This window comes from Papio anubis, chromosome 9, assembly GCF_008728515.1.
Source record: "Papio anubis isolate 15944 chromosome 9, Panubis1.0, whole genome shotgun sequence".
In the NCBI taxonomy this organism is placed as follows: domain Eukaryota; kingdom Metazoa; phylum Chordata; class Mammalia; order Primates; family Cercopithecidae; genus Papio; species Papio anubis.
The window spans coordinates 38082777-38361813 of record NC_044984.1 but is presented as its reverse complement, the minus strand read 5'-3'; the positions used below and the strand labels follow the sequence as shown (position 1 = coordinate 38361813).

The window sequence follows — 279037 nt, the reverse complement described above, 5'->3', positions numbered from 1 at the left end:
GACTTATCCCCAGGAACTGTATCCCAGAACCTGGTGCAGATGTGATACCCAGTAAATGTTAGTTGAATGGATAAATAAATTAGTACATGAATTAATTTCAGACATTCTATTGTAAATTGGGAAAAAGAAGTCTGAAGAAGGTAATATAGTTTGCGGTAAAGTGACTTGGGATATTAACAACACATACAGCTGGGACTAAAAGATGGCCTCTTGGGGCACACCCAAGATGGCTGAATAGGAAAGATCCAGCCTCCAGCTCCCAGCGTGAGTGACACAGAAGACGGGTGATTTCTGCATTTTCAACTGAGGTGCAGACCGACACTTCACACCTCACAGGGTGGGGTACACTCCTGAGATGAAGCTTCCAGAGCAAGAATCAGACAGCGACACTTGCTGTACAGCAATATTCTATCTTCTGCAGCCTCCGCTGCTGATACCCAGGCAAACAGGGTCTGGAGTGGACCTCAAGCAAACTCCAACAGACCTACAGCTGAGGGTCCTAACTGTTAGAAGGAAAACTAACAAACAGAAAGGACACCCGCACCAAAACCCCATCAGTACATCATCATCAAAGACCAAAGGCAGATAAAACCACAAAGATAGGGAAAAAGCAGTGCAGAAAAGCTGGAAATTCAAAAAATCAGAGCACATCTCCCCCTCCAAAGGAACGCAGCTCATCACCAGCAATGGAATAAAGCTGGACAGAGAATGACTTTGACGAGTTGAGAGAAGGCTTCAGTCCATCAAACTTCTCAGAGCTAAAGGAGGAACTGCGTAACCAGTGCAAAGAAACTAAAAACCTTGAAAAAAGAATGGATGAATGGATAACTAGAATAATCAATGCAGAGAAGACCTTAAAAGAACTGATAGAGATGAAAACCATAACACGAGAAATACACGACAAATGCACAAGCTTCAGTAACTGACTCGATCAACTGGAAGAAAGAGTATCAGCGATCAAAGATCAAATGAATGAAATGAAGTGACAAGAGAAGTGTGGAGAAAAAAGAGTAAAAAGAAATGAACAAAGCCTCCAAGAAGTATGGGATTATGTGAAAAGACCAAATCTACATCTGACTGGTGTGCCTGAAAGTGAGGGGGAAAATGGAACCAAGTTGGAAAACACTCTTCAGGATATCATCCAGGAGAACTTACCCAACCTGTAAGGCAGGCCAACATTCAAATTCAGGAAATACAGAGAACGCCACAAAGATACTCCTCGAGAAGACCAACTCCAAGACACATAATTGTCAGATTCACCAAAGTTGAAATGAAGGAAAAAATGTTAAGGGCAGCCAGAGAGAAAGGTCGGGTTACATGCAAAAGGAAGCCCATCAGACTAACAGCAGATCTCTCAGCAGAAACTCTCCAAGCCAGAAGAGAGTGGGGGCCAATATTCAACATTCTTAAAGAAAAGAATTTTAAACCCAGAATTTCATATCCAGCCAAACTAAGTTTCATAAGTGAAGGAGAAATAAAATCCTTTACAGACAAGCAAATACTTAGAGATTTTGTCACCACCAGGCCTGCCCTACAAGGGATCCTGAAAGAAGCATTAAACATGGAAAGGAACAACCCATACCAGCCATTGCATAAACATGTCAAAATGTAAAGTCCACTGATGCTAGGAAGAAACTGCATCAACTAGTGAGCAAAATAACCAGCTAATATCATAATGACAGGATCAAGTTCACACATAACAATATTAACCTTAAATGTAAATGGACTAAATGGTCCAATTAAAAGACACAGATTGGCAAATTGGATAAAGAGTCAAGACCCATCAATTTGCTGTATTCAGGAGACCCATCTCACATGCAGAGACCATAGGCTCAAAATAAAGGATGGAGGAAGATCTACCAAGTAAATGGAAAACAAAATAAAGCAGGGGTTACAATCCTAGTCTCTGATAAAACAGACTTTAAACCATCAAAGATCAAAAGCGATAAAGAAGGCCATTACATAAAGGTAAAGGGATCAATCCATCAGGAAGAGCTAACTATCCTAAATATGTATGCACCCAATACAGGAGAACCCAGATTCATAAAGCAAGTCCTTAGAGACTTACAAAGAGACTTAGACTACCATACAATAATAATGGGAGACTTTAACACCCCACTGTCAACATTAGACAGATCAACGAGACAGAAGGTTAACAAGGATATCCAGAAATTGAACTCAACTCTGCACCAAGCGGACCTAGTAGACATCTACAGAACTCTCCACCCCAAATCAACAGAATATACATTCTTCTCAGCACCACATCACACTTATTCCAATATTGACCACATAGTTGGAAGTAAAGCACTCCTAAGCAAATGTAAAAGAACAGAAATTGTAACAAACTGTCTCTCAGACCACAGTGTAATCAAACTAGAACTCAGGACTAAGAAACTCAATCAAAACCGCTCAACTACATGGAAACTGAACAACCTACTCCTGAATGACTACTGGGTACATAACAAAATGAAGGCAGAAATAAAGATGTTCTTTGAAACCAATGAGAACAAAGATACAACATACCAGAATCTCTGGGACACATTTAAAGCGGTGTGTAGAGGGAAATTTATAGCACTAAATGCCCACAAGAGGAAGCACGAAAGATCTAAAATTGACACCCTAACGTCACAATTAAAAGAACTAGAGAAGCAAGAGTAAATAAATTCAAAAGCTAGCAGAAGGCAAGAAATAACTAAGATCAGAGCAGAACTGAAGGAGATAGAAACACAAAAAAAATCCTTCAAAAAATCAATGAATCCAGAAGCTGGTTTATTGAAAAGATCAACAAAATAGATAGACTGCTAGCAAGACCACTAAAGAAGAAAAGAGAGAAGAATCAAATAGACTCAATAAAAAGTGATAAAGAGGATATCACCACTGACCCCACAGAAATACAAACTACCATCAGAGAATACTATAAACACTGCTAGGGAAATAAACTAGAAAACCTAGAAGAAATGGATAATTTCCTGGACTCTTACACTCTCCCAAGACTAAACCAGGAAGAAGTTGAATCTTTGAATAGTCCAACAACAGGTTCTGAAATTGAGGTAATAATTAATAGCTGACCAACCAAAAAATGTCCAGGACCAGAGGGATTCACAGCCGAATTCTACCAGAGGTACAAGGAGGAGCTGGTACCATTCCTTCTGAAACTATTCCAATCAGTAGAAAAAGAGGGAATCCTCCCTAACTCATTTTACGAGGCCAGCATCATCCTGATACCAAAGGCTGACAGAGACACAACAAAAAAAGAAAATTTTAGGCCAATATCCCTGATGAACATTGATGTGAAAAATCCTCTATAAAATACTGGCAAACCGAATCCAGCAGCACATCAAAAAGCTTATCCACCATGATCAAGTGAGCTTCATCCCTGGGATGCAAGGCTGGTTCAACATACGCAAATCAATAAATGCACATAAATAGAACCAACGACAAAAACCACATGATTATTTCAGTAGATCCAGAAAAGGTTTTCCACAAAATTCAACAGTGCTTCATGCTAAAAACTCTCAATTAACTAGATATTGATAGAATGTATCTAACAATAATAAGAGCTATTCATGACAAACCCACAGCCAGTATTGTACTGAATGGGCAAAAACTGGAAGCATTCCCTTGGAAAGCTGGCGCAAGACAAGGACACCCCCTCTCACCACTCCTATTCAACATAGTGTTGGAAGTTCTGGCCAGGGCAATTAGGCAAGAGAAAGAAATAAAAGGTATTCAATTATGAAAAGAGGAAGTCAAATTGTCCCTATTTGCAGGTGGCAGATGACATGATTTTATATTTAGAAAACCCCATCGTCTCAGCCCAAAATCTCCTTAAGCTGATAAGCAACTTCAGCAAAGTCTCAGGATACAAAATTAATGTGCAAAAATCGCAAGCATTCTTATACACCAGTAACAGACAACCAGAGAGCCAAATCATGAATGAACTCCCATTCACAATAGCTTCAAAGAGAATAAAATACCTAGGAATCCAACTTACGAGGGATGTGAAGGACCTCTTCAAGGAGAACTACAAACCACTGCTCAGTGAAATAAAAGAGGACACAAACAAATGGAAGAACATACCATGCTCATAGATAGGAAGAATCAATATTGTGAAAATGGCCATACTGCCCAAGGTAATTTATAGATTCAATGCCATCCCCATTAAGCTACCAATGAGTTTCTTCACAGAATTGGAAAAAACCGCTTTAAAGTTCATATGGAACTAAAAAAGACCCCGCATTGCCAAGACAATCCTAAGCCAAAAGAACAAAGCTAGAGGCATCACGCTACCTGACTTCAAACTATACTACAAGGCTACAGTAACCAAAACATCATGGTACTGGTACCAAAACAGAGATACAGACCAATGGAACAGAACAGAGCCCTCAGAAATAATACCACACATCTACAGCCATCTGATCTTTGACAAACCTGAGAGAAACAAGAAATGGGGAAAGGATTCCCTATTTAATAAATGGTGCTGGGAAAATTGGCTATCCATAAGTAGAAAGCTGAAACTGGATCCTTTCCTTACTCCTTATACGAAAATTAATTCAAGATGGATTAGAGACTTAAATGAAAACCCTAGAAGAAAACCTAGGTAATATACCATTCAGGACATAGGCGTGGTCAAGGACTTCATGTCTAAAACATAGAAAGCAATGGTAAGAAAATCCAAAATTGAGAAATGGGATCTAATTAAACTGAAGAGCTTCTGCACAGCAAAAGAAACTACCATCAGAGTGAATAGGCAACCTACAGAATGGGAGAAAATTTTTGCAATCTACTTATCTGACAAAGGGCTAATATCCAGAACCTACAAAGAACTCAATCAAATTTACAAGAAAAAAACAAACAACCCCATCAAAAAGTGGGCAAAGCATATAGACAGACACTTCTCAAAAGAAGACATTCATACAGCCAACAGACTGATGAAAAAATGCTCATCATCACTCGCCATCAGAGAAATGCAAATCAAAACCACAATGAGATACCATGTCACACCTGTTAGAATGGCAAGCATTAAAAAGTCAGGAAACAACAGGTGCTGGAGAGGATGTGGAGAAATAGGAACACTTTTACACTGTTGGTGGGACTGTAAACTAGTTCAACCATTGTGGAAAACAGTGTGGCGATTCCTCAAGGATCTAGAACTAGAAATACCATTTGACCCAGCCATCCCATTACTGGGTATATACCCAAAGGATTATAAATCATGCTACTATAAAGACACATGCACACGTATGTTTATTGCAGCACTATTCACAATAGCAAAGACTTGGAATCAACCCAAATGTCCATCAGTGACAGACTGGATTAAGAAAATGTGGCACATATACACCATGGAATACTGTGCAGCCATAAAAAAGGATGAGTTCATGTCCTTTGTAGGGACATGGATGTAGCTGGAAACCATCATTCTCAGCAAACTATCGCAAGAACAGAAAACCAAATACTGCATGTTCTCATTCATAGGTGGGAATTGAACAATGAGAAGGAAGGGGAACATCACACACAGGGTCCTATTGTGGGGAGGGGGGAGGGGGGAAGGATAGCATTAGGAGATATACCTAATGTAAATGATGAGTTAATGGGTGCAGCACACCAACATGGCACATGTATACATATGTAACAAACCTGCACCTTGTGCACATGTACCCTAGAACTTAAAGTATAAAAAAAAATAAAAAAAAAAAAAAGATGGCCTCCTAATTCCTGGTCTACTTTGCTTTCACATGCCAGTCAATTATGAATTGTAGTAATTTTTTATTTGGAGATGGTAGAAATTCCTTCTTACCTACATTGTCAAGCCAACTAGAAATCCTAATTAGAATATATTGCAGTAATTAGAAATTACTGTGCATAAAATGTGTATTCGGAGAAGTAGAGAATAAAAAAATAAATGTACAGTCTAATAACAACTGTGTAAAACATACCTGTATCAATTTATATGAGTCAATGGATGTAAATGGCTGCAATTTGAAATGTATTTAACTTTTTTCTATAGAATTAAAGTTAATGACAGATGACTGTTGGAAATTCTGAAATTGAAGTTTTAAAAATTTATTATATCTTCGGCCTGCTCTTCTTCCCTAGTTTGGTGACACTGGAAAATAAGTCTATTTCAGTTTTGCATTCTTCCTATCAATGTTTTAGCTTCTTTTCAGAGGGAGAGTGTTAGCTTCTGGGATTGTTTTAAATATTGCTTGGAATTACTTGTTATTTTTTCAAAGACATTGCATCAAAGCTGATAAATCAGTCTCAGGCATCTTTAAAATCCCTACTTTGTTATTCCACACTTCTTATGCATATTCCTTCCTCCCGACCAAGGAACATATTGTTCTTATATGTTAATGGATTACTAAAAATATTGTCTTACAAATAATTTACAGTCACTACTGACAGGTAAGTTAGAAGAGAAAGACTCCTCAATATTTTAGGTCATCCACCAAATCTTCTCACAATGTAATGATAGAGAACCTTAAAATAAAAACTGAAAGGTGCGTTCTGTTCTGAATTTATTCCCAGACTTGCATTATTGAAAATTTCTTCATGTTGAGGCTTTGTTACACAGTCCACCAGCAGACCTTTTAAATACATGGAAACCTAGTAAAAGATAGTGCCCAGGTTAAAATTGAGGAAGAAATACACAGAAAAATAACAATTCCATACCATTTTATTTGATTTTTCACTTTTTGAATATTTGAGCTAAGTCGATATTTTGAAAATAAATCTATGAAGGGTTCTGTGCTGATAGGACAAGGTCCAAATTCTTCCACTTGCATCCTAGACTGCCTTTCTAAATTTCTCTGCTGTGTTTGTTTCCCTCTGATTTGAAAAACTCCCTTCTTGGAGCATCACTTCCCTTAACCCACGAAGCCAAATGGTCTTTCAGTTCTCCCCACCACTGCTTAGGCTATTTCCTCTGCTTAAAACCCTTTTCTATAATTTCTGTCTAAGCCGCTCCTATTTATCTAACAATAACCAGTTAAAATATTACCTCAGTGGTAACACATTTTTAAACTTTCCCTTAGTCCCCTACAGAATATTTCTTTCTTTCTTTCTCACCACATAGTATTTTGTATTTATCTTTAGTCACACTGTATAGTTATTGAATATCCTGGTAGTAAACTTAATAATCTATTAGAGTCAGAAACTGATACCTCTTCCTGCTTCTCCAGGGTCTAGAAAAATGACTGGTACACAGAAGGATCTCAATAACTACTCAGAGAGCAGTGGGCACATGGGAGAATTCGTTAGATATGAGTCAAATTATTTATTATTTGCTAAGTGAGAAAAGCATGATAAATGGAGAGATTCCTCCCCCCTGCATATAATTTAAATAGCCTTATTTTGGAAGACAATGAAAAATATTTGAGGAATATGAAATGACAGAAAAAAGTAACATTGTTCCAACTTTGCATATTTAAGTATAAAAAATACATGCTGTGATTTAGCATAAGTGAAAAATGAGGTGAAAAATTAGACAGTACACCACCTGTTCTTACGAGAAACCCTGGAGATTTGTCATAACTCGCTGTCCTCAAAAGTTTTAGTATTATTTCTATGGCGAGTAAGAATAAAAATCAAGGGCAGTGGATTTCAGTAGACTTGACATCAAATAAACTCTTCAAGCGTATCTGGTGGTATGTCTGAGCTGGAACATAAGTGAGATTTCACTACAGTTAATTGATAGAGAGTTTCTGTTTCATTTCACTAAACTTTTCCTCACCCAGTACTGCTCTCTTTCACTCCATGTCCTTCTCCTAATACAGATGGGTTTCTTTTTCTTTCACATATGTGCACAATATGGAAATAAAAATTATTTTTCTCTGATATATGTAATAGATAATATACAAGGAAGTGCATTCATACACACATACATCCATATGTTTGTACACATACATGTCTGAAATGAATATTATATGTAATATGGAATAACAATAGCTTCTATTCTATTGAGTGCTGCTGTAGTTTGAATGTTTGTGTCTTCCCTAAATTCCTACAGGGAAATCCTAACCCCATGGTTATGGTATTATGACCTGTGACCTTTTAGGAGGTGATTAGACCATGAGGGCAGAGCCCTCGTGAATGGGATTAGTGCCCTTGTAAAAGAAGCCAGAGATCTGTCTTCTCCCTTCCACCATGTGAGGACACAAGTAGAAGGAGCCATCTCTGAACCAGAAAGTGGACTCTCACCAGACATCGAACGGCCAGTACTTTGATCGAGGACTTTTCAGCCTCTAGAACTGTGAAAAATAAATTTCTATTGTTTATAAACTACTCACTTTATGGCATTTTCTGATAGCTGCCTAAATAGACTAAGACAAGTACTTACTATATGTTGTTTGTGCCATAAAATATTATACCAAATCTCATTTATTTCTTATAATACCTCTTCAAGGAAGGTATCATCCCCATTTCACAAACTGAGGATCAGAGATGTGAAAGAGTCTCTGTAGGGAGGTGTATTAGATAGGCAATAGCATGTCTGGTTGAGTCTTTAAATTTTTTTAATTAGAGAAGAATCTTTAAAAGTTGCCAACAGTTTTCTGCTTCTAGAGGTAGAGATGTCAGTTTACTTTGGAACAGACTTTGATTTGGTGGTGGAGGTTGTGGGAATTACTGGATGCAGTGCTTTACTTACACAAATACAAGACAAATATCCACCCATTATTCTTGGAGAAAACAATGCAACCATGAACTCGATAGGCAATGTTTCATATGAGATGTTAGAGCTTCTATTTAATAAAAATATTTTGTACATTTTTAGGAGGACCATTCCATGCTGGAGACAGAGAATTCTCCCCTCTCTTTTATCGAGTCTGGTCTTAAGCTGCCAAATGCCCAAGAGCATTAGTATTCTTGAAAGGTATGCGTTTGCGTACATGAAGAAGAGTTTTCTTTGCTCAGACTTTGTTATTAGCTAGTCACAAGACTACATCACAGCAGAAAAGAAATGCAGACACGATTTCTTCATCTTATGTCAGGAAAGGCTAAAAAAGGAGTCAGGTCACATTTCACATACTAACAACATCACTTTGGCATCCCACAAAGGGTGTTATTTAAGATTAATTTAGGAAATTTATTGGGTTAGCATTGTTTTTTCCTTTTCCTGGGCCATGCGAGCCAAGCCAGTTCTAGAGCTATGCCATACTTCCATTACTCCAGGCTATCAAACATTTCAGCAGAGACTTAGCTGTGCCCACCCTCGAGTAGAAATAGGATGATGTGTGTTAACAACCTGACAAAATACTTGGGAGACAAAGGGAAGTGGTCTGTAAAGCACCTGGAGTGGGATTGGTCCTGATTGAGGGGCCAACACAAATTTGCAGAGCATATAGACATGATTTAGTATGGTGGTTTTATATTGTGTCTGCTCAGCCAAATTGAAGCAGCAACTTTTCCCAGAATCCCTTTACTGTATGGTTCCAGATTAGAATTTACCTCAACAGAGATTTGTGTGATATTTGGGAGGCAGAAGGAAAGCAGTAGCAACTATGCTTTGAAAGTCCATCAGGGGTGCGAGGCATGACTGAAGCTTGTGCACCTCAATGCTGGTCTACTGGCCCAATTTTTTGGTGCAGGGCTGTAGCTGGCCTGCAGCTTTTCCTGCTCCCCTCATGTCTTCCTGCAGCTTCTTGGGGTCCTGAGCCATGCACATGTGCAGCTCCATGGAGAAATGAATGAATCCCTTCTGCGTGTCAACTGCATCTCAAGATTAGAAAGAGTGAGAGAGAGTTTCTTATTGTTGTGGGTTCTAGTTTGTCCTTAGACAACTTCAGTTCACATCCAGACTGTCAGTCCTATTGTCTTGCAGTGACTTCAGGCTCATCACCAGAGGCAGAGATGATATGTTTCCATAGACTTCTTTATCAGTTCCCACAATTTCCTAAGGCTTAATATCTATAATAAATCCTTCATCACATAGCAATTACAGTGTTTCTACTTCACTGATCAAATACTAACTGATATGCTTGGCAAAGCCTGAAGACCAGATAGATGCATGTGGGTTGATTATATATTTGGTAAAAATGTTTTGGAACACTGTGGCTGTCTGCAATTAGAAAGAAGGATTAATAAATTTATAAATTATGGTTCTATTTATTGCTCCCTTTGAAGGGTAATTATTTATCATCTTAAGTAGGATTATAGATTACATGTGTCAATAACATCCAATGATAAGCCAGGGATGTTCTGTAAGATGCAAATTCAAGTGACATTGTAGCTTAAATTTGCATTATCAAGTTCAGATCATCAAGTTCAAATTCAGATATCTTATAACTCAAAATAGTTATTAATAACTCCCCTAAAACATTTAAATCAAACCCATAGTTGATTAGTCCATTCTATTCAGTCTTTTTTTTTTAAAACACATTCCCTATGCCAGGCACTGTGTCAGATACTAGGGACATAATTACAGGTTTAAAAAAAAAGACGTAGCCCGTTGCCCCAGGATGTTTGCTACCTGGAGGTATCTGACCCCTTGCAACCTTTTAAAATAGCCAGTTTGGCCATTCATCACCGTGACTGACAGATAAAAATAAAACTCAGAAGGTGTAATCTGTTGAGATCATTTTTTCCAGCCCTCTCCTGGCGCTTGACTCCCAGGATTTCAAATTCTGGGCTTCAGACTCTTGAATTCCAAACCTGCTTCTGCTCCTTCCATCTATTTGGGGATTTTTGATTTTCAGCTTATTGGATTTCACGTTTTCATTGAGCTTTGTTTTCTACTTGCTTCTGACATTTCCTGGTCTTTTTCAGTTCTGGCCTAAGGAATCAGGCCAGATAGGTTAGCCCCAACCAATCTCGTAGCTGAGGGAGTGGGATTCAGATAAATGAGGAGACAGAGGTGAAACACAGAATTGTAACATAATAAAAAGTGCTATATCGTTCATGCCTAACATAGTACACATTCATCGATGGTGACGTAATCAGCACTATAAATTGTGACCTCCATTGACTTCTGGCCCTATAGCTACATATCTTTAACTATACTCTGTTATTCTTCCATTCATCCTACAAATATTTATTATGCAACCACTCATGTGCCACCCACACTCATTAATTTTCCTTCGTCTCACAGATACCTCTTCTGCTGTTTCAGGCTGCCACCCAGGCTTTGGAGAAGCAATGTAAAGCAATGATTAACCATGTGGAGTTAAGCTGCTTAGGTTCAAATCTTGGCTCACACTCCTTTATGTCTTAGTTCTTTTTTGTCCATAAAATAGGAATAATCACACACCTACCTCCCTGGAGTGTTAAGGTTAATGTCATTTATGCATTAAAGCCCTACCCCAGGACCTGAGACAGTTAGATAGATATTCAGGGGGTGTAACTCTGATTATCATTAATGAGTCCACATTTTCATCTGTTCTAAGATCAGTTTTTCATTTTGCCATATTTTCAATCTTTCTTTATTTGCTCCTGTCTCATATATCATTAAAAATCCTCAATTCTATATATCTCTAGCTATGACCCTCATCATTCTCCTTTCCTTTATAATTCGAATGCTTAGAAATATTAATGCACACTATTTCTATTTCCTTACATCTAATTCACTTTCTAGCCCTTCCTAATAATGCCGACTAATAATCATACTGATTTCCAGTCCAAAGGTTGCTTGGTCCTCATTTGTCTGAATTACTACAGCATTCCTGAGACTTTCTTTTCCTTAGGCTCTGGCACACTGCTCTTTCTGGTTCTTCTTTCACATTTTCAACCATTTCTTCTCAGTCACATTTACAGATTTCCCCATTCATATATCCACAACCAATACAATTGGTTGTAGAGTTCTGTGGTTTTTAAGTTCTTAATGTATCTTTTATCTATCTCATCCATTCTTTTTACACCACAGTTACCTCAGCCCAGATCCTCTTTATGTCTGAATTGTTGCAATAGTTTTCAAGTTGGTCATACTGCTTAGTTTCTTGCTCCTTCATATTTTTGCCACAATCGTGATCCTTTCAAAATACAAATGTAATACACTATATTTCTCAGGTCAAAGCAGTGTGGAGGTAATAAGGGGACACAACATCAATATCAAAATAGCACTTCTCCTGCCAAAACTTGTAACCCCAGACCCATCATGGGGAAAACAGCAGGTAAATTTAAAGAGAGGAGGGTTCTGCAATATATCTTGCCAGTACCCCTCACAACTATCAGAGTCATCAAAAATAAAGAAAGCCCGAGAAAACATTACCGCTAAGAGGGGCCTAAGGAGATATGACAACTAGTTGTCATGTGGTATCCTGGATGGAGTCTTAAGAGAATGGGATCCTAAGAAAACTAAGAAAATATGACTAAACTATGAACATTGGTTAATACCCATGTATCAATATTGGTTTATTAGTTGTAATAAATCTAGCATATGAATATAAGATGTTAATAACAGGGGAAACCGCAGGGAGGGTGGGCATGTGGAAACTCTTTACTATCTGTTCGATTCTTTTGTAAATCTAAACTGTACTACAGAATAGCCTGTTAATGAAAAATAGTTTCTCCCTCTCTCTTTCTCTGTCTCTCAGTCTCTCTCTTTCCCAAATCTTCCCTCCCTCTGTGGGAAGCTCTAGATCCCTCAAATTTTTATCCAAATACAGAAGCCTGGGTGGCTGGTGACAATTAATGTGTGCTCTGAAATGGTCTTGTTGTCCACTCTTTCTTCTGTCTTGTTCTTTCAAAGAAAAGAGAGAATAATGCCTTCTGCTGGAGTTCTTGCCATGGCACTAATATCAGTGTTGGTGTCCAATGTTTAATGCTGATTTGATGATATTGTCTTGGGATCTGAGGTTCTCATGGGCATCTTGTGGAACAGGTGTTTCTTTGCTTGTCATTGCAATTCCTTCTCCGTGGGGCTGAGGCATCAGTCCCTGGGGACTAGGAAGGAGAACAATCAGAGGAACAGACATTGCATTCCTAAGCTTAGAATCACTGCTCTTCTGTCACTTACTCCAAGAGTTCTTGGAACTCTTACTTTCTATGGATGGACTATCTCCCAAGAAGTTTCTTGACTACTCAGGCAAACAGATTACTGAGGTCCTGGGCCACCTGCCCTCAATACCTGTCTGGACATGTCCAAATCTGAGGTAAAAAAACAGCTCAGGCTCAGGTTACAGAAATATGATCATGTCGTTGTGCTGTTTGGAATTCTTTAATAACTGCTTACTTCGCATGGTCTTATAAAGCACTCTCATATCCTGCTTCAGTATATATCTCCAGACTCAGCCCTCCACAAACTCTCCTCGGTCTCTCTAGTCCAGCCACATTGAATTATTGTAAGCACCTACATTTCATTGATTCACCAGGCTTCTTGGCCTCCATGTTTTACCCATGCTGTCCAAACTGGGTTAGCCACCCTTCCTTCCCTAACCATCACCCCAAAGTGTCAATATTTTTGTACATTTTCACCACTACTGCACTACTCCATCGTGTTAATTATCTATTGATGTTTAATGAACTCTCCCAAAACCTAGTGACTTAAAACAACAAACACTTATTGTAACACACTTTCTGTGGGTCAGAAATCCAGGCATGGCTTAACTGGGTCCTCTATCCACGGTCTCTTGAAAGGTTATAGTCAAAGGTGTTGGTTGGAACAACGGTCTCATATACAGGCTCAACTGGAGAAAGATCCACTTCAAAGCTCACCTGACATTGTCATTGGCAGAATTCAGCTCTACATGGGCTGACGGACTGAGGGCTTCAGTTCCTCTCCGGCTATTGACCACAGGTCTCCCTCAGTTACTGATGATGTGGACCTGTTCAAAGCTAACTGGTTTCCATCAGAGCAAGCAAGAGAGCAATAGAAGTTGAACAAGAGAGAAACGAAGAGTCTTTTTGACATTTAATTTGGAAAAGACATCCCATTACTTTTGCTGTATTCTATTTGAAGCTAGTTACTAGGCTCAACCCACATTCAAGTGGAGAGAATTATACAAGGGCATGAATACCAGGTGACAGGGATCATTGGGGTGTTTTGTGGTTGCTTTGTGGAGGGCAATAAACACGCATCCATAATTGGTCAGGATGATGAGACTGTGAGACTGAAGATGCTTCCATCCCTCCATCCAAGTGGTAGGAAAATATTTATTGCTCACATAATGAGACTTTCTAAAAAAAAGCTGGGCAGGCATAAAGGCTGCTCTGGAATGTCTTGAGTGAAAAGGGAAGCCAGTGGCTTTGGTTTCTATTGTGGTGAGAGGGTGGGGCTGTAGTGAGTGTTCCCAGAGGAACTGGGTTTGAATGGTTTGCACTTCTCCACCAGCACCAAGGAATGGAGCCCCAAGGCTTTCTTTTTATCTTTCCCTTATGTGGGACAAAAGGGAAAGGGGTAGGGTGGGGCATGAAAGCTGTCAATAGTCAAGCATCAAAAATGAAATTGGTTCAGATTCCTTATTACTGGGAGCTGTCTAACGTATCCATTGTGATATAATTATGTAATTGTCTGTCTTTTATTGGATAAGAATATAGTTTATTTATCTTTACGTTTTCAGCACCCGGTGCAGTGCCTGGAATATCATGGTCACTCAATAAATGTTGGATGAATGAATAATTGAACGACTGAATAGACTTTCCCTCTTTATTTTATTTTATTTATTATTGTTATAGTTTAAGTTCTGGGATACATGTGCAGAACATGCAGGTTTGTTACATAGGTACACACATGCCATGGTGGTTCGCTGCACCCATCAACCTGTCATTTACATTAGGTATTTCTCCTAATGCTCTCCCTCCCCTAACCCCTCACCCCCCAACAGGCCCTGGTGTGTGATGATCTCCTCCCTGTGTCCATATGTTCTCATTGTTCAACTCCCACTTATGGGTGAGAACATGTGGTGTTTGGTTTTCTGTTCCTGTGTTAGTTTGCTGAGAATGATGGTTTCCAGCTTCATCCATGTCCCTGCAAAGGATAGGAGCTCATCCTTTTTTGTGGCTGCATAATATTCCATGGTGTGTATGTGCCATATTTTCTTTATCCAGTCTATCATTGATGGGTATTTTAGTTGGTTCCAAGTCTTTGCTATTGTGAACAGTGCTGCAATAAACATATATGTGCATGTGTCTTTATAGTAGAATGATTTATAATCCTTGGAGTATATAGTCAGTAATGGATTATTGGGTCAAATGGTATTTCCAGTTCTACTTCCCCCCTTCTTTTGATGATTATTTATTTACTAATTGTATATCTATTGATCTTTCAAGATTCAGCTCAATTACTATTTCCTCTTTGAGGGCTTTCTTGTTCCCTTCTCTCTTTTTCTGGTAGAACTGACCACCTCCTTCTTTGTGGTCAGCTGTACTGGTTTCTGTCATAAAGCTAACATAACTCGATTGCCGTTATTTTTATACGGGACTGTCTGCTTTATTAGTCTGAAAGTTCTCGGATGGTAAGAACTAGTCTTGTTATATTATTAGACACAGCAGATGTTCAGTTAGTGTTACATGTGAGATTCAATTAATTCTGCTTTGGAGAAGGGAGTAAGAGAAAGCTAAATATAGGAAGAAAGACTGGATCTTGAAGACTAAATAAAAGGGATACAGGAGGGGGGAGGCTTTGGGGAGAAAATAATCTAGACACAGTAAGTAGCAGAAGGAAAGAAAAAGAATTGCAAAAGAAAACATGATGTATTCAACTAATACAGTAAGACTAAGTTGGCTGGAGGTGAGGCTAAATAATTAGGTGCACAACTAGGTTGTGAAATTTTGTAGGCTATGTTAAGTAGGGTGGACCTTCTCTTTAAGCTAATGGGGAATAGTTGAAGATTTAAACAAAATCTGAGTGCAGCTGTTAATAGAAGTAAACTGTTCCAGAAAAATAACTCTGATGGTAGGATAGGATGAATTGAGTAGGGAGTGACCTAGAATCAGTCGCGGATGAGGACTGGGTTGTTCTACTGGGACGACATGAACTCAAACTAGAAGAAATCAGCGTGGATGGAAGGTGAGCATCAGCATTCTCTAAGCTGAGGAGAGGAATCTGGGAGCTCTGAGATTTGTGGGTGGTGGGACACTGAGAAAACTCCATTGAAGGGATTGTGAGGATGTATAGACAGTGGAAGTATCATCCAAAGAAAGAAAAATTTGTTATAATTGTCTTGATAATTGATCAGTTGGTGTCCCCAGTAAGGACTTTATTCCACTTCTGATTTTGGAAAGATACATTTTAACATAAGACAATAGAAAAAAAAAAGAAAAAAGAAAAAAAAGAAAACCTATCATGCCTAAAGAATCCAAATGGATACAGAAAATAGTTTTTCTTATTTTCCTGGTTAAAATTCTATAGAATTGTATTATCTCCTCAATTTTAGCCTTTTATTCTAGAAGAATTACCACAAACTTCTTATATTAAGTCTCAGAACTATTTTCTAACATTGAATATTGTAGCTTAAACTTTCTGTTCAAAGAAAAATGTTGCAATTGTTATAGGCATGACTATTTTCATAGGTAACTCTGAGAAACAGAAATAGACATGTTTGAAGATATTTGGTGTTCCTAGTTTAAGTTGGAGTCTGAAGCATTCTTGGTTAGAATCCATAACTCCTATACTCTGTGAAGGCCTTCATTGGCTAGTTGGGTGGAAAACAGGCTACAGGACAAAAAGATACCCATTTGCTGCTCTATTTCAAAGTTTCTATAGCTGTTCTGTAGAGTAGCCTATGGGGGCTCTCTTTAATGCCATTTTTTTTCAGATCTCTCATGTAATTTTAGTATTGAATGGTTAATGGAAATGAAAGTAACAAAATGCTGTTCTGAATTCAGTAAGACTTTTAAGTGAATTTATATGTTACTAAGAGCAATAGCATGTGCACACATTTGACGACACTAGTATTCTACATACCTGTGTGATAGTAGCATTTATTCAGTTGTACATTTGATTTACCTTATCCCATTCAGTAACTCCATGGCTCTGAAAGGGTTTTTGACCCATGGGTTAGAAATGGATTTGGCTCAACTTCCTTACTTTATAGATAAGGAAACGCGTTGAGTAACTTGTAACTTACAAGCAACTTACATGGGGGCTACTCAAGATTACACAGAGTTTTGAGGGCAGAGTGCGATCTGGAACTTGTGACCTTTAAATCAATTAATACAATTCCAAAATACCCCAAAGCATTAATACCTGTTAACGCAAAGGCAAAGCTAACCTATAGTTCTTATGCTAAGTGGTATGATACATCAATTCCACTCTTCAGAAGGTAGTCTCGGACTTTAAACTTTCCGGTATATTTGACATATCGTAATGGACCCGATATTGCTAGTGAATGTTACAAATTGTTTTCTTGATTTTCATTATTCAAAAAAATGTATAGGGTTTAGAATCTACATTTGATAAATTCTATCTGCTTATCTACATGCCTAAGGACTTGGTACCATGATTCAGTCTCTTTTGCATTAGTTTTTCCTCCTTGAGAACAGGAAAGATGCAATAAAGAAAATAAAAGCCAGCATGGCTTGGCATCGAGGAAGAGGAACTGAGAAGGGTCAGAAGGGTACATGTTTAAGACGCTGAACCTATGTGTAGATGGCTGTGTTCCACCCATCCGCTGCAGGAGTGTATTTGAAGTGGCATAATAATTAGGTTCAAAAATTTACCCTCAGTGTGCCCTTCAAAGTAAAACCTTGACTTGAACCTTGGGGCAATTCATTTCAATGGTTTTTCAATCTCTGTAGAATACAGCTGCAGATGGGAAATCTCAAAAGAACTGGTTTTCTCCCCTTTGAGAACTATAATGCATATTTTCTGGGTAGAGTGCTGGCAAAAGCAATTTCCCTTTTAATTTCATATCAGTTATTTCTTCTTTATGATTAAACTGATACTCAAAATTGTTATCAGACCTCATTTTTTCTGACCTCACATTATTATAATAATAATGCAATGTAGATTTTCTGAACTTACATCTTATTTTTACAAGATAAAGTATCTGGAGACAGAAATTTTAAGTTATATATACATTCCAAATACCGTGTATTGTTTTTTTCAAATGACAAAAAACAGGAAAATAAACACATTGCAGAATTAAAATGTAATATAGCTGTCACTTTATTATACATATCAAATATTTTTCTTTTCTTAGTTTGCAGATGAATTTTGCAATTACTATGTCTGATTCAGTTGAAATAAAGGTTTGGATACTATTACCTTTAGAACCAAGTTAGCACATAATTGCATATATACCAGACACTCCGTATTGTCAATTAAAATGACCTTAAATATTTTTAAGGGACATGGGTTTAAACAAACAGCCACTTGCTGACACTTCAGCACTTTAGAAGCGTGTGAGAGAATGTAATGCTATGTTCTGGCACAAAGCCAGAATGTTTTGTTTTCTTACCAACATTTTATTTCCTTGAACTCGAAAAGAAGTGACAGGTTATTTTGTCTGTAATGGTGGTTATTTTCAACTTCAAAAACTTTTCTGTGATCTTAAAACCTTATAATTTGTTCACAGTTACAAGCTAATACAAGCACTGAGCAGCATCTGTATGTAATTTTAGCTGAGAGATATAGCGGGAACTTTTAGTCTTTCCAAACTTATTTCATTAGACATGTATTGTCTAGAACAAGTCTGCTGCAAGCATAGCACCGAGTTAGCTTACATCCAAATTAGTGTTGGAAATGTGGACGTGTGTGTTTTGGGGGGTCTTAAGTGGCATCCTACATCAGTCTCGTTCTCTGTTATGTGGAGAACCGGGAAGGAGGGAGGAAAGACAGAAACATTTGTAATAGAGCTTGTCATGCCAAGCTTTGTGGCAGTGCACTCCCATGTGCTACATCACTGAAATCTGAAGAAAACTCTCACCTCATTTTTGACACTAAAGCTTTTCAGTGTCTCCTTTGCTTGTTGCTATGATGCTCTCTTTTTGGGCTTTCCCTTCCCAGGGAAGTGACTGGCCCTCTCCAACTTCTCTTCTTCCTCCCAGGTACTTATTTCCCTGAAGTTTAACTGAAGCTTTCTAGAGATGTGGGATTTAATACAAAGTAGTCTTGGGAGAGGAAAAAAAAATATTGTGGGCAAGGCGTCTCTTTAGGGCTTCTCAGACTACAGACAGACTGGTCCTGCCTACATGTAAGAAAAAAAAAATCACATGGATCATCCTGATGAAATGAAGGGTAGAAAATTTCAAAGAGAAAAAAATAGAGTTTGTTTGAAAAAGGGTAAAGAAAAATCAAACCGAATTCAGTGTTTTGTGGCAGTCCCAATTATTTAAAAAACTATGAAGTTAGGAGGTATGAAATTTTATAATGAAATTAGAGATAGTCTATCGTTTATATGATTTTAGGGTAATTGTGGAGAATGTCAACTTAAATATCACAAATTGGAGAGAAATTATGGGAATTGCCTGAATTTTCCAAAAACTCTTCGCTTTCTTACATCCAATCTTTTTGTTATCAGCTGTGTTTTAACTGTGAAAAAAATGATGAAAGCAAACCTTACCTGATAACATTATTAGACAAATTAATTAGGGAAAGTTTGGATGGAGAAGTTTCTTTGTAGAAGTCTAAAGGTGTGTCCTTATCACTTAAAAACAGACCAAGGATTCTGCTTGTTATTTTCTATGCGAGGTTCTTGCCCACTAGCAATAGGGACAGAGGCTGGGGTGCTTTGTGGTGGCAGCAAAATGCTGGCAGTGAAAAATATATAACAATGCCTCTGTTTCCTGTTTCCAATTCTTGCAGCATAGAGCTGGAAAACAGAAAACGTGCTGCCCTGAATAATTCAACTTTTAAATCTATTGGTGGTTCAAGACAATTTTGATTTACTTTTCTTCAACATTATATTCCTTGCCTAGTTTTCATCCCAAGGTTTTTGGCTTTTCTTCCTCCTCTGCTTTAAGTTTTATTGATTTTTAAGAATCAGTATGATGATCTGCTTTAGAAATATTAAGCAGGACTATCTAGTCAGAAATAAGAAACAGAAAGATATTAAAAAATGCCAAATCTAAAATAAGAAAAAGTCAGCATGAATTTTACAAGGCTTTATGGTTTTATGATGACTCTGTTATCCCACTCTAATGTTTTAAGAGAGTTTTAAAGCTGTATTCTTGTCCACAATCTCTTTTGTAGATAATGAGCTTGACATGCTTTAAATATTTACAGTGGGACTCCAGCATGTTACAGAAAACAAGTCAGCTAGCATATGGGCTATGAAGCTAGAATCTTCATTAGTGTCACACATGGTTATAGAGTGGAAATAAACAGTCTAAAATAGGCAAACCTGGATCAGCTAACTGATGATAAACTTTCACATGTGTCTTACCAATATGTGCTTTAATATGTATCTTTGTGTTTTCTTTTTCTTTCTTTTTTTTTTTTTTTTGAGACGGAGTCTTGCTCTGTAGCCCAGGCTGGAGTGCAGTGGCCGGATCTCAGCTCACTGCAAGCTCCGCCTCCCGGGTTGACGCCATTCTCCTGCCTCAGCCTCCTGAGTAGCTGGGACTACAGGCGCCCGCCACCGCGCCCGGCTAATTTTTTCTATTTTTTTTTAGTAGAGACGGGGTTTCACCGTGTTAGCCAGGATGGTCTCGATCTCCTGACCTCGTGATCCGCCCACCTCGGCCTCCTAAAGTGCTGGGATTACAGGCTTGAGCCACCGCGCCTGGCCTGTGTTTTCTTTTTATTTAAAAAATTTTTTTTGTTTAAACAGCATGAAAATGTTAATAAAAAGAATATAAACAGAAAAATAATATTCAAGTTACTACTTTCCTAATAAAACTTTTATTTCCTTTCTCTCTTTCTCTCTTTCTCCCTCCCTTTTCCCTCTCTTGCGCTCTCTCTCTCTCTCTCTCTCACACACACACACACACACACACACACACACACACCCCTAATATTGTCCTTGCTGGCCTTCATTCTCCCCTCCTTTAAACAGGTTTTCCCCCACATGATAGAGAACATGACGGGTAGCAGCAGCTCCGAGGTTGTAAACATGACAACTTCATGACTGAGCAAAGACAGGGCTTCTCTCTGCCTTATTCCATATATAATATTCCTATGGAATAGTTCTGATTAACCACATCTGAGTCTTATTCCTATCCTTGACACCAATCCCTGATGCTAACACAACAGGCTACTGTTGAGGTTGCGAGGCTTGTTCATGTGTCTACAACTGGCAGCCTCACTGGCTTCAAATAGTTGGAGCAGGGAAGAACCAGTTCCCCAAAAGAAGGGAGTCGCATTTACTAGAGGAAGGAGAAAGAGACATGTTCAGCGGACAAAAATGTAGATGGCCACTATACGGAAAATTAAGGATATAGTGAGAAAATGAGAATTGCTGGATATGCCGTTTTCCAAGAACTGGTCATAGAATTTCCAGCAGAAAATGACAATATGTTTATTATTTATTCAATTGATATTTATTAAGTGTCTACAACTGTAACCTTTTATGTACAGTTTCTTCTTTGCTGTGATATAGGAGTGAGCAGTAGCTAAAACTCAAATTCAAACCCCTTGCCCGGGTGGAGTGGTTTATGAATGCTTCTTGTGACTTTTAGAATGTCCTCACTGAAGCCACACGTGGTTGTTTCTGTAATTCTGAATTCTCTAATTCATCTGAGGGCCCTGCTGCTGACACCACAACATCACGGTCACAGCTGCCCTGTTGGTCCCACTTCCTCTGCCTGTACACACACTGACTCCACACACTTTATCGCTCGGTCCCTCATGACACTCATACAGGCTGACTGCTATGACTTGGATTTGTCATCTTCTCTTTGGTATCATGCCCATATTCTCATGCTTGTCAATACTTTCTCTTTTCCATCACTTTCATCTTCAACTTAGGTAAGAAATAGCCTTCTTGTCTCCAATGAAGTAACTCCTAACCAGCTCCCAAATAGTATCCCTTGCAATTTTCCAGAGATAAAAACACTTTATTAGGCTCAGTTTTTAAAAATTCTTCACCCGAGGCTTCTAAAGCCATTGTTGGGTGCTGGTATTTTCACTATTGTTTGATTCCTTGAGTTCATCCCTGACATACTTCTGCTAGTGCCCCAGTACAGTCCTAGTTCTTCCACACTGCTCACTCAGGTCCATCTCAAGACCTCACTCCCTACAGAGTGGGAGGTTTGTTTGACCCTGTATTTGTTCAAGGGTCTCAGAAACGTCTCTCAAGTGGGCTTTTTGAGTTTGCATGCAACTAGAATCTTCCAAGTTCTTGTTTTTATTCCTTGATATGTTGGAAATTTACAGTGAATGTACATTTTGGGCTTTGTCTGATGCCCATGCTGCACAGCTATAACATAAAACAGAATGAAATAAGATCAAAACCAAAAGAATACAGAAAAGGTCAAGGGAATGCAGGGTAAGGACTAACTGATTCCAACTGTGGAAATCAGGTAACAATTTTAAGAAGAGGTGATATTTGAGCTGAGCTTTGAAGGTTGGGTTGGATTTTGATTAGGGGTATGGAAACACTTCAGACTGAGAGACTGACATAGATAGATAGTTGTGACATCCATGGCCAGTTTGGGGAATAAAATTGCATGGTCACAGAACTTTGGGGGAACGAAGTGTATTCCTAAAGATCCTTTAAAATGTTCCCTTTCAAAGTGGCTCCTAATACTATTCAAAATGCTTTTTGGTTGTAAAATGAATGAAAGGAAAAGATTATTGAAAACCATATATGAATACTGAAGAGTTCAGCCTTAAATGGGAGAGGCCAGGTATCTGAGCAAGTAAGCAATATTTTCTTCTCTGGGTTTTTTTGTTTGTTTGTTTTTGTTTTTGTTTTTGAGATGGAGTCTCACTTTTGTCACCCAGGCTGAAGCGCAGTGGTGTGATCATGGCTTACTGCAGCCTCGACATTCTGACCTCAGGGATTCTCCCACCTCAGCATCCCGAGTAGCTGAGACTACAGGCCTGGCTAATTTTCTTTGAATTTTTGTACAGATGCATTGTTACCATGTTTCCCAGGCTGGTCTCGAACTCCTGGGTTCAACTCCTGCCCCCCTTGGCCTCTCAACATGCTGGGATTACAGACGTGAGTCACCGTGCCTCACCTGGAGGCAATATTTTCTAAAAAAATATTGACAGCAATGAAAATGTTGCATAAAGAGCTGCTAGACTGGGGATGAGGAGACCATCCAAGAAACTACTGCAAATTAAGAAGAAAGCAGTTGGTTAAACAGGCTGAATTCAAAGAGAACTGATCAGAAAATAATTTTGGAGGTCAGTGGGAGGAAAATGACTGCTGTTTGACGGAAGCTGCTGTTGTTATCTGGCTGCTGGGGCCTTCTGTAGGGCAGATGCCCAAATGCTGCTCTTTCTTTGATGCAGGCTCTTTTTGGATTATCTCTGAGATACACATCCAAAGGCTGTGGGGACTTCTACATTACCATTCTCTGTCATAGGTGATATTCTCTCTACCTTACTTTGCAGGGCAACCTTCAATTTTTCAGGCCTCTGTCTTGGAGGTAGACCCTACAAAACCTTTCTCTCTTGCCCCCCCCGCCCCCAATTCAGACTGTTCCACGTGAGAGCCACATACCTAGACCGTCTGCTCTCCAAACTCCATGGATTTATTAGGTTCTCTCAAAGATCATCACGCTTCATTCTTGAAATAGCCTTGGATGATCCAAATAGTTTATGAAGCTTAGAAAGAATCCAGCTAGAGAATGAGATGCCATCTGAATTTTCCAACCAATCTATCCAAAGATTCCCCTTTGCTCTCTATCACTGGAGATGCATCCTGCAAATTCCCTTAGAAGGAACTTCTCTCCAAAGAATCTTAGGTGATTGCTTGTCACGTAGTAATATTTAGCAACCATTACTTTTTCTGTGTTTAGTATTCTTTGAAGTTCTTCGTGTGTGGTGGTGTTTGCTCCTTATTCCTTTCATATTATAACATTGGGGAATAATGAAGAGTATTAAGAATTAATAATTTCTCCCAAATATCTGAGTTAAAAATATATCCTCTACCTAAGTGATATCTGCACTCTCATGTATATTGCATTGCTATTCACAATGGCCAAGATTTGGAAGCAACCTGTGTCCATCAATAGATGAATGGTTAAATAAAATGTTGCACTTATACACAATGGAGTACTATTCATCCATAAAAAGGAATGAGATTCAGTCATTTGCAACGACATGGACAGAACTGAAGGTCATTATGTTACATGAAATAAACCATCCTTTTACTGACTGGATGTCTCTCTTTTTGCCCAAGACCAGTCCATCTACCACTTCACAGGTTACCATCCTTACTCCTGTTTTGTTCCTGAAACTTCAACTGCTCCCTCTCTACTGGTTCTATTCCATTGGCTTTTAAATATCCTCAAGACACTTTTATCTTTAAAAAGTTCTTCAACCATATGTCTCCCAGAGCTCATGCTCTCACCATAACTCAGTTACTGAAATACGTGTCTGTGCTCATTGTATCAACCTGCGTCGCTTCCCGGTGCATAATCTACTCATTTCGCACTAAAGGGTCCACTAACGTCATGGATGACTCTCTTTTTGTGAAATCCAGTAGATATTATCACTCTTCCCCTCTTTATTTTACCTCTTCCCCATTGTTAGTTGACTAATGTCCTTTCAGAAATACTCTGGCTCTTAAGTAATCCAATTTTAACTCCTATTTTAACCTTTTCCCCAAGTTTTTAAAGATAGCATCTTAAAATGAACCATCCTAGCAGCTTTAATGAAACAACAAGCTGGAAGAATTTTTTTTCCATATTCCAGTGTGATAAACCAATCCCACAGAGGTAGGTATATCCTCATATGTGTTCCCATATTTAAAACAAAGAGAGAGAGAGAAACAGGGAGAAAGAGCGGAAGGGGGGATCACAAATAGATATCCTCAATATGCTTCATTTAGGAGGTGCTCTGGAAAAAACAAAACCCTGACTACCGTACGAAATCAAAACAGAGACACAGTAAGAGAGAGAGAGGATTTAAGTAAATTCACATGTGGGATTTTGTAACAAAAGTTGCAGAATCATGGCTGCTAGTTCTTACTGACAGATGTGGTTTGGGCTCTCTACTCCTCCTACCTTCACTATAGCTTACATTAGATGAGAAAAAGCACAAATAAGAATAATCAATAAATATTTTGATGCAGTGAGGTCTGATCCAGAATCATGGTGAGCCACTCTAAAATAGATGACTGAGCCTGCCGCTCCTTATCTTGTATTTATTCAAGGAAATGGGAATCTAGGTATTTTCAATGTTTACAGGTTTATATGGCCCAAGCTCAGTGTGTCTGTGAAAACTTCTGTTTTCTTCTGGAAGAATCAAGAAAAGATGATTTGAGAGATGATAATATCTGGTCTGCGCTGAAGCAACATTTCTATTTTGTATACCAACAATCTTTGTGTATTATTCGTAGTATCATCTCAAAGGACAGGGAAAGTTACAATAGCACTTTTTCGTAAAAAACCATGAAAGTAGGCTTCTCTCCTGCCGCCCCTCCCCCGCGCGTGGGCCCAGAGGAGCCGACCCGCCTGGCTCCCCTCCCCGGCACCGAAGGGCGGGCGGAGTGCCCTGAGGAGGCAGGGATGGGAGGGCTGGGCCCACCCTGGGCCGACCCACCGGCAGGCTAAGATGCCGAACTTGGGCGCTGCCCTCAACTGCGCGCGGAGGAGCACACAGTCCGACCGGGTCTTCTTCAGGTTCCCGCGGGACCCGGCCAGATGCCAGAAGTGGGTGGAGAATTGTAGGACTGCAGACTTAGAAGATAAAACACCTGATCAGCTAAATAAACATTATCGATGGTGTGCCAAACATTTTGCGACCTCTATGATCTGTAGAACGAGTCCTTATAGGACAGTTCTTTGAGATAATGCAATACCAACAATATTCGATCTTACCAGTCATTTGAACAACCCACATAGTAGACACAGAAAACAAATAAAAGAACTGAGTGAAGACGAAATCAGGACACTGAAACAGTCTGAGCAGGAACAAAAACATAAAGAAACCAATAATAGCAATGCTCAGAACCCCAGTGAAGAAGGGGGTGAAGGGCAAGATGAGGACATTTTACCTCTAACCCTTGAAGAGAAGGAAAACAAAGAATACCTAAAATCTCTATTTGAAATGTTGATTCTGATGGGAAAACAAAACATACTTCTGAATGGACATGAGGTTGATGAAATCCCAGAAGGTCTCTTTACTCCAGATAACTTTCAAGCGCTGCTGGAGTGCCGGATAAATTCTGGTGAAGAGGTTCTGAGAAAGCAGTTTGAGACAACAGCAGTTAAAACGTTGTTTTGTTCCAAAACACAGCAGAGGCAGTTCCAGAGATCTGTGAGAGCTGTATTCGAGAAGAAACTCTCAGAGAAGTGAGAGATTCACACTTCTTTTCCATGATCGTTGACGACGTAGTGGACATAGCAGGGTAAGAGCACCTACCTGTGTTGGTGAGGTTTGTTGATGAATCTCATAACCTAAGAGAGGAATTTGTAGGCTTCCTGCCTTATGAAGCTGAAGCAGAAATTTTGTCTGTGAAATTTCACACTATGATAACTGAGAAGTGGGGATTAAATATGAAGTATTGTCGTAACCAGGCTTACATTGTGTCTAGTGGATTTTCTTCCAAAATGAAAATTGTTGCTTCCAGACTATTAGAGAAATATCCCCAAGCTATCTACACAATCTGCGCTTCCTGTGCCAAATATGTGGTTGGCAAAATCAGTACCTGTTATGGGAGTATCCGTTGCATTAGGAACAATTGAGGAAGTGTGTTTTTTTCATCGATCACCACAATTACTTTTAGAACTTGACAGTGTAATTTCTGTTTTGTTTTTTTTTTTCTTTTTTTCCAGAACAGTAAAGAAAGGGGTAAAGAACTGAAGGAAATCTGCCATTATCAGTGGACAGGCAGGCATGATGCTTTTGAAATTTTAGTGGAACTCCTGCAAGCACTTGTTTTAGGTTTAGATGGTATAAATAGTGACACAAATATTAGATGGAATAACTGTATAGCTGGCCGATCATTTGTACTCTGTAGTGCAGTAACAGATTTTGATTTCATTGTTACTATTGTTGTTCCTAAAAATGTCCTATTTTTTACAAGAGCCTTTGGGAAAAACCTCCAGGGGCAAACTTCTGATGTCTTCTTTGCAGCCGGTGGCTTGACTGCAGTATTGCATTCACTCAACAAGTGATGGAAAATATTGAAGTTTATCATGAATTTTGGTTTGAGGAAGCCACAAATTTGGCAACCAAACTTGATATTCAAATGAAACTCCCTGGGAAATTCCGCAGAGCTCACCAGGGTACTTGGAATCTCAGCTAACCTCTGAGAGTTACTATAAAGAAACCCTAAGTGTCCCAACAGTGGAGCACATTATTCAGGAACTTAAAGATATATTCTCAGAACAGCACCTTAAAGCTCTTAAATGCTTATTTCTGGTACCCTCAGTCATGTGACAACTCAAATTCAATACGTTGGAGGAACACCATGCTGACCTGTATGGTAGTGACTTACCCAATCCTGACACGTTCTCAGCGGAGCTTCGTTTTTGGAGAATCAAATGGAAACACAGGAGGAAAAATAGGTATGAAAATGAATGAAAGCGTCTTAAAGCCTATTTGGGGAACACTTTGACAGGCTAAAGATCAAGTAACTTGGCTTTGCTTAACATAAATTTTGATATAAAACACGACCTGGATTTAAGGGTGGACACATATGTTAAACTCTATACAAGTAAGTCAGAGCTTCCCACAGATAATTCAGAAACCTTGGAAAATACCTGAGAGACTTTTAAAAATAGGTTTTCTTGGCCGGACGCGGTGGCCTCTGGATAATCTTCCTGTTAAATGGTCCCTGTTTGAACTCTCATGCTTTGAGGACCTATCTGTTCCTCCAGAAGAGAACATTGAAAGTCCCATGTTTCCTTCTGCGTGATCTTTGCTGGTGGCACTCTGGAATTGGTTTGGTTAAGTCATTTTAGACATAGCATTTATTATCACTGTGAATCTCTACTTGTTGGGTCTTATGAATTCTTTGAAGAAATATATTTTGAAGAGGTATGGGAGGAAGGAATACATTTTATAAAATGTTATAGTGAAGCCCACAATTGACCTTTGACTAATAGGAGTTTTAAGTATGTTAAAAATCTATACTGGACAGTTACAAGAAATTACCAGAGAAAAGCTTGTGAGCTCATCAAACAAGGACTTCAGTATAGATTTTGTCTTTCTCAAATGAGCTTAAAGGAACAAACAAAAGTTGAAGTTTGAATGGAAGAGCCTGTTGTTTTTCCACATCTCATTGTTGCTGTTTACATTCCTTTGTGGAGCCTACATATTCCTAAGCTTTTTAGCAGGTATATGTTGAACACTTGTGTTTCAAGCTGAAGACAGAATCGGAGGCCATGGATACTGACAACTGATTTGTCTGTTTTTTTTTTTTTCTGTCTTTTTCCATGACTCTTATCTACTGCCTCATCTTGATTTATAATCAAAACCTGGAAAACCTACAAAAATAAGTGTTGAGGTTTATCTAGAAAAATATGGAAAATATTGCTGTTATTTTTGGTGAAGAAAATCTATTTTGTATAGTTTCTTTCAATCTAAATAAAATGTGATGTTTGTTTAAAAACAAACAAAAACCATGAAAGTAAAGAAATACTATGTAAGGCATCCCTTTGGCTGATGTATTTTCAAAGTAATTCCTGTGAATTTGAATTTATTTATCTCAATTTATTTATTGAAATTTATCTTATTTTAATTTTCTGTAAAAAGTACATTCCTTGACATAAAATACAATTTTGGTCTCAATTTGTGTGGGTGAGAATATTCAGTAATAGAAACCCTGCACTTTGATAAGTTCATTTCAGTTTTTTAAATGACCTTAATACTTAAGTCTCTATATATGTGTGCAGTGTAAAATGTTGGAACAAAAGAAGTCAGTGTGCATAATCTACAAAATTTCTCAAAAGAAACCATGTAATGCACCCTTTTCTCTCTAAGCTGTTTGTAAAGCTTTATTGAGTACATGTAATTCATTTGAGCTTAGTAGGCCTCTTTTGGATACCAAAATATTGATTTCAACTTTTTATTTCCACCTTACTTTGTCTCATCAAGGAACAAGGTATTTCTTGAAGCTGCTATATCCCAAAGGGCAACATCTATTTTTTGCTACCCTCCCTTCATAATGAAGATTCAATATTCATATTGTCCTTCTTTAGCCTGCAACCTCTTCCCTTCCCAGGTGGTCTTGTATATTTTATACTTTATTCTAAATCATAAAATTATAGAAAAATAAAATGTTGGGTGTGTAAATGGTCACAGAAATTACCCAGTTCAATCTTCTCATTTTACAGGTAAGAGAACAGAGACCTTAAAAGGAGAAGAGGTTTGACATACATGTTCTTTGGTGTGACAATGTCTTGAGCATCACTCTTACTAGGCCATATTGGTTATAAATAGTTATTATTTTGGAAAAAATATGGTGAAGTATACTGGAATGAAAAAGCCTGTATGAATTTTTGCTCAGAGTCAGCAAATCCCTGCTCCTTAGTGCAGGCATTTACTTTGCTCTTTGCAAACATATTAGAGAGTCTTATATTGAAACCATTCAATCATTATCATGTTAGCCTGATGGATTTCCAGGCACCTCCCCAACTAGAACAGAGTTGTAGTTTTAGCTCCTCCCATTGCTTCCAGAATTTTGTAAGTTAAACTGGATAGGGAGAGAGCAGCTCCTTTCTTCTTCTATCCTTGGAACAATACCTTGCCTTCCTTCATCGGCTTGCTAAAGTCTCCTTGCCTATTTTTCTCCCTGTGCTGGTGGTGGTCCACCTTATTTGTCATTCAGTCAGGTCAGTGGGGCAAACTCCAAGACTGGCTCCTGTGTTCTCTCTAATCTTCTGCCATTTTTTTTCTTTCCTGGCAAAAACCTCTACTGGTTAAGTGCCACATAATGTCGATTTTTTGTTTAACACTTCCTTAAAATACAATTATTTTTGCTTTTCCTCAATACAATATATCTTTGCCTTAGTGTAGAATTAAAAAAAAATCTTAGTGGTAATAATTCTTTTAACCTTTTCTACCGCTAACAGACTGCTAAAATTTTGTCTCATTAGCAAATTGAAATGCAGAATATACTACTTGAATACTATGTATAGAAGGAAGCACTTTACTTATATGACCCTTAAACCATAGATATCAAGAACTTATTTTCCGGAACATTTTGCCAAAAGACCAATTTTCAGGAGCAAGACACATTAGTTCATTATGCTTTGTACAATTCCAATATAATGACCATTTAAGCAGAAGCAATGGTATAATTGTTTAGAAAAACATATTTCCTTTAAAGCAGTTGACTGTTCCACTTATATTTCATTTTTCCTGGACTAGAAACATTACTCTATAAAGAAGTCAATTGATGTATTTTGTGTGAATCCATTGTGTCAGAAAAAATACTTCTACGAAATAATCCTATAATACTGTACAACAGGATATAGACCTTAATATGCAAAATGGTATAAAAGGTCAAGAAGTTTCAAATAAAATAGAAAATGATGATTAGACTCATCAGGAGTCTACATTCTCTTGAGTAAACTTAGCAGCACTGCGTATTTCAAAAGAAAACTAATGAATCATTCATGAATCCCTCAAAATCAAGGGAAAGTTATTAATTTCCATTTTTCTTTATTTTTCTTTCTTTATTTTTTAACTCATGAGTTAAGTGCCATGTAGTTGACAATGTATTTTAATTAAATACAAATATGTTCTTTGGAGGAAATATAAAGAAAAATTGAATACATTATTAAGTGACTCATAAATAGCAACAGATAATATTTTTGTCAGAATTTTCCTGATATTCTTGGCTTGTGAGAGTCTAGTTATAGGCTCCAAATTTGTTTTAAATTGTGTCTGGAAATAAATATTTACCCTCAAAGATTATTTTAATGTTCAATTACCTGAGGTTCTTTTAAGCTTTTCCCATATAGTAAAAAAAGTGTTTTCAATATTAACATATTAAATAAAAATACAGTATTACATACCCACACAAAGAAAAATGAACGTAGGAGTGTAGATGTATAAACTTTCACAAAACAACCCATCTGTACAACTAAAATCCAGATCAAGAAACAATGCTTCTACCACCTTAGAAAATCTCTCAACTTCACTCTAATCTCTATTCTTTGCATCCCAAGGGTTAGCCAGTACCTGGACTTCTAATGACATAGAGTATTTTTTTCTGTTCTTGCATATTGTACAGATATGGAATCATGTAATATATATCCTTTTTTGGGAGTCTGGGTCTCTCTCTAAACAGTTTCTTTGTGAATTCATTTATATTGTTGCATGTAACTGCAGATTTTACATTTTCCTTCTGTCTAGTATTCCATTGTGCACATATACCATAATTTGTTGATCTTTTTGACTGATGATTGGCTTTTGGGTAGTTTTTAGGTTTGAGCTAAACCTAAAAACTGTGGTTGTAGCAATTTGCATCCCCACTCAGCCGTGTCTGAGAGCTCCAGTTGCACCATGTCGTTGCCACCATTTGATATTATCCATGTTTTAAACTTATTCAGCCTGTGAGTATGTGCTTTTTTATTTGCATTATCTTGATTAATGATTTTGAGTAAAATTTCCAGTGTTTATTTGCATTTTTATATCCTGTTTGTGAAATGTCTTTTAGTCTTTTGACTATATTTATTGTTTGGTTGTCTTTTATTTAATGTAGAGTAGCCTTTACTAATATGTTCTGGTTACAAATCTTTGTTAGATAAATGTGTCTCCCACACTTTTCACTCTCCTGATAGTGACTTAAATAGTTCTTAATTTTCTTATAATCCCATGTATTATTTTTGCTTTAGAAATCCCATGTCTTATTTTTTCCTTTGTTTCTCTATTTAGAAACAAGTTCTTGGTCATTTTATATAATTACAAATAATTTCTCCAGCATACTTCTGTCTCTCCAAATGATATCTTTTGGATGCACAGAGGTTCTTAATTTTGCTGTAATCCAGTTTATCATTTTTGGTTGACAGTTTTGAATCTTTCTAAATAAATTTTTACCTATTCCCAAGGCCCATATGTTATCTTACATTTCCTTAAAAGCTCTATTGCTTTTTCTTTCACATATAAATCTGCAATCCATCTGGAATCGATTTCTGGGTATGCTGTGAAGTAGGGAATCATTATCTTAATTTTTATTACATAAAGAATACATATTTATTGTAGAGAAAGCAGGAAATAGAGATTACTTATGTTCTACCACCCAAGACTATCACTCTGACACTGTGATTTGTATATTTCTACACACTGCTATTGTTATTACTTTTTAGTTTCGTTACATAATGATATTGATGTAAAAGATATTCTTTTTTTCTCTCTCAGATATATAAACTAAGACTGAGAAGCCTAGTTCTTCTTCTTAAAAAGCTACCCTCATGGTCCATGATAAAAAACAAAATGAAAAGAAACAAAATGTCTCTAAGTTAATGTGAATGCCTTCTTATTTATATTTCACATTTTTTGTTTGTTTGTTTGTTTAAGACAGAGTGTCACTCTGTTGCCCAGGCTGGAGTACATTGGTGCAATCTTGGCTCACTGCAATCTCCACCTCCCGGGTTCAAACGATTCTCCTGCCTTAGCCTCCCCGAGTAGCTGGGATTACAGGCACCCGCCACCATGCTCAGCTAATTTTTGTATTTTTACTAGAGACGGGGTTTTGCCATGTTGGCTAGGCTGGTCTCGAACTCCTGAACTCAGGTAATCCACCTGCCTTGGCCTCCCAAAGTGCTGGGATTACAGGTATGAGCCACTGCACCTGGCCTGTTTCACATATTACAGGCTAACTTCTCAAGCAGACTTTTGAGTTTTCCTTCTCCTATGGCAAACTTTCCCATCAAAATCAGTTAGACACATTATCTTTAGAATCATGAGGGCCTGTAGTTTATTTTCTAACTCTTTCATTTTTTGCTTGTATCTTTATTAATTCCTGCATTCTGTTTTACATGATTTTTTAACCAACATTTTGGTTACTGGCTGAATTAATTTTTCATTCCTTTTAAAAATTGATCTAAAAATTTAAGGTGATAAATTTTCTTTTGAGTCCGGTTGTATCTCTATCCCATTTGTTCTGATGTGTAGCTTTTCATTATTGCTGATTTTTTTTTCTTTTCTTATTTTATTTTATTTTTTTGTGATGGAGTTTCTCTCTTGTCACCCAGGCTAGAGTGCAGTAGCCTGATCTCGGCTCACTGCAACCTCCGCTTCCCAGGTTCAAGTGATTCTCCTGCCTCAGCCTCCTGAGTAGCTGAGATTACAGGTGCGTACCACCACGCCCAGCTAATTTTTGTATTTTTAGTGGAAACGGGGTTTCACCATGTTGGCCAGGGTGGTCTCGAACTCCTGACCTCAAGCAATCCATGTGCCTTGGCCTCCTAAAGTGCTGGAATTACAGGCATGAGCCACCGTGGCTGGCCTATTGATGATTTTTTAAAACAGTGTTCAAAAGATGCATCTAAACATGCACATAGATACCATGCAAATACAAATGCTTGCATTTTCTACTTGACTCAATTTGTTTTAAAACTCCCTCTGAGGCCGGGCGTCGTGGCTTATGCCTGTAATCCCAGAACTTTGGGAGGCCGAGGTGGGCGGATCATGAGGTCAGGAGTTTGAGACCAGCCTGACCAACACGGTGAAACCCTGTCTCTACTAAAAACACAAAAATTAGTTGGGGGCGGTGGTAGGCACCTGTAATCCCAGCTACTCAGGAGGCTGAGGCAGGAGAATCACTTGGACCCGGGAAGCAGAGGTTGCAGTGAGTCGAGATCGGGCCACTGCACTCTAGCCTGGGCGACAGAGTGAGACTCTGTCTCAAAAAACAAACAAACAAACAACAAAAAAAAACTCCCTCTGAAGAAAACCTTTAGTTTTCCTGCTTTGTTTTTTTAGTTTATTACACTGTAATCAGAGAATGTTAGCTAAACTAGTTCTACTTTTTGGAGTTTATGAATGTTAAACAAAAAGTCTAGACACAACTATTTTATTAGTTATACCATAAAGGTTATTTACATTCTCATTCATATTCTGCCCTTTTACCCTGTCATGAAATGGTAGGTATGAATTAAAAACTCCTACTACTAGTCTATTCTTTCCTATATTTCCTTAGAATGCTTGCAATTTTTGCTACATGGAGGTGGTTACTATGCTATGCACTTATATACTTACTCGTAACTGCCATATAGTTATGAATTTTTCATTTTGCTCTGTAACATTTGGATTGGTTCAGTACCCAACATTGATTTCAGTCTTAGCTCTAAGTTAAAATGTTTCAAAACTGTTTATCATTCCTTTTGCCCTCATTTACCCATTCTTTGGTTGGTTGCCTTTTGGCCTTCAGGAAAATATTCTCTGAGGTCTTGCAGATTCAAAACTATTTGTCTATAGTCTGTATTTGAAAGACAGTTTTGCTGGATAGAATCCTCAACTCATATTTCTTTCCTTGATATACATTAAAGGTTGTATCCTTAATACACAATAAGAATCTTGTTTGGATGCTGAATGCCTTCTTTATTTTAAAGCCCAGTAGCTTTACTAGGAAATGCCTTAGATTTACTAGGAAATGTCTTTATGTTAACCATTCTTAGTCAATTTCTTTCTACCCAGTGTGTTTGTCAAATATGAAAATTTAAGTCTTTCATTTTAACAAAAGCACTCTTGAATTATACCTTAAATTTGTTCTGTTAATTTCTTTTTTTTCTTCAGCAACTTCTCCCAACACGTATATGTGAATCTCCAACATACATCTTTTATTTATATTTATCTCCCTATCTCCCTAGTCTGTCCCTCTCTCTCCCTCCCTTCTTCTCTCCCTTACCGCTCCCCTCCCCTCCCCTCCCCTTCCTTTCCATTTCCTTGTTCCCTCCTCTGTTTATTTTCATTTCAATGTGGTCAGTTTCCCATTTTCTCCATATTCCTTATTGTGTTTTTCGTATTGCCTATTTTCCCTCGTGCAAGTTTCAATTTATTTTGTTAGGATACTTTCCCCTCTCTACTTCTTTTCTGAGTTGTTCCAGATCATATTTTATTTCTTTCTGTTGTCTCTCTATATCTTCCCAGGGTTCCTATGTTTCTACTTTGAGGTCTTTACTTCAAAAGTAGTCTCTTGATTAATTTTTTAAAAATCTGTGACAAAATGTTTGGTGACGACTTTTATTTGCTCCATGGCAACATGTTTGCAGTGTTCTTTCATCTGTAGGTAAGTTTTGATGCTCTTTCCCATGTTTGTTTCTTATAATACGTTTTTATTTATTAAATGCAATCCTTAAAAAATAAAGCATCCTTCCTTCAGCCAGAACCGCCATCTTCCAGTAATTCACCAAAATGACGAACACAAAGGAAAAGAGGAGAGGCATCTGATACACATTCTCTAGGCCTTTTAGAAAACATGGAGTTGTTCCTTTGGCCACATATATGCGAATCTATAAGAAAGGTGATATTGTCGACATCAACAGAATGGATACTGTTCAAAAAGGAATGCCCCACAAGGGTTACCATGGCAAAACTGGAAGAGTCTACAATGTCACGCAGCATGCTGTTGGCATTGTTGTGAACAAACAAGTCAAGGGCAAGATTCGTGCCAAGAGAATGAATGTGCGTATTGAATACATTAAGCACTCTAAGAGCTGAGATAGCTTCCCAAAATGCGTGAAGGAAAATGATCAGAAAAAGGAGGAAGCCAAGGAGAAAAGTACCTGGGTTCAACTGAAGCACCAGCCTGCTCCATTCAGAGAAGCACGCTTTGTGGGAACCAATGGAAAGGAGCCTGAGCTGCTGGAACCCATTCCCTTGATTAATGGTTCCCTATGAATTATTCATATTCCCTATGAATTCATGGCATAATAGGCGGTACAAAAATACCTCCGGACTGTAAAAATGTTTCTCTTCATTGAGTAAAACTGTGGTGTCCTCCTTCCCTGAAAAAACATTTAAAGCAAATTTTAATTGTGTCTTAATTCATTGTGTAATGTCTTTACTATTTAAATTTAATGTATTTCTTGCTGAAAGATGTGAGGTGGCTTATTGTGCAACAAGTTACTCAATTGGTTAGAAAACAGTCAGATACTATTTATGAAACATTTATACTGGTTTGAAGATAGTCCCTCTAAATCATCATGGAACAAATAAAATAATTTATAAAATAAAATAAAACATCCTTGAATTAACTGGATTTTCTTGCACTAGCCTTCTAGCCTCTGTAGTTCTCTGCTGTTACAGAGACAGATTGTTTCTTCCAGCTCTGGCTCCTCTTTGTTATTATTTGCATAGCTCACTTCCTCTGCTTTTCTGGACAAAATTTGGTCCAAGAGGACTTCTGCTGGCAGCGTGCTCGTGTGCTCAATCTCTGATATTCCACAGACGGAATATAGCTTTCACAAAACAAGGTTAACACTCACCTTCAGCAAACACATTTTTCTTTTCTTTTTTTTTTTTTTTCTGGCGTAACTTGACATCTGCCTCTGCTAAGTCTCCTTGCTCCTCTCTGGATAGTTTACTTCTCCATATGACTTCTACCTCATTTGTTTATAGTAACTGTTATGTGATCTGGGAGTTATCCCTCTTCTTAAAAAACAAAACAAAACAAAACAGTTCCAGGAGGTGAAAGTGAACTATTCTGGTATATATAATAATATTAATCTTTTAAATTAATTTCTTTATATTTCATCTATATGAAGTTTTACCATCTTAAAAAATAGTGCACATGCATGTGAAGAAACTGTGGAAGAACAGGGAAAGAATCACCCAGAAGAATTAGAGGTAACAGTGCCTCTGGCTCTTACAAAGCCAGGAACAGTCTGTTTTTGCTAACTACAATGGGAAGCCTTTTGTATCCATGGGTATTGGATAGAGTACAAAGAGGGTCTTGCCTTAGTAGTAGAAGATAATTAGCCCTAGACTGAGCTCTGCTTTACTCTTGCTTAACAAATGTTAAAAGTAAGACCAGAGACGACTTGTTTCCAAGCAACTTAACTGCATCCAGAGCAAAGTTCAAGAATAATTATAGTAATTCAAAAATATCCAGCACCCCAAAATGCAAAATTAACTGTGTATGACATCCAATAAAACAATCATCAGGCATCCAGGAAGTAGGAAAATATGACCAATAATAAGGGAAAAATCAGTTCACCTAAATTCACTGAGCACTGACCCTTATGTTAGAATGGACATCAAATGAATTATAACTGCATTTCATATGTTCAAAAAGTTAAGTAGAGGTATGTAAGATACAAAATAAGATTCAAGTTAAAGTTCTAGAGATATAAATGACAGTATGTGAAATGGAAGGTACATTAAATAGGATTAATGGCAGAATAGAGAAGGCAGAAGAAAAGATTAGTAAACTTGAAGATATGGAAATAAAATTATCAAAAATGAAACACAAAAAGAAAGATAATTTAAAAAAGTAAACAGAGCTTCAGAGAGTTGTGGGACTTCATGCAAGCTGATATACGTTTAACTGGAGTCCTTGAAAGAAAAGAGAGAGAGGAAACAGAAAAAGTTTTGACCCTAAAGATTCTTCCAGAAAGCTCCTAGAACTGATAAAAGAATTAAGCAAAGTTTCCAGATACAAAATTAATGTACATGAATCAGTACCTCTTCTATATGCCAAAAGTGATCAAGCTGAGAATCAAAGCAAGAACTCAACCCTATTTACAATAGCTGGAAAAAAAAAAACTTAAATACAAAACTACAAAACATTGCTGGAAGAAATCATATATGACACAAACAAATAGAAACACATCCCATACTCATGGATGGGTCGAATCAATATTGTGAAAATGATCACACTGCCAAAAGTGATCTACAAATTCAATGCAATTCCCATCAAAATACCACCATCATTCTTCACAGAATTAGAAAAAACCATTCTAAAATTCATACGGAACCAAAAAAGAGCCAGCATAGCCAAAGCAAGACTAAGCAAAAAGAACAAATATGGAGGCATCACATTACCTGATTTCAAACTATACTATAAGGCCATAGTCACCAAAACAGCATGGTACTGGCATAAAAATAGGCACATAGACCAATGGAACAGGATAGAGAATTCAGAAATAAACCCAAATACTTACAGCCAACTGATATTCAACAAAGTAAACAAAAATAAAGTGGGGGAAAGGACACCCTTGTCAACAAATGGTGCTGGGATAATTGGCTAGCCACATGTAAGAGAATGAAACTGGATCTTCATCACTCACCTTATACAAAAATCAACTCAAGATGGATTAAGGACTTAAATCTAAAACCTGAAACTATAAAAATTCTAGAAAACAACGTTAGAAAAACCCTTCTAGACATTGGCTTAGGCAAGGATTTCATGACCAAGAACCCCAAAGCAAATGCAATAAAAACAAAAATAAATAGCTGGGACTTAATTAAACTAAAGAGCTTTTGCATGGCAAAAGGAACAGTCGGCAGAGTAAACAGACAACCCACAGAGTGGGAGAAAATCTTCACAATCTATACATCTGACAAAGGACTAATATCCAGGATCTACAATGAACTAGAACAAATCAGCAATAAAAAACCAAACAATCCTACCGAAAAGTGGGCGAAGGACATGAATAGACAATTCTCAAAAGAAGATATACAAATGGCCAATAAACATATAAAAAATGCTCGATATCACTAATAATCAGGGAAATGCAAATGAAAACCACAATGTGATACCACCTTATTCCTGCAAGAATGACCATAATCAAAAAATTAAAAAATAATAGATGTTGATATGGATGTGGTAAACAGGGAACACTTCTACAGTGCTGGTGGGAATGTAAACTAGTACAACCACTATGGAAAACAGTGTGGAGATTCCTTAAAGATCTAAAAGTAGAACTACCATTTGATCCAGCAATTCCACTACTGTGTATCTACCCAGAGGAAAAGAACTCATTATATGAAAAAGATACTTGCACGCATATGTTTATAGCAGCACAATTCATAATTGCAAAAACATGAAACCAATCCAAATGCCCATCAATCAATGAGTTGATAAAGAAACTGTGGCATACACATATGATGAATACTACTCAGCTATAAAAAATGAATTAATGACATTTACAGCGACCTGGACGAATTTGGAGACTATTATCCTAAGTGAAGTAACTCAGGAATGGAAAACCAAACATCATATGTTCTCACTCATAAGTGGGAGCTAAGCTATGAGGATGCAAAGGTATAAGAATGAGAAAATGGACGTTGGGGACTCAGGGGGAAAAGGGGGGAAATTGTTGAGGGATAAAATACTACAATAGGGTGCAGTGTATACTGCTTGGGTGATGGGTGCACCAAAATCTCACAAATCACCACTAAAGAACTTATTCATGTAACAAAACACCACCTGTTCCACAATGAACTATGGAAATAAAAAAAACCTAAATAATAATAGTTGTACTATAGTTATATATGTTATATGTGGACATTAGAGAACACAGGATTAAAGGTATGCAGAAATTCTCTTTAAAAAAGAAGAAGTTTTGAAAAAATAACTTCAAATTATGCAAATTTGATGAAAATAAATTTGGGAACCCACAGTTCCCAAAAAACTCAATGAACTCCAAGCACAGGAAGCATGAAGAAAATCACATCAAGCCTTATTGTAATCAATTTGCACAAAACTAGTGACAGAAAAATCTTAAAAGGGTTCACAACAAAAAGATACCCTATTGCAGAAGATGAATATAACAGATTTTTCATTCATGACATATTTTTTTGTCAGAAAAAATCTAGAAAGAAGCAAGAAGACAATTAATCAATGTCTTCAAACTACTAAAAGGAAACCCACAGCTTCAGCATAGAATTCCATACCCAGAAAAAAATAGGCTTAGAAAATAAAGATGAAATCAATACTTTTTAAGACATACAAAAGATGAGAGAATTCATTATCAGCATCCTTACACTATAAGAAATGCTAAAGAAAGCTTTTCAGGGAAAAGAAAATTGATGTTAGATGAAAGCAACTGTTTAAAACAAATAAAAATTGCAACAATGCAATATGGGATTTATAATTCATGAAAAAGTAAAAATTAAAAAGATTGGAAGAAAGAAATTGAATTGGTATACTATTACTTGAAGATAGAGATAAGCTAAATATATATACTATAAATCCTGAAGTAATCACTTATATAACAAAACAAGGAGTGGAGTAGTAAAGGAGATTAAATAGAATAAAAAACATATTAATTTAACCCAAAAGGAGACAGATAATGAAGAAAAAAGGAATGAATAATGATAGTACAGATAGAAAACAAATAACAAGATGATAGACTTGAATGTAACTATATAAATTATTACATTAAATGTAAATGGTATAAATATTTCAGTTAAAAGACAGAGATGATAAGATTGGCTGATAGTATGCCCAACTGTCCCTAGGTTATATACATTTTATTATTTGTATTTATTCATTTAATGAATATTTAATTTATTTCTATTTCATAGGGGGAACAGAACTTGGTGCTGGTGATACATATGACACATAATTTAGTATTAAATACAGGTAAGTAAATATGCAATTAATACAGAGTGTAATAAGTGGCTGGGTAGAAGAGTTTGATTTTTCTCTGCATTCCTGGAAACAATGACAATGTTTTAAAATTATTAACAAAATGACCACAGCTTGCACTGCTTTAATTACACTGCTGGATAGTTTTCATACCCATTAGAATATATGAAGAATTTCTACTAAGCAATTGGCTATTTATAATTACAAATGAAGCATTGTCTGTGGAGTCTTCTACAAAACCCACTTTGCATTTACTATTTCTCTGTTTTCTTCCTGTACTAGAGCAGAGGTTTTCAACTGGGGCCAATTTTGCCCTCGAGGGAGATTTGGCAATATCTGGAAATATTTTTGGTTGTACAACAGGGGTGGGGTACTACTGGCACCTAGTGGGTGGAGGCCAGGGATACTGCTAAACATACTACAAAACACAGCATAGCCTCCAATAACAAAGAATTATCCAACCCCAAAAGTTAATAGGGCCTTGCTTGAGAAACCTTGGACTTCAGTGGCCAAATAATCCTAGTTTTCAAAAGACTTCTCAGGTTTCAGCACTGAAAATCTTGCATCTTAGGAAATTTCCCAGTCTCAGGTAAATCATGAAGTTGACCACCCTAATTCCTACCTATTAATATTAGAAAAGCAGTATATATTCAAAGAGTTGTTCCTTTTAGTATGAACATTCAATATTCCATAATCAGCATGAATATGCATTGAGAACATAGTTTGTTCAGTATTATGTCAAGAATGTTACCCGTATTGTCCCTTTTAATCATCTTAACAATTGCATGAGATTATTATTATTAACTTTATTTTAGAACTGAGATAAAGTAGAAAAAGTAGGCTTACATTAGGTAAATTGTTCAACATTATACAGCTGCTTACAGTAGAATTAGGATTATAAAACAAGGTCTATTAACCCCTAAATACAGTGAGAATATATTTTCTCCACATTGTGCCAAAAACTGGTTGCATGGCTTCTGTTTATAATGATTAATGTCTCAATTATAAACCAAACTACATTTTATTAATTATTATATTATATTATTATTTTTAGAGATAGGGTCTCACTCTGTTGACCAGACTGGAGTGGTAGTGTGATGATAGCTACTGTAACCTTGAGCTCGTGGGCTCAGGAATGATCCTTCTGCCTCAGTCTCTCAGTCTCCCCAGTAGCTAGTTCAACAAGCAAGTGCCCTATGCCTGATTAATTTTTTTTTTTTTTTTAGAAACAGAGGTCGCACTGTGTTGCCCAAGCTGGTCTCAAGCTCCTGGCCTACATGATTTTCCTACCTCTGCCTCTCAAAGCACTGGGATAAGGTACCACTTATGGAATTCCTCTGACTTACCATTTAACTTACCTATTACCTCCATGAAGCTCAGAGAGATTACATAATTCACTCTGGATTAGCATCAAGTTAGACCCAAATCTCTGGTTTCAAATTTCATACATTTCAAAGAATTCCATAAGTGATAGTTCTAATTATCAATGTGAGGAAATAGGTTGAATTAAATGGCATAGATTAGCTTATTCATGACATTTTCATTAGCAGAGTAGGAAGAAAAAAGAGAGATAATGTGAACATCATAACATTTATAGCTCAGTATAACAAAAAAGCATTTGCAGTCAGAAAGGATTAGTAGAAATCCAGCTTAGATACTGTATGACAGTGTAGCGTCTATCTTCTATGAAGTGAGGAAAACAATACTTTTTACTGAACATTGCAAAGATAATAATGATGTAGAATACACATCCCACATACATTTTCATTTATTTAAAAAATGGTGCTGGGCACGATGGCTCTCGTCTGTAATCCCAGCACTTTGGGAGGTTGAGGAGGGTTCGAGACCAGCCTGACCAATATGGTGAAACCTTGTCTCTATTAAAGATACAAAAATTAGCCAGGCGTGGTGGTGAGTGCCTGTAGTCCCAGCTACTCGGGAGGCTGAGACAGGAGAATTGCTTAAACCCAGGAGGTGGTGGAAGTTGCAGTGAGCCGAAATCATGCCACTGCCCTCCAGCCTGGGCGACAGAGCAAGACTCTGTCTCAAAAAAAAAAAAAAAAAAAAATCCCTCGCCCCATTCTTAGAGCAAGCTGAAAATCAAATGCTTGATTGTAAATACTGCCCTGAGTTACAAACATTCAGTGATGGAAATGAAATATCAAATTTTCCCTGTAGTCAGCAATGAGATCGCCAATTAAACAGGTGCAGTTCTATTTTCTGGTATTTCTAGGAGAGAAGGTATGGCTCCTAATGTGAAGACACATTCAGAGCTGCCATGTAATTAAAATGACTCAATTATAATGTACTGAAGGTAACCACTAAATAGACAGGTGTGAGTAAAGTCCATTTTTGTTTTGTTGAGAATAATAGTATGTTTAGCTTAGGAAAAACATCCCATCAGAAGTCTGTAATTCTTTGGTGAATGAAATGTCACTTTGTGAGAAAAGAGTACAAAAGAAGGGGAATGATTATGAAAGAATTACTATCACCAAGCTGGGTGATTTCCTTGGGAGATGTAAGATTAAACCCTCTTTCACTGAACAAGATTGTTCCACATTTGTGGTGAACAACAGATGACCAAGTGTATGATATAAAAGTGCAGAGGCATGCCATCAGCGGTCAATTCAAAGAGTGCAGCATTTTCATTGTTGAGAGCTCAGAGGAGGTACTAAATTAAAAGTGTTTTCCATTGTATGTGTGAAGATTTACTCACATACTCCTTTACTTTTTTTCTCATATTCTTTCTCTCCCCTGGTTGGATTTCAAGACAATCTGACTACTCCCTCCCGCTTTGCTTTCATACTGGGTATAGAGAAAAGTAATTATGTAACCAGCAAATCAAACAGGTGGATTTGAGAAATGAGAAATCGTACTAAAATAATTGATTTCGGCTACCACTCAATTTAACAGACACCTGGGGACAACTGGATTCAGAGCCACAGTAATTGTTGAGGAGGATAGTTGTGAATACATGGGGTTATTTGTATGTTATAAACAAAGGGTATATGAATACTGTGGAACTAACAGCAAAAACTCTCGCAGGCAGGGCAGATCCAAGTTTTGTGGGTCTTGACGTTTATATAATTTTGGAGGGCTCTTGATACAAAATTAAGTATAAATACAAATATTAGAAAAAAGAAAAAAAAAAAAAAACCACAGTAAGTTACTAAAACTTTGGAGACTCAGATCCTTTTCTTGAATTTATTTCGGCAATTACGAGAAGTGCTTGTATGCAAACTCGGCTTCCTCGCCGCACCTATGGCACTCATCAACTCCCAGCAACTCCCAGCACACACAGGGGCCCATGCAAGTGAGGACCGGTCACTGAGCTTCATTGGTAGCATCCTCTGCCTACAAGAACTTCCGCTGTAGCTTATTTTATTTTGTTTGGGAAGCCTAAAAGTACCGTGAAACATAAAAAACAGAAACTTTCTATCTGATGCTTGTTATTTCTTCTAAGAGCTCAAAACCCTAGGCAACTTTCACGTACGCCGGTGCTCGCATCTCGCTGGGTTTCATAGGTCCCGAGTTGGTGCCCAGCCGGGCCTTGGGGCTACTCAGCAAGTTGAGCGCCAGCTGGGGCAGCAGGAGGGGACCGCACTCTCCTTGCGGCTGGGTGGAGAAGGGAAGGGGCTGCGCGGGGGAGGGCGAGTCGGGGCCGCGCCTCCCGTTGATTGGCCGGGAACAGCCCACAGGGGCGGGCTCTCCCCGGCGCTTGCCGGTCCGGGGTGGCTATATTGGCACCATTCCTGCTAGGTCGAGTTGCTTCCCCGCGCCGAGCTGAACCTGAGCAGAGAGTTTCTGAGGGCGGTGCGGGGGCAGGAAGGGGTGTGAGGCTGCAGTGGTATGAAACAGCGGCTCAGCAAGTGAGACAGGCGGTGTGGCTAGACGAGCCGGCTCAGGGCCCGCGCTACTGTTCCCTAAGCTGCTGAAGCGCGGAGATTGGCGGCCGGCGCGGAGAGCGGCGGGCGAGAGGGAGGAGAGGGATCTGAGCGCGAGGGAATCCCGCTCGGCGGCGGGCGGCTCTGGTGGGCCTCCCCGATTGGGGTCCCCTGGGTGGAACCATGTGGGTGGCCAAGTGGCTGACTGGGCTGCTCTGCCATCTCTCGCTCATCACCAGGTCTTGGGAAGTTCACTTCCACCCCAGGCAAGGTAAAGTCACCGCGAGACGCCTTCAGCGGCGAAGTGGGGGCGCGGGGCCCGAGTGGGACATGCGGGTCGAGGGGACGAGCGGCTCAGCCCGTTGGGGAACGCTGGCCCTGCTGGGGCTCCCGAGACTCCCGGACCAGTCAACCCGAGAGGTCGCGACTGTGCCGGGTTTCGAGGAATTGCGCGCGCCGGAGATGCATCGCACTCCTGGGACCACGCGGCGGGGGCGCAAGGGGCAGGGGGGCGCGTGCACCCGGAGGGAAGGAGTTGGCGGCTGCGGGGAGGTTAGGAGGTACTGGGGAAGGAAGTGGGTTGCTTAGGGCCATTAGTGGTAGGGTCTTTGCTTGGGGAGGGTAGGGCAAGTCGGGGGTGTGGGAAAGCAGAGCACTAACAGCCCCAGTGCACGTGTGTGTGTGTGTGCGTGCGCATCAGCATGTGTGCATTTGTCATGCCCCTGGCTGTACTGGGACCTGGGACCTTTAGCGGGGACGTTTGGTGGAAGAAGTTTAGAGTTGGACAAAGAGGAACGCGTGGGAGCTCACTGGTCCTGTCGCTGTGGTTGCAGAAGCCCTGGTGAGGACCCTGACCACCTACGAAGTAGTGATCCCCGAGCGGGTCAATGAGTTTGGAGAAGTGTTCCCTCAGAGCCACCACTTCAGCCGGCAGAAACGCAGCTCCGAGGCGCTGGAACCCATGCCGTTCAGAACCCACTATCGCGTCACTGCCTACGGACAGCTCTTCCAGCTGAACCTGACCGCCGATGCATCCTTTCTGGCCGCCGGCTACACCGAAGTGCACTTGGGAGCCCCGGGACGCGGGACCTGGGAGAGCGACGCAGGGCCCTCAGACCTGCGCCACTGCTTCTACCGCGGCCAGGTTAACTCGCAGGAGGATTACAAGGCCGTCGTAAGCTTATGTGGAGGCCTGGTAAGCGTCCTCGGGTCCCTTGGCATTTTCTTGGGATCCAGGCAAGGGCTACATTCAGGGAACGGGGCCTCGGGTTTTCCAGTTGGTGGCTGATGACCCTAGAGTTCAGGTTGAGCTACCAGAAGGATTAACACCAAGCCAGAGGCAACTCCTTCGGAAGGCTCTCGTGGCAGGATGAGCAGGTCTCTGCCTGCTGGGCAAAACCGACCCTCTGCAACGCTGATGAAAGATGCTCTTTCAAGCATCTTTCCTGAAAGTGTCAGACGCTGGAGTGGTGCTCAAAGAGTGGCCTGTGGGACCGCTGTTACAAGTGGAGTGTGGTTTCCAACTGGAGGGCAGGCTGTTTGACTCAGATGTACACTTTCGTGGTCCTATTGAGGCAGAATCCCCTGGATTTACTTAAATAAGTTTGTTTCTGGAATTTGATAGAAGGAAAGGAGAATGAATATACATAAAATGAAATGGCTCTCACTGGCAAGGCCTGAATAGGAAAACTTTGTTTTGCTGATGGTATGGGGATGGCTTGTGAAGTAGAGTAGGGAAGAGGTTGAATCTGTTCAAAATGCATCATACTTGAAAACAGTGTATCTACAAAGATCTGTTGGTTATGTCAATTATATTTTTGTGGTGGTAATCAGTTGACACATAGCTACACTAACCATAATGTGATATAAAAGTATCATTTTATTGGTAACAAAGCCACAGTGTCTGTGGTTTCACCTTCAATCATATTTGAAAGAAATGCTGCAGTATCAGAGGTTAGTGATAATAAAGATGTAACTTTTTTCCAACCAAGTTCATGGAACCCCAGGGTAAGGACAGTTGTTTTAAAACATATATAGGCTCACTTCATCAGTAACTCCTCTGACAAATACATATTCAAGAAAAAACAAGAATTAGGAATTTGGTTACAGGATTCTACAGTTCCTAAGTATCTAGCTTTTGTTTAGCAGATACACACTTTTACAAAAGATACTTATGGAAAGGTTTTCAAAGATATTTTTAGAACATCAACACTGTTTATTCTTTGATTAAATAAAAATCTGATAACATTTCTCTGCAGTTCAAATGTAATACTCCTTTGGCTTAATTGATTTAAGATGCCTTCCTGGATGTGAGCTCTTTTTCAAGTGTTTATCTTGAGTTGTTTTTTACATGAAATGGCTAGAACCATTTCCTTTTTTCTTCCATGTAAAATACTTGCAACATCACAATGACAGAATCACACTCTAATATTTACATAGCCACCTATACTTCAAGAGACAAAAAAAATCTCCTTTTTAAAACCTCACATAGCCACCTAAACTTCAAAGGACAAAAAAATTCTCCTTTCTAAAACCTTTCTAAACTAATGTTTAGTTTGTCTGGAAAATCCTAGACTTGCTACCACAAATTTGTCATGGTCAATATGTTTTCTCATGGAAAAGCATTCCAGATGGGAAGGCATTATTGGGAATGCTGTTCCTGCTCATTTTGATTCATAATGTTGATGTAGTTAAATGGTTATTCAGTATCCTTTGTAAAACATTTTTAATTTTTGTGGGTACATAGTAGGTACATATATTTATGATCAATATCCTCCTTTTGAATTCCGAAAGCAGTTAAAGATTTTTGAGTCATAACTTTCTAGTCACTGTGTCAGTTTGGATACAGTTGCCCAAGTAATCATCATACTTTTTTTGTTTTATTACCTAGTTCATTTTATTAACATATCTAAAAATTAATATTAATATTTTTATAATGTTAAGTGTGAAGATTTTTATTTCCTCATTTATGTGGATAATTTAATGTATTATACAATATATTATGTGAAAGTTAATTAATGTTTATCTTCTTTAGCAATGTACTCATTAATCAAAAATGAAATCAGTCATTTGTGTTATATTAATTTTATAATAAAAAATTCAGAACAAAATTATTTAGTTTAGTTGAGGGATTACTGGAAATTACAAACAAATAAAATGATTTGTTCTGAATGTCCTTTTACTCAATTTTTGAAGAGGAAAAATCATCTATAGGAGTCATACTTTTGATGGCAAGTCAATAATCCCATATATGTACTCTGCTTTTGATTAATTTATTGATATTATCAGAAGTTGTTGATGAAACATTTAAACATTTCTTTTCGTATCTCCATAACTCAGCTTTATTTTACATAATTTCTCTGTATTGTATAAGGCTTAGTTGCATACTTCAATCATTATAGAGAAAGAAATTTTCCAGTAACATTGGAAATAACTAGAGGTACCAATATCTCCATTTTTTTCAGTAGTGTGATCATAACCAATTGTAAGTCTAAATTAATGATGAGATTAGTGACTTTTTAAAAATTTTGCATTTTTTAGTATTAGCACTAAAATGGATATTAGCTATGTATTTATGATTATATATATTTATTTCTACCCTGACTCTATGATTAAATTTCTTTGGATTAATAGTTTCATGAAACAGTAGAACCTGGTAGATTTTAGAATTCACTTGTAATTATACCAGATTCCTCTTTTTAGTCTCAGATCAGCCTTTAGTCTTTGTATCTAGGTAAACTGTAGTATCTGAAGCCTGGACCAGCTGAGTTGTTTGCAGATCAATGTTGATACAAAGCTTGGGAATTCAATAATGCTAACCTGATGGCTCTGCTCCTACTTGCTTCCTAATTTATCTTTGTCACCTTGTGTACTTGATAATCTGGCTTTGGTCTCTCAGTCCATGAAACATTAAGGTTGAAGTTTGCTGAAGGATTCTCAGAGCCAGTCTTATTAATTTAGAGATGTTCTATTCTTTTTCTAGTTGCTTTTTGCTTTTCTTTAGTTTTGCTTTTAATCATGAATGGATGTTGTATTTTATTAAATGCTTTTCCTGAATATATTGAAATGAGCATTCAATCTCATTTTTTTTTTTTTCTGCTAATGGATATTGTTTTATATATTGGTGGATTCAAGAGTTCATTGAACATTGATGGAAACTGACTATATACAGGGTCATAACGTGTTATGAGGTCTTTGTATTGTTTGGGAGAGGGGTGAGGAAATTGTACCATCCTTCAGTTCCTCAAGTGACTGGTGATGTTCTTTGTGCTATAGTTTCATTGTACTTTTCTATTAACGGCAGCTGATTTCTGGGCCTGAGAACTTATGGCCTTTTTCCTCCTTGCTCAGTGGGAGCTCACTGGTCTTGACTCATCCTCCTCTGGACTCTCACTAGTGCTGTATATCCCTCTGAATTCTGGCTGTAATATCCATTTGATTTCTTGTCTCAGTAATTCATTGTGCAGCCTTCAAATACAAAGTCTTGCTGCATCACCTTCTCTAGGTAAACTGGTTTGGTGATGCTATTGCTATTCTTGCAGACTCCTATAAAGGCCTCGAGTCCTCTATGGCATTTGAGAGTCAAGAGGGATTCAGTTCCTCTCTTTGTCAAACTCTTCTACACCTCTAAATTTGATGTGTATAGGGAACCCTTTCAGAGGGTTCCTTCCTTGAGTCCCACATAGTCAGCACCGTGGAACACCTCTTTGGGCAGTCCCTTTAAACAATGCAATATGCCTTCTGTTTCTGGGATTTTAAACCCCCAGTGGAGAAGTTAATGTGCATGCATCTTGCCATCTGTTTTCTTTGCCTCCATTGCCCTTTTTTCCCCCCAGTATCTACTGAGTTTCCTTTTCACATCTCATTTAATTGACCTACTGCCTTCCATCTTCCCAACTGAGGTAGAGTCTCTCCTTCCCTTCTCTGGTGGCGGCTGGAGAATGTGGCTTTTAGAGAAAAAGAATGAAAAGTAAATCAAATTAATATTTTCAAAATATCTCTGTACAACCATTTGTTAAGTTGACACCCCAACGTATTTATTGATTCGGTTTAGTTTCTAGTGTTGAATTAACCCCAAACATGTGAACTAATACTTTCTCCTAATTTCTATATGGTTAAATTTCACCCACTTTTAGAAGTTTTGGTATTTATGTTTTTCTCTGAACCATAACCAGTATTGTTTAATTTTTTTCCTAAGTGTTTTGAGCCCAAGAACCAGAAGAGTCTAAGAGTCTGGCAGAAATTTTCTTTGTTTAACATGTATGTAATTCTTGCTTTTCTCATCTTTTCTTCACTATAATTTTTATTTCCCATAAGCATAAGTATTTATTCATCCCATGATTCAAACATTTCTGAATAGAGATTTATTTATACATTTCCAAGATCTATAAAAGGTATAAAAATGGAATGGAATCATCAAATTATCTATAAGTAATGTAACGGCTAATCAAACTCTCTGTTTTTAATCCATTGATAGGCTACCATAGCATGTATAGTTACCAGGACTTAATATCCCTATATTCAACTCTAAACTTCTTTTTTATGGTCATGTTATTTATCATCTCATAATGTTGATAAATAATCTTGCCAAAGTATTTAGAGATCAGTATTTAATAAGCTGGCATATACTTCTCAGGGTAGAATGGACAAACTTTACACAGGTTGTTTCTGACAATCCCTCGTGCTTCTGGTGGCCCTTTTCTCATATTACCTAGGGTGTTCATGTCTTCCCAAGGTCCCCAGGAATTAACTCAACTGCCTAGACAGTTAACTTCACTATTTCTTGGTGGGATTTGAGGCAATGCTGTCTTTCTGGTTGAAGGAAACAGTTTCCAGATGTCATAACACCAGACATTGCATCTGACTTACACAGTATTCTCATGGAGTAGCTTGTCATGGCCGTGTGTACTTTTGAAGTTTCTCACATGAACCATTCTGCAACATGTCAAGCACTACCTCCCTGATGACTGATTATTGAGTAACTTCTTGTTCAGACAGGAAATAAAAATATAGAAACCATCAATAGTGTTTTTACTCTTTTTTTGTGTATTCTGGCAAATTTTTAGTTTTTTTTATTTCCAAACTTTCTATTTTCCCAGAACTAATATAGCCATGGATTATTACACATGCCATTCTGTATTCATATTTTTTCTTATTGGGGAAACTAATAAGAACCTCTTTTGGTATTGACTGCAATACTAGTCAAACAGCAGTATAGAAAATTTCCTATGCTGTTCTTTTAACATTCTAGTGTGTGTTAGTCCAGGTCTTTCAAGAGGCAGATGCAAAGATAAGTGTTTATTTAGGGGAAGTGTCTGTGTTAGAGAAACTAAGGAGAAAGCTGGAGAGAGACTTACATAGGGAAAAAAGGGATGAGAATATTGGATAGTAGCATTCTAGGCTGCTGGGCAGTCCAAGCAAAGTTGAGCAAAGCCATCCTTGAGCCAGACTTGGCCAGAATAAGAGTCCATGGCTCTCAAGAACAGGTCTGCCATGGTATCCCTACCATACTCAGTTACTGACAGGGAGAAGCCCTTGGGAGCTATGGCCAGGGTGCAAACACTATGATGAATTTCAAAGTGCCCTTGCTAAAGTGGATAGCATAAAAAGTGCTGTGTAAACCTTGAGGAATGGAATAATCAAGGAAGGAGTGATTAAGAGAGTTGTGAGACTTGTGCTGAGCAAGACTTCTCAACTGGACTTTGAGGAATGAATAAATGTGGATATGAAAATTCAAGGGCTTCCTGTGGATCTGTGCATCTGAAAAACAGGGTAGTTTGGGTAGTGAGGGTTTAAGGCCAAGGTTGGAATGGGATTATTAAGGTCCTGAAATGCATTGTAAAGGAATGAGGATTTGAACAGTATGTGGTAGGTGTGTTCAATGTGTAAGGAGGCACATCTCCTCTTATGCAACATTGTGCAGGGTACAGGGGAGGCAGTGAGTCACTGGGAAGACCAGTGTGGTAGTCTACTACCCTACAGTGGATAAGGAAGAAATGCTATTTAAAGTAATGTTGCAGTGGGGAAGGAGAAGAGTGGGTACCTATGGAAGGTATGCTACTGCAGACCAGTGTTTCCTTACTGGGAGCAGTTTTGTCCCCCAGAAGATATTTGTCATTGTCTGGAGACAATTTTAGTTGTCGTAACTGTGGGTCCATTGAGGTGAGCATGTTACTGGCAGAGCATGGGTAGAGGCCAGCAACATCCCACAACGCACAGCACAGCCTCCTACAACAAAGAATTGTCAAGCTGTCCGTAGTGCTGAAGTGGAGCAGCCTTGCAGGAGACCCCTTAGAATTTTGGAACATTGGTGAAGGAGACCAGAAAGATTTAAATGACTCTGGCTTAAATGACTGAATAATCTTGTGGCTGTTAACCAAAAAAGGCAATGACAGAAGTGGCAAGAAAGGTAATTATTCTGGAGACACTTGTTTGATTCTGTCACAGATTTACTCTAATCTTCATAATTGCTTGAGTTTGTATTTGCTCTTCTTTCTGTATAGAATGTCCTTTCCCTCAACCTCTTACTGATCCTTCCTGATCCATTTTGAGCTGCCTTCCTTTTTCCCTGATCTTCTCTTGGCAAAATTGACCCAGACTTCCTTGTTGTACCAGTTGACGTTTTATGCACATGTACTCTCATTGCATATTAAGTTAAAGTTATTTTTCTGCATTTCTATTTCATTTATAGAATTAGCAGGTAGAAAATGATAGTCATATTTCTTTTAGCACCTAATATAACATATGGAATTGCTCAATACATGTATTATGAGTAAGATAAGCAGCTAACTTTTATTTATATATGCCAAATATTTAGCTAGCTTATCTTTACATCAATCATTTGATTCAGGAAAATTATTTTACCAGTTTTAGTTAAAGTGCTTGGGCATATTTGAGAAATTTTGTATTGACTAAATCTTTTCAGATGATATGTAAGTTAATCATGTTCCATTTATTAGTTCATTCATTTAAGCTCACATCACATCCTTGTTTTTTGTGGCTTTATTTCTGTTGCAATTATTGTAATTACTGTTTAATATGAAATATATTTAAGCTGTCCAACTCATACTAATATGCAGAGGAAGAAACACATTGTTAATTTGTCAACAAATACTTATCAGTCATTTATTATCTAACAGCCACTCTTAGGTTTTGGTGGTACAGTTATGTGTTTTCTATTGGAAAAATTCTGTGTTTATTAATTACAAATATGTTTATGAGCTATATAATTTATAACTATAGTAAGAGCGTGGAGAAGGTATACTGGATCTTGACTTTCTCAGCCCAAAGGTGGCACAAACCAAATTTATGTATATTCTATTGAGGAGAACTAGTTGCCTGGTTCTACCTAGAAGTAAAAAGACTGGAAAATGAGGGGCATTGATTTTTCCTAGGAGAAAGAAAGGAACACCCATATTGGTGATCACCAATAGTCTTTACTACAGGCTGCCCTTCTGTTTGCCAAACAGATCACACATCAAACATACTTTTCTTGTCTATAAGGAGAAAACTCAAAGTTCCCACAGGGGCACTGACTCTGGCTAAATGTCCAGGATCTCTGGATAATGCAGTCTTCTCCATAAAGTCAAGTTGTGGCTCTCCGTAGCTTGGAAAAATATGAATTAAAAAGATAAATTATCTTCAGCTACCAGCCAAGTATACAGCATGACCAGCATGATTGCCACCCTAACCTCAACTTGCTACAGAAAGAAGAATAGGAGACACCTAATAATCACTGATATTGAGCAGTTTTTGACTCCTGAAGAGGAGTTGTGGAGACTCACTACTCTGGAAGGAGAGAAGCTCCTTGATTACTTTTCTTTCTTTTTTTCTTTGAGACAAGACCTTGCTCTGTTGCCCAGGATGGAGTGCATTGGCATGATAATAATTTACTGCAGCCTTGAACTGTTGGGTTCAAATACTTCTGATTCAGCCTCCCAAGTGGCTGGGAACTACAGGCACAAGCCCCCACACCTGACCAGTTTTTTGTCTGTTTGTTTGTTTTGTTTTTAATTTTTAGTAGAGATAGTGTTTCCTTATGTTGACCAGACTGGTCTTGAACTCCTGGCCTCAAGCAGCATTCCTGCCTCAGCCTCTCAAAGTGTTGGAATTACAGGCATGAGCTACAGTGCCCAGCCCTTGGTTTTTGGCTGGGATTCTTGGACCTCAATTACCCAGGTCCTTGGTTCTGCCTTCTGGAACGGTCTTGTCCGTCTTCCTCCATGGCCTCATCTAAAATGGGGTCTCAGGGGGATGTTGTCTTGGGGGAGCTTCAAGAATGCTGGGGTAATTCTGAAAATTTATAGGTTATTTTACAATGGACTCCATCAAAAGCTTTTTCAGTCCAGGCTAGTGTTTTCTTTGACAGTATAATCCCTTTAAAACTTAGTTGGCTTCTGACAGCAGATCAAGTTTTGATAATTGCTTCAAGTTAGTTTTCTGTGACAGTTGCCAAAACCTAAAAGGCATTTATTTTAAATCTTTTAATGCCAAGAACTTATTATAGGGAAAAACTAAATTTTGAATTCTCACTTTATTGGTAAACCAAATAAAATTTCAACTCTACTAAAGTAAAAGAAAATGACAGTATATTGTAATTTTTAGGTAGGGAAAAATACCAGATATAACAAATGAAAAAAAACAATAGATTTGCCCAAATAATAATTGAAGAGTACCATGTCTAAATAATTGTAAAAAAATTTAAAAATAAACTAGGAAAATATATGCCACAAATATTAGGATGGTCTGGCACATGTATGGCATATGTCCCTCTAGATATTATATGTCTTTTTGTGTTTGTTTTAAAGTAATATTGCTTTAGAATATTTTGACAATATATCATGAGTATGTTTCCATTATAGACCTACAAAATAGTTTTTAATGATTTCTTATTTTAAATTTCTCATTGTTATGATTTTTGGTTTTATATTTTCACGGATATTTTGGAGACAGTTTGGGAGAAGCCATGTGAGGGCCACTACGCAGACCCCACAAGAACAAGGCCATTTCTTTGACAATTCTCTCCCCTTTTTAATTAGTTCATATGACTTCATAACACCTCAGTGCCCACAAGAATGAGAAATATTACAGAATTTACTCCATGTTATCAAGGCTGCTGGGACACACTCCTTGAACTTGTGTCTTTTGGCTACATAAATCTTGCATAGATGAGTCTAGAGTCTTTGTTTTATATTCTTGATTTGAATAGGCCAGGACTTGGCAAGAGACCAACCAGTCCGTTTTAAAAAGGTAAGGTACCAGCAACGTATTTATTTCCCTTTTATTGTTTCACTTTTATACTAGAGATCTGGAATTGTCTCAGAATGGGGAAGGTAAATAATGCTTCTAGAGAAGAGAAGAACAACTAATCTTTTTTTTTTTTTTTTTTAAAAAAAAAAACCCTTACTATGAATTTTCTGTTTTATGCATCTGGAGGTAATTCTTATGTTTTCTTCATATCATTGATTCATTCATTTATTCATTGTGTGTTTGTATATAATACACTATTTCCTAAGCATGATTAATGGTGTTATAAGGAGAAACTGTCAGAGAGAGAAAGCTTTTTACATTTTTACTTATAACCAGATAAAAATTAATCTCAGAGTTCATGTTTGTGGTCTTTTATTATATAACATTTATACTCTGCCAGTGGTAAAAAGAGTGGCTGTAACATTTGTGTTTTTAGTGGAGAATTTTTCATCTTGCTTCAAAACAATTATTGAGCTCCTATTATTAATATCACTTAAACACACATTAACTTTCCTAGGAAATTGGGTACATACAATTATTCCAATTTTGTTTTACAGACAATGGAACTGAAGGTCAAATATATAAAGTAACTTACCTAAGATTCTATGAGCACAAACCCAGAACTCATACCTAGGCTTTCTTCTTATATATCATCATACTGATTCTCATGATATGATTTATGATTGAAGATGGAAAAACTAAGTATTTTAGTCAACACTTCAGCAGTACCTTATTTCCAAATGTTCTCCAGTTGACAGTGTTTAATGTGATAACTATAATTGATTTGGGAAAGGAATTCAAAGGATTTGTATTTTGTACTTGTTATTACCCTTTAATGAAATCTGAGAGTACCTTATTGGTTGTAGCAAAAGTACATGTATTTGCTATGTATTTTGAAAAAAATATATGGATGAATGCCATGATACTGAAATAAGAACATTTTGGGAAAAAAATTATATAAAATCTTCTAAACATAAATAATTTTGGCCTATGGGAATAAATTGGAGCCAGTTGTATAGTCACTTAATTGCCTTTCAAAACAGCTTGGCAAATAGAAGATCATTACTCTAAGTAATCAAGAAACTCCTACCCAAGTGAAAACTAGTTTTGCTGCTTTTAATAGTCATTGAAAGAAAGTGTTGGGAATTTGATTGGCATTTATCATGAATCAAATTGCAGGGCCCATCTGCAGATAGGCATGTTGCTAAAAATACGGCATGATCTAAATACAGTTCTATGAACCACCTGTTTTTTTTAGTCCGCTAATTCTTTGCTGGGTTCTTTCCAAGTTAAAAAAAAAAAATTAAAGTGCTTCCTTAGGAGCCTTTAGGGAAAGCTCTAATATTTTAATTATTTGAACAAAAGGTCCACTGAAATGGGGTAAGTTATAGAAAAGTCGATGGGAGCAAAATGCTTCTAAGTCTTTCATTAATAAGTAAAAAGGGTAAGTATTTATCCTCAGTTTGAGGACAAATATTTGCCAATGTTTTTTAACTTACTGTTTTCAAACATACAAGCTTTCATTTAAGTTTTAAAGGCAATATTTTTTAAAACCTAGAGTGTTCTAGCACAACTTAAAAGGAGGTGCCGATGGCTTCTGGATAGAACTATATTTTCTTCTTACATGGGAACACAGACTGGACCCATGTGCAGTTTTATTGGCACATTATAATAGTACCTGCCTCCCAGAGTTTGAGCCAAAAGGAGGTTAAAAAAATTCTGTGGTTGGCTAGGCGCGGTGGCTCACGCCTGTAATTCCAGCACTTTGGGAGGCCAAGGCGGGCAGATCACACGGTCAGGAGATCGAGACCAACCTGGCCAACATGGTGAAACCCCGTCTCTACTAAAAATACAAAAATCAGCCAGGCATGGTGGTGCTTACCTGTAGTCCCAGCTACTTGGGAGGCTGAGGCAGGAGAATCACTTGAAACCGGGAGGTGGAGGTTGCAGTGAGCTGAGATCGTGCCACTGCACTCCAGCCTGGCAACAGAGCAAGATTCGGTCTCAAAAAGAAAGAAAGAAAGAAAGAAAAAATTCTATGATTAATAGAAGTATTTTCCATATTGCTTGAAGATAGTGTGATGTATTTAAAGTGGCTTTGTAGGTACATTTAGTTGAGTAAACAAGCTGCCTCATGTCTATTAGTGTCTTTTGTCAAGATAGTATCACATTTCCCCTCTTCAGCATGCTTTTTAAAAAAGGCAGAAAGGGATTTTCCATGGATCCATGTACTCAGGTTTCAAAAACAGTGTCTTTGTTACTTCTCATAAGTATGGGTAAAATTAGTTTTCTAGGAAGGCAGAGAATGCTAGAGTATTGGTGTTTGTTGACAGTAAGTGATTTGCAGTTATCTTTGGAAAATAGACACTGGTAGAATGAGTGAAATATGTTAGGGTATCGGCTCTAGAAAAGTATCCAAGAAATAGATAAGAATTCTTAATATTTATAGCTTTGCCTTTTATTTTATAGACTATAATTTCAGTGTTTTGTAGTCAGTATGTCTGATGGAATTTCATTAATTTTTGAACTATTTAAAAATGTGTAATCCTAACATATTAGCAGACTATATAAGGGTGTCTAAACATTTTACTTTTCAGCATTTAAAGAAAACCATCATACAACTATATCCCATACATGTCTCAAGAGTACCATAACTTAAGAATGTTCATTAAAGGCCGTGCCTGGTGGCTCACGCCTGTAATCCCAGCACTTTGGGAAGCCCAGGCAGGTGAATCATGAGATCAGGAGTTCAAGATGGTGAAACCCCGTCTCTACTAAAAATACAAAAATTAGCGCGGTGGCAGGCGCCTGTAATCCCAGCTACTCGGGAGGCTGAGGCAGGAGAATTGCTTGAACCCAGGAGGTGGAGGTTGCAGTGAGCCGAGATCACGCCACTGCACTCTAGTCTGTGAGATAGAGTGAGACTCCATCTCAAAAAAAAAAAAAAAGGAATGTTCATTAAAAAAATTAAAGAATTACTTACTCAAGGGTATAGGAAGAGGAAAAAACAGGTACTTCACCAGGTTTGTTACAAAAATGTTCATTTCTGCAGCTGTGTATGGAGTGCCTGCTGTGTTTCAGGCAATGTTTTAGATGTTGGAATTCTGAAAATAGTGAAGATGTTCTTACCTCTAAGGAGATTTCAATGTAATAATAAATATCAGTGGAAAGAGAACTTTATGACTATTATTGCCATAATCATTTAAATGACTTTAAGTGTTCGGTTAAAATAGTATTTAAAATATATGTTACTTCAAACTATTAAACTACTACAAGCAAGCACTAGGGAAAATGTTCAGGACATTGGGGTGGGCAAAAATTTTTTGAGCAATACTCCGCAAGCACAGGCAACGAAAGCAAAAATGGACATACGAGATCACATCAAGTTAAAAAGCTTCTGCATAGCAAAGAATACAGTCAACAAAGTGAAGAGACAATCCACAGAGTGGGAGAAAATATTTGCAAACTACCCATTTGAGAAAGGAGTAATAACCAGAATATATAAGGAGTTCAAACAACTCTATAGGAAAAAATTTAAATAATTTGATCAAAAACTGGGCAAAAGATTTGAACAGACTTTCTTAAAAGAAGACATACAAATGGCAAACAGGCATGTGAAAAGATGCTTAACATCATTGATCATCAGAGAAATGCAAATCAAAACTACAATGAGATATCATCTCACCCCAGTGAAAATGGCTTATATTCAAGACACAGGCAATAACAAATGCTGGTCAGAATGTGTAGAAAAGGGAATGCTTGTACATTGTAGTGGGAATGTAAATTAGTGCAACCACTCTGGAGAACAGTTTGAAGGGTCCTCAGGAAACTAAAAGTAGAGCTACCATATGATCCAGCAATCCCACTGCTGGGTATACACCCAAATGAAAGGAAATCACCATATTGAAGAGATATCTGTACTCCCACTGTTTGTTGCAGCAGTGTTCACAATAGCCAAGATTTGGAAGCAGCCTAAGTGTCCATCAACAGACGAATGGATAAAGAAAATGTGGTACATATACTCAATGGAGTACTATCTAGCCATAATAAAGAATGAGATCCAGTGATTTCTAACAACATGGATGGAATTGGAGATCATTATGTTAAATGAAATAAGCCAGGCACATAAAGACGTGCACTGCATGTTATTTGTAGGATCTAAAACCCAAAACAGTTGAACTCATGGACATAGAGAGTAGAAGGGATAGTTCAGAGGCTGGGAAGGATAGTGAGAATGTGGGTGGGGTGGGGAGAGGTGGGGATGGTTAATGGGTATAAAAAAATAGAATGAGTGAGACCTATTTTCTAGTACAACAGGAGACTATAGTCAATAATAATTTAATTGTATATTTTAAAATAACTTAAATAATGTAATTGGATGTTTTGTAACTTGAAAAGCATTTATCAAAAGATAAATGCTTCAGGAGGTGGATATCCCATTCCCCATGATGTGCTTCTTTCACATTGTATGCCTGTATCACCATATCTCATGTACCCCATAAACGTATACACCTACTATGTACCCACAAAAATTAAAAATTTTTAAAAGTAAGGGCCGGGTGTGGTGGCTCACGCCTGTTATCCCAGCACTTTGGGAGGCTGACTTGAACTCAGGAGTTTGGGACCAGCCTGGGCAACATGGTGAAACCCCATCTCTCCCAAAAAAAAAAAAAAAAAAAAAAAATCCACCAGTTATGGGAGGCTGAGGTGGGAGGATTGCTTGAGCCTGGAAGGTGGAGGTTGCAGTGAGCCGAGATCATGCCCCTGCACTCCAGCCTTGGTAACAAAAATAAATGAATAAATAAATAAATAAATAAATAAATGATAAATAAAATAAAATATGCTTTTTATTTGCAGTGGAATTTAAAACAATGATTTCAAAGTATCCCTATATTAAGATATTTGTAATTGAGAAATGGAAATGAAGTCTCATTCACTAAAACTGCATTTATCATACTTCCTGTAATTCAGTAATTCATTTCTGAATTGGGTCTTCATAGAAAGATGCCTTTCCATGTGGAAAAGTGCAAAGTTTTAAATGTAGGTAAATGTATTTTTGTGATTCTGTGGTGTGAGGAGTGCTTTTTTCTGTCAAGCATAATTAGTGCAACCGGCTTCTGCCTGTCTGGCGTCATCTGCTACTCTGTATCTCCTGGCTGGCACAGCTGCAGCCTCACTGTTGTCTCTGTCACTTTACCTGCTAAGACTTTTTCATCTCTAGGCCTTTCAGTCACTGTTTGGAATATTCCCGTCTATGTGGAATGTCCTCCCAGAATTTTCCACGGCTACCTCCTGATTATTCTAGCCTCAGCCTTGCTGTCCCCTCCTAAAGTGCCTCCCCAGCCTCAGCCTCTTTTATTCTCCCTCTCCTTATCTTATTTTTTATTGCACCTATTGCATATTCTATTGTATTTTTATTTATTGTCTGCCTTTTTTCCATAGGAGTATAAATTCTTTGAAGGCAGGGATTTAGTCACATTCACCTCTGTATCTTTAGCCCCTAGAACGGTTCTTGGCACATAGTCGGTGCCCATTAAATATTTGTTGACTAGTTCATAGAGTCTATCAAAATTGGCACATGATAATGAGTGCAGTGTAATCAGTTAAGGCATGAATTGTGAAGCCAGAGTATTTGGGTTCACATCTTGATCCTGCCACCTACTTGGCATGAGCCTTGGACAAGTGACTTAACCTCTCTGTTCCTCATTTGTCTCACCTGTGAAGTGGGGATAATAATATAATTTACTTTAAATAATTATTATTAGGTTGAAATGAATTATATATTATATAAAATATGTATATGGATGAATATATAAAATGAATAATGTCTGATCTGTATATTGGAATTAGCTATTAATATTATAAATGCCTCCCTTGAATGACTTACCCTCACCTGACTCGAGAGAGGGATCTATCTATATAAATTGACCATTTTAGGGCTTCTTTCCAACAGAGTGCAAGTTCTTGTTATTTCATACCATGATAGCTAAACATTTACCTTCACCAGTCTTTCCTTAGTTGTACAGTTGTTCAGTCTTTCAAAGTTATTGCTTTGACTCTGCTCCCCGCTCCCACTTTTATTTGAATTCTTCAATGATTCACAAATGAACCCTTCTCAGAATCTCAATGCACCTAAAATATTAACAAAAATACAAAATAAAACATTTATATTGAAATATAGTTGTCAAGATATTCAAATAAGTTATGTATATTTTATTAGCACCTTAAATAATAAGATGTATTGGCAGAGTAATAACTACCTTAATTTTGAAGTGTTGATAAGCATAAACAACATTTTTAGATATTCAGACATCATCATGTAATGAAAATGTCTGTGCTTTCTATTGACAACCTTACTGGAATTTGTAGCCTACATTCAAATTTAGCATTTCTTTCATGAAGTAGTTTATAGGTTAATTATAATTAGGTTAATGACAATAAGGATGTAATTTTTTTTCTCACCGAAGTTTGTGGACTCCTCTGACAAAAATCCCTGCAAGCAAGAGTCTTTATATTCTAGGTGTAGCCTAAGTTTTCAAATTTATGCCCTACTTTTGCTTAACATAAACTGAGCTTGCAAAGGTAGGAAATAATAGCTTTCATGGTTTAACAAGTATTTACTGCTTACCACATGTGCCTAGATCTCAGATAGTCTATTCAGCAGTGGAAATTCAGGGATAGGTCTCTGCTTATTTAAAGACTTCTGTCTAGTGGGGAAGAATAGTTTTAAATAGCAAACAAACATGTACATGCAACATACAATAAATGTGCTAAAGAAATCAAGCAGATGCAATGTGTTTTTAGGAGTAGGGATGAGTATGTGGTTACCTAGAAAACTGGTCAAGGAAAAACTTTCTGGGTGATTCTTATTTGATCTGAGACTTGAAGGATGAGATGAAGCCAGCCAGACTGAGTGTGATGACGCAGAGGTAGAGATGAAGGGTGGGAAGTAGGGAAACATTTTAGGTAGAGGGACAGCATATAGGAAGCACGATGCCATACCTAGTCCATCCTACATGCACCCAGTTTCTCCCACTTCTGTCGGCACTGTTTCTAATAATCCTTCTAGAGTTTTTTCAGTAGTAACCTGGCAAATAGAAATATTTAGTTTTTGGGTTTCTTCCTTTATTATACAATAGTAGTGAAGTATACATCCTGTTTTGTAGTTTTTTTTTGTTTTGATATAATGATATGTATTGGAATTCTTTCCATATCACTACACAGAATGTTCATTCTTTTTTTTTGTTTGTGTGTTTATAACCTCAAGGGATGCCATCACATAGTTGTGCCAAAGTTTATGTAAACAGACTCTATCAATGGACTTTTGAAGTGGTTCCAATATTTTGCTATTAAAAACAATGTTATGGTTAATAACCTTGTAAGTATATGATTTCACACATGCAAATGTATAGTATATGTAGGATAAATTCTCAGAAGGGGAATTGCTGGGTTCCAGGGCCAATACATTGTTAATGTGTTAAACATTGCCAAATTGCTCTGCATCCTGATTGTACTGATTTATATTTTCAACACTAATGTATTAAAGTACCCATTTTCCCACAGATCAAAATAGCACAGGCTTTATTATTTATAGACTATTCTAAACACTTTCTCCATTTTGATGCTTTTGTCTGTGCTGTTCTTTGTACCTGGAATGCCTGTCAGTTAGCTTGGCCTGTTGGAATAGTATCCAGTCTTCATGATTTTATACATAGGAGCGGAGAGAGAAAAATGACCCATGGAAGGGAAACTTTTTTATGCTCAGATGGTGGCTCTTAGTGAACAGACTCCTTGCTGTTTTGCTTCTGTCTGCTCGTTTAACCTGTGGTACTATGTGTTTTTTCTTCTTGGCGACTGTTAGGAAAATTTCATTTTTGTTTCCTTTATTTTCAGACGGGAACATTTAAAGGACATGACGGTGAATATTTCTTAGAACCTATAATGAAGGCAGATGGGAATGAGTATGAAGATGGTCACAACAAGCCACATCTTATATACAGACAAGAATTAAATAACTCTTTTCTGCAGACTCTGAAGTATTGCAGTGTGTCAGGTAAACTGTGAAATAAAACTTTTTTCAGCTAAATAGTGATACTATTTAAATCTTTTTATAGGTTATAATTTACATATTCCCTTCAATATTTTATTTATTTTTAATTAATTTTTTAAATTGAGAAATAATAATTGTGTATGTTTAGCATGTACAGCATGTTGGTTTGAAGTATGTATACATTGTGGAATGGTTAATCAAACCAATTAACATATGCATTAACTCACATCCTTATTTTTCTTTTTTTTTTTGTGGTGAGAACACTTAAAACCTACTCTTAGCAGTTTTCAAGAATGCAATACACTACATCGTTATTAACTATAGTCACCATGCACAATACAGCGGCCTATTCCTCTTATCTAACTGACGTTTTATGTCCTTTGACCAACATCTTTCCTTACCCCCTGCAACTGCAGTTCTGGTAACCAGCATTCCACTCTTTACATCTAAGAGTTCAACTCTTTTAGATTCCACATATAAATGAGGTCATGTGATATTTCTTAAATATTGAAGGACATGATCTTTTAAACAATATTTTCACCTGTACAGATGCATTAGAGATTTTTCTGTCTGTAGATAACATTTTTTGTAGTGAACTAAATTTGAATCCGAAAAGTTTTTCAGTATATGAAATTTGTAGCAAATAATCATATAGAAAATTTTTACTTCAATCTGTTAGTCACATTAGTATTATTTAATTTTTTTTCAGCAGGATTTTAGATGAAAAAATAATTCCCGAACCTAAGTAACAGTAAAAACACATTGCTCAATTTTGCATGGTTTAAACTTTATAGAAATGGAAACATATTGTATATAGTTTTCTGTGACTTATCCTTTTTGCTCAGTATTGTTTCTAGGGTTCATCTATTTTGGTGCATGTAGGAACAGTTCATTTATTTTTATTGTTGTACAACATTCCATTGTTTGAGGGTAACACAGTTCATATATCAATTTCCTGTTGAGCTTTTGGGCTGTTTGCTGTTTTTTGGTGTTAGAAGCAATGTTTCTGTGAATATACTTGCCCCCATCTCCTGTTTTTGAGAGTTTCTCCAGGATATATGTATGGATACTAGATAATTCCATATTGTTTTACAAAGTGATTTTTAAATCAATATTATAGTTTCACCAATCTATGAGAGAGGTATATTTTCATCATTTTTTTTCTGTAAAATTTAGACTACTGAAGATCTACAGTAGATTAGAATCTAAGAAGCATAGATTTCTACAGAGTATATCTGTGGATGGTAAAATACTTACATATTGTATAAAAGTTGTATTTATTAAGAGTTGTGTCCATATAGGTTCACGTATCTTCACTATTCATAGAATGACATGCAATGATATGATGGAGAAAAGGCACCTGCAGTTACCATCAAAGTACAAAATTTAGACAAAAGAGTGGGATTAGCAAGGATTTATTTGAGATCGTAGGTGTCCATAAACTATAGTTCCAAACACTGTGATGCCATCTGTTTTGGGATATAATGATATGTAGGCCTTTGATGGTTTTCCCTGGGAATCCACTTCTTAACCTTTAGAGTGGTTCTCACTGGGTCTAAGGCCGTGTTTTAAATCTATTGACATAATAGATGCCTTTCTTATGCTTTTAATATGAGCATAAGGGTTTCATTTTTATGGCTTCAAAGAAAACACAAATGGGTACAGCTTCACAATAGAATTCTGCAGAGGGAGCTTATACTTGTTCTGATCTATGATTCAAGAGCAGCTTGTTTAATGAATTGTTTAGCTTCTCAGGAAGAAAACCACAAAGTAACATTCTGAATACATAAATGTTTCACATAATTTGGAAGGTTTTGCATTCACAAACAAGAATATAATTCAAGGAAAGCTAGGCTTTTTTTTTGTTAAACTGTTTTATACTAAAGACTTATTAGAAAGCTACAAATAAAAAGCAAATGGAAAGCTATGTGATTTCGTTTTCTTTTAATCATAAAATACTTTTTTTTAACAATATTTATCTAATAAAATGTAAAAGGTAGTATCCTTTTCAATTCTTAAATTACCTCCAATTTTAGGTACAATTAGCATATAGATTTTTAATCACTAATAAAGGCAATTAATTAATGACCTAAAAATTAGCTAATAAATACTCATTTTTTTAAGTAAAAGTGGAGCGTTGCAAATGCAATTAAAATTATCTAAAGCATTTTTTTTCCTCCCTCAGTTCACACATTGTTGTTTAGAAATACTTGGAGGTTTTATATATTCTTTTTAAAAGTTTTAATAGCTTTTGGGGTACTAGTGGTTTTTGGTTACATGGATGAATTATATAGTGGTGAATTCTGATATTTTAGTGCAGTCATCACCCAAGCAGTGTACCTTGTACCTGATATGTAGATTTTTATTCCACACCCACCTCCTACCCTCCCACTTCTGAGTCTCCAAAGTCCATTATATCGTCTGTATGCCTTTGCATACTCACAGCGTAGCTCCCACTTATAAGTGAGAACATATGGTATTTGGTTTGTCATTCCTGAATTACTTCACTTAGAATGATGGCCCCCAGCTCCATCCAACTTGCTGCAAAGGACATTATTTCATGCCTTTTTATGGCTGAGTGGTATTCCATGGTGTATATATACCACATTTTCTTTATCCGCATGTTGGTTAGCGGGCACATAGGTTGATTTCATATCTTTGTGACTGTGAATTTGACTGCAATAAACATATGTGTGCATGTGTCTTTTTCATATAATGATTTCTTTTCCATTGGGTAGATGTCCAGTCGTCATATTTGCTGGATCAATTGGTGGATCTACTTTTAGTTCTTTAAGGAATCTCCATACAGGTTTCTATAGAGGTTGTACTAATTTATATTCCCACCAGAAGTGTATCAGCATTCCCCTTTCACCACATCCATGCCAACATCTATTGTTTTTTGACTTTTTAATAATGGCCATTCTTACAGGAGCAAGGTAGTATCCCATTGTGGTTTTAATTTGCATTTCCCTGATGATTAGTGATGTTGAGCACTTTTCCGTATGTTTGACCATTTATATATCTTCTTTTGAGAACTGTCTATTCATGTCCTTTGTCCACTTTTTAATGGAATTATTTGCTTTTTTTCTTGCTGATTTATTTTAGTTTCTTGTAGATTTTGGATACCAGTCTTTTGTCAGATGCATAGTTTGCAAATATTTTCTGCCATTCTCTGGGTTGTCTGTTACTCTGATGATTATTTCTTTTGCTGTGCAGAAGCTTTTGAATTATTCAAGTTCCATTTATTTTTGTTTTTGTCGTGTTTGCTTTTCGGGTCTTAGTCATAAATTCTTTGCCTAGGCTAATGTCCAGAAGAGTTTTCCCTATAGTTTCTTCTAGGATTTTTATGGTTTCAGGTCTTAGATTTAAGACTTTAATCCAACTTGAGTTGATTTTTGTACGAGGTGAGAGATAGGGATCCAGTTTCATTCTTCTACAGGTGGCTATCCAACTCTCCCACCATTCATTAAACAGGGTACCCGTTTTCCAATTTATGTAGTATGCTTTGTCAAAGATCAGTTAGTTGTAAGGATGTGGCTTTATTTGTAGATTCTCTATTCTGTTCCATTGGTCTATGTGCCTACTTTTATACCAGTACCATACTGTTTTGGTTACTATATCCTTGTAGTATAATTTGAAGTTGGATATATATTGCCTCCAGATTTGTTTTTGTTTGTTTGTTTTGCTTAGGATTGACTTGGCTATTGAACTCCTTTTTAGTTCCATATGAATTTTAGGATTTTCTCCTAATTCTTTGAAAAATGATTTTGGTATTTTGATAGGAATTGCATTGTATCTGTAGATCGTTTTTGGCAATATGGTCATTTTCAGGATATTTTCCAGTCAATGAGCATGGGATGTATTTCTGTTTGTTTTTTATTCATCTATGCTTTCTTTCAGCAGTGTTTTGTAGTTCCTGTTGAGATCTTTCACCTCCTTGGTTAAGTGTATTTCTAGGTATTTTATTTTATTTTTTGCAGCTATTGTATAAGAGATTGAGTTCTTGATTTGGCTCTCAGCTTGACTGTTTTTGGTGTATAGCAGTACTACTGGTTTGTGTATGTTGATTTTATAATCTGAGACTTTCAAATTCAGTAATTTGTTTATTTTTTATTTTTATTTATTATTTTTTAAAATTTAGATTTCTTTTTTTCACTTTTTTTTTAATACTTTGTGTTCTAGGGTACACGTGCACAATGTGCAAGTTTGTTACATATGTATACATGTGCCATGTTGGTGTGCTGCACCCATTAACTCGTCATTTACATTAGGTATATCTCCTAATGCCATCCCTCCCCGCTCCCCCGACCCCACAAACAGGCCCCGGTTTGTGATGTTCCCCTTCCTGTGTCCAAGTGTTCTCATTGTTCAATTCCCACCTATTAGTGAGAACATGCGGTGTTTGTTTTTCTGTTCTTGCGATAGTTTGCTGAGAATGATGGTTTCCAGCTGCATCCATGTCCCTACAAAGGACATGAACTCATCCTTTTTTATGGCTGCATAGTATTCCATGGTGTATATGTGCCACATTTTCTTAATCCAGTCTATCATTGATGGACATTTGGGTTGGTTCCAAGTCTTGAATTTATTTATTAAATCTAGGAGTCTTTTGGAGTACTGTTTAGTCTTTTCTAGGTATATGATCATATCATTGGTAAAGAGAGATAGTTTCACTTCCTCTTTTCCAATTTGGATGCCTTTATTTCTTTCTCTTGCCTGATCTGCCTAGGATTTCCAGTATTATGTTGAGTAGAAGTGGTAAAAGTGGGCATCCTTGCCTTGTTCCTGTTCTCAGGGGGAATGCTTTCAACTTTTCCCCATTCAGTGTTAAGTTTGCTGTAAGTTTGTTAAATGTGGCTTTTATTATTTTGAGGTATGTTCCTTCTATGCCTAGTTTGTTGAGGGATTTTATCATAAAGAGATGCTGGATTTTTTCCAAATCCTTTTTCTACATCTATTGAGATCACATGGTTTTTGTTTCTAATTCTGTTTATGTGATACATTACCTTTATTGACTTCTGTACATTAAACCATCCTGGATCGTTGTGATGAAACCCACTTGATTATGGTGTATTATCTTTTTGATATCTTTTTGGATTTGGTTAGCTAGGAGTTTGTTGAGGATTTTTGCTTCTATTTTTACCAGGGATATTGGTCTGTATTTTCTTTTTTTGCTATGTCGTTTCCTGGTTTTGGTATCAGAGTGATACTGACTTCATAGGATAATTAGGGAGGATTCTCTGTTTCTCAGTCTTTTGAAATAGTTTTAGTAGGATTGGTACCAGTTCTTCTGTGAATATTTGGTAAAATTCAACTGTGAATCTATCTGGCCCTGGGCTTGTTGTTGTTGTTTGCAATTTTTAAAATTACTGATTCAGTCTTTCTGCATGTTATTGGTCTGTGTAGGGTTTCTATTTCTTCCTGATTTACTCTCGGATGGTTGTATGGTTCCAGGAATTTATCTGTTTTCTCTGGGCTTTCTAGTTTGTATGCATACAGTTATTCATAGTAATCTTGAATGATATTTGTATTTCTGTAGCATCAGTTGTAATGTCCCTAGTTTCATTTCTAGTTGAGCTTATTTGAATCTTCTCTCTTCTTTTCTTGGATAATCTCACTAATGGTCTATCAAGTTTGTTTATCTTTTCAAATAACCAGCTTTTTGTTTCATTGATTTCTTTGGTATTGTTTTTGTGGTTTCAATTTCATTTGGTTCTGCTCTGATCTTTGTTATTTATTTTCTTCTGCTAGCTTTGGATTTAGTTTGTTCTTATTTCTCTAGTTCCTTGTGGTGTATATTAGATTGTTAACTTGTGATCTCTCAGACTTTTTGATGTACAAATTTAGTGCAATAAACATTCCTCTTAAAACTACTTTTGCCCTGTCCCAAAAATTTTGATAACTTGTGTCACTATTATCATTCATTTTAAATAGTTTATGAATTTCCATCTTGATTTCATTGTTAACCTAAAAATCATTCAGGAACAGACTGTTTAATTTCCATGTATTTGTGTAGTTTTGGGGGTTCCTTTTGGAGTTGATTTCTTGTTTTACTTCACTGTGGTCTGAGATGATATTTGATATGATTCCCTTTTTTTTTTTTTTTTTTTTTTTTTTTGAGACGGAGTCTTACTCTGTCACTCAGGCTGGAGTGCAGTAGCACGATCTTGATCACTGCAAGCTCTGACTCCCAGGTTCATGCCATTCTCCGGCCTCAGCCTCCCAAGTAGCTGGGACTACAGGCACCCACCACCATGCCCGACTAATTTCTTTTTGTATTTTTGCTGGAGACGGGGTTTCACTGTGTTAGCCAGGATGGTCGCGATCTCCTGACCTCGTGATCTACCTGCCTCGGCCTTCCAAAGTGCTGGGATTACAGGCGTGAGCCACCAGGCCCGGCCGATATGATTCCTGTTTTTAAAAATTTATTGAGATTTGTTTTGTGGCCTACCATATGGTCTATCTTAGAAAATGTTCCATGTGCTGATGAGAAGAATGTGTATCCTGCAGTTTTGGAGTAGAATATTCTGTACATATATCTTAGATTCCTTTGTTCTAGAGTGTACTTTAAGCCTAGTGTTTCTATGTTGACTTACTGTCTTGATGATCTGTCTAGTGCTGTCAGTGGAGTATTGAATTCCCCCATTATTATTATGTTGCTGTCTATCTCATTTCTCAGGTCTAGTAGTAATTGTTTTATGAGTCTGGGAGCTCCAGTGTTAGGTGCATATAATTTACGATTGTAATTTCTTCCTGTTAGTTTGATCCTTGTATCATTATATAATGACCTTCTTTGACTTTTTTTCTTTTTTCACTGTTGCTGCTTTAAAATCTGTTTTATCTAAGACTACTGCTCACTTTTGGTTTCCATTTGCATTCAATGTATTTTTCCACCTCTTTACCTTGAGTTTATATGAATCCTTAGGTGTTAGGTGACTGTCTTGAAGACAGTAGATGTTTGGTTTGTGATTTGTAAAAATCCATTCTGCCCATCTGTTTCTTTTAAGTGGAGAATTTAGGCCATTTACGTTCAGCCATATTATAGAGATATGAGATACTGTTCCATTCATCATGTTAATTGTTACCTAGATACTTTTTTCGTTGTGTAATTGTTTCATAGACCCTGTGAGTATTATGCTTTCAAGAGATTTTATTTTGGTGCATATAAAGCTTTTGTTTCAAGATTTAGAACTCCTTTCAGCATTTATTGTAAGGATGGTCTGGTAGTAACAAATTCCTTCAGCATTTGTTTGTCTGAAAATGATTTTATTTCCTCTTCATTTATGAAACTTAATTTTGCTAGATACAAAATTGTTAACTGACAATTGTCCTGTTTAAAGAGGCTAAAGCTAAAACCTCAAATCCGTTCTTGCTTGCAAGGTTTCTGCTGAGAAGTCTACTGTTAGTCTGATAGGATTTCCTTTATAGGTTCCCAGATGCTTTTGTCTCATAGCTCTTAGAATTCTTTCTTTCATGTTTACTCTAGATAGCCTGATGACTATATGCCCTGATGATGACCTTCTTGCAATAAGTCAGGAGTGCTTTGAGTTTCTTGTATTTAGACATCTAAATCTCTAGTAAGGCCTGGGAAGTTTTCCTCAATTATTTTCTCAAATAAAATTTCAAAAGTTTTTGCTTTCTCTTCTCACTCATAAACACCAATTATTCTTAGGTTTGGCTGTTTTACATAATCCCAGACTTGGATTGTTTAACATAATCTTAGAAGCTTTGTTCATTTCTTTTAATTATTTTTTGCTTCTTTTTTGTCAGATTAGATTAATTTGAAAGCCTTGTCTTTGAGTTCTGAAATACTTCCTTGTAATTGTTCTAGTCTGTTGTTGAAAGTTTCCACTGCATTTTGTAATTCCCTGAGCATGTCTTTCATTTCTAGAAATCTGATAGGATTTCCTTTATAGGTTCCCAGATGCTTTTGGTTGGTTTTTCTTTGATATCTATCTCTGTAGAATTTTTTCCACTCATATCCTGAATTGTTTTTTAAATTTCTTTATGTTCTTTTTCACTTTTCTCTGGTGTCTTCTTGAGTAACTGAATAGTTAACATTTTGAATTCTTTATCTGGCATTTCAAAGATTTTATCTTGATCCGGATCCATTGCTGGATGGCTAGTGTGTTCTTTTGCGTGTTTTATAGAGCCTTGTTTTGTCATATTACCAGAATTATTTTTCTGGTTCCTTCTCATTTGGGTAGAATATTTCTTCTAATTATTCTTGAATTTATTTTTGATTTGATTGTGTTTTTTTTTAAATTTATTTTTTTCTATCTTAAGGGTGTGACTTTAATGTTTATAGTTTACTGTAGTGTAATTAGGCTCTTGTTGCTTTCAGGGGTGAAGCCTCTGTATGAGTTCCTTGACTATAGAGAGTGATAGCTTTCTCAGATGCTGGTTGTAGCAGTGTGCTCAGTGTTTGAACAAGTTCACTGTGTCCTATAGGGTTGGAATGGCAGAGGTCTCTTGAAGCTTATCTTATTCCACCATGGTGTTTACTTTATTTTTTCCCAGAATTTTATTTACTAGGTTGACTATTCAGGCCAGTAAGGGAAGGGCCCATAGGTAAAAACCAGCTGTGGCTAAAGTAGGGGAGTAAATGCAATATCCAATGGTGGGCAGAGGACCCATCCTTGACAGATGTGGCTGGGGAAGCTCTCAGTGAAATGCATTGAAGTTTTATCAGACAGAAAGGCCAGAGCCACTTCAGCTCCCCTGCCAGGTCAGCAGGAAAGCTATCCACTTCCCAGACACAATCCTGACCCAGTGTTCCAGCTGTTCAGATTAGGCAGGCAGCTCTTTAATCTGCAGGGATATTGATGTTCCAGGTAGAGAGGAATCTGGACTCTACCTCCCTTGCAAACCTGCACCTGGGGAGTATTCTTCCTCTGGGGATGCAGCCACCCTGAAGAGTTCCAGAAAGGCTGGTTATAGGTGTACTCATGCCAAACTTCTATGGGAAAAGCCTCAATTGTGACTGCAGTGGTGGATAAGGGGGAAAAGAAATCTCTGTCTTCAAGACCTTTCACAAGCACTAGGGCTACCTGAGGGTTAGGATAGAGCTGCAGACTTTCCCTGCTGAGCCCAATACTGCAACTGTGCCTCTGCTGATATAAACTTGCCACCAGCAGAAAGGTCTGGAACTCAAGACCTGCTCTCTGGGTTCTTTTGTCCCATGGGCTGTTCCCTTGATGTGGTGCATTCCCTCTTCTCCTAGGAGTAGGAATCCCTGAGAACCAGATTACTGGGAATGCCGTTGCACCTTTGAGTCTGGCTGCCAATGGGGCTGCAACACTCTAGGCTAGTGCTGGGGAACATCTGCAGTAAATCCAATGATGTGACCTGTCCTCAAGTCTCCCAGCAGTGGGTACCAGTGCCAGCTCTGATGGGAATGGCGAGGGAGTGACATAGACTGTGAGATTCTTTGGTTGTCGATAGCTTTAATGTGTTGACTTGCTCAAAAGCCAGTTGTGGTAGTAATGAACTGATCTCATTAATTACTGGACTGTTTGGATAGGCTCAGGACCTCCTGATTAGCCAAGGTACTGCAGACTATGTTGATTTCTGCAGTCATGTGCCAGTTAACTCCTTTCTGGACACATGTACTTGGAGATGCTGTAATGGACTGTGTCAGTTGGCGTCTAGCCAGGAGGTGGTGCTTGCAGGATAGCACCAGCTACAGTAGCAGTGGTGGGATTTGTGCTTGCCTGAAGTTACCCAGGGGAGGTACTCTGGTTTCTCAGGGGATATATGGGGCCATAAAGCTCCCCAAAGTGTCTGTCCTTTGTGTTAAGCTACCAGGGTGGTGGTGGGAGGAGGGGGTGCTGGGGCGTGGGCAAAGCCAGCTGGGGGCTGGGTCAGGCAAGTCCTTGCTCTGACTCTCTGAATGTGGGGCAAGGAACAACCCCTCTAGGGGTCAAGGGGTAGGTCTCTGGTCACTGGGGAGATGGTCTCTTGTTCCAGAGGAGAGTATAGCTGCCTCTGCTGCACAGAAGTGTTCACCCAGGGAGTAGGGAGTAGTAGGCAGCAGTAAGCCCCACCCAGCTCCTGTGCACTTGGCAAAGTAGATCTCAAAGCCACATTTTTTCTGCTAGCAGCAGCAAGCTAAATTCTAGGGCCTCTAACCTCAGAACTCAACAGCAGCTTTCAAGCCACATCCCTCCCAAGTTGCCTGCACAGCTGGGGTACCCAACTCCTGCACTCTTTCCATTTGCCCCCTATCTCCACCTGGTTCTGACCAAGGAAGTTCTTCTCCACTTGATGTTATATCACAAAATTCATTTGAGAGCTTTTTTTAACCTATGACCACTGCCTGAGTTAATTGGCAGACTTCCATGAGGTCCCTTGGGAGACAAAATAAGGAATGGCTTCCGCCGTTCTGCATGGAGACTGGGAATGCATGCAAGACTCTTTCCACTGCCTCTCCTACTTTTATATTCCTTTCCTTAAATCAGTTCTAGCTCTGGGTATGGTTAAGGCCTTGCCCTGTGACCTGGATTCCCAGGTTTCCTGGTGGGGGTGTATTTCCTGGAGGCAGTCTCCCCCTCGCACACTCTGGGGACCGAAGGTCTTATATATTCTAATGGATGAACCTTCAGGAGGTTCCCCAGATAATCCTTTAAATAGGTGGGCCTACAGATTTAGCACATGAGACAAAGTGATTAAATGGAAAAGGAAAAGTGATATCGTTTTTTGATACAGTATTTCTGTTGATAGTTTTAATTCATTATGACCCTAAAATATTACAATTCATGGTGGTTTCAGCCTTGAACTAAATTGTTTCCAAGGTCAAATCACAACCGGTCTGTGTTCCTCAGGAGACCTCATTAGTTTTGCTTCACTTCCTCTATCACGCACTCTGTCCCTCTCATCTCAGTGTCATGGGTTAGGATGCAAAGGATTTGTAGAGCAATAAAACAGATGACTGGATGGAAGTGAAAACGAAATGTCTTTAGATGGTGACATGTTTTGGCTCTGTGTCCCCACCCAAAGCTCACCTTGGACTATAATCCCCATAATACCTGTGTATCAAGGGCCGGACCAGGTGGGGGTAATTGGATCATGGAAGTGGTTTCTCTTATGCTGTTCTCATGATAATGAGTGGGTCTCATGAGAACTGATGGTTTTGTAAGTGTCTGGCATTTCCTGTTTGCACTTCTCCTTCCTGCTGCCTCGTGATTAAGGTGCCTTGCTTCCCCACTTCACCTTCTGCCATGATTGTAAGTTTCCTGAGCCATGATGCACTGAGTCAATTAAACCTCTTTCTTTTATAAATTACCCAGCCTCAGGTATTTCTTCATAGCAGCGTGAGAGCAAACTAACACAGCTGGGTTTTAAGATGATGTCAGTCAGCTTTAAATTTCTGTGCTTTTCATGAAAGTTTTCTAAATTTATTTATTCTTATAGTCTTTGAGTGCCTAATGTTACAAAATTTATAAAGATTGGTTAGAACAGGACTCTAGCCAAGAGAGAATGTGGCATTTGTATCTTCTCAGTCCTGCTGTATGTAGAAAAGAGTAACCCATTTACTATATCACGAGAGTAAGGTGCAGGTGTGTATGTAGTCTGGGGAGGCTGGCAAGGTGCACAGAGACTAGTTATGAAAGAACTTTAAGGATTTTATTGCTTATCCCATAGGCATTGGGGAAACAAGAAAAAAATTAAAGCAGAGATATTATAAAAATATTTTAAAACAGATATTATATAATTTGCTTCAAAAAATAGTTGTATTAGTTGCTATGGCAGCTTTTAAAAAATATGTAATTTTGGCTTTGAATGATAAGAGACTGAAGGTGGGGAGACTGAATTAAAGAAAAAAGCCACTTTATCAACAAAGGATTTAAGTGTCAAACAAGGAAAGCACACATAAAGAAGTAAATTGAAGATAATTTCCTGAAAACATTTTTATCAACTTTGAAGAGACGTTTATACATTTTTTTTGTGAGTAAGCTATTTGGAAAATATTTTTGTGAATGCACGAGAACTGCCTTTTCAATAAAATTATGTACAGATTATTTCCCCTTACTTTAAATATAGTAATTTAATCAACGTTGGTCTGGAGGAAGTCCAATGTTTTTAGTTTCAGCAGAGGCCAGAGTTTGCTTAGTAAGCGAGTTCTGGCTATGCTACTAACTGGCTTTGAGACCTAAAGATCTCTGGGTCTTACTCAAAGTAGATAATGAATAGTTAATGAATTTAATTGGTTTCCTATTCAACTAAATGGGAAACTTGCGGGTTTTTACCTTATTAACTTTTTAACCTTATAGCTAAAGGGATCAGGCAGATCCCTACACCAGAAAGGAGTAAGGTGAGGTGTCATGAAGGAACTGAACTGTCCATTGGGCACTGGAATATACCTGCTTCTTGCAAAAGATACTTTGGGAATGTGAGACCAGTATTACCAGATCATTTATACTTTACAGAGAAGATGAAAATCTAGATATTTTTAAAGTGGAAAAAAACAAAAAGAAACATGAGAGCTGAATTTCATTAGCCATCATTTTGCAATCTTACTTGATTTCTGAAATCCCTACTATTTATAACATTTTATAAATTTGTGAGCAGAGAAGAAGGTGCCATTAGTTAATGTAGGGACAGAAGATTTTAAATATGGCCATGACCATGCCCATTATTGTGTACTATAACATGTTAATGATGTTTTAAAGAGTCAGCTTAAGCTTCTAAATCTATGTAGAGATAGCTATAGAGATATTATTCTCGTTTCTAACCTTTTACTGGAACTACTCTTTCAAAGATCACTTGTAACCTTCTACCTCCCAAAAGCATTATAATCTGTCTTGGTCTTACTGTTACAGTTTTGGGGAACCTGTCACACTATCCATCAGCTTATCCTAACTGCATTTTCTTACGTCTTTGGCTTAACTGGCACACTTTGCTTTCAGCTTTGCTTCTTTTCTTCCTTTCTTTCCTCCCACTTCCCTTCCTAGTTGTCATTGGTTTCCCATCTTCTAAGTTAAGCATTTTTTAAAGTGCTTTTCTTGGACCACCATTTTAGACTATGTTTTAATATAGATCATGTATTTTTTCTGCTTTCTTAATTTTAACTACGAATTTAAATGATACATGATGTTAAAACTTTTAACTTAAGTGCTTGTTTTTAGACCAAAACTCAGGTCTATAAACTGCCTGACATGCATGTTTTCTTAGATGTACCAGTGATAGTGTAGATTCAACACAGTTAAGGTTGAAGCCATTCTCTCTCTTTCACCTCTCTCTTCACCTACACCCTCCAAAAAAAGCCTTTTTTTGGTGCCTAATTTATTTTTTACATTTAAAAAAATTTTAACTGAGGTATTAGCAAATATAATACAGCCTGTGGTAAAAGAACAAGAACTAGAAATAGTGCAAAACTGCCCAGTTTTTTGTTAAATCATTTCTTTTTTTGCCATGGCATTTAATAATTTTGTGTATATTTTATCAAACTGGGATTATTTGATGACCACTCTTCAGATTTTTTATTTGGGAGATGGGAAGGCTGCAAGTAGAAAGACCAAGGTGATATTAAGGTTGTAACTTTCAAAATCTGATTGTACAACAGCAAATAAGATAAATTTCTGAATTCGTTATCTGTCTCTTTTGTATACTGACTACTAACCCTGGAGGAATCAGTGCATAGCATTCAGCTGAAAAGAAAAAATAGAGCATAGAGTGACTAAATAAAAAGTTTCTTACCATGGGGTAGGGATGTGCCAGGAGAAGTAATGAGAAGGAAAGCCAGAAGAGTGCAGTGGTAAGACACATACAGGTTTTTCCTGCTCCATGTTAGAATATGAGAGTGGAGTTGGACATTGAATAAGTGAAGAAAAAAGTTGATTGCTAAGAGGAGACTCCTTTTCTTGTCCCATATAAGAACTCTGCAAGATGAGGTGTCACCCTTGCCCTAGCATGTTTTTTTAAAAAAATTTGTTCATTGATTCATAAAATATTTACTGAATACCTTCCTCACTGTTGCAGGACTATCCTGTGCAAGTGCAGTGAGGGAGGAAAGAGGGTTGTAGGAAATCAGTAGAAAGAATGGTAGTAGGAGGCCTGATCATGTAGTTATGGGTGGCTCCAGGTTGTGGGATCCTAAAAATTAGACAGTTGGAGTGCTCTTTAATAGAAAATTATGAATACGTAATTTCTAGAGACCAAAAGTTTAAGGCTTTTTAGGTTCATGGTGAATCCATCTCTACAGTTAGGACATTTTAAGTCACAGTTCTGAATTTGGCTCTAACTTTAGCAATAGAAGCCACTGTCAGACATGGAGCATAGTAATGATATAATCAGTCCACATTGTAAAGAGATCACTCAGATGATGTGGGAAAAAAAAACTAGGGGAACAAGCAAAAGCAAGGAAACCAATAGGAGGTACTGCAGTATACTACAATAATTGTGTTGAGAAGTGGTGAGGTGCTGAATTAGGGTGGTAACTATGAAGACAGCGAGAGGTGTCCAGATATTGTATATATTTTAATGGTCAAGCTGACAGGTAAGTTGTAGGTGAGGGCTGAGAGTAAGAGAGTTGTCAGATTATTCTTTTTGACAGTATTGTAAATGATATGATTTTAAAAAATTTATTTTCTAATTGCTATGTTTATTCTATATAAAAATGCAGGCATTTAAAAATATTGGCCTTATATTCAGCAACCTTGCTACATTTATGTACTCTAGTGGTTTATTTGTTGATTCTTTTGGATTCTGTACCTTGATAATCATGTAGACAGTTTATTTCTTCCTTTCCAATCTTTCAATATTTTATTTTTCTTGTTTTGTTACATTGGCTAGATTTTCTAGAACTGTCCTTAGAAATAGCAGTAATGAAAATCCTTGCCTCATTGCAAGTTTTAGAATGAAAGTTTTCAACCTTTTCTAATACATACAATGTTTATTGTAGGTTTTTCTTAGGTACTCTTTATCTGATTAGGGAAGTTCTCCTAAATTTCTAGTTTACTAAGAATTTTTATTATGAATGGATGTTGAGTTTTATCAAGTGTTTTCCCTGCATGTACCAAGATGATTATATAGATATATAAATATATATATTTCCTTTTATTAAGTTAATGTGATGAATTTGATTAATTGATTCTCAAATGTCACGTCTACCTTATATTTTTGCCAGTCTTGGTTTGATAATGTTATCTTTATAATTTTTCATCTATGTTCAAGAGTAAATTTAGTTTGTAATTTTCTTGTGTTGGATAGAAGAAGAGCAAGGAAGATGAGGGCCTATTGAAGAGAATGATTAAAATAATGGACCATAGGATATAAACTCTGTGAGGACATCATTTTTATTTTATAAGTTGGTACTCATTTATATTTACTCACCAGGTAAAGAAGATAAGCAAAAATAGATTTATAGAGAGCAAGATATACAACTTTTTCTATCTAAAATATTAGATCACTAATCAGCATGTAGTTCCTTTTATAGTTTTCCTTTGGTCTAGCAAACACTTAATTGTAAATGCTTAGTGAAGTCAATTTGAATCTTTGGCTCTAGTAGAGAACTGCTTAGCCACATGATGCTTTGCTTATGAAAAGGAAGCAATAATTCTAATTATCTGCAATTAGAATCTGATTCAGAATTGCACTATTCAGAAGCAGCCCTATTTTTAAAGACATTGACACGTCTGACTGGGCTGCATTCACAGAGTATAAATGCAAGGGAAAACTGCAAAAGGAGGATGGTTCATGTTTTTGGCTGGCCCTAGCATGTGTTCAGTACTTTGTAAAGATCATATGTTGGAGTGAGTTGGACCCATCACCAGGACAGGAAACAAATATACTGTTTCATGTGGAGAGCATTTCAGACTACTGGACCTCAGGACTAATGTTATCTCCCTTGAAAGAGAGACAGAAAGCTGAAGACAGTGGGGTGGGGGGGCGGGCGGGGGGGGACCTCCCTCCCCCCTCTGACCTGTCTGTCTGCAACTTCTTTTGTACATATTCAGCTGTATCCAGATACTAGATTTTTCTTGGTGTTAAATAAGATCAACAAAACATTCATTTGAAAAATGGTGAATTATTAAATTCTGGGATGTAGCTTAAAATAAAATACCTGCTTGAAAATAAGTGTTCAATCTATAAATAATTTTAAAGTTTGATTTTTTCCTACTTTTGTCAACATCTAAAAATAGTGAACGGGTTAGTAACAGCTGATAAAAACCATGTGAATAAAATTGATTCCATAATAAACATATTAAGTACTATTAATATATCACATAGAATTTTTGTTTCTAACATTTAGTATTCATTTAGTGACCATCTTTTAATTACATCTCTAAGTTTTTCAACATTAGATTTACTTTGGAAAATATCTTTAATGTTTCTTATTTTACAAAATCTTTTAAGAAAATATAAAAGGTTAGATGGACATTTCATATGATAATTCTGTTGTTTTCAGTCAAAAGCTCTTTCAGAAATTACAGACCCAGGAGGAGTAAATGTAGAGTAATAAAAAAATTTACAAGAGTAGCATTAGAATAAAGAATGAGTTAAAGTATAAACTTAGCTTATGTCCTGGATATCTGAATTATGACTTTTTAACAAATATCCATCATAAATTACAGAGTTAATAACATAAAAGGAAAAGTTCATACTAATATTTCATCAAGTTATTTGAAAATGGTGTTGAAAATAGTATTATATCAATACTTGAATTGATGGAGTAAATAGAGAAGTTAAAAATTATAAATGGTTACTTTGAATTACCTTTGTCTTTTGGGAAGTATTTTAGAATTCTTAGTACTTAAAATTATCTCAAATTATTTCTAGAATGATTTTACACACATGGAGCAGATAGTTAGAGATTGTGGTTGATCTAGCTCAGAAACAACCCGTATAAAAATTTGAAAAACAAAAGGGAGTTATTTGTTGTCTGCTGTTAAATCATAGTCAGTGGAGATGGCTTGGAAATGGAGTGCCATGAAGGCTCATCTGAAAATAGGAAGATAAGATTAATGTAGCAGAATCATGTATTACTGTCAATTTTAATAGCGTTATGCCATATTCTAATTTCAGCAGCCCCACACATTTGCAAGAGTCACTTCGTAGATATCAATATTCAGCATGAATTCTGAACACATGGTTTTTCTTTGAAGAACAAAATGATACATTTCATTTACACGTTCAAATGCTAGAGTATACATTTAATTCACTGATTAAAAGATTTTCAAAAGCAAATCTTTTCAAGAAATAAGAGAGGAAGAGTTTGGAATATCGCATTGTTATATGTATAATCATCCATCTAAATTCTGACATTAGGATCCATTGGTTTATTTTAGTCCGACTTCTTCACTTAGAATTTCTGGTAAATCGCATTTGAAGATGTGGAAATGTGGAAAAGCTTTTTTTTTTTTTTTTTTCTTTGAGATAGAGTCTCACTCTGTCACCAGGCTGGAGTGCAGCAGCAAGATCTTGGCTCATTGCAACCTCTGCCTCCCTGGTTCAAGCTGTTCTCCTGCCTCAGCCTCTTGAGTAACTGGGATTACAGGCATGTACCCCCACACCCAGCTAATTTTTGTAATTTTAGTAGAGATGAGGTTTCCCATGTTGGCAAGGATGGTCTCTATCTTCTGACCTCGTGATCTGCCTGCCTTGGCCTCCCAAAGTGCTGGGATTACAGGTGTGAGCCACCATGCCTGGCCAGGAAAGCATTTTTTAAAATGAAAAGGGTGAGGCCAGGCATGGGGGCTCATGCCTTTAATACCAGAGCTTTGGGAGGCCGAGGTGGGAAGATTGCTTGAGCCCAGGATTTCGAGACCAGCCTGGTCAATGCAGTAAAGTAAATAATAATAATAAAAAAAGCAGAGGGCTGCACAAATGTTTCCCTTGTTTTAATGCGCTTAAAGTGTAGAGGTTATGATGCCAAAAGCTGGAAAGAGACAGTAGGTGTGCATGTTCCTTTCCATTAAAAAAAAATCTTAAAGTCTTTGAGTTTGTGAATTAACGTGTGCCTGTTTTCAGTTCCTGATGTATGCAGGAATCTTTGATGCAGCTTTTAAGGGAAGTGTGTCTTATACTTCTTTAGAACAAGTCTTATGGGTTGGTTTCTTGAGAATGCGGAAGAATAAAAAATATTTACTCTGTGACACTTGACCAGTGTGCTCCATTGTCCTGTTAGCACACATAGTGGGAGGAGGTAGGATTTTTTGGTATCTGTAGGATTAATGGGGGTAATTTGGGGGTTTCTAGTGCCTTCTTTTTTCCTTTAAGGCCACTAGATGAAAGGACATCATCAGATCTGTCTCAGGTTTTTATTCTAAGTAGAGCCAAAAGCCTTTATATCCAAATCTTGGCTCAGTTCTATGCTTCTACAATGCAAGAGGGACCTCTGTAATGCATATTTTTGTGAATATGAGTAGCTAGTCTTTTAGGAATCAACATTTACCAACATGACCCTGGTTACTACATTCTCAACAGTCTTCATATATTACCACATTCAACCTTTAGAAGAGTCATGTGATGTGGAGTTCAGCTGAAATAATTGATACTGAGAAATCTGAATTCATGTCTTCGTTATGCCACTTACTCAGTTGGTGGCTGTTGAAATTTCACCTAATCTGTATCACATGTCTCTGTGTTTTAAAATGTGCCCCATAATAGTAAGTGATTCAGGGATGCGAAGAAGACTGATGGTGTAATGATTTGTTTCAAGTTTCAGCTGGCCACTGGTAAGTTCATAATCTTCTGCAAATTTATTATTAGTAGTTAGGGCTCCAATTATTAACTCGTGAAACTCTTTGAAAAAAGTACTATGAAATATTTTATAAGCTGCAAGCTATAATTTTAAAGTACTGGTTGAAATTTCTAATAATATTGAGAAATCACAGAGGACTGTAGATTTTCATACACTTTTGTGTTATGAAATACTACTAATTTTTAAAATAAATATATTTCAGGTTTATATTTTATTAGTTATATTACAACAGGCAGTTTAACCTTTCTGTTCCTCATTTTCCTCATATATAATAATAATAACCTCATATATAAAATTATGATGATTATTATCCTCACATAAAATTATTATCCTCATATATAAAATGAGGATATTTTATTTTATTAGTTATATTACAATAAGCAGTTTAACCTTCCTGTTCCTCACTTTCCTCATATATAATAAAAATATTATCATCATATATAAAATTATGATTATTATCCTCATATAAAAATTATCCTCATATATAAAATGAGGATAATAATAGTACTTACATCGTAGGGTTTTTGTTAATGCTAAGTGAGATAACATATATGAAGTGTACTAGTACCTGATATGTAATAAGCACTCAGTATTGTATCTTTATTGTTGTTGATAGTAGTATTAATAAGAAAACGCAATAGTGTGGCAACACAGGGCATATAATAGATCCAGAAAACAATTTAAATCATAAGAAAATGTGAGATTTCACAATACATCTGATATGGTCACTCTTTATCTCAAGGACCACCCAGGTATTTGATATGTTGCACATTCAGCAAGTTGTTTGAGATGTTAAGTCTAGAGTAAGCATCATTTGATTTTATGTCCTCATTTAAAAAATGGATGGTTGCATGCTAGTGAAGAAGTGTAAAATGTGTTTCCTCATCTGGTCAAATATAGAGCATTATATGAATTCTAGCCTGTGTACAGACATCAGAATGAATGTTGTACTTAATATTAGGCAAATCAAAGATCACATATCTGTCTTTGAATTGTTCCTATTGTACATCACAATTATTGTTCCTACCCTGAAGATCTGGCCTGATCAACTCTTTTGTCTTGCTCTTCAATATATTCTTTTCCTTCATTTCCCTCTCTCACTGCCTTTCTTCTATTTCCCTCCCCCATTATCCTTCCTTTCTTTATCCTAATCCTTTTTCTTTCTTTCCACGAACATTTACTGAGCACTTATAAAAGGCAGAACATATTGCCTAACAGTGTTCTCAGTCTTTAGGGAATTTGTAGCTTGGTGGTGGTGACTGGATTTAGGGGTGGGCTAGTAGGGAGAGGCTTAGACTGTATCTTATGGGCAATGAGGATCCATTATATCTCTTCCTAAATAAGGATGAGATAAAAGGAATGTTTCTAAAAATGAATCTTTTTGGACATAAATGAAGGATGAATGGAAGAGACAAGAGATTGAAGATGGCAGGAACGTTTGGGAGACTCTGCGTCTAATTTTGTATTCATTATTCTAATAATGTTCTGAGGTGAGAAGGACCTGAATGAGTTTGGAGGCAAGGACCCTGCAGGAGAAGCAATACAAGGAGCATTTTGAAGGAAAAATGGCCAAACTTGGTGACTAGATACAAAGGGTGAAGGAGGGATAGGAGGAGCCCAATGGTAATGTTCAGTTTTGAATATGAGTTATATGTATTGGGAGGCTATTCTCACATTAATAGAAAGGGAAACTGTGTGTGGGAGAAGAAAATGATGAATTCAGTTTTGTATGTTTAAATATGAGGTGCCAGTAGGACATCCAAGTAGAATTATGGGATTCTAATTATATTATTATTTAACACTAATTTTCTAGTAGTTTATATTCTTATTATTTTAACCTCCTCCTTGCATTCTAGAATACACCTTGCTGTTATAAGAGATATTCAGTGATTGTAATTTTCAAGTGTTTTATGCTCTAGTGGGCAGATTATCATTGTTGCATGATAGCGTGATTTTGTATTTTGGTTTGGTTTAAATTAGTTTTGGGTCATAATACACTTGTTATTAATAAAAGACAACACGTTATTTTAACATTTGACTCAATGGGACCTAAATAGAAAGGGATGCATTACATAGAAATGATGTAATTGAACTGGCCAATGTGCTTTGAATAGTGACCATTTATGTAGGGTATTTGGAAAGGTAATTGTATCAACATTTGTAACACCACTTAGGTATAAATACAAAAAAGTAATGAGATTAGATATTTAGCCAAGAAAATAGTAATATATGCATTTTTAAAAATAATAATTTAAATTTAAAATTACAATGATAAAATAAGCTCATCGTAATAATTTAAAGGGCACTGAGATGTTAAAGAAAGTATGTAATAGTTTTACTGTCTCCCTCTTCTGTCTCACTTATTGTTAAATGTTTGGGGTGTATACCTTTTAGGCTCATTAGATATATTTTATGAGTACTTGCATATTTGGAAAAGAGTTTGTTTTTACAAAACTGGGATTAAACTACACAGGCCATTTATATTTTTACTTAAAAATGCATTCTGGACATCCTTCCATATCAAAACTTATAGACCTAATTCATTCATTTAACAACTGCATAACATTCCATTATTCAACTATTCCTCTATTGAGGATTATTGTCTTAATTGGTTTCTTATTTTGTCTCCTGGGTTTTTCAGTTATGCAAGCCTTTCATCTACAAAATAAAATCAGAACAATGAAAAAATTTTCTTCTTAATATTCATACTGTTTATTTCATTTTCTTATTGCTTTAGCTAGTATTACCAAAACAATTTTATATGATAGTGATGAGAGCCAGCATATTGCTTTAATAGCAGTCAGTTTGCTATATTACTATTTACTAAGAACTTACTAATAATATAATATATATTGATGAATATATGACCCAATACAAAATATAGGACCTGGATAACAACCCAAATGCAACCACATAATTTCACTCCCCTCACCCATTTTGTTCACTTGTCCCCCCCTTACCTGAAGCAACCAGCATTCTTAATTCCATGTTTGTCATCTCCTTGCTTTCTTCTTATGTGATGTTATTATACCCATATATGGCATATATTTTTATTTTAGTTTTTAAACTATATTTTAAAAACTATGTTGGATTTAATTTTCTCACTTTCCTTACTTATAGTGACAAGATTTATTAACACTGTTGTGTGTTCAAGTAAGAAATTATAGATTTCTTCTAAATTGTTCAATTACTTTGACAAAGAGTTGTGTAGAATATTCTTTTATGGTTTATTCCATTGCTGATGAAATTAAACCCCTGAGATCTGTATTGATAACATTGTATTTGTTGTTAAATTTTGATTCTCTTTCCTTTTGTCTTTAAACGTCATTGTCAAGCAGAGGCCTTGTGTCATTCTATTACAAGGATAAATGCACACATATGTTCATTGCAGCACTATTCCCAATAGCAAAGACATGGAATCAACAAATGCCAATCAATGATAGACTGGAAAGGGAAAATGTGGTACATATACACCATGGGCTACTATGCAGCCATAAAAAGGAACGAGATCATGTCCTTTGCAGGAACATGGGTAGAGTTGGAAGCCATTATCCTCAGCAAACTAACTCAGGAAGAGAAAACCAAACACCTTATGTTCTCACTATTTATAAGTGGGAGTTAAACAATGAGAACACATGGACACAGGGAGGGAAACAACACACTTTGGGGCCTGTCAGGGTCGGGGGAGGGAGAACATCAGGAAAACTAGCTAATGCATGCTGGTCTTAATACCTAGTTAGATAGAATGAATAAAGTCTCGTACAACAAGGTGACTACAGTCAGCAATAATTTATTGTACATTTCAGAATAACTAAAAGAGTACAATTGGATTATTTGCAATACAAGGAAAGGATAAATGCTTGAAATTATTTATACCCCATTTACCCTGATGTTATTGTTATGTAATATATGCCTCTATCAAAATATCTCATGTACCTCATAAATGTATATACCTACTATGTACGCACAAAATATTTTTTAATAGTAAAAAAAATTTTAACTAAAAAAAAAAAACACTCTGAACCAGGTCCCCAGGATTTGAATCCCAGCCATGCTACTGATCAGTTAACATATGGCTTGATTTTGTTTATTAACTGAGTTCTATAAAGTTTTTGTGTTTTGATGGACAAATTCAACCCATTCAGTTTTATCATGATAAATGATCTATTTAGTTTTGTTCCTTTTATTTGTTTTTTTATTTCTACTTCCATTACTTAGCAAATGTGTATGTGAGTTTCTCAAGCTCTATATGTTGTAGATTCCTCATCTGTAAAATGAGATAAACAATAACACCTATCTTATGTGGTGTTATTAAATGTTTCAATGATAATAATAATAGTCTTTAAAAATTTATGCTTTTTTATTGCAGACTTTTTTTCTGTGTTCTAATTATCATCTCCTTCGGTGTTCTCATTCCAGATAGAAACTGTTTCTTTCATCATTTTATTTTATTTTATTTTTTAACTTTTATTTTAAAAGGAAATGTGCCAGTTTGTTATATAGGTAAATCTGTGTCACAGGCGTTCGTTGAACAGATTTTTCATCACCCAGGTACTAAGCCCGGTACCCAATAGTTATTTTTTTTCTGCTCCTCTCTCTCCTCCCACCCTCCACTCTCAAGTAGGGCCTAGTGTCTGTTGTTCCATTCTTTGTGAACTTGAGTTCTCATCATTTAGCTCCCACTTGTAAGTGAGAACATGCAGTATTTGATTTTCTGTTCCTGCATTAGATTGTTAAGGATAATGGCCTCCAGCTTCATCCATGTCCCCCAAAAGATATCTCGTTCTTTTTTATGGCTGCATAGAATTCCATGGTGTATATATACCATGTTTTCTTTATCCATTCTGTCATTGATGGGCATTTAGGATTATGAATAATGTGGCAATCTTTCATTATTTTAGTTTGCACTGAATTATGAATAATGTGGCAATCTTTCATTATTTTAGTTTGCACTGAAACCATCTATTCTAGTTTAGTCTCTGTCAGCCTGATTTCTTCAAACCATAGTGCTTTCTTAATTCAATTGTGTTTTTTTTTACTTGTTATTGTTAACCAGTGAGATATATAATTTCTTAGCACTCAGGCTAGACAGACTTTTGGAGATTCTTCAGGCAGTGAGATAGTAACAGGCAGTAGAAGATAAGACAGGATTTCTTTTTCTGCTAGAGACAAGTGGTAAATTACTTGACAAGAGGGATGCTTTCTTTTGAGGAGTGTGGAGATGGTTTTTCTCTTCTGAGGTGAGGGCTGCTTGTTGTCCCACATTGCAAATCTTATGCAGTGCTGCTACATCAGCTAGCATAGTCAGCCTTTCCCAGAATAGGATGCCACGCATGGATAAGGAAAGCATCTCTTGCTGAAGCTTTGTTCATTATCACTTCCCCCACCCCAGTTTTATTGATGTATAATTGATTGATAAAAATTGTATATATTCAAGGTATACATCATGATGATTGATATATGTATACATGTGAAATGATTACCACAATTAAATTAATTAACACATCATCACCTCACAGAAATGATGTGTGTGGTGACAACACATAAAAGCTATTCTCTTAGCAAATTTCCATTAAATAAGACAGTATTATTAATTATAGTCACTCTGCTGTACATTCAATTCCCAGACGTTATTCATCCTATAACTAAAAGTTTGTGCGTTTGACCAGCATCTCCTCATTTCCTTCATTCCCTAGCTCCTGACAACCACTGTTCTACCCTTTGTGAAGCTTAGTTCTTGTCCTTTCTAGTTTTCTCCTGTGGACAGACATTTGGGTTGTTTCTAGGTTTGACTATTATGAATAAAAGTGCTATAAACATTCTTTGAAACATTTTTTAATTGTGGTTAAAAAAAAAAAAAAAGGTGGCCGGGCATGGTGGCTCACGCCTATAATCCCAGCACTTTGGGAGGCCGAGGCAGGCAGATCTCAAGGTCACGATAACGAGACCAGCCTGACCAACATGTGAAACTCTGTCTCTCTAAAAATACGAAAATTAGCTGGGCATGGTGGCGTGCACCTGTAATCCCAACTACTTGGGAGATTGAGGCAGGAGAATTGCTTGAACCCAAGAAGCAGAGGTTGCAGTGAGCTGAGATTGCACCACTGCACTGCAGCCTGGTGATGCAGCGAGACTCCCCCTCAAAAAAAAAAAAAAAGTAACATGAGATTTGCCATCTTAATCCTTTGTATGTGTACACTTCAGTAGTGTTAAGTATATTCACATTGTTATGCAACAGATCTCTATGACTTTTTCATCTTGCAAACTGAGACTATATCCATTCACAACTCCCCATTTTCCCTTTTCTCTATCCCCTGGTAACCACCAGTATACTTTTTGTTTCAATGAATTTTACTATTTTAAGTATCTCATTTAAGTAATATCATACAGGATTTTTTAAAAACTGGCTTATTTCACTTAGCATAATGACTTCAAGGTTCATTCATGTTGTCATATGTGACAGCATGTCCTTCCTTTTTGTTGTCGTTGTTGTTGTTGTTGTTTTTTGTTTGTTTTAGAGGTGGAGTCTCATTCTTACCCAAGCTGGAGTGCAGTGGTATATCATAGCTCACTGTAGCCTCAAACTTGGAGGCTCAAGTGATCCTCCCACCTCAGCCTCCAGAGTGCCTGAAACAACAGGTGCATGCCACCACACATGCCTTCCTTCCTTTTTTATACTGAATAATATTTCACTGTATGTGTATACTACATTTTGTTTATTCATTCCTTTGTCAATGGACATTTGGGTTGCTTCTGCTTCTTAGCTATTGTAAATAATACTGCAAAGAACATGGGTGTATAAATAGCTCTTCAAGACCCTGCTTTCATTGCTTTTGGATATTTACCCCAGTAGGATTGCCAGATCATATGGTAGTTCTATTTTTATTTCTTAAGGAATGTCCATATTGTTTTCCATAGTGATTATACCATTTTACAACCCTACCAACAGTGCGTAAGGTTTCCAATTTCTCCACATACTTGCCAACATTTGTTATTCTCTCTTTCTTTCTGTTTCTGTGTGTGTGTTTAATAGTAGCCATTGTTATGAGTGTGATGTGATATTGTGGTTTTGATTTGCATTTATTTAATGATGAATTGTGCTGAACATCATTTCATGTATGTGTTGATGATTTGTATAATGTATTTGGGAAAGTGTTTATGCAAGTCTTTATTCATTTTTAATCAGATTATTTGTTTTCCTGTTGAGTTGTAGGAATTTTTTAAATATTCTAGATATTAATTCCTTATCAGATACATAGTTTGTAAATATTTTCTCCTAATCCATAAGCTGCTTTTTTGCTTTACTGATTGTGTCCTTTGAATAATATTTTTTAAGTTTGATGTAGTCCCATTTGTCTATTTTTGCTTTTGTTGCCTGTGCTTTTGATGTCATATCCAATAAATCACTGCCAAATCCAATGTTATGAAACACTTTCTTGATATGGTTTCTTCTAGGAGTTTTAATATTTTGGGTCTTTTAGATTTGTAGCTCATTTTGAGTTAGTCTTTGTATATTGAGTGGTCTTGGCACTCTTGTCAAAAATCATTTGATCATATACACAAGGGTTTATATCTGGAGCCTCTGTTGTAGTTCATCAGTCTGTATATTTGTTTTGCTGTGAACTTATACCAGTTTTCTTGTGAACATATGTTTTCCTTCTCTTAGATAAATACCTAGGAGTGGAACTGCAGGGTCATAGGGTAGATGCATGTCTAATTTAAAATTTGCCAGATAGGTTTTTCAAGTGATTGTACCACTAGGTATTATAGCTCTTTGTAATTTTAGTCATTCTGGTAGGTAGAATCATATTTTTTTTTTTGTCTTTTAGTTGAATTGGTATTGAAGCACCTAAAGATACCTGAAATTTTATCTTTACTATGTTGTTAATTTATTTTTTGCCTCTTTCAATTAGAGTATAAGCTTTATGAGGTGCTATTTGCTCCTCAGTATCTAAATGTTTCCTGATATGCATTAGGCATGCAATAAATGTTTCCTTTAAATTAACAAATAAATCAAAGCATAAATATTTATCTTTTCCTTGATTGAGATTTCTATATATCAGGTATATCTGGGATCTCCTCTAGGGTCCAGTAATTGGTCAAGGATATTTTAGTGGCCAAGTCACTTCAGGAGAAAATGGCAGGAAAAACTTTTTTTGCCTTTCTGGATTCAATAGATTCACCCACATATTGTTATTTTGCTTAATTTTCTGTTGTTCTTGGTGCTTTTCACATGTGAAGAAAGTTTGTTTTGTTCTATATTTTATAAAGTTTCACCCTACAAAATGTTACTACTCTGTAATGAGATTAAATGTCATTGTTGACTTGAAAACCTAATTTACATACTGAGAAAAACATAAGAAGTCCTGGATATTTTTATTTTCTACTTGGTAGTTAATAAATACATTTGAATAGTCATACCTTTTCAAATGTGACTTAGATACAATTTTACCTTTTCAAACATGACTTAGATACAATTTCTTGTTGGTAAAATCTAAGAAAATGTGAACTTTTGCAAACTTTTTATTACTATAGAAAGCAATCTTCATGACAATGCTGTACAATACTATTTTAAATAATAATTTCTCTTTGTCCTTTTATTTTCATGTTGGGAACAAATATGTAAGTATTAAATAATTTTGGCTATTCTATTTTTTGCGATATTTTTGGTCACATCCAATTTAATGGTTCTATGTTATATTCTTTTTTTCTCCCTAGAAAGTCAAATAAAGGAAACCAGTTTACCCTTTCATACCTACAGAAACATGAATGAAGATCTTAATGTAATGAAAGAAAGAGTTTTAGGACACCCATCAAAAAATGTACCATTGAAAGATGAAAGAAGTGAATTACATTCCAGGAAAAAACGTCTTATATCATATCCAAGATACGTTGAAATTATGGTTACAGCTGATGCTAAAGTGGTTTCTGCTCATGGATCGAATTTGCAAAACTATATACTGACTCTAATGTCAATTGTAAGTAAACTTAATGTGACTTTTATATTTCCTAAAATGTTTAGCTTAATGAAATTTTAAATGTCTAATTAAAATTTTTTTTTCCAAACTTTTTAGATGTAATTTTGTATCTAAGTTTAAGCCAAAAATAAGATTTCATTGAAGTTTAGTTTAGATAGAGGTATAGCAAGTATCCTATTCTGTTACTTGGACACCTTTCTAAAACATTTAAAAATCCACAAAACCACTTATAGAAAATGCTTGAATTATTCTTTACTTCATCACATGAATGGCTTCTGCCCTCTAGTGACAGGAACTGTCCTAGTTGCACTGATCTTTTGCTCTTTGAATCTGAATTTTAAAACCTCACCCTATTTCTGCGCAGAGGGGAGAAGATCCTTTTTTTATTATGACTATATTCTCCAAATCAGAAATTTGGACACCTAACATCTTAAGTTATACATGTATTTATGGTGATAAAGGGATAGGCTATTACTAATAGAACTGTCCTAACAAATTTGGAATTTAAGATCACAATAACTCTCAGGGTCCTTGATCTGATGTTAATACCTTTGTCAAGCAGTGGTAGTGTTAGTATCCATAGAACTGTATTCTAGAGCTGGTGAAGGGTGCCAATTCTGTGTGAGTGGCATCGCCCTTCATCCTTACATGTATGTGTGTGAGAGAGTGTGTGTGTGAGTGTGTGTGTGTGTCTGTATCTCCCTCCACCACCCTGGGACATTCCTGAATTAGACCTGTTATTTTAGAGTAATCACTAAGGGTAGCCATTTTCATGCTAGTTCAGTTGATGAACTATTGGCCAGGCATGGTGGCTCACGCTCGTAATCCCAGCACTTTGTGAGGCTGAGGCGGGAGGATCACCTGAGGTCAGAAGTTCGAGACCAGCCTAGCCAACATAGTGAAACCTCATCTCTACTAAAAATACAAAAAATTAGCCAGGCGTGGTGGTGGTGCCTATAATCCCAGCTACTGGGGAGGCTGTGGCAGGAGAATCGCTTGAACCTGGGAGGCAGCGGTTGCAGTGAGCTGAGATCATGCCATTGCACTCCAGCCTGGGCAACAAGAGTGAAACTACAATTAAAAAAAAAAAAAAAAAGAATTACATAGCCACCTATTTATAGATTCAGGGTATTCGGAACATATCTCATGACTGGAAGTACTTCTATTCACATATAGGGAATTCAGGCCTACTTAGTTGAAAAAACTTAGCCAGTGCATATCTATAGGACATTGTAAATTTCTCTTAGCTAGATATTACCAGTTCATTGTGACATGAAGATCATAAGATACAATAATTTTTCTAAAATATGACATTTTACCTTAAATTCTTATTGTTATACCATAGTCTATGTTACCTAAACACAGTATCTGATACTGTGGGTACTCAATAAATAGTTACTGAAAGTATGAATGGAAACATGGTTAAAGTATTACTAAAAGTAATATTGTTTTTCAGAATTCAGTGCATTGTGATAAATAAAAACAGAGATATATAAAATATTTTTTTGAAATTGTGTAAAATTGACCCTTATTTTGTTTACTTCAATTAAATTTTTGTAAATGACAACAGAAGTATAGATAGAAATTTATCCTAATTACTTTTTTTTTTTTACTTCTGAATTTGAAGTAAAATTACCTACATGTATTACCTAGATGTATAATTATCTAAATGTTAGTATGGCAAACTCTAAATTATGAAGGGATTCTAATGAAAACTATGATGTGGAGGATGTCAATTGTTATGTACAAGATTGTATCAATTTTATGGAACACTGGGATATATTTTGCAATAGAAAATGGTTAAAGGAGATGGCATTCATTAAGAAAGTTGGGGGAGAGGATGTGGAAAAATAGGAACACTTTTACAATGTTGGTGGGATTGTAAACTAGTTCAACCATTATGGAAAACAGTATGGTGATTCCTCAAGGATCTAGAACTAGAAGTACCATATGACCCAGCCATCCCATTACTGGGTATATACCCAAAGGATTATAAATCATGCTGCTATAAAGACACATGCACACGTATGTTTATTGCGGTACTATTCACAATAGCAAAGACTTGGAATCAACCCAAATGTCCATCAGTGACAGACTGGATTAAGAAAATGTAGCACATATACACCATGGAATACTATGCAGCCATAAAAAAGGATGAGTTTGTGTCCTTTGTAGGGACATGGATGCAGCTGGAAACCATCATTCTCAGCAAACTATCGCAAGAACAGAAAACCAAACACTGCATGTGCTCACTCATAGGTGAGAACTGAACAATGAGATCACTTGGACTCGGGAAGGGGAACATCACACACTGGGGCCTATCACGGGGAGTGGGGAGGGATTGCATTGGGAGCTATACCTGATGTAAATGACGAGTTGATGGGTACTGACGAGTTGATAGGTGCAGCACACCAACATGGCACAAGTATACATATGTAACAAACCTGCATGTTATGCACATGTACTCTAGAACTTAAAGTATAATGATAATAAAAATAAATAAATAAATAAAATAAAATGTTGAGATACTTAAAAGAACTCAAAAGTTATGCAATATATATCATAAAAACATTATATATATATGTATCTTCAGTACATCAAGGCAAATTTAAAACATTAATATTTTTATTAAAATGTTAAAATTTTTTCTCAGAAAAAAATAATTGTTTACTGGAGTCAGTAGTCATTCTAGTAAAGTGTTTCTCTCTAATGTATTAGAACAGATAAATATATTTTGTCTAAGTGGGAACTATTTAAATTCATTTTGTATTGATGAAATAAATATTTTTAACCTTAAAAAAATAAAAATAAAATAAAATAAAATAAAAAAGAAAGCTGGGGCTGGGCTTGGTGGCTCACGCCTGTAATCCCACCACTTTGAGGGGCCGAGGCGGGCAGATTACCTGGAGTCAGGAGTTCAAGACCAGCCTGGCCAACATGGTGAAACCATGTCTCTACTAAAAATACAAAAATTAGCCAGGCGTGGTGGCACATGCCTGTAAGCCCAGCTACTTGGGAGGCTGAGGCCAGAGAATCACTTGAGCCCAGGAGACGGAGGTTGCAGTGAGCCGAGATCGTGCCACTGCACTCCAGTCTGGCTGACAGAGTGAGACTCTGTCTTAAAATAAATAAATAAATAAATAAATAAATAAATAAATAAATAAATAAGGAAAGAAAGTTGGGTGGGAGAGATACTGAAGGAAAATTGTTAGAGTTGATAGATTTTTAAAACATGGTAAATGACAGATAACTATTGTCAGTGCTTTGGGCATACTGACCAGAAGGAATAAAGGAATAAACACAGGACTAATTTTGGAATAGTTTCATGCATTTTTGGTGACATCACCACCCTCAGAAAGGTTTTGTTATCTACATTTTACATAAAAATCAGTATTGGCCAGTCACCATGGCTCACACCTGTTATCCCAGCACTTTGGGAAGCCAAGGCGAGTGGATCATGAGGTAAAGAGATCAAGACCATCCTGGTCAACATGGTGAACCTCATCTCTACTAAACACACAAAAATTAGCTGGATGTGGTGGCGTGTGCCTATAATTCCAGCTACTTGGGAAGCTGAGGCAGAAGAATCGCTTGAACCTGGGAGGCGGAGGTTGCAATGAGCTGAGATTGTGCCACTGCACTCTAGCCTGGTGACACAGCAAGACTCCATCTCAAAAACAAACAAACAAACAAACAAAAATCAGTATCATCACTTTTAGAAGATATTGTGACATACTTTGAGATAACTAAAGTTGTCCATGGAAAGTGTAAAGCCGGAGTTAATTGAAGGGAATGCAGACAGACCTTTTGACTTCATGGAAAGCAAATCTGCATTGAAACAATGCTTGAAACAACAGATCAATGCATGTACTTCTCATTTTCTGGATTTTTAGGCCTACTAGAAGGAGAGCAGGTTTCTGTTGAAGACAGAATTTTTATAGACACAGTCATCTGGTTTGTGTTAAGCTTTTATTCTCAGGGAGATAGATGCAGCAGAATTGAGGAAGAGGTATGCATTCCAAATAAAGTGGGGTAGGAGGAAAAATTAAGGAGGGTAAGTCTCCCTTTTGAGATACTTTGAGTTTTTGTATATGCTTTCTTTCTTCCTAAGTAGCCAAATTTTAGATGACTTCTAAGCTACCTGGGTTTAGTGCTTTTCTTCTCTCTCACTGAAAGATTGTTCAAATGAGGACATGGGAAAATTAGTAGAGCCTATGGTTCTATACATAAATTGTTGCTTTTTTATTGGCTAAAAAACAGTGATCACAACTATATTTATGGTTGCAAAAATATTAAAGGTGAAAGGGAACTTAAGAGAAAGAGTGACAAACTCTCCCTGTTTTACCTGGAACTTGCTCAGTTTTGGTATTGAGTCTTATGTCCTTGGAAACCCTTCAGTCCTGAGCAAACTGGGACTGTTGATCACACTATGTAGAGATCAAATCTAGTCTAACTTGTTTTATTGCTACTTGTTAAGTCCATTTCAAAAACCGCTTTAAAGAGGTAAGAGAAATGCTATTCGCACGTAAGCGTCCACAGATATTTCCAGTTTAGGAAGGAGCTGTTCAGGTTTTGCCCATTTTTTCCAGTTTTTAGAAGGCACTAACTGCATTTATTCAAACACACACGTGGATTATTGGTGATACTCTGATCACGGTAATTTAGGAAAAGATCAAGACAATGTGACATAGGCTTGGTATACGATAAAGACAAGTTCAAAGTGATGAAAAAGAATTTTTGTCTGTGAGCTCCACATATAATGGGGGAAATAAGGGAATGCTTTCAGGATTGAGCAAATGGGTTATATACACAACTTAGATTATCGACCCTTACTCATCCTGCGCAAAGTAAACAACTGTGCTGTCTTCTTAAACTTTTTCTTTGCTTTCAACAATTTAACGAAATATCTGAGTGCAGTGACATTGAAATAAAGAATGTGACTTAATTCACTTTTTAGTTGCACTTAACGTTGTCAGAGTAGACTAGAGACCCTCCTTACTCAAAGGGTTTCTGGAATTAACATTAAAATTAGTGGGGAAGGCCAGGCGCGGTGGCTCATGCCTGTAATCCCAGCACTTTGGGAGGCCGAAGTGGGCAGATCACAAGGTCAGGAGATCGAGATCATCTGACTAACACGGTGAAACCCCGTCTCTACTAAAAAATACAAAAAAATTAGCTGGGCGTTACAGCGGGTGCCAGTAGTCCCAGCTACTCGGGAGGCTGAGGCAGGAGAATGGCGTGAACCCGGGAGGCGGAGCTTGCAGTGAGCTGAGATTGTGCCACTGCACTCCAGCCTGGCAGACAGAGGGAGACTCTGTCTCAAAAAACAAACAAACAAACAAAAAATTAGTGGGGAAGAACACACTTGTGATGTATAATATATCTAGTGAAATAGTGTTTGTGTTAAATGAGCAGAGATACTCAGCTGCCATTCTAAAACCTTTATCCTTAGGGAATTTGGGTGACAACACCAGGTTAAAATGGCATTTATATATGCATTATCAAGCTACTAAAATGTATGTAGACTAGAGCAACTTTTTCTTCAGTATATTTATTTTGATACTCAATTTATTATTTAATAGACCTTAAATATTTACTAAGTATTAAAAGACTTCCACACTTCATTGTGTTTCTAAAAGTTTGACTCTATAATATTCACCCTCTTGCAGATTTAATAATGTAAATTTAAGGAACATCACGTAATCCTCAAGAATTAACCCTGGCCGGGCGCGGTGGCTCAAGCCTGTAATCCCAGCACTTTGGGAGGCCGAGACGGGCGGATCACGAGGTCAGGAGATCGAGACCATCCTGGCTAACACGGTGAAACCCCGTCTCTACTAAAAAATACAAAAAAAATTAGCCGGGCGAGGTGGCGGGCGCCTGTAGTCCCAGCTACTCGGGAGGCTGAGGCAGGAGAATGGCGGGAACCCGGGAGGCGGAGCTTGCAGTGAGCTGAGATACGGCCACTGCACTCCAGCCCGGGCGACAGAGCGAGACTCCGTCTCAAAACAAAAACAAAAACCAAAAAAAAAAAAAAAAGAATTAACCCTTTCATTAAAATATGGTTACTAATATTAGAGGCATGTATCAACTAAAAACCCTCATTTGCATTACATTGACTTTATACCATTACTTTCAATTTTGTTGGTTGTTTTTACTGATGTTATTAGGATGGGGAAGATTTTTAACTACATTACAATAAAAACTAATGATATGCTTTCATACTTGAGGTGTAACCATTTATATTACTTTTCCCTTCAATTTATTGCTCTGCATATTCTTAATTATTTGCACATATTTGCTCTGTATGTATGTAGAATTTCATCATTTTCAATTTGAAAATGAAAAGATCTTTCTGATGAAGTTAAGAGTAATGATCTTTGTAAACATTCGTTTGTCAAAATCAGTTTTTTATAGATGACTTTGTACTTCTTAATGAAGGTGGCCTATGAACATACCATATATGAATGTTTGCTAAAGCTCTATCTAGAAATTATTTTCAAAATGGTTGGTAAGTTAATGGTGATAGCAATTTGTTTTACGCTTTGTATGAACTATATTTTGCCTAGAATTTTCTTAAAGATTTCAACAATACAATTCATACCATTTCTTCTTCACTTTTCATTAAATATCCATGAAATAATAGTATTTACTATTTTATGAAACCTATAAAGAAGTAAGAACTACTTATGTGAAGGAAACTAACATTTAAAGAATAAAAGATTAAATACATTTTAAGTAGATCAATAAAAATTCTAATACATAGCACTCTAAAATGTAGTGATTAAGGTAATATATTAAAAATATTAAATGGCTTTTAGAATAGGATGATACATTAGAAATCTGGTCTGGTGTTTCCTAAAGTGTAGTCTATGGAATGGAATATCAGTCCTGTGATATGCTCCATGGGGGGCAGTGGGGAGCTAAGGACTTTGGTCATATAGTTGCATGAAATGCTGTATATAATATCTCTGTGTCACAGATTTAATATATATCTCTGTGTGTGTGTGTGTGTGTGTGTGTGCGTTAGCCTATTCAAGATTCCATGAAGGTATCTAATTATTTTAGCTCATTTTTCAAACTGTGGAATGATTTTGTTCTTTGAAACAAATGTCTTTCACAACTCTTCCCCAGCAGCACCTGGTTAATATTAATCCAATATGCAAGGACATTGTGACCCAAGGGTACCCAGTGCCTCCACTTGGATATTACGGACATTAAGACAAAAAAAAAAAAAAAGATAAACTCATTTTCCAGGGTTGAACAACTAGCTTGTAGCTACTAATAGAGCTGGAACTAAAGCCCGGGTCTGCTGACTGCCTAAGGGCTTCTCTGAGGCCACGGGCAAGTGACCATAACAGGACAATACCAGTGGCCAGGGGATGTGTTGCAGCAGGGTTTTGAAATGTCTTGAAATGTTTTTACCAAGAACTAATTGGTTCAGAATGCTGAATAAAGATCAGATAAAGTAGTCAGTGCTCTAAAGCCAGACTGTACAGAATGAAAATTGGGTTCTGTTTGCTACCAGCTGCCGGATCTTCAGTGTCTTACTTAACTTGTCTGTATCTTACTGTTCTTATCTGTAAAATGGACACTGTAGTAGCTCCTATCTCATAAGGTTTGTTGTGATAATTAAATGAATTAATACATTTAAACTTGAACACATCTGGCACACGATAAACATTGAATAAATATTTTATGTATCATTTAATATTTACTCATTTATTATTTACAGCAAACATAGTATCCTATCATCAAGGCAGTCTAATTTGGGATGGTGGTTTTAAGAATGAGAGAAGTGCATTGTACATACTGCTTCAAAAATTCTCTGAGTACCAAATGGGCCTTGTGGCTATTCATTGCTTGAATCACAATTTAGCTGTATTGAATAGAGTCATTCAATAACAGCACCTTCAAACATCTAAATATAGTTAAAGGTATACATATATTCTACATGAGCACTTAAATTATAAAGGTCAGTAAAATAATAAGAGATACAATTAGAAAAAATGAGCATGATGACATTCTTAATTATTTAATGAAATATACTATTTTAGTGTAAAAGCAAAATATCATCTCCAGGACTTTCTTTGGGGGAAGTTAAAATTATGTAAATCAAACTGTCTGTTTTTATATCTTTTACTCCCAGAGGACTGTGAGTTAAGGGCAGAGATTATGCCTTGTTTAGCTCTGTATATTTCGTAAGCAACACAGGGTTTGATGGGCAGTAGATATTCAGTAAGTACTAAAAGAGATAATAAAACAATCATGCTTTTGGATACTTTGCTTCCAATTTAGACATACTGTGATAATTAACTTGAAACGCATGTACTAGAACTAGTATTATGAATATCTATATCTATATCTGTATTATGCCTTTTCTTCTGAAAAAGCTTTATAAGTAGCAATAAGAGTAATGGCCACTGTGATTGATCCCTATGATCCTGGCCCTAATCTAAATACTATTTGCATATCATCTCATTTAATCCTTATAGTAGCCTAGAAGTAGATTTTATCAAATGGCTGTTAGAATTGGAACCTGTGTCTGTTTGCCTTAAATAACTATATTTTATAGCCAGTATCCACCTTGCATAACAATAGTTTGCATTATCTTTTCCCTAGTGTTACATTTAAGGATATTTTGCTGTAGTAATATATTTTAAATTATACAGTCAGAATATTGGGACATTTTTTCCAAATTCTAGCTTGCAGATGTATCACTTTTAAATAAACGTGCAGCATCTGTTTCCTTCCAAAACTGGAAGTATTTTTGTGGTTATGTATTTTATAGCTGATACTATAACATCCAGATTTTCATTCATAGTCAAAATACTTGGGACAATGGATATAGTAGTTAGCCATGTTAGACACTTCATAGTGCATATGCTCTTTTTTCTTGGACTACGGGATATGCATATTATTCTGAGACACAGAAGTCTTCACAGCTGTTTTTCATTTATCGGGGAAAAAGAGCTTTTATAAATACCTTTGAGGTGTATCTTTTACCTTATAATTTGGCTTAGAAAAGCATCCATTTTTAAACTCACAGTATCAAGCATAACTCCAAAATCATAATTACAGGTGTGCTGTTTTTCCCCCCATGATAGATGTATTTTAAAACATTGCATGTAAATGAATATTTATAAATTCAACTGTAAATTCACAGCTCCTATTTTAAAGTGAGAAATACTGCATTGCTAACAGACCTGCTTGAATTTGCCAATCAGCTGACCATCCCTGTCTTAACTTGCTGTCAACCTCGCTGGGGCTACCTCCACTCTTGCCAAAACATGCTACTACCAGAGCCAAAGTCATCACTATAGGTTCAGATGACAAACCTGTAAATATCTGAGACTGCACAGCCATAACAGTAGTACAGATGCTGGACTATGTATTTATGCTCATGCTGACCCTACAGTGTCAGCAGCTCTAAAGACGCTTTTGGCTCTAGTTCTGGTAGTAGTCCATTTGGCACAAGAGGCATTGACAGCAGTCATGTTATATGTTGTGGTGAAGCAGCTTTGACTGACAGAGTGAGGACTCCGGTAGTGATACTTCTAACAAACTGTAAGCTCCACAAGGTCAGGGCCTTTGTTCTCTTCCCTATATCTGCTTCTGTAGCCAACAAAGCAAGGAGTAGATACTGAACGTTTATTTATTAAACAAATGAGGGAAGTAGCACACCCTGGAGCAATTGCTGCTTTGACTTAGGCAGTGGCCAACAAGAAGGTGATCTAGGGTTTAGCAGCAGTTTTCTTTGCACAGGTAGCCCAGATCCAGAGTGAGGTATGTCTCTAATTAAGTACCAGGCAGAGGCATTGGCCATGAAAGACACTCCTACTGCAGTGGCAACCTCTATAATGGCTACAAGGAGAGAATATGAATTAGCGAATGGGATGGCACCTTGATCGTGAATCATCAGTGAGCCCATGCAGAGCCCATCCAGAGTGCCTCACATTCTCCGGTCCTGGAAAACTGAGGACCAGGTTGCGACTCATGACCTCTTCTAGGACTGTTTATATGATTCTAGATGGATCTGTCTCTATGGATTCTGATAATGCTAAACTTTAAAAATAATAATCATATTTGGAGTTGGAAATATACTACTGTGGCTGAAAGGTTAGGTGAACTATCAGAAAAGAATAGGTAAAACTTACATATTTTTATGGAATATTGTAGTCATGTAAATTGTGGATTATGACACAGAATGAAGTGAATTTCTTGCTGAATCATCCATAACAGCAGTTCCAAAGTCTAACATGTGTTCAGAACACTTGAGATCTTGTTAAAGTGCAGACTGTGAATCATTAATCCAGGGTGGGGCCTGAGATTCTGTTTCATATCAGCTCTAGGTTATGTGGATGCTGCTGATCCATGGATCAGTCTCAGTAGCAAGGTTTAAGATACTCAAATTTTGAGAATCTTTAAGATGCCTGGGTCTCAATCCTGCAGATTCTGATTTATTTGGTAAGGGACGTGGTGTGAACATGAGGATTTGTTAAAGCACTCTAAGAGATCCCAAGATTCCTACGTACAGTGCAATTGGAGAATTGATACTCTGTGACTGATTTCAACTTACTTTTGAGAAGAAATATTCATTTTAAACAACTAATCCTACATTTTTTTACATGCAGGTTGCAACAATCTACAAAGATCCAAGTATTGGAAGTTTTATACACATAGTAGTGGTAAAATTAGTTATGATTCACCACGAGGAGGTAAGAAACAGGTCTAAAATTAGTAACCTTAGTTGTAGTAAGTTTTTAGTGACAATACATAGAGATTATGGAACTCTTATTAGAAATGAAATGTTTTTAAAGTTTGCTTTAAAGACTTGATTTGAAAACGAATGAGATTACCCTTATGTGTTGTGATGGAAATAAAATAGAATGACAACAGTGTTTAACTGAGCAAAGGAAAAATGAATAAACAAGTCAAAAATAAAAGATTAAAAACCTTAGTATTCATTTTTATAATCCTAATGTCAGAGGATTTAAAATATAGTAGTTTTTAAAAGTTTTTCCTAAATATTGGATGGTTATATTAAGAAGATCGAATTAGATTCAGTTTTGATCATGTTTTAGATATTGCTAAAATATGTTGTAGTTAATATATGAAGAAGAGATGCTGTCACTCCTTCATTTCCCTGTGAGAATGCTATTTGATAAATTGTGCAGATGCTGATAAACTTGAAAGGAAAAGAGGACATTAATATTTTGATACAGTATTGCATTGCTTATTTTGCATAGGAAGGGCCAGTCATTAATTTTGATGGTGCTACCACATTAAATAACTTTTGTTCATGGCAACAAACTCAGAATGACGTTGATGATGTTCACCCTTCCCACCATGACGCTGCTATTCTTATCACTAGGTATGATTATAGAAATAATCTTTCCCATACAATCCTTTATTCTTCCTTCCTGCATGACTGATACTTCTTCTTAATTCTTTGTTAATAATACACAGAAGTGTTCTACGAGAATTTGTACTACGAAAGAAACTATCGAATAAAAGCATTCTTTTGTTCTTTCAAACCAGAATACTGGTTAGTTCTCTAGGAAATTAGCAATGTCAGGTTGCTGAGTAATGGTTTGATCTAAACAAAACAATTTCCTAACGATATTAGTGACAGAATGAGAGAATTAAGAAATTAACATAGTTATGGAACTGAGAGCAGGTTTTGTTCATTCCCTTCTTGGTATTTCAGTTGCTTGGAAAGAAGAACAACTTTCTTCTTTCGTTTGTCCACTTTTTGGACTCCCTTTGCTTTTAAAAATCTATTTATCTGTTCCTTGTTTTGATGCTTAATGCCTGCCTTAATTGCCAAGCTACGTTTGCTAGGGTTGTTCTCAAACCTACTTATTTGTATGAAAAACAGCTTCTGCTATTATAAAATTATTATTCATTTTACAAGCAATACTATACATTGTTAATTCACACTTTTGTTTCAGCGACAGTGATACTACCAGAATATATAAATCCTAGGTTTGATATTTGTTTGACTAACCAAAGAAATCCTTTATTTAGGCATCAAACTCAAAGAAATCTCAGCTGCCTGGAATTCTAAAACGAAAAGCTTTAGCCTATGTAAAATAGCTAAGATGTAGTTCATGTACGGTTATGTGTTGCTTAATGATGGGGACACATTCCAAGAAATGCATCATTAGGTGATTTAGTCTTTATGCAAACATAATAGAGTGTACTTTTGCAAACCTAGATGGTGTAGCCTATTAGACACCTAGGCAATATGGTATAGCCTAGTGGTCCTAGGCTACAAACCTGTACAGCATGTTACTGTACTGAATACTATAGGAATTTGTAACACAATGGTAAGCATTTGTGTATCTAAACCTATCTAAACATAGAAAAGGTACAGTGTAAATATGGTATTATCTTATAGGACCGATGTCATATATGCAATCTATTGTTGACTGAAACATGTTATGCAGTGCATGACTGTAGTTTAATCTCTTTTCAAAACCAAAGCAGAATTGATTTAATTTTATACATAGTATTATATTATATATAGTCCATGGTTCTTCCTTGGACTGTAGTTAGAAGCCAAGCAAGAGAGATTGGAGATAGCAGATTAAATATGGGAGGAAGAAAGAAAGGGCTATGAGAAAGAGGTGATTAGAAAGGAGACACAAGGACTGTCAAATTGAATGGCCATGGACTAAGTAACGCAGAAGCAAAAAAAAAAAATTAAGCAACTTGGTAACATCTGAGAACACCATTATTTTGCATGAAAGAATGATAACTGAAGCTCATGATGACATTGAATCATCATGAGGGTAAATTATATTACATATACTGTGTAAGTAAAAGCAGAGACATTAAAAATAGAAAGTTTTTCACTGAACTTGGTTAATGATTCAACTATTTACAACACTCACTATATAGTACGTATTGCTTATTGATGTGGACAAATGGTGTATTACTCTAGGTTTAGACTTTTTGAGAGGTTAATATGAACTAGATTTTAGAAGTTAGCTTGTGGTAGTAGTCATATCATAGTTAAAGCTTCTTTGTTTTTATTTTGGCTTGTTGTAAAAATATTTTCCAAAAATGCTTCAAAATAAATCTTTTATTTTAAGGGAAGACATTTGTTCATCTAAAGAGAAATGTAACATATTAGGTAAGTTATTTTGTCAATTAAGTTTAGCTTATGTAATTGTTTATTGAATTATTTAAAATAATGTTTAGGCTTTTTTCCATTTTCCATTTTAGTGATTTTGATTAAAATTATCTTGATAAATTACTACACTTGTCACTTATTTCATTCTGCTGCTGTAAATTTTACAAAATAATAAGAACTAACATTTATTTGCAAATTACTAAATATCAAATGCTGTGCATGAGAAATAATACATAATCACCTATATGCCAGTTTAAAGGGAAATAAAAAAATGAATAGCCATAAATTCACCATTAGATCTAAGTTAGAACTTTGCCACTAGTATTGCGTGGTCTATGCTCAGTCATTTTCCATCTCTCTGCTTTTCCCCATGAGGTAGCCAATAGCATGAATTTTGTGTTTACCAATTCCTTCTGTCTCTTGAAAAATAGTTTTATTACATACATACATGTTCCTAAACAAAAAGCATTTGCTTTTATTACATATATATGTGTTCCTAAACAAAAATTACTTTGCTTATTTTTGAATTCTGTAGTCAAAGTTCATGCATTTTCACTGTTATATAATATTTCATCTACAGTTTATATATCTATATCATATTAGTGTGTATTTGGGCTGATTCTACTTTCTTGTGTCATGAACTTCACTGGAAGAGCTAGGGTATATCCCTAGGATTAAGATGCCTGTGCCATTAAGTGAGCTAATATTCACATTTATAAGATATGACAAATTATTTTCTAAAGTGGTTATACCAATTTATACATTTATCAATAAACATTCCTTTTGATTATATCTTTATAAATACTGGGTATCTTCAGATTTCTCATCTTTTTTAGTCTAAAAGTAATATATTTTATTACCATTAGAATTTTCATTTCACTGATTGCTAATGAATTCAAGCATCTTTTCATATATTTGTATTTCTTTTTCTGTAAGGAATGAAATAAATGAAAGAAACATTGCCTATATTTGTGGTGTGGTATTTGTTGCTTTCTTAACTGCTTTTCAGGTATTCTTTATAACTTCCTGATACCAAACCCTTTTTGGTTTATACATATTACAAATACCTTTTAGCAGTTTGTTGCTTTGTTTTCATTCTTTTATGTGTGAAAATATAAAATGTAGCTAAATTTATAAACCTACTCTTTTAGCGTTAGCTTTTTTGTTTCTTTGTTAAGAAACCATTGTGTAACTCAAGGTCTAAACATACCCTGTTTTCTTGTAAATATTTTAAAATTTGTCCTTTAACATTTAAATCTCTAATCCATCGGGGTAATTTTTTTTGATATCATATTAGGTAGAGATTTAGTTTTATTCCTTTTAAAAATTCAAATAAATATTCTTTATTTAAAAAAAAAGGAATATTGTTAATCACCAAAACTGTATGCTGTTACTTTGCATGTACAATAAGTGAAAGGTGATTGCAGTACTTGGTGTACTGGTACTTAGCTCTGAAGTTATGTATAACAAATAGGAAACACAAAGCAATACAATATAGTAATTACAATGTGGAAAAGTTGCACTAAAGAGCCAAAGGCAACAGTCAAAACAATTATTGGAGATTTCATAGTATCGCTATAAATGCTTGTTTAGTTTTTTTCTTTATACTTTTAATACATTAGAATGTTAAGTATATGTAAGTATTGTAAATTTGCAAGAGTTGGCACTTCCAATACACTATGCACATTGTTTATTTAACGTAATAGTGTTAAAGCAATCCTTATAAGCCAAGCACAATGTGCTGCTATTTTGCTTCTACCTTTATAATATTGTACAAAGCTAGTAAATGGTGAATGCCAATAAAATTTTCATTTACCTGGAAATGCTACAAAACATGTCAGTCTCCTTAGCTCTAATGGGTATTATTCATGCAAAATGATGTGTAGTCTTGAAGTTTTCCTAAACTCATTATTTCACACTTGGCAAGATATGCAATACAGTGAGAAATTCAACAAGGCGGTGGAAATTCTATCAAAGAAGTTCAAAGTCACTGTGTGGGTTGCATCATCTACTCCCACAGATAAAGGGAAATGCCATATGTGATTATGGAGACTTCTTAAAACCAATATGATTAGTATTTGGAAAAGCTGGAATAACTTGTCATATCCCTTGATGGTTAACCATGTAACACATAGGTTAAAAAAAAGCCAAAAATTTTCCTTGTTAAACCTGAACTCTATAACCACATTCATACCTTTTGTTTTCATCTAAACATTACTTTTTAACATCTTTCCTTCCCTCTCTCAACTCCCCAAATTAAACCACTCTTAAAAATCAGTTGTACCTGATTCAAAAAACAACACAGAAACAAAAAAACCCTTCTTCTAACCCTCAAAATAAACAATTGCTTTGAAGTTCACTGTGAAATTACATTCATAATCTTTTTTTATTTGAATAACCAATTTTCCAAACTATACATTGAATAATTCCTCTCTTTTTCTGAGAATCTGCAATGTCATATATAAAATTTCAGTATGCACTTGAGTCCGCAACATCATGCCACAATTTTATGGGACCATACTTGCTATTTATCCATGCATCAGTTCCGTAATATTTTCATTTTTATAGTTCTATAATAAATATTAATCAGTGGGGTATATACCACCAGCTTATTTTCTTCAAGAATATTTTGGCTATTTTTGGACTTTTGTTCATCTATGGAAGTTTTAGAATCAACATGTTAAGTTCTCAAAACATTTATCTGTCTGTTTAAGTAAGACTTTTAAAATGTCATTCAATAATTATTTTCTGTCGATGTGTCATGTACAACTTTTGCTAGACTTTAATTTTTTAATTTGTTAATTTTTTTATTTCAATAGCTTCAGAGGTGCAAGTGGTTTTTGGTTACATGGATTAATTATATCATGGTGAAGTCTTAAGATTTTAGTGCACCCATCACTTGAGTAGTATACATTGTACCTAATAGGCAGTTTTTCACTCAGTTTTTCACTCCTCACCCCCCTCCCACCCTCACACCCTTCCCTCTTCTGAGCTTCCAGTGTCCATTGTACCACTCTGTATGCCTTTACATACCCATAGCTTAGCTTCCACTTATACGTGAGAACATGCAGTATTTGGTTTTTGATTCTTGAGTAACTTCACTTAGAATAATGCCTCCAGTTCCATCCAAATTGCTACAAAAGACAATATTTCATTCTTTTTGTTTGTGGAAGAACATACCATGCTCATGGATAGGAAAATGGCCATACTGCCCAAGGTAATTTATAGATTCAATGCCATCCCCATCAAGCTACCAATGAGTTTCTTCACAGAATTGGAAAAAACTGCTTTAAAGTTGTGTCTGAGTAGTAATCCATGGTGTACACATACCACATTTTCTTGCCCACTCATCAGTTGATGGATAATTAGGTATTTTTGCAGTCCTGAATTGTGCTGAGGTAGCATATGTGTGCAGGTGTCTTTTTGAAATAGTGACTTCTGTTCCTTTGGGTATATACCCAGTAGTGGGATTATTGGATCAAATGGTAGATCTATTTTTAGTTCTTTGAGAAATCTCTATACTATTTTCCACAGGGGTTATACTAATTTATATTCTTATCACAGTGTACTAGCATTTCTTTTTTACCACATCTATGCCAATATCTGTTGTTGTTTGACTTTATAAATAATGGCCTTTCTGGTTGGGGTAAGATCGTATCTCATTGCAGTTTTAATTTGCATTTTTCTGATGATCAGTAAAGTTGAGCATTTTTTCGTATGTTTGTTGGCCAATTGTATATCTGCTTTGAGAAATATCTGCTCATGTCCTTTGCTCACTTTTTAATGGGATTATTTGTTTTCTTGCCGATTTGCTTGAGTTTCTTGTAGATTCTGGATATTAGTCCTTTGTCACATGCATTGTTTGCAAATATTTCTCCCACTCTGCATTGTCTTTTCACTCTGATGATTATTTCTTTTGCTTTGCAGAAGCTTTTTAATTTAATCAGGTTCCACTTATTTATTTTTGTTTTTGTTGCATTTGCTTTTGGATTCTTAGTCATAAATCTTTGCCTAGGCCATCGTCCAGAAGAGTTTTTCCTTGGTTTTCTTCTTGAATTTTTATGGGTTCAAATCTTAGATTTAAGTATTTAATCCATCTTGAGTTGATTTTTGTATAAAGTGAAAGATAGGGATCCAGTTTCATTCTTCTACATGTGGCTATCCAACTTTCCCACCATCATTTATTAAATAGGGTATTCTTTCTCCAACTTATGTTTTTGTATGCTTTGTCAAAAATCAGTTAGTTGTAAGTATTTGGCTTTATTTGTGGGTTTTCTATTCTGTTCCATTGGTCTATGTGTCTGCTTTTATACCACTACCACACCATTTTGGTTACTATACCCTTGTAGTATAGCTTGAAGTTGTGTATGTGTTGCTTCCAGGTTTATTCTTTTTGCTTAGGATTGCCTTAGCTGTTGGGCTCCTGTTTGGTTCTATATGAATTTTATAATTGTTGTTTTATAATTCTTTGAAAACTGATATTGATATTTTGATAGAAATGCATTGAATCTGTAGATTTCTTGGCAATATGGTCATTTTCAATGATACTGATTTTTCCAGTCCATGAGCATGGGATGTATCTGTTTGTTTCATTTATTATTCATCTATATTTTCTTTCAGCAGTGTTTTATAGTTCTCCTTGTTGCGATTTTCCACCTCCTTGGTTAAGTGTATTCCTAGGTATTTTATTTTATTTTTTGCAACTGTTGTAAAGGGTTTGAGTTCTTGATTTGATTCTCTGCTTGGTTGTTTTTGGTGTATAGCAGTGATACTGATTTGTATATGCTGATTTGGAAACCTAAGACTTTACTGATTTATCAGATCTAGGAGTCTTTTGAAGGAGTCTGTAAGATGGTCTAGGTATACCATCATATAATCAGTGAACAGAGATCGTTTGACTTCCTCTTTTCCAATTTGGATGCCCTTTATTTCTTTCTCTTGCCTGACTGCTCTGGCTAAGACTTCTAGTAATATGTTGAATAGAAGTGGTGAAAGTGGGCATCTTTGTCTTGTTCCACTTCTCAGGGAGATTGCTTTCAGCTTCTCCCTGTTCAATATGATTGTGGCTGTGGGTTTGTCATATATGGCTTTTATTATTTTGAGATATGTTCTTTCTATGCCTAGTTTGTTGAGAATTTTTATCATAGAGGAATGCTGGATTTTATCAAGTTCTTTTTCTGAATCTATTGATATGATCATATGGTTCTTGTTTTTAATTCTGTTTATGTGATGAATCACATTTATTGACTTGTGTATGTTGAATCATCCCTGCATTCTTAGAATTAAACCTCTTTGAACATGGTGAGTTATTTTTTCGATGCACTCTTCAGTTTGCTAGTATTTTGTTGAAGATTTTTCTACCTATATTCATCAGGGATATTGTTCAGTAGTGGTTTTGTTGTTGTTGTTGTTGTTGTTGTTGATTTTTGGCTATGTCCTTTCTTGACTGGTATCTGGGCAATACTGGCTTTGTAAAATAAGTTAAGGAGGATTCCCTCCTTCATCTTTTGTAATAGTTTTAGTAGAATTGATACTAATTCTTGTTTGAATGTCTGATCGAATTCAGTAGTTAATCTTTCTGGCCTTGGGGTTCTTTCCTACATGTTGACTTTAGATAGCCTGATGATGGTAAGCCTTGGTGATATCCTTTTTGCAATGATTTTCTCAGGAGTTCTTTGAGTTTCTGAATGTCTGAATGTGTCTGAATGTCTAAATCTCTAGCAAGGCCAGGGAAGTTTTCCTCAGTTATTCCCAAAATAGATTTTACAAACTTTTTGATTTTTCTTCTCCCTTAGGAACACCTGTAATTCCTAGGTTTGGCCATTTTACATAATCTCATATTTCTTGGAGACTTTGTTCATTTTCATTCTTTTTAAAAAAAATTTGTCTGATTTGGTTAATTTGAAAGTCTTGTCGTTGAGCTCTGAAATTATCCCTTCTAGTCTATTGTTAGACTCCTTTTAGTCTATTGTTAAAATTTGCACTGCATTTTCTAGTTTCCTAAATGTGCCTTTCATTTCCAGAAGTTGATTTTTTTTAATTTAAAATATCTCTTTAGAACATTTTTTATTTATATACTGAATTTTTGAAAAATCCTATGTTGCTTTTTCACCTTTCTATTGTATCTCCTTGAGTTACTTAATAATCAACCTTTTGGATTCTTTATCTGGTATTTCAAATATTTCATTTTGGCTTACACCCATTTCTGGAGAGTTAGTGTGATCTTTTGGGGATGTTATACAACCCTGTTTTGCATATTGCCAGAATTATTTTTCTGGTTCCTTCTCATTTGGGTAGACTATTTCTTCTAATTATTTTTGTATTAATTTTGATTCAACTGGGTTTTTTTTTTTTTTTTTTTTAGAATTTCACTTTTCCCCCATTGAGGATGTGCCCTTAATGTTCATAGTTTATTGTCACCTAGCTTTGGTTTTGGGTGCTTTCAGTGGTGGACTCAGTATGAGTTCTTCGGTTATAGAAAATCCATGCAATGGGTTTCTCAGATGTTGGTTGTCATAGTGATCTGGTGGGTCTGTGGGTTCACTGTCTTCTGTGTGGCTGGAATGGAAGAGGTCTTATGACGCTTATTTTGTTGCCCCATGGTGTGCACTGTAAAAAGTGTTTTATCCCAGTATTTTATTTACTGGATTGAATAGTTCATGCTTCAGGCCAGTAAGAGGTACCTGTGGGTAAAAACTGGCTGTGGCTAAAGCAGTTGAGTAAATGCAAGACCCCAGAGTTGGGCAGACATCTCAGCCTTGACAGAGCAGGCTGGAGAAGCTGCCCTGAGGTCTTTTCAAGGGGAAGAGAAGGAGCCACCATGACTCTCCTTCCAAGCCAGCAGGAAAGCGATCCACCACCCAGTCACATTCCCGACCCAATGTTCTGGCTATTCAGATCAGACAAACACCTCATTTCATTTTTAGGAATGCTCATATTCCATTTAGAAAGGGGTTGTGACTCTACCTCTTGTGCAAACCTGGACCTGGAGGGTGCTCCTCCCGTGGGGATGTTGTCACCCTGAAGCACTCCAGAAAGGCTGTCTACAGATGGCGAGGGGGAGAAGTCCCCTTCTCTAAGACCCTTTATGAGCCCCAGGGCTGCTTAACTCTTGGGGTTGGGCTACAGATTTTCCCCACTGAGCTCAGAACTGTACCTATGCCTCTGCTGAAACTCCCCACAGGTGGAAAATTCAGGGACTCATGACCTCCAGTCTGGTTTCTTTTGTCCCACGGAGTGCTTCCTTAATATGGTAAACTCCCCTTCCCCCTAGAAGTAGCAGTCCCTGAGAGCCAGGCTTCTGTGAATCCTGCTGCTCCTTTGGGTGTAGCTGCCCAGTGATGCCGCCACACCCCAGGTTGGTGCTGGACAATGTCTTCAAGGGATCCAGAGATGTGGCCTGTCCTCTAGTTTTCCAGTAGCAGGTACCAGTACCAGCTCTGATGGAGGTGGGAGGAGAGTGACGTAGACTCTGAGATTTCCTTCATTATAAGTAGCCTTAGTGTGTTGGCTTTCCCAAATGTCAGCTGTAGTAGTGATGTACTGGCTCATGGACAGACTCAAGATCTCCTGGTTAGCCAGGGTGATGCAGGCACCTTCCTGAGCCAGGAAGGAGAAAATTGGACTTACAGATGTTGTAACTGGCAGTTCAGTTGCACACCAGCTAGGAGATGGTGCTTTCAAAAGTACACCAGTTATGGTGGTAGCAGTGGAATTTGTGCTTGCCTTATGTTACTTAGGGGAGGTACTCTGATATCTCAGGCAATGGATGGAGCCATGGAACTCGCAAATGTCCTTGTCTTTTGTGTTATGCTACCAGGGCAGGTGGAGGGGCAAAGCTAGGTTGGGGATGGGTCAGGCAAGTCTGTGCTCTGGCTCCGCACATGTAGGCACAAGCAGCAGCCCCAGTGGGAAGCAGAGGACAGTTTCCTGGCTGCTAGAGTAATGTTCCAGGGAGGAGCACAGTTGCCTCTGATACACAAAAGAATCTACACTGGGAGGTGGCAGGAAGCCCCACTCAGCTCCCACACTCTTGCAAGGCAGGTCTTAACACCCACAATGATCTGCTAACAGCAGCTAACTGGGGTTCAGGCAGCTTGTTTCAGAACTCAAAACTGCCCCAGACCATAAGCCTTCCCTATGGAGACAGAGTGGCTTTCAGGCCACACCCTTTCCTGTCTGCCCATGAAGCAAAGGTGTCCAGCTCTTGCCCCCGTGGTGTTAACACACTTCAGGCTTGCTCCTCGGGTCTGGCCAATGAGGTTCGCTCCCACTTGAGATTATATTGCAAACCTCATTTGGGAGCTTCTCTCAACCTGTTACCACTGCCTGAATTAGCTGGCCAACTTTTGTGAGGTTCCCTGTGAGAAAGGATCAGAAATGGCTTTCTTCCATCCCTGCTGGAGACTGGGAGTACACACACTGATGCTGCTCCTTCTTGTTTATTCCCCACTGCTCTCTAAATCAGCTGCAGCACTGGGTAGGGTTAATGCCTTCCCCCCATGGCCTGGATTTCCTGGCTCCCCTGTGGTAGTGTGTCTCACGGTGGCAGGCTCTCCCCGATTCATACTTGGGAGGCCCCATTTTCCGTCGGGTCATGATGTAGGCTGTTGCCCATTGCTTCCTTCAAAGGGTCTGTGGTTTCTTTCCATTTTTGGTTAAGTTTCTGGGTTGCTCCTTGGAAAAAAGTTCACAGTGTGAGTCCCACATGCTATTGTGTCTTTCCGGGTGTGAGAGGCATGCCAAAAATACCTGCAGTTAGCCATCTTGGAGAAAAGAAAAAAAAAGACTTTTATTTTCTATTGTTAAAGTAAATGTTTTATGGTGCTGGTCCATAGAAATGCAACAGATTATTTGGCTTGTTGATTTTTAAATGCAGCCATCTGATTCATCACTTTAATTAATTCTCATATTTTCACTTGTAGATTCTTTTGGATTGTTATGTGAATAATTATGTTTGTGAATTATGGCAATATATTGCCTGTTTTTTAATCCTTATAACGCTTTTCTTGTCTTACTGCAAGATACAAACCTCTTATAGAAAGATGAAGAGACCTTTCTGGATTTTAAAAGGAATATTTTAAGGTTTCACCATTAAGAAAAATATTTGTTATAGGTTCTTAGCAGATAAATTTATTATCCTTGTTTTCTGAGTCTTTTAAACAATGATATATGTTTTATTTTCTTAAGTGTTTTTTCTGCAGATAGTGAAATGATCACATGATTATTTCATCTTAACCCATTTATGTCTAGTGTTCCATTATTGGAATGCTAATTTTGTGGAAGTTATATACATCCTACTGCTCAAGTTCATCACCAAGGTCTGATTTTTCACACAAAAAAATGTGCAACCTCCTGTATAAATGGGTTAATCTGGTGAATTCCCTAGATTTTTAAAATCAATACTATTTTTAATTGACAAATCATAGTTATATACATTTTTGGGGTAAAATGTGGTGTTTTGATATACATAGATAATGTGGAATGATTAAATCAAACTAATTAACATACCTATTATTCTTTTTTTTGGTGAGACATCTGAAATGTACTTTCTTAGTTATTATAATACATTATTATAACTATCATCACCCTCCTGTGGCAATAGATCTCAAAAACTTATTTCTCCTGTCTAACTGTCCTCCTGTCTAACTGAAACGATGTACCTTTTGACTAAGAACTTCTCCATTCCCTACCTCCAATATCTGCCCACACTCCCTCAGCATCCAGAAACCACCATTCTTCTCTCTACTTATCAGAGTTCGACTTTTTTAGATTCCATGTGAATGAGATCATATGATATTTGTCTTTCTATGCCTGGCTTAATTCACTGAGCATAATGCCCTACAGATTCATCCATCCTGTTGCAAATGATAGAATGTTCTTTTTTAAAGGCTCAATTGTGTTCCATTATGTGTATATACCACATTTTCTTTATCTACTTATGCATTGATGTATACTTATATTGTACACTGTTGCTGGTAAATTATTACAGCCATTATGGAAAAGAGTATGAAGATTTCTCAAAAAGCTGAAAATAGAACTACCATATGATATAGCAATCCCACTCCTGGGTATATAGCGAAAGGAACTGAAATCAGTATGATGAAGAAACATTTGCATTTCCATGTTTATTGCAGCATGGATTTTTCTGATGGTAAACCAACCTTGAACAAGACTTTTCCTTCTCTATGCCCCCGACACTGCTAGGTTCCACTTGCTAATTTCATGCATACATTTTCAGGAGTGAAAATGACCTGTAATTTTCCTTTATTTTAGTGTAGTTTTCTAATTTTGATTATAAGGTTTCATTCACCTTATAAAATGAGTTAGGATGTATTACTTTTTTCCCCAAGTTTAGAAGATTTTATGTGCTATTGGAATGATACATCCTTTCAACATTTGAACAGTTGGTAGGCCCCACGTAGAAAACCATTTGCGTTTACTTGCCATCATATTTATTTGCGGAAGGTTAACCATTTATGGAGTTTCTCCAGTGGAAATCAGATTTTATTTATGTCTTCTTAAATATATTTGAAAAGTTGTTCTTTCTAGATATGTCTTTTACTAGTAACATTTATTAGCTTAAATTATTTTCATAACATTTTCTTATTGTTTTAAACTTTCTCCCTCTAGCTGTGTCTCAGTTTATTTCGGATATTGTTTGTGCCCCCTTTTTAATAGATCAATTCACTGAAATAGTATTTATTTCATTTGTCTTTTTAATGAATCAACTATTTGCTTTTTATGTCTTATTTTTATTTCATGAATGTCTACTCTTTGTTATTTTTCTTGTAGTTTTGTTTTTCAATTTACTCTTGCTGTTCTATTTGTAAGTTGATTGCTTAACTGATTAATATCCAGGATTTCTTCTTTTATAATTTTACTATTTAAGACCATCAACTTACTTCAGGATATCACTTTTTTGGGTCCCATAAGTTTTTATTAGTATTTTCCATGTCATTAAAAATTCTAAATGTATGTAAAACATATTTAAATTCAATCATGATTTATTTGCTGCTTCATGAATTATTTAAAAATGAATTTAAACATTTCTGAATGTGTGGAGACTTGTTATTTTTGTTTATTGACTTGCAATTTAATTTTATTGTAGCTGGGGAATGTGATCTATTGATATTCTTTGAAATCTTGATATTTCCTTAATGATCTATTATGTACCCAATTTAAGAAAATACTCCATGTATACTTAAAAAGAATGTATATTCTCTGAGTTCTGCATTTGTCTGTTAAATCAAATTTGCGAATTGTGTAATTCAGATCAACTGTGTATTTACTAATTACATTACTAATTGAAACATGAAGTATATCTCTATCACTTTCTTCATATAATATTACAATTAGTTACTTCATCTAGCTGAAGGCTAACTTATTAGATATATAGTTTGGTGAATAGAACCTTCTATAACTGTGTAGTGACTGTCTTTATCTCTGATAGTGCTTTCTAAAGAAAAAATAGAGTTGGTGTGTCTGAGCTGTTGTCACTCACAATAAACATATGGGTTATTTCCGCACCAACAAGCAGTTCTTCAACTCTCCAGACACTGAATACTCTACAATTCAATTCATTTCTGATATTTAATACCTTGAGTTTGTGTCAGACTCCACAGGTTTAAGCACTCAGTCCTATAAAACTATCCTAATTTCAGGCACCAGTTGCAAGTATTAGGTGCCCAGGGTACCTACACATCTGTCTGAGTTGGCTGCAACGTCGGGGGTTCTCACAACCCACTCTTTCTGATTCAATAATTTACTAAAATAACTCATAGGCTTCAGTTGTTTCCTGATTTAACAGGCAAATACTCTTATTTTTGAAATATAGTTTTCTAGTTACCAATTCTAGGTTGACAGTTATTTTCTCTCAATATTTTGAATATATGATGGTGTTGTGTCTGCCTTTTGCTATTGAGAAATCTATAGTGGGTTTAGTTGTAGATTTTTTTGGTGATCTGTCTTTTATAAGATCCTCTCTTTGTCTTGAATATAAAGCAGTTTCATTAAAACTTAATCCTAATATAGATGTGTTTCTTTTTATTTATCCTGCTTGGGCTATGTTGTGAGTCCTGTATCTACTGTTTATCTTTCAGCAATTTTGGAAAATTTTCATTGTTTTCTTTTGAATTTTATCCTATTCTTTTATCTGTTTTCACCGCGGGATTCTACTCCATCTGTATTAGGTCTTCTTATTGTGTTTTCTATGCTTTCACTTCTTTTTCTCTTCCTGCCTCATTCAAGCAGCTCTAATTTCCATTTAACTAATATAAATTAGTATATTTGGCTCTCTCTTTCGCTGTGTCTAATCTGGTATTTCACCCAAACTTCACATTTTATATTTTAAAATATATATATTTTTCAATGTAAAAGATACTACTTAGTTCTTATTAAAAATCTACCTGTTCATTTTGTTTACATTTAAAAAATATTTGTTCATGTTTTTAATTGAATTTCATTTTCTTAAACATCTTATGTGGAATGATTTTTATATTATGTATCTGAAAATTCACACATCTGAAATACTTGATAGCCATACATCTTATTTCTGCTTTTACATATGTTCTCTTCTTTATTTATTTGATGGTCTTTGATTTTGAGCTTATATTTATTTAATATTAAGCCATGGGATTGAAAAATTGCTAGCTCAAAAAGTGTGTGCTTTCTTCCAGAGATTTTTATTTCTTGTTGAAATCCAAAGGGTGTTCATAACTGGAGTCCCTGGCTTAATGAAGAAAACTCAACATCCACATCCACCTTGAAGCTTCCTCTAGCAAGCTCTAACTCTTTGGATAATATTACTTTTATCAGTATTTGCCTTCAGAATAGCATCTATCCTTTTTATTCATTGCTTACCACTTAGAATTTGAAAAGTATGAATGTGTGTGTATGTGTGTACATAAGCCTGCATGCTTGCATATTGAGAGAGAGAGAGAGAGAGAGAGAGAGAGAGAGACACAGACATATGAGTGCTAAATCACTGAGGTTTGGACTTGATAGTCCTCACTAGTCATGTAAGCTAGGCATAAATCGAAACTTAGTTTTTATTAAATATCTAGTTTATGTTAAGGGATTCTTTAGAAATGCCAGTCTTCCACACTTGTAGAAATAGACACTTGTTGCTCTAATTTTTACAACAGACTGAATTTATTCCTCCCTACAAACTATTCTCTGACTTTGTTAAGTGTATTTTATGAGATCACTTAACAAGAATCTATTGAATATATTTCTTGCATTATCTATATCCTGTTGTCCCATCTTTATACTTAAGTAGTACAAACTTTTACTGAGTATCTGTCATTTCTTACCTTTTTTTAGTGATTGAATGCTAGACATTCTGAACTGTTCCTATAGAAATGGTTGGTCTTCTAGTCCCGAGTTATGGTTTTATAGCTTTCTGCCACTCCTATGTACATCAATTATAATGACATTCAGAAACATATAATATGCTGATGAAAGCATTATTATCCCTTAAGTCAAGAGTAATGATGATAATGATAGTTAAGGTATTTGAATGCTTCCTATTAGATACTATGTTAAAACAACTGTTATTATAATTTTATAGATGAGGATGAATAATTTGCACAAGACCACACAGCTTATATTAATGCAAGTATTAGTATTTTATTTTCTCATCTGAAATATGTAAAAATAACAAACTAAGGAGAGTTCTTAATGATAAACACAAAATGTTGGTAGTAATTACTAGATTTCCCATCATATCTCCATTTACATTTATTGTTGCCTCAGTTCCTGACCATGTTTTGCAAAATATGTTGCAGAATGATTCTCATTCTTCAGGATGGCTAGATTGGGTGACTGTATGCAGCTTCTTTTATTTCCAAACACAGGGAACCTGTATCAAGCTTGGGCCCATGCTGCTTTATTCTATCTTTAGACTTTTAGAGAATCCAGAATTAGCTTGAATGAGTCTAGACACAAACCATCAACCAGCGGCATGTTTCCATAATATTAACCATTTACTTTGAGTTTTGTTGGTGTTGCCTGCTTACGGGAATATTTGAGCTTGGTCTCTAATCACATTTGATGCATATTTTTACAAATCTCTTATCTGACTAACATGTTCAGTTTAAAATGTATATAACTTTAAGCATGAAACATTAAGTTTGGTTGGTAATGGACTCATTACTGTGTTCCAAATATCTGCACAGCGCTAAAAATGAAAATATTGGAACTGTACAATTTGGCAAATTAAAAATACTAACAAATCCTACTGTAGAATGTCCATGAAAGAAATGTGTTTCCCTTAAACTTATCCTGACAAAAGAGAAACATATAAAAAGATGATGATTCACTAAAAAACTGAACATGCAAGCATCAATTGTAGAATCTTAAGGAAGCCAGTAATTCCCTCACACTCTACAGAGGAAATAATTTCTCTACAGAGAAATAACTTTTTTGTTCTTTTAAATTTTTTTCCTTGCTTAATTTTAGTCTTCGTTGTAAGGAAAAAGCTCGTTTTCTAGAGGGACCTGGCCGAAGCAATACCTTTTGACAGTGTGGTCAGAAAGAGAGCAAATCTTTCCTTTTTGTTAAAAACTATTGGCTAATGAACTTCATCTTTTGACTTCTCCCCAGCTTATTTGGATTCCTCAGTTTAACTTCCATTTCTCTTAAAGCACAACGAAAACGTTCTAGTTGTTAGGACATCTACCTTAAATGCTAAGAAGATGTTCAAGTTTTTAACTCCTAAGAATAAAAAACGAAATAGCAGGGAAGAGCTAAACTAGGAGCTAATGGAAGTCGGTTTATTCTATATTAAGAAATTTCTAAATGCAAAAGCTTTATAGCAAGAAACTGATGATCTTATATATGAAAAAATCTTTTTTTTTTGGTGAAAGGAAGAGTTCTACGAAAGCAGGTAAATTTACAACCAAATTGTAGGGTAGTAATAGCAAAATCATGGGATTATGTTAATCTAAAAAATAAGTAAATGAAAAACTAACATGATTGGTGATGAAATATGGATTGTTTTAATAAATATTTATTTTGAGTGTCTTATTCTATGTTATTTTTAGAGGACTACATAAACTATAATTATTGCTGTCTTTGGTGTCCAGCCAGTTCATACCTTCATCTTTCAACAGCACATTTGAGTTGCATGTTATTCTTTATACAGGACTAAACAGATCCTGATTTGCAATACATTTCCTATTGTGGAAATGTTACAAAATTATTCAGTGACTGCAGTAATGCTTATATTATAAATTCATTTTATTGTATTTAACATATACTAAATGCCAGACACTATTCTGACCACTTAACATATTTTTCATTTATGTCATATGATAATTGAATATTTGTATACTGCTTTAAACCTTAAAAAATTAAAGAAACTCCATTGATTTGTAGAGTTCCGTGCCGTTTTCTTCTCTTGTTAGCTTTTCTATTACCAATCAACACATTTAATCTCTTTCCTGCTACCCACACTAATGTGTTAAAACACTTCGTACTTCCTGCAAATATTCTTTTCTTTTTAAAAAATTTAAAAAAAAAATTTCAAAAAGTTGTTTGCTCACTCTACATTTTTGGATTATTTACTTCAGTAAAAGATTCCAAAAATTTGCAAAGACGATTTCAACTGCAGATAAATCATTCCGTTCTCTTTTTTTCACTTTCGAAAACATTCATTCAATATTAACAGCCAATTCTGCATTCTTTTCTAAGTAATAACGTCAATGGTTAAATGCTTCAAAATTAAGTTCTTACTTTATGATTTTGGTAGTGTTTTCCATTTTGATGAAATACAAATGTGAAATTTTTCAGGTTTATCATACTTAGGTACCATATGTGATCCTTTACAAAGCTGCTTTATTAATGAAGAAAAAGGACTCATTTCTGCTTTTACTATAGCCCATGAACTTGGGCACACGTAAGTACCTTCTGTCACCTCCTTAATGTGCATTCTATTTGTCTTTGCACAGAATGTCTGAAATTCCATCTTCAGTTGAGTAATTAGCACCTTTTTTTCTTCATAAAATGTTATTAGTGTAATTTTCTTCCCTGAAATGCTAACTCTGGCTCTTTTGTGATCTATGTTAGGTCAGACAGGCTGCACAGATCAACAGACTAAGCAAAGAACTAGAACTTGGGAATTCTTTTATTTCCTTTACTGTATTGGATACATGACAAGCACTTCTGGCCTCTGTCTCTTGTTATCCTATATATGACCAGGTACTGTCCTCTACCATTTTATGGGAGGGCCTGCATGGGCTCCTGGTTCTGGGGGACTCCCCCAAATATTTGTAATACCAACTCATTTCTTGCTCTCAGTAATGTACCCCAACAGAGGATATTGCCCATGGGAATTTCTTAGTTACTAAAAGATTTTTTTTTAAGTTTTCACTTTTTCCATAGTTGCTCATAAAAATTTGGGATTCTCTTACCTTTTCCTGCATTACTGAAAAATATGCTGGGGTTCTATGTTATAAGAATAGAGGCCGTGATTTCTCATGATACCCTTGGAGCTCCCATGGAAAATCAGAAACCCCTACAAATGTATCCTCTGAAAAAAGATTCTAAATGTACCCCTCAGAACTCCTGGTGTTTCTTTGTTATCTGCTAATAAGGACCTGAATCTAGAGTTGCCTGTGTTAGTTTGACCACATTTAATTTCCTATTCATGCCTTGAGATATCATTAGAACATTCAAGGGGAATAATAATTTCAAATGGAGATAATATTTAGTAAACGATCATCTCTTCAGTTCCTTTTTTGCATGGTTATATCTCATAATCATCAACAAGCTACACACTTTATTTTGTAAGTTGTTTATGAAGTGGGGGGATAGGATGAGCAGAATATCTGAGGACAGTAGAAGTAGTGCAGCAACATCTGGGTAGCACTGTGTGCTGGTTTTCAAGGCTGCTGACCAGTAGAAGACTATTTTTGCAGAGTACCATCTTAGATATTTGTTTTCTTCCTGTGAAACTCTTTAGGTGTCTCTAGTATATGGGTAAGTTGTTTAATTTAAAAAATGGTTTAAATACAAATTTTAGCAGGCAAGGATCTGAATTAAGTGGTTTCAGTGTTCCTTTTAAACTTGAGCTTATACTTGAGATCCCCCCCAGATTGTATAGGATCTGCTGCCGACGTGCTAATTACTTAATAATTAAGTCATGAAGATTTGACTGCTCTTTAGGAATGTTTTTGTTATTGTAGTTCTGTTAAGCATCACTTAGGAAGTATGGACCTGAAATAGTATTTAGGGTCTTTCAGATAAAATAGATGGATACTGTAGAATGATGAGAATTGGGGATTCACGAAGTTCTTGTGATATTGTAGCCATAGTCAATGGTCTAGAATTTAGTGTGGTATTACCTTTACCTAATCTCTATCCACACACATCTCTATCCACAACATGGGATATCCATGTCGAACCTGCAGGAACTTTTTGCAATCAATGCTGTGGTCCATAGCCAGGACAGGGCAACAGAGTCCAAGTATTTTGATTGTGTAGGATTCAGATGCCAGATCAGCCCATAATATTTCCTCAGCCATCAGTGTTTCTAAACACGAACATTGTAAGGCCTATGGATAGGATGGAGTTCAAATTATGATATAAGCGTATTTATCTATATTTTATATTGTATTATAATGTGACTATAAAGGATCTGTTACTAATATTGTATGCATCTTTTGATATTCCTTTTAAGTGTTTATTTTTATTTTTAGACTTGGTGTTCAACATGATGATAGTCCTAGATGTAGAGAAATGAATGTTATGCAAGCATCATGTAATGGCCCCTGTTTTAAGTTTTCACATGAGTCCTTGGAGCTATCAAACTGTAGTCGGAAAATACATTAACAGTTCTAGAGTAAGTAAATTTCTATGTTACATAATTGAACATGTATTCGATTATAGTGACTTTGAAATCGATATTTTTAAAAAGTAGTTCAATTTCTGTTTGAATTTTTCATTTAAATTTATGTTTACTTTGATCGTACAAATGGATGTTTAAGAACAAGAAGAGTTGTGTGTGTGTGTGTATACATATATATATATAATTTCACTCTTTAAAATTAATATTTTTATTGTAGTTCAGACCTAGCTATTATTTTTTTATTCTGGATTATTTCTTGTGATGAAAACTATGTTTGATGGGAGACTTATGGGAATTCCAGTTTCCCATGTGTTTTTGAGTTTTTTCGAAGTGACTAGGTAATATTTTGAGAGAAATTTTTGTGGCTGAAGTTTGAGGTGCCCCTGAAGGACAGAGAATAGCTAAAGTCAAACTATGAATTCTTCTGATAGTTCTCTAAAGTCACAGAGATGTCGAGTCTCTAACTTTACATAGTCTTTCAGGAGCTCTTTGTAGCTCTGAAGAGAGGTAGTAGATCCAGGTTTTTCTTGCTTTCTCCACCTTCCTTCAGGTTTCTCTGCTTCCCAATTTCTTTTATCCAAATGGTGTTTCTTTCTCAGTCACTGAAACTTTTCCAAAAGGCAAGCCTGAGCTCCTTCCCAATAATCTTTTTGTATAAATATAACACTACTTCACTTCTTCTACTGATATATTCTAACCATCAATTTAACAGTGTTAGTATTTTCTAATTCCTTCTCTCTGTATGAAACCTACGGGAACAAATAAAATCATGCTTTGGAATATATATTTATAAATATATCCTCGAATTATAACCAACAGTGATAATACATACTTCTATGGGAGCTTGACTTAAAAGCACAACTTATATTTGCTGATCTGTAAAGAATTGTATATAGCTTTGTTCAATGGTTAAAAATACTGATGTGACATAAAATAAATTAAATATGTGTTTTCTCCTTAGAAGACGGTAGTATTTTGATTTTCTTCAAAGAAATTTTTTTTTTTTTAAATTATACTTTAAGTTCTAGTGCTGAGCATAACGCAGTAGGTTTGTTACATATGTATACTCTTGTGCCATGTTGGTGTAAGCAAATTCATCAACTCGTCAGCACCCATCAACTCGTCATTTACATCAGGTATAACTCCCAGTGCAATCCCTCTCCCCCTCCCCTGCCTCCCTGTGATAGGCCCCGTGACACCCTCCAAGTCCAAAGAGTCCATTGTTCAGTTCCCACCTATAAGTGAGAACATGTGGTGTTTGGTTTTCTTGTCTGTGGATAGTTTGCTAAGAATGATGTATTTCCAGGCTGCATCCATGTCCCTACAAAGGACACAAACTCATCCTTTTTTATGGCTGCATGGGTATTCCATGGTATGTGCACATTTTCTTAACCAGTCTGCCATCATGGACATTTTCAGTTGATTCCAAGTCTTGCTATTAGAATAGTGTCGCCACAAACATACGTGGTGCATGTGTCTTTATAGCAGCATGATTTATAATCCTTGGGTATATACCCAATGGGATGGCTGGGTCATATGGTACATCTAGTTCTAGATCCTGAGAAATCGCCATACTGTTTTCCATAATGGTTGAACTAGTTTTACAATCCCACCAACAGTGTGTAAAAGTGTTCCTATTTCTCCACATCCTCTCCAGCACCTGTTGTTTCCTGACTTTTAATGATTGCCATTCTAACTGGTGTGAGATGGTATCTCATTGTGGTTTTGATTTGCATTGATGGCCAGCGATGATGAGCATTTTTTCATGTGTCTGTTGGCTGTATGAATGTCTTCTTTTGAGAAATGTCTGTTCATATTCTTTGCCCACTTTTGATGGGGTTGTTTGGTTTTTCTTGTAAATTTGTTTGAGTTCTTTGTATGTTCTGGGTATTAGCCCTTTGTCAGATGAGTAGATTGCAAAAACTTTCTCCCATTCTGTAGGCTGCCTGTTCACTCTGATGGTAGTTTCTTTTGCTGTGCAGAAGCTCTTTAGTTTAATGAGAGATCCCATTTGTCAATTTTGGCTTTTGCTGCCGTTGCTTTTGGTGTGTTTTAGACATGAAGTCCTTGCCCATGCCTATGTCCTGAATGGTACTACCTAGGTTTTCTTCTAGGGTTTTTATGGTATTAGGTGTAACATTTAAGTCTCTAATCCATCTTGAATTAATTTTCGTATAAGGAGGCGAGTGATCCAGTTTCAGCTTTCTACTTATGGCTGGGCCAATTTTCAGCACCATTTATTAAATAGGGAATCCTTTTCCCCATTTCTTGCTTCTCTCAGGTTTGTCAAAGATCAGATGGCTGTAGATGTGTGGTGCATATTTCTGAGGACTCTGTTCTGTTCCATTGGTCATATCTCTGTTTTGGTATCAATCCCATGCTGTTTTGGTTACTGTAGCCTTGTAGTATAGTTTGAAGTCAGGTAGCTTGGATGCCTCCAGCTTTGTTCTTTTGACTTAGGATTGTCTTGGAGATGCGGGCTCTTTTGTTCCATATGAACTTTAAAGCAGTTTTTCCAATTCTGTGAAGAAACTCATTGGTAGCTTGATGGGGATGGCATTGAATCTATAACAACCTTGGGCAGTATGGCCATTTTCACATATTGATTCTTTCTATCCATGAGCATGGTATGTTCTTTTCCTCTTTTATTTCACTGAGCAGTGGTTTGTGGTTCTCCTTTAGAAGAGGTCCTTACATCCCTTTGTAAGTTGGATTCCTAGGTATTTGATTCTCTTTGAAGCAATTGTGAATGAAGTCTATTCAAGGAGTTTGGCTCTCTGTTTGTCCCACATTGCAAGAATGCTTATGATTTTTGCACATTAATTTTGTATCCTGAGACTTGCTGAAGTTGCTTATCAGCTTAAGGAGATTTTGGGCTGACAATGGGTTTCTTAAATATACAATCATGTCATCTGGTAAAGAGGGACACTTGACTTCTTCTTTTCCTAACTGAATAATTCTTGATTTCTTTTCTCTTGCCTGATTGCCCTAGCCAGAACTTCCAACACCATGTTGAATAGGAGTGGTGAGAGGGGGCATCCCTGTCTTCTGCCAGTTTTCAAAGGGAATGTTTCCAGTTTTTGCCCATTCAGTATGATATTGGCTGTGGTTTGTCATAAATAGCTCTTTTTATTATTTTGAGGTACGTTCCATCATTACCGAATTTATTGAGAGTTTTATTTTCTGAAGGGCTGTTGAATTTTGTCAAAAGCCTTTCTGCATCTATTGAGATAATCATGTGGTTCTTTGTCTTTGGTTCTGGTTTCTATAGCGTGCTGGATTACGTTTCTATTGATTTTAAGTGAATGTTGAACCAGCCCCTTTGCATCCCAGGGATGAAGCCCACTTGATCATAGGTGTGGATAAGTTTTGATGTGCTGATGTGCTGCTGATCCGGTTTGCCAGTATTTGATGAGGATTTTTGCATCGATGTTCATCAGGATATTGGTCTAAAATTCTCTTTTTTGTTGTGTTCTCGCCAGGTTTCGGTATCAGGATGATGCTTCCCAAATGAGTTAGAGATTCCTCTTTTCTATTGATTGGAATAGTTTCAGAAGGAAAGGTACCAGCCTCCTTGTACCACTGGTAACTAGCTGTGAAATTTTACCCTATCCCACCTTTGGTTGGTAGGCTATTAATTATTTCCTCAATTTCAGAGCCTGCTATTGGTCTATTCAGGGATTCAACTTTCCTGGTTTAGTTTTGGAAGAGTGTAAGTGTCCAGGAAATTATCCATTTCTTCTAGATTTTCTAGCTACTATGTAGCGTTTATAGTATTCTCTGATGGTAGTTTGTATTTCGTAAGTCGGTGGTGATATCCCCTTTATTTCACTTTTTTATTAAGGCCACTGACTTTCTCTTTCTTTCTTATTTTATCTCGCTAGTGGTCTGCCTAATTCTTTATGATCTTTTCAAAAATCAACTCTGTATTCATTGATTTTTGGGAGTGGTTTTTTTTGTGTCTCTATCTCCTTTCCAGTCTGCCTGATCTGAAGGCTTTGCCTTCAGCTTTAGAATGTTTGCTCTTGCTTCTCTAGCCTTTAATTGTGATGTTAGAGTGTCAATTTTGCATTCCTTCCAGCTTTCTCTCAGCATTAAAGCAAATTCTCCCTCTGCACACTGCTTTAAATGTCTCAGAGGATTCTGGTATGCTGTATCTTTGTTCTCATTGGTTTCAAAGAACATCTTTATTTCGTCTTCATTTCATTATGTACCCAGTAGTCATTCAGAGTAGGTTGTTCAGTGGTTGGACAGGTTTTGAGGAGTTTTAGTCCTGAGTTCTAGTTTGATTGCACTGTGGTCTGAGAGACAGTTTGCGCTTTTGTTATTTTCATTTTGTAGAGGGGCTACTTCCAACTGTATGTGGCTCAATTAGAATAGCGCAATGTGGTGTTGAGAAGAATGTATATTCTGTTGATTTGGGGTGAGAGTTCTAGATGCTATTAGGTCTGCTGCTGCAGAGATGAGTTCAATTCCTGGATATCCTGCTAACTTTCTGTCTCGTTGATCTGTCTAATGTTGACAGTGGAGTGTTGAAGTCTGCCATTATTATTGTATATGGGAGCCAAGTCCTTTGTAAGTCTCTATGACTTGCTTTTTATGAATCTGGTGCTCCTGTATTGGTGCATATATATTTAGGATATATTCTTCCTGTTAGAATGATCCTTTACTCAATATGTACAGTCTCACAATTTTGATTCTTACGGTTAAAGTCTGTTTTATTTGCATCAGTATTGCAACTCCTGCTTTTTTTGCTCCATTTGGCTTGGTAGATCTTCCTCCCATCCCTTTATTTGAGCCTATGTGTGTCTGTAGACAGAGATGGGTCTCCTGAATACAGCAGACTGATGGGTCTTGACTCTTACACCACTTGCTAGTTCTAGCCTTAATTGGAGCATTTAGTCCATTTACATTTAAGGTTGAATATCGTTATGGGGAAATTCGATCGCCAAATATGATATTAGCTGGTTATTTTGCTTTGTTATTGATGCAGTTTCTTCCTAGCCCTACTTTGTCTTTACATTTTGGCATGTTTTTGCAACGGCTGGTACCGGTTGTTCCTTTTCCATGTTGAGTGCTTCCTCTAGGTCTCTTGTATAAAGTAGGCCTGCAGACAAATCTCGCTTTGCTTATCTGTAAAGGATTTTATTTCTCCTTCACCATGAAACTGAGTTGCCGGATATGAAATTCTTGGTTGAAAATTCTTTCTTTAAGAATGTGAATATTAGTCTCCACCTCTGGTTGTAGAGTTTCTGCTCGAGATCTGCTGTTAGTCTGATGGGCTTCCCTTTGTGTGTAACCCGGACCTTTCTCTCTGGCTGCCCTTAAGATTTTTTCCTTCATTTCAACTTCTTTGGTGAATCTGGCAATTATGGCCTGAGCTAGTTCTTCTTGAGGAGTATCTTTGTGGCGTTCTGTACTCCTGAATTTTGAATGTTGGCCTGCCCTACTAGGTTGGGAAGTTCTCCTGGATGATATCCTGAAGAGGTTTTCCAACTTGGTTCCATTTTCCCCTCACTTTCAGGCACCCCAATCAGACGTAGATTTGGTCTTTTTACATAATCCCATACTTTGCAGGCTTTGTCTGCTTCGCCGATTTATCTATTTGATCCCCTTTAATCGCTGATAATTTCTTCCAGTTTGACGGTTACTGTTGCATTTGCTGGCTTTTGTGTCATGGTTTTCATCTTTCTATTGTTTATGACCTTCTCTAACATTAATTAATTTAGCTTAACAATTCTTCCACTTAAGATTTTATTTCTTTGCGCTTTTGGCATCGTGACTCTTCTTTATTCGAGTTTACGGACCAGCCTTCATCTCGTCAAAGTCATTCTCCGTCCAGCTTTGATCCCTTGCTGGCTTATGAGCCGCGCCCCAGGAGATATGTTTTATTTTTAATCCTTAGCTTTTTCTGTCCTCCTTTCTCTCCATCTTTGTGGTTTTTTCTGCCCTGGTCTGATGATGGTGACAACATACGGTAGTGTCCTGTTTGATAGTTTTCCTTCTAACAGTCAGGACCCCCCAGCTGTAGTCTGTTGGACATGGGGTCCACTCAATCTGTTTGTTTGGGTATCAGCAGCAGAGGCTGCAGAAGATAGAATATTGCTGAACAGTGAGTGTACCTGTCTGACACCTGCTGAAGCTCTTCAGGGGCACTCAATCTCTGTTAGGTGTGTGGGTGTCAGGACTGCCCCTAGTGGTGGATGTCTCCCAGTTAGCTACTCAGGGTCAGGGACCCACTCTGAGCAGGCAGTCTGTCCCTTCTCAGATCTCAACCCTCCGTGTTGAGATCCACTGCCTCTTCAAAGCTGTCAGACAGAGTCGTTTGCGTCTGCAGAGGTTTCATGCTTGTTGTTGTTGTTGTTGTTGTTGTTTAGCTGTGCCCTGTCCCCAGAGGTGAGAGACAGGTAGCTTGAGCTGCTGTGAGCCCACCCCACGAGCCCGGTAGCTGCTACCCATTGCTCAGCAATGGTGGGCGCCCCTCCCCAGCCAGCCTCCATGCTGCCTTGTGGTTAGATCGCGAGACCGTTGTACAGCAACAGGGAGGTTCTGCGGGCGTGGACCCCCGCCCCGGCCTGGGATATAATCCCTGGTGTGCCCATTTGCTTAAAGCGCAGTATTGGGGAGCATCCATCTTCCAGGTATGTGTCTCAGTTCCCCTGGCTAGGAAAAGGGATTCCCTTTCCCCTTGCGCCTTCCTGTGGTGAGGCGATGCCCTCGCCTTGCTTCAGGCCTCGGTCAGCTGCAGCAGTTGACCAGCACCGATTTCCGTCGCTACCCCAGTAAGCATGAACCCAGCACCGGCGGAAACGCAACAGCTCATTCGAAATGCTCCCGCTGGGAGTTGGAGACTGGAGCTGTTCCTATTAGGCCATCTTGCTCCGCCCCCCAGGAAATTTTTAAGGTTACATGTTCATTTAATTGGAAAATTTATATTTTTCCTTTAGCCAGTAAAATTTTTCAAAAAAAGATTTATTTTAATTACTGCAGTGGGACAAATTGTTGCTCTTAGCCCAATTGGAATAGCTGTATATTTCCACAGAGTTTTCTGCATACTGGACATTGCGTGGTAAATTAGGAGTAATATATATGTTTCTCATGCTTTTTCCTAAGTCATTCAAACCTATCATGTATTCTGATAGCATGCTAAAAATATATTACCACTGTCAATTTACAGATGAGGAGACTGTGGTTCAGGGAGATAGGGAGATTAAAATATTTGTCCATGGCCATGCATCTTGGGAATTGATGGAACCAAAATATAAGCTCCCAAAACCAGTGATCGATTCTGCTATATTCCCTCCTCGAAAGACCTCTTGAGGTGGAGACAGCATACAACTTTTTGAAGCTTCTTTGTTGTTGTTTAGGACTAGGAATATACTTTCTCAAGTGATTTTAAAACTTGTTTTTCCAACATTTTAACAGTTAGTCATTACACTTGAGGCATTACTATTGGATAGCAAGGTAGACCAAAAGTGTGATATGGATGTATGTTTCATAAATAATGTTCTGATGAATTTCTGTTTATTGCTTATTATTTTTTAAAATTGCCACCTTCAAGGTGGTTGTGGGGATCAAGTGCAAACATGCATATTAAAGGTCCTTTGTAAGCTGTGAGGTCATCCTTATGTGTAGGAACATTGCTATACTGATAGTGATGTGAGTTGGTTTTTTAAGTTATGAATAAATACTGATATTCTCTTTGAAAGTAAAGAACTACAGAAAATGTGGTAAAGAATCATACTGGAATGCATCCATTGTATTCGTAATATTGTATTTTCTGTCATTGGTACAGTACTGGCTACGGGGAATGTCTTCTTGACAAACCAGATGAAGAAATATATAATCTGCCTTCAGAACTTCCTGGATCACGATATGATGGAAACAAGCAGTGTGAACTTGCGTTTGGTCCTGGGTCACAAATGTGTCCCCATATAGTAAGAAAAGATAATTCCTTTATTTTGTTTGAAAACTACCATAAAGTTATGCTTAGAATATATTTCAAAATGTGTTTATTCTCTTGAACTAAATATAGCTTTTAAGTCTGATAATTTAGTATTCGTCAAAAAGAGGTTTAAAAAAGGAAAATTAAAACTTATTGACTACTTATTATGTGTCAGGTACTGTTTGGGGTACTTAAAACTTATCTTTGTTAACTCTCACAAATCCCTATGCAGTATTCTCATTTAGAAAATAGGGAAGTTATATAATTTGAAAATTAAAAGCATTGAAATATTAATTTTCAAATGATATTATTTCGAGTTTAAGGAGAAAATATAGGTGTTTTGAATCTGAATTGTTTTAAAGGCACCAGGAATCTAACTAATAGAGTGCATTTTCCTTTACATATATTGGAATCCAAAAGTATTAAATTTGGAGCATATTGTTTAGTTTTCATTGAGCTATTATTTTATAATATTTTGAGGATTTTTCATAGACGAGATACTTTTTTCATTGAAATAGTTGATCCTAACACTTTTATTGGATCTATAATTATGATTTTCTTTTATATGGGTGTAAATTTAGGATTTAGTTTAGAATAAATGTCACTGCTTTGGTGAATCCATGCTTTACTTTTCCATGTAGAGTACTCATTCAGTTTTCCTTATTCCCTATATATTTTTGCCTAATTGCTTCCCTACCTACTAGGTTGTGAGGATCATTGGACCAGGAATGGTCCAATGACTTAATCAGTCATTAAAATAAATATCTATGTCTATTCCGAGGGTCCAGTTTAGGATTTGTCACACAGTACGTGCCACAAAATAAATGCTTATTGAATGTTGAATGAATGGATTAATTAGAGAATGCAGGACAGGCAAAGCTCATTTCACATAGTGACTATTCTTCCTAAAACCTTAAATTTCAATAAGCCTTTAAACATTCACGGTGACGTGGGGAAGATTTACCTTAAAATATCATTATAAAAGATACATTTCTTTCCAATCTGATTTAGACACTAAATAAATTTTGAATTTAAATTCAAAAAAAGAAATGAATCATATTGGGTATAGCTTATATGACCCTCTGTGGACTTTTGTTTCTTTCGAAAACTTCAGAGCCCTTTGTTCAAATGTTGAAAGTATGCATTATATTCACAAAATAGGAAACTTCAGTATACATTATACATTATTTCAATGCAGATTATTCATACATTCTACCATTGTATCGAAAGCGGCTTCTGGCAACTTCTTATGAATAACATTTAACAATAAAAAGTTCTTTAGAAAAATATCTTGCAAAGAGAGAAAACTATCTCAAATAATTTTGAAAATTTCCACTCCAATTTATAACTCCTATTCTATGTATGAATAAAGTTTTTAAAAAAAATGTTTTAAAGAAAATGTCACAATTTTATGTATTTAGAAGAAAATTAATGACTAGAACTTACTTAGTAAAAAAATTTGCTGATTAGTTTCAGATTCTACCATAGAACCAGAAAATAGATCAATTTATAAACCAACATGTAGTACTGAATTGAACCAGTGTTGTAGTGTTATCCTTACACTGGCTTGCCTGCCTTTTGTTACTCAGGAGAATATATGCATGCATCTGTGGTGCACAAGTGCAGAAAAGCTTCACAAAGGCTGTTTCACTCAACATGTGCCACCAGCAGATGGAACAGACTGTGGTCCTGGAATGGTAGGTTTTCTTGAAGGGTGAGTCTTGTATAAAGATATTATCCAAGGATGTGATTGCTCTGCATTTTCGCACCCTGTTTGTTATTTGCTGTCAACTTTTCTTCAGCTAGTTGAGTCATTATTGCCATGTTTGATATAGTACATTGTCAACTGAATTAAATTTTTAATTGTACCCTATTTCTAAGCTATGGCAGATGAATATTAAAGTTTTATATAGTTAGCATATAAATAATTACATGGATATATAGTTATCTATGTATATTATAGCATTGTTATTAAAATTGAGGACAGATATAACAGTCCTAATATTTTGGCAAATTCTACAAATTCAGGGATGTTTCCATTTCATGTTTTCTCCCTTGAAACTCAGTTAATACAATTGAAAGTTTTAGTGGCTTCTTTAGACCTTATTGTTTCTAAGTGTATCAAGATACATTATACTGCTAAAATCAACCACCTACTGTGCTGCATCTTTATTATTCCAACAGTCATGAACTTATTTAAAACTGTAAACATGATGTTGAATGATAACGCTTACCATGATAATGAAAAGTGTCTTGTGAGAGGATGAAGTCAGAGTGTACTTTGTGCTCCAGGACCTCAGTGGCCAGTGTTGACTACATTAAGTGTTTAGTCTGTCAGCATCTCTGAGCTCCCTCAGTGTAAAAGGAACACTTCTTTGGCAATGGATTGGCTAATTCTGCCTCTTTGTTATCTTCACATTAGCCAAAAAAGATAAACTTCTTAAAAATAAGGTCAGTTCAGTAGCTGAACTTGTGCCTTTACCACCTCTTGCTTCATTGAAATATTTATACTAGCTATTGCTTTTCTCTTGAGTCACTTGCATCAAAAGGTGACAGCAATATTCCTATGAATATTGCTCACATCACAAATTAATTGGTTACTAATATTTTATTTGGAACTTCAAGTTTTGTAGCAGCTGAAGTACTCATTGAAATCATCTAACACACTAATAACCTTTTTGCAATTTTAGGATGAATGTTCTAGTGGGCTTTTTCAGTTCAGCTGGCTTTGAATTTTAAAATTTGATCTTTATATAACATTTCTATTTGTTGGATAAGAATTATTTAAAGGACTTTACTTTTTTCTCAGTTCCTGTGACTAGTATTAGTAGATAGCTTTTTGAGTAAAAGGTGGCATTTATGAGAGTAACTACCTGAGGCTGAGCAGAGGAAAAAAAAATCTTTTCGAAGTATGAATGCTGGGCTGCTGATATTGGCAAATTTGAAGATGTTCACCTGATTAAAATCCAGGACTGGCACCTTCCTCTGTTCCTCAGCAACTTTTCAAGTTACTGTATGCCATGAACCTTCAGGATTGATTGCCTGTGGCAAAAGTAGTAATTGATATATTTACAAATATTAAGAGATATACTATTTATAGCTAATTTATTAATATTCTAAATCCAGTTAGGGCATAAACATGATTTTTTGAAATTAAGGTATATATAAGTATAATGCATAGATCTTAGGTATACAATTTGATGAATTTTAACAAATGTAGATGCACATATAGCCAACATCCCAATAAAAATTTCTATCACTTTAAAAAGTTCAGTTGTGGCTGGGTGCAGTGACTCAGGCCTGTAATCCCAGCACTTTGGGAGACCAAGGCAGGCAGATCACCTGAGATCAAGAGTTCAAGACCAACCGGGCCAACATGGCGAAACCCTGTCTCTACAAAAAATACAAAAATTAGCCAGACATGATGGCAGGCAGCCACCTGTAATCCCAGCTACTCAGGAGACTGATTCAGGAGAATCGCTTGTACCTGGGAGGCGGAGGTTGCAGTGAGCCAAGATCACGCCATTGCACTACTAGGGGACAAGAGTGAGACTTCCTCTCAAAAAATAAATAAATAAATAAACCAACAACAACAAAAATTCAGTTGTGCCTCTTTCGAGACAACTTTCCTTCCTTCCAGAGAAAACTCCTTTTCTGATTTTTATTTCCAGAGATTCGTTTTTTCTTGTTCTTGTCAAAAAAGAGCGTCCTCTTTTTTGAAGCAGTGGAATGGAACAGGCGTCTTTTGTTCAACATATTTTTAAACTTCATCCATATTATCGTGTGCATTAGCAGTTCATTCCTTTATACCACAATATAATTCAGCTATACAGATGTACTGTAATTTATCAATTCTCCTGTCAATAGATATTGAATCATTTCTGGTGTTTGATTATTATGAATAAAACTGCCATGAACGTCCCTATACAAGTCTTCTTGTAGACATATGTTTGTTCTTCTCTTGGCATCAAATTGCTGGATGATAGGGTAAGTGTATGTTTAACATCATAAGAAGTGCCAAACAATTTTCTGAAGTAAGTGCACCATTTTAGACTCCCCCCAGCGATGGAGGAAAGTTCCAATTACTCTGTATTTCTTGCCGACTTTTGATACTGTTAGTCTTTTAAAAATATTTGGCCATTCTACTAGGTATAAAATGGAATCTCATTGTGGTTTTAACTTGTATTTCCATGATTATTATCAACCTTGTGCATTTTTTCATGTGCTTATTAGCCATTTGAATATTTTCCCATTGAGATGGTAGGATAGGCATGGATTTATTGAGATTCAAGGTAAATGTGATGAAATGCTAAGATTTACTTTAGAGCCAATACAAATTAAAAGCAAAGGTGGTATTTGGGGTAGCATCATGTGGATTATAATAGATATAAATTATCTTTTTAAAATTAATAAAACACAGTGAACCCCTATATATTTAGCTGTATTGCGTATTAAATAAACCTTTTATTGAAGGGACATTTGAAACAAATATTCTATAATTTTGCCTTAACATTCTTCTTTATTCTGTTTATCTTGTGACTATCTAATGAGTCTGTGTGCTGAACACTTTTGCTAGTAAATCAATTTGTGTGAAGACATGGTGAACCCTTCTGATAATGACTTAATTTTACTACATGGTGAATAGTATAATATTATAACATTTTCATGCTCTAGTCTCTCAAATTATTTTTTAAAAAGAGTAAGGATTACTTAAATTGTTCATGCAAGATGCTTACAAAATGCACATGCACACAGCACATTATGATTTTTTTTTCCACTTCTAATATGGCTTTCTTATATTGAATGACTTTTTCTAATGGAGAGCACAAAGCATTTTTACTGCTATAAGCTTGGCTATAGGATTCATTCAATCAGCAAAGATTTATCAAGGGCCTACTATGTCAGGCACTATTTTAGGTACACTATTCCTCATTTTCTTCTGTTGCTGTAGGATACATGAGTTAACAAAACAATGTTACTGGGGGTCCTTGCTCCCAGAGCCCCCAAGATGGTGGTGGGCCACTTCCAAAATGGTGGCAGGCAGCTTCCAAGATGGTGGCAAGCCTTGTTTTCTCTGACCTGGGGTTCTTGGCCTCATGGATTCCAAGGAATGGAATCTTGGGGCATGCGGTGAGTGTTACAGCTCTATTAGAAGCCATGGGTCATGGAAAAGAACCATGGAACCCAGTGACTAGTGTTCAGCTCAATTGGGATGAACCCAGGCACTTAGCCATGCAGGAACAATGGCAAGCCTTTAGCCCAATCAGGAGCAGCAATGGGTGTCTCACTGAATCAGGAGCACAGCAGACACCATGTTGGATCCGGAGGGATGGAAGTCAGTGGCAGGTCTGAGAGGGCAGCAAACAGCCGTGGTAGATGGTGAGTGAAAGCTCAGCTCGAGCCATAACAAACATGGACCAGAAGACAGTGCAGCTGCAAGATTTAATAGAGTGTAAACAGACCTCCCATACAAAGGGAGGGGACCCAAAGAGGGTAGCTGTTGCAGGCTCGAATGTCTGGGTTTATATCTGGATCATTGTCCCTCCTGCTGTGCTCTCAGGCGATAGATGATTGGCTATTTCTTTACCTCCTGTATTTGCCTAATTAGCATTTTAGTGAGCTCTCTTTACTACCTGATTGGTTGGGTGTGAGCTAAGTTGCAAGCCCTGTGTTTAAAGGTGGATGCAGTCACCTTCCCAGCTAGGTTTAGGGATTCTTAGTCGGCCTAGGAAATCCAGCTAGTCCTGTCTCTCAACAAGATCTCTGCCCTCATGTATCTTAAGTTCTAGAGGGAGACTAGAATATTATAAATAATTAATATAATAGTACCATCAAACTGGTTGGTGCCATGGATCAGAAAAATAGAGCAGAAAGCTAATTAGAAGTTTTATAGTAGGAGAGGGCAGATTGCAATTTAAAATATGATGGTTAAGACAGACATTATATGAAGTTACCAAATTAGCTGTCTTAAAGGAGGTGAGAAGGTTAGCTATGAGGATATCTGGGGTAAATGAATTCCCAAGAAAGGGAATAGCTGAGCTCCTAAGTCTGGAGTGTGCCTGGAGTGTTCAAAGAAGAGCAAGGAGGACATTTTAGCTGGAGTGAAGTGAAGAGAGAAAGAGACTTATAAGGAGAAGCTGAAGGAAGATTTCGTAGGGCATTGCAGGTGTGAAAGAAAAATATCTTAGGACCCTTCAAGCTGGGAAGGTCTCAGGACAAACCTGCTTCCTATTCTATTCAAGTCATCACTTTGCTCACAGAGATAGATGGATATTCTGATTGCCTCCTTTGGAAATACTTATAAGAAACCCAGAAGAATGCAACCATCTGTCTCTCACTTACCTGTGACCTAGAAGTCCCCAGTGGGGGGTGGGGAGGGGCTTGCTTTGAGCTGTCTCCGCCTTTTTGGAGAGAACTAATGTACTTCTTATGTATTGACTGATGTCTCATATCTCCCTAAAATGTGTAAAAACAAGCTGTGCCCTGACCACCTTTGGTGCATGTCGTCAGGACTTCCTGAGGCTATGTCATGGGCAAGTCCTCAACTTTGGCAAAATAGACTTTCTAAATTAACTGAGACCGTCTTAAATTTTTGGTGTTCACACAGGCCATTGTGAGAACTGCGTATTTACTCAAAGTAAAATAATGAAGGATTTGAATGGATTCATACCTGATTTGACTTAGTTTAAAAAGAGATCATTCTAGCAACTGTGTTAAGGCTAACCTATCAAGCACAAGAGTGGAAACAGACATCTACTTAGCTATTTCAGTGATAGAAGTAAGGGATGCTAGTGCTCAAATCAGAGTGATGGTAGTGAGATAATGTAAGGTCAATTTTTGATACATTTTAAAAGGAAGTAGAACATTTATTCTAGCTAATGTATCAGATGTGGAGTGTTTGAAGAAGAGAAATGATGACTAGGCTTTTGACTGAACAACTTAGATCAACTCAGTAAAAGTGGGTTTTGAGTTGGGAGGGCAGGAATTCTCTTTTGGATATGCTGTGCTTGAAATGTCTGTTAGACATTCCAGTAAATAGTCATAAGTAAGTAGGCATATATATGAGTCTGGAGTTTAGGAGAGAGATCTGGACTAGAAGTAACTGTTAATAGTAAAGAATTAAAAAACCAAGATATGAGCCCGGAGAGACATTCCAACATTAAGTTGTCACGAAGAAGATAATTTAAGAGAGAGATCTGGACTAGAAGTGACTGTTAACAGAAAAGAATAAAAAAACTGAGATGTGAGCCTGGAGAAACATTCCAACACTAAGTTGTCACACAAAAAAGAAGAAACAACAGAAGAAAATGAGAACAATTAATTATGAAGAAAGGAAGAAAACCAAGAGCCCTGGAAATGAAGAGAAAAAAAGTATGTCAAAGAAGAAAAGTGATTAGTTGTGCACGTATTGCTGATAAGGAAGACAGAGAATGAGAACTGGCCATTAGTGTCCTACACATTGTTAAATATAGTGAACCCCAAGTTTCTCTTCAAAGAATCAGTATGTCAGTATGTTCAGCTCTCTTATTCTTTGAATCTCCATTTTAAAGTTTAACTTCCTGGCTCTCTTTGCCTCCTTGCCTCTAGTTTCAGTAAAGAACTTTCCTGCCATTCCTAAACAGTAGTTCACATCTGTTCTCTTGGTCACCGGTTCTGACCTAAGTCATCTTTAGTTACCTGTTCCTAACCATCCTTCTTGCCAAACTACTCACCCTGCCATTCCGGCTCATACTCCTGCTCTTTTTAAAATAGCCAGTCGGAATTAACTTAGACTGTGCAGTCCAACCCTAGCCAGTAGGGGAAGGACACAGCCGTAGGGGTTCTCTGTGTCAGGAGTAAGAACTCCTGCCCCTGCCCTGTCCAGATGTGCTCTTGCCATTGTTCCATCTGCGAGGAGCACCGTTTTTGCAGAAAGGAAAATTTGCCTTGCTGAGAAAATTGTTTGAGTGATATTTCTTTGCAGCACCAGGGAACAAGCATTTTGCATTTCTAGCAATTTGAGCAGATTCATGGAGGAATAGGATATAAAAACCTGGCTGGGGCGGGGTTATGAGAGAATAAACAAGGAGTTAAAGAATGAACATGGCCGGCTCTTTCAAGGAGAAGCAGGGCAGTAACTGGTAAGGGCAGTGAGATATAAGAAAAATTTTGTTGTTGCTATTGTTTTCTGAAAGTGAGAGAAATAAGAGCTGCGTTTGTGTGTTAATGAGAATAATCTAGGGAACTACTTTGCAAATTATCTGTAGTAACAGATTGTCTTCGTTCTTTTCTAAAATTTCTGATTATAAATTGATACTTTTGTACAAAGTAATAAAAATTATTGACTAGGAAAATAAAATGGAAAACACATTCAAAATATAAGCCAAATTTTTCTATGGGAAACAGCCATTCCTCACAAAATTAGTAATTGAATTATCATATGATTTAGCTATTCTACTTCTGGATATATACCCAAATATTTGAAAGCAAGATCTCAAAGAGATATTTGTGCACTCATGCTCATAGCAGCATTATTCACAATATCTAAAGGTGAAAGCAGGGGTTTAAGACCATCCTACATGGTCAAACATGGCAAAACCCTGTCTCTACTAAAAGTACGAAAATTAGCTGGGTGTGGTGGTGTGCAACTGTACTCCCAGCTACTCGGGAGGCTGAGGTAGGAGAATCACATGAACGTGGGAGGTGGAGGTTGCAGTAAGCTGTGATCATGCCACTGCACTTCAACCTGGGTGACAGAGAGGGACTCTATCTCAAAAAAAAAAAAAAAAAAAAAGATGAAAGCAACCCAGTGCCCATTGATGGATAAAAGGATAAATAAAATAAAATGTGGTAAATGCATATGCTATGGTTTGAATGTTTGCCCCCTCCCAAACTCATATTGAAATTTAATTGCCCATGTAACAGTATTGGGAGATGGGGCCTGTTTGATAATACTAGGGCATAAAGGCTCTTCCTTCCTGGGTGGGTTTAGTGCCTCATAAAAGAGCCTTCAGGAGTGAGCTGTCTCGGTCCTTCTGCATTGTGCCCTGTGAGGATCCAGCATTCTCTCCTTCCAGAGAATGCAATGTGCAAGGTGCTATCTTGGAAGAAGAGAATGGCCTCATCAGACGCCAAACCTGCCTGTACCTTGACCTTAGATTTCCCAGATCTCAGACCTGTGGGAAATGAATTTCTGTTATTTATAAATTATCCAATCTTGGGTATTCTTATATAGCATCACAAAATGGACTGAGACAACATACAATGGAATATTATTCATTTTTAAAAATGAAGTTCTGACACATGGATGAAGCTTGGGCATATTATGCTAAGTGAAATAAGCCAGTCACATGAAGACTAGGATTTCAATTATATGAAGTATCTGGAGTAGTCAAATTCATAGAAACAGAAAGTAGAATGGTGGTTACCAGGAGGTAGCAGGGAGGACAAAATGGGAGTTATCGCTTAATGAGCATAGCGCTTCAGTTTTACAAGATGGAAAAATTCTGGAGATTGGTTGCATGACAATGAATATACACAACACTATTGAACTATATACTTAAACATGGCTAAGATGGTAAATTTTATGTTATGCGTGTTTTGCCGCAATTAAAAATAAACATAAGACAATTTTTAAATGATTTGCTTAGACATAAAATTTCTCTGTAAAAATCTTACAAAAATTTCGAAATGCTTCCTCTCAAGTTGTGTTATCTTCTCTCAGTCTGGTAACTAATTCATAGACTGGCATGAGTGCATGGTCATACTTGATTAGCTGTCACTGAAATGATGATGTAGAAGAGACAAGAGAATTGCTGGAGTGATGTTTGGTGTAGTGAGAAGGGATGGGATTAAGTGCACAAGCAGAGGGGTTGACTTTGTCTGGGACAGGGAATTTTCCATGTGTGCTAACAGGTAGCAAGTCTGAATGTATGAGTGCAGATGCTGTTGAATGAGTAGAACAGGTGGTGAGAGACTGTGGGTAGATTCTTCTGTAAGTTTCCATTCTCTTGATGAAAGTAAAGAAACAAGGTTGTCATCTGAGACTTCAGATAGGATAAAGTAGAAAGCTTTTTATGAGTGGAAGAGTGAATAGATACTTTGAGTAAAAAAATGGAAGGATGGAAATATACCATATTAACCTAGTATTTGGCTCTTCTATTCAAAAAATACCCCCCATATTCCATTTTACTATTTAATTTTTCCTTCCTCCCCAGTGACACTAAATCTTAAAGCCAAGAGAAATATTACACTCCTTTTGTATTCCACAGATCTTACTCAGTAGGTAGGAAATATTCATAAAATGGTTTCAAATGTAATCTGAATTAATAACAACTTGCTTCAAATTGTTTAGTTTGTTCTTCTATTGATCTTTATGCTGCTATTACAACTTTTGTGATGTTCTACTTAGAGGCACACATCATTTCTTTTTGTGCTTATTATTTTTATAGCATTGCCGCCGTGGGCTATGTGTAAACAAAGAAATGGAAACACGTCCTGTAAATGGTGAATGGGGACCATGGGAACCTTACAGTTCTTGTTCAAGAACATGTGGAGGTGGAATCGAAAGCTCAACCAGGCACTGCAATCGTCCTGAGTATGTCTTTTTTATGTCACTATAAATTAAGATTATCTCAAGGCACCAGAAAGTAAACATCAGTTTCACTCACTTCTAAAACTGGAGGTCAGTCCGTAAGTTTCTGAGATTCAGAAAACTTCTGGAACACTTTAAGTCATATTGATTTATATTTTGGTAGATTCAGACATTAAAAAAAAAAAAACCCTAAATAGATTACATTTTATAAACTGAACTGAGATCCATTTTCTTCATTTTTTGTTTTGTTTTTTAATTTAGTATAAATTTTGAGACATACTTTTAAGTGTGAATGACAGTTATATAATGGCATTTTCACATTTACCGTATGCCTAGTGAGACATCCTGGCTCCTTTCATGTATGTGTTGGAGCTTCTGGACAGCATATATAGTTTGGTTACTGATTTCTTTACTGTTTTGTGCAATGTGACATGTGATAGTTTCCTTTCTCTGCTTCTTGTGTTATAGATGCATCATTGTCTTTAGCTGAATAAGTACTAAAGCATATATCCCCCTCATCAAACTATTTAAAAGAGCTTACATATTGCATTAAGATTTTAAATTAATGTTTCTGTTGTATACATGATATAGAAGTTGGTAAGCAATATGATACTCTTTACTTAAAGTATTATTAATAAGCATTTTTAATGCACAAATGTGACTGACTCTGAATAAAATCTTGGTTCATTTAAGTTTTAGGATAAATTATACTAGAAGTCTTTATATTCCAAAAATTCTGCAAAAAATTTTATTTTCTGGCATAAGCCAAAATAACATGGATGTAGATTGATACCATAAAACTCCTTAAATTGAGTGATAAATAAGATATACATGACAAAGATGTGTATGTATTTTCTTGTTATTTAACAAGGCCTCTGCCTTTGTTACTGTCTTTGGCTCACTACATGTCTTTTATTCTTTCCAGAAAATGAGCAAACCCTTTTTTGGAAGTTTAAGAACAAACTTCCATTGCTGGTTTCATGCTAGTTAACCTAGTCAAGAATAAGATATCATTTCTGCCCTCTAGGCTCACTGTCCACGCTAAGGTGGATATTTTAGTGGTTCATTATCCATAGAATTGCTTAAAACTCATGTTACATACTTCTGTTAAAAAAGTGTTAGTGGGACTTCATTGGTTTTCTAGATCCTAGAAAAGATTGGAACTTTTAGAAGTAAGTGGCACAAATAATGTTGTACTGATATGCTTTAAAATGTAATGAATTTGACTAGGCCAAGAAACGGAGGAAATTACTGTGTGGGCCGCAGGATGAAATTTCGATCATGTAATACTGATTCATGTCCAAAAGGCACACAAGACTTTCGAGAGAAGCAATGCTCTGATTTTAATGGCAAACATTTGGATATCAGTGGCATTCCCTCTAATGTGAGGTGGCTTCCAAGATACAGTGGCAGTAAGTAAATTATGCTGTTTCTTTGATGTAAATTTTTCTGAGACATAAGAACACATAGCTTTATTATTATACATTAAAAAATGTGACCTTTTTCTTTTTTACAGTTCGCACAAAAGATCGTTGTAAACTCTACTGTCAGGTTGCTGGAACCAATGATTTCTACCTATTGAAGTATATGGTTGAAGATGGTACTCCTTGTGGAAATGAAACTCATGACATCTGTGTTCAAGGCCGGTGTATGGTAAGTAAACTGTAAGTTTCTGTTATATTTAAAGTGACTTTAAGAATAATGTTTTTTTTCTATTTATATAACCAAATATTACTTTTACTATCTCAGTATATGTTCTTATGCATTCCAACAAAGCAACCTTTGTTATCATGCTATCTATAGAAGTATAGTTAGCCTGGTTACTGGGGATTCTCTGTCATCAAAAATGCCTCAACAAAGCATTAAGTTAAATTTTCTGACTTCCTATGGTCTATTGTACTCATAATCAAAATAGAAATGAGGTCAGCTTCCTAAAAGATAGAAAATAATAGGATACAAGGATTGTAAAGTGATTTTGCTACTTTAAATGTAACCTTCTACAGTAACGTTTTCCTTACCGTTAAAACCATTGATATTCTCCCTTCCTCTTTCGAGCTCTCTGTCACTTACTTTTATGTGCATTCAACAAACATTGATTGAGTAGCTACTAGATGTCAGATACTGTTCAAGTCACCAGGATAAAAGATTGGAGCAGAGAACCCCACTTCCAAGATGGTCACAGATTTGTGGGGGAAATAGGCACGTAAACAATTACAATGTAGTGCTATGGGTCATCTGCAAGGTAGCACGGAGTTATTGAGGAAGGAGTGTCTTATTTTATGGGGAGGTGGGTAAAGGATTCAGAGAACCTTTCATGGAGCGCATGAGACTTGTGCCAAGTATCGAAATGAGTAGGTTTTAGAAGGAGAGGAATTATGGGAGCAGAGTTGGAGTTAGGGACCAGCAGATGGTTGTCAAATGCACTTTTTTTTTCTTAACTCCTTGGAAACACATAAAAGCATTTGAAGTCAAGGGAGAGATGTGATTCAGTTTGCCTATTGGAATCTTCAAAATATTGGATTTAGAAGATTGGAGACAGGTGGTCTAGGTCAGAGCTGATGAGATGCTGAGTTAAAGCACAAACATTGCAATGGCAATCTTGAGAATGGATGGCAAGTTTGAGAACTAGGCTAGTGAATGTGGTCTAAAGAATATAGTAAGTGTACTTCTATGAGACCAACTTTTTTAGATTCCACATATAAATGAGATCATATGGTATTTGTTTTTTGGTGCCTGGCTTATTTCATTTAACATAATGTCCTCCAGATTGATCCATGTTGTCACAAATGGGAGGGTTTCCTCTTCTTTATGGCTGAATAATATACCATTTTGTATATAAACCACATCGTTTAAATCCATGCATCCACTGATGGACACTTAGGTTGATTTCATATTTTGGCTATTGTCAATAGAGCTGTGATAAACATGGGAGTGTAGATCTCTCTTTAATATACTAATATCGTTTCCTTTGGATATGTATCCAGTAGTGAGATTGCTGGATCATATGGTAGTTCTATTTTTAGTGGATATGTGCTGTCACCACAAAAATGATAACTACGTGAGGTTATGCATTTGTTAATTAGCTAGATTTAACCATTCCTTAATGTATTGATATTCTTCAGAACATCACGTTGTACATGATAAAAACATACAATGTTATCTGTCAATTTAAAAATAAACAATAAAAAATAATTAAAAATATAAGTATAATCTTAAGAACTTATTCCTTTGGTTAAAGTGGAACTCTATAGGGCAAACTTAATCTCCCTGTAAACAAGTCTCTATTACCTTATCTGGGTGATAAAGGCCCTTCACCCAAAGAGCTAATGAGATGTTCAAAGAGAGTTAAAATAATTTAAGTTGGAAACAGCTTAAATACTGAAAAGGTTATTCAGTGGCCTGAAAAAAATTGTGCTTTAAATTAGCAGCTTAAAGTCATATCAAAATGCAAAAGTTATGATGAAGATTATCTGAACATATAGAGGCATACTACTTTCAGAAAATATATACTTAAAATTTTGATTTTGAAAACATCTGCCTTGTATATAAAAAAATTCACGAGGCTTAAGAAATTTTCTTTACTGATCACTAAATTTAGAGGGCCATTCCAAACAACGGAAAGAGTTATTGCAACGTATGCAGAGGACAGCTTCTTCATGGAGAGGAGCTGCATTTGTTTTTTTGAAATTTCTGGAACAAGCCGTCTACTTGCATATTCATTCAGTTTTTAAAATAAGCACTGTTATGCTGGGTATTAGTTTTAGAGAAAATGTTGCTTTTAAATATTTATTTGAAACTAAGATTATTTGCAGAGTTCTAAGGTCATGAGTTAAAATAGTAACTATGAAAGACATCTTTTTGGAGTATTCTAATGTGTTACTGACATACTCATTCTTTAGTCTCTTTGAATTACATTTCTTTTAAGAGCGGTTTTCAAATGACAGTGCGTATTGGAATCAATGTCAGTGTTACAATGCAGATTCCTAGGTTTTATTTCCAAGTATTATAATTCAGAAGATCTGGGAATCTGTCTTTTTAAATACCACCCCATGTGATGTTGATGCAGGAGGTCTGTGGATGACCCTTTAATAAACATGACTTTTTAGACCATGTAAATAGATATGTGAAAATATTGACATACAACAAGATGAGTACATATTTTGAAACAATTCTGTTGTACTGAATCTCCTGGTAATTGAAAGGATATTTGTGAAAAGAACTTTGTAAACTTTAAAGTACCATTCTTATAGTTGGTCATTTTTTTTTTTTAACTTTTATTTTAGGTTCAGGGGTCTATATGCAAGATTTTATACAGGTAAATTCGTGTAATAGGGTTTTGTTGTACAGATTATTTCATCATCTAGATACTAAGCTTAGTATCCAATAGTTACTTTTTCTGATCCTCTCCCTCCTCCCACCCTCCACCCTCAACAGGCCACAGTGTGTGTTGTTCCCCTCTTTGTGCCCATGTGTTCTCATCATTTAGCTCCCACTTATAAGTGAGAACGTGTAATATTTGGCTTTCTGTTCCTGTGTTGGTTTGCTAAGGAGGATGACCTCCAGCTCCATCAATGTTCCTATAAAGGATATAATTTTATTCTTTCTATGGCTGCACAGTATTTCTTTGTGTATATGTGTCACATTTTCTTTATCCAGTCTACCATTAGTAGACACTTAGGTTCATTTCATGTCTTTGCTATTGTAAATAGTGCTGCAATGAACATACACCTGCATGTGTCTTTATGGTAGAACAAATTATATTCCTTTGGGTATATATCCAGTAATGGGATTGCTGAGTTGAATGGTAGTTCAGTTTTTAGCTCTTTAAGGAATCTCCACACTGCTTTCCACAGTGGTTGAACCAATTTACACTCCCACCAACAGTGTATAACCGTTCTCTTTTCTGCAGTCTTTCCAGCATCTGTTATTTTTTGACTTTTTAATAGTAGTCATTCTGACTGGCGTGAGATGCTATCTTATTTTGGTTTTGATTTGCATTTCTCTGATGATCATTGATATTGCACTTTTTCCGTATGCTTGTTGGTTGCATGTATGTCTTCTCTTAAAAGATGTTTGTTCATGTTCTTTGCTCACTTTTTAATGGTTTTTTTTTCTTGTAAATTTATTTAAGTTCCTTATAGATGCTGGATAATAGACCTTTGTCAGATGTGTAGTTTGAAGATATTTCCCCCCATTCTGTAGATTGCCTATTTACTCTGTTGATAGTTTCTTTTGCTGTTCAGAAGCTCTTAAATTTAACTAAATCTCATTTTCCAATTTTTGCTGTTGCAATTGCTTTTGGTGTCTTCATCATGAAATCTTTACCAGTTCTTATGTCCAGAATGGTATGGCCTAGGTTGTCTTCCAGGGTTTTTATAGTTTGGGGTTTTACATTGAAGTCTTTAATCCATCATGAGTTGATTTTTTTTATACAATGTAAGGAAGGTTTTCAGTTTCAATCTTTTCTGCATGTGGTTAACGATTTATCTCGGCACCATTTATTGAATAGGGAGTCCTTTTTCCATTGCTTGTTTTGATCAGCTTTGTTGAAGATCAGATGGTTGTAACTGTGTGGACTTACTTCTGGTCTCTCTATTCTGCCCCATTGGTATGCATGTCTGTTTTTGTACCAGTACCATGCTGTTTTGGTTACTGTAGCCCTGTAGTATAGTTTGAAGTTGGATAGCATGACACCTTCAGCTTCGTTCTTTTTGGTTAGGATTGCTTTGGCTATTCAGGCTGTTTTTTTGGTTCCATATGAATTTTAAAATAGTTTTTTCTAGTTCTGTAAAGAATATCAATGGTAGTTTTATAGAAATGGCATTGGATATATACGTTGCTTTGGGCAGTATGGCCATTTTAATGACATTGATTCTTCGCATCTGTAAGCATAGAATATTTAGAATATTTTCATTTGTTTGTGTCATCTCTATTTCTTTGAGCAGTGTTTTATAATTCTCATTGTAGAGATCTTTCACCTCCCTGGTTAGCTGTATTCCTAGGTATTTCATTCTTTTGGTGGCCATTGTGAAGGGATTGTCTTCCTTATTTGGGTCTCAAGTTGGTTATTATTGGTGTGTAGGAATGGTACCAATTTTTGTACATTGATTTTGTATCTTTCAAATTTGCTGAAGTTGTTTGTCAGGTTAAGGAGCTTTTGGGTTGAGACTGTGGAGTTTCTAGATATATAATCATGTCATCAACCAGCAGGAATTGTTTGATTTCCTCTTTTTCTATTTGGATGCCCTTTCTTTCTTTCTTTTCCCTGATTGTACTGGCCAGGACTTTCAGTACATGTTAAATAGTAGTGGTGAGAAAGTCATCCTTGTCTTGTGCCAGTTTTCAAGGGAAACTCTTCCTGCTTTTCCCCATTCAGTATAATAGCCTTTGGGGGTTTGTCATAGATCACTCTTATTATTTTGAGGTATGTTGCTTCAATGCCTACTTCATGAAGAGCTCTTAACATGAAGGGGTGTTGAATTTTATTGAAAGCGTTTTCTGCATCTGTTGAGATAATCATGTGATTTTTGTATTTTGTTCTGTTTATGTGATGAATTGCATTTGTTGATTTGTGTATGTTGAACCAACTTTGCACCCTGGGGATGAAGTCTACTTGATGGTGGTGGATAAGCTTTTGATTTGCTGCTGGATTTGGTTTGCAAGTATTTTGTTGAAGATTTTTGTATCAGTATTCATCAAGGATATTGGCCTAAAGTTTTATTTTTTTGTCGTGTGACTGCCAGGATTTGGTATCAGGATGATGCTGACCTCATAGAATGAGTTAGGGAGGAGTCCCTCCTCCTCAATTTTTCAAATAGTGTCAGTAGGAATGGTACCAGCTCTTGTTTGTACACCTAGTAGAATTCAGCTGGGAATCGTGTGGTCCTGGGCTTTTTTTAGATGGTAGGCTACTTATTACTGATTCAATTTCAGAGTTCATTATTGGTCTGTCCAGGGATTCTCTTTCTTCCACCTTCAGTCTTGGGAGGGTGTATGCGTCCAGGAGTTTATCCATTTCTTCTAGGTTTTCTAGTTCATGTGCATAGAAGTGTTCATAGTAGTCTCTGAGAGTTATTTGTATTTCTCTGGGGTCAGTGGTAAATCCCCTTTGTCATTTCTGATTATATGTATTTGGATCTTCTCTCTTTTCTTCATAATTAGTCATTCTTATAATATTGATTGTAATTGTGTCTTGAAGGCAGCTGGTTGTGATCACGTGTTAAACTCCAGTGCCAAGATAGACAAATGTGGAGTGTGTGGTGGGGACAACTCTTCATGCAAGACAGTAACAGGTGTCTTCAACAGTTCTCATTATGGTAAGTTGTGTATTTGTTTCTAGTTTTCCCTTTTATTTAGTATAATAATGGAGTCTGTAAAGAATGTGTAATAGTAATCCTTTGTTACTGTTTTGTCTACTCTATACCATTAGTCCAAAATGATTGTTAAGGAAAAATTTCCTAAATATAAAAAAATTGAATACTGTGTTAGACCAGATGTATCCTTGATTAATGAATTCACCTGCCCCAGGCAAATCTGATTCTTAAAAATGTATTAGGTGCATTTATTAAATTCAGTGCTGTTTGACTGTGATGTGTGATATGTGAATAATCTTCCCATAATGAAATGCTTTCTTTCCCTATAACCTAAAATGTATATATTTGTGATTTTTTTCCAGGAAACTTGCTTTCAAATATTTTCATTATTTGAATCACTTTCTTTTTTTGGTATGACTTGGCCTGTTACACTTCTTATTAATCGTACATAGAAAATGTTGATTGAAGGTGAAGGATGAAACCATTAACTTAAATATTTTTCTGAATTAAATGTTTCAGAATTATTGCCACATTTGATTTTCCAGGCAGTATCTCGATCACATATTGGCCATGATTTAATTTTTCTCCAAAAAATCATGTGAATATGTAAGATATTTTCCATTGTAATGTTTTCTGAGCAAGATTTTTTGGTTTTTATGATAATAAAAGCAGATTTTTAAAACCTTTTTTGCAAATTAAATTTATTTCTTACAACCTTATTTATTCATTTATTTATTTAGAGACAGGGTGTTACTCTGTTGGCCAGGCTGGAGTACAGTGGCACAATCATAGCTCATTGCAACTCTGAACTCCTGGGCTCCAGCAGTCTTTCCACCTCCTCATCCCCAGTACCTAGAACTACAGGTGCTCACCACCATGCCTAGTTAATTCGTGTGTGTGTGTAGAGATGGGTCTCAATGTGTTGCTAGGTTGGTCTAAACTCCTAGCTTCAAGGGATCCTCCCATCTCGGCCTCCCAAAGTCCTGAAATTGCAGGCATGAACCACCACACCTAGCCTTTTTTTTAACAAGATTTTTTTTTTTTTTTTGAGACAGTGTCTCACTCTGTCACCCAGGCTGGAGTGCAGTGGCCCGATCTCAGCTCACTGCAAGCTCCGCCTCCCGGGTTTACGCCATTCTCTTGCCTCAGCCTCTGGAGTAGCTGGGACTACAGGCCCCCACCAGTGCGCCCGGCTAATCTTTTGTATTTTTTAGTAGAGACGGGGTTTCACCATGGTAGCCAGGATGGTCTCGATCTCCTGACCTCGTGATCTGCCCGTCTCAAGATATTAATTTTAATTAAATCAATTGACAAAGATTTTGAAGTATCATAATACTTAATATTGGCAAGGATGTACATAACCAGGCACTCTCAAACATTCCTGGAAGGAGTTTGTCTCTGTACCCTTTGACCCGTCAATTCCATTCACCTTTGTCTTTTGTGTTTTCTTCTACATCTTGTAGTTAAAATTGCATTGTAGAATTTTTCCAGTGTTAGCTGTCACTGTAGGATCACTGTTGCTATATTCAAGACATCAGAAAATATCTGTCAGTGAAGTGAGAGCAGTTTATCAACAAAGGCCACGCCGTGGCCACGTTATGGGTGCAGATCTTGACAAAACGATTCTCAAGTTCTAGCCTATTTTTTACAGTCTTACCGTTCAGCTTTAAATTGTGTTCATGTGTGTTCAAATTGTTACTTACTTCCATTAAAACAGTATAATTTAAAACTTAATATTTATGTTTTCATGTATGTGTAAAACAGTACATTTTATACTCTGATATTTATGAATCTCGGTTACTAGATGATTTGATATATGATTTTTCTAGTTATTTCTTGAGAGCTACACACATTTGATTCCCTTATATAATGCATGGCACATACTTATTACAGTCTGTATTTACTGAAAAATTTTTTTCCAGGATAAAGCCACATGAACCAAATTAAGATCAAATATGTAATCTTCTGAAAATTGTACTGTGCATTAATCAGTTTGCAAATAGAACAATGTGTTATACTTATTTGCAAGATCTGATTAGCATTTGTCACATTTCTGCCCCCTGGTGGTAGCCTTCATCTTATCACCTTTGCAATGCCTTTGGCTTGCTTTCTTGAAAAAAATATAATAAATAGTAAAGACATAAATAGTAAAAGTAGTGGGTGAGAATATTTTATAGTGAAAAGGTGGTTAATTAAAATTATTCTTGTAGGTCAATAACCTACAACCAGTATGCATATATTGTATACCGAATCATGAAACTATTTACCATCTTACACTAAAAATGTCATGCCTTAGATATAAATAAGGCTGCTCTAAAACACATGCAAGATAGTCTGACATTAGGGTTGTAAATTTAAACTCCTTTTAAACTATCTTCTTAAGTTAATTCCGTATTTATCAAAGGTAGTGTATGAGAAAAATTACTTCTTTTACTCATTAAATAGGGGGAAATCCTAATAAATAAGGAAAAGGAAAAACTTAGAATAATATTCTTAGAGTATAACTAACTGTATATTTAAAAACCTGAGTATTTGGACAACTATGGAATGTGTTTTTAGTTTCATGAAAACGTTTTTTCTTAATATGTGTTAGATAAAATGTTTCCTCTTTTGAGCAGTGCCAATGTTGCCGAATTTGGCCTCATAAAATGGAAATACTACATTCGTTTCACTTGAGTAAACTTTTTACTTTTCTCATAACAAGTTTATTAGTATTGTTGTAAAAATAATGTAAAATTTGGGGAGTAGATAAAGGGATTCCTGCTTATACTATAAACTAAAAGCTCAAGAAAAACTTGGGCTTTAAACTTCTTCTTTTTTATGATTTTTCAATAATGAAACTGAAAATTTTTATTATTTTGCTATTTACTGAGGCTGTGTGAACATATCATAGCAATGACCAATGATTTTAATATCTCCTGGACTTGTGAATTACATTTGAAATCCTCTATTTTTTTCCCAGTATAAAATACAAAAGCATTAACCAAGCTTAAAAGTGAATATGTGAACTAAGTGTCTCAGGAGCTAAAATACTAGCTTTATTCCATTCTATATTAAGAATATTAGAAGTAGGAAAAGATTAGGAAAAGTTAAGAATCTTAAACTCTGTTTCTAGACAACAACCACTTTTTCTCAATCTTCAGCAATTTGTGTAATGTACTGACTCAAAAGGAATAACCACTGTGTAATTTTGTAAAGACACAACAAAATTAGGTCTGACTATGGTATTCATATTTTTCATTCATTCAGCAGTAATAACCTCTGGGTCATCTGCTTTTTGTGAAATTTAACATATGTAAAATTATATTGCAGGTTATAATGTTGTTGTAAAGATTCCCGCAGGAGCAACAAACATTGACATTCGTCAGTACAGCTATTCTGGACAACCAGATGACAGTTACCTTGGTAAACATTTCTCATAAACAACAGCCAGTATGTGGCTCTTTGCAATTTCATGGATGTCTGTAGTTTATGTAAATTCTTGGAAGGCAACAAGAGTCCCTTTAGCAAACATGCAATTTCATTTCATACTGAGCTTAGGGCTCCCTATACATATGTTCTTAAGCAGTCCAAAATGTATTACTTAAAAAAAAAACAATGAAATTCTGAACAATAATTTGTCTTCAGTTTTTTTCTCATGTGAATAGTTTAGATAACTAGAAGTTATATTCAATTAGTTGCATGTGTATTTAGAATAAAATACTCTTCTATCATTTTGTCTAACATTAGTTATAGAATTCTTTGGGGTTAAGTGTTTTAAATAGTTTTCTTAATTTTTTTTTCTTTTTTTTTTACTATGTAGCTAAAGTATTTAAATACAGGTTTTTAAAAGCTCTTGTATTTAAAAAAGTCAGAAAAAGAACTGTGGTTTCACGTTTTTATATGTTAATGAATATAGTCACAGTATATTGTCTGTTAGCTATTTCTAAAGTATAAACTTAATTTATGTTATTTATTTTTAGAAATTAGCTTTCAGGCTTAAAGAATTTCACTTTAGACACAAATATGAAAAGGATGCTTTAAAAATCGTTTCCTTCTGCCTTAGAAATATCTTAATAGTGAGTTATCTATAATTCACCAAGCTGGAGTAGGTAGGTAATGGTGCAGAGCTGATATTGAGAAAGCATCTGCTGTACATTAATAAGATGTGGACTATTGACTCAAATAATTAACCTGTGTAACTGGCAATCTGAATCTATAATGAACAGCCTATCTCAGGAATTGCATTTGGAACTATAAAGTCAAATGTAAAGGGAATAACTCCTTAATGGGTACAAGGTTTCCTTTTGGGGTGAACAGGTTTTGGAACTAGATAGAGGTGATGGTTGTACGTCATTGTGAATACACTAAATGCCATTGAATTGTTCATTTAACGATGGTTAATTTTGTATCAGTTTCACCTTAATAAAAAATGCAAAATATTTTATTAAAATCAAGTGTAAATAGTTAGAATTATTAGCCTTTTACATTTAGTTGGAATTCTTTTCCTCATGCTAAAAATATTACTTCAGTACATATACATAGATATATGCTACCATATTGGAAATAAATAATTTAATAGGTATCACTTAGATTCCAAATGTAGACAAATATATCGATCTGGGATTGGATCACAGATTCTTCTCAACTTTAAAAATTAGAAATGTTGGCCGTGCATGGTGGTTCACGCCTGTAATCCCAGCACTTTGGGAGGTCAAGGCAGGCGGATTACCTGAGGTCAGGAGTTCGAGACCAGCCTGACCAACATGGCAAAACACCGTCTCTACTAAAAGTACAAAAATTAGCCAGGCATGGTGGCAGGTGCCTGTAATCCCAGCTACTCGGGAGGTTGAGGCAGGAGAATCGCTTGAATCCAGGGGGTGGAGGTTGCAGTGAGCTGATATTGTGCCATTACACTCCAGCCTGGGCAACAAGAGCAAAACTCTGTCTCAAAAAAAAAAAAGAAAAAAAAAAAAAGAAAGAAATGCTCACCAATAAAGTATCAGTATACTTTTTGAGAGAATTACAAATGGAAATATCAAAGTCTAGGTCGAAGTGAGTAAAATAGACGTGTGATGTCAATAGAAGGAATTTTTAAAACATTTATATTTATGAAGTTCGGTAACTAAAAGTAGTGAAATGTGTAGTTCTTCTTTTTTTTTTCTAAGCCAGTAAGGTTTTGTTTATCTCCCTTAGGTTTAACAGAACCAATAATCCCTTAAATAGACCTAGCCACATCTGATAAAGCACAGATTCTTAAATAGAGGAATTTCTATGTCACAGACTAAATATAGAACTTTGTTTCTTCCTCACTGAATTCAGTGTAATTCATAAAGACAGTTATACTAGTCTACATATACACAGAAATACCAAATTTATTTTCCAATAATCCCTTAAATATTGCTTTTTCAGAGGGGTGTTGTATTTATATTAGAAAGTTTAGCCATAGATAATTGTGTGCTTTCGGTGAGGTTTCCTGGAATGCCAAACAAATGTTTTCCGAAAAGGTTATTCTTCCACTGAAAAGTATAACTTAAGTAAAGCAAGCAAAAAAGTATTTGATTAATATGGGGGTTCTTGTAGTGTAAAATTTTAGATATTACACATCCTCTTGAAAATTAAAAATAAATAGCACAGTACTTTACAGTTCACATGCCTAGAAACATTTTTCAAACTTGATCTTGACTAAAAGGCTGAAATAGAAATTTTTATTATTTCTATTAGGCAGTTTAGGAAACTGAGTATGAGGTTTATCCAAGATTACATAAACATTAATTGCAACAACTTAAACTTAAATCCATTGTTTTAACTCCACATTCATTTCTTTTTACTACTGCATGATTGTGGGTGACATGTAATTTTATATTTAAAAAATAGCATTTCTAATACATACTATATAATTGTCTATTTGTATATATAACATATAAATAAATGCACACATATGCATATTCTATAGGCATATATTAATGTCTGTCACTGGGAAAAAGAGAACAAGAAGGGGACATGAACAGAGAGGGAAATAGGAGTATTATTCTGAAAAGCAGATATCCACATATGTATTAACAGGGATACAGGGCTTTTCTATGAAAGATCTAGACGTTTGTATAGAGAATGGCATAGTCATTGCATGGCCTCCTAGAATGTTGACCCTAGAGTTTTAAAGCTTTGTACCTTTTTTCTAAGATAGGCTAAATGGAATGATGCAGCAGTCTGGCTGCTCCTTCTTTCCCTACCATTGATGACCAGGATGATTGAACTAATCTGTCTGCTGGGGTCATGACTTCTTTCTGCTTTCCCACTTCTTGTTCTGAAGCTACATGCCTCATGAAAGAAGATGACCATCTGAGATATAAATGTATAGAGTGAACTTATTTTAATATCTTTGGCTGATGTGCTAAAGTTACCCAACTTATTGATAAAATCCCACATTATAGTAAAATAAAGTTTATTTCCTCAACATTAATTTATATTTGCATTCTTTAATTTCAAAAAAAGATTTGAACTTTAAAAGTTAAACAAGTCCAGGCTCGGTTGCTCACGCCTGTAATCCTAGCACTTGAGAGGCCGAGGCGGGTGGATCACTTGAGGTCAGGAGTTCGAGACCAGCCTGGCCAACATGGCGAAAACCCGTCTCTACTAAAAATACAAAAATTAGCTGGGCGTGGTGGTGCGTGCCTGTAATCCCAGCTGCTAGGGAGGCTGAGGCAGGAGAATTGCTTGAACCCAAGAGGTGGAGGTTGCAGTGAGCCGATATCGTGCCACTGCACTCCAGCCTGGGAGACAGAGCAAGACTCCATCTCAAAAAAAAAAAAAAAAGAAAAAAAAAGTTAAACAAGTATTTTCTGTATTGTTGATTGGTGTTACTATTTCATTATTCTTTTACAGCATTATCTGACGCTGAAGGGAATTTTCTTTTCAATGGAAATTTTGTTCTAAGTAGATCAAAGAAAGAAGTCAATGTGCAAGGAACAAGAACTGTTATTGAATACAGTGGATCAAACAACTCAGTTGAAAGAATTAATAGTACTAATCGACAAGAGAAAGAACTTATTTTGCAGGTAAATTCTCAGTCATCAATAATAACACTTAAATTTAATTATATTAGTAAACTACTGGTTAAGTGCTTAACGTTATCAAATATAAAATGATATCTTAAGAATATTTTTTAATGAATTAATTGTACGTTCTTTTGTATTCTTATTGAGGTGTTATGTGTGGGTAATTTATACAACCCTGATGTACATTATTCCTTCAATATCCCTTTGGAAGAGCGGAGCGAGCTGTTCACATGGGACCCCTATGGACCATGGGAAGGCTGTACCAAAATGTGTCAAGGTACGCTGGCATTCAATAAGGGACGAAAGATTGACTGCATTCTGTCATCATTTTGTGTACTTTTGAGTCTTTGCTTCCTATGGACTCCTCCCCACTGTCCATACACATATCCCACACTGACATATAAAGGTTTTCAATCTTGTTTTCCTTTCTACTTTTTTCACTAATTCTTTCTGTTTCTTACACTTAACAGCATTATTTAATGTTACTCTTTTCACCCTTCTCTGTCTGTTACTGTTCTTTTACTTTCCCATTCTCGTTCTCTTTTTCACAGCCACAGAAAGTTTCTCTAACTTATATATATCCTGCTTCCTGGTGAAATAGCTGCGTTTTCTTCCACTCATCTCCACACAGTCTTTCTCAACAACCTGGCTTCCTCTTTTATTGTTGAGATAGCAAACATTCTTTCATCTTTTTATTTTCTTTCCCTGACCACTAGAAAGTATAATTGTGTAGATGGCATGAAAAATGGAAAGAAATAGAGTGAGAAAAGGAGCAGAGTAGGAACAGCAGGGCAATTTGTAGTAGGGGAAAAAAGTGGGAAGACTAGAGTCTGCAGTCTGTAATTATGAATATTTAATTGTGTAATATTATGTTCAATGCAGTAAGTATTTATTGAGGGAATACATTCAGATTATCCCAATTCTGCATTCAGGTTTTATTCTAGTGCTTGAAACAGGTGCATGGATATATATGTTAATTTATTAATAAAATGGTAAATACAGTACTATAGATATGCACAGTGTGGACCTCAGAAAAGGTGGAGGGAACAGTTTTTGAGGAGATTGAAGCTGATGAGAGAGAATTTTGTATAGAATGGAAGAAAAGTTTTCACGAAGAATAGAGAAACAGTTTGGGAATTAGGGCATGAGTGGGTCAGGGCAAAGGAAGCTCAGAACCATGTGGAGATGAGCTTATCATAGAAAGCACGCAGCCAGAGTCAATGACAAAAGATGGTGAGAATGTAAAGAACAGTCTACCATCTGACCTGGCGAGGTGCCAAAGGAACTGTGGTGCCCTATTCAAGAAGAGGCACAATCTTGGTCCTGCGGCATCTAGACAGTGCTTCCCAGAATGAATTCATGGGAACAATTGTTCCTGTTTTAGCAGTGTCTCATTGGAGAGATACAAGGATATGATGCGAGATAGACTGGTATAAATGCTAGAGTAGAAAACACAGAGCTTCGGTTAACATAGAAGGAAGAATTTATTTCGACAGAAAGGTCCTGCATATGCTTTTAGAAGAGAATTGGAATTTGGGAAGCTGGGATCAGCATTTCAACTTGAGTGGGTAAACTCGTCTGTGACCATGGATATAGGGAGTTAGAAGGAGAAATTCCAGCAACAGGAGAATGAAAGAACATTTTAAAATGCGGTGAACACACCAAGAATAACAAGATTCAAAATGGAAGTTTGGACAAACGTGGTGAGAGATGATTTGGGAGTCCGAAGCAGGAGAGTTCTCTTAAACAATCACGTGCAGGGGAAAAGCAACTTATTTCTTTTACCACATAGTGGACTATGATTATGTTCCCTTTTTTTGTGTAATTTTTTTAGTTTCTCTAAAGTTAAAGTTAAATTCCCTCCGTTTTGTTTGTTTCTGTGTACTGAAAGTTACCGGTCCTTAAACTTTTTGTCAGAACTACACATTTTGTCTTAATATTTTCAAGCATATTATAGAATCTATCAACTTGATTTTTCCTTCACTTTTTCTTTACCTCTGGCTACTGTGGCCCTCTTTTCTCTAATTTGTTCATGTTGCTTTTTAGGCTTGTTTAATGACTGTCATCTTGAGATTTCCCTTCGTTGTTGTCCTGGGAATTCTCTTCGGTATTCTGTGTTAAATTCCCTATTTTCTAAATCCTATCAATCCCTCTTTTTGATTTACTTCTTTCATTGGGTGGAACACATTCCTCAGTATTTTCTTCAGAAGAAAACTAGATTTTTGAGACCTTTCATATCTGAAAATGGCATAACTATATTCTCATGCTCGATCAGTAGTTCAACTGGTATAAATAGAGATTGTTTTTCTTTAGAATTTTGAAAGCCTTGTTTTCTGGCTTGTTTTCCGATTTCCTGTGCTTGTACATGGCATGTTGTATTCTGGAAGTTTTGTGGATCCTCTCTTTAATTCTAGTGGTATGAAATTTCAGGACAATGTGCATTGATTTGGGTTTTTTTCTCATCTATTTTTCTAGGTAATTAAGATGCCATTCCAATTTAGAAATATAAATCTTTGTCTTGATAAATTTTATCATGATCTTAGATTACTTCCTCACATTAACTTTTCTCTTTTATCTTTGGGAAACTAGTATTATTTGGGTGTTCACATTCCTAAACTGCTATTAATTTTCTAATTTATTCTCTCAATTTCATTGTTTTCTTAATGTTTCTTCTCATAACATCTTGCTTTGGTTTTATGAATGTACTGCCTTCTATCATATCTCTGAGTGTATTAATCATAGTCCTTAAGTTTTCTTCTGCTCCCTCACTTACACGTGTTTCATCCTAGTTCTATTTTGTTTTTGTTTATTTTACCTTTTTCGTGTGTGTTAGAGGCTTTCCTAAAATGTCTACTGATCTTGTGCTGTTTGTTCATATTTTAAAAGTACTAACATTCTGATTGAAAGTCCTCTGTGGGTCACACAAGTTAACTAGAAGTTTCATTATAGAGTAACTTGGTCATTAAGTAGCCCTCTCTTATGTCATTGGAGAGAAGTCTCAAATGTTATTGTCAGTTGATCTTTTTTCTTGAGTTAAACAGTCCTGCAAGAGAGGAATTCTCTCATCTTCTGATTGTCATGAGGGTGCTGCGGGATAACAGAAGTTGGCATGGTGCCAGCAGGAGATTGCGAGCTGAATGGGCTGGGATCACATCATTAAGTGTAGGGAACTTTACTTAGCCACCTTGTTTCAGTAGAGTGTGTTCCCACCTTTTCTCAGCTGTGTCTTATGCCCTCAAATTTACTTTTTCTAGAGCTATGCTGTGCAATATGGTAGCCAGTAGTCACATGTGGCTAATCTATTGAAATGTGCTATAAGTGTTAAATACATATTAAATCTGGAAGTCTTAGAATGAAAAAAGAATGTAAAATATATTATTAATAATTTTATATTGATATGTTCAAATGATCATATTTTATATATTTGGGGCTAAACATGAAGGTTACGAAAATTAATTTAGCTGTTTTTTTTTTTTAACGTGACTACTAGAAAATATAAAGTTCCAGATGTGATTCACATTCTGCTTTCATTGAACAGTGCTGCTCTCAACGAGGAAGCTAGTAGTCTAACCGTTCTTTTTAAATAATTTTCAATTAATTCTTTATTATTTCAGGCCTACCCCTCACACATTCACTCTGTCAGAGGAACCTGCTATTTTCCATTCCTGGGCCTTTCTTGGGTTCTGTGTCATGAATGATTTGTTTGTGATTTACTTTCCCACTTTGCAGGCTTAGGTTTCATCTTCCTTGGTTCTGTTAAATAGTTATTTCCATCTACTTTTCATATTCAAAATTTCCTTTTCTTGCTGTTTCTTTTTTCTTTTCTTTTTTTGTTCTTTTAGGTTTGTGCCTTTTCAGAATTTCTCATAGTTATTTCAAAAGATATTTAGGAAGGAGCAAAGATAACATATATGATCATGTTTAGTTAAGTGGAAGCACAAAGTTGAACTTTGATAAAACAGAAATTTGTTCATGTCACTGACTGCTTAAACTCTTTACTGTCTCCTTATTGCAGAAAGCATAAAGTTCAAATGAGTCTGGTCAGTTATGACTGCTTCTCTTAGTTTGCTTTTGCTGTAGTTATCCTGCATGCAAACAACCACCAAATCTTAATGGCTTGGAACAATAAAGGTTTATTTATTGCTCATATCATGTTTTGGCTGCTAATTTGCTATGGCTCTACTCCAAGTTGGTATCTGTGTCCATGTTTTTTTTTTTTTTTTTTCAATAGACTTTATTTTTTTAGAGAAGTTACAGGTTTACTGAAAAATTGAGTAGAAAGTACAGAAAGTTTGCATATTTATCCATCTTCCCTCTGCCATTCTCCCCCACACTCCTCTATTATTAACATCTTGCATTAGTGTGGCACATTTGTACAATTGATGAGCCAATTTTGATGCATTATTGTTAACTAAACTTGATAGTTTACATTAGAGTTTACTATTTGTGTTGAAAATTCTCTGGGTTTGACAAATGTATAATGACATGTATTCACCAATATAATATCATACATAGTAGTTTCACTGCCCTAAAAATCTCTTGTGCTTCATCTATTTATTCTTCCTTCCTTCCCCCACAACCGGTGACAAACACTGATCTTTTTGTCATCTATGCCTTTTTCTTTCATGTTTCCAGGCAGAAAGATCAGTTCTATCTGGGAAATGATGTTCTGGAGGCAGAGGGAAAAAGGAAAGAGAGCTGGGTGGGACTGGAATAGGTCATATTCCTTTTCAGTCAGTTGATAAAAAGCCTGATGCCGATGGACAGGAAAGAGTTCTTCTCCTACAGGAAGCTACTATAACATTGTAGCAATAGAGATGTGTAATCCTCTTGCAGGGAAAGGGGAGTAGCTGAGGTAGCTGATGGATGACAGTACGATAGTGTACTGTATAGCAACAGCATTGTCCTCAGCTACTCAATTATTCACCAACAACCACTCTATCCCACTGTAGTGAATTTCTTTTTATTCCAATGCCTGTCCCATCTTCTGTACATCTCTTCATTAAGCAAACTCCTCAGTCATTCAGGATTCAGCTTACTTATTATAAAAAGTCATTCCTCACTAGATTAATATACTGGTATATCCTGTATGTTGCATTGGAAATTTTTACTTGCTTAGCTGGCTCCTTTAAGCTATTAGCAGAATTACATAATTATGGAACATCTAACTGTGAATTTTTCTTTCGTTTTTTATTTTCATTTGACTTTGGCCAAGGTCTTCAGCGAAGAAAAATAACTTGCATACATAAGAGTGATCATAGTGTTGTGTCTGATCAAAAATGTGACCAATTGCCACTTCCATCATTTGTTACTCAAAGTTGCAATACAGACTGTGAACTAAGGTAAAAGAGAAACAATATGTAATATAACCAGATTAATAAGTGAGCTAAGATTAAAATGTCTAACACAGTGACTGACACAGAGTGGACATATAATTATTACTCATCATCTGCCCTGCCATGAAAAAATTTCAGGCTCACTAATTTATAGTAAAACTCAGTACATAGTTGATTTGAATTTTCATTCATAGTGTTTTCTGAATACCAGTATATAGGCCTCAACATTTTGTGTAGAAAAAGGTTGCAATGTTGTCTGTAAATAAATACAAGTAAATTGTAATCGGATGATTTAAAGGTCTGAAACAGTAAATTTTGTAGCATGATTCGTTATTTTCCACTGAATTAATGAACCAGTAAACTTCTGAAGTTTGGGAATTGGAGAAATCAAATTGATTGATTTCCTTGATATTCTATCAGTATTTTGTCCATTAAACTTCAGGGAAATTGATCCTAGATCATGACAGGAAGTTTATACTTCTAATTTAAATTTCTTGTTATTTGGGTTTTTGTGTGTGTGTGTGTGTGTGTGTGTGTGCACGTGATGGATCTTGGAGTGACATGGTATACAATGAGTCCATCTATCATATTTATACATTTATTTTCAGCATTGTAGCAGGTACCTTTTAACATTCAGGTATGGCCAGAACCTCTTTCACTTGATGAGAATTTCTATATATTTATGATGATGTTTGACGACACAGCAAAAGCACAGTAGTAGAACTGCCTGTGTAAGTTGAATCCACTACATAGTAGTAAAAGGAAGCACAGTGAAATTCTTGAAATGCAATTAGGGATGAAAATGAATTTCGTGAATTCTGTGCTTTGTTATTTGGGTGCCCTCACATTGATGAATGCTAGACTACAATTGGGATAATTTGGCTATAACTAACATTTTTACTTGTGGAAAACATGTTTTCCCTGGAAACATGTCTAAATATAGATTACATGAATTAATGAGAAAGTGTGGTGTACTTTACAAAAACTAGTTAACTTTTTAAATGCTTCATTTTTATCAATGTAGTCAAATTCCTAGACATTCCCTGGTCATAAAATCAAAATACTTATAGAGGGATTGCATAGGGAGAAACTACCTGATTGGGAGTCAGATATATGCAGTTATTGTCTTAAATCTGCTGCTAAGTCATTGGGTAATCATGATCTAAACCAGTTGTTTTCAAAGGTTTTTGAGGAAGCCTGGGGTTCCTTGGATGCACCTCCAAAGCTGCCACTAAATGCTGGCATGAGGTCAGTAGTACAATGCTGGCTTCCTGGTGATTTGTCCATCAACTCTTAGAATTTTAAAAACTGAATGCATGAGTGTCTTTGAACCTGTTTTTAATTATGTAATATACCTCCTAAGTATAATAACATCTTTTTTCAAGGTGGCATGTTACTGGCAAAAGTGAATGTTCAACCCAATGTGGTCAAGGATATAGAACCTTGGACATCCATTGCATGAAGTATTCCATTCATAAAGGACAGACTGTTCAAGTGGATGACCACTACTGTGGTGACCAACTTAAACCTCCTACCCGAGAACTATGCCGTGGTAACTGTGTCTTCACAAGATGGCATTTTTCAGAATGGTCTCAGGTACAATAAAAATGATTGCTTAAAAAATGTTGCCCCTTTTTTTTCTAATTACATATTTATGTTACTCTAAAGTACAGTTTTGTTGAAAATCTGATTTTTTTCCATTAGTTACCACTTTTTTTTTTTTTTTTTTTTTTAAATCAGTGTTCCAGGAGTTGTGGAGGAGGGGAAAGGTCTCGAGAATCTTATTGTATGAATAACTTTGGCCATCGTCTTGCTGACAATGAATGCGAAGAACTGTCCCGAGTGACGAGAGAGAATTGCAATGAATTTTCCTGTCCCAGTTGGGCTGCTAGTGAATGGAGCGAGGTACATTAAACACATGAGGTTTGGAACTATTAAAATATGGTGTTAGTACAGCTTTGTAATCTAAGACTTTACAAAATTTAAAAGTGCTTAAATTTATTTCATCATTTTGTAAATAACTATTATCAAGGCAATCAGAAATTTACAAGACAGACCAGGCACACAGTGCCTCATGCCTGGAATACCAGCACTTTGGGAAGCTGAGGTGGGAAGATTGCTTGAGCTCAGATGTTCGAGACCAGCCTGAGCAGCATAGTGAAACTTAGTTGGGTGTGGTGACACACACCTGTGGTCCCAGCTACTCGGGAGGCTAAGGTGGGAGGACCCAGCTACTCAGGAGGCTAAGGTGGGAGGATTGCTTGAGTCTGGGAGGTGGAGGTATCAGTGAGCAGAGACTGCAGTAAGCTGAGATTGGCCACTGCACTCCAGCATGGGTGACAGCGTGAGACTCTGTCTCAAAAAAAAAAAAAAAAGAAAAAGAAATGTACAAGATAGTTTGTCATTATACTATTTACAATATCTGACTAGCAATAACACTAACTGATATTTAATCTATAAGCCTTTGCATAAGAAAGTGCCAGGGTCCACAGCAGCCTGGGATGAATACTTATTCTAAGGTTAGTTTTGCACCTTTGTTTCTAGGATAAATGGATGTTTCAGTGGGAATTAGCAGCAGAAGTTAGGGGCAGGCTGATTTTACCCAGTGAATATTTCTGGAGCAGTGAGGGAAAATGCATTTGGTAATGGTTTTTCAACTGTATTTTCCTATGCAAATTGATCGTTGCATCATTTTAAGGCATTTGTGTTGACTAATGCTACAAATAAATAATGATCAGTTGTATTCTTACAGTGCCTTGTTACATGTGGTAAAGGAATAAAGCAGCGGCAAGTATGGTGTCAGCTGAATGAAGATCACTTGAGTGATGGCTTCTGTAACTCAAGTACCAAACCTGAATCTCTGAGTCCATGTGAACTTCATACATGTGCTTCCTGGCAAGTAGGACCATGGGGTCCTGTGAGTATATGATACGGGTTTTTCTAATTTGATCTATCTTTACAGAATAACACAAAAGTTGTGTTATATTTACTCCTCCCTTAGTGGGTGCAATGGAATTTGGCTTGATTTATTAAAAAAACAACAACCCTGAAATGTGAACCTTTATGTGTAACATGTTGACAGTACTGCTAATTTTGCTGTAATAAATATTTCAGCTTTGCTTTTGAACTCCCTTTTGTTAACCAAAATGCTACAGACTTTATGCTTTTATCAGCTTTATTTAGATTATAAATATTTTCATCTCTGTGTCTGCATTGATATCTTTATTGTTTTTAGGATAGGCATTGTTTAGATGTTTTGCTGAACAGGCAGCTAGGAGTCTGCAGGATGAGCAATGATCAGGCTGGATGAGGATGGAGTAGCTTATTATTCTGCATAGGTTGCCACAATTGACAGGAAGCCTTCTCTCATTTTCCCTTTAACTTTATCATATGCTGTTCCTTCTTTGTCTCTTTAAAATTTACTTAGTATATTAAGTGACATGCAAACACTAGGTGGTGTTTGAAAAGTATTTAGTTTCCTTAAATCATATTGACTGTTTCTAAAATATCAGGCCTCTATTTATATTTTTATATGACAACTTTTTAGGATACATTAATTGTTGTACAGTTTGGTTAACTTCGATATTTGATTGGCATTTACTAAATTTGAATAAATATGCATATTTATTGACTTTGCTCTTTTTAAGTCTTAAATCTGAAATAAAGGACTGATAAAAAGATTATTGGAAGTATATTATTAACAGGATATTCGTTAAGAAAATAGAAGTTTGTGTAACTTTTGGAAAACAATGTTTTTTAAATATCTATTTATATTCTTCTTTCAGTGCACAACCACATGTGGACATGGGTATCAGATGCGAGATGTTAAATGTGTCAATGAGCTAGTTAGTGCAGTGCTAGAAGACACAGAATGCCATGAAGCTAGTCGCCCCAGCGACAGACAGGTAAAAAGAATCATGGTTTACAAACAAAAAGATTTACGAGACAGAAACATTGTTGATGTGTTACAATTATTTCTTTACTTATTTTTTTCCACTTAAACTTGTATGCCTTAAAAATGTGTATGTGAGAGAGAGAGGGAAAAAAAACAGAATTTGTTGTTCTTGTTTTTGCCAGCTTTGTAGCTTTATTAATGAAATTTTTTTTTTTACTCCTTATCTGCTGAGGGCTCACTCATTTAACTTGTGAATTTCAATTCTTTGAACTGAAGAAGGAGTATATCTATTATTATAAATATCGTGAACTCCTAAAGTATATTGTGCTTTTTAAGGTAGAGTTCTGTGTCCATTCAGAATGTTTCAGCTGAGCAGTATTTTTAAAGGACTGATGCTCTTTTCCTTTTCAGCCATCAGACAGAATGGTCCAAACTTTAGGATTCAGTCATTATCCACTACGGACACTTGACAATACTGTAGTTAGTGCTTTTGAAGATGAAAACATTCATATTACCAATTTGTAATTTAGTATAGAACTGTTCTTGAGACATACAGAAGAAATGAAGTATTAGATTTTATACAAATCAGTCATTAATTAATGTTTTACGATATCCATTTTTCTTCTGAACAGAACTGTGTACTTACACCTTGCCCATTTATTTCTAAACTTAAGACCACTTCATTACCAACTGCTCTCGTAGAAAAGATGGCACAATGGCGACATGGTTCTTGGACCCCAGTAAGTGAATTTCTTTAATAGATACAGTGTTTCTATTATGGAGGCTTTTAGACATCAACAAAATGGTTGCTAGAGATTTCACAAATTAATGTATACATTTATTCTCAGGTATTTTGATGGTATCGAAGAAGTATAGGGTTTAGAATTAGGAATTAATGGCTAAGTCCTTTGCCTTTCAAGAACTCTCTGTCTCTGTACAAGAAATTGAAGTTCTCTGAGTCTATTTTCTTTTTTTTTATTATTATACTATAAGTTCTAGAGTACATGTGCACAACGTGCAGGTTTGTTACGTATGTATACTTGTGCCATGTTGGTGTGCTGCACCCATCAACTCCTCAGCACGCATCAACTCGTCATTTACATCAGGTATAACTCCCAATGCCATCCCTCCCCCTTTCCCCCTCCCCACAATAGGCCCCGGTGTGTGATGTTCCCCTTCTTGTGTCCAAGTGATCTCATTGTTCAATTCCCACCTATGAGTGAGAACATGCAATCTTTGGTTTTCTGTTCTTGCAGCAGTTTGCTGAGAATGATGGTTTCCAGCTGCACCCATGTCCCTACAAAGGACACAAACTCATCCTTTTTTATGGCTGCATAGTATTCCATGGTGTATATGTGCCACATTTTCTTAATCCAGTCTGTCACTGATGGATATTTGGGTTGATTTCAAGTCTTTGCTATTGTGAATAGCGCCGCAGTAAACATACGTGTGCATGTGTCTTTATAGCAGCATGATTTATAATCCTTTGGGTATATACCCAGTAATGGGATGGCTGGGTCATACAGTATTTCCAGTTCTAGATCCTTGAGAAATCGCCATACTGTTTTCCACAATGGTTGAACTAGGTTACATTCCCACCAAGAGTGTAAAAGTGTTCCTATTTCTCCACATCCTCTCCAGCACCTGTTGTTTCCTGACTTTTTAATGGTCACCATTCTAACTGGTGTGAGATGGTATCTCATTGTGTTTTTGATTTGCATTTCTCTGATGGTCAGTGATGATGAGCATTTTTTCATGTGTCTGTTGGCTGTGTGAATGTCTTCTTTTGAGAAATGTCTGTTCATATTCTTTGCCCACTTTTTGATAGGGTTGTTTGTTTTTTTCTTGCAAATTTGTTTGAGTTCTTTGTAGGTTCTGGATATTAGCCCTTTGTCAGATGAGTGGATTGCAAAAATTTTCTCCCATTCTGTAGGCTGCGTGTTCACTCTGATGGTAGTTTCTTTTGCTGTGCAGAAGCTCTTTAGTTTAATTAGATCCCATTTGTCAATTTTGGCTTTTGTTGCCGTTGCTTTTGGTGTTTTAGACATGAAGTCCTTGCCCGTGCCTATATCCTGAATGATATTACCTAGGTTTTCTTCTAGGGTTTTTATTATATTAGGTCTAACATTTAAGTCTCTAATCCATCTTGAATTAATTTTCGTATAAGAAGTAAGGAAAGGATCCAGTTTCAGCTTTCCACTTATGGCTAGCCAATTTTCCCAGCACCATTTATTAAATAGGGAATCCTTTCCCCATTTCTTGTTTCTCTCAGGTTTGTCAAAGATCAGATGGTTGTAGATGTGTGGTATTATTTCTGAGGACTCTGTTCTGTTCCATTGGTGTATATCTCTGTTTTGGTACCAGTACCGTGCTGTTTTGGTTACTGTAGCCTTGTAGTATAGTTTGAAGTCAGGTAGCATGATGCCTCCAGCTTTGTTCTTTTGACTTAGGATTGTCTTGGCAATGTGGGCTCTTTTTTGGTTCCATATGAACTTTATAAGCAGTTTTTTCCAATTCTGTGAAGAAAGTCATTGGTAGCTTGATGGGGATGGCATTGAATTTATAAATTACCTTGGGCAGTATGGCCATTTTCTCAATATTGATTCTTCCTATCCATAAGCATGGTATGTTCTTCCATTTGTTTGTGTCCTCTTTTAGTTCACTGAGCAGTGGTTTGTAGTTCTCCTTGAAGAGGTCCTTTACATCCCTTGTAAGTTGGATTCCTAGGTATTTTATTCTCTTTGAAGCTATTGTGAATGGGAGTTCATTTATGATTTGGCTCTCTGTTTGTCTGTTACTGGTGTATAAGAATGCTTGTGATTTTTGCACATTGATTTTGTATCCTGAGACTTCGCTGAAGTTGCTTATCAGCTTAAGGAGATTTTGGGCTGAGACAATGGGGTTTTCTAAATATACAATCATGTCATCTGCAAACAGGGACAATTTGACTTCTTCTTTTCCTAACTGAATACCCTTGATTTCTTTCTCTTGCCTGATTGCCCTAGCCAGAACTTCCAACACTATGTTGAATAGGAGTGGTGAGAGAGGGCATCCCTGTCTTGTGCCAGTTTTCAAAGGGAATGCTTCCAGTTTTTGCCCATTCAGTATGATATTGGCTGTGGGTTTGTCATAAGTAGCTCTTATTATTTTGAGATACGTTCCATCAATACTGAATTTATTGAGAGTTTTTAGCATGTGGGCTGTTGAATTTTGTCAAAACCTTTTCTGCATCTATTGAGATAATCATGTGGTTTTTGTCTTTGGTTCTGTTTATATGCTGGATTACGTTTATTGATTTGCGTATGTTGAGCCAGCCTTGCATCCCAGGGATGAAGCCCACTTGATCATCGTGGATAAGCTTTTTGATGTGCTGCTGGATTCGGCTTGCCAGTATTTTATTGAGGATTTTTGCATCGATGTTCATCAGGGATATTGGTCTAAAATTCTCTTTTTTGGTTGTGTCTCTGCCAGGCTTTGGTATCAGGATGATGTTGGCCTCATAAAATGAGTTAGGGAGGATTGCCTCTTTTTCTATTGATTGGAATAGTTTCAGAAGGAATGGTGCCAGCTCCTCCTTGTACCTCTGGTAGAATTCAGCTGTGAATGCATCTGGTCCTGGACTCTTTTTGGTTGGTAGGCTATTAATTATTTCCTCAATTTCAGAGCCTGCTATTGGTATATTCAGGGATTCAACTTCTTCCTGGTTTAGTCTTGGAAGAGTGTAAGTGTCCAAGAAATTATCCATTTCTTCTAGGTTTTCTAATTTATTTGCATAGAGGTGTTTATAGTATTCTCTGATGGTAGTTTGTATTTCTGTGGGGTTGGTGGTGATATCCCCTTTATCACTTTTTATGTGTCTATTTGATTCTTCTCTCTTTTCTTCTTTATTAGTCTTGCTAGTGGTCTATCAATTTTGTTGATCTTTTCAAAAAACCAGCTCCTGGATTCATTGATTTTTTGGAGGGTTTTTTGTGTCTCTGTCTCCTTCAGTTCTGCTCTGATCTTAGTTATTTATTGCCTTCTGCTAGCTTTTGAATGTGTTTGTTCTTGCTTCTCTAGTTCTTTTAATTGTGACATTAGAGTGTCAATTTTAGATCTTTCCAGCTTTCTCTTGTAGGCATTTAGTGCTATAAATTTCCCTCTACACACTGCTTTAAATGTGTCCCAGAGATTCTGGTATGTTGTATCTTTGTTCTCATTGGTTTCAAAGAACATCTTCATTTCTGCCTTCATTTCGTTATGTACCCAGTAGTCATTCAGGAGTAAGCTGTTCAGTTTCCATGTAGTTGAGCGGTTTTGATTGAGTTTCTTAGTCCTGAGTTCCAGTTTGATTGCACTGTGGTCTGAGAGACAGTTTGTTATAATTTTTGTTCTTTTCTATTTGGTGAGGAGTGCTTTACTTCCAACTATGTGGTCAATTTTGGAATAAGTGTGATGTGGTGCTGAGAAGAATGTATATTCTGTTGATTTGGGGTGGAGAGTTCTGTAGATGTCTATTAGGTCCGCTTGGTGCAGAGTTGAGTTCAATTCCTGCATATTCTTGTTAACTTTCTGTCTCGTTGATCTGTCTAATGTTGACAGTGGGGTGTTGCTGTCTCCCATTATTATTGTATGGGAGTCTAAGTCTCTTTGTAAGTGTCTAAGGACTTGCTTTATGAATCTGGGTGCTCCTGTATTGGGTGCATATATATTTAGGATAGTTAGCTCTTCCTGTTGAATTGATCCCTTTACCATTATGTAATGGCCTTCTTTGTCTCTTTTGATCTTTGATGGTTTAAAGTCTGTTTTATCAGAGACTAGGATTGCAACCACTGCTTTATTTTGTTTTCCATTTGCTTGGTAGATCTTCCTCCATCCCTTTATTTTGAGCCTATGTGTGTCTCTGCATGTGAGATGGGTCTCCTGAATACAGCAAACTGATGGGTCTTGACTCTATCCAATTTGCCAGTCTATATCTTTTAATTGGACCATTTAGTCCATTTACATTTAAGGTTAATATTGTTATGTGTGAACTTGATCCTATCATTGTGATATTAGCTGGTTATTTTGCTCGTTAGTTGATGCAGTTTCTTCCTAGCATCGATGGTCTTTACGTTTTGCCATGTTTTTGCAATGACTGGCACTGGTTGTGCCTTTCCGTGTTTAATGATTCCTTCAGGGTCTGTTGTAGGGCAGGCCTAGTGGTGACAAAATCTCTAAACATTTGCTTGTCTGTAAAGAATTTTATTTCTCCTTCACTTATGAAACTTAGTTTGGCTAGATATGAAATTCTGGGTTGAAAATTCTTTTCTTTAAGAATGTTGAATATTGGCCCCCACTCTCTTCTGGCTGTAGAGTTTCTGCCAAGAGATCTGCTGTTAGTCTGATGGGCTTCCCTTTGTGTGTAACCCGACCTTTCTCTCTGGCTGCCCTTAACAGTTTTTCCTTCATTTCAACTTTGGTGAATCTGACAATTATGTGTCTTGGAGTTGGTCTTCTTGAGGAGTATCTTTGTGGTGTTCTCTGTACTTCCTGAATTTAAATGTTGGCCTGCCTTGCTAGGTTGGGGAAGTTCTCCTGGATGATATCCTGCAGAGTGTTTTCCAACTTGGTTCCATTTTCCCCCTCACTTTCAGGCACCCCAATCAGACGTAGATTTGGTTTTTTCACATAATCCCCTATTTCTTGGAGGCTTTGTTCATTTCTTTTTCCTCTTTTTTCTCTAGACTTCTCTTCTCACTTCATTTCATTCATTCGATCTTCAATCATTGATACTCTTTCTTCCAGTTGATCGAGCTGGTTACTGAAGCTTGTGCATTTGTCACGTAATTCTCGTGTCATGGTTTTTATCTCTATCAGTTCGTTTATGGCCTTCTCTGCATTGATTATTCTAGTTATCCATTCTTCCATTCTTTATTCAAGATTTTTAGTTTCTTTACACTGGGTACATAGTTCCTCCTTTAGCTCTGAGAAGTTTGATCAACTGAAGCCTTCTTCTGTCAACTCGTCAAAGTCATTCTCCGTCCATCTTTGATCCGTTGCTGGCGATGAGTTGTATTCCTTTGCAGGCGGAGATGTGCTCTGATTTTTTGAATTTCCAGCTTTTCTGCACTGCTTTTTCCCCATCTTTGTGGTTTTTTCTGCCTTTGGTCTTTGATGATGGTGACGTACTGATGGGATTTTGGTGTGGGTGTCCTTTCTGTTTGTTAGTTTTCCTTCTAACAGTCAGGACTCTCAGCTGCAGGTCTGTTGGAGTTTGCTTGAGGTCTACTCCAGACCCTGTTTGCCTGGCTATCAGCAGCAGAGGCTGCAAAAGATAAAATATTGCTGAACAGTAAGTGTTGCTGTCTGATTCTTGCTCTGGAAACTTCGTTTCAGTGGTGTGCCCAGCCATGTGAGGTGTGAAGTGTCAGTCTGCACCTAGTGGGGGATGTCTCCCAGTAAGGTTACTCAAGGGTCAGGGACCCACTTGAGCATGCAGTCTGTCCGTTCTCAGATCTCAACCTCCGTGCTGGGAGACCCACTGCTCTCTTCAAAGCTGTCAGTGTCATTTGCATCTGCAGAGGTTTCTACTGCTTTTTGTTTAGCTATGCCCTGTCCCCAGAGGTGGAGTCTACAGAGGCAGGCAGGCCTCTTTGAGCTGTGGTGGGCTCCACCCAGTTCGAGCTTCCTGGTGTCTTTGTTTACTTACTTAAGCCTCAGCAATGGAGGGTGCCCCTCCCCCAGTCTTGCTGCTGCCTTGCAGGTAGATCTCAGACTGTTGTGCTAGCAATGAGGGAGCCTCCGTGGGCATGGGACCCTCCGGGCCAGGTGTGGGATATAATCTCCTAGTGTGCCATTTGCTAAGACCCTTGGTAAAGCACAGTATTAGGGTGGGAGTTACCCGATTTTCCACGTGTTGTGTGTCTTAGTTTCCCTTGGTTAGGAAAAGGGATTCCCTTCCCCCTTGCGCTTCCCAGGTGAGGGGATGCCTAGCCCTGCTTCAGCTCTTGCTGATCAGGCTGCACCAGCTGACCAGCACCGCTTGTCTGGCACTCCCCAGTGAGATGAACCTGGTACCTCAGTTGAAAATGCAGAAATTGTCCATCTTCCATGTCGCTTGCTTTGGGAGCTGGAGGCTGGAGCTGTTCCTATTCGGCCAACTTGCTCAGGGACCCATCTGAGTCTATTTTCTAATCTTCAAAATGGGAATAATAATAATAATTATGTCACAGATTGTTATGAGAAGCAGATATAGTATTAGGCTTTATCAGTTTTTATTTAAACTACAAACATTTTCATGTTGTTTTTCTACATGGAAAGCTTTCATATATGTGGAGTATACGTTGCTAAAATCTTATAGAATATGTGTTTTTAAGCTTCACATGTTCTCAGAGTATTTTAATTATGGAATTATATGTATCTGTTACTTAGTAACAGATGTTAGATATCAAAATTATTTTTATTGATATTGTAAGATTCTCATACCTAAAATATTTTCAGTATCTTAATTTTAGCAAATAACTAAGCATCATTTTAAATCATTATATTTATGTATTATTGAATTATTGTACATTATTTGTGAAATTTATGATCTAAACTGATTGGAATATTTAGTACCCCATCTTTATTTGACTCAGAAGTGATGTCAGGTGATACTATCTATAATAATTTAAATTTTCTCAAGAAACTGGATGTTTTAGAAATGTGAGTAACAGCTATGTATAAGGGACATGGGTGATGTACTGGATACATGTGTAATGCCTGGATACAATTTGATTTCTTAAAAAGTGCTCCGTATCTTGTGGAAGAGGTACTCAAGCCCGCTATGTAAGCTGTCGTGATGCTCTTGATAGAATAGCAGATGAATCATATTGTGCCCACTTACCCCAACCTGCTGAAATATGGGACTGTTTTACCCCTTGTGGAGAGTGGCAAGCAGGGGATTGGTCACCCGTAAGTATTCTTATGAGAACAAAAGAAAATGAAAAATTTAAATATGTTTGATACTGAATATAAATTAATGTTGTATATTACCCTTGGCTAAATTTTTGATCAGTGTTCAGCTTCCTGTGGCTATGGAAAAACAACTCGACAAGTTTTATGCATGAACTACCATCAGCCAATTGATGAGAATTACTGTGATCCTGAAGTTCGCCCCTTGATGGAACAGGAATGTAGCCTAGCAGCCTGCCCGCCTGCACACAGCCACTTTCCTAGTTCTGCTGTGCAACCAAGCTATTATCTAAGCACGAATTTGCCATTAACTCACAAACTTGAAGATGATGAAAATCAGGTGGTCCATCCATCAGTCAGAGGAAACCAGTGGAGAACCGGACCGTGGGGATCAGTAAGCCATTTTTATTGGATTATATTAATTCTATAATTTTGTTATATTATATCCTTTTAACAGGTATGTATATGATGCCATCAGTACTTTAAATGCTAAATTTATTTGAAGATCAATAGTTTAAATATTAAAAGGATTAAGCATTTTTGATGCTTGTTACAAATGCTAGGGTTCTTATTGAATTATGCACTAAAATGTTATTATGATTACAGAGGAATGTACTGTAAAACAATCTGATTAGAATTCATTATAATAAAAACAAAAGAAAACCCTTTAAGGGGTATGACTATAAATGTTTATGAATAAACCTAGACCCCAAAAGTATTATGATAGCAATATAATAAGCTGGTATAAAATCATGACAAACTACACATGGTATAATTATAGTTCATATTGTACATGAGATTAATAATACAAAATGAAGAAAAACACCAGTGTAAAGTTAAGTAATTTAATGCTGTCTTTTATTCATTCCTAGTGAGACCTCAAAACTTCAATTTTTTACTTAACACTTATGATAAAAGTGAAAATTGTTTCCTAATGCAAACTTGAAAGTCCCACCTTTTCATCAACAAATTCTAATGAAGCTCCCAGTAAAACAAAAGTGTTCTGACAGATTTCTCAATTCAAATTGTGATTCCAATGAAGGAGATTCTAATGTAGAGTTTGATTTTGATTGAGTCAATGCTGATTTTTTTTTTTACCATGTAAATTAATGATGTGGAATCCGGAGTTTGTGCATATTTTGTGTTTTATTCTTGTCAGTGCTCTAGCAGTTGTTCTGGAGGACTTCAGCGTAGGGCTGTGGTCTGCCAGGATGAAAATGGACAAAGTGCTAGTTACTGCGATGCAACCTCCAAGCCTCCAGAGTTACAGCACTGTGGTCCAGGGCCTTGTCCACAGTGGAACTACGGAAATTGGGGAGAAGTAAGTCATAGTATTTTCTAAACTTGTGAGATTATTACATCTCTGAAGACCAAAAGTAAAAAGCATCCTATACTGTTTGATCACCTTATTTCACTATACTATGTAGAAAAAGTTTTTTGTTTTTGTTTTTGTTTTTTTTTTGAGACAGAGTCTCACTCTGTTGCCCAGGCTGGAATGCAGTATTGTGGTCTCGACTCACTGCAACCTCCACCTCCTGGGCTCAAGCACTCTTCCCACCTCAACCTCCCAAGTAGCTAAGGCTACAGGTGTGTGCCACCATGCCTGGCTATTTTTTTTATTTTTAATAGAGATGGGAATTTCACCATGTTGCCCAGGCTGGTCTCGAACTCCTGGCCTCAAGTGATTCTGCTGACTAGATTTTTTTTTTTAATTGAGTAATTAAGCCATGTTCTTTTAATAGATGTTCTGTCATGGTTTAGGTCACTCATTCATGATTCAAAAAATGCATATTCTAGATTTTTCAACAGAATCTAATATGCTAGGCAATATGTCTTTGAACTACTAGTATCTTTCTAAAATTGGTTTATTCTCCTAATTTCTTAGACAATTAGGTTGATATAAAAATAGAAAACTAGAATAAAATATAAACAATGTTTAATCCTATTACTAAGTTATGCATTTGACAAATCTTTTTCTTTAAGCCAGATAGTTGTCAGTTATTGAGCACTTGCTTCATGCACTTGCACTCTCTAGGCACTGGAAATAAAAAGATAATTTTTTAAAGTCACTTTTAATACTAACGTCCTTCATAATGTGGAATGGCAACAAACAAGAAGCCAGTATTTCTATTAGCTTTGGAAAATTAAAATGAATGACCTAATTAAATTAATCAAATATTTTTGCTTAATGATTTTTAGCACATAATTTCTGTTCACTGGGAGTTTGAAGCCATGTTTTTAAAGTACACTCAGACCAGGTGCTAATACATATCAAGCACATTTTTAAGATACACTTTTACTATTTTCCAAAACGAAAGTAACCTCTGTTTCTGAGTTTGCGTGCACTCGTTTTGAAAATTCAAATTATATGTCCAAATATAAATACAAACTTTTAACAAAATTTGGTATATTTCTTGCCAGGCTTTTGTTCTACATGAGTTTTAGAAATTGGTTCATATTATACAGCTGTTTTATTACTTGCTGTTTTTATATTATATATACTGAACATTTCATGTTTATAAAATTAGACATACCTTATTATTAATAGCTTTCATGGTTACTTAGTAACCTGTTGATTGGATATTATACATTATGTACTTAATGCTCATTACTTAGATAAATAAATTTTGATTTTGGCTTGACCTGCCAACATTATCTTACAGGTCCTGGATATCTTATTGAAATATATTATGATACTAATCCTCAAAATCTAGTCAACTTTTAAAGTCATGGAATTGAAACTTTGATTTTTTTTTATCTAGGGAGAAATGTTGATAATTATGAAGTAATTATAAACTTAAACTCTACCATTACTAAAGTAACATTACTAGAGTAAACATAATTACTGATTATGTTTAAACATTGAATGAAGCAATACATTATTCTCTTTAAAACCACATAGTTTTGAATTTTCCTATTCTTGTTTTTAGTGTTCACAAACATGTGGAGGAGGAATAAAATCAAGACTTGTAATATGTCAATTTCCCAATGGCCAAATATTAGAAGATCACAACTGTGAAATCGTAAACAAGCCACCTAGTGTAATACAGTGTCATATGCATGCTTGCCCTGCTGATGTGTCATGGCATCAGGAACCATGGACATCGGTATGATAGTATTCTTGCTTGTTAACATGTCATACTTTAAAGTTTGAGTCTGAGTGAGGGAAAGTTCATTTTTTTTCTTTTCCTCAACTTTTATTTTACATTCAGGGGTACATGTGCAGGATGTGCAAGTTTGTTACATAGGTAAATGTGGGCCATGGTGGTTTGCTGCACAGATTATCCCATCACCTAGGTATTAAGCCCAGCATCCATTAGCTATTCTTTCTGATGTTTTCCCTGGCCCCCACACTCCTTCCCCAACAGGCCTCAGCGTGTTGTTCCCCATCATGTGGCCATGTGTTCTCATCATTCAGCTCCCACTTATAAGTGAGAACATGCAGTGTTTGGCTTTCTGTTCCTTTATTAGTTTGCTGAGGATAATGGCATCCAATTCTATCCATGTCCCTGCAAAGGACATGATACCATTCCTTATTATGGCTGCATGGTATTCCATGCTGTGTATGGTATGATAATATTCTTATTCTTTTTTGTTTTGTTTTGCTTTATTTTGTCTCTTTTGCTTTAATTTATTCTCTTTATAAATTGTGGAATGCATACACTTTATCTTCTCTGATTTCTTTGTAGAGTAGATCATTGACCCTCTTGGTTTGTGTTTTGAAATTTGATATTTGGAAGAGGAATCCATTTAATTTCAAGTAGTGTACCATATATAATGGTATTTTATATATTTATTTTTTAATATGTGAACTTTGGACCATACCACTGTTCTAATGGAAATATTTTTCTCCATTTTATCTTTGGTTTGCTGTCAATTAATCAGGAATATTATATTATTTACATTTATATATAATGTTGACGTTGTGCTTGTAAAAATGGCAAATTAAGGCTGTGTCTTGTTTAAGCATATAATTATGTGTGGCTTTCATCTGTTGATATCCATAACTGATCCAAAAGCCAAATAGTATTCTTTAAAACTTGTGTTTTGTCATTATCTGACTTACTATTTTGTTTGGAAATGTGAAAATATTATGTTTTAAAAAGTAGAGAAATTTACTTCCACAGCGTAACTTGTTTACAGTTTTTTACATATGTCATGCAAAAGTTTAATTTATGTAATAATTTATATGATTATGCATTTCTCCCACTTTGTGGAGTTACTGTGGTTTGGGAATATTTTAGTTTTCTGAGTTTTTATTGGAGCCATAGACAAAACTCATAAGCTTTGTTTGTGAATGATTCTTTAGTGATCTTCAAATATCTTTTTTTTGAGGAGTAATTAATATATAACTATATTGAAATAGGCATTTTGATTACCATTGATCCTTTAAATCGTGAATGACCAAGTACATTTCCGTTAAGTGAAAAACTGATTTGAGTTTATAATCTATTTGTAATTAAATTTATAAAGCTAAGTGATTCTTTATTTGAAAATTAGTTATAACTCCAGTTTTGTAACCAACACTTGATGCCTGCACTTGTTTTGTTTTGCCCTACTCAAACATCTTTATAATAAGATGCAAACCCAAGTTTCAAGTCATGTTATTTGAAGAGTAGGTCAAGCTCTGGTTCAGGCTGAAATTCATCTTTATAGTCAAAGTGTGACTGATGATGTTAAACAACAGAACATTTTAACTTTATAGGAGGATCTTAAAGTAAAATTGCTGCCTCAAAGGACCATCATCTTGTGGGATCTAATGAAAAACATATTTTGCCATGGAAAGCACTCACATATGTATTTAATAAATGTCATTACCGACCATATCGTATATACTAGGCACTGTGATCCAGAGATAATTGGAACATATTTCTTATCCTTATGGAGTTTACAGTTTACTTTGGGAGATTTGAAATACTGTAAGAACTCACCATAAAAAGATATTTTTTATTAGCTATGTTAGATTGGAAATCCACTTTCTGCTTACTATGTCTCTGTTGCATCTTCTTTCATTTTATTGGTTATAGTTTGCAAGCCTAGTTCTTAAGAAGGCTATGGATTACTTTCTTGGAATTTTTTCCCAATTAGGAAAGCAGAATCCTAACCACTAATGAGACTGAATTGTAATGGCATTTGTTTCTGAGCACAGAAATTTTATTTTCCCTACCCATTCATGCTTTTAATCCATGAAGCATTAAACATTTACTCAGGTCTCATGCTTTATACTAGGTATTGAAACAATTAAAATTAAGTGTTTTTGAGTCAGATTCTCTGTTTTAGAGGTCAACAAACTATGGTCCATGGACCAAACCGGCCTGTTGCCTATTTTTGTAAATAAGTTCTATTGGAACACAGTCATGCTCATTTGTTTATGTGTTATCTATGGCTGGTTTTGCACTATAGCAGTAGCATCGATTAGTTGCAATAGAAACTCTGTAACCCACAAAGCCTGAAATATTTACTATCTGGCTTTTTCTGGGAAGAGTTTGCTGACCCCTGTTCTATTTAATAGACATTATAATGCTTTTAAGTTTAACATAAACATCTACTTAGATTTATAGAATATTAAAATTACAAATAATTCATTCCAGGTCAGTTTTAGATGTTTTGATCCTTTGATATTTTACATTTTAAGGTTCATCAACCTTCTCTACATATCCACTGTGATATTCATGCAATGTTTATGTAAATGTATCTAATACTATATTCCAGTATATTTTTGTTATGCTATTTTTTGTATGTAAATTATGTCACAAGTGAAAAATATGAATATTCATTAAAGTCCTGTATATAGATGACTTTTCAACCTCACAAAAACAAATGACCAAGAAAACAATAATCACAGATTGCCAAATAGTAAGGCAGATGTGCAGAATTCTTTAGTGTTTATTACATGTATATCCCAAAAGGAGTTCATTGAATAATTCAGTCTTTGCACTATGAAGAAATGTAATATTTTTATTTTTTTGATAAGTTGAATATATTGAAGTTTTAAAAATTACAATAAATGTTTGTATAGAATTTTTACAAACATAGTTATTTACTTTTTTATATGTATGAAGTACTTACATATCATTAGAATGACTGGATTTCTTTTATTATATGAAGCATATTTATTTGTTAAATTAGCCTTTTATATTCAATGGGTTTAGGAGATCTGAAGTTTTGTTGTCAATACCAAATATAACATTTTACCTCTTTCAGTGTTGGTGCATATTAGACAAACTTCAGAATACCTTATTAGCATACCAGAGTAATATTCTTTCATGGATAACTTTAACTTCAGCAGATCCTGTTGACTAAGTAGAAAATTAGGAGTGTGTATGCACGCGTGTGTGTGTGTATGAGTGACATTAAATCTCAGAAACATTTTTCATTTTAAAGCAAATGAAATGTGAAATGTTAAATTATTTAAATTATTATTAGAAAGTTTTAAGATACATTTAAATTTTCTTCATGTTGTAGAAAGTCTTGTGCTGTAATAAAAAAAGGAATAAATAAATTTAATCTTTGTTAATTCAATGGCTACATTTTTGGTGATTAGTCAGCGTGAAATGATTATATTTTAACCCGCTTATTAATGAGTATTGTGGCTTTGTGCTTTATGTCATTCATATGTATGTTGTATTTTTACTCCTTGCACTTAAAATGTTCTAAGTCACTGAACAGATCTTGTATTATTAATATAAGGAATGCCTCCTTTCTTTTGATGGTGTTTTCCTTAAATAACAAACTGTTAATTTCTCTTATTAAACATTTAATTGTTGAATAGTATATGTTTTCATAATTGCATTTAGTTTATGTATAAGCTACTGTATTTTTTACATAATATTCCTGTTAGAAAGTAACACTGAGATTTAAAAGTATAAGACTTATTTGTTAGCTGTCAATTTTTAAATACTGTGAAGTTTTTATAAATTTTCTTTTCATATATTATAAACAATGAATACAAATTAATGATGTAAGCAAACTTATTTAATAAGTTAAAAATAGATATGCTTATGACCAAAGTAGTCTTTAAAGGGTGAGTAAAAGTTTTACTTTTCTCATTCATATATAGTAAGCGACATTATGTGTAACATAATTCAACTAGCAAATGCTCTTTAAGTAAATTTATATTAATCAACTTTTATTTTCTCACTAAGTTTCATTTTAGAAGTTATTTATTTTCTTGGAATGTTTTTATTCCTGACATAGAATGAAATAATATTTGGTAAACAAATAGAGTGTATTCCAGTGTGCTTTGGGCATGATGACTGTCCAACAGTAGTGAAGAGAATATATATTTTTTTCCTTTTTGCCTTAAAGATTGTTTCTCCTCACACAAAAACATGAGAAAGTTGTTTTTTTTTTTTGTTTTTTTTTTTTAATGAAAGCTTGCTACTTGAACCCTAAATTCTGGTGCATTCACTTGGTGTTTCTTCTTAAAGAAAAGTCCTTCTGAAACATTGTGCAGAAAAAAAAATATACTGTACTAAATCTATTATATGATATAATGGAATGCAACAAATAGAAGCACCGTCAGAAATGATCGTGTAAACTGGGCGTGGTAGCTCATGCCTGTAATCTCAGCACTTTGGGAGGCCAAGGTGGGTGGATCACTTGAGGCCAGGAGTTCGAGACCAGCCCGATTAACATGGTGAAACCCCCGTCTCTCCTAAAAATATAAAAATTGCCTGGGCATGGTGGCATGCACCTGTAATCCCAGCTACTCTGGAGGCTGAGGCAGAAGAATCACTTGAACCTGGGAGGTGGAAGTTACAGTGAGCCGAGATGGTGCCACTGCACTCCAGCCTGGGTGACAGAGCGAGACCCTGTCTCAAAAAAAAAAAAAAAAAAAAAAAGAAGAAGAAGAAGGAGAAGAAATGAGCATGTAGTAGCAGCAAACACCAGTAAATCTGACGTTTGTCCGTTTGAAAAGAGCACTGAGGGTCTGAGCACAGGGTGTTGGGCTCTGACTCCCCCTGTAGCTCCCATTTAAGAGAGATGCACTCAGCGAGAAACTGCCTCTACTGCTCCTAAGGCCAGCAGGAGCCAGGTAATGTGTAAGCAAATCGTTTCAAGAAACTGCCACTTCTTTATGTTGACTTTGTAAAGTGTTTAGTGAAAACATTTATAGTAATTGTTTTCTTAAATTTGAAAAAGATACATAAGCGTAGTAAACAGGTTAGAAATCTGTTTTAAAAATAAATTTTATAATACACTTCCCATAACAATATTAAGTATTTAGTATTTCTCCATTTATTATGTTTTCTACTGTATCTTTCTAAAATACATTCGTTGATTCTCCCCAAAAGTATGAGTATCTACTACATATTAGACATTGTGCTGGTCACTAGAAATAAACCAGGCACTGTGAACTAGGTGTTTGCAGTTTAGTAATGCATGTAATTAATAAACAGATGGTCAGAATGCAGGGTGAGATTCCTAACGCATTTCAGTAACGGTCATGTGATATATCATACTGAAGACCCATAATATTTGGGGCTTACTAGTTTGAGATAATCCAATAATTAGTAATGAAGATTGTATTTAACAATAAAATAATTCGGCAATTGTTCCTTCTACAAAGCCTAAACTAGTAGGCTATTCTGTCATAACCTGACAAGAGAGAAGCAGTGTTCTAATTCCCTACCATAAAAGAATAATATTTTGCATAATTGCAGCATTTACCTTTTCTGCACATGTGGATTTCATATGTCACCAAAGAAGGGGATGTAGATGGATGTGTAGTTTGTCCTAGATATGATGTTCGGAAAATAATTTTGAAGACAAAATTGGGCCCTGCAGATTTGAAATGTATGGCCTGGGAAAAATTTAAGTGGATACTCTAATTAATGGTGAGATCATAAAAGAGGAGACTCTGTGTGTGTGTGTGTGTGTGTGTGTGTGTGTGTGTGTGATAATGTTGAGTGAAGTTGGAATGTACGGTATAAAATAACCCTAAAAACTCTCAATATGAAATGATTATAGGCCATATTTTTTTCTGTATGTTTCCATGTTAAAGAAAGTGAAAGTGTCCATGTTTCCATGGCAGTTCTCCTATTTTTCAGGCTTAATGCTTCAGGAATGTTTAAGAATCTCAAGAAATTGTTCTTAGTGTTCTATAATATCTTTGTGCTATATATTGAGGCTGTTTATAAAAAATATATAAGCATTCTTAATATTAGTGCATTTAGATATCCCAAATTTTTGTTATAGAACCTTTGTGTGTTACCTTCCAATAGTTTGAGAAAATCATATTTTAATTTCTACATTATCACATCACTCAGACATTAACTTTCTTATGTTTATTCCTTATTAGGAATAAACATTTTTAAGTCATTTGATTTTTAATTTTTTGATCATATTTATCATTCTCAGAACATTTTGAGCATATGCCCTTATATATATGTATTATATAGGCATACATTGCACACATAAACTAACATATGATTATGTCACTTATAGAGGATATACAAGTGTAAATTTAAAAGGGTAAGTTGAATAATTAATGTTAAATATAATTTTTATTTTGTGAATGGTAACTTTTCTCTCACAACTATTCTAACCATTTAATTTTTTTTTTTTTTTTTTAATTTATTTATTATTATTATACTTTAAGTTGTAGGGTACATGTGCATAACATGCAGGTTTGTTACATATGTATACTTGTGCCATGTTAGTCTGCTGCACCCATCAACTCGTCATTTACATCAGGTATAACTCCCAATGCAATCCCTCCCCCCTCCCCCCTCCCCATGATAGGTCCCGGTGTGTGATGTTCCCCTTCCTGAGTCCAAGTGATCTCGTTGTTCAGTTCCCACCTATGAGTGAGAACATGCGGTGTTTGGTTTTCTGTTCTTGTGATAGTTTGCTAAGAATGATGGTTTCCAGCTGCATCCATGTCCCTACAAAGGACGCAAACTCATCCTTTTTTATGGCTGCATAGTATTCCATGGTGTATATGTGCCACATTTTCTTAATCCAATCTGTCACTGATGGACATTTGGGTTGATTCCAAGTCTTTGCTATTAAAAGTAGAATGTTTTGTTAATTTTGAAAATGTAGGTTCAACACTGTGCTATAGCAGTTTTAAAATATGGTTTATTTCAATATGTGGTTTCAATAACTTCTTTAGCTGAAAAATATACCTCACAAAATATCTCCAAATAACAAAGTTTATCACTGAATGCTCCTGATATATGCCAGTAATTGACTTCAAATCCAGTATAAAAAATTATTGGAAAAAAATTGAAATTTGTTTCTCAAATTTCTGTTTTCCATGTCATTCAGTTCTTGAAGTACTACTAAAAGAAGCTGTAGCTTAATATTTTAACAAGAAGCTTTAAAACTCAATGAAACTTTGAAATATTTGGAAGCTATTTAAACAGATTAGAAATTTTTGTTTCAACATTTTAAAAATATACAAGTGGCATACTGTTTCTGAAATTTTTGCTTCAAAGTTTTAAAAATATGCACTAGGCGAGGCCGGGCGCAGTGGCTCATGCCTATAATCCCAGCACTGTGGGAGGCCGAGGCGGGCGGATCACGAGGTCAGTAGACTGAGACCATCCAGGCCAACATGGTGAAACCCTGTTTCTACTAAAAATACAAAAATTAGCTGGGCGTGGTGGCGTGTGCCTGTAATCCCAGCTACTCGGGAGGCTGAGACAGGAGAATCGCTTGGACCCGGGAGGCGGAGGTTGCAGTGAAGATCGTGCCATTGCACTCCAGCCTAGCGACATAACAAGACTCCGTTAAGAAAAGAAAAGAAGAGAAGAGAAGAGAAGAGAGAAAAGAAAAAGAAAAGAAAAGAAAAGAGAAGAGAAAAGAAAAGAGAAAAGAAAATGCCCTTGGCAAAATCACCTATCAGGAGAAACGTTTCCAAACATTTCAAAATGTTATCTCCTGAGTAGAAGGCGTTTCCAAAAGTGGTTGCTTTCTCAACTACTGCTAAATGTTTTCTTCATCTTAAAGACTAAATATTAGGTGTCACATTTTTCTCATAGAAAAAAATTCAGCAAATTTGGAACAAGCCTCTTTTTGGTAATATAAAAATTGGTAATCCATCTTTATGAGCCCATTGATCATTATGACTTTGAATGTAACCAGCAAAAGTCTGTGTGCTTAAAACTAAAACATAAACCAACCAGCAGCAGCAGCAGTTGCAGTTCCTCCTGGCACTCCTCATCTCACTACAGAGGATTATGAGTTTATACGTATCATAGAGTTCATATATCTTCCTCAATGGGCATGTATGAGCTGCAGTGAATACACTAAAAGTGGATGACAGAGTGATGGTCTCCTTCTTCTGTCAGGAAACCTAATGAGTTATAAATGTTGTCTGTCAGACTGACATATAGCCCCATGTAGTAAATCTTGCTAATTTTCCTGGAATGTTAGATAAAACAAATATGAGTATATGTCCTAAAAAAATAATATTTTGGGCACTCCAGTGACTCACTCTTGCCTCTGAGCAATATATCCTTTTGAAAGACTGTGACTTAGAAACTCAGATGCCTATGAGGAATATATGTTTAATAATATATCTCAAACCTTATAAATTGGAGTCAGTATTGGAATTATGTAATTTGTTTTCATAGCCACTATTGACTTCTTCCTGGTTGTAATCCTCACCCCCTAGATTGTACTTAACCTCATACATTAATTTACCCAAGTCCTAACTACTAATAGGACATACCTAGGAAGGTACTTTGTTATCACATTATGTTGTAATATGGCCGTTTATGTATTAAAACTCTTCTACATTATTATATGTTTTACATATACTTGTAAGAATTAAGTGAAATATTGCAAAGTTTTTGATAGTTCAGTTATTAGGTCACATAATAAATCCTTCTGTGTCAGTTAACTGAGCTGAAAAGTGATCCTATTAGACAGCTTTTGATATTTTTCAGCTGTGACTCAGGGAAACCCAGAGGTCTTAGAAGTAATTATGAAGGGAATCATGGCCATTGCACTGCCAGAATTGCATGTACCTTTCCACTCAAGATTATTGAGATCCCTTGTCTACCAGGCACTGGGTTAAGAATTGTGGAAAACAAGATAAATAAGAATGGCATACTCTCCTCAAAGGACTCACAGTCTAGGGAAAATTAGATATACATGCAAATAACTATAACAAGCCAGAAAGGGATATCATAGGAAGTCAGAGAATATGCGTCTGATTGGAGAAACATGAAAGGATTTATGGGGGAGAAGGTGTATGTATAAGGATTGATGGGTAGATAGGATTTTGAGTGAGAAAAGAGGTACCAGGTAGGAGACCACCTAGAGCAAAACTATAGAGACCAGAAAAAAAGTAGTTCAGTGTGACTTGTTTGTGATGACAAGCCAGTTTGTGAAACTAGTTTGTGAGAACAAGGGGTGGGCATACAATTAGAAATATGAATTAGGGCCATGTCAAAGAGGACCAATGAGGATCATGCCTAAGAAATTTTAAAAATTCTATAGGTATAGAAAAACTTGATTTTTTTTTTTTTTTTGGACTGGGTGTCAGAAGTGTATCTTGAGAAGATTAGTGGACAATTCTCATCATAAAATATCAGCAAACTGAAAAGTGACAGACTGGAGATGAAAAGTCAAGGAGGGAATGTTCCAAAAGCTGAGGATGATTTAGGGGCCATTCGTGTGGCTAGTCATCAGGTGTTTATGGATTACTCACCCATCACACTCAAGTGTCTATAGGTAGAGTAGAAGAAGCCAGTGGAGGAGTGATTGATGGGACACTTTTTGATCCAAGGGTGGGGTGGCATCTGAAGGTGGGAGTAAAAGAAGTATAAGTAAACATCTGAACACAATAAACTTGATAAAAGCCAAGATGGGTAATTTTGAGATCAGGGAAGTTTGGACTTGAGGAGAGTAAAAGTTTCGACAATGAGTGAAAAAGTCAATTTGAGAGCACTAGGATTACACGTTGCAGTGTGAAGGGCCCATGTGATGATGCATAACAAGATTTTGTATTAGATAGTCTCGTGTAAGAGAATATAATCTCGACTTTACCAAGAGAAATGTGAACTTTCATTTATCAAAAAAGTTTGAAGACATATTATTCCTAAGCCTTGAAGTATTAAATATTAAGTCTCTCCGAGATCTTGTAGGTAAGAATAAGAGCTGTGGTATTAGAATGCCTCGGTTTGACTCCTGTTTTACTCAGTGACCTTTGCCAAGTTACTTAGCATTTCTAACATTTCATTTTCTTAGAATGAAAATAGTAGCTAATTAAGGAGGGTATTTTTTAAGGATAAAATGGAATAGGAATAGTGGTTGAAATAGGGCCTGTTACATAAAGGCCCAATATATTTTGCTTATTGTTATCACTTATCCAGTAAGTATATATTATTTTTTCTCAAGGAGTTAAATATCCAAATATGGTAGAAAAGGCTAATTAATAATATATCAAACAATCTGAAACAAGTCTACTTGAGGAAGTTATACTCTAGTATAAGAGAGGAATCAATTTGGACCATTATTTTATTCTTTAAAGTAAACTTTTATGGAAATAAGACATCCAGCAAAACTTCAAATCATAATGGTCCAGTTCAATGAATTTTCCAAAGTGAACTCACTTATGTAGACAATGTTCAAACGGAGAACATCAGCACCACAGAAATTCCCCAACATCCCCCCTTGCAGTTACTATCTTCCCAAAAGGTAACCCCTTTTCTGACATCAAACATAATAGATTCATTTGCCTGCCTTTGAACTTTATACGAATGGAACTTAGAACATTTGTGAGAGTTAGGATATCGTACTTGAGACTCATTTATGTTGCATGTAATTGTAGTTTCTCATTGCAATCTAGTACTGTGTCATATAAGCACATAACTTCTATGACTTGTATATAACTTGTATGACTTCTATGAATAGATGAATTAATATGATTTGTATTAATATTTATCCTTCAGTTAAATATTTGGGATTGTTTTTAGTGTGGGACCTACAAACAATGCTGTGATGAACATTTCTCAGACATGTCTTTTGGTGAACATGTATGTCTGCATCTTTTGGCTAGGTAGCCAGGAGTTGAATTGCAGGATCTTAGTGTATACAGTGTAAACTAGTTTAGTTTTAGTAAATACTATATGACAGTTTTCTAAAGTGGCTGTATGAGAATTCTGGTTGCCCCAAATCCTTGCCAACACTTGATATTATCAGACTTTTAAATTTTAGTAATTCTAGTGAGTATGTAGTGGTATTTCTTTGTGGTGTAGTTGGCATTTCTCTGATGGCTAAATTGTTTATTCCCAGGGGATATCCTATTTTCTGAAGCACCTATGGAAGTCTTTTGTCCACTTTTCTGTTGGATTTTCTGCATTATCTTATTGATATATGGGAGTTATTTTTGGTTCTGGATATAAGTACCTTGTTAAATATATGCATTGAAGGACATATCACCTCTTCATTTCAGTCTTTTATGGTCATCCAATCCCAGGAATAGCTACTGAGAAGTAGCAACAGTAAATGAGTTTCTACTTCTTTGTGTTAAGTAGATAGACGGGAGATTCTGAGAGGATTAAAGCGAACAAATATGGAGAGAACAGCAAACTGTTCTGTTTAGAGAATGGATGGCTTGTGTGTATAGCAAAGATTTATTTTAAAATTATCTCAAAGGCAAACTTTTTAGGAGGGAAAACTTGCTACTTTACTCTGCCAGTTTAATTAAGAGAAGAAAGATTAGTCTCCCTGCACTATTTCTCCTTTTAAAAAATGCTAAATCCCTAATTTTTAATCTTTATGAATTTCTATTAAGTTTATTTATTCAATAGATATTTACCTAGCAGTTACTATGTGTTAGATACCAATAGATGTGGAGGATAAAAATACAATTCGATCAGGACATAGGAGAGTTTGTATTACAGCAGGTTAAAAAATGTTAAAACGAAAGAATATACATATGGTTAGTTCTGCACACACAATCATGTGAGTTTAGGAATGTGGTGGGATATGGGATGGGAAAGATTCCTCAAGGGCTGAAAAGGGAAGAAATGAATTTTCTTCTCCCTGAGTCAAGTTTCGTTATTGTTAGCTTTTTCAGGTGTTTTGAATATCAGTTTGATATTTGGTAAAGTATTCTATCTCTGGAAGTTAGAACCCATTCAAAATCAGTAGAAACTTGCAATGAAATTAAATTGGCAGGAAAAAGAGTTTTATAAAATCAATTTGATATGCTTAATCATTAAGTTTAGATAATTGAAATACTTAAACATATGATTGTCAAATTATTTTGAGACAAATATTTCTTTTAAGGTGGTATTTATTAATAGTAAGAATTACTCTAAATTAAAATAGCTCTAAAATATGAATAACAACATACCTAAAATACCAAAGCAAGCAGTCAGATTTCTAGTTTGTTATAATCATTAAAATTGTCAGAAAAAGACTTGCCCACAGTAGAACCATTTCTGTTTCTTTCCTATAACTTTTTTCAAGGTGTAAACACAGATTTAGGAAAGTTCATGTCTTTTATTATAGTAGATTTTGCCCATCATACACAAACCCTATAATATTTGATAGAAAAAAGTCAGAAGACATTTTGTGTCACTGATGATTAATCATTCTGTTTGTGATGTCATTAAATATAGTGTGATAATTAAAACGTGTGAATGACAATGTATAAATGATAATGTGTAAATGATGTGACTATGTTCTCTTTAGGAGAAGGTAAGAATAAAAGAAAATTTATACTGATACACTAATAAAAAAATTATTACTGGCTGGCAAGGTGGCTCATGCCTGTAATCCCAGCACTTTGGGAGGCTGAGGCGGGCAGATCACGAGGTCAGAAGATCAAGACCATCTTGGTCAACATGGTGAAACCCCGTCTCTACTAAAAATACAAAAAATTAGTGGGGGTGGTGGCACGTGCCTGTAGTCCCAGCTGCTTGGGAGGCTGAGGCAGGAGAATGACTTGAACCTGGGAGGCGAAGCTTGCAGTGAGCCGAGATCGCGCCACTGAACTCCAGCCTGGGTGGCAGAGCCAGAAACTCCGTCTCAAAAGAAAAAAAAAAGAAAGTTATCTATTCTATCAACTAGAGAATGTTCATTATTCTATCTGAGGGCAACCTCTTTATTGTTTATTCGTGGGCCTTAGGAGAGTTTTCACATCTAGAAATAGGGAAGATAATCAGACATGACATATCCCTCACTCCTGGACATTTTTTCCGTGACAGGGAGCTGGCTCACGGATAGTGGCTCAAATGGGATCCTGTCTCCTTGTCAGCGTTTCTCATCTAAAATTGGCAAGGTCTGCTCATGTTTTTGGCCTCTCTTTACTGTGTGTGGATAAGTGCTGATTGTGACTTTAAAGATCCAATGACTGACTGTCCTATGTTTTTCCTTTGAACTTTAATTTTTTAAATTATTTTTTATATTTAACATTTTATGTTGAAAACTTATTCTGATATATGTGTAGTGAGTTAATGTTTTCTTAACAAAGCTTAAACACTTGCAAGGACATCATTTATTAAATAGTCCTTTCCCCACCTTCTTAAAATACGAGCTTTGTCATAACGCTGAATTCTTGGTTCTGCTTTCAGTAGTTTTCATTTTGTTTCATTGTTTGGCTTACAAGAGCGTTAGTAAACATGTTCTTAATTACTGTAAAAAAATAAAATAAAATAAAATAGGCAAGGTGTCAATCAATTGAAATCAGGAGAACTTTCTTGTCTCTGTTGATCCACAGGGTATCCCTTAGAGTCAGAACAAAACAACAGAAATCTTGAAAAAGAGATCTATTACGTGCAGCTTTCCTTTCAGGGTTATTTTTGTGGGACTAAAGATCATTCAACTCTGCGCCATTCAGATAAAGTAGATTGCATATTTAAAAGGTCTTTGCTGTATGTATACATTTCAACTTTGTAAAACCACACCCTTTAAATAAAAATGCTCAAGCAACTGAATTTTCTCTCTACTGAAGAGTAGCTGTAAAATAGTATATCAGATCTTAACGTTTCTGGAGCAAAAGTGTTAGACAATGTGAAGCTTTGTAAATGTAAAAAAAGTATAAAAATAATTTGAGTAGAAATACAGAAAGCATATGGAAGCCTGATTATCTCTATATATACAAGTTTGTTCCTATGGCTTTTTTCTACATAGCATCGGCTCATTTCCTTATTCAGTAAACATTTATGGAACTGGTTTCTGCCTTTATTGAGTTTAGAGTTCTCATTTATAATGTCATCATTTTATTCAAATTTCTAGTGCGTTAATAAGATATTCCATGTATTCATATATGGTAAAGTAGGCGATTTAATATTATGGTATACACTGAGGAGGTACCTTAAGAGATTTCTTTGTATTTTATTAAATGCTCTCTCTAAAGTTTTCTGTGTCACTCTGAAGCTCTGAAAATTTTACATAGTTATTTTTAAAGTCAAAATATGGAGAAAACTGTGATGAATAGTTGCTTATTCTTACAGATTGGGGAAATGTTTTTTATATTTATTTATTTTTCATGCTTAGAAGAATTCTATAAAGGTTTTTAGAAGAGACGTTACTTGCAAAGATGTTTAGCTTATGGTATTAAAAAGCAGATGCTGGGCTGGGGGTGGTGGCACATGCCTGTAATCCCAGCACTTTGGGAGGCTGAGGTGGGTGAATCACCTGAGGTCAGAATTTCAAGACCAGCCTGGTCAACACAGTGAAACCCCATCTGTACTAAATATACAAAAATTACCCAGGCATGGTGGCAGGTGCCTGTAATCCCAGCTACTTTGGAGGCTGAGGCAGGAGACTTGCTTGAATCGGGGAGGCACAGGTTGCAGTGAGCCAAGATGGTGCCATTGCACTCCAGCCTGGACAACAAGAGCAAAACTTCTTCTGGAAAAAAAAAAAAAAAGAAAAGTAAACAGATGCTTTTTGAAAACCGATTTTATCGGAAGCTAAAATTTAAAAGTCTGGGGAAAACTTAAAGGTTTTATTTAGACACCTGATGTCATAGTAAAAGAGGCAATATAAAACTTTGACACTGATTTGATAATTTTGAAGACTAAACGATGGCAGAATCCCTTTCTGTCAAAGGATGCCCCGTAATTCAGGTAGAATTTGCATTTTTCTCATTTGAGTAAACAACAATAATGCAATATGTTTTCATTTGTCCATAAATAATGCATATATCTAAAGAGTTAAATTATTGTGATTCTTGAAATATTTTTAAGATATCATTTTCCCTCTCTTTTTATCATATCTTTAAAATTGGGAAAGACTTCCCGTTTTCTCTTTCTTATCCCTTCTTATCTACACAAAGCATAAATTCTTTGAAGACAATTTTCAATTGAAGTGCGTAAAGCTTCAGTTGTGTCCTAGTGAAACTTCCTAAAGTTGGAGGCCATACATAATACAATATAGCCCATTTCTTCTTAGGAAAACTAAACAAACATTTGTTTCCAATTCTGATTCTGCACTCTGAAGTAAGAATCAATCAAATTCCTCCCCTACAGGGCAAATATTTGAAGACAGTTGTTTCTCTCTGCCTTCTGTTTTCCAGAAATCCAAGTCTTTCCTCCCCTAGAAGTAATCTCTAATCCTTTCATCTGTGTCTTTTGATATTTACCCTCCATATTGCCAAATAATAGGCTTATTCAGCTGTTTCTGGGTATATCCAAATAAATTTACCTGTTGACTCCCTTTTATAGAGGTTGAGAATTCCAAATTAATTCCAAATCAATTTTGATTAAGTCAGCAGTGCTGCTATGTCAGTGTGGAGCCAAGTAGTGTACTGTCCTTTCTTACACAACTCTTAATTTTTCCTGCCGTGGATTGCCTTATTTTAAAATTTGCTTAGTTTTGTTATGTTTTAATCACTGTTTTTTTTTTCTCAAGGGCTTGAACAGGTATGTAAAATCTCTATAAACGGTTTTTCTAAACGCTCAGGTATTTCCTGTATTTTGGACTCCTTCCAGAGACCCCTCCACCCTCAATCTGCCTCCTCCGATCTGGCACAGATGACTTTAACCCTGCTTTACCAGTCTCTCATCCTGTGAAGTGTTTTCACTGGTCTTTGGTTTTGATAACTTTTTCTTACATCACATATATTTCTCTTTTTTTGGTTTACCCTCTCATACCAAAACACTTCTTCCTGCCTGTACCTTCCTTAAAAATGAAAAAAATGAGAGGTACAATTTTCCTTCTGTGCAAACCTGGAACTCTCTTTAGTCAATCCTTATATTGGAATAATTGACAACCTATAAAATTCTAGCTTGAAAATAATTTCCCTCAAAATTTTTAAAGCATTGCCTATTTTACTTTAGCATTCTGAGCTATTATTGCGAAATCCGAATGCATTCTAATTCCCTCCCTATTGTACGTGCCCTTGTTTCCATGCCTGTTCCACTGAAGCTTTTGGTATTTCCTTTCTGTTTATCCCTGTCATTCTTACAGTTTCTGGTGAAGTGACTTAGTGTTTACGAATGTGCTTAAAATTTAGTTTGCTAGACATTCTTTCTGTAAGCTCTTTCATTAAAAAGATTTGTATTGGGAAAATAGGTTGTATTACACTTTGATAATTGCTATGCAACCATTTTTTTTTAACTCTTTCTGGTTGAATATTGGGATTCTTGGATTGGTCTTCTAATTTTCTTGTTTTTATCTTCCTATTTCTACTTCTGTCTTTTGATTTTACTTGATGGGAAACTTTATCAATATTTAAACTTTATATTGAATTCTTTGTTTTAGTTATATTTTTTAATTATCAAAAGGTTTGTCTGCATTCTTATTGTTTTAGTGTCATAGTATTCGATTTTTTTTTTGTCCATATAGGATCTACATTTCTGTCATAACTACAGTATATTTTTTGGGGGGGATAGTTTATCTTTATTGTCTTTTGATAAAGACAGACTCAGGATTTGAGAAAGGAAGTAAAAAAAAGGAATAGAGGTTTAGTATGCTTTTAGATTATTGTGTCAAGAACCATTTCAGGTTTATTCATACATTATCTAATTTAATCTCACAACCACCTTGAGATGTGGGTGTTATGATTATCATAGCTTCTGACAGCTGAGATTCAATTGTAGGCCTCTGACACCAAATCCCATCTACTACTAGATTATTATTCCATCTGCTACTCTCCACTAGTGAAAATGATGAAACCCTGACTTAAATATTGATACAAATAATTTTGTGTGATTAAAGGCAAAATCTTAGAAATTAACTTAAATTCATTGAAATATGAAATTAATCTCTAAAACACTCTCCCTCAACTTTTTTACATATGGAAAACAGACATTAATATGTGCAATGGGTGTGGTCTTTTAATCTCAACTCTGACGTTTCTCTTTTCAAAGCATCCATAGAACTCATTTATTTCTCATCTCAGAGTACTCTGTGCATATTCCTTTTTAGGCCTTTATAACCCTACTTAAAAGCAAACTTCTTGGCTTTATGGCTGTTAACTCCCACAGCTAGCACATAAAACATTTGTGGAAACTTGAAATGGTAAATCCTGCTATTTTGTTGGCACTCGATTTTAAGAATTTGTAAATGTTACCATAGTAAGTAATGCCTTAAAAGACAATATTTTTTTTTTAAAAGGTATGCTTTAGATATTTTTCTGATCTCTTTATCTTTTTATGGTCTACTCACACTGAATAGTTTTCTGCATTTGTCAGTCCAGGAAGGCAGACGGTCATGCTTCTGGATGTAGGCTCCCAGGGGTAGGATGGGAGTGGAGTTTTTATAATGGAATGTGGCGCACATTCTTGCAAAAGCAGTGTTTCAGTTGATTTGTGTAAAAACATTAAGAAAAAGTAAATTTGCAATAATGGCCCCAAAGAAATTGTTAAAAATAGACAAGACTTGCATTATTCTCATATTAACCATACCATTTTTCTCCATGTCACCCTATACTTGTAAAGGTTCATGTTACTGGATGAGTCAATAAAAACTCCAAACAGGAACTCTTTAGGTGAGTTCCACTTGCTAAACAGATTTTATAGAGGAGTCCAAAATGTTCATTTCCCCTTTGTAGTACACACAAACAATATTATTAGAAAGTTAAAAGTATAAATTACAAGCTTTAAATGAATGGCAGTTTTTCTTGAGTATTTTTGCTACAAATAGTGCTCACATCTTGAGTTAGACTTACCTTTACTCTTGCTTCTACCAAAATAAACTCAAGTTCAAGAATTAATGTTTGCAGGTTTGAAATGATTCTTTATCAAAACTTACTATTGAAGAAAATTAATCCAATCAATTGAGTCCTTTAATTCCCACTCACTAGGATGATTTCTTGTTCTGATTTTCCAATAGTTATTTGTGGAAAATAATATTATAAAACGAGATAAGTGAGTATTTCTGTACAAGATATTTGCATAAGTTACTGCAGCTTTCCCTCAGGTTTTATATTTGAAAGTGAAACTAATCACAAAACTTTTCCAAAGTTATAATATAGAAAATATTAATAATGATAGTAAATTATCTTTATTACTTCCAATTGAGTTAGATGAATTCCATGTAAGTTCTCTCATAGTGCATGGATTAGCCAAGAACTGTAAATTCATTAAGAGTGTATGTACATATACATATATGCTCAAAATAATATAAAATTATATATGATTATTACAATGATATTAATTTAATGAAAGTCTGCTGGATATATTTGTTGTAAATCATTTGGTTTTTTCCTTTGAGAGTCAAACATATTTGCAAATTAATCTGATTTTTAAATTTTTAAAAGTCTGTAGCTACAAATTTTAAATATGATTAGATGCAATGCAATGGAGTGAAATATTTCAGTGATAAATATTTTTAAAACCAAATGCTGTCTTGGCTTATTAGAGCTGAATAGTCAAAGAATGCCTGTAACAAGTTAAAAAGGACATTTTCAAACTCCATTAAACTTTAAAACTATAAGTATAATCTTTCAGGAAGCACTATGAATGGGGTCTCTGTTGATGGATTTAGTGTCTTACTCCCTAGAGCACATGTGCATTGAATTAAATGAACAGTAGCAGTACTATTTTAGAGTTGACACTCTACTCTTAATATGCATATTTTGTCAATTTTTTTTTGTTTTAAGCAGAAATACATCCTACTACTCTATTATAGCTACTTTAATGTTTTACTTTGCTACTAACTGAGACGCTCAATTTAAAAGCGGTTTCTTCATTCTAGGGAATTCCCTTAATTACAAAGTAGTTGTATGAACTCTTATCTAAGATTTTCCTATAGTGGACTTTTCTCTTGGATCTACAAGTATCATTGGCTTCTGGATTTAGATATAGCCTCTTTGTTTTATTTAAAGAACGTTATTATAGGCTTCTAAAAAAAATGAAAGACATACATGGATGCATACACATGATAGTGTTTTATTTCTCAAAATATCTAATTTGTGGTCTGTTTAGACCTGAAATTCTATCATTTCCTGATTTAATATGTTGTTTCATACACTAATCTTTTATTTCATAATAGTGTTCTAAAGACATTTAATATAATCAAACATCATTTAAAAAATTCTTTAGCAAAATAGCTATAATGTGTTTTTTACTAAAATATTTTAATTTAACTTTGCTGCAGATGCATAAAATATTTTAATTTTGAAAATAGATAAAAACAGGATAAATAATACATATTCTAATGTTGAAAAGTTCATCGATACATTTGGAATTGCCAAAGACTAAGGAAAACACAACTAATCCTCTCAAATTATTCCAAGAGAGACACTCCAACATCTGATTATCTTTAGCTATTATAATATGTGGATGTTTAAATAAAAACCACTCTATTTTATGTATTGTATGATACATCTTATGAAGTTGCACCTATCTTGATGGAAATGATTTCTGGTTTGTAATGAGAAAGTGGATTTGAATTTGTAATGTATAATATGTGTGTTTCCTTAAGTTTACCTTTACCTAAACAAAAAAGTTGCATGAACCCTCAGCATGCTTTATTTGGTTGTCTGCAGAAATTAGCTAATACCTGGCATAAAATGAGCAATAGGATAGACATGATACCCAGCCATATGGTTATAAGCGCTTACACTTTCAACAATGACTTATGCACCTTGCTGTCAGAAAGCAGACAAAGAAAAGTGACATATCTAGTAATAAAGTAAAAATTTGTTTTTATCTTATCATTTGATGACTTCTTAAGGATTGTGTTTTTAAAAAAAATCAGAAAATTTCAACAGCCAAAGTGAAATTGAATAATACCACCTCATTTATTTTTATTCAGTTTTATATTTTCTTATCGTCATTTTGTGTTTAATAACAACAATAGAGGACTAAAATAAAATGGTTGAGGGAGAAAAATGATAATTATGAAGTTTACGTCTAGTTAGGTTATTTATGGTAGCTTAAAAAATTAAGTGCCATAATTTTTAACCATCCCTAAAATGGTTTTTGAAAAAGCATATGAAATGTTTACAATTATATTATCAAATTTTGGAATGTTTAATTGAATTTATTTATTGATGATTATTTTTATTTTTATTAGAGAAGAGGTCTCGCTCTATTGCCCAGGCTGCAGTGCAGTGGGGTGATCCTGGCTCACTGCAACCTCCGTCCCCTGGGCTCCAAGGATCATCACACCTCAGTCTCCCAAGTAGCTGGGACCACAGATGTGCATCACCATCACCATGCATGGCTAATTTTTTTTTTGTAGAGATGAGGTCTCATTTTGTTACCAGGCTGGTCTCAAACTCCTGGGTTCAAGCAATCCTCTGGCCTCAGCCTCCCAAAGTGCTGGGATTACAGGCATGAGCCACCTCACCTGGCCTCTATTTAATTTAAAATATTTTTCTTACCAGCAAATGTGGAGGCATGTTTAAGGAGCAGTAGTTTAGCTGTTGTAAGATACTTCTAGTTCTTACTGATTGACCTGGAATAACTAAACAATCTCTGCTTCAGCAACAGAGTCATTGTCAAATTCACTCATTGAAAGTTTGTTCAGCTGGCAATAATTTAGGCTATGTACAGATTTAGAAACTTTTAAATTATAACACAATAATTTATATGAAGGAAACATGTATGAAGGTAAACTAGGTTTTCTTTGAAGTCTCTCTCAGTAATCAACTTTATCTTAATACTCACTAAAATATTTAGCATAAAACTTACAGTTGATGTCAACCCTTTTTCTAATATTGTGTTTCAAAGACTAATTTTTAGCATATTAAATATTAGTTTTGATACTCTTTTAGAAGTTTAACCAAAGTTTAGATGATTAACATAAAAACAAATATATATATATACCTTCATCCATAGATGAAACTATGCAGTAGCAAATGAAATGGATATTTGCTACTTTTCTAGCCAAGCTTAATTAAAAGATCCAATGGTTAAATAATGCTTACTCTTAATTTTAATTTCACTTGATTTTTTATACACCAAACTTCAGGCCTTTTTTTCAAATAGCCAACTAAGGATTTTTGTAGCTAAAATTGAGGGTGATCGTTACTATGTAAAATAACTATTACATTGGAAATGTACCATCTAAATCGGTTCATGTGGTGCCAGAGGAATATCTACTATTTCAGACAAACATTGGTCAGTAAATTGATGCAAGATCCTATGGTTCATGCTGCATTGGTATTATTTCCTCCTTGTAAAAGAAAGGTAGAATGATTCGTGACACACTAAATTAAAAATGAGTGATTCTGGGTGCTGTTTGTGTGTGCGTGTGCGCGTGCGTGTGTGTGTGTGCGTGTGTGTGTTTCCCTACAATATGTCTGTTCTCAGCAGATTTTATAGTCTGGAAAGGAAAAGAGACATAGAACAGACAATTACAGGTGTACTGAGTATAGCAAAGGAGAAAGGGTGCTAAAAAAAAGTCTGTAAGAACCCTACCTAATCTCGTCTAAATTGGACATCAGATATCCTCCATCAGAGAAGGGAGTTTTGAGAAGGAAATGAGATTTAAACTCACCACTGAAAAGTACGTAGGGATGAAATGGGTGAATGTGCTGGAGTGGGAGGAAATGATATGATGCATGTGCAATGATATGATGACTTGAGCTGGGAATGAACAGAGTATTTTCCAGGAAACAACATTCATATGTCAACTCTCCATCTCTTCTCTATCTGTCTCATCTTCACTCTTCCATTTGCTTTATGGGAGACATTTTCAATCTTGTCCTGAATCTAATCAATGTGATGTTCTGCACTACTCTTTTCGTTCTTTATTGATTTTATTTTATTTTATTTTATTTTGCATTTTGCTATAGCATTACAGATGTCTTTAGAGTTTTCTTAGTTTGGCTATTTCTCTCTTTAAAAAAAAATGCCTTTCACCTTACCTTTACCCAGAGATGTATATGAAATAAGTGTTATTTTACCAATATTACATATGAAAAATGAAGGTCTAGTGAGGTTAAATAACTTACTTATAGTTATCCAGCTTGTCAAATCTATAAAGGGCACAGTTTATGCATGACTACTGTAACAGTTACTTTTCAGGGATATATAATTACTAGTTCGGATACATATTAATTCTAACCAGTACCTGTATGTTTCCCCATACTGTCAGAAAGGATACAGTGCCAGATCAATATAATAGTTTAGGGCAGCCTAAAGAAACAAGACTTCCATCCTAGAACTGAAGCTAAATGAATTTTATTTCCTTATTTTATTTTGTTTTACAATTTAAGTTTCCAGAATTAATCCACAAGACTCCCACAAATTAAGTCAGTAGTATCCTGTATATAAACAAAAAAATCCACACCTAAAAATGAGAAGTAATCTTATTCTATAATTATGTACAGCTTTTCTCTAAAAATAAAAATATACTTGTTCCAAAGTTATCATGTTAGAGGGGACTACATTTTCAACGCTTGCAAATTTTGCATTTGTTTCAGATTCCCTGTTTTATCTTAGACATCTGTCTTCACCTAATTTATAAGAATTGTCAGTTCGGGGCACTTGTATGTTTATTTAGTATCACTACTTCTGAAATGGGTTGTGTGTTGTATCTACTGTTCCATAGTAGTCATTGGAAAAAAAAAATCTCAGCAAGAGTTTAAGACTAATTAAGGGAACTAGGGCTGATTGTCAAGAAAAATTCTTTTGATGAGAATGCTAGAAATGAATTACACAGCATTAAATAAAACCTCAGAAGACTATGATGGTGTCAGGGTTATAAAACAGAGGGAAAAAAACAACAGATTGCTGGGATACCAGAAGAAAACACTTCATGTTTGAATATTCATACCAAATGGGCTATTTTGTGGAATCCTTACAACTCAGAATGTATTGTGGTTTGAAAGGAAGGTATCATTTCACTAGTTGTTTACTCTATGGATGCCTCATTCCAACTAAAACATAACTGTTTGCATAACATGTCCTGTTTTACTTTAGAGAAATCCCCGGATGGAATTTCATCAAATATGATAAAATGCTGGACTTATTCCTCTTTAAATCTCGAGGATAGAATCTGTACTTACCCTCTTCAGATCTTGGAGAAAAAGAGCTTTACTTAAGTATATCTAAAGCATAATTTATTTTGTAGTTCTTTGATTTTGTATTTTTTCTATCATTCCTAGAGGACTTTTGGTTTTTTAACCAATGAATATATTTCATGGAATTTAAAATGTTTAAGTAAATTATTTTAGAGTTTAATAAAAGCAAATTAAAAATTGCTTATACCATTAATCAACGTCCATCAGCTGATAGTTATTACACATGCCACTTTGTATGTGATATGGGTGATCTAAAAGGGCTTGACCTCCAGGAAGCTGCGTAGATGAAGCATGTGACCAAAGTTGAAAATGTAGAAAATGATGAAGTGCTAAAAACAGGGTAGGACTCAGGACAGTTCAGGGAAGTGAAAGACTGATGTGTATTTACTCTAGACATGGGATTGAATTAGGGCTTTAAGGATAATTATTAGAGGAAGTGATTAGTCTAGGTAAAGGAAATAATGAGTTAGGCCCCATGTTTCAGCGAATGTGTCACATTAAAGAGAAAGCAATTATGCTTAAAGGGAGCAAAGGTTTGCATGGCGAAAAGCAGCAAAATATAAAGTTGGGAAGGCATGTTGACTAAAATTTGGTGGATCAAGAAAGCAAGGAGTGTAAGTTTGACTTGCTATTAAGGCAATAAGAGAGCCATTGTCAGCTCTTGAGCAAAAAATGCATAAAAATATGCTTATAAATTATAAAATATAAAGGTTGATAAAAATAGATTTATGTTGATTAAAATAACAAAGAAGAGAGAGAAGCAAAGATGACCTAAAGTTATAGAGTAGAAGACTATTCAGTTTCTTGAAAAATAATTCTTAACTTTGGCAGTGTACTACATGTGTGAGTTTACATTCCACTCATAGATAATGCTTATAGAGGAAATGTATTGCTGAATTCTTAATTAGAATTTGGAATTTAACTTGTCCCCTCTTATGTTACATAACTTTGTAAATGAATTGGCAATTCTTATCAGAAATATCAACAAGTTACTGTATATTTACTGGCTGATTCTTGGATTCTTGGCATTGTTAAAAGAACTCTGGGAATTTTACAAAACAGACACAACTGGACAATGTCTAGATAAGTCATATCAAACATAGATATAAGACCATTCACCTTTGTCTGTCAACAAACTTACCTCTCCTTCAAGAATGAATTTAAATATTACCTTCTCTTTGAGCACTTACAAATATCCTAGAAAGAAATGGCTACGTTTCATGAATTTTTAAATTCCATCACATTTTTTATTGTATCCTTTTAATGGTATTTAGTATTATGTAGTGTTTTTGTTTTTCCGATCTTCACTGAGTGCAATATTAAGGCCTACACTGGTATAATTCACTTCATAGATGATGTGTATCATTTAGATTATAAGCACTTTGAGGATACATCAAGAGCAAAAGCAAGAGATGCTGTTTAATGAATCCTTACGTGACTATTCGCAATAATTATTACCTTTTAATAAAGTGACTAGCAGAGGGAGTAATCAATGTTTCCTTTGTTCAAAAGGAAGGTCACAGTTTCAAAGTATTATTTTGGGGAAAATTATTCTTCCATGTGTGAACATGTACATACTCAAAGTAGTCAGCACACTCCCTAGTATATATTTGACACTCAATAATATTTGATTTTTTTTAGTATATAATAGGTTATACTCTGAAAAGTAAACAATGAAGAAAAGAAAGAGGCAAGGAGAGTGCCCAAGGTACATGGTCAGGAACGGTAAAGCATATAGGTAGGTCTAGATCAATAGGAGGAAAGAATGTATCTTAATACAACGTATGAAGATCCATTAGAGATTTTCACAGAACCAAGTGTGTTCTAAGTGGCATGGAATGACTGTAAGTATTAATGAGGTGGAGGAGAGGTAGAGAACATCTAAGATATCATAATAGTTCTTAATAATGAATGCATTATTGTAACATATTGCTGGTAATATCAAAAGGTAAATTATCTCCAGACTGTTCATTTTTTAAAAGTTTAAACTATTTGAGTATCAAATAGTCCGTATAGTCTAATATTCTAGGAATTCACAATATGCATAAAATGCATAATGTAGTTTCTAAATGAAACCATATGCCAACTGTTGGAGTGAGAAAGGTTGTCTGGACTCCATGACTTCTTTGCTTAGCTTTCCCCTGGTACATATACCATGCTAAAATTGTCAATATCTTCCTGAGACTATATGAAGGAAAATGGTAGAAGAGGAAGCTAAATGTTTACTGAGGATTTACCAAGTGGAATAGGGTCTGGGTTAGACATTTCATATTCTTTATCTCATGTTAATCTTCATAACAAGTTTGTAAGGTTGATGTTACTACTTATGTTTTATAAATGAAAAAAAAAAATCAAGGCTTGGACAGGTTATGAAATGTGCCTAAAGTTCCCCAGCTGTAAGTGGCAGAAGTGGTACTCAATGCCAGAGCCCAAGTGCTTTCTACCACATTGCACTGTCCTCACTCATAAAATGAAAACTGACTGACAAATGAAGTCAAATCGTTATTTTACCTATATTTTTAAAAACATTTCAGTTATTTTTTGTTTACTAAATAAATTGGAGGGCCGATGGTAGAGAAAGACGTCTTCCAGACTGATGCAAAAAACAACCTGAATTGAAATGATGCTAAAAAAAATAAATTTTCTGCTTTCTCAATCACAGTTTCCTGCACTGAGAGATTACTAAAATTTTTTAACATAGAAAACATACTTTACAGTATAGAAAAGCATATGGAGATAAAAATAAAATGGGTATTGATACTACAAAATTGAATGCAAGTTTTATTGGATGATAAAAGGAGTTAGTTGAGGATAGTCTAACCTTGAAAGATTTAAAGCATTGGTGTGTCAGAAGAGTACCTGGCATATTGTAGACAATCAATACATTTTTTGTAGAATAAATTATAAAAATGTAATCATATTACCTTGTAATATTCACATTAATTGAGAGTCCAGAGCAGATTGGTAAATTTTAACTTTTTGCTAATTAGAAATACCAGAGTATATCTTAATAAAAATATCAAAGCAATTATGTGTGGATTGTTGCATTTTGTACTTCTTTAAGATAAGCTTAAATTAATCAAGAAGAAAATGAATCAAGTGCATTCATATTTCTTTTCTAGTGCTCAGCCTCTTGTGGTAAAGGTAGAAAGTACCGTGAAGTGTTTTGCATTGACCAATTCCAAAGGAAATTAGAAGACACAAATTGCAGTCAAGTACAGAAACCTCCAACTCACAAAGCCTGTAGATCTGTCAGATGCCCTTCATGGAAAGCCAATAGCTGGAATGAGGTATATGATGTATATTTTATAATTATATATGTATTTTTTTATTTAAAAAGAAAATCTTAATTCATTCTTATTTTTCATAACCTTTAATGTTTTACTTCTCTAAAATGTATTGTTATGTACTTTTTTGCACTATGCTTTGTTAGTATTAATACTAAACAGTGTTAACACATTTGCTAAGTTTATAGTTAAATAATAAATCAGTCATTTGATTTTTAAAAAAATTAATACAGGGTCTTGCTATGTTGCCCAGGCTGTTGTTAAACTCCTGGACTCAAGCAATCCTCCCATCTTGGAGGATTAGCTAAGACTCTTGGATTTTAGCTAAGATTGAATCCTGGAGAAGGGACTGGTAAATTCCAGATGGGATTGTAATCAGAGATTGAGAGTTAGGGAGTTGTCAGAGGTAGATAGCCTAGGCTGTGCTAGAATGAAAAGACTCCCCAAAAATGAAAAGACTCACCAAAATGAAAAGACTCACCAAAAATGAAGTTGATAAATAAATGAGACCCAGGCTGACAATTTAGCCTGTAAAAGAAGGGTAATTGATACCACTTGGCATACTCAGAGAAAAGAGATCAAAATTTAAATTCGGGTAGGCATGCATTTGAAAATGACTGTCAAACACCACCAGCTTGGGAAATATTGAGAGGACAAAAGCCATGAAAGAAGTCAGAAAAGATAGCTGGAATAATTTCCTGAGGACTGATTTCAATGGGGCTAGACTTTCAATGTAGCCATCTGGCTGCTCTCAGCAGTACCTCAGAGAGCTTATCTATTTCTTAAAGGGCCTAGTCCTGCAAAGGGAAAAAGAAAGCCATCTTCTCATCGTGCAACTTCCTTATCTCTGTCAGATGTTTGAGTTATGTCTATTGGGGAGCTAGAAGGAAATGGAGTCTCCCCTGGGGTCCAAAGTCATCATCATTCTCTCTTTGCACTCAGCATGTCAATGCAGGACACGCAGCTTTGGAGTGGAATTACGTCAGTGCCTCACTGATGCTGAATAAAAGCCTCCCAAACTGAGTAAAAATCTCAAATGTCTTTGTAGAAGAGGCAGCCTCTGTCAAGTGTTAATGTGCTGGGGCTTATGGTCAAGAAAACTAGAGGCTAATGTGTCTGTTTTTTATCCCACAAAAAAAGATGTATTATTGGGCATTTGCTTCTATATTGAATGTTCATCAAATCAATCAATTATTTTTCATGTTTTACCAGATGTCATGATTTAAAAGATTTCTCTATTAACTTGTTTTATTTAGTAAATGTCACTACTCCCTACTAAGTTGTTCAAGAAGGAAATACTGGATCCATCCTTATCCTTTTTCCTTGCCTCCATAGTTAGTCACTCAACAGATTCTCTCATTTCTCATTCAAGTAGCTCTTGAATCTCCGTTGCACCCACCCCAGTCTAGTTTAATAGTTCATCATCATCTGTTCCTGAGCCTATAATGGCCTCTCTACATACATTTTGACCATTATTTACATTCATATAGTGTGAGCTCAGAAGAACTCAGATATGCTTGTGTTGCTTAGTAGCATCTGTGACTAAGCATTATCTTTAGGGAGTAAGACTAAAACCTAACCCATGCTCACTTGTTCAGAATTATCTCAGACCAGTTTCTCTTTTTCTCTTGGCGACAATGGATATTTTGTTTCCTAAGCACCTATCTAAGCTAAATACTTCTTGCTTTGAATACTGTGATCTAATTGCAAAAATACTCACCATCTCTTAAATTATTATGTTTCTCATATTATGGTTTTACTTAAAGTGGAGGTTTGCCTTACTTGATCTGGATAGAGGTGTGGCAGGATAATGGCAAAGTAGCTTTCCCCTAAGGATGTGAAACATCCTAAAGGCACTGCATGAATGGCCAGAGATCTGTCCAGCAGTTAACTCCCAGTTCCTACATCAGGCAGGAGCCACAGGGACATGGGAGTGGAAGTGGGAGAGACTTTTTGTGTCTTGGCCACCAATATTCCTGTTGGCCCCAAAGCTTCTGTTCCTGCTGTGCAGCTGCTGTAGCTGCTGTGGCTGGTATTCATGAGAGACACTTTCTATCTCTGAACCTCCAGCTCCACAATAGTGAATCCATCATCTGTGGTAACAAATTGGCCTTGGCTTACCACCGAATATGAAATTACATAAGATCTGCTAAAGGAATGTATTTCAGGGGCTTCAAAAATACAAATATGAATGTTTAAGAACTATAAAAAATAGATGCTTTTTTTAAAAACATAATTTGCTTTCTTCTCTTTGAATTGGTTTTCCTTGTCATAGAAATTAGTTGCATTCACCCACACAGTCCTCACATCTCTGCCAGAAACAGATGACCACTTGTGAAGTCATTGCCCTTTGATTTATTCTATAAAAAGCATCCAGACGAAGTTAACAATTGCAAGCTGTCATTGCACTACATATAATAATGTATTAAACAGAAGTGTACTTTCAGAGGTAGTTACAAGATAATCACTGGTTGCTGCTTTATTCCAATTGTATGAATTGTCACATTGCTTTAATATAATCACACTTAAAATAATTTCATTTTATTACTATTTTACATGATGCCTCAAATGGAAAGACTCATTTGGTAAATTTTGACCACAGAGATGCTCAAATGAGTTTTGAAGGAACACTCTTCATTTGATATTTGTATCTTTTTGTTTAACGAAAGGATTTAGTAATGCATTTTAATGACTGTTGCTAAACAGGAACAAACGATGCTATGCAGGACCATTTGTCCTCTATGTTCAGATGTATATCCTCAGATGCAAATTAAATAATTGAATCATTTAAAACACACACACACACCCCACCCCCACTTCCTGGAAGCAAGGGGATTTTTTCAATTTAATTTTATCTATTTGGGAATGGCAGCTTCACTTGTAAATTCAAGTTTTTAAAGCTAGTATGGTTCTAGATTCTTCATTGTCTCACGTCCCATCTGCTTACTTAAGTGCCATCCAAATGCACAATCTCTATTTAGGAAAAAAAAATATTCCAAATTCTCACCTCCCCTTAATCATGGCAAACCTGCTGGACCATTTAGATGCCTAAAGAATCTCACACAACAATATTCAGTATAGAATCAGGTTAAATCAGCCTCTTGGCTGCTTACACCTTCTTTGAGACCCATCATTTTCTTTTTTTTTTTTATCTTGAAATAATTTTTTTTTTAAATTATACTTTAAGTTCTAGGGTACCTGTGCATAATGTGCAGGTTTGTTACATATGTATACTTGTGCCATGTTGGTGTGCTGCATCTATCAACTCGTCAGCACCCATCAACTCGTCATTTACATCAGGTATAACTCCCAGTGCAATCCCTCCCCCCTCCCCCCTCCCCATGATAGGCCCCGGTGTGTGATGTTCCCCTTCCCGAGTCCAGGTGATCTCATTGTTCAGTTCCCACCTATGAGTGAGAACGTGCGGTGTTTGGTTTTCTGTTCTTGCGATAGTTTGCTGAGAATAATGAAGGATCTAGAACTAGAAGTACCATACGACCCAGCCATCCCATTACTGGGTATATACCCAAAGGATTATAAATCATGCTGCTATAAAGACACATGCACACGTATGTTTATTGCGGCGCTATTCACAATAGCAAAGACTTGGAATCAACCCAAATGTCCATCAGTGACAGACTGGATTAAGAAAATGTGGCACATATACACCATGGAATACTATGTAGCCATAAAAAAGGATGAGTTTGTGTCCTTTGTAGGGACATGGATGCAGCTGAGACCATCATTTTCTTACTTACATTTTAAGATCAGAGCCGAGACCAAGGTGATATAAATTCCAAAATCCCACAAATCTGCTGCCCAGTGCTCCCAACCCAAAGCCCCTAATTTGGAAAAAAAAAAAAAAAGAAACTGTATGCTAAATGCTAGATGCGTAAGAGATTTTGTATTTCTGTAATTCCATATTGTGTAATTTCAAAAATACATAAGTATAAATCTTTATTTCTATATTTTCAGAATTTCTGACATATATGTATATGTTTTATAATTTGAAAAATAGTAAATGTTGATTTTTTAAGTCCCTAAAGCTCCTAAGAATCTGTGATCCCTTCATTTGTAATGTCAGTGACATTTCTACTAGTGAAGGTAGACTAGAGTTCAGGGACAGGGAGGATGCCTTCCTGCTTCCAGCACTGGGTAAACTTTGCTTCCTAATTTTTTCTAGCTAGTGAAATTCTGTTTTTCATTTCAATGCTGTCTGTTAATGCTCCTCCTTTATCATCTTTCTTGATATTTAAAGTGACCTTTCTTGGGGAAGGCTGAGGTGACGAGCACTCTAATGTAAGGCATTTATCAAACTTTTCAAGGCATAAATAGTTGAATCTCCATAACAAAAGTAAAAAATGAGAAGAAGAAGGGAGCAGCAAGGGACACTTCCTGACACCATATAAGAGTTTTTATTCCCCACAAATGCAGGTATTAATATGTGCATTAGGCAGATGAAGAAACAGCAGCTTATAGAAAGGTTAAGAAGCTTCCATGGAATACTATGCAGCCATAAAAAAGGATGAGTTCGTGTCCTTTGTAGGGACATGGATGCAGCTGGAAACCATCATTCTCAGCAAACTATCACAAGAACAGAAAACCAAATAGTGCATGTTCTCACTCATAGGTGGGAATTGAACAATGAGATCACTTGGACATAGGAAGGGGATCATCACATACCAGGTCCTATTGTGGTGAGGGATTAGGGGGGAGGGATAGCATTAGGAGATATATCTAATGTAAATGATGAGTAAATGGATGCAGCACACCAACATGGCACATGTATACATATGTAACAAACCTGCACGTTGTGCATATGTACCCTAGAACTTAAAGTATAATAATAATGAAAATAAATAAATTTAAAACAAAAACAAAAAAAAGAAAAATAAAAAAGAAAAATAAAAAAGAAAAAAAAAGAAAAAAAAAGAAACTTGTGTAGGTCACAGTGCAGGAAATGTTGGGGGCAGGGATTTGAACACAGGTCTATTTGAGCTTTCTCCATTATACTAGGTATCATTATTCCATTATTATCATTATGCATTAGCTCATCCTTATATTTTCTTAGCAAATTATTGCCCCTTTGGCCAAGAAAGACACATGAAGTTCACAATTTCAGGCCATCACTGCACTACATATAATAATGTAGTCAATAGAAATGTAATTTCGAAGTGGTGCTGAATTCATTGCAAGTTTTTAATGTAAAACTGTCTGTTGCATATATATATATACATTTATTTATTTTACAGGTTAAAGGGTAAATAACTGAGAATATAGTTGATCACATATTAAATATGGAGTTGCTTAAATCACTAACATATTAGGTTACATTAGCAGAAGGATGATGTTCAAAATGTTGGACACTAATATATCCTGATCAGATATTTGGAGTAGTGCCTATTCTGGAATATAGATTATAAGAAAAATCTTGACAATTTTCCATATCCCCAGAGAAAAACAGTTAAATGGTAGCACCTATACTATGTTGGTTGTCTAGTGTTCTGCCCCTAGTAGCGAGAGTCCTGATTTTATTAGTGGTTTAAACTACAAAGACTTTTCTTGTTTACATAACAAAATCAGAGAGTGGCTGGTTTTAATTTTAATTCAGCAGCTCTACAACATTAGAGTGCTGGACTGGCATTTCTGTGATTCTGTTGTTCAACTTGTAATGGTCATAAAATGGCTGCTACAGTTCCAGTCCCCATGTCTTCATACTTTCTCACATGAAAGTAGGTATATATTTGTTCTACATTTAAAAGGCAGACAGGTTCTGGACAGTGCATTAAAGTTTAAAAAGTATTCTAGTTCAATATAAGAGAATATTTGCTAACATTGGAGATTAAAAAATGCCATGGCTGCTTTCACAATACAGTGAACCTACTCACAATGAAGTTATTTAAGTATGAGTAAGTTTTATGGTCACTCATTCATTATTGTTATAGAAGGATTTCATAATGAAAGAGAAATTAGGATTACTTATTCCTAGAGTCTCTTTAACCTTAAATACTATACTACTGCTAATGGTACTACTATATTATTGATTCCCTTGAAATAAACCATAGTTGCAAATAAATGACTGTAATGAAATCAAAACCTTATCCATAATAAAAAAAAATTATAAACAAAGCATCAAAAGAGAAGACTTCTCTATTTTCATTTTAAATAATTATTTATTAAACAGCAGAGTGAGTCAGCTTTGAACCCGTTTTTGCAATGCACAATCTAATATTTCCTTATCTCTGCTCTACAATAGCTATAATGGCTACAGTACCTGTGGATTTGCTAAAATTTACCTAATCCATTTCCACTCTCAAGTCTTTAAAGCACTAATGTATGCAGTGTTATATTTGTTCATAAATAGGATATTTATGAACTGTCTGGATTGAGTTATATAATATAGATGAAGTAGTGCATCCCAATCAGTTAGTTGGTGTTATAATTGCACTTATAGCTTCACAATGCCTTTACATTCATTACTTGGATTTTTTTAAAAGACAAAATTTGACATGCTTATAAATATTAGTTCTATAAAACTGTTAAGGCCAGGCGCAGTGGCTCACTCCTGTAATCCCAGCACTTTGGGAGGCTGAGGCGGGCGGATCACGAGGTCAGGAGATCGAGACCATCCTGGCTAAGACGGTGAAACTTCGTCTCTACTAAAAATGCAAAAAATTAGCTGAGCGTGGTGGTGGGCACCTGTAGTCCCAGCTACTTGGGAGGCTGAGACAGGAGAATGGCGTGAACCCGGGAGGTGGAGCTTGCAGTGAGCTGAGATCGAGCCACTGCACTCCAGCCTGGGCAACAAAGCGAGACTCTGTCTCAAAAAAAAAAAAAAAGTTAAAATAATGGATACATATTTAGGAGTTATAATGTACCTTGGGAAGCCATTCTAGTAAGCCACTTAAGAGTGGATGATAGTGTTTTCCCTGTATTTGCAACCATAGAAAGAAATGGCTTTGGGAAAAGGGAAAGAGTTTTGCCATGGAAATATTAAATTTTAGGTGCCTTTGACATATCTAAGTAGAAAACATATAAAAATCTTATAAATACATGAGACAGTTCTTATAAATACATGAAAATATAAATGCAGAACTCAGAATTGTGATCAAAGCTGGAGACAGCATTTAGAAATTACTCAAGTATAGAAGAAATTGCTCAGAAAGAGCTTTTTAAGAGAATCCAGTTATAAATGGAACCCTGGGATATGCTGACATTTAAAGAATATGCAGAGAAAATAGTAAAAGACCCTGAGAAGGAGCAATTCAAGAGGTAAGAGGAGACCCTCTAGAACTAAAGGAGTTTCAATTACAGAACCAGAATGATTCAACAGAAAGTGATCAATGGTGCCAAATGAGTTCGGGAGATTAACTAAGAAAAGATTTGAAAACTTTCTGTTGAATTTGGCAATTGGGGTTATTGATGACAGCAGGCTAAGGAATATTCAATTTAAGCAACGAATTCTTCTAAGTTAAAATCTAAAACCATACTGATTTACGCTATTGTACTTTTATTCCTAAAAACTGGAAAACAAGTTACTTTTTTCTTCCAAGTAGTAGTCCCTTCTTTTTCTTTTTAGAGAAGAGGTTCATATCAAAAATATAGTAGCTAGCTGTTCTCTTAGTGGATTTTTAAAAACTCATGCTAGGATCAAAGGACCAATAATCAAGTGTGGTTTATCCAATTGTAGGAAATTATATTTGCCTAATAGAACTTCTTGCTAAACTGTGTTTTATAAACTATTTTTTTTCCAGGAATTCTTTTTCAGGCTTAAAGGCAGGATGTTTTCCAAATATAGTTTATGTTTCTGAAATCAGCTGTGAAAAATATTTTCAGCAGCTTTATTTTATAGGCTAGACATTTTCAGAAGAGATTCATTTGAGTTAAACTACATCCAGACATTTTAGTCTATTTAATATTGTGCCATACACAAAGTGCAGATGAAATTTGTAGATATGCATAAGATTTTATACATTTAGATATGCCTTATCTTTTACTTCATAAGTAAAACAACAAAAATTCTCTTTGAAGTCAGTGGTTGCTGCTTATACTCACAAGAGAGAAAACTACATTTTAAAGTGTTTTCCAGTAAAAATGTTGGCACAGTTTATGAGAGGAATTTTAGTCTACTGGGTAAACTAAATTCTTAGCTTTAGTGGGCTTTTAATTTTCTTTCAGAAATAAAATAAAACTGTATTTTGCAGATATATATTTACTGTTGTGAAAAGGAAATTAGTTACTCTGGAACTCCTGCAGAAATAATGAACTTGGTGAATAACCTGATTTTTCCCCCTTATAATATTACAGTTGGGAATACTAATGGATCCCCAAACAATATTGCTCATTATGACCTGCAATTCCCACTGGAATGACAAGGAATATAAACAATGAAACTCTCAAATTAAATATCATTAGACATACTCTACACTTTATTAATGTTGGCATCACAGCTCTTGTAGTCAAGCTCTGTTATTATATGGTTTCACTACTTAATTTTGGAACACCTGACATCCTAGAATTGAAAGATTGCCAAGTCCTTCTTCATCCCCAGGAGGCAACACAGTAAGAACTCAGTCTGGAGTAAAAAAGAACTGAACTTCAACTATTTTTCACTGCTGCTATGATCTGAATATTTGCCAACCCCACACCTGAAAAAAAAATGCATGTGTTGAAATCCTAACCCTTGAGGTGATGGTATTAGGAGGTAGGGACTTTGGGAGTTGACTAAATCATGAGGGTAGAGCCCTCATTGTTGGAATTAGTTCTCTTATAAAAGACACTCCAGAGAGCTAGCTTGTTCCTTCACGCATGTGAGGACACGGTGAGAAGGCACCCTTTTATAAATCAGAAAGTAGGCCCTCACCAGACACTGACACCGCCAGCACCTTGATCTTGAAATTCCCAGCCTACAGAACAGTGAGAAATAAATTTCTGTTGTTTATAAGCCATGAGTTTATGGTATTTTGTTATAGCAGCCCTAATAGACTAAGATAAAAAAATTAGTACTGGTAATGAGGTGTTACTATAACAAATATCTCAACTACCTCAGGTGTGTCTCCAGTGGTCCCAAGTATAGCAATGGCTGTGATGGCCAACCCTCCAGAGTGCACAGGTGATAAACTTTAGCAGTGTCCAATGGGACTATCTCCACTGACAAACAGAATAAATGAGTCATGGTTGTGTGACAACTTCCACCTAAATTTCAAAGGATAGAGCTGCCTACAGACTTGGGCACATGAGCTAGGAAGAGGGCTTTTGCAAGGGCAGAGCGATGTTCATGGAAATATGGATAGTAAAGGCCATGAGGTCTCAGATGGAAATCGTAACATGTTATCATATTATTGGACAGTGGAGGAAAGTTCATCCTTGCTCTAAAGTGGCAAAAAAGAAACAATTGTCCCCACTAAGGTGATGCCTAGTGAAGCCATGGCGTCAGAGCTGCCCCTGTGATCCCGGACCACTAGAGCCACTGACATGCAACTTCAGTCTGGAAGGGCCATAGGCACCTAACTACAATCCATGAGAACTGTGGCATGGGCTGAATCCAACAAAGCCATGGAGCAATGCCACCTAGAGCCCTGAGGACCCGATCCCTGCCGCAGTGTGTCCAGAAGGTGGAACATTGCATCAAAGATTATTCTCAAGACTTAAGATTTACTGTTGTTGGCTCTGCTAGGTTTTTGACTTACTCAAGTCCTATTACCCTTTTCTTCTTTTCTACTTTTCTTTTTTGAAATGAGAATGTCTATCCTATGACTTGCCTCTACCACTATTGTATTGTGTAAGCACATAACTTTCTTGATTTCACAGGCTCACAGCTGAAGAGATATTTGCCTCAGGATGAATCAATTATACCTTGAATCTCACTCATATCTGACTGAGTTGATACTGAGATGAGAGTCTGGACTTTATAGACTTTTGAATTGATGCTAGAATGAACTAAGACTTTGGTGTTATTGAGATGGAATGAATATATTTTTCATGTGAGAAGGACATGAATTTGAGGAGTGGGGCAGGGAAAGAATGGGACGATATGAATGATTGTGTTTCCTCAAAATTTACATGATGAAGTTCTATACCCCAAGGTGATGGTATTAGGAGGTGGGGCCTTTTCTAGTCCCTTTTAAAGGACATCCCAGAAAGCTAGCTCATCCCTTCCTCCATGTGAGAACACAGTGAGAGGGTGCCCTGTAGGAACCAGAAAGTGGACTGTCACTGGATGTAGAATCTTCCAGCACCTTGATCTTGAAATTCCAGCCTCCAAAACTGTGGGAAAGAAATTTCTGGTGTGTGAGACATTCAGTTTATGGTATTTTGTTATAGCAGCCTGAACAGACTAAGACAATCACTAACTATAGGCAGCACTTCAGGCAAGGGACTTTAACTTCTCCGATTCCCAGTGTCCTCAGCCATAGTACCCCTTTGATAGAGCTGTTGACAGGAATAAATGTATGGAAAGTGTTCTGTGACATTTCATAAATAACACAAAATTGTACACATAAGAAAAACAAGACTTGGAGAGGTTAAGACAAGGTTGTCTATGTTTACAATTTACACAGCCAGCTTTCCAAAACTCCTATCCATTGAAATATAATCATGAATCAACAAATTAGCCAAGATGGCCAAATAGGAACAGTTCCTATCTGCAGCTTCCAGTGAGACCAATGCAGAAGGCAGGTGATTTCTGCATTTCCAACTGAGGTACCCAGTTCATCTCACTGGGACTGGTTAGACAGTGGATGCAGCCCATGGAGGGTGAACAGAAGCAGGCAGGAGGGGCGTCACCTCACTTGGGAAGCACAAGGGGTCAGGGAACTCCCTCCTCTAGCCAAGGGAAGCCATGAGGGACTGTACCTTGAGGGACGGTGCTATCCGGCCCGGATACAATGCTTTTCCCCTGCTCTTTGCAACCCACAGAGCAGGAGATTCCTTCAGGTGCCTATATCACCAGGGTCCTGGGTTTCAAGCATAAAACTGGGCAGCTGTTTGGGTAGACACCGAGCTAGCTGCAGGAGATTTTTTTTGTATGTGGCACCTGGAATGCCGGCAAGACAGAATCATTCACTCCCATGAAAGGGGGCTGAAACCAGAGAGCCACATCATCTAGCTCAGTGGATCACACTCCCATGGAATCCAGCAAGCTGAGATCCACTGGCTTGAAATTCTTGCTGCCAGCACAGCAGTCTGATGTCGACCTGGGATGCTGGAGCTTGGTGGGGGGAAGGGCATCAGCCATTACTGAGGCTTGAGTATGCAGTTTTCCCCTCACAGTGTAAACAAAGCCACAGGGAAGTTCAAATTGGATGGAGCCCACCACAACTCATTTTTTCAAATTGGGTGGAGCCCTCCACAACTCTAGCCAAGTTGCCTCTCTAGATTCCTCCTCTCTGGGCAGGGTATCTCTGAAAGAAAGGCAGCAGCCCCATTCAGGAGCTTATAGATAAAACTCCCATCTCCCTGAGACAGAGCATCTGGGGGAAGGGGCAACTGTGGGTGCAGCTTCAGCAGACTTAAATGTTCCTGCCTGCCGGCTCTGAAGAGAGCAGTGGATCTCCCAGCACAGCATTCGAGCTCTGCTAAGGGACAGAATGCCTCCTCATGTGGGTCCCTGACCTCCGTGCCTCCTGACTGGGAGACTCCTCCTGCTGGGAGGAGTCTCTCCTCATACAGGAGAGCTCCAGCTGGCATCTGATGGGTGCCCCTCTGGGACAAAACTTCCAGAGGATGGAAAAGGCATCAATCTTTGCTGTTCTGCAGCCTCTGCTGGTGATACCCAGGCAAACAGGGTCTGGCGTGGACCCCCAGCAAATTCCAGCAGACCTGCAACAGAGGGTCCCGACTGTTGGAAGGAAAATTAACAAACAAAGGAATGCCTTGAACACCAACAAAAAGGGTGTCCATGCCAAAATCCCATCCAAGGTCACCAACATCAAAGATCAAAGGTAGATAAATCCACAAAGATGAGGAAAAACCAGCACAAAAAGGCTGAAAATTCCAAAAACCAGAATGCCTCTTCTCCTGCAAAGGATCACAACTCCTCACCAGCAAGGGAACAAAACTGGACAATGAGTTTGGCGATTTGACAGAAGTAGGCTTCAGAAGAAGGGTAATAACAAACTCCTTTGAGCTAAAGGAGCATGTTCTAACACAGTGCAAGGAAGCCAATAACTTTGAGAAAAGGTTAGAGGAATTGCTAACTAGAATAACCAGTGTAGAGAAGAATGTAAATGACCTGATGGAGCTGAAAAACACAGCATGAGAACTTCATGAAGCATACACAAGTATCAATAACTGAATCGATGAAGCGAAAGAAGATTGAAGATCAACTTAATGAAATAAAGTGTGAAGACAAGATTAGAGATAAAAGAATGAAAATGAGTGAACAAAGCCTCTGACAAATATGGGACAATGTGAAAAGACCAAACCTACGTTTGATTGGTGTACCTAAAAGTGACAGGGAGAATGGAACCAAGCTGGAAAACACTCTTCAGGGTATTATTCAGGAGAACGTCCCCAACCTAGCAAGACAGGTCAACATTCAAATTCAGGAAATATAGAGAACACCACAAAGATAGTCCTGGAGAAGAGCAACCACAAGACACATGACTGACAGATTCACCAAGGTTGAAATGGAGGAAAAAAATGTTGAGGACATCCAGAGAGAATGGTCTGATTACCCACAAAGGGAAGCCCATCAGACTAATAGCGGATCTCTCTGCAGAAACCCTACAAGCCAGAAGAGAGTGGGGGCCAATATTCAACATTCTTAAAGAAAATAATTTTCAACCTAGAATTTCATGTCCAGCCAAACTAAGCTTCATAAGCGAAGGAGAACTAGAGAAGCAAGAGCAAACATATATGAAAACTAGCAGAAGACAAGAAATAACTAAGATCAGAGCAGAACCAAAGAAAATAGAGACATGAAAAACCCTTCAAAAAATCAATGAATCCAGGACGTGTTTTTTTGAAAAGATTAACAAAATAGACTACTGCCAGACTAATAAAGAAGAAAAGGGAGAAGAATCAAGTAAACACAATAAAAATGATAAAGAAGATATCACCACTGATCCCACAGAAATACAAACTACCATAAAAGAATAATATAAACACCTCTATGCAAATAAATTAGAAAATCTTGAAGACATGGATAAATTCCTGGACACATAAACCCTTGCAAGACTAAACCAGGAAGAAGTCAAATCCCTGAATAGACCAATAACAAATTCCGAAATTGAGGCAGTAATTAATAGCCAATGAAACAGAACAGAGGCCTCAGAAATAACATCACAAAACTACAACCCTCTGATCTTTGACAAAATCTTTGACAAAAACAAGCAATGGGGAAAGGATTCCATATTTAATAAATGGCATTGGGAAAACTGCATAGCCATATGCAGAAAACTGAAACTGGACCCCCTCCTTACACCTTATACACAAATTAACTCAAGATGGATTAAAGACTTAAACATAAGACCTAAAACCATAACAACTCTAAAAGAAAACCTAGGAAATACCATTCAGGACATAGGCATGGGCAAAGACTTCATGACTAAAACACCAAAAGCAATGGCAACAAAAGTCAAAATTGACAAATGGGATCTAATTAAACTAAAGAGCTTCCGGACAGCAAAGGAAACTATCAGCAGAGTGAACAGGCAATTTACAGAACGGGAGAAAATTTTTGCAATCTATCCATGTGACAAAGAGATAATATCCAGAATCTACACAGAACTTAAACAAATTTACAAGAAAAATACAACCCCATTAAAAAGTGGGTGAAGGATATGAACAGACCCTTTTCAAAAGAAAACATTTATGGGGCCAACAAACATGAATAAAAGCTCATCACCACTGGTCATTAGAGAAATGCGAATCAAAACCACAGTGAGATACCGTCTCACGCCAGTTAGAATGGTGATCATTAAAAAGTCAGGAAGCAATAGATATTGGAGAGGATGTGGAGAAATAAGAATACTTTTACACTGTTGGTGGGAGAGTAAATTAGTTCAACCATTGTGGAAGATGGTATGGTGATTCCTCAGATCTAGAACCAGAAATACCATTTGACCCAGCAATCCCATTTTGGGTATATATGCAGAGGATTATAAAACATTCTACTATAAAAATCATGTGCACACATACGTTTATTGCAGCACTGTTCACAATAGCAAATAATTTGAACTAACCCAAATGCAGTCAAGGATATCCTGGATCCATCAAGGATAGACTGGATAAAGAAAATGTGGCACATATATACCATGGAATACTATGAAGCTATAAAAAAAGGATGAGTTCATGTCCTTTGCAGGGACATGGATGAAGCTGGAAGCCATCATTCTCAGCAAACTAACACAGGTACAGAAAACCAAACACTGCATGTTCTCACTCATAAGTGGGAGTTGAACAATGAGAACACATGGACACGGGAAGGGGAACATCAAACACCAGGGCCTGTTGGGGTGCAGGGGGCTAGGGGAGTGAAAGCATTAGGAGAAATACCTAATGTGGATTATGGTTTGATAGGTGTAGCAAAACACCATGGCATGTGTATACCTGTGTAACAAACCTGCATGTTCTACAAATGTATCCCAAAATATAAAGTATAATAAAAAAAAATCAATGAACTAGGAGCTGGGTTTTTGAAAACATTAACAAAATAGACCACTAGCCAGACTAATGAACAAGAAAAGAGAGAAAAATCAAATAGACACAATAAAAAATGATAAAAGGGATATCATCACTGATCCCACAGAAATACTAACTACCATCAGAGGATACTATAAACACCTCTATACAAATAAACTAGAAAATCTAGAAGAAATGCATAAATTCCTGGACACAAACACCCTCCCAAGACTAAACCAGGAAGAAATCAAACCCCTGAAAAGACCAGTAACAGGTTCTGAAATTGAGGCAGTAATTAATAGCCTACCAACCAAAAGCACAGGACCAGATGGATTTACAGACGAATTGTACCAGAGGTACACAGAGGAGCTGGTACCATTCGTTCTGAAACTATTCCAAACAATAGAAAAAGAGGGACTCCTCCCAAACTCATTTTATGAGGCCAGCATCATCCTGATACCAAAACCTGGCAGAAACACAACAAAAAAAGAAAATTTCAGGCCAGTATCCCTGATGAACATGAATGCAGAAAGCCTCAATAAAATACTAGCCAACTGAATCCAGCAGCACATCAAAAAGCTTATGCCCCACAGTCAAGTTGGCTTCATCTCTAGGATGCAAGGCTAGTTCAACATACACAAATCAATAAATGTAATCCATCACATCAACAGGACCAATGACAAAAACCACATGATTACCTCAATAGATGCAGAAAAATGCCTTTGAAAAAAGTCAACACCCATTCATGCTAAAAACTCTCAATAAACTAGGTACTGATGAAACGTATCTCAAAATAATAAGAGATATTTATGACAAACCTACGGCCCATATCATATTGAATGGGCAAAAACTGGAAGCATTCTCTTTGAAAACTGACTACCTGACTTTAAACTATACCACAAGGCTACAGTAATCAAAACAGCACGGTACTTGTACCAAAACAGATACATAGACCAATGGAACAGAATAGAGGCCTCAGAAATAACACCACACATCTACAACCATGTGATCTTTGACAACCTGACAAAAACAAGCAATGGGGAAAGGATTCCATACTTAATAAATGGTGTTGGGAAATCTGGATAGCCATATGCAGAAAACTGAAACTGGACCCCCTCCTTACACCTTATACAAAACTTTGAATTAAAGACTTAAACATATGACCTAAAATCATAAAAACCCTAGAAGAAAACCTAGGCAATACCATTCAGGACACAGGCATGGGCAAAGACTTTATAACTAAAACACTAAAAGCAATGGAAACAAAAGCCAAAATTGACAAATGGGATCTAATTAAACTAAAGAGCTTCTGCAAAAAAACTATCATGAGAATTAACATACAACCTACAGAATGCATGAACATTTTTGCAATCTGTGTGACAAAGGGCTAATATCCAGAATCTACAAAGAAACTAATTTGCAAGAAAAAAACAAACTACCCCATCAAAAAGTGGGTGAATAATATGTATAGACACTTTTCAAAAGAAGACATTTATGTGGCTAACAAACATATGAAAAAAAGCTTATCATCACTGGTCATAAGAGAAATGTAAATCAAAACCACAATGAATACCATCTCATGCCAGTTAGAATGGTGATCATTAAAAAGTCAGGAAACAACAGATGCTGGAGAGGATGTGGAGAAATAGGAACACTTTTACACTGTTGGTGGGAGTGAAAATTAGTTCAACCATTGTGGAAGACAGTGTGGCAATTCCTCGAAGATCTAGAACCAGAAATACCATTTGACCCAGCAGTCCCATTACTGGGTATATACCCAAAGGATTATAAATCATTCTTTTATAAAGACACATGCACATGTATGTTTATTACAGCACTATTCACGATAGCAAAGACTTGAAACCAACCCAAATGCCCATCAGTGATAGACTGGATAAAGAAAATGTGGCACATATACACTGTAGCATATTATGCAGCCATAAAAAAACATGAGTTCATGTCCTTTGCAGGGACATGGATGAAGCTGAAAACATCATTCTCAGGAAACTAACACAGGAACAGAAAACCAAACACCGCATGTTCTCACTCATAAGTGGGAGTTGAACAATGAGAACACATGGACACATGGAGGGGAATATCACACACTGGGGCCTGTTGAGGAGGTTTGGGGGCAAGGGGAGGGATAGCATTAAGAGAAATACCTAATGAAGATGATGGGTTGATGGGTGCAGCAAACCACCACCACACATGTGTACCTATGTAACAAACCTGCATGTTCTGCACATGTATCCCAGAACTTAAAGTATAAAAAAAATTAGCAAGTATTTGGATTCCATAACAGGTAAAAACTATAGTAGGTACTGTAGATAAAAAGATGAATATATCACAATCTTAGAAATTATTGTCTCTTTGAGAGAGATAATGAGTATAATCTAAGAATTTAATTGACATTTAAAAGCAATGTTGTGGAATAATTCATGATTAATTGTGATAGACATTATACTCATTTAAGTCAGAAGACAGAGTCATTGATTGGGATGCTGTCTACTATAACTTGATTCACTTGTCAGAGTTTCTGTAAAGCTGAAGTACCTTATGCCAAACAGAGAAAATATACATTTACAGAGATAATGGTAAAAATACTTATTGTATGTATTTTTATCTAATTCATGTTATAATACCAGGCTGTATTTAAAATAAACAATATGTGATGGCTCCATTGGCTACTTTTATATAATTTGGTATTTCTTAGCTAATTGTTCAAATCAACGGGACTCCTTTGTAGTGCTCTGTGACCTGCGGCTCTGGAGTTCAGCAGAGGGATATATACTGCAGACTGAAAGGTGTTGGTCGAGTGGTCGAAGAAATGTGTGATCAGTCCACCCGACCTTGTTCTCAGAGGCGATGTTGGAGTCAGGACTGTGTGCACCACAAGGGGATGGAAAGAGAGAGGCTGAATGTGAGTATCGACAAGTAAATTTTCAAAGACACTGCATGTAAGAATGTGTAATTCATTTGGTTATTGCATTTCTAGTGTTCAACATCATGTGAGAGAAAAGATTCACATCAACGAACGGAGTGCACAGATAGCCAAATTGGACAAGTGAATGAAATAGTCTATAATTCTTCAACCATATCTCTTACATCCAAGAATTGCAGGAACCCTCCTTGCAATTACATTGTGGTAACAGCAGACTCATCACAGGTAAGGTAAAGACAGGAAGTTGAGAGTTTTTGCTCCTTGATAAAGCAGCGGGATCTACAATTTGATACAGCTGAAATTGGGTATAAAATTTGAATATGAGGGCAGATAATGGTATGCATATCAATCTAAGGAATGAGACCACTGACAGTTGGATGGTGCAAATAGAGTAATAGTGACATGTGTTAAACTTGTGCAAGTCTGAAGTGTCAGTAGGTGCCAACTGTGAAATCAACCACCAGGAACAGTTTGGCAGACTGACCCTGTACACTTGTCCACTTTTGAGAAATGGCTTTATCAAGGTGTAATTGATGAACCATAAACTACATATATTCAAAATATATAGCTTAATAAGTTTGAACACATGTACACAGCCATAAAACCAGTACCATTTTCAAAATAAAGAGCATCTCCGTCACTCCCAAAAGTTTCCTTGTGCTGCTTTATAATCTCTTCCCCCACCTCCTTTTTCCCTCCCCACCCAATAAGTGACCTCACCTGTTTTCTATAGCAGTGATTTATCACTATACTTGTTTTCATTTTATAGAGTTTTATATAAGTGGATCATACAGTATATACTTTTTTATCTACTGTGATGTAAGTATTTTGAGATTTGATCAGGTTGTAGTATGTATCAATAGTTTTTTCTTTTATTGTTGAATAATATTCCACTATATGGATGCCTTTATGTTTGCTTTTCTGTTCTTTCTGATGTCTGATCCCCAACCAGTCTGTTTCTTATCTAAGCAATTATCATCTTCATCCTTAGAGGTTTAATTTCAACTTTTTTATATCTTCCATATCTCTACTTAACATTTTGAACATATGAAACATAGTTACTATTTTTTTTTGCAGGTAAAATTTTCCAATTTTTATTTTTTTCTTGAAGTTTTTTTTAAATTATAATTTTAACATCCTCTTCTGGACATCTAATCCTAACATCTATGCGCATGTTTATAATTTAATGAATTTTAGTATAATCACCTGTATGTGCAAGCATCACCATGATCTAATCCCAGACCTTTTTATCACTCCCAAAAAAATATCTGCACCCATAAGTAGTAATTCCTTATTCTCACATTTTCTTCTAGTCTCAGACAACCACTAATCTGTTTCTGTATCTATGGATTTGTCTGTTCTGCACGTTTGGTATAAATGTAATCATACCATATGTGGTCTTTTGTGTCTAGCTTCTTTCACTTAGCATGATATTTTAAAACTTTATACAAATTTTACCATACATCATTGCTTCATTCCTTTTTATGATAAATAATATTCCATTGTAGGAATATACTATATTTTGTCTATTTATTTGTCAGTTGGTGGACATTTGGATTGATTCCATTTTTGACGTTTGAATAATGCTGTTAGAAACATTTGCATACAAGTTTTTGTGTGGACATATGTTTTCAATTTTCTTGGGCATATTCCTAGGAATAGAATAGTTGGGTATTGTAATTCTATTTAGTTTTTTGAGGAACTGCTAAATTGTTTTCCGCAGTGGGCACACCATTTTTCTTTCCTATCAGCAATGTATAAAGGTTCCTATTTCTCTCTCCATATCATCATCAGTCATCATCAGCACTTGTTATAATCCATCTATTTTTGTTTAACATAACCATCCTAGTATGTATGAAATGGTATCTATTTTATGTTTAAGTTGCATTTCTCTAATGACTAATCATGTTGAGTATCTTTTTGTGTGTATGTTAGTTATTTGTGTATCTTTAGATAAATGTCTATTCAAATCTCCTGCCCTTTTTTTTTTTTTTTTTGAAATGCTCCCTTGTTCTGTTGCCCAAGCTGGAGTGCAGTGATACAGCTCACTGAAGTTTTGACCTCCTGGGCTCAAGCAATCCTCCCACCTAAACTTCCTGAGTAGCTGGGACTACAGCCATGTGTCACCATTTCTGGCTTCCTTTTTTTTTTTTTTTTTTTTTTTTTTAGAAATGGGGTCTCCCTGTGTTGGCCAAGCTGGTTTCTTACTCCTGGGCTCAAGGGATCATCCCTTCTGGGCCTACAAAAGTGCTCGGACTACAGCATAAGCCACCATACCTGGCTGCTCATTTTTTCACTGGGTGAGTTGTAAATTATTTATATATTCTGGGTACCAACTTTTATCAGTTAGATGATTTGCAAATATTTTCTCCAATTCTGTGGGTTATCTTTTCTCTTTCTTAATAGTATGCTTTGATGAAGTGAAATTTTGTTTTTTGTTTTAGTTCTTTGTGCTTTAAGTATCATATCTAAGAAACTTTTGCCTACTTCATGGTCACAAAGATTTATATCTATGTTTTCTTCTTAGACTTTTATAATTTTAACTCAGACAATTAGGAGTTTGATACATTTTGAGTTAATTTTTGTATGTGATGTGAGGTAGGGGTCTAACTTCGTCCTTCTGCATGAAAAAATTATTTTTTCCCCCATTGAATTAGCTTGGCATCCTTGTCAAAAATCAATTGACAATTGACCATAAATATATTGGTTTATTTCTGAACTCTCAATTCTATTTTCTTGATCTATATGCCTATCAATATATTATTACAATATCAATATTATATTGATAGTAATCAAGTAGTCTTGATTACTATAATTTTATAGTAAGTTTTGAAGTCAGGAAGTATGAGTGAACCAACTGTTTTCCTTCCTCCTTAAGATTACTGGGCTATTCTGAGTCTCTTACATTTCCTTATGAATTTTAGGACCAGTTTGTCAAGTTCTATGTAAGAGCCAGCTGAGATTTTGTTAGAGGTTGCAACGACTCTTGATTAATTTGGTAAATATTATTATCTTAATAATATTTTCTTCTTATCTCTGAATGTGGGATGAATTTCCATTAATTAATTTAGGTTTTGACTTATTTCAAGTATATCGTATAGTGTACAAATCTTGCACTTCTTTCGTTTAATTTATTCCTGAGTATTTTGTATTCTTCTGTAAATGGAATTGTTCTATTAGTTTCATTTTCTGATTATTCATTGCTAGTGTATAGAAATAGAATTGTTTTATGTGTATTAAAAATTTTGGCAAGGGGGTTTAATTATTTAGTGTGTGGATTAAATGGGATTTTCTACTTACAATGTCATCTTATCTACAAATATAGTTTTACTTCTTGCTTTAAAGCTGGATGCCTTTTGTTCCTTTTCCTTGTCTAATTTCCCTGTCTAGAAATTCCAGAATAATGTTAAATAGAAGTGGTAAAAACAGACATTCCAGTCTTGTTCCTGCTGTTTGTAGGAAAACTTTTAGTTTTCCTAATTCAGTATGCTAACTATGGATTTTCTGTAGATTCTCTTTATCAGATTGAAGAAGTACCCTTCTAGTCCCAGTTTGCTTCATGTGTATATTATGAAAGTGTGTTAGATTTTGTCAAATGTTTTGTCTGCATCTACTGAAATTATCATACTTTTTGTTCATTCTTCTATTAGTATGGTGTATTACATAGATTGACTTTCATATGTTACAATAACCTTGCATTCCTGGGATAAATCTTACTTCGTCATGGTGTGTAATCCTTTTTATGTGTTGCTGGAATTGTTTTGCTAGTGTTTTGTTGAAGAACTTTACATCTATATTCTTAAGAAATATTGGTCTATAGTTTTATTTTTTTGTGATGTCTGTCTGGTTTTGGGAAATACTGGCTTCATAGGATGAGTTAGGCAGTACTCCTTTTTCTTCTATCTTGTGGAAGAGTTTTGGCAGGCTTGGTGCTAATTCTTTAAGCATTTGGTCCTGGGCTTTTCTTATGTGAAGTGTTTTGGTTACACATTTAATCTCTTTACTTGTGATAAATCTATTCAGCGTCTCCCTCCTCCCCAGGGTTTGTTGTTGCTGCTGTTTGTTGTTGTTTGTTTCTTTAGTGACTTTTCTGAGCTAACTGTAAAGTCTGTATTATTTGTCATACATGGCCACTGAAGTCTCTGCTCACTTAGTTTAGTTGTCAGCTATGACCGAACAGTAATTTCCTTAATCTCTTGAACCAATAATTTTGGTTCCCTAGACTTTGCCAAAGTTCTGTGTTTCGGGGGGTTGGGAGTAGGGTGTGGCCTTCAACACTCATCAGGTAGATGACAACAGTTCCTTAATCCTAACTTTCTGTTTGTGTAGAGCCTTGAGGTCAGCTGGAGGAGAGGCTGCAGGCCCTCCTCAGATGCTTCCTGAGCTTGCAGACAGACCTGAACATGTGTACAATCTGATGCATGTTCACAGCCATCTAGATCTCATTAATACAATGGAGCTTTTCAAAGCTCTGATGAACATCTTATTCCCTAGTTTTTCTTTTTAAGCTTTTTTGGCTAGCCTGTTGTTGCTCCAACTGTTTTTCGGCATCCTGGAAACTGCAAAGTTAAACAATGGTTTTTCATTGAGCGCAACAAATGTCCCTAGATTTTTAGAACTGAGCAAGTCAGCTCAAACAAAGAGATTCTTGCAAGTGGGGTCTTCCAGAAAATCACTAAACAGTTCAAATCATGACAATTCTCTAAGAATGTGGATTTGAATGATGCCCAAACCTGTTCTGCTCCCCTCCAGTGGCTGCCAATTCTGGTTTCACCATAATTACAGGGCTGTTGATTTTAAAGGTTTCCATGGAGCTAGAAAGAAGAGGATGGACATAGAGGAAGTTAAACCATCACAGAACTTGCTCTTCTTACCAAGAGTAAGCCATGTTTATTGAATAAATGCCTTCTGGATTGCTGCAAGTCTTTGGTCAGTTTCCAGAGTTCTGATAAAACTGATCCGGCAAATTTTGCCCATTTTCTCACTGCCGTTATAGAAGAGAGAATTTTTAGATGTCCTTATTCTTCCATTTTCACAGATGTCACCCCTCTAGGGATGTTTTGATAGACGGGTTTTTTTCTTCATTATGAGTCTTATTTTCCAGGTTCTTTGCATGCCAATTAATTTTCTGTTGCATGTCAGCCATGAATTTTACCTTTTTGGTGACTAGATATTTTTTATTCCTATACATATATTTTGAGTTTTGTTCTGGGTTGCATTTATTTTGTTGGAGAGCAGTTTGACCCTCTCTTGCCTTGCACTTAAGATTTGTTAGGCAGACCAGTATATTGTTTAATCTAGGGTTAACTGTTCCTCTCTACTGTGGCAAGATTCTTTTGAGTACTTTACCTATTTCCTCATGTATTTAAGTTTTCCAGTCTAGCTGGAGGGAATAGACACTATATTTGGTTCTGTGTGATCATTAGAAAAAGTAACTTCTAAGCCTTTTGGTTGGTTAATTGCCTCACTTTGGTTGGTGTCCTCACAGGTATGTACACATTACCGGTCAGAACTCTGCTGTCTTCCTTTCATTGTGCCAAGACCTGGAAAGTTTTTCTTTCTTTTTTTTTTTTTTAATTATTATTATACTTTAAGTTCTAGGGTACATGTCCATAATGTGCAGGTTTGTTACATATGTATACTTGTGCCATGTTGGTGTGCTGCACCCATCAACTCGTCAGCACCCATCAACTCGTCATTTACATCAGGTATAGCTCCCAAAGCAATCCCTCCCCCCTCCCCCCTCCCCATGATAGGCCCCAGTGTGTGATGTTCCCCTTCCCGAGTCCAAGTGATCTCATTGTTCAGTTCCCACCTATGAGTGAGAACATGCGGTGTTTGGTTTTCTGTTCTTGTGATAGTTTGCTAAGAATGATGGTTTCCAGCTGCATCCATGTCCCTACAAAGGACACAAACTCATCCTTTTTTATGGCTGCATAGTATTCCATGGTGTATGTGTGCCACATTTTCTTAATCCAGTCTGTCACTGATGGACATTTGGGTTGATTCCAAGTCTTTGCTATTGTGAATAGTGCCACAATAAACATACGTGTGCATGTGTCTTTATAGCAGCATGATTTATAATCCTTTGGGTATATACCCAGTAATGGGATGGCTGGGTCATATGGTACATCTAGTTCTAGATCCTTGAGGAATTGCCATACTGTTTTCCATAATGGTTCAACTAGTTTACAATCCCACTAACAGTGTAAAAGTGTTCCTATTTCTCCACATCCTCTCCAGCACCTGTTGTTTCCTGACTTTTTAATCATCGCCATTCTAACTGGTGTGAGATGGTATCTCATTGTGGTTTTGATTTGCATTTCTCTGATGGCCAGTGATGATGAGCATTTTTTCATGTGTCTGTTGGCTGTATGAATGTCTTCTTTTGAGAAATGTCTGTTCATATCCTTTGCCCACTTTTTGATGGGGTTGTTTGTTTTTTTCTTGTAAATTTGTTTGAGTTCTTTGTAGGTTCTGCATATTAGCCCTTTGTCAGATGAGTAGATTGCAAAAATTTTCTTCCATTCTGTAGGTTGCCTGTTCACTCTGATGGTAGTTTCTTTGGCTGTGCAGAAGCTCTTTAGTTTAATGAGATCCCATTTGTCAATTTTGGCTTTTGCTGCCGTTGCTTTTGGTGTTTTAGACATGAAGTCTTTGCCCATGCCTATGTCCTGAATGGTACTACCTAGGTTTTCCTCTAGGGTTTTTATGGTATTAGGTCTAACATTTAAGTCTCTAATCCATCTTGAATTAATTTTCGTATAAGGAGTAAGGAAAGGATCCAGTTTCAGCTTTCTACTGATGGCTAGCCAATTTTCCCAGCACCATTTATTAAATAGGGAATCCTTTCCCCATTTCTTGTTTTTCTCAGGTTTGTCAAAGATCAGATGGCTGTAGATGTGTGGTATTATTTCTGAGGACTCTGTTCTGTTCCATTGGTCTATATCTCTGTTTTGGTACCAGTCCCATGCTGTTTTGGTTACTGTAGCCGTGTAGGATAGTTTGAAGTCAGGTAGCGTGATGCCTCCAGCTTTGTTCTTTTGACTTAGGATTGTCTTGGAGATGCGGGCTCTTTTTTGGTTCCATATGAACTTTAAAGCAGTTTTTTCCAATTCTGTGAAGAAACTCATTGGTAGCTTGATGGGGATGGCATTGAATCTATAAATTACCTTGGGCAGTATGGCCATTTTCACGATATTGATTCTTCCTATCCATGAGCATGGTATGTTCTTCCATTTGTTTGTGTCCTCTTTTATTTCACTGAGCAGTGGTTTGTAGTTCTCCTTGAAGAGGTCCTTTACATCCCTTGTAAGTTGGATTCCTAGGTATTTTATTCTCTTTGAAGCAATTGTGAATGGAAGTTCATTCATGATTTGGCTCTGTGTTTGTCTGTTATTGGTGTATAAGAATGCTTGTGATTTTTGCACATTAATTTTGTATCCTGAGACTTTGCTGAAGTTGCTTATCAGCTTAAGGAGATTTTGGGCTGAGACAATGGGGTTTTCTAAATATACAATCATGTCATCTGCAAACAGGGACAATTTGACTTCTTCTTTTCCTAACTGAATACCCCTGATTTCTTTCTCTTGCCTAATTGCCCTAGCCAGAACTTCCAACACTATGTTGAATAGGAGTGGTGAGAGAGGGCATCCCTGTCTTGTGCCAGTTTTCAAAGGGAATTTTTCCAGTTTTTGCCCATTCAGTATGATATTGGCTGTGGGTTTGTCATAAATAGCTCTTATTATTTTGAGGTACGTTCCATCAATACCGAATTTATTGAGCGTTTTTAGCATGAAGGGCTGTTGAATTTTGTCAAAAGCCTTTTCTGCATCTATTGAGATAATCATGTGGTTCTTGTCTTTGGTTCTGTTTATATGCTGGATTATGTTTATTGATTTGCGAATGTTGAACCAGCCTTGCATCCCAGGGATGAAGCCCACTTGATCATGGTGGATAAGCTTTTTGATGTGTTGTTGAATCCGGTTTGCCAGTATTTTATTGAGGATTTTTGCATCGATGTTCATCAGGGATATTGGTCTAAAATTCTCTTTTTTTGTTGTGTCTCTGCCAGGCTTTGGTATCAGGATGATGTTGGCCTCATAAAATGAGTTAGGGAGGATTCCCTCTTTTTCTATTGATTGGAATAGTTTCAGAAGGAATGGTACCAACTCCTCCTTGTACCTCTGGTAGAATTCAGCTGTGAATCCATCTGGTCCTGGACTTTTTTTGGTTGGTAGGCTATTAATTGTTGCCTCAATTTCAGAGCCTGCTATTGGTCTATTCAGGGATTCAACTTCTTCCTGGTTTAGTCTTGGAAGAGTGTAAGTGTCCAGGAAATTATCCATTTCTTCTAGATTTTCCAGTTTATTTGCGTAGAGGTGTTTATAGTATTCTCTGATGGTAGTTTGTATTTCTGTGGGGTCGGTGGTGATATCCCCTTTATCATTTTTAATTGCGTCGATTTGATTCTTCTCTCTTTTCTTCTTTATTAGTCTTGCTAGTGGTCTGTCAATTTTGTTGATCTTTTCAAAAAACCAACTCCTGGATTCATTGATTTTTTGGAGGGTTTTTTGTGTCTCTATCTCCTTCAGTTCTGCTCTGATCTTAGTTATTTCTTGCCTTCTGCTAGCTTTGGAATGTGTTTGCTCTTGCTTCTCTAGTTCTTTTAATTGCGATGTTAGAGTGTCAATTTTTGATCTTTCCTGCTTTCTCTTGTGGGCATTTAGTGCTATAAATTTCCCTCTGCACACTGCTTTAAATGTGTCCCAGAGATTCTGGTATGTTGTATCTTTGTTCTCATTGGTTTCAAAGAACATCTTTATTTCTGCCTTCATTTCGTTATGTACCCAGTAGTCATTCAGGAGCAGGTTGTTCAGTTTCCATGTAGTTGAGCGGTTTTGATTGAGTTTCTTAGTCCTGAGTTCTAGTTTGATTGCACTGTGGTCTGAGAGACAGTTTGTTATAGTTTCTGTTCTTGTACATTTGCTGAGGAGTGCTTTACTTCCAATTATGTGGTCAATTTTGGAATAAGTGCGATGTGGTACTGAGAAGAATGTATATTCTGTTGATTTGGGGTGGAGAGTTTTATAGATGTCTATTAGGTCTGCTTGCTGCAGAGATGAGTTCAATTCCTGGTAAGGCTTGTTAACTTTCTGTCTCGTTGATCTGTCTAATGTTGACAGTGGAGTGTTGAAGTCTCCCATAATTAATGTATGGGAGTCTAAGTCTCTTTGTAAGTCTCTAAGGACTTGCTTTATGAATCTGGGTGCTCCTGTATTGGGTGCATATATATTTAGGATAGTTAGCTCTTCCTGTTGAATTGATCCCTTTACCATTATGTAATGGCCTTCTTTGTCTCTTTTGATCTTTGATGGTTTAAAGTCTGTTTTATCAGAGACTAGTATTGCAACCCCTGCTTTTTTTTTGTTCTCCATTTGCTTGGTAAATCTTCCTCCATCCCTTTATTTTGAGCCTATGTATGTCTCTGCATGTGAGATGGGTCTCCTGAATACAGCAGACTGATGGGTCTTGACTCTTTATCCAGTTTGCCAGTCTGTGTCTTTTAATTGGAGCATTTAGTCCATTTACATTTAAGGTTAATATTGTTATGTGTGAACTTGATCCTGCCATTATGATATTAACTGGTTATTTTGCTCGTTAGTTGATGCAGTTTCTTCCTAGCCTCAATGGTAGTTACATTTTGACATGTTTTTGTAATGGCTGGTACCAGTTGTTCCTTTCCATGTTGAGTGCTTCCTTCAGGGTCTCTTGTAAGGCAGGCCTAGTGGTGACAAAATCTCTAAGCATTTGCTTATCTGTAAAGTATTTTATTTCTCCTTCACTTATGAAACTTAGTTTGGCTGGATATGAAATTCTGGGTTTAAAATTCTTTTCTTTAAGAATGTTGAATATTGGCCCCCACTCTCTTCTGGCTTGTAGAGTTTCTGCCGAGAGATCTGCTGTTAGTCTGATGGGCTTCCCTTTGTGGGTAATCCGACCTTTCTCTCTGGCTGCCCTTAAGATCTTTTCCTTCATTTCAACTTTGGTGAATATGGCAATTATGTGTCTTGGAGTTGCTCTTCTCAAGGAGTATCTTTGTGGCATTCTCTGTATTTCCTGGATTTGAATGTTGGCCTGCCCTACTAGTTTGGGGAAGTTCTCCTGGATGATATCGTGAAGAGTGTTTTCCAACTTGGTTCCGTTTTCCCCCTCACTTTCAGGCACCCCAATCAGATGTAGATTTGGTCTTTTTACATAATCCCATACTTCTTGCAGGCTTTGTTCATTTCTTTTTTTTCTTCTTTCTTTTGGTTTCTCTTCTTGCTTCATTTCATTCATTTGATCCTCAATCGCTGATACTCTTTCTTCCAGTTGATCGAGTCGGTTACTGAAGCTTGTGCATTTGTCACGTATTTCTCGTGTCATGGTTTTCATCTCTTTCATTTCGTTTATGACCTTCTCTGCATTAATTACTCTAGCCATCAATTCTTCCACTTTTTTTCCAAGATTTTTAGTTTCTTTGCGCTGGGTTCGTAATTCCTCCTTAGCTCTGAGAAGTTTGATGGACTGAAGCCTTCTTCTCTCATCTCGTCAAAGTCATTCTCCATCCAGCTTTGATCCCTTGCTGGCGATGAGCTGTGCTCCTTTGCGGGGGAGATGCGCTCTTATTTTTTGAATTTCCAGCTTTTCTGCCCTGCTTTTTCCCCATCTTTGTGGTTTTATCTGCCTCTGATCTTTGATGATGGTGACGTACTGATGGGGTTTTGGTGTAGGTGTCCTTCCTGTTTGATAGTTTTCCTTCTAACAGTCAGGACCCCCAGCTGTAGGTCTGTTGGAGATTGCTTGAGGTCCACTCCAGACCCTGTTTGCCTGGGTATCAGCAGCAGAGGCTGCAGAAGATAGAATATTGCTGAACAGCGAGTGTACCTGTCTGATTCTTGCTTTGGAAGCTTCCTCTCAGGGGTGTACTCCACCCTGTGAGGTGTGGGGTGTCAGACTGCCCCTAGTGGGGGATGTCTCCCAGTTAGGCTACTCAGGGATCAGGGACCCACTTGAGCAGGCAGTCTGTCCCTTCTCAGATCTCAACCTCCGTGTTGGGAGATCCACTGTTCTCTTCAAAGCTGTCAGACAGAGTCGTTTGCATCTGCAGAGGTTTCTGCTGCTTTTGTTGTTGTGTAGCTGTGCCCTGTCCCCAGAGGTGGAGTCTACAGAGACAGGCAGGTTTCCTTGAGCTGCTGTGAGCTCCACCCAGTTGGAGCTTCCCAGAGGCTTTGTTTACCTACCTAAGCCTCAGCAATGGCGGGCACCCCTCCCCCAGCCTCCATGCTGCCTTGTGGTTAGATCACAGACTGCTGTGCTAGCAATGAGGGAGGCTCCATGGGCGTGGGACCCTCCCGGCCAGGTTTGGGATATAATCTCCTGGTGTGCCCATTTGCTTAAAGCACAGTATTGGGGTGGAAGTTACCCGATTTTCCAGGTGTTGTGTGTCTCAGTTCCCCTGGCTAGGAAAAGGGATTCCCTTCCCCCTTGCGCTTCCCAGGTGAGGCGATGCCTCGCCCTGCTTCAGCTCTCGCTGGTCGGGCTGCAGCAGCTGACCAGCACCGATTGTCCGGCTCTCCCTAGTGAGATGAACGCAGTACCTCAGTTGAAAATGCAGAAATCACCGGTCTTCTGTGTCACTTGCGCTGGGAGTTGGAGACTGGAGCTGTTCCTATTTGGCCATCTTGCTCCACCCCCTCTGGAAAGTTTTTCAAAGCAGTAGGCTGGAATGATTTTATAGTGTCACTTTGTTTCTCATCTGTCATGGATTACTATTCTTTATTATCTAAGGTTGAGTTTCTTAAAAGCCGTTGTTTTATATATTTTGTCCAGATGATTTGGTTGTTTTAAGTTATAAGGTAAATCTATTCCTTGTTACTCCACTTTTGCTAAAAGCAGAAATCTATTTGCCCATTTTTGGATTGGGGCTTTAATTTACACATAAATCACTTACCTATTTTAGTCAAATGTTATTAGACTTTACATTATACCTATGAAGATACATGTGTGCTAACTTATACATTGTTACCAGTGATCTAAGGCTAATAGACACCCTTTATTTCCAGTAAGGACCCTCAATATGTTTTATTCCTCCAAAGCTGTGCCTATTGGGAGATACAGTTTCATACAGTTAAGATGATAATGTAATTAAAACACACACACACACACACACACACACACACACACACACACGGTCACTACAGGCAGAAAATCTAGCCTAAATGTGAGTTTCTTTCATTTGTTGGTACAACTCTGGGAAACTTGTCTCATGTCTGAACCTATGCTTGCTCATCTGTAAATGAAACTAATTAAATAGGATTATTGTGGAAATGACACAGCATAATGTATATTAAGCATCTGACAAATATTAAGCCCTGGCTAAAGTTAATGACATTTTCTTCTCTTTTAATTATGTATTTTTCAGTGTGCAAACAACTGTGGATTTAGTTACAGACAGAGGATTACATATTGCACCGGGATCCCATCTACTAAGAAACATAAGCTCCATCGACTTCGGCCTATAGTCTATCAAGAATGCCCTGTGGTGCCTTCCTCTCAGGTTTACAAATGCATTAACAGCTGTTTGCATTTGGCCACTTGGAAAGTTGGAAAATGGAGCAAGGTCGGTGTATAATTATGAATTTTAAAACTTCTGAATAAGACTTTCTAGGTGTGAGAAATCTGGTAATCTGTATGTCTAATTAGATCCTCAGAGTTGCTTCAGACCACTATTGTCTAAAAACCACTTTATCAGTTATTTATATAAATATCTTATCTCTTGTTTGATGCTTGCTATAACTTGCTTAAAGCAGAGACCATAACTCATACTTATTTCTGTTCCTTAGAGGACTTAGCACAGTGGCTTGCACTTTGAGTAAGTGCTTAAGAAATATGTATTGGTTAAGTAAAGAAGTAAATAAATATGACATATGAGTAATAAAAGTTATTTATATCATATTCTGTTTCCAATTGAATTGATAGAAAGTAAGTAAATATCACTTTGCAAACTTAGCACATAACTTAATGAGATAGTCTTAATTACCATCACTGACTAATGTTTATTAAGTATTTACAATGTATCGTTGCTAACTGCACAAAATGAATGAGAAGAAGCCAGTAACTGAGAAATAATAGATTCAGGCTCATGCCTAAGGATTTTTCCCACCTGGGACTCTCCAGCCAACAGCATAGTTTTGTGTCTTCTGTGGATCTAGCCACTACTGACCCTCAGTGTGCTACAGAAATACCTGGTCTAAGAAAACGAGACTTGGATTTTCTGGCCTTGTGATTCATAATATAGTTTACCTTCAAATTTTACTCTGTTCGCAGTGCTCAGTGACTTGTGGAATTGGGATAATGAAGAGACAAGTGAAATGCGTTACCAAACATGGTTTGTCCAGTGACTTATGTTTAAACCATTTAAAACCAGGTGCTCAAAAGAAATGCTATGCCAATGACTGTAAGTAGTAGACTTCAAAACTCTACCTAATACCTAAGGGTTTCTAATAAGTTTCAGTTAAAGTAAATATCTGTAATAGTTGCACACTCCACAAAACAAAGCGTCAGATATTCAGAGTGTAGCAATATTTCTATGATTAGGTTCATGCTGTGTTTGTAATTTGCTCTGTGTTAAGTTGTGTTAATTTGTCTTTGAAGGTAAATCATTTACCACCTGCAAAGAAATTCAAGTGAAAAACCACATTAGAAAGGATGGTGACTATTACCTTAACATTAAGGGAAGAATAATAAAGGTATTATGAAAACAGTTCCTATTTTATTTTAACGTTGATCATTGACTTTGGAAAAAGTTTTTCTAGATGTTTACATTTTTTCTTTAGATTCATTGTGCAGACATGCACTTGGAGAACCCTAAGGAATATTTGACACTGGTCCAAGGTGAAGAAAACTTTTCTGAAGTGTATGGCTTTAGGTATGAGATGTGTGTTGGTCTATCTGAACATTTTCATGATCTTCCAAGAGAATTGGAACTTCTAGCCTTCAGAGTGATACTTGAATAGCTTACATGTGAGATAAATAATGCAGGAGCAGGTAGACATGTTAGGACCTAAACCAGATGTTGTTAATGCCTGTTCAGAAATAAAGGCTTGAATATTAACCTGTACTGTTAATATTGACAGAGAGATTGACTAAGAATACTGTGGCTGAGAAGTCAGACATGGAGAAGGGAAGAATTTAAGAACTATGTGCATTTTCATAAAATCAAACTAATTCCAGTAATAAAAGCTAGAAGAATTGCAGTTGAATTATTTTTCTACAAACTCTTCTTAGATGTTTCATTGAGAATTTTGTAGGTTCACCTAAAGTGATTTTTACTTCTTTCTTAACTTGTTGACATTATAATATCGAACAGCAGGAGTGTGTTTTATTTTTCTATTCCCAAAGATAATCTACATTATGGCCTAGTAACCGCATCTAATACTAAAATATTCCAATGTTGTTACAGACTAAAAAATCCGTATCAGTGTCCTTTTAATGGGAGTAGGAGGGAAGACTGCGAATGTGACAATGGACACCTAGCTGCTGGATACACTGTTTTCAGCAAAATAAGAATTGATCTCACTTCCATGCAAATTAAAAGTAAGTGCTCAATCTACATTTTAAAATCAAAAAGCCTCCATTTGCTTATGAATGTCTAACAATATGTTGGTATATATGGTAGCCAGGGTACAGAGAAGGACCTCGCACTGTGCAAAAATTGCTTACTTTTTAAAAAACAGTTAGCTACATACTTCCTCTGCAATGACATGCACCATGAGGACTTTTTTTTTTTTTTTTGAGACGGAGTTTCACTTTTACTGCCCAGGCTGGAGTGCAATGGTGCAATCTTGGCTCACTGCAACCTCCGCTTCCTAGGTTCAAGCAATTCTCCTGCCTCAGCCTCCTGAGTAGCTGGGATTACAGGCACATGCCACCATGCCTGGCTAACTTTTTGTATTTTTAATAGAGATGGGGTTTCACTGTGTTGGTCAGGCTGGTCTCGACCTGCTGATCTCAGGTGATCCACCCACCTTGGCCTCCCAAAGTGCTGGGATTACAGGCGTCAGCCACCGCTCCCAGCTGGGGACTCTTAATAAAAATGTAATGACAGTGACAAGTAAGATACTGCCCTTCCAAGATAAAATCCTCTACCTTAAAATCCTCAGGTACATTAAGGATAAGAAAGTTGGTATTCTCAGTCTACTTGTGGAACTTTTTGCAGGGTTTAAAGTAATCATTTAAATTAGTTTCAAATGATAATTTATCAGGTATTTTCCCATACATTATCTCATTTGACCTTTTTAACACTCTTATATTAGTTAAGGCAGATATTACATCACACTGTTATAAGTAATATGGAAGTTAAGCAACTTGTTCCATTCATATAATTAGTAACTGGCATTAAGGAAAACAAAGTCCTACTCACAGACCTTAGATTATACATCATATTGCTTTTCTAGAAAATAATTTATAATACAGTCAAGTCAAAACATCTTTATAGAACTTAATATACACCAGGCAAATGCAGCCTGCCATCTTGAAAGTTACATATCTACATGAAGAGGCAAAAAAGTGCATTTCACTAGCAGAGGCTCCATCTCAATTGCCATTGAATCGTCAGTGCCTAGCATGGTGCATAAGTCATAGAAAGCAATGAAAAAAATTTAAGACAGCATATGCATGAATACATAATATATAAATTATAGTCATATAATTATGAACCATTATTATTAATAATAATGGCTATGATTTACTGAATATCCGCCATCTACTACAGTGTGGAAGCATTATGTTACTATGGTTACAATTATAAATTCTAGACTGTCTGGGTGTAATTCTTCATCTTCATTTATCAGCTGTGTGATGTTGGTGATCAGCTGTGATATGTCTTTAAGCCTCAGTTCCCTCATGTGTAAAATGAGAAACTACCACTAAGGTTTTTTCTTCATTTCCTTTTTCTTTCCTTCTTTTTTTTTTTTTTTTGTTCTTATTTGGTGATGATTAAGAGATGATATTTGTAATGTATCTAGTCATTGTTTTACATATAATACAAGGTTGTCAAACCCACAGCCTGCAGTCCTCATGCGGCCCAGGGCGGCTTTGAATGTGGCCCAACACAAATTTGTAAACTTTCTTAAAACATTTTGAGACTTTTTTTGTGATTTTTTTTTTTTTTTTTTTTTTTTTTTTTTTAGTTCATAAGCTATTCTTAGTGTTAGTGTATTTTATGTGTGGCCCGAGACAATTATTCTTCCAGTGTGGCCCGGGGAAGCCAAAAGATTGGACATCCCTGATAGAGTACATGCTGTATAAATATTGGTTATCATTTAATAATGTGTATGGTTATAAGCATGTTATTAGCACTCTAAGTTTCTAATAGGCACTCAGTAGCTTATTTGCTGTTAACTAGGCTGCTTTTTAACAAAGCTGCCATTTTGCCAGGCATTAGTCTGGGCCCAGAGCATACAATATCAAATATATACAGTTTCAGCTCCTCTCTTCTTCTTCCTCAAACTTGTATAGTAAAAATCCAGCCTTGATTAAATTAAACCTCCTACCCATTCTGTGCTTGTAGCATAAAACTGAATGTGGCAAATAATACCAGCCCTTCTGACTGATACCATTTTAAACCCATGAGTACTAAGCTTACAGGGATCCTTGGCACTGCCAAGTAACTCTATTGCATTTCCCTAGTCCATTCTCTCTCCTACTTTTCTAACTTATACTTTCTCCTCTAGCTTCGAATTTCAACATTTTTAATACCTCCATTCTACTAACTCACTGCTGGTGATCTTGCTCGCTATTTCACTGAGAAAATAAGAACAACCAGAAGGGAATTGCTCAAGTTCCCACTGCCATATCTACCCGCCTACCAGAATCTTTACCTATCTCCTTTGCTTTCTCCTGTTTACTCTGGATGAACTCTTCATGCTCCCATCCAAGGCAAATCCTGCTCCTTGTCCTCTAAACTCAGTGCCTTGTACCTACTCAAGAACATTATTTCAGCATATTTCATGATCTCCCTCACATCCTCAATTCTGCTGCTGAATCATTTAAATTCTTCATAGAGAAACATGTTATTTCTTTCATCATAATCATGAGCAAATAATCTTGACTTTTACCCTTCCAGCCACTGTCCAGTTTCTCTGTGTTCATTTATAGTAAAATTTCTGAAATGAGTTATAATTTGCACTCTCCAATTTCTCTTTCCCCATGCTATACTCTAATCAATCTCTTATTCATATCGCTTCAGGAAACAGTCCTTATCAAAGTCGTCAATAACCTGTTTCCCTAAATTCAATGATAAAGTCTTGTTTTTCATCTTACATGATTCAGCAGCAGCATTTGTATACCAGGACACCATCCTCTAGTGGTTTTGTGCCTTTCTTGACCCCTGTTTCTCCTATCTTTCTCAGTTTCTCGACTTGGCAAGTTGTTCTTCATCTTCTACAACTCTGAATGTTGAGGAGCTGTAGGATTCAATTGTTATTTGGGAATCTCATTATATTTATAGATTTCAAGTACCTCCTGTTAAATGACAGTCCCAAATGCACATTTCCAACCTGGACTGCTACCCTAAACTCCAAAATCCAACTGTCTACTCAGCATATTCATATGAATGTTTAATAGGCATGTCACACTCAATGTATCCAAAACTGAACTTCTAATATTTCCTGCCAAACCTCCTCAAACCCAAATGTTTACCACTGCAGTAAATGCCACCAATAATAGTCTACTTAGTCTAGCTAAAACCTAGCAACACCTTCAACTTCTACCTTTCTTCCACACCCACATGTAATTCAGCATCAACTTCTGTCAGGTGAATTTTCAATGTGCATGCTGTTATGGACAGAACTGTGCCTTTCACTGGTCAACAAAAGTCAACATGACCTTCCCACCTCTATTCCCTCTCAGTTTTCTGCTGCCCCGACCCCCCTCATCACTCCTACTATAGACACAGTGGCCTGTTTGCTGTTCCTTGAACACACCAGGTATGCCCCCATCTTAAGGCCTTTGCGCTTACTCTTGCATCTGCCAGGAACATTCATCTGTAGCTGTCTGTATGTTTTACCCCTTCATTTCTTTTGGGTCTCTGCTGAAATTCATCTTCTAAATAAGGCCATCCAGAACCACTCTCCACCACTAAATTCTCTTCCTCCCCATTCTATTCTCTGCTTTATTTTCTTTCCATAGCAAGTATCACCCCTAATATACTGTAATATTTGTTTTATAACTTGTCTCTTCCTGGTAAGACTCAGGTTCCACTGGCCTCTGTTTCACCCACTGCTGTGTTCACAATATCTATAATACTGCCCAATGCAAAATATATTGTAAATAAGTATCTGTTGAATTGAAAGTCCTTGCTTTTCTCAAGAGGTTTATAGGAACAGATAGTTTGAACAATCTCAAGACAACTTTGAGTTAACAAAAGTGGCAAAAAATGAGTTTTAGGAGGAGGGAGAAGCATGAACAAAATCATGGAAGGGAGAAGCATTTTGCTGGTATCAGAGAATAAAAAGCAGTCTAGTTTTGTCTAAACATAAATCAAATGTAGGTTGGGGGATGGTAGCTTATTAGAGAAGTTTGCAGGGAGCAGATCATGAAGAACAGTGTATACTAAACTATCCATTTGAATTTTATCTTGCAAGTTATAGGAGCCATTGGAATAAAAGCGTAAAGGCATATGCAGGGGAAGGAATAGAGTTGGTTGGAGGCAGAACAAATTGTATCCATGAAAAATGATTAGGAAGCTAATGTAACAATTCAGATAAAAAGTGATGAGTACTGGAAACATGGGTCAGGATACCCATCTGAGAAATACTAAAGAGGTAGACACTACAGGATTTTCTGATAGAAGGGGTGTGGGAATTAGTGACATGGAATGTTTAGAAAGGTTTCTAAAATAACAAGACAGATGGTAATACAGTTTAGTGAAATGGGAAATAGACCAGGGCAAATAAATTTGGAGAAAAAGGTAATTCATTTAGCTTTGAACATGTTAAATGACAGATATCTGTGGGTCATCCAAGTAATGATGCCCAATAGGAGTTTGATATATGTTCTGTAACTCATCAGAGTCAAGTGAACTGCATATATACTTATGAGTCATCATTGTGTAATTGGCTGATGAAACTGGCTGTTGATTGACATGCTTTTGGAGATAGTAACAATAGATGCTTTGAAAGTTGTGTCTCTGATCTTTCCCAGCCTAACCCACAAATGCCACAAATAGATAGTGGTGTGCAGATGAATGACGACCAGTTATCCAGGGAAGAAAAAGTCTGATTTGTGGTGTTAGGCACAAATATATACATTGTGTATATATTCCCGCCGTGACCAATCATAAGCTACCAACATGACCTCATTGTACCTGGGCTTGGGAAGAGATGCACACAGTTGGCTCTCACTATTTGTTACAAGCTGGGTCTGGTAAACCATGGAAAGCTTCCTGGTTTCCTGTGGAGAGATTTTTCTCTGTGGAGAGATTTTGAATTACCTAAATGAATTACCTAAATGAATTTTTATATATGCTGTCTATAAGCATTCAATTTTATTGTTTTGTCATTTATGTTTACATAACCTTTTTTTCTCCAGTGATTTTGCTTCTGACCCCACTTTATCTATTTCAGATACTCTGTGACTTCAAATGTAATAATGCATTTATTTAGTTTTAAATCTTCTATTTAATTACTAATATGCTTGCCATTTGTTAGGGAAATTTATGATATGAACATTTTTGTATTAAACAAAATTTATTCATTGAGAGCCTAGTCTATGTTATACACTAGAATTGTGGCATTTGTGCTTAAAATTTTAAAATTAATATATAAATATGTATGTTTACTAAGTAATATGAAAACTCTGTGTTTGATGACAAAGATTGCATTATTGTCTCCATGCTAAAGAGTTTCATTTATTGTTTTCTATTTTCTATTTATTATTTTCTAGCTACAGACCTTCATTTTTCCAAAACAATATTTGGAAATGCAGTTCCATTTGCCACAGCTGGAGATTGCTACAGTGCTGTCAGATGCCCACAGGTATTTCACATTTGTTTGATTAATTTTCTTTCATTGTGAAAAAAAATTATAGCTTCTCTTCATTTATTTTTTTTTGACCAGAATATTGCAATAAACATAAGTAAATAGAAATGCAAAGCTTCATATATGCACTTTGTTTCAAAGGTCATAGATAATCTTTGGAGGAAAAGCATCTTTGCCAATTTTGGGTTTGTTTAAAAGGTATAACAATAATTTTAAACAGATTCTATTTCTTCTTCCATAATATGTTATCAGTTTTTTCATCTTTCCATTTAGTCCATGGAAATGAATAGATATTTGTCAAAAGGCAAAGGAACGGATCACAAGCATGTGACTTTCATACACTTCTGCTGACATCAGTTCTAATAGCTTCCTAGGTCTGTAACATCCTCCAAATGAGAGTCTATTATTGGTAAAATTTATATTGAATACATTTTCATATTTTTATTCTTGCTTTTATCCTTTATTTCCAGAGTTCTCTTCACATGCTCTTATGTCATTTCCATGATTTCCAATATAGAGCATGCTTCTTAGAAGAAAATTTACTCTCACATTTTTAACTAGAGATTTTACATAGATAATGAAAACAATATTTTTATGGTAAGATGAAGGATTGTAAGCTAGATGAATATAGCACTTTTAGGTGACTCATTGGTAATGGAATATATGAATCAAATCTACTACCTAAGACAAGCGGTAATTACTATATTGTATGATTTTGAAGAGAAGTAGTTAATAGTTTGTCATAGACCTCTTTTCTTAGACTATTCTGTTTATAATTTTCATCATATGACATTGAAGTTACGCTTATATTAGGAAGAGAGGACATTTTCTGTTAGAGAACTTAAAGGAGATCAAGAGACACTGGAACTACAGGCTGAAATGAATAAAAGCCTGGATAAATCTATACATCTTAACTTAGGTCCAGAAACTCAAACAGAATGTGGTGATGTTACATGAAAAGACATAGGTGTTTTATTCACCCAGCATGAGTTCAGTATGACTCCTTTAGAGCAGGGAGTGATTTATAAACAACCTAATATAGTCATAAGGTTACAAAACAAAATAGCAAGATGGAAGGATTTATTTTTATTTGATACTGAAACATTACAGTTATTTTAAAATTTCTATCTGTAAAAGATCATTTTCAATCTACTTAGGAGTAGGAGGGGATCATAGGAAAGAAAGAAGGGTTTAAATCATGTCAACTAAGGAAAATGGAGAAGGTAGCCAGGAAAAGAGTGGGAGATAATTGTAACGATCTTTACATATTTAAAGAACTACCATACCATGAAAGAGGAATGAGGTCATGTGTGTTCCTCCAGGAGGCATTAATAGGGCAGTAGATTCCAGCTCAACAGTAAGAAGGCTTTGACAGGTAGAGTTGTTGGTAAGGAGAACCCAAATCTGGGGCCCAAATAAATCGTTAATTTTTACCTTTATTTGTATGGATTGATCTTGTATTCTGCAACTTTGCTGAACTAATTTATTAGTTGTAACAGTAGATTTCTTAGGATTTTCTTTATACACAGTGATGTCATCTGCGAATAAAGATAATTTTACTTCTTCTTCAATCTAGATACCTTTTATTTCTTTATCTTGTTTTATTGCCCTGACTACAGCTTCTAGTACAATACTGAATAAAAGTGGCAAGAGTGAACATCCTTGTGTTCTGATATTAGGCAAAAAGCATTCAGTCCTTCAGCAGCAAGTATGTTAGTTTCATGTGTATGTTAAGTATGTCAGCTAAAAGTATTTTCTAGATATCCTTGATCAGGTTGAGGACATGTCCTTCTGTTTCTGGCTTAAGTGTTATTATAAAAGGATGTTGGATTTTCTGTGGAGAAGATCCTGTGGTTTTTGTCCATTACTGGATAGAGTGTTACCACACTGATTTATTTTTGTATGTTGAAACACAATCTTGCATTCCTGTGATAAATCCCACTTAGTCATGGTGTATAATTATTTTCATATATCGCTAAATTTGGTTTGCTAGTATTTTTCGAGAATATTTCATATTTGTAGGAGAGATTGTTGTATCTTTGTTTTTCTTGTGATATCTGTCTCGTTTTGGTATCACAGAAGTAGTGGCCTTATAGAATGTAGTGGGACATATTTTTTCCTATTGTACCGTTTGGAAAGAGTTTGTGAAAAATGTATTCTTTATATGTTTGGTAGAATTTACTGGGAAAGCCATCTGAGCCTGGGCTTTTTGTGAAAGTTGTTTTAATTACCAGTTTGCTTTATTTATTTATTATAGATCTATTCAAATTTTTGCTGTTCTTGAATTTGTTTTGGTAGTTATGTCTTTTTAGGAATTTGTTTGTTTTATCTAAGTTAACTAATTGGTTGTCACACATTGTTCATAGTATCCCATTATAATCCTCTGCTCTTCTTTTTCCAGTGTTTTAAGGTAAAAGGGTAGATTATTGATTTGAGATTATTTTTCCTTTTTAATATAGGCATTTATAGTTATAAATTTTCCTTTAATCAATTCTTTTGTTGCATCCCAAAATATTTGGTATGTTGTGTGTTTCCTTTAATTTATTTTATTTTCTATTATCTATAGTTATGTCTTTGATATATTGGTTATTTAAGAGTGTGGAGTTTGATTTCTACGTATTTGTAAATTTGCCAAATTTTCTTTTTTGGATTTCAACCTTTATTGTGACTGGAAAACACGCTCTGTGTTATTTTATTTACTTAAATTTATTGAGGCTTATTTTATGGTATAGCATATAGTTTGTCCTGGAAAATCTTCAATACATTCTTGGGAAGAATGTGCATTCTGTTGTTGTTGGATGAAGTGTTCTATAGACTATGGACCTTATTGGTTTATAGTGTTGTTCAACTCTTTCTTTCTTGTTGATCTTCCGCTTAGTTGTTCTATCTGCTGAAATTCTACAACTATTATTTTTAAATTGTCTATTTCTCAATTCAATCTTTTATGTACTTTGTTTTGCTTCATTTATTTTGAGATTTTGTTGTACATGAATATATAATTGTCATAACTTCCTAACATATTGACCTTTTTATTATAAAATATTTATCTACAGTAATGTTTTTGTTTTAAAGTCTAATTTATCTGATATTAGTGTGGCCACTTCGGCTCTGTTAGAATTGCTATATATATTTTCATCCCTTTACTTTCAACTTATTTATATCTTTGGCTCTTAAGAATGTCTCTTATAGAGTATTTTGTTGGATTACTGCCTTTGATTGGATTTCTTTAACGTTACTATTGCTATGTCTGGATTTACATCTGCCGTTTTACTTTTTGTTTTCTATATGTCTCATGTTGTCCTTGTTCAACTGTTCCTCCCTACTGCTTTCTTTTTTATTCAGTGAATGTTTTCTAGGGTAACATTTTAATTTCCTCAATTTTTTCATTATTTTTGAATTGTTTTCTTAGTGGTTATTCAAAGGCTTACAGTATATGTCTTATCAGAATGTACTTTACATTTTACTATTGAACATTCCTATCTTTCCAGTGAAATATAAAGACAGTACTACTATAAATGACCTATTTCTTCTCTTTTTTTGCTATATTTGTTACACATATACCATTTATAAAGGCAACAAACTTGCAACATATTGTTATTATATTAACTTAAATAATTTTATGTCTTTTACATAATATGAGAGAAGATAGAGCAATTATATATTCATAGACTTGGTTACATAAACCTTCTCATTTAGTATTTCTGGTTCTCTTTATTTCTTCCTGTGGATTTGACTTATCATCTTGTGTCATTTCCTAACTCTAAAACAGCTTTGCTTCCACCTCTCTTATTTGTCCCCTTATCGTCAAATATGTTACACGTCTATACATTACAGGTCAATAATATAATTATATATACCTTGGTTTATACGATTGCTTTTAAATCAGTTAAAATAAGAAAAGTGAAGACATAAGCAATTATAGCGTATTTTATAATTATCTGCATAATTACCTTTATCAGTACTCTTGATTGTTTTGTGTTGATTTGTATTAATGTCTGGTGTTACTTGATTTCAGCCTGAAGAACTTCCTTTAGTATGTCTTGTAAAGTAGATCTGCTAGCAAGAAGTCCTCTCATTTTTTTTTTTTTTAATCTAGGAGTGTCTTTATTTTGCCTTCCTTTTTGAATGATAGATTTGCTTATTGAAAAATTATTGATGCACAGTTTTTATTTTCAGCACTTTGAATATATCATCACACTGCCTTCTGACTTCTAAGTAGATAATAGATGTCAGCTTTTATCTTATTGGGTTCCATGGATGTGGTCATTTTTCTCTTGGTGTTTTTGGGGATTTTCTCTTTGTATTTGTTTTTCAATATCTTTACTGTGTCATATTTGATGTGCCTCTCTTTGTGTCTACTTGGCTTGGAGTTCACTAAGCTTCTTGGATGGGTAAATTAATATGTTTCACTGATTTTGGAAAATTTTCAGTCATTATTTCTTCAAATATATTCTCTGCTCTTTTTAATTCTTCTCTCCCTTTGGTACTTCCATTGTGCATATGTTGGTGCACCTAATGGTGTCCTTTCATTCCTCTGAGGTCCTGTTCGTTTTTCTTCTTCATTTTTCTTCTCTGTTCTTCAGACTGCATCATTAACATCCCTTTAAGTTTGCCAATTCCACTAGATCCAGTAGACAATTTCAGCCCCCTTTGTGAATTTTCTAATCTTGATTATTGTACTTTTCATCTTCAGAGTTTTCTTCTGACTCTTTGTGAAATATGATATCTTCATCTTTATTGATATTCTCTATTTGATGAGACACAGTTATCATACCTCCTTTTACTTTTTTAAACGTGGTTTCTTTAGTCCTTTGAACATATTTGTATTAGCTGCTTTGAAGTCTTTGTCTGCTTAGTCTGACATCTGATACATCTCAAAGGAAGTTTTTCTTGACTTTTTTCTTGTGTATGCATCATGCTTTCCAGTTTCTTTGTTTCTTTGTATGCCTCATAAATTTTGTTGAAAACTGGACATTTTAGGTAACTATATTTTAGCAACAGTGATTACTGATTTCACCCTCCCTTCTGAGGCTTCTTGTTATGGTTGTTGTTTGCTTCTTTTTTAATTACCTGACTGAACTGTTTCAGTGAATTCTATTTCTCTTGTAGTGTGCAGCCTTTGATGGTGCTCCTCAGTGGGCACAGTCTTGGGCATGCACAGTGACCGTGATGCTCCTCTCCTTCAGAGATAACAATGGTCTTAGCTGGGCTTTCTTCAGTTCTCATTCCCTGAAACTGTTTTGAGTTTGTCCATGGTCTGTCTCTACTGATAGGATGCTTAGCAAGAGCTCCGCTCATTGCTAGACAATTTCCCTATTCTTTCAACAATATTTTGGGGACACAAATAACTCCATAATCTGATCCAATTAAATTGAGACCCCATGACCTCAATTAGTCTTATAGTCTGTCTCTGAGATCAGGAAAGTCCCCAAGAAGAGCCTTTGTTAGTTGCCTCATTCTCTGGTTCTCTCTGTTAAACTTCAATCTTATCTACCATTTGCCTTCATTGAGCTACTACCCTCCTCTTAACAACACACCACTAAAATCTTCTTTTCCATAGAGTACCTAGACTTGAACTTCTCCAGGTTCTATTCCAAATAAGCTTAGTCACAATAGGAAAAGCTAGTGAATTTCCTATTTTTATAACTTGATTCTCTCCCTGGGAAGAAGCTCTGCAATACTGTGGATCTGGGGACAGGGACAGTGGCCCATTCCTCAGAGTAACACCCCTGCTGTATAAATGGAGTGCTGAGTCATGGCAGTAATCCCTGGTCTTCTTGACTTTTGACCTTTTCAGCATGGCGTGTCTGCCTTACCAATGATTTTTTGTGGGGACATTTCAGGCCTAGTGTGCTTGATCTACCATGCCTGGGGTGGACTGACTGCTCTGTGAGTAGGGACCGGGTGGAAGACGGGAGCTTCAGACTCTCAGCTACTTTTGCCTATAATTCAACTTCTGCAGTACAGAGCTGGGTGGAATGAGAAATGCTGGTGGCCTGCCCCTCTCAAAGAGAAACCATAGCCTTAACAGGGAGCTGGAGGGGAATGGAGTCCTATATCCTTAACTGCATTCACCATGATTAGAACGATCATCTTGCTGAGGTGGGAGGAAAAGAGGGTGAGCCATGCTTCAGATACCACAGATTCTCACTGTTCTTACCTAGATTTAATACGTTTTCTTGAATAAATGTTTCTCCCTTTTCCATATAACCATAGAACAAATTTCAGAGACTTTAAGTGGTGGTTATAGTTATAATTTTCACCAGTCGTGTTTGTTTCACTGGAGAGAGTGTCCATGGGCTCCTCACATCACCATTCTAGAAGTGCTTCCTCACATGATTGTATTTTTAAAGGCAGGCAACTTTGCAGAGGAATCCTATGTTCTCATTCAATCTTTGAGGCTGGTTAGCTCTATTTATGTCCATTCTTCTTTCCAATTCCGTATTTCACCCATATTGGTGATGAATACCTACCTCTAACACGGTGACTCTGACCTACTACTTTCTATTCAGTTCCCTTCCCAGGACTGTCCTTTCCCTGCTGAGCCCCTCCTCTCCTGAAGTCCTGCACTGTCTCTTTTTATACCTGTTCTTAAGTCAAGGATGTGTAATCTAAAACTTTTAACATTCTAAACAGTTTTTTCCTTGATATGTAGATGTCTTTTGTTGGTGACACATCCATTCCAACCCTCTTAAATGGCGATTATACATTCTACAATGGTTAACCTATCTCAAGACTGGTCAACTTGTCCAACAACCCATCCTCCTTTTAAGCTATGCCTTCTGGTCATATATTTGATGTAATTAGAGATAAGTAAATTGACAATGGAACCTAGTCTGCTAATACAAGGCCTAACAAATGTTGTTACTTTGGAAAGGTCACCCAGTTCTGGAAATCTGGTCCTTGTCATTACTCGTTGAATTGGGAAAGGTCTGGTCAATGAGACATGAAGAAAATCTCAGGAGATGCATATACAAGTAAATCATATAACTGTCAAATGGAATCAAATTTTCTTTTATTTTATTAATGAACTTTCCTTATAGGAAATATCTGAACAGAAACCCAATTATTACAAATAAAATATTTCTTCATGTACATGAAATTTGAATGAGATATTTGCACAATCAGGTTTTTAAATAATAAGATAGCTATTTCCATTTCTTTCTAACTCCGTTTCTCCAATTTCTCTGTAATCCTTTTTTCCCTATAAGATCTTGAAAAAGTTATATAGCTGTAAACTGAGATTACCCAGTTTATAACTGAAGAAACAGACATTCCATGTTAACAGTCTGTCCAAGATCCTTAAGAAAGTCATAGGCAGAACCAGTAATAAAATGCTCTTCCTGCCCACTGGGGCGAGATGTCTCCCTTGCATGGTTTTCTAGGCATTTCTGAAACGCAAATTTCAGAAACGCTCCATTTCTAAAATTAGATGTTATTGGGCATAGACACATGCTGTCAAAAGGAGCTGTGCCTTTCTATATTCAGCCTGTATTTATCTGCTTGAGGCTACTGTTACCAAAAATACAAACTGCCCAATATTTTTGGAGATGTTCTGTCAATATATAAACCAGATTCTGTGTTATGTTACACAGCATCTGCATGAATACTCTCCAGATGTTTGATGTCACAGAACTTATACTGTTGTTTGGGATTCATCAAACCCACATCCTCTGTGTTTGCATGTGACAGGATAGTCTAGGATAGGAACGCTAAAATGAGTATGGACACATATGGCACTTTTTAGGGAAAATAAACTTTGCCACATTGCAATATGAGATGAAATTAAGGAGTGTGGTGTGACTTTAGAATGCATATGTCAAAAGTAAAGTAAATGTTTTGTACTTTTTGCAAAGCCACAAAAACTTTTAAAAACAAAAGTAATGTGGATCTCTTTAACTGGTTGGTAATTACATAAAAGTAAGAGAAATAATCATATTTGGCTAATGTCAGTGGGTTATGGCCAGCATCCAGTTTGAATGTTAAAAGTCAGTTGTGAGATATTTGGAATATGTATTCATTATTATCAAGGTGTAGAGTTTAATATATATCCATAAGATCTACCCTTTCGATTACATTGTTTAAATCATGTCCTTTTGTTCACTTGATCTCTCTTGTTACTGGAAGTGGTATAATGATTTTTCCTATTATTAGGGTGTGTCTGTGTAGCAGGACAAGCCACAGACAAAACTCCTCAGACACCGGATTAAAGAAGGAAGAGGTTTATTCGACCGGGAGCATAGGCAAGACTCCTGTCTCAAGAGCCGAGCTCCCCAAGTGAGCCATTGCTGTCTGGTTTAAGGGCTCGCAACTCTAAGGGGGTCCACATGAGAGGGTCGTGATTGATTGAGCAAGCAGGGGGTACGTGACAGGGGGTTGCATGCAATGGTAATTAGATTGGAACAAGACAGGTTAGGGATTTTCACAGTGCTTTTCTCTACAATGTCTGTAATCTATAGATAACATAACCGATTAGGGCAGGAGTCGATCTTTAACTACTAGGCCCAGGGTGTGGCGCCGGGCTGTCTGCCTGTGGATTTCATTTCTGCCTTTTAGTTTTTACTTCTTCTTTCTTTGGAGGCAGAAATTGGGCACAAGACAATATGAGGGGTGGTCCCCTCCCTTATCTGTGTCTCCATGCATATCTCATAGATTTTGCTCATAAAAGTTGTTGCTGTATGATTTGATACATAATATTTGTTATGTGTTATGTCTTCTTTGTGGATTATTACTTTCAGCACTTCCTTGTCATAGTTTCATGATTGGGGACTCAAATTCTCCTTTGTCTTTTATCAACATTACTACCCCTGCTCTCTTTTTATGTCCTTTGTCTTTTTATGCTCATTTCTAAGTATTTATTTATTTATTTATTTATTTATTTATTTTTTGAGACAGAGTCATGCTCTGACACGCAGGCTGGTGTGCAGCAGCACAGTCTGAGCTCACTGCAACCTCTGCCTCCAAGGTTCAAGAAATTCTCCTGCCTCAGTCTCCTGAGTGGCTAGGATTACAAGCGACTGCCACCACACCCGGCTAATTTTTGTATTTTTAGTGGAGACAGGGTTTCACCCTGTTGGCCAGGCTGGTCTTGAACTCCTGACCTCAGGTGATACACCCATCTTGGCCTCCCAAAGTGCAGGGATTACAGGTGTGAGCCACTGCACCCAGCTGGTGATATGCATTTTCAAGTCTTACTCATTTTAAAACCTGGGATGTTGGTTTCCTTACTGTTGAGTTTCGAGAGCTCTTTATATGTTCTGGATACAAGCCTGTTGTTGGATACGGCATTCTAGTCCAAACCTTGTCTTTTCTTTCTTTTAAGTATCTCTCACCAAGCAGTTTTCGATTTTAATAAAGTCAAATTTTTCTTTTATGGACTGTACATTTAGACTCGTTTCTGAGAAATCACTAAATAAACTCAAATTACTAAGATTTTTCTCCTTTTGGAAGTTTTCTTCAAAAACTTTTTATAGTTTTATACTTTACACCTAGACCTACAATTTATTTTGAATTAAATTTTGTATTAAGTCTGGGAGATTTATAGACTTAATTTTTCATCTGAGTCAAAAACATATAGATACCCAATTGTTCTAACACCACATGTTGAAAAGACAATGTTTTCTCCACTTATTTGCCTTTCTACCTTTGTCAAAAGTACTGGCCATATTTATGTGGGTCTTTTTTTCCTTTGATCTACATGTGTCTGTCTTCACCAACACCATATGTCTTGATTAGGATAGCTTTATGATAACTGTTAAAGTAGTATGGGTCCTCCAGCTCCATTCTTCTTTTGTAAGCTTATCTCAACTATTTATATCCATAGCCTTTCTTTATAAATTTTAGAATCAACTCTCTGTATCTATAAAGATTCTGGGTAGAAAATTTGTATTGGTATTATATTAGATCTATAGAGTACATACATAATAAAATGTGTACAGTACATTTAAAAACTTTAAAACATAATTATTTAATGAGCACACATGAACCAACCAGTCAATCCAAGAAGTGAAACGTTAAAACTTGCATCTATCTATATGCTTCTCCTCTATCTTATACACATACCTACCTTTTTCTTTGACACAGCCAGTTACTCAAGAATAAACATTCCAATTTATTGAATTCCTAGGTCTTCTGAATCATATTACCTTCCATTTGTGATTTGGCTGCTGAAATTTTAATTTGTGTAGTGGCTGCTTCTTCAAAATGTCAGGAGGGTAGAAGAGGAGATAAGTTTCATACTACGTATCTACTCTCTTGACATTTCACACTACATATGCATGTATGGAGTGAGAGACAGTGAGAGAGAGAGAGACAGAGAGATAGAGAGACCTCATATGTTGAACAATTTTTAGGTTAAAGATTAGGTTTGAGGTTTAAATTTTAATCTTAAATGAAGTATTGGAATTAACACATTTATTCACTTATTATAGTTCTCTCATTGAATTACTTTTTTTAGGTACATATGCTATTTCACTTGACAGATTTAGAGTGAGATCTGTCTGAACTCTTATGGTACTTGACACCATCTCTGCCAGTCAGCTAATTTTGAACAAATGAGTGAGATGTATTTTCAGCTCCATCAACATCATACCAAATTTCAGATAATTGTTTTACCATTTTTTTTGAGATCGTATTATGTAGTTTTTAAAGTGAGGACTAAGAACAGAAATAAAGCTCATGAAAATTAGTCCAGAGAAATAGAACAATCAATAGTTCTAGACTCAACTAATTGTGTTAATGACCACCTAAGGCTGTTGGTAGTCCATCAGATTCATTCCTTTTACTTCTAGTGTATATACATTTGAATATTTTTAAGGCATATTGATCAAGGAGGTAGAGAACAAATGGAAGAATAGAGAAACGGTATTAGGTTGCATGGTCCAATCCGGGCACTCAAGGAGCATCTGGTTACAAGAAATTTACATGATAGAATATATTTTCATTTTTTAATAACTTTATTTGGTGAAAAGCCTATCTGAGAAGGAATGTGAGATTGGAGGTATACAGTGCAAAACCTGTATCAGGTTGATTAAGTATCAAATGGAATAATATATCCTAAGAATCAATTCTTTTTATTCAAATATTTGTGAACATAAAATACTACTTTGTCTAGTTTTAGTGTCATTCATTATCATAGAGTCTGAAGAGTTTTATATATGTATTTGTGTATTTACTTTTATAATACTACTATTTAATGTTTTTAATGCTGCACTTAATTCATCCATTTGAAAACATTTATTGAGAACTTAGGCCCTGTTCTGTGCTCTGGGAATATAGCAATGAAGCTGACATAGAGTTCATATTCTAAATTTCATAACCAAGTGATGTTATAGATGATAAATTGTCTTTGAAATTTATCTAAAACTAATTATTTCTGCAATGGAAAATTCTCCATTTATTGTCATTGTTTTATACAAATATTTGATCTTTATTTGTTTTTAAATGAGAAATATACAATATAAGATTGCTAAGAAATCCAAGTTAATGACTAAATTGATATCTAATTGTTTTAGCAATATTAATAATTCACATTATATAGAGAGAGTTTATTTAGACTTTGCTTTTATGACAAGATAATATTTTCATTCATATAATATAAAATCCAGTGTTTCGTCACAGTCTTGCTAAAGATTCATGAGTCTTAAGCCATTGAGATATTGTGATGTAATTGAAGACTGTCTTAATATTGTTCTGAATCTATATGCATACTGAACATTGTCAGTAGACTGAACTTGTTTATAAGTTCTACTTTTCAATGTTTAAATCTGTACTGTAAAATTATATACATGTGACACAAGTGTTACCTATTTTAATCACACATTTTCTCAGTTAACATTGCAATTTAATAGTTAACAAAGATAGTCTGAAATATTTTGACATAAAAATGGTCCTGTACTTGGAAAGAATTAGATCATAAAGCTCATAGGGGACCCACACACCATAATGTGTGTAAACCATGTGGCATCACACATCTAAACACCGTTTTTGGTGTTTAAAATGGATATAATTGCCAGGACAATAATATTATGTTAGATAGTTTTGTGTGGTGAGTTAAGAAGTAATATTCTTATCACAAAAGGAATGGGGCAATAACAGAGATTCTGGAAAACACGTCAAATAGGTGAAACATCATAGAAGTTAGCAATGAAGGGCCAAAAATAGAAAGTGTAGAAATGTTAAAGTGCAGCAAATATTGGTCCCCATGAACGCTATTTCTGTCAGGATTTACTAATTTCTACAGGACCATTAGCTCTAGTTGTCAAATCATAGAGTCCTGGAGTTGGGCAGAGTTACTTCTCCACAAATAGCATTATATAGTATTAATTCAGTTGTCACTTGCAATTCAGAAGACTTATTTGTAATCAATTTTCAAAGTCCTTAACTGGTTCATTTTCTTTACAGTAAGGTTATATCGATATTCCTTCATTTTATAAAAGACCCTTGAAGAGTATCTTGAGTCCATCCTTATATAATTCCTGTTCAGATGTTGTTAGCCAAGAGCATTCTTAAGTATTTATAAATTCCATCTATTTTTGTTTGTTTTATTTACAATCCAGGGACAGTTTAGCATTAATTTAGCAGGAACTGGGATGAAGATATCCAACACAGCAAAGTGGCTTGCTCAGGGGAGTTATACCTCTGTCAGCTTACGGAGATCAGAGGTAAGTCCTGCAGGACCAAAAAGCCTGTTTGAAATACTTCTGTGCTGTGAACTAGCATTAAAGGCTCTCTACCTTAAATGTAAACTTGTATGAAATTGATGACTAAAGAGTTATTGCATATAATGGGTAGATTATATATAATGGAGCACAACATCAATTTATGAAATGAAACAGGATTCATTTGTATTAATGTGCATGTGTAGGTTTTGTATACTTATGAATCCATATATGGGCTATAGATGTCTGAACATAAATTGCCAAATGCCAGGACATATAGGTTTTGTCTATCTCAAGTTTGGAGCTAATGACTTGAAATACAGGTCTTCAAAAAAGGTATGTTTTTTACTATACTTTAATTACTGAAGGTTTACAGGTTTTAATATTTCAAAATGAGTGTTAATTTTTGTTTTCTTCCCTCACTGTTTTAGTGATGGGGGTGGTGTTGGAGACCCTTGTCATTTAACAAATATTCTTCACAGTTTTTTCAAGAATTAGGATTATGTATTTATGTTGTACTCATGTTTTCCTGTCTTTATCTAGATAACGTTGTTATTTTATTTGTAAAAATATAGACTGTCATGTAGTATTTATATATATAGTTATAACTATTTGTATAGTTTATTTATATAATTATTATAACTATAGCACATGTCGTATTATCCAAATAGAATCCACTTAATTTTCTGCAGGTATGGTGTTCCAACATGTACACTTCAAGAAACGCTTTCTATTACTCACGGTTATTGTGTCTTAGATAACATAGCCCTGCCCATAGTAAATCTGGATCTAGGTTATATGTGTTCCCACTTATATTACACATAAATTAGCACCAGCAACAACCTCTGTATACTCTAATGTTTTATGATTTTTATTTCTTATGATAAAAGTGATTTTTGTTATACTCCTATTTATATAAATATTTCTCATAAATGAAACTTAGTATTCTGATAGTCATAGCCTTTAAAACATTCTGTTTCTGAAGATGATAAAATTGGGCTTTACTTAACAAAAGAGTTGTGTTTGTATTAACTTCTATTCTAAATATTAATTCATTATTTATTTCATTGAGAACTTCTATCTCAATAAAAAAGGTTGCACATAACTATTTCTTGAGATCTGATGCCCAGTGTGAAACTGATTGGTAAAATCCAGATATACTTACAGAAATGCAAACATATTTTCCTTTGCCAATAAGTTTAATGAAGATTGAGTTCTTAATACAACAGAGGGAATAGGGAATTATTCAACTCTGAGATTTTACTGCCTTTCCCTTCTCTGTGTACTCAGGTTCTCCAGAGCTAAAATTGCTTTAGAAAGAAAAGGTAACTTCAAAAGCTTCCATTCTCAAAACATTCTTCCATCTCAAAATGTCCCCAGAACCTACAGTTTTCGTCTCTATCTTTACTCCCTTAGATTTAAAAAAATTACCTTTTCCAGATATGATAGGAGTTCAACCTGTTTTTGTGTCGTGTTCTAGAAATGTCTTCAGTCTTCACTTTTAGACCTAAAGATGTAAGGCATCTCGAGAGTGCATCTATCACGTCCTGACCAACCCGCTTCAGCCCACCTCTGTCACCTGTTCTTCAGTGAACTGCTCTGCTTGTGGAACAATCTCCCATTTTAGTTCTTTTCTAATTCTAATGACTACTTTCAGCCCAGTTTTAATTTTTTTTCTCCATTTTACCACCTTCTATACTTTTCTCCAGAGTGTGTTTCTAATGCCTCCACGAGATGTTTGAAATAAATGGGATAGAATATGAATTATATACCTTTAAAGTCAAGTTTATACAATATCCTTCTTTTATTTGGTCTAAGAGAACATTATGTAAATTTATGTAAATATTGGATAGCAAATTGGGAGAGGTTTTAATAAACTCACTGAAGCAAATAGAGACCTAGATGAAAAATATGTGGATTGAGATTGAAATATGTGGATTGGATTTAAATCTTAATTGAGATTTAAATTGTCTAAATTATAGTATGGTATATAATATTCAATTAGCTAAAATGAATCTCAAGTTATCTAATATCCTTTAACTTTCCCATGTCCACCAGTTCAAACAATATCAAAAGGGTATGATCTTTGACCTCAAATGCAATTCTTATAGGAAACCTCTAATGATTTTAGCCATATGATTCAAAGCATTTGCTTTTTCTGCTATTTGCGTGCAGATATCAGCTTGTATAAGATTCTTCTATATTTCTTCTTCCAATTTTCAGGATGGAACCAGATTTTTCGGCAAGTGTGGAGGGTACTGTGGAAAGTGTCTTCCTCACATGACTACTGGTCTCCCAATTCAAGTTATATGAACATTTAGAAGGGGGATGTATGCCCTAAAGAGGAGATATTCTCTGGAACATTCAAATAACGGGTGCTCATTTCTTTATTTCTCCCTTCCCGAGATTTCCAGGTCTAATATGTCTCTGCGTTTTTTTCAGGGTGCTCATCAGGGATTCAAATAACTGCTTAATAAGGTTCTATTAATCAGGATTTTTTTAAAGAACATAATAATTTATAATAGAGAATACCAGGATCGAATGAATTATACCAAGACAGTGCTGCTCTTAACCTCTTGGACTGGATCACACTTATCTTATACCTACAAACACATGTGTAAATCTCTGCTCAGCTTTGTACTGTACAATGAAATGTTTATTCTACTAGCTAAAATGAAGCAAGTAAATATTAGGATAATAAACATTCAAAATTACTATAAACATTATTTAATCTTTCTGACAAGTAGCAAATCAATAGTTACATAAAAAAGCACAGAGCCATTATACTTTCTACTCATACAGTTTAGATACCTTGTTTTATTTTTCCTTTAATTTTTACTTGCGGATTACGGTGCTTCAATTAAAAAAATAGTCCTCAAAATGAGGTACAAATTGTGTATTAAAAATGTATGTTTGGGGTAAATAGTAAATAAAAAATTTTGTGGGTATAATAAAGATATGATATAATTTAATTTTTAAGATCTACCTCAAATTTGATTGTACTTACAAGAACAATACATTGTTTTTATAATTTTATATTCTGTTTTGCCTCTATAATTATTGTGTGTGTATATATATTCTTTAAAAATTTATTTTCTCAAAGTTATGTACTGTATTCTATTAATTAAATATGTGAGAATTCTTTTAATTTTGAAGATCTTATTTTGGTAAACATAAAAATATATTTACATATGTAAAAGTTTTATTAGCGATGTTTAAGTTATTTTATATCAGAGGTTTCTCAAAGTCAGAACATAAAGGAGTATAAAAATTAACTATTAAATGGCAAATTCTCAGGTATTAAGAGTTTTTATCATGCAGATAATTTAACCATGTATTATATAATAATATGCTTTTGAAAGACATGTAGACAAATAATATTTTTCTATGGAGACCTACTCTGAAAACCAAAAAACAAAAAAAACAAAAAAAAAACCACAGTGGAATCTACTAATAGATTTTTGCCAGTGAATACTAGTGTACTTGTTTTACCCACAAAGTGTTTTTCTCCCAACCAAACATTTATTACAGATGTATTGTGCCATATAAAGCTCTAATGCAATTTTGTTCCAACGTGGTTAAATAAACATTTGAAGATGTCTGTATCAAAAGAAGTATTTTGTATTATGTGCCTTAAGCCAGTTACAAACATTAATACAAAATGTGTGACATTTTCCAGGAATCTTTTCATGCATATTTAGAATCTTACAATTTATAAACATTTAAATAAACATTTTTATGATTCATTAGCACCTTGTCTTTATTGTCTTTACATGTTAAAAAAAGAACTTTCACTGCAAATGTCTATAACTCTAAACACTTCAGAAATTCTAATTTTTTTTTCTTTTTTGAGACAGAGTTTTGCTCTTGTCGCCCAGGCTGGAGTACAATGGCACAATCTCGGCTCACTGCAACCTCTGCCTCCTGAGTTCAAGCGATTCTTCTGCCTCAGCCTCCTTAGTAGAGGGGATTACAGGCTCCTGCCACCATGCCCAGCTAATTTTTTGTATTTTCAGTAGAGACGTGGTTTCACTATGTTGGCCAGATTGATTTTGAACTCCTGATCTCAGGCAGTCCACCTGCCTCAGCTTCCCAAAGTGCTGGGATTACAGGCGTTAGCCACCGTGCCCGGCCAATTCTAAGAAATTTTTAATCAAATTTGTGCAGTTAGGATGAAGCACAGCTCCTATCTCTGCCCTTCTCATGGCAGAGGAAACCTGGCAGGAAAGCTGGCAACAGCTTGCAATGCCTCTGAAAGCTTGTATATACAAGGACTATTGGTGTCTACTCTGATTCAAGTGACCAAACCAGATCACAGGACCAAGTCCTACGCAGTAGGGCAGAGAAATGTGCTCCTGCAGGGCAGGATGGCCAGATCTATGGAAATGGGTGGGGACTTAACAATCTCTCCCAAGACAAGAAGCAGGTCCTTGTGATACATCATCTTCAACCTCCCTAGAATTTGCCCAAGTACTTCCAAAGTGGTTAAGTAAATTAAATTACCACTGGAAGAGAATAAAAATTTTAGTTGATCCACATTCTCATTGACACCTGAATTTCTGGGTTTTTTTTTGTTTTTGTTTTCTAATATGATGGGACATAGCGTGGTATTTCATTGTCTGAATTTATATTTATCTGAATACCAGAGTAGATGGGGATCTCTCATATGTTTTTACATTTGGTTTCTTTTTCTGAGAATCTCTTGTTTATTATCTTTGTCAGTTTTGGTTTAGGATTTTTTTTTTTTTTAAGTTAAAGGGCTTTTTAAAAGTTATCATCAGAGTGGGAACAAGAAAAATATAAGTTTACAGTTTGGGACTGTTATTTTAAGTTCATTTTCTTTGTCTTCACAGTGTCTATGTCAAAGTGTTGCTGTTTTGCTCAAATATTTTGTCTCCTTTCTAACCCCAAATTCTCAGAAGGTAGCATTATTTTCTATTTTACAAGAAAGAAAACCATTGAAAGTAAATTCTTTCAACTTCCTGCCACTTATACATCTCCTCTCTACCTCCTCTGCCCCAAAAAAGAGAAAGAAAAAAAAAGTCATATTTCTGAATAAAAGCCAAGCAGCTTTATGTGGATATAATTTAAAACATTTGAGAATCTCTTGCCAAAAAGCATGCTTTTGTATTGTACCGTAAATTAGTTGCAAATATTAATATACAACTTATAACGATTTACTTGTTTAACATTTAAGATGGCATGCTCCCTGCATCTATTTTCTCTTTTTTTTTCATGCCCTGTTGGAGAAACAATTACCCTGCTCATGTGTGAGGATAATCACTCAACCTCTGCCTTTGATTTCCCCTACTCTGAATTCTCTAGGACTTCTTTCCATTGATTATTCTGTCTCCCTTTCCTTTCTCTCACCACTGGTTCCTTTTCTTCATTCACAAACCATGTTTGCCTCTCTTCTATATTAAAACAAAAATATCTCATTTTCCTGTCCAATCAGTAATTATGTCAAGTTAGTTTATCATAGTGTTTAAATCTTTTCTATATATTTATTGATTTTTCTAATTGTAGTATTGATATTGAGAGATTGTAATCAATAAAGTCAGTACTGCAATTTAAAAAATTGTAAAACAGGTAATTCTCTCTCTATTTTTGGTGTTTGCTCTAGGAATTCCAATACAGATCTTTAACTTATCATAATCTACCTTCAGTGTTATAAACCTCAAATACAATTTTATATAAATTCTTGTTCTAAACATGTCTTTTAAAATAAATAAGATACTATAAATTATCCTTTATATATTAGCTGGGCATGGTGGTGTGCATCTGTAATTCCACCTACTCTGAAAACTGAGGTGGGAGGATTGCTCGAGCCCAGGAGGTCAAGGTTGCAGTCAGTTCTGATAATGCCACTGCACTGCAGCCTGGGCAACAGAACCAGACCGTCTCTTAAAACAAACAAACAAACAAACAAACAAAAACCCCTAACATCATGTACAAACATTGATGGAAATAGAAGATAGTAATATAATAAATTTTGCAAAAACAACTTGTTCACAACTGTGTACAGATTTGAAAAATATAAAGCTGTTTTATGATGCTATAACAACAAAAAGGAACAGAATTAATTTATTTTATTCTCCCTCAATGTCACTCATCAGGATAAAATACATCTTGGCTACTAAATGTAGCTATCAATCAACATTGGCCATTGCATGAACTTCTAATTTTTTAAAAAGAGTACTATTTTCAAACATAGAGAACTCATTCTTTCCCGTTAATTTTTTTCTTATAATTTTAGAATGTCTTTATTTGCTAAGTGTTTACTATTTGCTAAAAGGTAAATAATAGGATTCAATTATACAGTACTTGCACTACTTAATCTTTAAAAGATAACATAATTACTTTTGCTACATTTCACTTACCCCTTTTTCTAGTAATTCTCCATATTTGAAACTTGAAAGAATAGTTACACTGACAACAGTGGCATCTGCTGGCCATAACAATTCCTCAGAAGAATCAATAAAAATTGCCAACCTAATTTCTTCCATACTTTCCTGGAAATCTTGAGGCACACCTATTGCAATGCATTAGGCAAGCTATCTTTGAGACGTCTTTAACCCAATTTAACATTGATATTGACATCTATATTAATATCCTACATTCATACATACATGTGTTCTTTTTGCAACTTCAATCTGAGAACATTCTTAACAATATAAAATCTTCCTTGACCTCCAGGAGAAAATAAAGAAGCTTTTCATGTAATAATTTTTTTTCAGGAATTTTTATTCTCTACAGGGGGGAAATGTGGAATGTGAACAGAGGCTTTCTGGACCAGGGTGTAGCAGTCATGAATAAGGCAACATTGAATAAGTTCACCACTTGGGTATTTTTTCCCTCAGCTATAAAATGAGAAATTCAAAACAAATAACTTCTAAGGTACTTTTCCGCTGTGAAAGTTTATATGTATAAATTGTGTCTGGTGCACTAGTTAGGAGTTACTAGTTGTTAAATGTGTAAAGCTACTTGGTATTTAATAAGAGTAAAAAACTGTTCAGGGGTAGCTTATCAATCTACTGTTCACTTTCGTGATACAGAAAACTGTTCAACTTACATATGTGAAAGCAAAGATATACTCCTGTCACAGTTTTATACCCAGTGTTTTATAATTAAGACAACCCGAGTTTCTGATGTGCTCTGCCACTTTTTGGATGTGTGGTCTCATAACAAAACACTGATACAATCTGAGCTTCAGTATTCTCAGTTGCAAAATGAATAGAAGAAAAAATGTCTTGCTTACCTTCCCAGCATAAAAATTGTGAAATTAAATGAGCTATTCTTCATAAAAATGTTTTGAGGAGTACAAATGACCCAGTTAGCAAAATCCCTTTATTTTTAATATTGAAAGTAGTTTTGAAAGCATTATAGTTAGTAGAAGACTGGTTCTGGGGTCAAAACTCCAGCTCTACTGCTTATGTATGCCCTGTGATCTTGGGAAAATCACTTGATTTCTTTGAGTTTCATGGGAATGTTAATAGTACCTGTCTCATTTTGTTGCAGATATTAATATGTAAAATATTGCACTAGGTCAGGCACATAATAAGTTTTCATACACGTTAGCTATCAGTACTATTGTCATGATGACCTGTAGGGTCAATACTTTTTGTGAACTAATCCTGAAGCATACAAACATTTTGTGTATGTAGTGTGGAGTAGAGGAAGTGTTGCCTCTTGGAAACACAAGTCCCAGGGAAAGTGAAGAGGCTTTCTGCTTTTCCATACATTATTTGCAGTATAGATCATCTTGGACCATCTGACTTAAATCTGATGCTCTCACCATCCATCTCTACTGAACACCACTGCTGTGCTTCTGACCTGTTCTGAATTAGCAATCACCCCTCACCTTGGAAAAAATTAGCCACAGCCTAATGTGTGGATTAGATCTCTCAACATTGGTCTCATTTAGAGCTTACCATTTCTGCCCCTTCTGACTCCATTTTTCTCTGATCTTCCTCCTAATTCTCTGCTCTTTTCCTTTGCCTGATTTCTCTTCTGTTTCAACATATCACATAATGAATGCCTCGGCATGACCTATCATAAAACCATCTTGGAAGGTAACGTCGAGTGCTTTCTAAGCAGCTTCATCAAATGTATAACCCAGATGGTTGAAAAAGATGATCTCAGTATGAGGTATCTGTGAAGGTGCCAACCAAGCCAGAGTGTAGCCAACTTCAGTTACATTAGCACGAAGACTCTCTTTACAGGGAAACACTTATCTATTCCATCAGCTAGTATCTGACTTTTGGTTCTGTCTTTCCATCATTTCATAAAAGTATTTTTTTAAAACTATTTTGCTTTTTTTTTAAACCGAAAATTTAAAAGATAATAATAATGTATCTGTATCTATACCAGAGATGGTAGATACCAGGAAATGTGCCAATAGTCTCCCATTTGGCACCCAGAGTAGGCATTAATCATTCCAGACATTTCCTACTGCTAATCAATCTGGATATATCCTCAAAACTCTTAGTATATTTTCCTGAGTAACCACCACCAATATATCAAATTTGACAGGTGACGGGATATCTCTCTGCTTTCTCTGAACAAGGTCTGGATAGCCAAGAGGAATCGACTTGCCCAGAGCCTTGCCTAATGGCCTAATTTGATAGAGATGAATTTCCCAAAGCCATTCCGCATGTGTTCATTGAAAACAACTCTAACCAAGATACTAGACTAAGAATAATTGAGCAAGTCAACACAGTCCCTGTCATCACACAGTATATAATTAGTTCGGTATGTAGTTTTTAGAATTTTCTCAAGTAGCAAGTGTTGAAGTTTTGCTTTTGTTTTGTTTTTAGTTAGGACTAGCCAGAAAAAAAAGAGGTATAGTGTCATTGAGGTATAAAAAATCCCAGACTTGGGATTTAGGGAGGGGTGTGAGAAAAAGTAACTGAAAAGGAAAGTTGCATGGAATCTAGGGCAAAGATAGTTTAAAATCTTGCTGGAGACATTCCCTGGAGAAAAGTCATCATTTATTTTGTATTCAGTATCTACATCATTTTTCTTATGTTTCATGAATGCCCCACTTTATCAGGTGAATCACGTTTCCTAGTGTAGAGGCTGAAAATACCAGACACTTGCTTTCCTGACCTCCCTTGCAACTAAGATCCAGACATATGACCTCAGTTCCAAGAGTCAGATGCACCATCACTGAGTTTCATCAGAAGTTAGTGACTCTGAGAAGCAGAAGCAGTGCAGTACACACCAGTGACAGATGGCACATTGGTGATGGCTAGATCCAGGGCCCAGAGGCAGCAGCAGGAGCTCTTGTGGCAGCATCATGCATCAGTAGAGCAAGCTGACAAGTTCAATGCACAGCTGCTATGTCAGCAAATCTTCAATGCACCAACCAGGGGACTGATTTTGGCCTTTCTTCCTGGCTGCAACTGGATATGCTTTAATAATTTATTTTGTGTTGAATTAACCAGACAGTTTCTGAAGCAAAGAGCAGGGAAGAAAAGAAAAAAAGATCACTATGCAATCTCTACTTAATATCAGTCTGTGTTTAATGCTGCCAGAGGCAGTTCTTTCAAAAATGTAGAGATAGAGGTCACTTTCTAATTCTAACCATAAGCCAAATCATAACCCACATAGAATTATTAACTTTATTTTCTAGGCTCACACGGCTTCTTTGAATCTTTTAGTCTATGTTTGTAAATAAAATTTTGAGATCAAGACATGAGTTTTACAAACATGCAAAATAAAAGCCCTGGTTCTTTAAGGTCTAATAGGTTTTAGCAAAGGTAAAAACATATGAAGTCTTGCTTGAAAGTAAAAACGTATCTGATTGTACATTTCTGTTGAGACATACCTACCTCTAGTCTTTTCTGTTCTAAGGATAACTGTTCTGCAAATGCCTTTAAGGATGCACATCAAATTCAAATATAAGTGCTCCTCATTAAGTGGTACAGTGTTATTATTATTATAAAGAAGCTTATGAGTGACTTTACTGAATAAAGATGTACTCGTTAATGGCAAAGCCCCAGCTTATTGAGATTCTACATGACTCACCTAGTTGAGATTCTAGACAACTCGCCTTAGTAAGGAAGTCTGGGAAATATTTGAACCACTACTGATATGGTTTGGCTGTGTCCCCACCCAAATCTCATCTTGAGTTGTAGTTCCCATAATCCCTGTGTGTCATGAAAGGAACCTGTTTGGAGGTAATTGAATCAAGGGGGAGGTTACACCCATGCTGCTGTTCACATGATAGTGAGTGAGTCCTCATAAATCTGATGATTTTATAAGGGGCCTTTTCCTCATTGCTTGGTACTTCTCCTTCCTGCCATCATGTGAAGAAGGATGTGTTTTCTTCCCCTTGATTGTAAGTTTTTTGAGGCCTCTCCAGCCATGTGGTCAATTGAACGTCTTTCCTGTATAAAGTACCCAGTCTCAGGCAGTTCTTTATAGCAAGTTGAGAATGGACTAAGACAGTAAATTGGTACTGAGAGTGGCACACTGCTGTAAAGATACCCAAAAATGTGGGAGTGACTTTAGCACAGGGTAACAGGCAGGAATTGGAACAGTTTGGAGGGCTCAGAAGAAAATAGAAAGAAGTGGAAAAGTTTGGAACTTCCTAGAATCTTGTTGAATGCTTTGATCAAAATGCTGAAACTTATATGGACAGTGAAGTCCAGGCTGAGGTGGTCTCAGATGGAGATGATGAACTTGTTGGGAAGTGGAATGAAGGTCACTCTTGCTGTTTTAGCAAAGAGCCTGGTGGCATTTTGCCCCTGCCCTAGATATCTGTGGAGATTTGAACTTGGGAGAGATGATTTAGGGTATCGGTCAGAAGGAATTTCTAAGCAGCAAAGTTTTTCAGATGTGATGTGGGTGCTGTTAAAATAATTCAATTATATGTATTTGCAAAGATATGCTTTGGAATTGAAACTTAAGTTTAAAAAGGAAGCAGAGCATAAAAGTTTGGAAAATTTGCAGGCTGAAAATGTGATAGAAAAGAAAAACCCATTTTCTGAGGAGAAATTAAAACCTGCTGTAGAAATTTGCCTAAGTAACAAGGAATCAAATGTTAATTGCCAAGACAATGGGGAAAATGTCTCCAGGGCATGTCAGAGGTCTTCATGGTAGCCCCTCCCATCACAAACCCAGAGGCCTAGGAGGAAAAAATGGTTTTATTAGCTGGGCACAGGGCCTTGCTTCTTTGTGCAGTCTTGGGACTTGGTGCCCTGCACCCTGGCCATAGCTAAGAAGGGCCAACATACAGCTCAGGCCATGTCTTCAAAGGGTGCAAGACCAAAGACTTGGCAGCTTTCATGTGGTGTTGAGCCGGGGGGTACACAGAAGTCAAGAATTAAGGTTTGGGAACCTCGGCCTAGATTTCAAAGGGCGTATAGAAACTCCTGGATGTCCAGGTAGAAGTTTATTGCAGAGGTGAAGCCCTCATGGAGAACATTTGCTAGGGAAGTGTGGAAAGAAAATGTGGGATTGAAGCCCCCACATACAGTCCCCACTGGGGCACTGCCCACTGGAGCTGTGAGAAGAGGGCCACCATCATCCAGACTCCATAATGGTACATCCACTGACAGCTTGCACTACGTACCTGGAAAAGCCATAGACACTCAATGCCAGCCCATGAAGGCAGCTGGGAGGGGGGTTGTACCCTGCAAAGCTATGGGGGTAGAGCTGCTCAAGGCCTTGGCAAACCACCTCTTGCATCAGTATGATCTAGATGTGAGATGGAATCAAAAGAGGTCATTTTGGAGCTTTAAGATTTACTGATTGCTCCATTGGATTTCAGACTTGCATGGGTCCTGTAGCCTCTTTGTTTTGGCCAATTTCTCCCATTTGGAACAGGTGTATTTATCCAACGCCTGTACCCTTATTGTATCTAGGAAATACCTAACTTGCTTTTGATTTTACAGGTTCATAGGCAGAAGGGACTTGCTTTGTCTCAGATGGAACTTTGGATTTGGACTTTTGGGTTAATGCTAGAATGAATTAAGACGTTGGAGGACTGTTGGGAAGGCATAATTGTGTTTTAAAATGTGAGGACATGAGATTTGGGAGGGGCTGGGGGTGAAATGATATCATTTGGCTGTGTCCCCACCCAAATCTCATCTTGAATTGTAGATCCCGTAATCCCCACATGTTTGGGAGGGATTCAGTGGGAGGTAATTGAATCATTGAGGCAGTTACCTCCATCCTGCTATTCTTGATAGTGAGTCAGTTCTCAAAAGACCTGATGGTTTTGTAAGGAGTTTTTCACTCTTCACTTGGTACTTCTCCTTCTCATCATCATGTGAGGAAGGGCATGTTTGCTTTTCTTTCCACCATGACTGTAAGTTTACTGAGGCTTCCCCAGCCATGAAGAACTGTGAATCAATTAAATCTCTTTCTTTTATAAATTAAGAGTTGCCAGTCTCAGGAAACTCTTTATAGCAGAATGAGAATGGACTAATACAGCCACTGAAATTCAGAAGTAGGTCTAAGATTTCCCACTTTTGAAAACATCAATGGCTAGGTGCAGTGGCTCACACCTATAATCCCAACACGTTGGGATGCCGAGGCAGGAGGCTAACTTGAGTTCAGGAGTTCAAGACTGACCTGGGCAACATAGTGAGACCCCATCTCTACTAAAAGTTTTTTTAAATTAGCAAGGCATGGTGGAATATGCCTGCAGTCTCAACTACTTGGGAGGCTGAGGCAGGACGATTGCTTGAGTCTGGGAGTTTGAGGCTGTAGTGAGCCATAATTGTGCCACTGCACTCCAGCATAGAAGAATGAGACCCTAACTATGAAAAAAAAAAGAAAAGAAAGAAAATATACCTTATTCATCCACTGCCTCATTTAAGAAACATTGTTTATATATGTACCCTGTGAAGAGCTAGGGATACAATTCTAGGTACATACCTTTTCAACCCTCATCATGCTTACATTCTAGTGTGGGAGCTAGGCATACGCAAAGTAAGTGAATTTGGTGGTGACAGTGCTATAATTCAAGTCAATGCAGGGTACAATGGGACAAAAAGGAATAACTTATCTGGTTCATTTAGACTTGGACTGTGAAGTGGGAAAGTATTTTATAAACCCTGCTCATATCCTCAACACATGAGTAGACAAAGCCAGGTTTATAAATCAGAATGTTTTTGTTTGAAAGGAAAGGAAATCTCAACTTGAAGAGGCTCTACTTGAAAGCTTTTCTTAGAGAGACCTTCTGGCTATGGCCACTCTGTGAGCTGGGGTAACATAGGTCTCCACTCACTGTAGAGATGCTGGATAAGATAGAGCAGCAGCAACCACAATATGCATAGCCAAGTTCAAAGTGCAGAGGGAAATGAATGGTCATTCTAATGTTGTATACTCAGACAAAGAGTAATAAAAGTGGAATAAAGTTATTTTCATACAAAGACTGTGTTTCCTACTCACGGACCCTTACTCAATGACCTACTCATGGACCCTTTACTGACCATTAAAAATTTTACATCAATAGTAAAGGCATTGATCTCAGAATGTAAATGCAAAGGATTTAGTTAACATCTGTGTAAATCTGAATAAGCCCCGACTGCAAAAACTAACAATAAAAATGTCTTGTTTTTGAAATTAAAATGCTGACCTACAATGAGTTTGAAAGAGGTAGGAGGGTGATTTGTAATTAAAACTTTCTGAAGATCTAATTTTGTTTGGGAAAAAACTAGAGAGATAAAATTTAGACTTTAGTTAAATAAGCATGCTTAAAATTATAAGGGTGACTATTAAAAGTTCTAATTCCTAAACAAGGATAGGAGAAAGAGAATATAAACAAAATTTCATCAAGGAGGAGGTATGGAGGAAAATAAAGGAAGCGAAGGAAAAGCATGGCAAAAAATAGCACAAAATAGATGGTAAAACTGAATCAAGATATATCAGTAATTTTGGTTTTGTTTTCATTTTTCAAGTCCAGCTTATGTGCTTTAAAGAAATGCATATAAAATGTAGTGATTGCAAAAGTTGAAAGTAAGGGCTGAGGAGGAGATATTTTAGGTAAGTATGAACCTTGCAGAATTATTAAAATTTGTAAAATATTCTTTAAGCCTAAAGCATTGCAAAAGGTAAAGACAGTTATTACAAACAACTATTACTGAAAAGGTGTCTTCATCCAGACCCCAAGAGAGGGTTCTTGGACCTCATCCAAGGAAGAATTTGGGGCGAGTCCATAGAGTAAAGTGAAAGCCAGCTTATTAGTAAAGTAAAGGAATAAAAAATAGCTACTCCATAGGCAGAGCAGCAGCATGGGCTGCTTGTCTAAGAATACTTTATTTTTTCATTATAGGTTGAACAAGGGGTAGATTATTCACGAGTTTTCTAGGAAAGGGGTGGGCAATTCCTGGAACTGAGGGTTCCTCCCCTTTTTAGACCATATAGGGTAACTTCCTGATGTTGCCATGGCTTTGTAAACCAACAAGTGGTGCTGATGAGTGTCTTTTGAGTGTAAGCAATTATAATTGAAGTGTATAATGGAGGAATGAGGATGACCAGAGGTTACTTTCTTTGCCCTCTTGGTTTTGGGGGATTTTGGCCAGCTTCTTTATCACAACCTGTTTTATCAGTAAGATCTTTGTGACCTGTATCTTATGGCAACTTCCTGTCTCATCCTGTAACTAAGAATGCCTAGCCTCCTGGGAATGCAGGCCAATAGGTCTCAGCCTTATTTTACACAGCCCCTATTCAAGATGGAGTCACTCTGGTTCAAATGCCTCTGACACAACCAGAGAAAATATTTATCAGAAAGATGTTGCAATCCTGAACCCAGGCACCAAAACTCATAGCTTCAAAATATAAGCAGTAAAAACTGACAGACTACAAGAAGAAATGTGAAAATGTAATAGTGTCAGAAAATGCAATTTGGATATTAAAAACAAAACATCCAAACAACTTGTAGGTTAAAGAAAGACCCAGAATATTTTGTAATTTTAAATAAAAGCAAAACACGATCACAGCTTATAAGATCAATGTTAGCAACATAAGGAAACAAAAAGAAGATAAACCAAGGGTAGGACCTGTTTGGGAAACCCTGGGACACATGAAGAGAATCATTTGGCCTGATACCTCTGAATGTTTTGAACTGAAAGACTTCTGAACTTTCTGACCCTGCATAAATGGCCAGCCTCTCCCTAATACGAACCAGTACTCCCTCCATTCTGGAAGATGATGCAGAGGTCCCTCTTCCACAAGGCTTCAGGTACTTCTTTCTGTATCTGCCCTTCCTTCTCCTCCTGGGCACTAGGCCACTGGACCTATAAGTAGGATTAAGTCACAGCATGACCCAGCTAGGAACTTACTGGACTTTATAACAAAGGAAAAGAGATATTTCCCAAAGGAGCTGTGAGACCTAGCCAATATGTACTGGCAGAAGCTGGAGAAGTGGCATTTGAGGGTGGCTGCCCTGCTGAGAGTTATGGAGATAGTCAATGGAACACGTCATCTCAAGGGGCAAAATATGAGGGGAGTCAACAAAGGCACTACTCAGTGTGTACCAGTAGAAGACATCAAAGGAGACCAAGCACTGTTATTCTTTGCCAAATTTTTGGACTTGCAGTTTTCAGACCCAACGCCCATTGATTGAAGAGTCACTTGGTACCCAGGAGGAAAGACTGCCAAACCCGGGTGAGTTTGTATGCTAATAGTTTCCCCAGTCCTTCCCCTGAAACATCTGTGGACATTTACTCAGATACTGTGCACTAGGGAAAGGGGAATGACTGTGCATTTCAGAGACCATTAAATACTGGGTCTGAGCTGACACTTACATCTGGAGACCTGAAGTGTCATCATAACCATTAGGATGGAGTCCAGATAATAAATGGAATCCTGGCTATGTTCTGATTTATAGGGGGTTCACTAGGTCCATAGATCCACAGGTCCCGATGGTGATTACTCCTCCAGTCTGAAGGTACAACTGGGATTGAAACACATGGCAGTTGGTACAACTTCACATTGGGTCCTCGGCCTGTGGGGTGAGATTTGTCATAGTGGGGAAGATGGAGGTCTCCAAATCTCACACTCAGTCTGGAAGTCTTATCACATTATGGAGGTAGTGATATTGTGGGAAGATGGCAGAGATTAGTGCCACCCCTAAGGATCTAACGAATCCAGGTTCCGGGGGTAGTGTTTCCCATCTTATTTCCATTTAATTCACCAGTTTGTATGCTGAAGAAACTGGACAAATCCTAGAAGATGACTATAGACTACCACAAACTCAACCAAATAGTAATTCTCAACACAATCTTGGTGGCAGAAGTGGTATCTTTGCTAGAACAGTTTAATATGGCCTCAGACACATGATCTGCAGCCACCAATGTACCAAATGTGTTCTTTTCTATCCCCCAAAGGAAAGAAGATTAGAGATGGTTAATAATCACATGGATTGGACCCAAAAAGTTACATTTACAATTATGCTTCACCTTAAGACTGTATTAATTTTCTCATCTTCTGTGACAGTCATACTCCAAAGACATAGGGATCATGTGGTTATCTTTGATCATCACATTGATCCATTACATTGATGGTTATATGTAGATTGGATTAGATGAGCAAGAAGTGGCTGACACGATGGAGGTCTTGTTAAATAAGATATACACACTCCAGAGGAGGGGAGACAAACCCCATAAAAAAACGTCAGAAACCTGACAGAAACCTATGAGTTAAGGGATTTTAGTGAAGAGTTCTGCTGGGACATCTTATCCTGATAAAAATCAAAGTACTGTATCTTACAGCTGTTACCATGAAAAAGAGAGCAAAATAGCTGCAAGACTTCTTCGGGTTCTGAGGCAGCATGTTCCACAACTAAAAACACTGCTTTGGCTCTTCTACTGAATTATGGGACAGTGTGTGAGTTCTACGAATTGGGTCTAGAGTGGGAAAGGGCTTATAGCTCATTCAGGTTGGGATCCAAGCAGCCCTGCCACTTGGACCATGTGATCTGACAGGTCCTATGGTGCTGGAAGTATCAATGGTGGGGAAAATGCCATGTGGAATTTGTGACAAGAGTTAGGCAAAGAATCACACTGCAGGCCCTGGAAGTTCTGAAACAAGGCCATGCCATATGCAGAGAATTATATGTTTTTCGAAACAACACCTGGTGTACTATTCTGCTGAAAGTCATTTTATTTCACTACTCAAAATTAGTTCACATACCAATGTTTCTTTTTAATATGAAAGTCAGCATAAAATAAGGACATAAAAAAATCCCTGATAAGGGTACTAAAGCAGAAGTAACACAAATCATGCTGAAATGCCAGAGTTGGTGCCCCTTTGACATTATAAGTCACGGTCAGTAGAGGATGCTGTTGCCTTTTATAAAGCTTTTCCAAAGAGCCTTCAATGACTGTAACCTCTAATAAGGGCAGGAAGGAAAAATGAAAGTGAGTAGCAGGGATGGTGACTTCCTGCTGAGCAAAATAGCAAGGACTGAAATAGCTCTCAGAAGACAAAGGAAATTGTAAGCAGATGGAGGCTTTGGTGTCATAACTGCCCTGAGAGCAATCTCTAAGGTGATTTTAAAGATGAGGAAACTAGATAATTGAGGTGCTTTTACACTGCTATCTCCTCCAGCATGTGATATAGTCATCATAAAAGTTGACTATTGCTGGATTTTTTGAAGCTTAATCTTCATTAAAAAAATTGCCCTAACATAGGATATTGGTCAGGATAACTTTAGATTTACTCCATTGCTTTTTGATGTTTTGGAAAGGTCAGGTGTGTGTACTGAGGTTTGCAACATTTTTCCTATTGGCCCAGATTGTAGGTTTCTTTCATTTGTGCATAGAGATGTGTCTCAGAATATGTTCACAAATCATGATAGAAGTCATCAACACAGACATTTGAACAGGGCTGGGGCCTTTAAGAGGGTAGAAGTAGATAATATGAGCCAAGAATGAATACCAGTTCTACCCTTCTCTGCCTGAATTCAAACAAATTGTTCCAGTACTCCGAATTTCTTTGTCAGTTTCTTGATTCTTTGTTTGTAAATTATTCACAGCAGTGGCTTGGCTATCAGTATGTGTTAGCTATTATTCACCAATTGTTTCCATTGTCTCATTCCACTTTCACAACAAGGTTATGATGTGGGTGGATGAAGTATTTTTGTCATCACTTTAAAGAGGAAAAAGAGGATGTTAGGAGAGCTTGAATTGTATGCTGCATTCTTACACCTGACAAATAAGAGTGGGATTCCAATGCAGCTTTGTCAGAAGTCAAAACCCATGCTCTGTTTTGTAGATGACACCAGTGTTTCCGGTGTAATCATTCACTGGCATGAGGATTACCTGTGCTTCCTGGTGAAAGGCACCTGCCAAGTCCGTGGGCATGCCCTCAGGCCCAAGGTTCTGCATTTCAAACCTGCTCTCAGGTGGCCAGCAGCTCAGCAGCATTTCCTGGGAGCTTATTAGAAATAAGAATCTTGGCCCCAGATCCACTGAATCAGAAGCTACATTTTAACAAGATCCCTAGATGATTTATTTGTTTGTTAAAGCTTAGAAAGCATTGATCTAGACCAAGAGGTAGGCAAATTTTGTGTAAATCACCAGATAGTAAATATTTTAAGTTTTGCACTCTCTAGTGATTCTTTTGCATGTTAGTCTTAGAAGTGCAGGTTTGACTCATACTTTCCTCCTTCAGGAGAGTAGAGTGGTTCTCTGATGAATTAAGGTCTCACTAGGGACATGCAAGTTCTTCTTATCTTTGGACAGACTCATCAACTTTAGGTTCTAAATGTCTACTTGATAACAAGATATCTTCTAGTGGAAAAGCACCTAAGTCTGTGAGAACTGAAATTACAACTGAGCAAAAGTTTTTGTCTCCATGTAAGTCTTAACCATCATTTTTTGGTGATTCTTTGTAAACTCTTAAGTACAGCACAAATATACAGCACAAATACACTAAAACAAGAATCTTAATGTCAGTGTTGATAGGAACACTGTGGGGTTCTTGATGGAATGCAGATGAGCTGCATCACAAGGGACTCTGCTTGAAAGTTCTAGGTAAGGCCCAGGAATCTTCCTTGTAAGCCTATCTCACAGGTGATTCTGAAGCAGGTAGGTGGTCCAGGGATACCTTGGAAAACCGTAGCCCTAGCCACTGTACCTGAAACTAGATTTGGTACCTGTGATAGAAGATCATGAATGAATTCTCAAGAAGAAATGACAGTGAGATTTCAAATGATTTTTTTTCTCTTAAATTTGGTGACTGAATCCGAAGTCCTCAAGTTTACAAAATGGCTGGATGTATCCACTAGAGGTCATGATTGAGTCTATATCAAGACCAGATTACTGTTAGGGTTCTCACATATTTTGGTCTCAGAATCACTTTAAACTCTTAAAAATAATGAAGACAGCAAAGAGCTTTTGTTTAGGTAGGTTATATATTTTTATTTAGTTGAGGAATAAAAACTGAGAACCTCTAAAAATATGAATTTATTTTCAAATACCTCTAATACACCATTACATGTTAATATAGATAATACATTTTTATGAAAAATAAACATTTTTCAAAACAAAAACATGATTATTGAGAAAAATGGCATGTGTTTATGCTTTTATAAATCTCTTTAATGTCTTGCTTAAGAGAAGACACCTGGATTGTTACATTACTTCACACATCTTGGAAAACTACACTGCAAACTCTGGGGCAGTGAGAGTGACAACTGCTATTACTGTCGTAGTATTAGGAAAACAGTTTTGACCTCATAAAACCCCTCATGAGACTCATTGGAGGACCCCAGGATTCCTAAGACCGTACTTTGGAAACCACTGCTTAGAATAAAGATAAAACCAGCATTTCACAACCTGTGGAATAGAAGTCTACACTTTTTATTCTGGCATTTCAGACCTTCTCAATCTGCCATGAACCGTCTTTTCTAACGTTTATCTCCTGTTTCTCTACTACTTGAAATTGGTAGTTATACCAGTTGGTATTAATCTTCTTCTTATTTTCCTATTTTTGGGTCTCTTCTCTTGTGTTTTTGTTTCTCTGCTCATTTTAGTTGTTCTCATTGACTCACTCTCTGTTAAGTCTTCTGTATTACCATTGTATCAGATACATGGTTTTTAATTATAAACTTTTAGTTTGAACTTTCTGTGTTCAGAATAAGCTACCTTTTCAGAATATTTTTCTTACTTTGAGCCCACTGCCCTTGTATTAAATGACATCCTCAAATATTAATGTCTACGATGGTCATTTCAGTATGAATTCTGTGTCCCTTTGCTAATTTGAAAGTTCTCTGAGGATGCCTTTCTATACCAGTCACACTTTGCACAGGGTTTTTTTTTTTTTCTTTCTGAACAGATAGGAGTATTATTTTAAAGAATAAATGACAGAAACATTGATTTTTTTTTACGTAAAAATGCTGCTACTGATGTATGTTAAATGAGATTTTCCAAAAGAATAGTCAAACCCTTTACATAATTTCTTTAAAATGACAGAATGTCAAAAATCAAAGAGAATGACTCTTAAGATATGAAGGAGTTTATCATACTAATATAGAATCAAAGCCGAATATATTACATAAAGTGCTACTTAATTCTCAGGATCACCTTCATTGTATGGCAAATGGAGATGAGCTAAAAAGTGGAACTAAATTAAACTGTGATTTAGAAGAAATTTGGGGATTTTTTCATAAGTCTTTTATATACAAATGGTAATTTTAGGTGAATATTTCATAACCTACAAAGTGTCATTTGGAAATAGGTTCACACAGACAAGCTGTATAGTTTATAATGATTTTCTTTTTATTCAAACTATATAAATAACATGGTTTGTACCTAATGTTATGTTTATGTATTTTTCATGTTGATACATATTTCTCCAAAAAGTCATGCAAAGAGTTAATCTGTTTTCTACCACCATTTATTAGGCTGTCCATCTGAAAAGCACCAGTTCTAAACAGATTTGAAACAGCAAAATATTCCCTTAGTGTTTAACAGACAACAAGAATGAATTTCTCATTTTCCATAATGTTTTCATCCCTCCCTTGCTGTATCCAGTTTAAGATTTTCAATTGTAAACTTTCAAATTTGAATTTTCTGTGTTCAGAATATTTTTACTACAACATTTGAATGACTTGAGAGATTTTCCCATGGTTAAACTACAGGAAAAGAACAGGATTTATACCAAACTGTTCATTCAATCCAGCCAAACTTCCTAAAGAGGGTCCACATTGTAATTTTCTATTTCAGTGAAGAAAACTTTGACATTCAACAGATCAGGATTTAAAGCTCAGCTTTAAACCTTTGGCAAGTTAGTACAATCAGCCCTTCACATCCATGGATTCAACCAACGGCAGATCAAAAATACTTTTTAAAAAAATTGCATCTGTATTAAGCATGTACAGACTTTTCTTGTCATTATTCCCTAACCAATACAGTGTAACAACTATTCACACAGCATTTACATTGTATTAGACATTGTAAGGAATCTAGAGGTGATTTCAAGTATATGGGAGGTTGCAAATACTACACAATTTTATGTCAAGGACTTGAGTATCTGTTGATTTTAGCATTCATAGGAGGTCCTGGAATGAATCTCCCATGGATACCGAAGGATGACTGTATACATTTTTAAGACTATGCGTCCTCTTTAATTAATTTATTATTATTATTTATTTATTTGTTTATTTTTGAGATGGAGTCTCACTCTGTTGCCCAGGCTGCAGTGCAGTGGCATGATCTCGGCTCCTGCAAACTCTGTCTCCCGGGTTCAAGCAATTCTCCTGCCTCAGCCTCCAGAGTAGCTGGGATTACAGACGTGTGCCACCACTCCTGGCTAATTTTTGTATTTTTAGTAGAGACAGGGTTTTACCATATTGGCCAGGCTGGTCTCAAACTCCTGATCTCAAGTGATCCACCTGCCTTGGTCTCCCAAAGTTCTCGGATTACAGGCATGAGCCATCCCACCCAGCCCTATTATCATTATTATTTTGAGAGAGGGTTTCACTTTGTCACCCAGGTTGGAGTGCAGTGGCACCATTACAACTCACCATAGCCTAGACCTCCTGGGCTCAAGTGATCCACCCACTTCAGTCTCCAGAAGTGCTGGGATTACAGGCATGAAGCACTGCTCCAGGCCTCCTCATTAATTTAAAACAAATAAACAAAAAGGATAGTAATATTTACCTTGCAAAATTTTGGTCCCTTACTCAAATAATTATAAATTGTAGGGTACTTTATATGTGTTATCTTTTTTCTTTTTTCTTTTTTTTTTGTAGATCATACTAAACTGGCAGCAATGCTACTGGGCTATATGTGTTATCTTATTTAATCCCTACAACAAACATACGTGATAACTACTGTTTTTTTTTTTTTTTTGTCTTCATATAAGAATGCTATTTTTTAAACATTTTTTTCTGTTTTACTGCATGTGGCTTATATAAAATTGAGTGCACAGATCTTAAGTGTTTAGTTACATGGGTATTGACAAATGTATATAACCAGTAACTGATACTGCAATCAAAGTTAGTGGTATACAGGCTAATGGTATACCTTGAGCAATTACAATCAGCCTGCTCAAGGCTGTATAGCTAATTGTTGAGCTGGAGATCAGACCCTAGGCGGTCTGGTTTTAGGAGTTACACTCTTACTCCTCTGTTACACTCCTCCTCTGGGGCTTTTTAATCTGCTCCTGGAGTTCAGAGACAGGGAACATTTGGTTTAAAATTATGCAAATCACTATATTTATGATATTTATTTGCACTATATTTATTTACATCACTTACACTTATTAGCTTGTACATTTTTAAACCAGGTTTATTGAATTAAGTAGTTATTTTATTAAGCATAGATACAACCCAAATAGCTTATAACAGATTATCCAATGACAAGAAAGAATCTTTCTTTTATAATCTCTTTCAACTATGTTATTAATCATTTCAGGCTTGAGACTCTTATGCTCGTTTTCTCCACACTCGGAATCCACATCGGTTGATGATAGACAGTGAAAAGTGCTCGTTGGAACTGTGTGACTCACAGCGTTTTGCAGAACATGACAGTTGATACTTTGCAGGCAACAGAGTTTAGCTGATGCACAAATAAATGTTTCTCTGCTTCACTTATAAAGTTTCTCATTGATGCTCTTTGGTTCCAAATGGGCCTTAACAGATCATTTTATCCAGTTTTATCATTTATTTATTTTTACTTTAAAACTAAGAATCTTCACTTTGAACAGTTTTGTTTAGGGTGGGACTGTTTCTGGGAAGGATTTGTAGAAATGTAAAGTATTCCACTACATGAGTAATAAATATGACCTCATAAACTGAGAGCTGAAGATAACAACATAATGGCACTTTGTATTTGAAGTATGTTATTCTTCTGAGGTGCTGAAAGCACTTTGTGGACAAATACTGAATATTTAAACTTTAAGATGAATTATAAACTAAGACAATATGCTGCTTGGAGCAATATTTTGTACTTGCTCCAAATCATCTCTATACAAAGGCTTTGAAGGTGAAAAAGCTAAAACAGACAGCCAACCAAGAGGTTTACTTTGCTCCAAGCATTTATTAGAGGCAATATGAATATCTCCTACTTCCAGTATGGCAGAAATACGCTGAGAAACAAAGCAGAAAAGGGAGAGAATAGGTTCCCACATCAGAAAACATCTATGTACAATTAGACAGATTATGTGGTTCATTGTTTTGTTCCTTCACAAATATTCTTCTTTGCTGCCCAAAATAGTTTAATAGGTGTATGTTTTACCAGATCGTACAAATAGGTCTCTGACTTCAAAATTTTATGCTTTAGTAGTGGAGATAGACAAGTCAAGGTAGGACAGAATTTTTAGTAAGTGCCAAAAGACAAGTAAAAACTACATACCAGAAAGACTTAGAGTCAGGCAAAGTCATGAGATCCTGTTGAAGCATAAACGAAGATGTAGGCACCACTTAAACAGTGACTTGAATCATGGGTAGGATTCTGTAAGCAGATATTTAGGGGTAAATGAATAAATACTTGTCAATTTGTCAAGTAGAGAGAACAACACGAACAAAGGACAAATAGTGGCAATGTATGGGATATGTTAAGGGAGCACTAAGTAGTCTTGTTTGGATGAAGTGTAAGCAATATGAATCGCAAAACAAGAGATAACGTGGGACAAAAATTTGACATTAAATTGGAAACAAAATTTCACATTATACTTTGTCAGAAAGCCATGGAAATGTTTTAGCTGGAGACCAACATCACTGGAGCTGCACTTACCAATGATTAGTTTACAGAACTGTCTAGAGCATTGGTTGTACAGGACAGAAACTAGAGATGGGGAAATTAGATGTCACTGTAGTTATCCTAGGAAGATAATCCAATGACTAACCAAAGTGGTGGCTGTGAATAAGAAAAGATGGAACCAAATTCAAGCAACTTGGCAGAAACAGTCCATGAGACTTGGCAACTGAATGGATGCAGAGGGAGACAAATGAAATGAGAAAGATTAATAGATAAGTGGGGTTTCCACTTCAAGGAGGATGTAGGAGGTCACAGCAAACCAGCACTTCTACTGTGACCTAGAAAAGCTAAATTTAAAAAAAAATCAAGCCTATTTTTAAAAGACATCACAAAGCCTACCAGCCAAAAACAAAAATAAACAAACAAACAAAAAAGCCCAGGACCAAATGGATTCACAGCTGAATTCTACCAGACGTATCAAGAAGAGCTGGTACCATTCCTGGTGAAACTGTTCAAAGAAATTGAAGATGAGCTACTCCTCCTCAACTCATTCATCTATATAAGCAAGGATTACCAGGATAACTAAAATCCCAAAGAGGAAGAAACTTTCTGAGGTGAGCTAATGATCTCCATGTGTTTTTCCTTATTCTAATTCTTTCCTTATTCTTTTTTCCTTATTCTCTGTCAGGCAAAGGAGAGATCAGTCATGCTTGGACTGGTATAGGGGTGTGCTGTGACACCTTAGAAAAGTGATATGATTCAAATTCACTGGGGGTTTCCCCACAGCATATTTGCTGAATTCTGCTTTGCGCAGAACTTCGCTGATATGATTTTTGCCATTCCATTATTTTCATTTATTCATCATGAGAGTTTTAGCATGTTTCACCTAAAAAAAAAATGTGGTTTTTAAAAATTTAATCTTCCAGTCTGTGTCTTTTAAGAGGGGAGATCATCTTGGCTACTTCTAGTTTTTCAAGTATATATTTTTTATGCCCTTTTTATATTACTACATATTTGACTTTTATATTTTTAAAAAATTTCCCCTTGCTAATTTAGAAGTTAGTTCTGCTATCCCTTTCTATGAGTAGTTAAACTTCATCATGTTGGTTACAATGGTGTGATGGTGTTTTTGAAAAAGAGGATGTAAAATGTGAAGGATGTCACCAACGAGGAGTGAGGATGCCACCAGATGTGAGATGCTCCTTCGGCCATTTTCATGAAGGGCTTTATATCTACATCTCCCTCACCTTGGCTGTTTTGAAGACCAGCCCACTCACCAGAAGCAACTGATATAAATAATTCCCACACATTCCAGAGTGTTTACTGAGGTATTCAACAAAACAAAGATAGATTTCCTAAAAGCCCACAGCACTCCTCAGCAGACTCAGGTTTCAGGTTGTCTGAAGTATGCTCTTGCTACACAGTCCAGAACCCCAAATTTAATCTGTCTCATCTCAGCAAGCCTTATCTTTTTCCATTTTTCCCTTTTCAATTTTCTTCTTTGGTTGGTTGTTTTCATAATATTTATCACTTCTTGATTTGGTGGCAAGGTGTCCAATTAGATGCAGTGGAACAGCTCTCACCAAGGGGCTGAGATGACTGACTTGCTTCTGACAGATCTTTAGAGGGAAGGCACTGAGAGTGGATGAAGGGAAGACAGAGAAGCTGGGCTGAAGGGGGAGAAAGCTAGGAACCCTGCATGGGCTACAATGCACTGAGACTTATTCCTGGTCCCCAGTGGCTCCTGGGAAACAGGTGAGTTGAACTAGCAAAGAGTAACCCGCTCTCAACATGGGTCTCTAGAACCCATGTAGAAGGAGATCCCTTGACCACCATGGGCACTCGAATTGGCATGGAGAGCTGCTTAGAGAAGTAATAGAGGCAGCACACCAGCTGATGTGGAGCCCAGAGGGTTTGGTGTGGGAGTGTCTATAGCAGAACACAGCCAGGGACAGCCATCTCCCTAGTCTCTACTTGTTCCCATAGGAGATGTTAGCTCTAAGGGAACTTTCAGACCTGAACTCTGCACGGCAATGTTGCCCATCAGATGAAGCTGATCTGACTAGAGCACCCTTTGGTCTGATGGCTTCTCCCAGGTCCCAGAATGGCCACACCTGCTGGCAGGCAGTCTTGCGTGCCCAGGGGGCCAGCACCATAGCTTCTGCACTGGCAGACTGTTCCTGATAAGCAGAGAGCTCCAGCATGGCAAATCCTACAGCCACACAACAGCCTCCATACCCCCTCACCATATGGCAGCTTCCCCAGGGCCACCGACAACTCCCACACATTGCTTTGCTGGTGCTTGTCTGTGTGGGAGGGTTTTGCTTTCCTTGCCCCTCCAGTGCCTGGGAGTCAGTAATAAATAGCCTACCAATCAAAAAAATCCCAGGACCAAATGGATTCACAGTTGAATTCTTCCAGATGTACAAAGAAGATCTGGTACCATTCCTGCTGAAACTATTCAAAGAAATTGAAGAGAAGCAACTCCTCCTCAACTCATTCTATGAAGTCAGCATCATCCTGATACCAAAACCTGGCAGAGACATAACAACAATAACACAAAGAAAACTTCAGGCCAATATCCTTGATGAACATCAATGTAAAAATCCTCAACAAAATACTGGCAAACTAAATCCAGAAGCACATCAAAAAAGTTTATCCACTATGATCAAGTAGGCTTCATCTCTGGAATACAAGGTTGGTTCAACACATGCAAATCAATCAATGTGATTCATCACATAAACAGAACTAAAGCCTAAAAGCACATTATTATCTCAAGAGATGGAGAAAATATTTTCAATAAAATTTAACAGCACTTAATGCTAAAGACTCTCTATAAACTAGGTTTTGACGGAATATACCTCAAAATAAAAAAAGCCATCTATGACAAACCCATAGCCAACATTCTACTGAATGAGCAAAAGCTAGAAGCATTCTTCTTGAAAACTGACACAAGACAAAGATGCCCTCTCGCACCCCTTCTATTCAACAAAGTATTGGAAGTCCTGGCCAGGGCAATCAGGCAAGAGAAAGAAATGAAGGGCATCCAAATAGGAAGAGAGGAAGCTAAACCAGCCCTGTGTGCAGATCACATGATCCTATATCTAGAAAACCCTGTAGTCTCAGCCAAAAACTCCTTAAGCTGATAAACAACTTCAGCAAAGTCTCAGGATACGAAATCAATGTGGAAAAATCATTAATATTCCTATACACCAACAGCAGTCAAGCTGAGAACCAAATCAGGATCATAGTTAACTAGGGAGGTGAAAGATCTTTACAGGGAGAACTATAAACCACTGCTTAAAAGAAATCAGAGATGACACAAACAAATGGAAAACCATCCCATGCTCATGGATCGGAAGACTCAATATTATTAAAATTGTCATACTGCCCAAATAAATTTACAGACTGAAAGATATTCCTATCAAACTATCACTGACATTCCTTACAGAATTAGAAAAATCATTTTAAAATTCATATGGCACTGAAAAAGAGCTCAAACAACCAAGACAATCTTAAGCAAAAAGAACACAGCTGGAGGC

General features: G+C 36.2%; 1 protein-coding gene and 1 pseudogene across 2 annotated transcripts; both read left to right on the top strand.

Moving 5' to 3' along the window:
• Nucleotides 1-25515: 25515 nt before the first annotated feature.
• On the top strand, nt 25516-32492 carry LOC101007007 (annotated as a pseudogene). Its single transcript, XR_004176048.1, has one exon. The product of XR_004176048.1 is annotated as a 52 kDa repressor of the inhibitor of the protein kinase pseudogene (transcript).
• Nucleotides 32493-44147: 11655 nt separating this feature from the next.
• On the top strand, nt 44148-255232 carry ADAMTS20 (ADAM metallopeptidase with thrombospondin type 1 motif 20). Its single transcript, XM_031650426.1, is given in 41 exon segments — nt 44148-44636; nt 45199-45560; nt 62507-62666; nt 90085-90344; nt 100979-101062; nt 101594-101718; nt 103445-103485; nt 119278-119383; nt 121185-121233; nt 121235-121319; nt 127144-127153; nt 129129-129270; nt 130871-130975; nt 139709-139854; nt 141082-141263; nt 141368-141504; nt 147050-147167; nt 150477-150569; nt 154029-154201; nt 154349-154478; nt 159417-159543; nt 160923-161133; nt 161278-161442; nt 162290-162454; nt 163323-163442; nt 164065-164172; nt 171182-171346; nt 171450-171740; nt 172506-172667; nt 174277-174453; nt 200861-201028; nt 218397-218570; nt 218646-218816; nt 231058-231255; nt 231963-232092; nt 232290-232384; nt 232472-232563; nt 233098-233231; nt 238581-238672; nt 251233-251337; nt 253558-255232. Coding segments are annotated over 41 exon segments (5736 nt in total). The 5' UTR covers nt 44148-44548; the 3' UTR covers nt 253648-255232.
• Nucleotides 255233-279037: the final 23805 nt, after the last annotated feature.